The 288,358-nt window shown below is 36.0% G+C and overlaps 1 protein-coding gene across 7 annotated transcripts; it reads left to right on the forward strand.

Moving 5' to 3' along the window:
• The first annotated feature begins 81,257 nt into the window (after nt 1-81,257).
• LOC110445431 lies at nt 81,258-235,915 on the forward strand. 7 transcript variants are annotated; one of them, XM_021490056.1, is made up of 12 exons: nt 88,890-89,331; nt 89,869-89,912; nt 111,536-111,609; nt 153,971-154,578; nt 156,068-156,100; nt 213,285-213,412; nt 222,968-223,187; nt 224,096-224,119; nt 228,205-228,252; nt 229,105-229,410; nt 231,168-231,239; nt 232,242-235,915. In XM_021490056.1, exons 4-12 carry the CDS (start codon nt 154,503-154,505, stop codon nt 232,361-232,363), a joined length of 1,029 nt encoding a protein of 342 aa, XP_021345731.1. In that variant the 5' UTR covers nt 88,890-89,331; nt 89,869-89,912; nt 111,536-111,609; nt 153,971-154,502; the 3' UTR covers nt 232,364-235,915. The 7 variants fall into 7 exon arrangements, with proteins under 7 accessions (XP_021345732.1, XP_021345731.1, XP_021345733.1 ...); XM_021490058.1 differs by lacking the exon at nt 89,869-89,912 and adding an exon at nt 152,232-152,286; XM_021490057.1 differs by lacking the exons at nt 88,890-89,331; nt 89,869-89,912 and adding an exon at nt 81,258-81,276.
• Nucleotides 235,916-288,358: the final 52,443 nt, after the last annotated feature.

Consider the following 288,358-nt stretch of genomic DNA (forward strand, 5'->3'; position numbering starts at 1 on the left):
GATCTTCCCACATAGCTTTCACTTCAAAATGTAGTTTACATAGTCCACTGTGAAATAGGTAAACATTAACACATGTTAATAGTTGTGTTTTCATTGTATATGTATCTACAACGTTTTCGAATGATCAATCTGAGGTTATAGTTGCAGAATAAGCTGGTTAAATCATCTAGATTACTAATAGTTGCCTCTATATTTTTTAGCAGGAAACATTGTCACTCGTTTGATTTCCCTTAGAAGAAGTATAATATTTATAGGCACGCCCGACTATGATTGAATGCAAAAAAAAATGTTCTAGTTATTGCAATGTAGTCAGAAAAAATTCTTTAACATCCTTGTAGGTGGAGATAGCCACAACGTCCTCCATGGGGTCTATTTGAAACATTTGGACATTGGGTTTGGTTTGCACTTCATGATCACTTCATGTTTTCTTGTAATACGGATAATTTCTTTACACTTTTCAAACGCTGATGGAAATAGTATTTCTTTATCTCTGCCAATGTCGACATTTTTCATTTCAAAACCTGACCATCAAAACAAAAAGAGGTGATACAAAATAATTTCGTTCTATCCCATTATGTTATATTTCAGTATGTCGTCATAAAAATATTTGTTGCGGTGAGTACAGTTTTAAACTAATCATGGTGATTCCAGTATTACAATGTTGAACGTACATGTAGAATGGGAACTGTTAAACCCTACTCATGCGTTTTACAGAGTTTCTTGAAGATGCACCTTTTGTAGAAAGACAGAGATATAAAACACGTTGCTTCTACGTGTAATTACTTCCAGATTTTGGGATTCTTGCTTTAGATTCTAAAATCGTTAAATGCATGTGGAAGCAAATACTGTATTGCAAATCTATGATGTCTCTAAATATTGATTCTGATATGTAATCTCTTGAATTACAACCATTGGATATTTCAATAAGCATTGCGATGACGTAGTGAATGCATATGTCCGGTGAACATTTGATGAACTGTGTAATTTAAGGTATTTAGCTGCTGTGTAGTGACTTCCAGAGCTGTTCTTGAGTAATAGCATTTGTCCGAAAGTTAAGTCAGCGACTGGTCGTTAGAGAAAGGATCAGACGTACAAATGTAGAACATAGAAGACAAATCTTTAAGTACTGCTTCGACCGGAAATAAACACATGCAGTTTACATGAACTGTGCTATTCGCATGTCAAAGACATCCGGTTTTATATGTGAAGCAGTTTCATGGTTCTATGATGATAATACACGTAATGAACAGAAAGTTCATTGAAGTGCATGCATTAACGTCTATTTCAATTAAGATAACTACTGTTAATCGAAAAAGAAATTGTATTTCGAATGATAATAATAATTAAAAAAACAATACAAAAAAATCATTTTCTGAAAACCATTTATCAATAAGTTGATTATCAGGTATTTCTCTCGATCAGATAAGTTTGGATGTATATACATATATAACTAAGCTTTGTGTTGGCGTGTACAACATAGGAAACGTGATCTTTATCACGGCTTCTTTCTAGCTTAGCGTGAAAGCCGAGCGATAACATCAGCCTGATTGAATTATCCATTAGATAACACTAATGGAAACCCAGCCCAAACTCGTTCTATATGAGGTCATGCTTTTTTATTGTCCGTTAGCTTTTCAGTTTTTTTGCTCAGCATGTTTATATCTATTCGGACACATACACTACACGCATGCATCTTGCACACAGGGGAGGCCGTCCTTAAATGACCTTAGCTGTTAATAGGACGTTAAACAAAATCAAACAAACAAACAAAAATCTATTCGGATTTTATAACATGTTCAATGTTTTGAAGTTGGCACAAAGGTTTATTTAATGTAACATTCAACGCTATGTATTTTTTTATAAGAAAAAGTGGACGCTAGGCGAATGATTCTTTAACAAAAACAATATTTCAGACAGACATGTGACAAAATTGACTTTATATATTATTGCTGTGTAAGTGCAAATACTAAAAAATTGTGACTTTGTTTTTCTTGAGAACTGTTTAAGTATGTATTAAACCATTGATGTTGTGCCTTTCGATGAAACAGTACACATTAATCCGTGCTTTTGCAGGAAAAGCATACATAGAAATAGCTTTCCCGTGGTGTTTGAACAAACGAAAATCACAATTACACGAGGTCAAAACACCCACGCCTACTGATGTCAAGTACACCTGCAGACGTCTGCTTTGCCGTCTTGTACATTGTACATGACGTATAGAAAACTCGTGTACGGGACCATTCATGGCGATCACAATGACCTGGATGTCAGCATCACGCGATATTTCCCTCAGCAGGCAATAGGTCTCTCGCACCTGGCCGTAATATAAAATAATTAATACATCTGAAAAAATAAAAAACCCACAAAATCAGGGATGACTCTTTTTGCTTCAAAGCTGCTGTGTAAGTCTACATGACCAATTGGCATAGATTGCGTGATATTGGGAGCATCTTCATATACAGAATGTTTGATGTTATCGACAGATCGTGCCTTTAATGTAAGGACCATTGCCCTCAGCATTCAGATTCGTTTTGTCCAGCCACTCAAAAAAATCACATCAAACTATTACTCCACAGGTAATAAGTAACAAAATATCATCTGTAATAGGGTTCCACTTTGTGAATTATTGAAAAAAGAAATAATTTTAAACTATATCGCCGAAATGATTGAAGCTAATTCATTGAACTATTTTGAAGGCTAAAGAAAGAAAGAAATATGTTGATCCTAGTTACAAACGGGTTCACTTTTTCTGTCTTGTGAAAGAGGTTTGAACAAACTTTTTGTTATATAATTGCATTGTAAGGAAGCATACGTCGACATGCTCACGAAACTTTCACTCAGTGGCGATCGTATATTCCTTGCCACAAAGGCACGCAAAGTGTAAAGTGCTAGGCGCTATGTTTTTCCCGAGAATACAGGTATATTATATTTTGATCATTTATTTATTTATTTATTTGGCAAGATCGTAAGTGTGTAAATAGCGACAGTTAGGGAAGTTAAAACTGGAGAAAGAATTGTATCGCAAAGGAAGCAGCAATGTTTCTTCAATGTGTTCAAATAGACAGATACAGAAGGAAGTCCCCATTACACGATGTCAAATACATGTACAGAGACATATTCACTTTCCTAGCATTGCCAAACGTGCAGGCGACAAAAGTCTTGACGTACCTCTTGTATTTTTGCAACAAATGGAAATACTTCATGCTTTTGTTACGACGTTTATTACAAGGCAAACAAAAACTGTCTGTCCATTGTTTTTTCAGAGTTTATATAACAAAATATCACGGATGCGATCCATCAATATCAAGTGTACAATTACAGTGAGCAAAAATCCTGTATCTCTCTTTAGTCTACGCAGCGATCTCGTTTACAGTTTTCTTGGGGTGTTTATGCGATACTGGAAACTACTTCCTGGTACAATATGATATTGTATGTATTTTTTAACGATGTAAATACAAGGTACGAGGTACAGGTAAAAATATTACATATACAATGTATTTTATATATCAAGTGTAAAAGTTCTGTAAAATCCTCTGCGTAGTGTGGGTGATCAATATTTATCGTGACCACTATGCTTACTTTTAAAAAAAACGTTATGACGTCGAGTCTGCATATTATTCACAATACATTTGTACATTACGTAACATTATCAGTGATAATTGATTTACATGAAAATCCAAAAAATGAATGCTGAAAAAAAAAGAATTAGATTTATTTATTAAGATAATGGTGGCAACAACGAATCTAAGCCAAGGATAATTAATCATTAATTTTGTTTGAGAGTGATTTCGACAGATGGTCCGGTATAATGGTCGGTCTAAGGAGAAACAATCAATGTAAAAAGAGCACGTGTTTGTCACATTATGAGGCCGCCTATCTTGCGTGCGATATAAAATATTTTGAGGTTAATACATGTAACAAAAAGGCACATAAGATAAAGAAATCGAGGATGCGGAATGTAAACGGAAGCCTCATCTATATTGTATGTATAATTAAATCCTATTTGGTGTACTAAACTTCACCGATATTGGACCAGATCCGCCATAGAGGTCTATTTACATACTAATTTCGTCCCGCTGTGAGATGAAACTACGCTTGCATGGGGATAGAAGCCATCAGCGCTGTGCCGATACAGCGATTTAACCCGCCGGAAATGAATTTCTTCTCTACCACTGCTGGACTCTCGTCACTGGGTGACTCCTTCTAATTAAAACATCTACCAGCTGATTTTGCTCCCATCTATTCATCAGGGTAGACGCGTTCCGTAGCGGCTGGTTAGGTTCACCTTTCAGGTGATAACCAAGTGCAAGCTACGGGATGCCTTCAAAAGGACAGAAAAAAAAAGAAATAACAGACAAAACAAACAAAAATACCAATTGACTTTACCAATTGACAAGTGCGTCTGAGAAATGTGGTTTTTGTTTGAATAAAAAAATGGTCCTCAGAAGTTAACCAGTGTAAATGTCGCCTAAAAGTCGTCAATCTTGTTTCATTTCTCCTGACCCAGAGGTTACCATGTCAACGTTTGGTTCATGGCCTGCCTGGTGCCTTCCATGCATAACATCCGACCTCTCGCTTGATCTGGCTCGTACCACGCATTCATAATAACCGAATCGGCCTTTCATCAATACGTTATAATGTAAAACCTTCGCTTTAGACTCAAATCTAAATTTGGAAACCAAGGCCGCAAGATGTGCTTTCTTTACATGCGAACATGCAAACATGGATTTTCACTCAACAGCACAATACACGTGTGGTCGAAACCCACTCGAGTTCTTCATACAGTTTGAAGCTGGCATGACTGGTGATGATACTTGATTACAGTACCAGGGCTTGACCTTATCTGTAATATCTACACAGAGTCACACCAGAATTCCAAATAATCCATCAAGACATGCATTGGGTATTGCCGTAATCGCCATGTACACCACGATCCCCACATCACATGCATGTACCAGTTATTATACATGTACATAGATAATTTCATATAATTATGTACGCATATTTGCTTAAGTTAACTCTCTCCGATATTTTCTCACATTGAAGTATTCAATCTCTTACTAAAAGATAGATTTTTTGCTCTATCCAGTGTTCTTGTTACTCTCTCAAATTACGAGACACGGTTACAGAGATAAGGGTTACCGCAGAACATGTTGCTCAGCTAGGCCTCCTAAAAACCTCGTCCAAATCATTTAAGGAATGTGAACTTCGTGAACTACTCACGAGAACAATAAATGGGGTTTGATGTATAGATTCAGAATTGTACATGAAACAGAGAAGTATGATGCTTCCTATTATGAGAAGTTAATGCATTCGAAGGCGAGGTAATCGGTGGTTCTAATTGTTTAAACAAACCATTAGTCTACCGTTATAATATTTTTAACCAAGGGTTAGAGTGCCGTATGATGCCATTATAGGGATATTATACCAAATCCTAAGAGTTTTTAGTCCGATCTACATTGTAGAATAGTCCCTTTGCGCACGCGGCATTGAGGTTCGGGTTATATACGTGGTGCCCATCCAGCACATCGTAGAGTCAATTATGTTGTCAGCAACACGCACTGTACACACGACCCGCGACTTTCTGTTCAATAAAAAAGGATTCTCAGTCTTGAACAGCACGCCATATTTGCAGGTATACATGTTGTACAAAAGTACATATCAATACATATATATATATATATATATGTTTTGTACGAAGATTAAAAAAGTGATTGCTTTTTCATGTCCTTGATACTAACTTTGTCAATCAGTATCAATAAAGCGCTTTAAAACTCGCCTACTCTGGCCCTGACCCATGGTTTGAGGCTACTGTGGGACTGGTCGTCTTGTCTGTAATCGGTAAAAAAAATGGAAACATTCTGTGTTAGAAAATCCATCATGTTCGTGCTGTGTGATGTGATTTTATCTCGATATAGATATTATTTTGCTGATTTATGAGTTTGCCTGACGGGAGAGTTAAGTTAGTCGTATATATCATATCCGGGTTTCGTGGGATGTTTTAATGTGTTTCTATGTTAACACATGAACGATGACATTCGACTACTTTGTTATGAATCTTAGATTCATGTACCCTTTCATGAATGGCTCTAGCTTTACAATGGCATGTGTTTTCAAAAACGGAACTTTATCACGACCATAGCTTGTTTTCTTTTTCTCATTTCAAATATAATGGTTCAAATCGGTTTTTAAAAGAGAACAAAATGAGAAATAACATTCATACTTGGAAAAAAATTCGAAATAAAATTCATATACGGACCAGAAATTTGAAACAATAGCTTGACCGATCTTGAACATCATCTGATCGCGAGTCTATCAGCAGAGTCTGGTCAGCTTTATGAGAACCTTCCGCAAAACTCTGATCTAGAGTATTTTCAAACAGTTTTAAACTCAGAAATAAAACTTTATTTGATGTATGCAAGTCATCTTTTTAAAGACACGAAATACAAAAATACATGTGTATTTATAGGTATTTCTCGAAGACAACTATATATATAGCGTTTTGAGAATTTTCTAAGGACGTTATGACACATTTTACAAACTGCAGATGTAAAGCAGTCAATTTATAGAATTAATTTTACCCTTTATTAAATAACTATTGTTTTGCTAACAAATATGAGCTTAAGAAGACTTACTACGTCTGTTATGACTAATCGGTGATGCTAGAGGCCACACTGGTACATGTGCTTTTTGTAGAATCCGATTACACTGAACTATGGTTGAAACAGAACGGGAAGTGCATAACGCCCCTAAATTATATAAATTTCAAAAAAATAAAGGAGTACTGGTCACTTTCAATTAAAATAATCAAGTGTGTATATTATGAACCATGACACTGGGCATAGTACTTGTAGATAATTCTGGTCATCAAGATTACGGCAAAATTAAACAAAATCAAGTAAAATGCAAAACAACATTTGATAGGTAACTGGACAGATAGCCTTATGCATTGACGCATTATTCTGCGATAGTCGCGTTCATCTAGATACAAAATATACCACGTGTTTACACGTGTCACTTGGTAGGAACCCCCAACACGTCTTTATTTTACAGCTTTGCTTTTCGATCAATGTGCATTCTATAAAATAAAAACTACAGGGCGTAGATTCATGTTTTAATTTAAATGTTTCACGCCTGGATACAGAGAACGGATTCCAAGGATAGAATACTCAGTTGACACGATCACAGAGATGAAAGGTACGATATCTGTCTGTACAAATTTGTCCGACCGTTTAAGGAATAGCGACACATTACCATGCAGGCGTGTCCAGATGGGACGTGTGTGGCCCCCACTGACATAACGTGTTCTGGTAATACCGCGCCTCGTCTTTTAAACACGAGTTAAGCACGTGCGATGTCCGTGACTTGTTTAAAACATTAGTTTATTGCTTGTAACATGAGATGATATGATCAAAACAGGTTTTTTTTGTATCTCTATGTTAAAACGATATTCACAAATTTGTCACCATAGACCACTCACTATATGTCTGGAAGTGGGTATCAGGGGACGAAAAGTTGTCACCCATGAAGAGAGGGCGCCACTGTCTGCGACGATGACGCAGGTTTTAAATGAAGCAATGCTTGCCCTCTTTTGATATGCTCATCGTTCAAGGAGTCTGTTATACAGATGTAGCATTATTGTCGCGTTGCTGCGGTACAAGTGTGCCTCCATCAATTATTGCCAGATAACACACTAAAACAGGGTAGCATCGGCGACACCAACGCTTAGGGTATAGTTTAATGGTGAAGTTTGGTTCACGATTCCCAGAGAAGAGATTTAGTTGATAATGTCCTCGCAAGCCTTGACCCTGACCAAATCACATGATATGATGTACTGAGGTTTTACAGAAAGGCTTCAATACATGATTTCTAAAATTTAAGTCGTCTGATTAAGTTAAACTATTTATCATTTTTACCCAATCAAAGCAAAGTGCAAGTTCCCTGTTCGAGCACTGACATAACCACACACAATTCTCCAAAATAATCTCCGTTGACATTGATCATGTTAGGGATTCATCGAATATGTGCTATTTATACAAATGTAAGATTTAATATAATGACTTTTAAACATCAAATCAACAAACATATAAATGTTCTTTAATTGAAGCTGTCCGGGATTATATTGAAAATATTCTCCAGTTATTACTGCATTTTTTGTCGCAAACGAAACGATATTGATGAAACAGCACTACAAATATCTTAGTGACTTAAATGATTGATCTAAAGCTGTTCATAGCGTTATAAAAGCGAAATTCCAAACGTTTGCAGATAAATATCAAACGTGTGGCAAAACCAAAAACGGTTGGTTCATATATGTAGTTCGCATGCCTTGTAAGGACTAACAGCAAGATACGATTAAATCTACTACATATTTCCTGTGTAAGCAAGAAGTAAGGAAACTGCTCACCACGCTAACGTCTACTAAATCACAATTAGAGAATATTTTGTGATGAGCAATTTTCACTTTCTGTTTTGATCATTCTTCTTAAAATGACAGAAATAAAGACATTTTAAGATAAATATTTGTATATGTAGTTCAAATGCTAGCTCTTATGACTGTGAATAAAAATGTGTTCTAATGGAATCAATTTCTTGTCATGCAAACTGCTTCAAAATGTTCCACAATGTTTTATCTCCTTCGCAATGTACACGCTGTCAAATGCAGTTTGAAAAAGAACGAGTAGTGGTAAATGTCATCTTTCTCTTCCAATGATGTTCAAGCCTCCATTTGAAATATTGTTTCCCTCTGTTATTATATTTTAAATTCATTCAAGTAAATATAGCCATCAACATCCTCCTGTATCTTTATATTTGCCGATGCTTCGATTATTTAGATGTTGAAAACATTAATTTTGTGTGTACAAACATGGAAACCAGATACATTTCCAACTTGCTTAAACCTTTATGGTAAATACCTATTGTGTGTCATTGACTGTACCGTACCACATAATTTGATTGCGATCTAGGTCCGTGATCGTGCACACTGTTCAAGGTACCTATAGTTTACTTACAGTGTACAATTGTACCTACCTTATATAACTGTATTTATGATGTTATATACATGTGAACCCCTGTCATTGTAGAACCTTACACCGGCATCGCATGTGTGCTAATACAAACAACACGTAAATGTCATAGTGCTATCATCAAAAACATAAAAAAAGGAACGGTTTAGTATGTCAACAAAAGAGAAAGATTTCCGGAACAGAAGGTTTAACATTACCGCCAGACAAAGCAACACAGACACTTTTTGATACAGCGCCAAGGCACTATAATTATGAATAATTGTAAGCTTCCTATTCGAGTAACTACAAGAAAAACAAACATACGCTTCCCTGGGGCTATCAGATTGGCACGTGACGTAATAATGAAGATAAACACAACGTGCTGTGCCGCAAATTGATGGAATTCAGTAGATGGGTATCTGTTGATCATGCATTGTTCCAGTATTTCAAATACATAAAATGGTACGTTCAAATTTCAAAAGGTATGCAACACACATTCAAACCAACTAACCTCAACAGGAACGCTATTCGAAATCATAATTTAAAAAACAAAGACAAAGCGAAAAGTCCGGAATAATTTAACAAGTCTTCAATCATCTCCACCCAACAAGGAAACCGGAATATACCACGTACAGGCTGGGCTGACATAGCCAGGTTCCACCTTAATTGCCGCTAAGTGTTTCTACATGCAGGCGTTCAGTAATGGTTCTAATGGGTGTTCAGTGGTTCCTACAGCGCGTACATGTTCCGTTTCGTTATTCTATCATTGAAGTAATAGCAAATTCTCTGAAGACAAACCCTTTTTACTAAACAAAATAGATAAAAAAAGCACAAACTCTTCCTCGTTAAATTCAAAATATTGCTGTCGTCCTTCAAAACGAATTAGGGCCAGATATGTCATATTATTGAAAAGAAGCGCATGACCACTATTTAATGGCATTATTGTGTATTGTGCTTAGGAAAACATTCAAAATGGATTACAGAAGCGTGCATTTCCCATAATGTGTTAGAATTTGAACACGTTTAACGTTGTTGCTAATGGGCTACCCCTGAACTCACGAGAGCAAACGTCAGAGCAGAAATGGCTGTCAGACGGTAATTAACGCGATCTTAATGACACCTGAGGACACTTCTCTAAAGTACACGTACCAATTAACGTTCCACCTGTAGGGGAGTGCTTGTTTCCGCCCCGGGAGGGTGGCAGTAACCATAAGGTGTGTGTGAGAGACAATCCTAATGCTTCACTGTTACATAGAAGTACAGTAGACATGTACACTGAACGATTTTGATAATTGAATGGTCTTGTTCCTGTGATTAAGTCCTTAAAATAAAATACGAAAATTGGGGAATTTCTCCTTTAATGGATGAGGTCTTGTGCAATTGGTGCATATGCATTACGAATGCCACAACAGAAAAATGGTCTATACTTCACATTTACATTTCCTCCTGTTTTTAGAACGATTTTGTACATACACGGTGCATTGCACATGTGCATGTTTATTACAATGCATTTTCGGAATTAAGCACATCTTTATTTGTAAGAGGTTATGTGTGATATTATTGCAGTTGCACTGCAAACAATGTTGTGGTCAAAAGGTTTACATATCTAAACAACAGAAAGATAAAGAAGCATAAATGGAATGTGTCCATCCTCCGAGTATGTTATTACAAGTATGCAGATAAATGGAATATCAATCACGATTGGGAGGTTGCTGAGACTCATTTGTCGGAGTGATGCAGATACTATGAATTTTGCGCATAGGGACAATGAAATGCAGAGGTACTGACAATACATGTACAGTTTGTTTATTTGGGGTTTGATATCCTTGTCAGTGCCATCTACCAAAATCAGAGTGTACGTAAGGGAGAAAAGAAAAGTTGATGATCAATTATGGTCTATTCGATGTCGTCTAAATCATAAGGCGCCTCATACGACTGATTTGTCGATATCTGAGTACCTATTATAGCGACAAAGATTTATTTAGACTTACTAATGTTACTGGACGTGTTTTTCACCATTTCAAAGGTTTGGAAATACTATTCGTGTTTACTATTGCTCCATATACTAAATATTTGAATTGTTTAATGCCATAGTACTCTTTATTATTCACAGTTGTAAATCAAACGTCGTAATTAATATCTTAGCATGGTAACATAATCCTGACTTGTTTAGAAATTAATAGCATAGTCGTTTTTTGTTTAACTTACAATGCAATTATTTTATCTGGGAATATTGTACTTCTTAGAAATGCAATTAAAATACAACGCAGACTATATAATTTCGATATCAGTACTTACGGACGATAAACAAAGATAATCTTGTATGGACATATTGACATTCAACAATCTTTGCTTAAAATCTTATTCTTCGCATGTTTTTTTCCTCTTTTCAAGAACCATTTAACTGCATTAAAACGATCATAATTCGTTTATAAATCATGGATATCGGAAATTCAATCGAACTGTTGTTAAACAAGGTGACGGATATCGAGGCATGATGCATGATCGAATACATCTAGTTCTACCACAATTCGCTGTGTTATTCCACTCTCAGATCATTGTATAAACACGCAGACTGTTAAATAAATATGAGTTATATACCACACGTGGTATATGACCTTCAAGATTTTTGATTGGTCGAGAAGATGAACTTTGACCAGGAGTACTTTTTCCACGTGCTTTTTGCCACACCTGCTGTTTTGTTTACGTCGTCGGTTGTCAACATCCGACAAATGTTGGTGATTTTGTGAGGTTATGCAGAACCCTGGGTTATTAAGGCAATATCAAAAGATGATACTTATATATTTGATCACTAGTTTCAGGCAAAATTGCTACAGACGCTCGATATCGTTTCGACGTCACACCGTCGCGTGTCCAGGTCGTGAAACCAAAACAAGATCTGTCACAGTGTCGGGAAATATTTCGTTCTCCTATCGCTATTTATACGGTCGGACTATGGCTGAACTTTCACTATAAACGTCAACCATAGAACCGTCACGAAGAAACGTAGGCCTATGGTTTTGGATATTGACAGCGATAAGTTCAACACTTGGCGGGAGGCAGACTTCGTACGATATGCTTACGCGCATATAGTCCGTGGTTAATTTATATAAATTATTGCAATACTGCTACTCTCAATACCTAAAGTCGTTCATCTATTTTATTTTTTCATGAAGTTGTTGCCGAAACATTAATTTTGACAATAATTAAATTTGGAAAAACAAAAGTCATTTTTGAATATTAATGAGTGGCTTTTAGCATATGGGTCATATCACTACGCCATTCTTGTCAACAAACACATGTGTGTATGTTATTTCCGACTGATCATGAGACTGTGGTAGAAACAAATCACACGACTCGTGATTGTTGAGTATGGTATTTATTTCACTCTTGTTAGTTAATTTTCAAAAGTTACAGAAAGACATTCGCTAAAGCTCGTGTTTTTTGTAACTTTTGAAAATTAACTAACTCGAGTGAAATAAATACCATATTCAACAACCACTCGTTGTGTAACCTCTATTTATACGCAATGGACGTTCGAATATTTCACCCATAAACCACTGTTTTTGTATTCGCAGTTATATAGTGATAATGGTTTGCCATTATAAGTCTCTATTAGTCATATAAACCAATCTAATGCGCTGCTGTGTGTGTGAGCTGGGTTAGGTTGAACAGGCAGATACTATAAAGATGTCCTTAAATTACATTACAATGGATAATGGACACAAAAAAGAATGCACTTCTTTAATTTAACATTTCAACAAGGTTATTATTATATTAGTTGTTTCTGAATTGAAGAGACGTTTTAATATTGTAAGCGCATGTACTTTTGGTTTCTGCGTTACTTTGTTGTCCGTCTTCATATGACCCTAGCTGTTGCGAGGACGTTAACCCCCACACAAACAAACAAACCGTTGTCTTGGTAACGTTTTTTTGTATAAATCTTGAATGACTGAACCCTATGTCTTAGAAGTTTGCCTAATCTACTGGTATACAAAATGTTCAAAATGAATGATGTCCCCCAATCTATCAATATCGTTTAAAATATGATTTAACATACACGCAAATATTAAGATATGGTAATAACATGTACAATGTATGTATTGTTTCAAAATTTAAGCTGATTTCGAAAAGAAATTTTCGGGACAAATGAAAATAAACTTTACCCTAAATCTGGTCCAAGATTCGGGCTAGTCCTATCACTCACCAGAGGCATTGGAAATATTCAACCATGTCTGTTGCATTTTATGACATGTAAGGTCCCATAAGTTTAAAAAATACAGTGGAATCGGGGCCATACTTACCCATACATGTAACAATAATAGTTAGCTATAATTTTAGACAGGCTATGCAAGATGAAAATGTAGAGTATTGTATTCTTGCAACTGCCGGTTGTTGTGATATCTCACACGAGTTTTAACACAATGCATGGTACTGCATGGACTGGTAAACGTTTAAATGGTTCCTTAAAGCTCGAGACCCGTATACGGCTATTTCTCCAAGCTACTACAGCACTGGGTATGCTTGATCGATTATACAATTCTTACATTTTACTCCGTTATGACAAAAAACAAAAGCATTGTCATTTGTGAACAACAATTTGGAAGTCCATGGCGCTGTATGTGAATGCGTTGTCCTAGTTGGTGACAAGTGGCTACAGTGTAGGGTAATGTTGCGTAGGGACATTTTTGTATATTAGTCAAATGTTCTACTTTTCTGCTGTAGTTTTGATCTTATCGTACTTCCTCTGTTTCAGATACGGTACGGTAGATACGAGTCTGACTCTGTGACATTCACCACTGGTATCTACAGAATTGACGCTGGTGGTCCTGTTTATAGAGACTCGAGAGGATGTATACAGATTCTACACATGCGCGATCTCTTCAATAACTCGCTGTTAAGTGTCACACGACATGTTATGTAAGAGACAAGTAAGCCACGCCCTTCTGACCAGATCGCAGATGACATCGATTATTTAAATCCTAATTGACTCCCCGTCTCTTTCTCACCTTGCCAACACTACGCTAAGAGGATCCCTTATAAGGTAAGGATCATTTTATCATATCTATATAGATGTGACTCTGTATCCTGATGTACCCTTTAATAGATATTGTGTAAAATCCATGTTCATTGTCGACCTCATACATTTTTTAGATGTACTGTATTATGTGAATTCTTATTCTACGACAGCACATAGGATAGTTTTGTTGTTCATAAATATATGAATAGGACTCATTAAGTTTCAATAAAAAAAAATGCCGTTTTGGTCAAACGTTTATGTCGATGGTATAGTTGGTATAAATGATCATATACATGTAGATGTAACTAAAATGTAACTGCCTTTTGTTGCATGTATATAGGTTATAACATATTTAAATATGGTCATTTTCTTATAACGAAGTTGTGTCGTGTTGTCTTAATATGATTCGTCTATCACCGACACAACATCATGTTAAAGGAAAATGTACCACGTTCTTTTCTGTCTTGTATTTACATCGGATTTTTTATTTTTGATGTTATAGTTTATCACTATGCCCTTTTTATCAATATTAATCGCATAATGAACGCTAGCGCCGATGTATTGTGCTCAGAATATCATTGTAGTGTTGCATTAGGGAGTGAGCGTCAATTTTAATGAGGGTTTTTATGGAATATGTACTAAGCGACTGCTGTTCATTTCAATATATGGAGAAATATTGTTATATTTTCATACTGAATTATTTGTATCGTCGATGCAAAAGGTATCCCTTGAACTCATCTAAATGTTTGCTTCGTACGATGATCTCATGTTATATGCGAGACGAGCGAAACGTCAAAATGACACTTAGCCTAGTGCGTCCCTATCTCTCTGAAAACAGTCGTTTCTGGTATTGGTACTAAACTTAGAGACAATTACCCGACTACACTTTGACGAAACGTAAACACATTTGATTTCGGTTCTGTTTCATGTCCGATTGATGTAATAAGTCTCCAGAGTACGTACACTTAAACACGTCTACACTGTTAACGGTCATGGGATGATTAATTATGAAACTAACGTGATATTGGTCGGTCCTGTTTAATACAGACTTACCATTGGTTAGTTGCGTTGATATAGACATCTCATTGATTAGCCGTGATACATGCATTTCATCGGTCAATTTTTTTATACTGACATTTCATTGGTCATTTGTGTTCAATACAAACAAATTTCATTGGTCATTTGCGTTTGATACATATCATTGATATGTCGTATATAATACAGTTATTACTGGTAATTCGTGTTTGATATAGACATGAATGCTATCGGTAACTTATTGTACTTAAAATGAAATGAAATTTAGTCAGAATAAATAAAATGGTTGTTTTTTGTGTCCAAAAATAGGAAAAACAACGTTAGTCACTGGCTGTACACATCATAAATACTATGTGTAGGGTTTATACCACAAACCGTACGACGTCATCATGACCACCATGACTGACCAGTGTTATGTAATTACATTGTACAGGCCCTGCGAGCGTGAGTATGATTGTTGGTAATAGCCGGCGGACGAGATAAGTGTTCTCGAGACTGACCGTGACTCCGATGTGAAACTCAATATTCTACGCGACGTGTAGGATTGTTTGAAATCATGGAACACAACCTTCGAGAATTAACCAATATGCAAATATTTTAAAAGCGGTTGTATAGATAAAGCATTCCTGAGACTGTACATTGTAATATACATGAGACTTGAAACATGATTCGATGATGAAAAATGTATACGAAACGTAATAAATAACTTCCGGCAGACAGACCTAACCCAGCTGACTTAATGGAGGACATCACAGTAATTTGTACGTAATTACATATGTATTATAGGAATGATAATGAAAGTACGCTACACACATTGTATAATGCCGCTATATAGTGTAGGTCACGTAGTTTTATACGCTACCTACTAGTTATTATTTGTAACATTTGGATTCTTCGTGGAAAAACAGTGCTTTTCATTAAGGATCCCTGTCCCTTGCACATTATTTTTTCGTACATACAGTAATCTCCCCTTAATTAACTCTTCGATATATCTGTAGCTTAGTGTGGGGTCGTAAACAGAGTATACACGTACGTAGGTCAACCGGTTAGAAACTACAGCATGTAGTATACCAATCCAAGGTATGGATCTGGAGTTAATCCCTCTTAATGTTTACAAATCAGAACGGCATTGTTATTTTTTTGTATATTTCTATTGCATTTCATTAAAGTCCCGAGAGGTATGGTTTTCTTATCAAAAAGGATTATCTAAGCTATAGTTATGCCAGCAAAATCGGTTTCCAGTGCATATTTATAGTTTATAGCAGTAATGGGAAGGTTATGATATATGAATAAAAGGAACTGATTGAACTGATTGATTTCGAAACACGGTAATATGTATTTTTCAAATATTTTAGACATGAAAGAGAAACAATTGCACAATACTTAATTGACCTATCAGCTATGTAGTAAGACAATTAACTAATGTCTAATTAAAATTATAAGAGGGTTGATGGGTGACTTGGATAATTTGATGTCACTCCGTGGGTTTGTACATGCAAATCAGCTTTAAGCAATATCAGTCGCACTTTTTATTTAAATCCTAGAATGCACACATGCAGCGCAATTTTAGCTACACAAGCTATATGTTTGGCCAAAAAGAAATCTCATTTTTAGGAACGTGCCTTCTCGAAGAACTTGATGCTTCATTAACAAAGCTCCATTGGGGCTGTTTGATGCTGTGTTCAATGTTTTGTTGGACAGTGTCAAGGTGTATGACATTTGTCTAAGAAACGTGAATGCACCCCGTAACAGAGTACTGGAACTGTAATGTAATTACATAAAGTTTGACACAACGATGGAGAATGGTACAAGTACAAGTAACTGGAGTGTCAAAATCGACAGAAATTGCGAGAAAATGGGTCTTTTTCTGATGGATTACATGTACATTAGAGTAGTAGCTTGGAACACCATTTTATGTCGTACATTACAGTCAAACCAAGTTGATATGTCTACGATGATTTCACTAAAAATGTTTTACATTGAATTTCCACTTGGCATACGACTCAAGTTGTGTTTAAACAAATATCATTTTTCATATCTGGAGGTATAACTCTTAATTAAAACCCTACGAAATAACGCATACCGGAGTTTATATATCTTAATAGAGTGTTGAGTTTCCCTCACAGCTCTGTCTGGTAATTGCTTTTCCCAATTCAAAACGTTGCCACACGGGGACGTGTTTGCTTTTCTCGCAGCAAATTCACACCATTCATTTTTTCCCAGCGAGAATTTACAAAAAAGTCTTAAAGAAATCGCCTTGAAATTGATTTAACAAAAACCTTCAGCATCATCTGTAATCTATTTCCAACAGGAAACCCCCATACGGGGTAATATTTCATATGGAAATATTGTGCTTCTTAATTTGTAGCACTATTGACATTTTATCGGAACATGAGCCGCATTGGTAATCTAGCTACTTTCAGTTCAATCAGTCTCTGTGTTATAACGATCTTGGCGCAATCTAAATCACAGGTCTCCCAGGGACACTTGTGCAGTCGAGGGGTCGCTTAAACTATAACGAAGACTATTTGACTGTAACTTGGACGCTTCAATTAAATAGAAAAACGCTTTAACGTTAACGAGGACGCTTACAATATAACGAAAACGCTTTGACTGTAACTTGGACGCTACAATTGTCACGAGTAACGCTTTAACGTTGACGAGGACACCTAAACTATCACGGAGACGCTTTAACTGTAACTTTGACGCTTCAATTGAAACGAGGAGCGCCTTAACGTTGACAGTGACGCTTAAACTATAAAAGAGATGCGTTGACTGTAACTTTGACGCTTCAATTGAAACGAGGAGCGCTTTAACGTTGACAGGGCCGCTTAAACTATAAAAGAGACGCTTTGACTGTTACTTGGACGCTTCAATTGAAACGAGGAGCGCTTTAACGTTGACAGTGACGCTTAAACTATAAAAGAGACGCTTTGACTGTTACTTGCACGCTTCAATTGAAACGAGGAGCGCTTTAACGTTGACAGGGACGCTTAAACTATACAAGAGACGCTTTGAGTGTAACTTTGACGCTTCAATTGAAACGAGGAGCGCTTTAACGTTGACAGGGCCGCTTAAACTATAAAAGAGACGCTTCGATTCTACCTTGGACGCTTCAATTGACACGGAGAACGCTTTAACGTTAACGGGGACGCTTAACCTCTAATTAGACGAAGCTTTGACTGTAACTCTGAAGCTTCATTTGACACGGAGAACGCTTTAACATTGACAGGGCCGCTTAAACCATAAAGGAAACGCTTTGACTGTAACTTGGACACTTTAATTGTTCTATTGTCGATCCAGGATTTGAAAATGTGTTACTGAATTTGCGATTTTTTAACTATTTTGATTACTTTTAAGACTATGAGTGCATTTTTTTTGATACTTGGAATGCAAAGTATTACAATATATGAATATATATAAGTACTGTTAACTTTTAAACAATAACATGTACATTCCATGTTGATCGACATATCCTTTAGTCCTCACAGGGATGGAAGCAAAATGTTTAAAAAAAATCGTCAATGAGCCCATCGGTCGATTTCCCATCTTTTATTTATTGGCTATTATTATTCTGACATCAATTTCCATGTCGAGTCGGAGGGGTGTTTAGTAATTATCGGTTAATCATGGCTGTTGACACACAATATAAATCTTGTCAAACACACAGGTGACACTGGAGCGACAATCCTTCCCATGACTTGCGTTCTGCACTGTAACACTATCGCTCTGTTGTATTGATTTAAGATCAATTATGTTCAAATTTCTACATTTCATATATTAAAACCAAGTTGTACACACCTTTTATAAAACAGCTAATGTGCATATTGGCAACACTAGCCGTCTCATGTGATGACATAAATATTGCAGACATTACGTGATGAGGCGAACTGGATGTGTAACTTGATGTGCTTGACTGTGGTGAACCGCTACCGTACCGGAAATAGATTGTAAATGATATATGACACACAAATATATTAGATAGTCCACGTCATCATGTTACATAATCGATATGTTAAGTCATGTTTCGGCTGCTGATTTATAATATATTTAAAACATGACTTTATGACGTCACAATTGTAACGGTGAAATTTTATAATTTGCCAGGCGAAACTAAAATTCAACGTAAAAATGTAAATATATGAAATAATATTTTATAGTTCAATATGTGAAGGCAAAGCTTTTCGTTGTAACGTTGGCATTTCCCTTTTGTATATAAAATTCAATGTAAAAATTTAAACATAAAAGTTTTGATTATTTTAAAAATGTACATTTCGAGAATCACAAGTTCATGCTTCAGTACCTAAACATGTTTTGAGCAAGGATTAAGTAAAGGTTATTGCAAAACATTTCAAATAAATTGGTAAAGATTTCACAACATCCTTTATATTCTAATGTGTATGAATGATTATTCTGTATTGTTTATTATACATACAAAGTACAATGTGTATACATACCTGCAGACTACAAAATGCTAAGGACTACGTGTGGTGTTTGTGTTTTTGTCCCAACAAACAATGTAATAAAACGAAGCTTCACAATGTTATTATCATTTGGGGACCGCAGTACTTTTATACTAATATAATCATATTAATTTTTTATTCTGAAACAACATTAATTGCTTTTTAATTGGTTTGTTCTCGTCAAATACAATTTACTTGTAGAACAAATGTTAATGCTTAAATGATTTATTGATTCTATCCTGTACCTTTTTATTGTTTAAAGTAGTTCTGATCTGATCCATAACCGCCATGTCATACAATATCAATAGCCAGAACGCCATTGAGTGACACTTTTCAAGGTTGATAAATGGAACACAATTGGTACGACTCTATATTATGAAAACCCATCAGCCTAATGAGACTCCAAGGTAACATTTGAAATGGCGATATTTTCATTTTTGTAAAAACTAAAATCAAATTTTACATGTTATGGTATTCAAAACGATCTTTCGCCACTGTTATGTATACAAATTGTCGTTTTCATGCGATTGTTTTCAAACGAAATATAATCTGAACATTTGACTTCAGTTTAGGTAAAGCTACGTGTACGGAAGCTTTGTAAAAGCAAATCAAGGCCATTAAAATGCCAGAACGGTATTTTGTCGTTAATGCGGCAGGTTGCTGATGATCAACATGGCCTATGATTTCAATAGCTTTTCCGGAACGTGTCATAAAAAATGTAATAACACGTTAATTTCACGTGCATTTGAAGATACTTCTGGCTTGGTAATTTATCGTCAAGTTCAGAGAGTACGAATAGCATATTGCAATGCTAAATGACATAACGGTTAATTTGTTTTACAATAAATCTGAATAAAACAACAAATATTGATCGGACCGGCCGGAAATGCAAACCGAACTGACATTCGTGTACAGTTAGGAACCGGATGTCATTTCAATTGAAAGTAAAGGCATGCGCATGTCCACACGTGGTTTTTGATACAGGAAAGATGTACATGTACGGATATCATGCCAGTTTCAAACTTCAAACCAGTGATTTCTATCATATAAGAATAAAATTGGCAATGTCGGTTCTTTGTTCAATGATTGTTTAGATGTGTTGTTCTGTTTAAACGTGCACCATTTTTTTGTTATAATAAATCAAACCATAAGCAGGGTGTTAACGAAGTTTGGTTAATATCATATTACGGTATATACTTATTTTGGCTTATATCATATTACGATGTATTCAGAATTTGGTTGATATCATTTTGGTTGATATCATATTTAGGTGTATACAGATTTGGTTAATATCATATTAAGGTGTATACATATTTGGTTTATATCATATTACGGTGTATACAGATTTTGCTTATATCATATTACGGTGTATACATTTTTGGTTTATATCATATTACGGTGTATACAGATTTGGTTGATATCATATTACGGTGTATACTTAATTTGGTTCATATCATATTACGGTGTATACAGATTTTGTTTTCTATCATATTACGGTGTATACACATTTTGGTTAATATCATATTAAGGTGTATACAGATTTGGTTTATATCATATTACGATATATACATATTTGGTTCATATCATATTACGATGTATACAGATTTGGTTTATATCATATTACGATGTATACACATTTTGGTTTATATCATATTACGGTTATACAGATTTGGTTCATATCATATTACGATGTATACATATTTGGATTCTATCATATAACGGTATATACTGAATTTCGTTTGCATTTTTTCATATCACGGTATGTGTATATTTGGTTGATATCATGTTACGGTGTTTAAAGATTTGGTTCCTATCATATCACGGTGTATACATATTTGGTTGATATCATGTTACGGTGTATACAGATTTGGTTATTATCATATTACGGTGTATACACATTTTGGTTTATATCATATTACGGTGTATACAAATTTGGTTTATATCATATTACGATGTATTCAGAATTTGGTTGATATCATATTACGGTATATACAGAATTTCGTTTGCATTTTTTCATATCACGGTATATACACATTTGGTTGATATCATATTTAGGTGTATACAGATTTGGTTAATATCATATAACGGTGTATACATATTTTGGTTTATATCATATTACGGTGTATACAGATTTGGTTGATATCATATTACGGTGTATACAGATTTTGTTGATATCATATTACGGTGTATACTTAATTTGGTTCATATCATATTACGGTGTATACAGATTTGGTTGATATCATATTACGGTGTATACAGATTTGGTTGATATCATATTACGGTGTATACATATTTGGTTAATATCATATTACGGTATATACTTATTTTGGCTTATATCATATTACGGTGTTTACATATTTGGTTTATATCATATTACGGTGTATACAAATTTGGTTTATATCATATTACGATGTATTCAGAATTTGGTTGATATCATATTATGGTATATACAGAATTTCGTTTGCATTTTTTCATATCACGGTATATACACATTTGGTTGATATCATATTTAAGTGTATACAGATTTGGTTAATATCATATTACGGTATATACTTATTTTGGCTTATATCATATTACGGTGTTTACATATTTGGTTTATATCATATTACGGTGTATACAGATTTGGTTAATATCATATCACGGTGTATACATATTTTGGTTTATATCATATTACGGTGTATACAAATTTGGTTTATATCATATTACGATGTATTCAGAATTTGGTTGATATCATATTATGGTATATACAGAATTTCGTTTGCATTTTTTAATATCACGGTATATACACATTTGGTTGATATCATATTTAAGTGTATACAGATTTGGTTAATATCATATCACGGTGTATACATATTTTGGTTTATATCATATTACGGTGTATACAGATTTTGTTGATATCATATTACGGTTTATACAGATTTGGTTAATATCATATTACGGTACATACATAATTTGGTTTCTATCATATTACGGTGTATACAGATTTTAGTTTATATCATATTACGGTGTATACTTTTTTTGTTTTTTATCATATTACGATGTATACAGATTTGGTTTATATCATATTACGGTGTATACAGATTTGGTAAATATCATATTACGGTGTATACATGTTTTGGATTATATTATATTACGGTGTATACAGATTTTGGTTTATGTCATATTACGGTGTATACAAATTTAGTTTACATCATATTACGGTGTATACAGATTTCGTTTATATCATAGTACGGTACATAAATATTATGGTTTATATCATATTACGGTTTATACAGATTTGGTTTATATCATATTTCGGTATATACATAATTTGAATTATATCATATTACGGTGTATACAGATTTAGTTTAAATCAGATTACGGTGTACACAGATTTAGTTTATATCATATTACTGTACATAATTATTTTGGTTTATATCATATTACGGTTTATACAGATTTGGTTTATATCATATTTCGGTATATACATAATTTGAATTATATCATATTAAGGTGTATACAGATTTTGTTGATATCATATTACGGTTTATACAGATTTGGTTTAAATCATATTACGGTGCATACAGATTTCGGTTCATATCATATTACGGTATATACATAGTTTGGTTTATATCATATTACGGTGTACTCATAATTTGGTTCATTTCATATTACGCTATATACAGACTTTGCTATATATCATTTTACGGTATATACATAATTTGGTTTATATCATATTACGGTACATAAAGATTTTGGTTTATATCATATTACGGTGTATACAGATTTAGTTTAAATCAGATTACGGTGTACACAGATTTAGTTTATATCATATTACTGTACATAATTATTTTGGTTTATATCATATAACGGTTTATACAGATTTGGTTTAAATCATATTACGGGGCATACAGATTTCGGTTCATATCATATTACGGTATATACATAGTTTGGTTTATATCATATTACGGTGTACTCATAATTTGGTTCATTTCATATTACGCTATATACAGACTTTGCTATATATCATTTTACGGTATATACATAATTTGGTTTATAACATATTACGGTGTATACATCATTTGGTTAATATCATATTCCGTATATAAAGATTTTGGTCTATATCATATTACGGTATATACATACTTTGATTTATATCATTATACGGTTTATACAGATTTGGTTTATATCATATTACGGTGTAGACAGATTTGGTTGATATCATATTACGGTGTATACAGATTTTGTTGATATCATATTACGGTTTATACAGATTTGGTTTAAATCATATTACGGGGCATACAGATTTCGGTTCATATCATATTACGGTATATACATAGTTTGGTTTATATCATATTACGGTGTACTCATAATTTGGTTCATTTCATATTACGGTATATACAGATTTTGCTATATATCATTTTACGGTATATACATAATTTGGTTTATAACATATTACGGTGTATACATCATTTGGTTAATATCATATTCCGTATATAAAGATTTTGGTCTATATCATATTACGGTATATACATACTTTGATTTATATCATTATACGGTTTATACAGATTTGGTTTATATCATATTACGGTATATACATAATTTGAATTATATCATATTACGGTGTATACAGATTTGGTTAATATCATATTACGGTATATACATAATTTGGATTATATCATATTACGGTGTATACAGATTTCGATTTATATCATTTTACGGTATATACATAATTAGGTTTATATCATAATACGGTGTATATAATTTGGTTTATATCATAGTACGATACATAAAGATTTTGGTTTATATCATATTACGGTGTATACAGATTTTGGTTTATGTCATATTACGGTGTATACAGATTTTGGTTTATGTCATATTACGGTGTATACAAATTTAGTTTACATCATATTACGGTGTATACAGATTTCGTTTATATCATAGTACGGTACATAAATATTTTGGTTTATATCATATTACGGTTTATACAGATTTGGTTTATATCATATTACGGTGTATACAGATTTGGTTTGTATCATATTACGGTGTATACAGATTTAGTTTACATCATATTACGGTGTATACAGATTTGGTTTATATCATATTACTGTACATAAATATTTTGGTTCATATCATATTACGGTATATACAGAATTTCGTTTGCATTTTTTCATATCACGGTATATACACATTTGGATGATATCATATTTAGGTGTATACAGATTTGGTTAATATCATATAACGGTGTATACAGATTTTGGTTTATATCATATTACGGTGTATACATATTTGGTTGATATCATATTACGGTGTATACAGATTTGGTTTATATCATAGTACGGAACATAAATATTATGGTTTATATCATATTACGGTTTATACAGATTTGGTTTATATCATATTACGGTACATAAATATTTTGGTTCATATCATATTACGTTATATACATAATTTGGTTTATATCATATTACGGTGTATTAAAAATTTGGTTTATATCATATTACGGTATATACATAATTTGGATTATATCATATTACGGTGTATACAGATTTAGTTTACATCATATTACGGTGTATACAGATTTGGTTTATATCATATTACGGTACATAAATATTTTGGTTCATATCATATTACGTTATATACATAATTTGGTTTATATCATATTACGGTATATTCATAATTTGGTTCATATCATATTACGGTGTATACATAATTTGGTTTATATCATATTACGGTGTATACATATTTGGTTTATATCATATTACGGTACATAAATATTTTGGTTCATATCATATTACGGTGTATACATAATTTGGTTTATATCATATTACGGTGTATTGAAAATTTGGTTCAAATCATATTACGGTATATACAGATTTTGCTATATGTCATTTTACGGTATATACATAATTTGGTTTATATCATATTACGGTGTATACATAATTTGGTTTATATCATATTACGGTACATAAAGATTTTGGTTTATATCATATTACGGTGTATACATATTTGGTTTATATCATATTACGGTGTATACATACTTTGGTTTATATCATATTACGGTATATACATAATTTGGTTCATATCATATTACGGTATATACATATTTGGTTTATATCATATTACGGTATAACATAATTTGGTTTTTGTCATATTGCGGTGTATTCATAATTTGGTTCATATCATATTACGGTATATATATAATTTGGTTCATATCATATTACGGTGTATACATAACTTTGTTCATATCATATTACGGTGTATACATAATTTGGTTCATATCATGTTACGGTATATACATATTTGGTTTATATCATATTACGGTATACATAATTTGGTTTATATCATATTACGGTGTATACAGATTTCGGTTTATATCATATTACGGTGTATACATAATTTGGTTTATATCATATCAATGTGCAGAAATATTTTGGTTCATATCATATTACGGTATATACATAATTAGGTTTATATCATATTTCGGTATTTACATAAATTGGTTCATATCATATTACGGTATATACATAATTTGGTTCATATCATATTACGGTATATACATAAATTGGTTCATATCATATTACGGTTTATACATAATTTGGTTCTTATTACGGTATATACATAATTTGGTTCATATCATATTACAGTGTATGCAGATTTTGGTTTATATCAAATTACGGTATATAAAGATTTTGGTTTATATCATATAACTTTATATACAGATTTTGGTTTGTATCATATAACGATGTATACAGATTTTGGTTTATATCATATTACGATGTATATAGATTTTGGTTTATATCATATAACGGTGTATAAAAATTTGGTTTACATCATATAACGGTGTATACAGATTTGGTTTATATCATGTAACGGTCTATAAAGATTTTGGTTTATATCATATTACGGTATATACAGATTTTGGTTTATATCATATAACGGTGTATACAGATTTGGATTATATCATATTACAGTATAATCACATTTTCATTGATACCATATTACGGTGTATAATAATTTAGTTTATATCATATTACGGTGTTTAGAGATATATACTAGCGGAAAAAAAGAAACTGTGCATGCCTAAAATGTGTTATAAAAATAAATGTGTATGACGTAGAACAACATGGTTTTCAGGGACAATTTATTTGTTATTTATTAACAGTTGCATTCCATTTTCCACGTTATGGAATCAATAAGTTCGCTCAGGAGTGNATTTCATCCCAGACGTGTTCAATGGGCGACAGATCGGGGGATACAGCAGGCCAGGGCAACACGTCAACGTTCTGCTGGGCCAGAAAGTCCATAGCGACACGAGCTGTGTGTGGCCTGGCGTTGTCCTGCTGTAGCGTAATGTGACGTTGCTGCCCTTGCACGAATGGAACGACGTGGGTCCGGAGGATCTCGTCACGGTAACGTAGCGCGTTCAAATTCCCGTTAACAACCACCAGAGGCGTTCTCCCGTTGGCTGTGATGCCGCCCCAAATCATAACGCTGCCTCCGCCGAAAGAACGTCGTTGTACCACACACGCGTCACGGAAACGTTCTCCAACGCGACGATACACTCTGGAACGGCCGTCACTACTATCCAGGTGGACTCGCGACTCGTCCGTTAACAAAATGCCTGCCCAATCCCGTCGAGTAAATCGCAGATGCCTTCTGCACCAGTCCAGACGTGCTACACGATGACGTGACAGAAGAACTGGGCAGATTACAGGACGTCGCGGTCGGATAGCTCGTTCACGCAATCGGTTCCGTACAGTTCTCGGGCTTATTGGTAGCAACCAAGGGATTGTCCGTGCAGTCAAGCTAGCCGTTTCTCAAATGGACAAGCCGAATATTGTTGTCCTGTTGACGTGACGTCACACGTGGATGTTACGCACGAGGTCGATCGCCGACGTGGCAAAACTGTTGATGTCGTCTCCACAAATCCCGGATTGTGTTTTGATGGACATGAAAACGTGTAGAGACAACGGCTTGGCCCATACCAGCTTGAAGCATACCAATACTCCGGAGGCGGTCATTTTCATTGAGCCTCGACATAGCATTAATCACAAATTAAAACGTTATAATGCTGTTTTCACTCTTCACTGGTCTCAACAGTGTAAAAATAAACTTTCGTTGTCGAATTGGATGGCTGGACGAGAAAAACGTGCAAACTGGTCAACGCCTATAGAGAGCAAACTGCACGGGAAAAACTGTCAATGACACACGGATAGTGTGTATGTGTCATACTCGGTCATGAATGTTTATGTATATACAGTTGGTAATACTCTCCGCATGCAGTTTCTTTTTCCGCTAGTATACATAATTTATATGTTTTTAAAGATATTTTTTTCTGGTATGGAAATATTATGGGTATGACTCTTTTAAACAGGTCTTAGTAAGAAAATAATTTTCGCCCTGGCAAAGAATCAAAAATATATTTATCCTTTATCGTTTTAATCTATCGAATATTTAACTTTATACTCGCATGTGAATATCCTTGCCCTAACTTAGTCAACGCGATCAACACGAACATTTCTACATCTCCAGAGTTTCCACTATTTTCCCGATTTCCTTGTAAATATATCATTTTTGCATCGATAAACACTTTATATTTAATTCAAGAATTAATCACTCTCGGAAAACCAGGTTAATTGAGCATCGAAATAGAAAACAAAGGATTGCCTTTTTACAGAAATACTGAAACATCGGTGGTCATATTGCCTATCATGAATTATAAATCAGTCGAGAATTAGTGTTCGGTTTTATAACACGGAAGTTCATATTGGTGATAACCCTCAAATCGTATGCCAAGCATCTCGACAACTGTTTATACAATGTAGGCATTCCAATCATGTGCCTGTGTTTTATAGAGAAGAAATCTGGTTTTTCGTCTCTATGGATGGGTATGGTGTGGCAAAATAAAATGGAATTGAAACACTCACTGGGATGAACACGACGCTATACACTACTTGTTTATATGACTAACGTCTGTCGGTAGATATAAAGTTTTACGATTGGTTCCGATCCACAGCCTCCCATTTGGAATATTTGCATGCAATCTATGAGGATAGTAAGATTGTTGTTATGTAACCATCCGGAATCGCCAACAGAAGATACAATTTGTTTAAGAGTCCTGTTTGAACAATATTACATGTATTATATCCTAGACCGATGAGCATTAAACAACACTCGTACCGACATCGAACACGCCAGATCCCCTCTCACGACCCCACCTAACTCAACAAAACGCCACACAATATCACCACACCCCCAACATTATATAATAACAGCCAACATAACAACAATGTTTAGACACCAACAAACTCTACAACATAACACCAGGATGCTAAATGTTGTTTATTTATGTAACTCACGCAGGTAGCAAGGCCAATTCAACCAACACCAAGACCCCATAAAGCACACAATACCAGCCCAATTCGCACAAACACAAATTCATATTTATCTTTACTTTTCTCTCTCTCCAAATGCAATTAAGTATTTCTTTGTCTGCACTGTCGCTATTATTTCATTGTCCATATATCTTTTTAAGTTATGACCATCCAACCAACCTTTTTTTGGATCCAGTGCCATTATTGGATCATACTGTCGTTATTACATAAGAAACCTATATGTATTACATATGCAATGTACATGTTTAATACCACGTACAAGATTACGGATTATTTTGCAAAGAAAGTATTCCTTTTGTAGTACAATATACATTTAACAACCTACCGTTTTGACACTTTTGTATAAAACCTGCCCGAAGAACCTATCAACAGTTGGACGTCGGTAGTGATAAAATAGTCCCATGCCTGTATTTCCTAGCTTATATTATATTTGACAAAATAGTATAAAACGCAGTTTCTCAGTAAAATCTATTTTTGTTATAATCATACATAATCTTAGCTCTGTTTCAACGGCATTATAATGTTCAGATTCAATGTCAAGAGTGTTATCCTACATGCAATATTGACTATTTTTTTTGATACTAGAGAAAAAAAGCTTTGTTTAATAAAATTGTATTTGAAAATTACCTTGTGTCAATAAAATAAGCTTTCAAGCCGCCTCGCAGTTCTTGAATAAAAATACTATGCATGCAGTAGTTGAATTTTGTTTTCAACAGACTTTTTTTCCAGTTTGCAAATATGGAACAATCTTAATATTGTTAAAATCTACATGAATCGGGTTTGACTTGACTTCAGGTTTCTTTGTCTTGTTGTGACGTTCAGCTCCAGCTTTGCATTATAACACGATTTTAGTTAATAGTTTTTCATATTTAAATGTTCAGGCAGTACATTTGTAGGTCATGTTAGTGTTTTTACACTGTATATGTAATAAATACCTTTTCAATTTCAAATTATAACATGAAATTATGAGCAGTTTTATTTGCATGTAATCATCCATGATGTAAAGGAGATGTGCATGTTAAGTGTATCATGTTGATACATCTACAGTCTATAATGTCTCGATATCATGTACTTCACACACATATTTCTGCATGCAACATATGTATAAAATTACGTTATAGTTACAGTATTACATATTGAAATTTAACATTCTTTATTTTACAGTACTAATAACGTGTGTGTGTGCCTAAATTTCATCTTCAAATAGGTGAATCACTAACTGAAAATCAAATCTAAAGTAAAAAGATTGTCCGTGGAGATTGTCCGGACTATCATATGCCCATCGTCTTGACGGTATATATGGATGACCATGTGGTGCAGTGGATAGCGCACTAGCCTTTTACCAAGGCGGCCATGAAAAGGTTGGGGTCACCTGCCCGACCACCTGGGTTTTTTCCGGGTACTCCGGTTTCCTCCCACACTAAAACCCCCTTCGTGCTAACATACGGGCTAACAAGAGGGATTAATATGAGTTGAAATAATTTGTTTCATGATTGTTGTAAAATAAATAAAGTTCATATTTATATTATAGTATATTTGACAGTATATAAAATGGAAATCGTTCTGTATATAAAACAATCAATAATTTGAATTTTTCTGTGTACTATACTCAGAGACATAACAAGGCTTCGCATGTACTCGGTACAACAACAAACAGGTATCATATGACAGCATAAAATCGTTATAATGTATATAATAGTAATTTCCTAATTTCTGTTTACAAAGATATGTTAAAGATACATCATTTCTTTTTTCGGAATAATCAGGACACAATCCTAGGATGCCGTTGTTATATATAACATTTTTGAATAATTACATATACAGCTTATCTTCATAATTATCAGACGTCACTGTGTTAGTCATTGCGACCTGTCAATATTTCCTGTCGAGACGCCCGACTATTAAATGATTAACGCGTCTGTGTCAGTAATGAGATTAATGTATTTATTAGTTACATTATCTGTGATAGCTTTCCAAGTCAAATTTGGACAAAAATGATCTCATTTTCCGGAGATTTTATCTTAATGCTTCTTATAAAACAACGCGATGTCGTGACACTATACTCGACCGTATGTGCTTAGATCAGCCCTAAATACATACCATTACAGCAGTATGTTAACTGAATCACGAACACGTATAGATAAAACTACCAGCAATCCCTGGAGTAGGAAGTGGGACACATTGAACCCCTAGTGGAATATGTAAATATTTACAATAATTTCTCCTGTTTATCGGTAGTTGTGTCAACTTAACAAAACTGTTATAATTAACCAGTTGATTAACACTCCCCATCCATTGGATTGATTATCTCAAATCCTGACCTGTGACCCTACATTCCTCGATTACGGATACCGATGCGCGATATAGTACCACAATTAACGCTTACATTAAACCAGTTACTGACATTACGAACAGGAATAATTAATCAAAATCGAACGAATCATTAAACAAAATACTTGCGTATAGAATTGTAAACATAATTGGGTGAGTTTTGAACATTAATGAGCAACTTAATCAGTTCTAGCAAATTCCTACCCAGCTTGACCCCTACCGTTCATAAATAAATTATTCTGATCTCACTTCATAGTAACTTACAAAATGTGAGAGATAATGATCCACAACTAGGGATAATTTCACATTGTTTTTGGAGGAACGGTTATCCTCTCGTGGAACAACTGAGTGATTTAAGTTGATAAATGTATAGCAAAGTTACTGTACCTTGTTGCAACAAATGTTAAGGCGACCACCACCGGTGTATGAATCATGATTTGGGTCAATGCCAACGTCACGGTTATGTAAATACAATGAACTACTGTTGAATGTAAATACGAAGGTCAAGGCCACGGCTATATGTATAGTGAAATTTAACAAACTACACGAGGTGTAGTGCCACTAGGGAAGGTGTTTGCTAATCAACGGGAAAATACATAAGTGACTACATTACCATAATTCGAGATGAGAACCGATGAAGCCAGGATAAAATACGAAGAAATATTTACATTTGCTGTGAATTGCCACTAATTAACACTACCAAGGTCAGTTCCGTGTTGCGATACAGCATCATAACACTTGCGTAGTAATATCTCATCGGGTCCGACTAACCACCGGATCGCTGTTACCCTCCGCACTAGCACGCATATACATGTAAGCTAAATAATCCACTATGATTCAATTATATCCCCCGTTTTATGTAAGACTATTATGAAATGTGAATTCAATAAATTGATTGATAAAATTATGGAAATTGTATCGTTGTTTTTGTGTATATTTCCACGAACTATATTTGTTACGGGGGAAGTAACGAGACAACATTCCGTGAGCAATTCAATGGGCTGTTTTACCTCTAAAACAAACACCGTGAAATTCGAATTTTAAAGTGCGTTATGAACTTAAAAATGAAATTAAGAAAATGAAAAAAGTATATATAAGAATAAAACAGGATTCTTTTCCGTGTGATGGTCCTAAAACGCGCGTTATTAATTTTGTCTGGAATCCTGTTCCGTGTTACAGGATTACATGAAATAACATAGTGACCTTTGGAAACGTAAAACAAAAATAAGACCAGATGGGCTGAAAGGGTAGGCGTTTTCGGCTTGATTGACGACACCCGCCTAAACATTTAGATCTGGTCAACTTCAAGTTAAATCATGTCCTCATAGGTAGAAACGAGGTAGTGTTTACAAACGAACACGGAACACTGATGGGCATAATCAAAAAACTGTTCGTATATGTTATTTGTAAAAATGACAATCTTACGTATCTAAAAATGTAATTAAACTTTAATCAAATCTTGCTATGCATGTTATAGATAACACCGCCAAGTCAATAACAAGACCACATAGTATTGTTACATTATTAACGACATAAGCTGATATACGATGGCATGTCAGTCGAATGTTCTGTAATAACCGATAAAGATATAGCGTGTATGTAAGTAATATCCTTTCAAAAATGGAATTATCAATGAGGAGCATATTTATGAAATACCTCTTTACAAGATAAAACTGTTTTCCCCTTCAACTGATACTGAAAACATGCAGACGTGATTCATTTGTAATTTTCCGTAATCAGAGCATGTATTGCTGTTCCTAGCGTGACTTTCCGGAAATAACTGTCTGTTAGGAAGAATCGTTGTACATGCATAACGCATAAAAATGAAGGACATACTATGTTTCTTCAGACGAAAATACATCAATTTTAAACTACATTCGCTGACATTGATTTAGCAAGATTGTATTTCTTTGATTTGTCAATCCATTTAGTTCCCTGAAAGTAATATTGAAGAAAGACTGTTAAAGATGTGTAGTGGACCTCAATTTGTGTTCATTTTATAGTACGGTCATTGTAACTGCTTTTTTAACGGTATGTATCAAGCAATAAGTTGAATAAGAAACAGCAATAACCCCAGACGGAAATATATCGAAGCCAAATGTTTTAAACTCAAGCGACTGCCTTGTTCTATTCTGAAACTACGCAAGAGCTGGATGGGACTGCGGATTCTCGTTTTGTTTCGGTAAATGCCATGGTCACAAAGGATACCCCCCCCCCCTAAATATTGCACACATGTATCACATGTATCATTTTGGTGACGAGGAAAAGAATCTCCAACTCGTTTCAGATTCCTATGAGATTTATGAAACTCCTTGTTCTTTCATTTATTAACGCATTGCCTCGCAACGACAGAAAAAATAGGATTTTTTTTTTTTTATAAATTTCATATAAGTGAAACCTATTGAAGATCCTTTGTGCGTAATGAAAATGTTATTATATATCATGCTACGAAGTATCTAATAGAGAATTTCATCAAGGTTTTTGGTACATTAATCATCTTGTGCTAATGATAAAGCACAATATACGAAATGGGTATACTATACCAATAGAAAAAGCAGCTTAAAACACACCATTGAACAGTTTTTGGGTGTTTGGCCAATCCTCATATGAGCCACGACCTTGAGAATAATAACGTAGCCGCACGCAGTGTCGTTACACGCTCGTGATTCTACAAACAATATAACGTTGGCCTAGGTTATCAATATAAGCAATATGCTGCTAGTGGTTTGGGTAGGAATCTGTGATTAGTTTTAACACGCAATAGAGTGTGTGTCACTGACGACAACTTAAATGACTTGAACTGATGGACTGGAGCAAGGTCATTACTGAAGGTCGGGCGAGGGAAAATCTATACAAGATTTTTCAATCCGAAAGCGTGAGTAGTAAATCGATCATAAATGTCATGGGTGTCTTCTAATGTTCAAAAGAGGAAGTAAACGTGTTCGGAGAAAGGTTCATATCAGTTTTTGTTTTGACAAATATGTAACTTCATATAAATCACAGGTCCTTTTGTGTTATGCATTTAATACACCAATTGCATATCTTCTGTATATGGCCGTGTATAATAGCATCGATCGCGACGTCTGAATTCAGACAATTGTATGACGTCACATTGAAGATAAGATTAAATTGAAGTCAAAATGTTGACTTAATGTCTTAACAATGGAAAAACTAGAAAATGGACAAAGATCCGAAGGAGACGTTTATTTCACAAAATGTACATGTTATCCGACTTTATAAGTTGAGCAAGATTTCGGTCATTTAAGTTACGTAGTCGTTACATCTGACAAAGTCTCTATACCAGTAAATACTGTTTTGGATGAATTGGTGTTGTCATACAGAGAAATAAGACAAATTTTACAAAGTTTAATGACAATAACACAAGTATACACCATTAGCTATTCAACAATATTCAATACACTGCAGTATCCCAAGATAGTATTTGAGCCTTTTCGGGAACCGGTAGGTGTGCACAGACTGCCACAGTAATACTCTGTTGTCGATGATCATACTACACAAACGTAAGGGATTTGATTCACCACTGTACAGTACCCAGGCCGACTCATATTTTCTGCTTGTACGTACACAGTGCACATTGCCAAAAACGCTGACAATTATTCATTGTTTATTCTGTATTTGTCCCGTTATCAGGTTTAGTCGTTGTTTATTCTGGGGCAGTCTTGGTGAACAGTACTGATTGTACACATCATTTTCAGTTGGTTCTTAGAAATATTTACATAAAATGAAATAAAGATAATTCGGAAAGATGCTTTTTGAAAATGCTAGAGTTCATTACATAACCAAACAACAGACACAATAAACTGCTTTCAAACTTTATTTGTTTATGTTGTTTAACCTTTTTGTGATACGTGCTAGTGTACACAAATATTGCACCCTTTTCTAGTCGATCCAATTCTGTGTTCTTATAAAATCTAATTAATGAAAGAGCTTTTTGTATCGAATAGATGACGTATAAACGGAAATACAATGTAATATTTTACGCTCTGATATATTAAATTATACGAGTTTCGAGAACTTTTTGTATCTGATTCATTGCGTACAATTTGTCTGTTTGTTTGTTTGTTTGTTTTTGTTTAACGTCCTATTAACAGCTAAGGTCATTTAAGGACGGCCTCCCCTGTGTGCAAGATGCATGCGTGTAGTGTATGTGTGTGTATTTTGGGAGGCTGCGATATGTTCGTGTTTGTCTCCTTGTGATAGCGCGGAACTGATGCCGACTTTATAGTGCTACCTCACTGAAACATACTGCCGAAGACACCCAGCAGGACGCCCCACCCGGTCACATTATACTGACAACGGGCGAACCAGTCGTCCCACTCCTAATTTGCTGAGCGTTAAGCAGGAGTAGAAACTACCATTTTTAAAGACTTTGGTATGTCTCGGCCAGGGGACAGAACCCAAAGCCTTCCTCACAGGGGCGAACGCTCAACAAATGGCCAAAAGTGAGGCATTGTCAAGGGAGACATTAGGAAGAAGAAAGTTATTTAGAAAGGAGAGAAGAGATAAGGTCCCAAATTTAGTCGCCTCTTACGATCATGCAATTGGGGGCAGCAGGTACAATTCTTACGCCCTACCTGCAGGGAAGCGTACAATTTGTAATTAAAAATACTACAAACTCCTCATTATCGTCTTAAAGAGCTAAATTATAACCATGGGCTAATTACTTAGACCCGTTAATGTGATCTACAATGTAACCTTCGTGTTTTTTTCCGGATTTGGCAGAAGACAGTATAGCGGGTATTATAATACACCTTGTTTCGCAGAAGTATTTCGTAAGGGATCACAAAATGTTTCGTTTCGTTTTGATGTCTCCAAAATTCCTGTCGCCTTTTCGTGTTAACATTGATTAAGCATTTAATGTTGACACTGATATTTATTTGCTTGAAATTATTCCCCACTACGGGATCATAACCAAACCATGGATCCGTATTCTTGAAACAGTTTTTATAGAAATTTTGTGCTGAAACTAACTTTCTTACGAATAATTAAAATCGTGTGACATCGTGTCTCCCAGAAGATGTTCTTCGAATGTTTTTTTCTCAATTTATCACCGGAAAAAGAAATTGCGCTTGAGCACTGGATCTAAGTTTGAACATAATGACGGTTCCATGGATAGATAAGGCCTGGTGTCTGTATAAGGATTCACACAACTAAATCGTTTAGCAAATAGCTTTAATAGTTGAAGATCAACACTAGTGACAACTGTCTATATCCATAGATACATACCCGACAAAGGATTCATATCAATCCACCATCACATATTAAAATCTGCTAAAACTATACGTTTTTCAAAGATTAAATATCAGTAGGTGTCATTCAATGTACCATTGTAAAATATTTCCACAATTACCCGTTTAAATTTCTCAGAAGCGCTGTACTTGACCGGAACAAAATTTAGGTAGGGATTACACTTACAGATAGGCTGATGTAGTTGTGCGAGTCCTACAACGGTTGTGTGACATTGATGTTGGTTTCCGTTTCAGTTAGGGGCGGTACATTTTATAGAATTACGCAAGAGACTACGTCATATGATTATTTATTAATACTCTAGTTACTGAAGTAACTGTATTGCTGCATGTAAGTTTTTTTTGATAAAAGAGTGTTCTCTGATACATGAATCTATTCGCTTTAAAGTTTCTTGTCAGTGACATTTTTTAATGAATAAAAGTGTTTACTTCAAGGTGGTGTTTAAAGAACATAATTCACTATCAAACTAGCGCTAATCAAACTAATGTCTTGCATGCTGATGATCTAAATTATAAAATATTACATCCTATATCATTATATAAAGGCAATGAAGTATGTGATCACCAAAACGTTACATACAAATATAGACATTCATGGTCACATAATATCCATCATCATGGTTAAAAAATTGTTACGCTCGTCACTCCAAAATAAAAGAAAAATAGCATAATTATAACATGAATTATCTCAATTATTTGTTATAAATATCAATAATGTCAGCAAAATTTCCATACGAAATCATTTATAATTTTGCATGACTCGGATCAGATTTAGAGAAGTCGGGTTTTTTATATATAATGATGATATATAGCTCGTAGAACTGTGTGAGCGAATTTATACGTCGTTATTCATCTGCTGTTCAAGCACAAGTCCTGTGCTATCTCATGGAGTTGTGGAAAGACTCGCTGTGACATGGTTGTCCATGGATGACGTCAGCGGAAGTTGTAATAATACCTGTCATACCACATTTATAATGTTCACTGTGGTGTGTTCGTCGGAAAAACAGCCCAGCTTACAGCGCTTGTCCTCCACCAATTACAGAGGAAATGATCGCGTTAGTATAATTCACAGACAATTGTTATCTGATTTGCTGTGTCTTTGGTTATTGTCACACAACTCTAATTGAATTATGTTGTCATAACAGATAGCATTCCCCTCGAACTGACCAGTGTGTGTTTGACCAGATGATGATTTAATAAGATAAAGATTCGCGAGCCATTAGGTAATTCACTTCCCACCATCTCGGGTCATTGCAATTTACCATTAGACAATCGACGTAGCTTTGTACATCTCCATGCTGCCAGGTCGTCAACTCCAACAATTGCAGTGAACTGTACATATTACTGGGCCTTCACAATTACAAACTACCACTACCGTGAACCAGCTATAATGCCTGCCCATGTATACCACCACAGTTGTCGAGCACACGTTAAAATGCACCCACCTTAACATGCCACTATTGTCGTGCTTCATTACACTGCACACACCATTTGACCCCCACCATTGCTATGCACACGTTACATCCACAGTGCCTAACCATTTGTCGTCACCAATGCCGTGCATACGCTACTTTTTCTTCACCATTGATTGCGGTCATTGCCGTTCATACTTTACTTACATGTAACTTCATCTAGACCCCTACCATTGCCGCGTGTCTTTTTATTACTGAATCACCATTAGAAAGACTCCGAGGGTGTACATTTGCCATGGCGTCAACAAGAGCACAACTATTATTTTATATACGTACAACAACTATTTTGAATGTGTACACGCTTCAACAGTGCAGGTATACGAAAACCGTTTTTGTGTACTTTCACGCACCAGGTATGCACTAATGTTGCACACTTGTTGACGACGAAACATCGTTCTGTTACCATCCTTGCTGGGATCATGTACGTAATAGTGTTTCAGGTATCCTATTTAGGGTATACACCTCGAAGTCAATAACTTAAAGGTCAAGTAAGTTTGCTGATATAGACGCAATCAATAAAAGAGTTTTAACATAAAATAGGATATACAACAGGAACCAAGGAGACACACAAACAAAAGGAAAGCTTTCACTAAAAATTAAAATGCGATAACTCATCCTGTACCAGATATGGTGCGTATGATGTCTCCCGTCAAATTAGGTCACTTATAACAAAGGACTCATGTACCACTGCAACAAAACAGTAACCTTGCTCTGGAAACCGATTTTGCATGCATGCCTTCAATATACCGTTGACAAGTCATTTCTTAAAAGAAAACCATACCTTGTTAGAGGTTATGACCAGGAATAGAGATAAAATAAACAAAGTAAATAAATATAAATCAACGACAGATTTCTTAATGCAAAACTCGAATTCAAATGGTCATACTGTCAATCTAGTTGCATAGGCTATGTATATATAGACCTCATTAACCAAGGTATCCTGGTCCAATTGTGATAAAACTGTATGTACATGTATTACATCCAAAATGGTACGCTCAGAATAGCAAGCAGTTCTTGATAAACATTTTAACATTTTTTGCGAAGGTTGAATCCCTCGTGTATAAAAACTTGTATGCCTGATTTTCGGCTTTTTCAAACGTTAACGTGTGCCATGTATGCATCCTAAATCAATGTCATATATATAGCATTGTACCGAGACATCATTTACAGCCTCGGATGATTTTATTGATCAAAATCAATTATTGACAGTTTGACAGAACAACTAAACAACAAACATCGTGACAAATCCGGAAAAAACCACCCAATACAGATTGCATGTTAAACCATTATCAATTGACATGTTATTTCACTATTGAAACAATGCAAATACATTTATCCAATCCCCACAACAATCATAATATCGATGCATATGGGATATTTTTTATGTTTATTTCAATCGTATAATTATATATATCTTCTTTCTTTTTCACGTGAGATATCAGGATAGATTTAGAGCATTATTGACTGCGACATGTTCTCTAGTGGAATATTTTTGGCTTGCACTCCATGGGATTTTATTATATTTAGATAATAATGCTATGAGTACACTCGATGTTGATGGGACAATTACGGTGCATCGAAACTAAAACATGCTCTTTTTTGCAATCCCTCCGGATCAACCTTTAATCTAGAACCTGGTTCTTGGTTAAAACAGAGAAACTATAGCGATCCCGAATGATGTAATGGGTGCATCGGAATTATTTTTGGACGTTACTGCTTCCAAAGTAAATTCCTATTCTGCAGGCGGTGAGCATATTGGTTATCGTATACATTGTGCAGCTGGTTGATGCAGGTACATGCATATCCTTTTCTCAATACCCGATCTGCAGAAGTTCCTAAAACCAGAGGGCGATCTGTCATAAGAAAGTGGTCTGTGTTATTGTAACTTATCGAAATTGGAGGCAAATTATCTACTTGTATACGCGAAATTTCTCCGTTCATTATCATGTTAGGTTTGTGTGCATTAGACCCTCATTAATTGTAGTTGTTATGATTTATTTTTTTTAAATGATACTCTACAAAATAATTCGATATAAAAGCGACATTTCTACAATTTTTGCAGAAATTAAGTTATCAATATGTTCCCACTCCAAAAAGATCATTCTTGTAAATATTTGTTGTCCCTCATCAGCCGTGTGGTAGTCCAGGTGATCGTCACTAGTGTTTGACCTTGGCCTGTTTATTTGTAAGTTTTTAGTTTCGACTAAAACATTACTGCAGACGACAGTTATAGAGTGTCTATGACTCTCTACAGGTTTTCAGAACTTACGAATTGAAATATTGCTTATAATAAAATGTCTGTGCGATTCGTATGGGTATAATAAAAAAAAAGTTATAATATGTGATTTAGCAAGTGTCTGGTTCCATTTTTTTCGCCCCGAGAAACAATGAAAATGTATATAATCAAATGCGATCTTTAACACGTATCAATTCAAATGAATTGTGTGACGTTAGTGTCGTCTCGTAAGACATGGTGTTGACCTGTGTCCTTTAATGTCAGTGTAATAACACAAAATGTTCGTGGCGTTATCCTCTATAATTTCATTTACTGCATGGTTAAATGTTGCTGTTATACGTAATTATTTTATATTATTCATCTCAAATAACCATCTAAGATAGTTTTAGGCTATACAGTCAGGGACTGAGTAAAGCGCGTGCTTATCAGATCCTACAGTACATGTGAGCAGGTTTCCCAGTATGACCACCAAAAGCACATTTGTCACGTCCGGAGTTTTAGTGACAGAGGTCAGTTTATTTTTACTGTTGATTTTTTAAAGTAAAAACACTATTTGTGTTACAATAATTGTAAAATATGTTATATCAACATTTACCAATCACTGTTGCTGGCGCGGAGAGTAGCAGCCTTGATGTGGGAGAAAAAAAGTAGTTGTGATACCGCCTCGTGGGTTTCTGATCTTATCGTATATCCACTTGTCTTTGAGTTGCATTTTTCTTGCTGTAAGTTGATATTATCGTGTGTATTAAAGTCTTGCAATTTGTACAGCTGGATTAAATGTCCGCTGGCCCATCATATCAGCATTGCAATCCTTTCTTTTACAATAAAAATACGGAAAATAAGTTTGTATAACATATAATCAACTTGGTTTTGGTGTTGCTTTTGACACAAATGTGCGCATTCTAACAGTTTTGCAGGCTTTCAATGTGTCTATTATATATGTGTTTCTGTACTTTCCGATAACGACAAATACTTCTGTGCATCCGTCGGCCCCAATTAAAAGCTAGGTTTCAAAATATCTCCTTTTAATTAGGATGACTAGCAGTCTTATACATTTTGCTCGTTTTTCGGAAACGTGAATGTCAACATACATGTGCTATTTTCAATGGCTTCCCCAAACCGTGGCTTTGGAAGAAGCTACATAATTGGAGGCAGTCGAATGCTTTTAAACTATCCCGTAATTACTAATTAACGCTTACAAAAAATACTGTAAAGTATGCACAATTTACGTGTATGCTTCAAGCAAGCAGCATTAAAACATGGATGGAACAGTGATACAAATGTATCGAGTCCGCGTAAAATGAACAAAAAGAGTTTACTAAATATCATCAAATATACCATGTGTCTGCCTATATCAACATGTACAACCACTTATGTATAAAACACTAGCTGTACGTAACCACCACTGTCTATATAGCGAAACAGCATTAATTAGACACCATCTGACAATAGATACAACTTGACTATTTCTTATGTAGACACTGCCTTAGATTCCGTCTGACCATATATACAATTTGTGTATAACTTGAGACAAAACTGCCGTAGTCAACATCTGACAATAGATACAACTTGACTATTTCGTATGTAGACACTGCCTTAGATTCCGTCTGACCATATATACCACTTGTCTATAACTTGAGTCAAAAATGCCGTAGTCACCATCTGACAATAGATACAACTTGCATATTTCTTATGTAGACACTGCCTTAGACGCCGTCTGACCATATATACCACTTGTCTATAACTTGAGTCAAAAATGCCGTAGTCACCATCTGACAATAGATACAACTTGGCTATTTCGTATGTAGACACTGCCTTAGATTCCGTCTGACCATATATACCACTTGTCTATAACTTGAGTCAAAAATGCCGTAGTCACCATCTGACAATAGATACAACTTGACTATTTCTTATGTAGACAATGCCTTAGATGCCGTCTGACCATATATACCACTTGTCTATAACTTGAGTGAAAACTGCCGTAGTCACCATCTGACAATAGATACACCTTGACTATTTCTTATGTAGACACTCCCTTAGATGCCTTCTGACCATATATACAGTTTGTGTATAACTTGATTCAAAACTGCCGTAGTCACCATCTGTCCATAGATACAACTTGACTATTTCTTATGTAGACAATGCCTTAGATGCCGTCTGACCATATATACCACTTGTGTATAACTTGAGTCAAAACTGCCGTAGTCACCATCTGTCCATAGCTACAGGTAGCACTTGTCGATAACTTAATTCGAATTGCCTTAGAGACAAACTACCCATAGCTTCTACTGTTCTATAACTACAGTCCAACATGTCTTAGGCACAAGCTGTTCATAGCTATCACTCGTCCATAACTACAGTCAAACATGCTTTCGAAACGAGACTTCTATATCTACAGTATATGTACTTGCTTTAAGTTTTAATTTGCGTTGTTTAATGTCATTTTAACCACTATGACCTGCCTCCGTGTGTGTCAAGAATGCATGTTTATGTGCTGGTGGTGGTATATAGGTGTTTATACCTCCTAGCGGAACAGCGGACCTGATGCCGACTTAAGAGTGGTACCTAACTGCAATACCATGCCGGAGGTACCCAGTTGATTATTTCGCCCGGTCACTTTATATTGTTTAGGGGTAGACTTGTTGTTGCAATTAACCTTAATGCTGAACGTCAAGCAGATAATGCTTTTCGTCAACTATAGTCATATCTGCCTTAGTCATCAGATATTTCTGCACCATGTCACAACAGATTTTGTTTAATTGTCCGTCACATTGCCTATTGGTTAGTCTTCATAGACAAGTATTACTGCATACGGTATACAGTCATGATGATTTAACCATGGGGCTTTCTCACACATTGGGTAAATAGTTAAATATTTTGTCATACACTCAAATCCACCTTCCATGCTGGTTCATCGCCTCCACCGACATTACTACTTCTTCATTACCTCGGGATTATTTGAATTTAAATCTGCAACCAAGAAAACAGTTAATAGTAGGAGTTTTAATTACTAACTCCATGGAAAGATTCGCTTTTATCTGTAATAATATTTCGACGTTTAGATTCAATAGGCAATGGTGAAATAAAACACGGGTATCCAACCCGAGAATTCCTTAAATCTGTGATTAAGCACAACGAGAGGGGAAACCAATCCTAGTTACAATTCTCCATTAACAGAGAAGCTGTACAATGCGAGGACTAATGCCTCCCTTGTGGTACTCTACTTAAAAGCAGTTTAGCGAGGTCACAGAAGTAAAGACTAATAAATTCCACCTAAATTGATACCAACACTCTTGGTGGACCTGGTTTCCAATGGTGTTCACAAAATTAAAACGCCATAGAATCTAACAATGCAGGATTTACGATCCATAACGTTTCTGATTGTACTGAGGCAACGAAGTAAACGCAGATGATCGTTGGAATGTGCGTCCATTCGATTTGCTTTCTCATTGTTTTATTCTCTGTGTCTGCATTGAAAGGCCACCAACCATATCATTTCATATTATCTGTGTATGCTTTAAGGTAAACAACCCCGTCTTTTGTCTCATCTGTATTTGTAAAGTAAACTAGATATTCTGAATGTATATGATAACCATGTCTCTCTGATAACATCTGTATTTATTTGTATGGTAAATGCCACGCCTAACTGACAGAATCATTTACCTTTTGTCTGGTAGACTACCACATCTTTCTGATATCATTTCTTATTGTGTGGTTAATAGCTAAATCTTTCTTAAATCATCTGTATGTGTTTGGCAAAGATGAAGATATTTCTAATATCATATGTATTTATTTGTATGCTAAACAGTCACATATTTCGAATATCATATGCATGTGTATGGTAAATCGTTTAACCATTCTTATATCATCTGTATTTGTATGTTAAACATCAACGCCTTTCTAATTTTATCTGTATTTTTTTGGTAAACATGAACGCCTTTCTGATATTGTCTGTATTTGTTTGGTAAACATGAACGTCTTTCTGATATTATCTGTATTTGTTTGGTAAACATCAACGCCTTTCTAATTTTATCTGTATTTTTTTGGTAAACATGAACGCCTTTCTGATATTGTCTGTATGTGTTTGGTAAACATGAACGCCTTTCTGATATTATCTGCATTTGTTTGGTAAACATGAACGCCTTTCTGATATTATCTGTGTGTGCGTGGTTAACATCAAGACCTTTCCTGAATCATCGGTATTTATTTGTATGGGAGGCAATCATACATTTCTGGTAACATATGTAATGTATATGGCAAGGAGCCACATCTTTCTGACCGTCTGTCTTTGTATGGTAAATAACCATATCTTTCTCATAATCCGTACTTGTATGGTAATCTGTTACATTATTCCTAATTCATCTGTATTTGTTTTGTAAATAACAACACAGTTCAGATAGCATCTGGTTAATTTGTATGGTATATAGCCATATCTTTCTGATATCATTTGTATATATTTTTAAGGTGAAACCTAATATCTTACTAGAAATTTTGTATTTTTCCTTATTGCTGTGTCATGCATTTGACAGTGTGTTTGCTAGTTGTATATGTAAATGATGAATACATGTATATACTAAATCGAGCCATAACGATTGTGTGCAGTTTCTAGGTCAGTAGTTGTCAGTCAGATCGCCGGTGCTGTTTGGATAGTTCTCAGTCAGATCTCCGGTGCTATTTGGATAGTTGTCAGTCAGATTTCTGGTGCTGTTTTGAGAGTTGTCAGTCAGATCTCCGGTGCTGTTTGGATAGTTTTCAGTCAGATCTCCGGTGCTGTTTGGATAGTTGTCAATCAGATCTCTGGTGCTGTTTGGATAGTTGTCAGTCAAATTTTCGTAGCTGTTTTGAGAGTTGTTAGTCAGATCTCCGCTGCTGTTTTGATAGTTGTCAGTAAAATCTCTGGTGCTGTTTGGATAGTTGTCAGTCAGATCTCCGGTGCTGTTTGGATAGTTGTCAGTCAGATATCTGGTGCTGTTTTGAGAATTGACAGTGAGATATCTGGTGCGGTTTGGATAGTTGTCAGTTAGATCTCCGGTGCTGTTTGGATAGTTGTCAGTCAGATCTCCGGTGCTCTTTTGAGAGTTGTCAGTCAGATACCTGGTGCTGTTTTGAGAATTGTCAGTGAGATATCTGGTGCTGTTTGGATAGTTGTCAGTCAGATATCTGGTGCTGTTTGGATAGTAGTCAGTCAAATTTCCGATGCTGTTTTGAGTTGTCAATCAGATCTCCGGTGCTGTTTGATAGTTGTCAGTCAGATCTCTGATGCTGTTTGGATAGTTGTCAGTCATATCTCTGGTGCTGTTTGGATAGTTGTCAGTCAAATTTCCGGTGCTGTTTGGATAAATGTCAGTAAGATATCCGATGCTATTTGGATAGTTCTCAGTCAGATCTCCGGTGCTGTTTGGATAGTTGTCAGTCAGATATCTGATGCTGTTTTGATAGTTGTCAGTCAGATATCCCATGCTGTTTTGATAGTTCTCAGTCAGATCTCCGGTGCTGTTTTGATAGTTGTCAGTCAGATCTCCGGTGCTGTTTGGATGGTTGTCAGTCAGATTTCCGGTGCTGTTTGGACAGTTGTCAGTCAGATATCTGGTGCTGTTTGGATAGTAGTCAGTCAAATGTCCGGTGCTGTTTTGAGTGTTGTCAGTCAGATCTCCGGTGCTGTTTGGATAGTTGTCAGTCAGATCTCTGATGCTGTTTGGATAGTTGTCAGTCATATCTCAGGTGCTTTTTGGATAGTTGTCAGTCAGATCTCCGGTGCTGTTTGGATAAATGTCAGTAAGATATCCGATGCTGTTTGAATAGTTCTCAGTCAGATCTCCGGTGTTTAGATAGTTGTCAGTCAGATATCTGGTGCTGTTTTGAGAATTGTCAGTGAGATATCTGGTGCTGTTTGGATAGTTGTCAGTCAGATCTCCGGTGCTGTTTGGTTAGTTGTCAGTCAGATATCTGATGCTGTTTTGATAGTTGTCAGTCAGATATCCCATGCTGGTTTGATAGTTGTCAGTCAGATCTCCGGTCCTGTTTGGATAAATGTCAGTAAGATATCCGATGCTGTTTTGAGAGTTCTAAGTCAGATCTCCGATGCTGTTTAGACAGTTGTCAGTCAGATATCTGATGCTGTTTCGATAGTTGTCAGTCAGATATCCCATGCTGTTTTGATAGTTCTCAGTCAGATCTCCGGTGCTGTTTTAATAGTTGTCAGTAAGATATCCGATGCTGTTTTGAGAGTTCTCAGTCAGATCTCCGGTGCTGTTTAGATAGTTGTCAGTCAGATATCTGATGCTGTTTTGATAGTTGTCAGTCAGATATCCCATGCTGTTTTGATAGTTCTCAGTCAGATCTCCGGTGCTGTTTTAATAGTTGTCAGTAAGATATCCGATGCTGTTTTGAGAGTTCTCAGTCAGATCTCCGGTGCTGTTTGGATAGTTGTCAGTCAGTTCTCTGGTGCTGTTTGAGTAGTTGTCAGTCAAATCTCCGATGCTGTTTTGAGAGTTGTCAGTCAGATCTCCGGTGCTGTTTGGATAATTGTCAGTCAGATTTCTGGTGCTGTTTTGAGAGTTCTCAGTCAGATCTTCGGTGCTGTTTGGATAGTTGTCAGTCAGATCTCCGGTGCTCTTTTGAGAGTTGTCAGTCAGATATCTGGTGCTGTTTTGAGAATTGTCAGTGAGATATCTGGTGCTGTTTGGATAGTTGTCAGTCAGATCTCTAATGCTGTTTGGATAGTTGTCAGTCATATCTCAGGTGCTGTTTTGATAGTTGTCAGTCAGATTTCTGGTGCTGTTTTGAGAGTTGTCAGTCAGATCTCCGGCGCTGTTTGGATAGTTGTCAGTCAGATCTCTGATGCTGTTTGGATAGTTGTCAGTCATATCTCAGGTGCTATTTTGATAGTTGTCAGTCAGATCTCCGGTGCTGTTTTGGGAGTTGTCAGTCAGATCTCCGGTGCTGTTTGGATAGTTGTCAGTCAGATATCAATGCTGTTTTGGGAGTTGTCAGTCAGATCTCCGGTGCTGATTGGATAGTTGTCAGTCAGATATTCAATGCTGTTTTGGGAGTTGTCAGTCAGATCTCCGGTGCTGTTTTGATGGTTGTCAGTCAGATTTTCGGTGCTTTTTGGATAGGTGTCAGTCAGATTTCCGGTGCTGTTTTGATAGGTGTCAGTCAGATTTCCGGTGCTGTTTTGATAGTTGTCAGCCAGATTTCCGGTGCTGTTTGATTGTTGTCAGTCAGATCTCCGATGCTGGTTTTGTAAGTTGTATTTAAGATAGTATCTATCGTCTATAATGATAGTCGTTTTTAAGTTATTGTTAATGTTTCACGTGCTGCTTTTATCTGTTGGTAAGCTTTCGGTAGTTGTTTGGGGTTTTTTGAATGACGTAACACGCCGAATTAAATCACAAAGTATAAAATCGGCAAGAATGAGTTCAAACCTAATTAATGCAAAATGATATATTTCTTCTTCGCAAAAAATAACCAATTGATAAAACCGAAGCATTGTCTTCAAGAAATAACGCAATTAGCCCGATGTATTTTTTTCTGTATTTTCTTTCCAACCGCCGAACGAAAGAAGATTGATTTTAGGCTGTTCTCTACACTTGTCGACTGTTGGAACCTTGTTACGGAACGGCATGTCTCCTCCTCGGCCCAATTGTGATGTGACAGTTACAATTTCTCACGGCCATGTTCTAGCACGATTCTCTCCTCCGCCTTCGAATAGGAGCAAGGCTTTCTCGCCAACACATTTGATACCTTCGTTCGATTGATTAGTGTGCAATCGATCTGATATCTGGGATACCTTTTGTCATTGTGTTGGTCTGTCTTGATGGGTTACCGTCTAACTACAATGCAATATATAAACCGAACAACATATCATGCTATTGGCAGGGTACAACGACATTTGCGTAGAAAACTAATGAAGATTCATAAGTTTTATCTTGTTTTGTTTAAGTTAACTCATATAGTTTATGGTGATTCACACTCCGTTACTTAATATCAAGGCTTTGATATTTGCAGTTCGTGCTGTGTTTTAGAACATCGGTGGCCAATTAAATGATTTGACAGGCAACATTAGGACGTGAACATCATGTCACGCAAGACACGTTTGTCCTTACACAAAACCTGGTTGCTGTTCCGGATTAGGATGCCTTTCCTGAGACAAGTTGAACCCTGTATCAACTTTAACATTACATTAACCAGAATTTAATTGTAGCTATCCCTCACTTACTTCAACAAAGCGAAAAGCATTCCGTCAATATTTGCAGCATTCGATAACCTTCATCTACAGAAGAAAACAAAACAAGAGATTACCAAAATGTCAACAAAACCCCAAATCCAACCACAAATCAACAGCGTGGTTTTCAAGGAGGCAAATATCTTCTTGAAATGCTTTTTCATCACGTCCTTCCAAACTAGCTATACACATGTTATGTTTTTTTGGTAAATATATCGTTGTGTTACTGGATTAGGCTCCATTCCAGTAGAGAATATGTACGATCCTTTCGCGCCAATGATAAGAGAGGAAAGTAGGTCACAGGATAATATGATACTATATTATGGACGATATTTCACTGTGTTGGTCAATTGATGAGACAAAGGAAAGGTTTGATCAATATCACATCAACGTTTTATGGTTGTTTGATATAATCATGGTCACGGACGAGCTTTAATGTTCTCGGGATATCCTGATGCTTTTCGTCAAGAACGCTCCCGCTGGTTTAATGATAGCGAGGCAAAGAACATTAATCAGATCATGAACCTGTGACATGGCGGTCTAGCTTTGTTTAAACGTTGACATCAGAGCCAAAGTCATTTACAGAGAAAAGGAAAATAAATGTTCCATTCTTGTAAAATCATTTTTACTCGGTTTTTCGTGTGTTGTTTTTTCTTTGTTTATCCACCATCAATTCAAAACAAGGTAATCTTAACGCCTGTTGCTCGTCCCATGATGGTGTACTCGCTTTTTATTTGGTTGTCTAACTGTTAAGACAACTTTACTCATTTGTTTGTTTTAATATTGAGAGACTGTTTCTTGTACATTTGTATGTATGCGGCAAGGTCAGCTGAATATGTATATTTGAATGGCCTCCCTTTGTTCCCAGCTTCGTCGTCTTATGAGGATACTAAAGTGGTACATCTCCGGAATCTATGGTTTTGTTCTGTCCTCTGCTAAGGGGACATTGGAGAAAGCAAAATTTGGAACCACTCTTTTTTCTTTTTTTCTCCTTTTTAAACTCCGTTTCACTGGTGTCGCCATAGATACAAAATGTACCAGTCCACAAATGACCTTGGCTGTTACGAAGGATGTCGTCCGTCTGATCTAGAGAAAACGACTGTCATGTTAATGTAAATGAATTTATGAAACCTGTTAAGTGAAGAAATGAAAAAAAAGTCCAATCCGAATTTTAAAATGTCAACATGTATAAATATATGGCAGCTTTTCTCCCTACTTTTTTTTAGGTCTGTCGCTCTCGTCTTTTGCTTTGATTGTTTTTCAACTTTACGTTTGACGCTCTTCTCGTGTTTTCATTTTTTTCTGTTTTTTGTCTTGTCGTTTGGTGTTTTTTAAGCGTGCTAAAAAATGCAAAGATGGCATGTTATCCATAAGCCACCATACTAATACGAATCTAAAACGGTAACAAACGACTGATGAGATCCTATTCAAATCTCAAAACGTCGATATGATCAGCCGATTTGGGACCGTTCCTGCCTGTATTTCGTGTCTCCCAGCCTATCATCTTGTATTTGCTAGCAACGCTAACAAGTGACGACGTGTCGGTTTGTACAATGTAGCACGACAATATCAGTACAAGCTTCACTGCATCCCCTGGAGCGGTCAGAGACGGGCCATAGTGTATGTGTTCGTGATATGATTATATCATATGGATATACATGGATGGTATACATTGTTAGGAAACAGAAGCCATGTACGACCTCCAATTGGTTTTACAGCCCCATGCTGCGTTTGAAAGATCTTTATACAGATTCACTTCACACTTATAACCATGTTTGAATAACTGAATTCTGCGATCTGCTTACCTATCATCAACAGTAGCATCATTGTATCAGCTCGATAAAGGATGACGCTTTTATAAACAGGTCAACTGAGCCGTAGCTCCAAAGTTCCTTTGCAACGTTAGGCTAACAAAAAGGGGGATACTCATCAAGCACGTGTCTTTTAGACTAAGTTTGACTACATGGGATGATAGACACGTGTCCTTTTTACTAAGTTTGACTACATTGGATGAGAGACACGTGTCCTTTTTACTAAGTTTGACTACATTGGATGAGAGCCACGTGTCCGTTCGACTAAGAATGCATATGCATTGGCTGACATACACGAGTCATCTAGACTAAGAATGACTAAATTGGATGAAATATACGAGTCCGTTAGACTAAGAATAACAACATTGGATAAGAGACACGTGTTCGTTAGACTAAGAATGACTGCATTGGATGAGATACACGAGTCATCTAGACTAAGAATGACTAAATTGGATGAAATATACGAGTCCGTTAGACTAAGAATAACAACATTGGATAAGAGACACGTGTTCGTTAGACTAAGAATGACTACATTGGATGAGATACACGAGTCATCTAGACTAAGAATGACTAAATTGGATGAAATATACGAGTCCGTTAGACTAAGAATAACAACATTGGATAAGAGACACGTGTTCGTTAGACTAAGAATGACTACATTGGATGAGAGACACGAGTCATCTAGACTAAGAATGACTAAATTGGATGAAATATACGAGTCCGTTAGACTAAGAATAACAACATTGGATAAGAGACACGTGTTCGTTAGACTAAGAATGACTACATTGGATGAGAGACACGAGTCATCTAGACTAAGAATGACTAAATTGGATGAAATATACGAGTCCGTTAGACTAAGAATAACAACATTGGATAAGAGACACGTGTTCGTTAGACTAAGAATGACTACATTGGATGAGAGACACGAGTCATCTAGACTAAGAATGACTACATTGGATGAGAGACACGTGTCTGTTAGACTACGAATGACTATATGGGATGCGGGACACGTGTCCTTTAGAGTTAGTATAACTACATTGGATTTGAGACACGTGTCTGTTAGACTAAGAGAGAGAACACATGATAAACGACACGTGCCTGTTCGGATAAGGACAGCAAGGAAGACAGAACGAAATGTGATAATTTGTACACATCAAACGTAAACGAGTAGGAAATCCAATTGAATTCAACATGTTAAATTTTCTGTGACATGCATTTGGATAACACGAAGTCGACAAAAATATTTCAAGAACGATATTAGTTAGAAGTACAGTAGAGGCGTACAGAAATTTGGCATTTAAAATTCAACGACACAGCTGGTTTGTTATTTTCCTATGAATACATTCTCCTACATCCAACAAGAACACCAACTCCCTACTCTTTTATTTTCATCATTGGGTTTGATTCCAAATGAAAAAGAATGATTGCCAAAGACGGGGAAGAACTATTTATTGCGATAGTTTCATATTCTCATTACCAGTATAGTAATGAAAGTGGACAGGTACAGTACATGTACCAATAGCAAACAAGAATAACGGTCAACACCAGCTAGTTACAAAAAATTATCGCACATTGAATTACTTGCATTTTTTCGAGCGTACTGTTCCTTATCATGAACGACATAAAAAAAAAGCTTTTCGTACAGATACACGTATATTACTGTACCTTTACATGTGTACCTCAAAGATAGAGCGTAATAGTTTTCAGAATGTAAAACTAACGGAACGAAAGTATGCATGAGGACGTGCATACCCATCCCTTGGTGATACACGAACAACAATTATGTATTAAATGGATTGGGTTTCGGTTCTCGGGGGTTTCTACTTCATTTAAACGCTATCAGAAGTCCCGTCTGCAGTTCCATGTATCGTTCACTACAGTCAATACTTTATCATCTTGGCTGCGTCTGGAGTGTAAAATATATTCAATCATTTATAACAATTGTTATATATAAGAATTACAAATAATGAAAACGTGTATGCACTGAACCTATAAATTAATTCAGCGTATTTAATAAAAAATATACGAATCATCGTCGATTCATAGTACTGCTGATAAGGGCTTCCAAGTCATTTGGTTAATTCTTGAAAACTTTCTAATACAAAATGTTCTACTTACTAGTACATGTAGTTTTCGTTGCCTTGGAAAATTAGTTAATTAATGTCTTTAAACAAGGGAATGTTTTTTATTGTAAGTTGGGGCGACTAATGTGCCTCCCGCTGAACCAATGTATTTTCTTATTTGGAGTCAGCTCAGGAAACATGGCAGAGGCGCCAAAATGTCCTGCTGCCTCCACTGCACCGCTTAGAGCCTCAATCATTTTCTTTCCTCTCTACGTTTTCTCTTCGGCGATGTCGTCGTTGACTTTAAAGTACAAATCAGCGTTCATTTTCCTCTCTAAATAGCATATACGCCTATCATTAGGGACAATCAAAATGCATTGTGACCATATGCATGAAAGACCAATAAAAAAAATTCTTGTGCAAAATGAAAAAAAAAAAAAAAAAAAATACCTACCTTTTTTTTCTGAAGATGATAGCGGAACCACAAACTATCTTTTATCGCCCGTTACGTGGAAATGATTTACCGAAGCCAACGTTACATATCTTTACATGTACATTGTCTAATCAGGGTTTGCTTTCTACCTCTAATGACTAGATTCATTCTGGAATGTCATTCATTGGTAATCCTCATTGTCCCTGCTGTCCACGGTATGTAACGCGTTGGGAACGTCGTGTAGTGAAATACATTGTATATTGTATCGACATTGATTTATATGAAACTGGTTTTGGGGGAGAAATACTTTGCTTTGCTGCAAAGAACTATCGCTGTGTACAATGGCATATAAAATTGGTAATTGAGAGTCTGTCTACGGAGATATAGGCTACCCACAGCTTCCGACACAATCTGTGTAGATGAACACAGTCAATACGCACGGGTTACTGAAAGACATTTGTTCGATCCAATATTAAACCCCGCAGACCACAAATCGTATTTCAAAGAACGTTTCCTTTCATTCCATTGCTTTCAAATTTGATTTTTGATATATCCACAGAATGAATGTATCTTGATTGAAAAGCGATAAGATTTTGGGGTAACTTTAAATAATGCAATTTGTTATATTGGCATTGTAAATGATTGAGTGTGAGGCAGTGTATTAAAGTCAGCTTATTTGGGTTGACAATAATGCTATTAGATCATCCCATACCGACAGTTTGGTCAATCCAGGTTAGCATCAAGGAGCAAAGCTCTGAAAAGGTTACGTCGTCCGTTATTATGTAACAGGATCTTATTCGAGGAGTAGTCCTGTTTCTGTAACTTTGAATCGGGACCTTACGTTACATATCACATACACAAATGTAACAGCATGTACGTTATGAAATATGACAGGTAACTATATATCCAAATATAAGTGTTATCGCTTTTTCCCTGATTTCTGAGTACCGGAATCCCCCGAGAGTCTTGACTGGTAGACTTTGTAATGATAACCATCACCATGTTTTTTTCTAAAAGTCGATTTCAACCTATTTTTATTTTCTTTATAGCGACATTTGTTTCGATCAAATGCCGTTGTCAAGGCATTTATGTCCCATTTTATTAATTTCTAGGGACACTTATTAGAAACTAGTTCATTTTTTAAGACGTATCAGATAATATAATAGACTAATATACACACAATCGACGTCAAAGATCGCGGTGCATGTTGGAAGAGTTGCCCTGGTGCCAACCTGGAGTCAAAAGTTTACCTACGAGTATCGCCACCTAACGGCCTGATTTATTATTACAGAATGTGTATGATAATAAGTATGCTCCTCTCTGTAAATATACATCAAAGACCTAGGGAGCAGACGGTCTTTTATCGGTAAGAACTTAATCCCTAGTTAAAGTTGAAACAGCGGGGAGGGTATTTTCGAAGCTAATATGCACGCCTTAAACATATATTTTATGCCAGTAATGAAATAGCCGTGTTTATAGAATCTCGAAGATGACACTTCACTGACATGTAAACAGTTCATCAAGAGGATGTATCGTAAATCGCACGTGCTTACATGTGTAACATACCGGTAGGTATTGTAACCCGTTACTGACATGGTACATGTATCACATATGGCGCATCGGAGTTACAGCATGTCATCTGGCCGGCTACCATGTGAAATATCAGGATGGTTTAAGGATTCAAGCATCACTGTCAAAATCTGTAACTAATGCATTGGAAACGACTTCAACTTTGATAAGTCATTTCTGAAAAGAAAACCCTTGCAGAATTTTTATGAAAAATAATAAATACAAAATGAACAGAAAATAATCAACTTATTCTAAGAGAGAAACATGTAACAGGACCAGACCATGATTCGAACCCTGGTCCACTGATCCTTGTACTGTTGCCCTAACTAATTGGCCAGTTTCACTTCAAAGGCTTGTATATTCTAAATGAAATCACAGTGGATTTTTTTAGTGATTTTCGAATGGTTTTGAATCAGTAATTAAAACTACAACAACTTGAACTTATTAATGTCACAGTATAGCAATTGCAATATACATTTTTTTCGTAAATAAACAAGAGAAAATCGTGCTATTATATCTTAAATGGTTGAATTTTCAAAAAACAATATCCTGCCAATAAAACATTCACAAGTATTTGCATTGCTATACATGTACGTTGCTTGTGTCCTTGTGCACATGCACGAATAAATACATCAGAATACCGCATCCAGCTGGCATACACGCATGCAGCACGCTGTACACACAAAGAACACGTTCTGAACCAACCTCGGCTGTAATAGGATGCTAAATCTAAGAGAATCAAACTCGAATCATATCGATATGCTTGTGGAACGTGTTTACATCATGGTTATCTCCTCTAGCGAACTAAAGCGAAAATAAATATTTCCCAAAGGAAAAGTGATGTATAGGATATCACTTACAGAATGTGGCCAGGCACGTGAGTGGTACGGCTGCACATGTCTTGTACAAGACTTCCACCACTTAGGGTGAAATATTGTCGACACGCACCGTATCACCTCGACTGTATCAACACTCTTAATGATATAGATATACCATTTGAAATCCAAAGCATTAATGCATATACAAGGTTTTAACACTGGGAGGAGGGGAGGAGGGAACGAGGGAAGACAAAGGAGGAGTACAAAACGTCTACCTAAACTTGAGTGTAACCGGTGTTATCAGCCACAGTGATGTATCGAGAAGCACGCGGGACTTTGCGCGAGATATGTATATGTTATACAAATGATCCCACCAGGCCCAGACTTAGAGACAATCTCAATCCTTAAACACCATCAATCACTCGACTATTAGGATAGGAAATGATTTAAGATGTGGGTTTCCTTGGCAAACTTTGAAACACAATGTGAAGGTATTTAGTTCGCTCTTATTGAAAAATTGATTCGGACCTTAATTCAATACAATAGGGAACAACTATATAATTAAAAATATGAAATGTCCAAACTGACAATGAAATAGTACATTGTTAATATTGCTGTCATTCGTGTTCGACCATAAGTCATTGTCCTCTTAACAGCGGTCGTTACGTGGGAGGATGTTTAGTTATCATGATCCGTGTAATCTTTCTTGTTTTTCGAAGCTACAAGTATTCAGTGCACTTAGTGGTGCTTTTTCGACAATAATATTCACGGTCGCTTGTGCAAGAAAACATGAAAAAATATGAATTCACACGTATTACATTTTCAATTCATTCGTTTAATTTTTCACATGACGTTGGTATCAAAACAGAAAACTGTCCCGAAACGGACTCAGAATTATGGCAGTTTAATTACTAGATCACTTTATCCTGAAATAGGTCTACTGCATGTATCTAAAGACACAAATATAATTAAATGTGATGGGCGAGCCTACACACATCATTATTTGTTGTGGTCTTTTTTTTGTTTGCTTCTTCCTCAAAACTTATTTTTTTCTAACGGGTCAAATTTGATTTATTTTTTCCCTTGTGAATAAAGTATCAGACGGAATTGTCTGGGAATGACTGAAATGTTTTACTGTGTTTCTTTCTTCCTTCCACTCTCTCTCTCTCTCTATGTAAAGAAGCGAAAATAAATATTTCGCAAATGTTAAGAGATTTACAGGTGTTCCGTATTGTTTACATTGTGTTAACCAAATTCAGTTTCATCGACCTTGAGACAACATCGCAGACAATATTGAAAGTGTAAAATGACTCTCGATAGGTTTTTGAAAATTGCGGTTGAGATATTAAAAGTCAAGTGTCCTAGTATTTTGATTTGGTATACAACGTAAAACAGTTAAAGCATTGGCTTAGAATATGGGATAAAGCAGTTTTGTAATCCTCCGAAATCGGGTCCATTTCCCGAGAAGAAACCACTATTCCAAGAAATCCCATATATATTCACAACCAAATAAAAATAAAACGGAACAAATTGGTTTGATGTGAAAGTCCAATATACATCATTTCTTTCTTAACATTTTCGAAATCTAAGCACTCTAATATTTATTATTTCAATACCGATATTTTAGAAATGACATTTTTCATCCGTTGTATTTACTTTTTGATATTTGCTTTCTGTTTTTATTAGATCAAGTAGTTTTCATTAAAATTACCCCGAATTATTTATTCGTATTGAACTATATTTCATATTGAATTTATTCTCCTATACTCTACATGACAATAGCAATTCATATGTTGGCTAAACTTCCTTTTATGACAGGCTCCACTGTAACACTGTAACATTTTGCAGTTCAATTTCGAATCGAAACTATGGGGCCATAAACAACCTTAGATGCGTAATCTTATCAATATATTCAAAATGGGGACAGAACGCATTGCCTCCCTCACCTGGGCGAATGCTCAACAAACATAATGTACATGTACCAAAATCTTTAAAACTGTTAGTTGTTATACCTTGATAACCGTTCAGCTTCAAGGGGAATGGCAACAGCTGGTTCGCCCGTTGTCAGTATAATGTGACCGGGCGGTGTGCTGTGCTGGTTGCCTTCGGCATGGTATTTCAGTGCAATAGCACTCTAAAGTCGGCATCAGACCGGCGCTATCACAAGGAGGCAATAACATCAACACACCCTGTCTCCAGCACACATACACGCATGCATGCTTACACATCACACATGACTCACGTCCTTAAATGACCTTAGCTGCTAATAGGACATTAAACAAAACAAAACAAAATTATTCAAAATGGTGTTTGGAAAAGAATTACAGTGTAGCCTTTTTGCACTCGTGGAAAATATCGTTCTTCTGCCACAGTTATGAAATATATATGGTACATTGTAGTCAACAGGAAACATTAAATATCCTCTGTAGCTTATGTTCTGTGCTCTGCTGATATTTTTACTATGGTGTTTCCCTTTAAAGTTTTTGTCACATCATCGTATTGAGACAAATTGAAACTTATACACCATAACCATATTTTGTTAGATCAACATCTCCTTCAGACATGCTTGCATATGAAATATAATATGACAACCTGAGGCGGAAAATTGAAGCGCAGATCTCTCCTTATCTAGAAATGTGATGTCTTTAAATCTTATACAACTTGAAGTAACTGATCCTATTTCAAGACGGCCCGTTTGATGATCATCTATGATGATGAAAACAATATGAAACGACCACCTGGTCTTTAAGTCGGATATTGGGCGTTTCCCGCATGTAGTGTCTATGCGTAGTTATATTGGTTCATCTGTTCGTCTCAAGATGGCCAACAATAAACAGAATAAGAAGAGAGCTCATTGAGAACAGGGCCGCGCCGTCAGCAGGAAGTGGTTGGTTTGGTCTGCCGTCACAACACCTCGAGGACCACTGCCACGCCGTGTGTTACGTTGTCTGATTTATCGCCTTGAGTGTTTGTAATTTATTTTAGCAGCTGAAAATACGTCATAATATAATACAGGAATTCTGAATCGAGAGATTTTTGTGAGAAGGACCTCTTTACACGTAGTTGTTTCTTCCTTTCACATCACCCCTTTAAGCGACTTTGCTATACTTTTGATTCCATTACTTAAAAAAGGTATTCGCTTTCGAGATTTTCCACCAACTTAATAACATGTTGGCGAAATAGGTTTGCACAGTGGTCGTTATTTATCTTTTCTAAAGTACAAAAGTGAAAATATGAATGTCACGATTTGTGCTAGACTCGACTTTCCTTAATGATTTATGGTAGTAAGCCAGAAGAAAGAAACCCATTCTGTAGACCTCTATGTACTTTCTACAGTTCTTTTTCTGACATCATATTGCTCCTCGGTGTGTTTACCTCTTTACTTACAATGTACTTCTGAGATACATTGCCGGAAATGCTTCTGTATGTGATATTTTAATGATCAGCCGATATCTCTATCAACACATGGTTTCCTTTAGCAAGATCCTTAACTTTTCTGCATTTGTTGGCAATGTTTGGTTAGCTTGTTCTTTCTCTTTTAAAACGCCCATTGTAACTTCAAACGACATTTCAAACTTATCCACTACATTGATTGTGTTTGCTCTAATTTGTTTGAATTCGTGTTATTATAGCTTAAGATTACCCTATCAATCCAAGCTTAATATTCCTGGGTTCATTTTGCGAACATCGTGCCAAGTGATGACTACTCGTCCAGGAAGTTCAACACAACATAATCCTTCTGACTTTTGAAGTTCGAGTTGTTGAAAGGAATATCACTGTGTGACATGGTCTAAAACATGATTTGATTATCATTATCAAAGGAATTGCGGTTTGGATGGATGAAATCTCATCTAAATGTGATCATCCCTTGATTTGAGTTTGTGTTGGAAGCTCAGCTGGTCCTTGTAACAGCCTATAACTTAATAGTATTTAAGTGGATTCCAACGGTGGCGTTTTTTTATATTCGTTTTGTCACTCACAAGTTGGGCTCAAGACTTGAACATAATGCTTACAAGTCGAGTGTAGTGTTCTGGTATTAATCACCATTAATACAAAAATATTTCGATTTTTATTTTATCTGAGATTCTGTATCTATGTGTTGAACGTTCCTGCTATACCGGATAGCTAATTTGATTACTTATGTAATATCGGGCTCGTAGGAAACACATGATAGGGTACATTTACATATTTTCGCCATTTAAAAAAAAGGGGGGAGGGGGAGAGTATACAGACCAGGGTACTGGTCACCTATATATACTGACCCGGGTAATAGTCGCCTAAAGTGTGTACTGACCCGGGTTTTCGCCTTTACTGAGCCTGGTAAAGGGTGCCCATACCACATGTAACCCGGATACTGGTCACCTATACTGACCCGTGTTTTTCGTCTATACTGACCCGGGCACTTGTCGCCTACAGTAAATTCTATAAAAGGTACTGGTCATCTAGTAAATGTACCAGATACATGTACTAGTCGTCTATTACTGTACCGAGTGAATTTCGCTGCCTCTGTCGCTGACGGCAATATCAATGTTACTGTCAAGTGCAATTCTGTACTCTAACGTCGTCACTGATGGTTTATGACTTGACAGCAGCTGGTAGTTTATGCCAGTGTTTTTTTTAAAGTATCCGATGATAACAAAAGGTTAAACCAAACACTTAAATATGAATCAAGCTGCCTTTTGTTGTCAGTTTTATTTGGTTACCCGTGTATTTAATGTAAACACGCCCGCGCGATAACTAATTAGGTCATTGTGACTCTTTTTTACGACAAAATACCAACACCCTATTACGAATGGTGACTTGCCGTGTAATGACAGCTTTTGCCAGGGGTGTCATCATTTCACTTCTTGTATTTACGAGTGCCGTTAGAATGCTAGCAGAGAAATTCGAGTTTTGAGTGAAAACTTTCGAGTTGTACCTTGAGCAGTATTTTGAAAATTTGTTCAGGGTCATTTAAAGACAATGAACATTAATTGTTCTTTGATGTTTGGTAATAACTGACAGCCCGACCGGCCACAGAGGTCATACAACGAGCTAGCTTGTAAAGGTAAAACGCCTGAATGGAAAAGTACATTTACAATATGTAAGTAGAAGAGGAAGTGATAGAGGTCCCTAGTGTTGCAGTGGATGGCAGCAGATCTTTTTTGGTTTCTCAAATGTCCTTTACGCAGAATTAATAGAGGAACATATCCGATTGTGCAGCGGCCCAACATATTATTCACCCCATTACGATAATGCAGAAGGCTACTCGAACATATAGAGGAACCTGTGTTTCAGTAGTGCCATTTACGCTTGAAAAACACCTCGCTAAAAGTTAAAAAAACTCACGTTGAACTTGATGTAATCATAACACCATTTTTATACAGATGTACACGTACACAAAATACCAAATAGACGTTATGATACTGTTACAACCATATTACAGGCCATACATACACGGATCTGTAATTCATATTTTAAGTACTGACTGTCTTTAATTGTGCCAGGTTCCGTTGGTTTAATTGTGCCGGGTACAGGTGAAATGTAATTGTGCCTAGCACTGGTAGCTATAAATTTACCTGATACTGCAGTTCTAAAATTGTACCTGGTTCTTGTGGACTTTATTGTACTTGGTACTGGTGTTCTATAATTGTGCCGGGTACTAGTGAAATGTAATTGTGCCGGGCACTGGTAGCTATAATTGTACCTGGTAATGCAGTTCTATAAGTGTACCTGGTTCTTGTGGTCTATAATTGTATCTGGTACTGGTGTTCTATCATTGTGCCGGGTCCTGGTGTTCTATAATTGTGTCGAGCACAGGTGGTCTATAATTGATCCGGGCACGTGTGGTATATACTTGTAACGGGCATAGGTGTGGTCTACAACTGCATCGGGGTACTGGTGGTCTATGATTATGTCGGGTACTGGTACACTATAATTGTGCCGGGTACTGGTGGACTATTATTGTGCCGGGTACTGTTGGTCTATAACTGTACATGACACAGATTGACTATAATTGTACCTGGTATAATACTGTCGGGTACTGGTAGATTTTTGCCGGGTACTGGTGTTCTATAACTGTGCATGGTGTATGTCATCGCCTCGATCGCTAACGGCACTGTTAACGTTACTGCCAAGAGCAATCCTGTACTCTAAAGTCACGGAGGGTTTATGACTTGACGGCAGCTGTCAGGTTAAACCACTGTTTTTTTTTTCAAGTATCGGATAATCATGGAAGTTTAAGATAGCACTTAAAAACGTATTAAGCTGCTTTGGTTGTCAGTTTTATCTGGTAACCCTGTGTATTTCATGTAAACAAGCGCGCGCGAAAACGAATGATGTTATTGTGCCATTTTTTAAGGAAAGAATATAACTTCACAAGGGTTATCGGTAACTTGTGATTGGCGGGGTGTCACTGTTTCATATTATATATTGACATATCTTTATCATTTTTTAAATGTTCAGTTGTTTATTGATTGATAGTGGTGTGTATGGGAATAATAGTAATTGAAGTAGTGTAATATATGTGAGGTGCAAGCAGGCAAACAACACTATAAATTATACTGTATGTCAAAATACATTACCTGTTCATTAGCCATGCATTTTCACAACCCTACCTATATTTCATATACATGCAAATGCATTCATAACAAGATACATGTACTAGGAGACTGTCTTTTTTATTTTATCCCATTCACTGTGTACCTCACAAACATTACTTTCGTTACAAAACCAACTTACGTGCCTTGTTGTTCAGGCTTCTATATTTCATACTATAGATTATTAATCGAATCAATTAATTAAAGCTATAATTTGGTTCCAAATAGGATGATGCCATTTCATGTAATACTGACGACGTCGTTGTGTCTTTGTTATATTCGGTTTGAGGTTCTGTGGAATTTATATCCGCTTGCAGGACATATGGTAGGTAAAACTTATTGAGGTTAGGTTTAAACATGTGCGTATCGTGCTGTTGAGACATAATGTATAGCTTGAAACTCGAAGAAAAAAACCCACTTATACAGAAATTGCAGATAATGATGTTTTTCGTTAATCAAGGGGCTATAACTCCACCAAATGGAGTCCGATTAAAGTGGTTGTCAAACTTGGTTGAGCCTTTAAGACATTTAACCCTGGTATCAAGTTTAAAGAAAATCGGTTGACATTTGTTGCAGTTATTGCACGGAAACGAAACGTGACAGAAAGACTGACAGACGGACAACCTCAAATAAATACCCCCCGTTTCGGTGAAAGCGGGAGATACAAATAAAAAGAGCGATATTTACTATCTATCAACAAAAGAAAATGTGTGGGTAGACAAAATGCATTCTTGAACGATATCAGTGTTACAATAGAACTTCGCTATCTGATATAGACGCGGACCAGGGCATACTATTAGCGCATGATACTGTAAGACCAAAAACGGTTGTTAGTTTCAAACTACATGGAAAATTGTAAGGTTTCAAACAAGTATTTTATAAGCTGATTCATGATATAATTGGCAAAGTGTGTAGCGCTCCCTTCTCAAATGTGTCTTAAAACACGCATGTACAACCTCGAGCGAATTCAGAATCCTTTAAACATTTAAAATACAAAGTTAATTTGGCACACCGTTGCTGCCTTGTACTGCCTCAAATACTCCATGCAAAGGTCGACAGTAGCCTCGAGTGATAATCTTTCAAGTTTTTAGAGTTAAACGCCAAATGAATTACGTAGTTTCACCTGATGTATTCCAGCGCCATCCACTCCTTTTCTGAGTATGTCGGTTCGTACAGATATTGGGAAGGACGGGAGATTTTTGCCATGGTTAATCGCTTATGGGTATATACCATATGCACCTTCCAAATACACAGTGCAAAATATACACTTTTTCATTTTGTAGATCATCGTCCGTTTCTTTTCTTGACATTCCAATCGTTGATTTTGTATCGGATGTTTCAGTATATGTTGTTGTTTTCCAGATGCAAACTGTACACTTTGACCTCCGTTGCTATGTGAGTTGACTCCGGTATCTTTTGTCTTCATGTGTTGGATGTGTTATACCGTATTTTACTTGGCTGTTGAATATGTAGTGTTGTGTTTCCGTTTGTGTGGATGCCTCGGTATATCTTGGTCACCCGCGTTGATGATTTGGAATATTGTGGCGGGCATTGTCTTTGTGGAATGCATTTTGTCCTTGTATATAGACTTCGCGATACATTTTGTCCTTTAGTATCTGCCCTGCGGTTTTCATATCTTCATGTTATCATTGCGCATTGACATTGCCAAATATTTTGTCCTTGAGTGTTGACACTTCCTTCTATTTTGTCCTTGAGTGTTGACCCTGTGGTATATTTCGTCCTCGTGTAATAATGTTTGCAGTACAACTTGTCCTTGTGTGTTGACTGCGATATGTTTTGTATTTTGATGTCAACATTGTGGTTTTTTTTATTATTGAAGCTACGGGATATAACGGTTGTGTGTGAACATGTACGTTGCGGTACATTTTATTCTCGTGTTTAGATGATTGCGTAATAACTTGTCTTTGTTTATTGACGTATTATATTTTGTCATTGTGTGTTGACAGTGGTGTGTGTTGTCATTGTGTGTTGACAGTGGTGTGTGTTGACTGTAATATATTTTGTCCTTGTGTGTTGATTGTGATATATTTTGTCATTGTATGTTGATTGTAATGTATTTTGTCATTGTGTGTTGACAGTGATATATTTTGTCCTTGTGTGTTGATTATCGTATAGTTTGTCTATTTATCGAAACAATTTCTAAAGCAATATATTTTTTACTTGATAACTGGAACATCATTTGGAATCGTATCAAGATGCTTTAACGTAAATTGGTCGTTTATAATAGTAGTGATGCTTATTTACCGGGAAGTCTATAATCAATGTTAAGGAATGTTGAAGACGTGGTAAAATGCAGCCAAATTAACGTTTTTTGTAAGAAAGAAAAAAATCGATCAATACAAATATTTAATCTCGAAAATAACATGCTTGCTAATCACAAATTTATTGAATGATGTATCAGTTGTGTAAATGAGTTCCCGCAGGTGAAATAAATAAATATATCGACAGGGTATGCAGTTAAAACAGTTCAGACGTGTGATTTAACATCCGTTTCGTTTAAATTTGTTGCAAAACGCCCACACATCATTAGTTAAGCAAAAAGGAAGTCGATGCAATATAATTAAATTTTTGCCTATGGCAGGCGGTGTTGAAAGTGTACCAACTCATTCTCGAAAGCTATAGCTTCTTACCACTCCTTTAAAAGGCTTTGTGGTAATTTTTGAACGTTTTCAAGACAACAAACCATTTATGAATTCATATTTTAACTCTATTTTATTTGTGGGAATAATCTTTGTACTTTCGATAGCATTGGAACGATAACATTATTAAATCTAAATGAAAAATATTTAAAAAACAAAAAAACAAAATCTTGTGTATGCTTTTACGTTTTGTTGTGATGTCATCGACTGAACCACTTAAGTCAACTGTTGTAGCGAAAACATGATCTCTTTATCGGGTCTTGTTTCACCTCCATGACAAGTGAAATGATTAAAACCAATGATCGAAACAGTTGAGAAACCAGTTCATGCGTACTTATACGATTTCTGTCTCCATGTACAACAATAAGTAATTGTGTCGACATAAACGCTGTTCAAATTCTGTAAAAACGCATGTCTGGCTGTGTGATTCGCAGGCGTCACACGATTCGTATCTGATTCATGATTTGAACACCAATTCTGGTCACAGCACAAATCCTTATCAATTTCAATAATCAAATGGGCCTCAAAACGAAAAAAAGGATCAAATCTAAAATTGAACTTGCGATTCATTGAATTTCGCTAAGAGATTGGTATAATGTTTTAGGGTTTGTTATTTTGAAGATATACATGTACTTGAGTAAGAATCACTGGCAGAAGTACTTGTATATGTAGTTTTTCAATAGCTTAAGTGAGCAGGTACATCTGATTGTCCGGACGGAAATGGTTGAGCATTGGCCTAAGCGAGCAGATATCGCCTACTATCGTCGCCGCCCGAACATCTGTCGTACATTACTACCACTCCTGCAGTCTCTAACGTCGCACGTATATAATATCACTAGTGCGTGGCCGTGCAGTAAACGTACGGTAACGCCACCTCTACGCTAGATGGCAGCACAGATTATACCGTTAAAATTTCAAGACATTTGATTTATTTCCGCAAACGAAATCTCAAGAGACAAACTTTATCGATTTCCGGTGAAAACACCAGCAATGCCTTTCATAGACCGAACCAGGCGTAATTACATTCACAATAATATGGGTCCATAACTTACTCGATTCCGCTAATGCATTTGATTAACAATTTTATCATACGCTTCATAAGAAAATATCTGTTCTGTGGTATATATGTATCCCAATTGACCTTGACCTTGCACTATTGATACCACGAGTTGTCCTTGTGCCACAGAATATATTGATAGCACTGGGAGTTGTATCTAAATGCAAAACGATTTACATCGAAACTACAATATCTATTCAGTCTGCGATTAAGACAGTTTGATCCAGCTAATTATGACAAGTGACTCATCTGGTTTGGACAGATGACTTTTAATAATAAATTTCTTGGTTTTAATATGTATAGTTTGTAAGATGCCAAATATAATCAATTTCCTGTTCAAAATCTAAAACAAATTGAGACTGCGACTGACGAACATTCTTCATTACATATTGTACTATTGTTGTTATATTTTTACATTATCAAATCTGCAATTGAGAACAAATGAAACATCTTTCTATATGCATTTTATGTGAACTGAACAGCGTCCATTATAAATCCACCGTACACTCTAACTAATGTTTTTTTCTGTCGTTTGAATCATCTTTCGCTTTTAGTGTTTTGGTGCCTTGGATTTTGTTTGTTTACCTTTAAAGTAGCTCAGACCCGAGAGTGTACAGAAGAGTATAAATTATAACAGGTCATTGACTTCCACTATACTCCATCAACCCAGGTGGAGTATAAAATGGTCTGGGGTGGGTGTTGTGGTATCTGTGCTGTAGCATTCAAGTGAGGTGGCACTATAAATGATACTGTTGGAAGCACGGTCCCACCACAAACAGAACACAATACATCTCCAGCACACACGCAGGCATACACACATAAGGAGATATTAGCCAGGTGGCATATGACTAGGACTTAGTGCCTGATAAGGCAGCGCCTGCGAATTCCTCAATATTGTATTGATTAATATATATATATAATATATATATATGCTATTTGTATTGATTGTATACAATTGTATATCTATGTACTGTAAAGCGCTTTAGAGTGGCTTAGGTTAGCTAGAGATAGGGCGCTATATCAAATGTTGTTGTATATTTTATACTTACATGTAGTCCGACCTCTCTTCAAATGTTCTTCAAATAAAGTATTTTATCAGGTTTATTTTCACAAATGGTAAGGAAACCGAAGACACAGATTCCGGCGACCTATTGCCATCCGTCTTCGTACGTTTACTCTGTACATGTTGAGCTTAAACTCGGGTACTACTAAAGGAATTTCAGTGAATCTTTTAAAAAGGTTCTGGACATCGTCCTGTTTAAGAGTTGTTATTTTTTACTCAATATGTAAGTCATTTTGAAATCCAAAACTGTCGGAGCAGCTTTTTGAAAGCTGTATCGAACTTAATTAAACTCGAGGTCAATGAGACCAATTTTGCTGAAAGTTTGTAGGAATATTTGGCTTATGTTCCTAACAAAGTGGTACTTTTTAAAAAATATGTTTAGAAGTTCAGTACTGATTACACAGAAAAAACCTTGAAACACCATTTAATATGCAATTCATGCTTTAACCAAAGAGGACAACGTTGAAACTTGATTAGAATGTTCCTTTCATCGTACTGACCGTATAATTATGTTTTCGTAAAAATCGCAGATCCGTGAATGCTGACAGAGCCGACATTTGTATAATAAATGAACTTATACAATAGTTCTACGTGTTACATGTAGATTTTGGGCGGGATCATTGACTAATGATGGAGTGTTGCGATTTTCCGGAATAATCTGAAACCAAATATTATTCCCATAGCGTCCATCTTTGATTATTATTAAGTCAAAAATGGATAAATGGGTTAAAATGAATCTCAAAAATGTAAATGTGACCAACTATACAAAGAATTTACTAAGAATGTTAACACAAAATAGCTGTTGTTATAAAAGTTACCTTATACACGGAGATTTACATGTAGGTGTTGTTTGTAAAAATGGCACCGAACGCTTTTGTTTCAATTGTGCTAGAGTAGCTGAAATATTCATTGAGTGATTTTGTGTAAAGGACAAACAAATCAATTTAACAATATACAGTTAATATTAGCCTACTAAAACATTAATGATGTACTATGTTCTTTTCCCTTCTATGATCAATGTCAAGTCATTATCCGTCATCTGGTACAGATATACAACCATTCATGATTTCCATAGTATAAAATTATCAATTAGCACACATTTATTTATATCTTCGCCATTAAAAGCCGGTTAGTTTGTATTGTGTTAATATAAACTTTTTTTTCCTTTTTTCTCCATATCTACAAAATAATACACATATAAATTGGCTTCGGGAAAAAAATGCAACTTATTTTCCGTCACCAGGTTTGGTTTGGTTTGGTTTGGTTAAGTATTGTTTAACGCCCTATCAACAGCTAAGGTTATTTAAGGACGGCCTACCCTGTGTGCAAGACGCATGCGATATGTCCGTGTTTGTATCCTTGTGATAGCGCGGAACTGATGCCGACTTAATAGTGTTACCTCCCTGAAACATACTACCGAAGACACCCAGCAGGACACCCCGCCCGGTCACAGCATACTGACAACGGGCGAACCAGTCGTCTCACTCCTAAATTGTTGAGCGCTAAGCAGGAGTACAAACTACGTGTACCATTTTTACAGACTCTGGTATGTCTCGGCCAGGGGACAGAACCCAAAGCCTTTCTCATAGGGGCGAACGCTCAACTAGAGGCCAAAAGTGAGGCATTGTCAATGGAGACAATAGGAAGAAGAAAGTTGTTTAGAAAGGAGAGAAGAGATAAGATCCCGAATTTAGTCGCCTCTTACGATCATGCAACGGGGGCATCAGGTACATTTTTTACGCCCTACCTGCGGGGACCGTCACATTCGTTATAAATGTAGGTAACGAAAACCTGTATAAATAATTCTATAAATATCCGTGTTATTTTGAGTTATATAATATGTTCAGCTCGTTTGTATGTTATCAAATGTTCAATAATAGACGTTTTTAGATAAGATAGATAAGAATATGCGCTATAATACTACTGTGTATAGGTCATACGTTTTTGCCATGCAGCGTTGTGTAAATATATCAAAGTATATGTGTAAGTTAATATATTTGAAATATAAATATGTACGTTGTATTTAGGCAATATAGACCTTTTGATTTCATATTGCTGAACAAAAGACAAGAAGTTCATAACGAATCATAATCAACAGAGAAATATATTTTATATACCAATTTGAGATCGATTTTGTGAAACTCGATCTTGATAGCACATTGTCTTTTGTATTACCAGATGGCACTACACTGTACTATTAAATAAAATACCGCCCATTGCTTTTATATTCACGGTATAATGGTTAATATTAACTGTCTTAAATATCACAATGTAAAGAACGTAGCTATTCATTCATTATATTTTCTTCTGAAGTATGACAATGATTACCTCAATTTACGGGTTATTCTGTACATGTCAATTTGGACAATCAATAAATAATGAAGTCATAAGTATATGTATCAGTCTTTCAATATATTTTACGCCGGGATTTTCCATTATTTTCTGTTGGAAATAGAATGCAAACGTGAGTGCACATCTACAAACAACCATGCATGGCTATTCTGTAATTTCAGTTTTTACCGTGATGATTCACAACCACTAAACATAGGACTACATTTTAGATATGAAGTAAAACCGTCATTCATGGTAATTTCATATCATATAAAAGGAAAATGGAGGCGTTAACGATGTACATATAAAGTGCAAGCTTTTCCAAACCAGCATATTTGAACATTATATACATCTATATATCATATGCCTTAAGGTGTCTTATGATTACATGTTTTCTTGAAACCCCATTAGGCCTGTGTGTAGAAAACAGGAGAGGCATTTATTGAATAACTCTGACTAGTTCGAGTATATTATACCTGAGAGGAGCACGGTAACAGGATATACATGACAAGATATCGCCACGTGTCTCCTATACTTGTCCTTATAATGGCATATTGATGTAATTTGTTTCCACATTCCTGATACTTTTCAGTAATTACATTTTAAGCAACGCTTATTGGGTTACACCCCTATGTTATCCGGAAAGATCAGAGGTAATATAGGGTTAACACATGCGCATTAAGGCAAATTATAACCCGCCTGGTCGATATCAAAAGTTTTATGACAATGTTTTTTTTCTCCGTTTATGGTTCACATGCAAATGTAATATTTGCCCATGATGTGGATGGAATCTTATACATTTATGAATTTGCTACTCAGAAATCCGTAAAATGAAAAGTTCCATTGCGTAGATTTGTTTCAAGAGTCAGATCACCTTACAAGGATATGGTGACACATAACAAATAAATAAGATAAAAACTACATGTACGTATGAAAACACTGCCGTAAAAAACTTACAAAAGATTTTACAACATGGACATTTTTTGTTAACGGGAGACACACAAACACGTAAATAGAACAGAGTTACTCTACGATACACACAGAAACAAATGAAAGCACGTACATGCATCACAACATACACTTAACTAACAAGTTGTGTTGTATGCAAATATTGTCAATTCGTCCTTAAACATATGGCTTAGACAGTAAACAGCGGCCATGATGATCTGCGCGCTCATTACGTAACGTTACCGTGCGACCGGCGTTAGAACACGTCATTATAACCGTACTGTCGTTCTACATGCACGTCCAGTGGTAGATTGAAGTTAAATACATCATGGCGACTTGTCGATAACATTCAAAATCGATCATTCCAATTAACGTGATAAATGTATGTGTGCTGACAACATGACATGACAATGATACTTCAGAGTATTACGTCACAGTAATCTGCTAAGTTACATCTGTACACTCAAATGGGATGTCGCGCTTCCGACTAACACAGTTCAAGGACACTTATGGATTCTGTTCTGTACACATGGACTAAGTGGCCTCGGTGTCATTACCTAACTATAATCGAAGTTGACAGTCGGGAGCAAGGCTTTGTTTTCAGGGTGTGATCCCATGTCAGTGACAGGTTACGTTGAGCTCGGTAATTAAGTTGACATCTCAACAACGACACCATTCGTTAAGGGGATATTAGGAGGAAGCGATAGGGGGCAGGGTATAATTACAATATACACGCATCGCAGTTAATACAATGTTACACTGGAATGGGATTTGTTCCCATTTTTCAACAATCCCATTTCACGAAGCTTATTCGATCTAACATAATTTAGTGCCAAATACTCAAAAGTAAGTATACATGTTTCTAAACCAGCAAAAAGGATTCACCATTTCAAAGATGTTTCACGATTATGTATAATACAAGGATCAATTGTCCATTATGACTTTTATGTATTAAACAGCTGACTGTATGTAATGTGCTGTAACGTCAGAAACATATGTTGGCTAATTGGATTGTACATGTACAATGAATTTTCTAATAAACCTCGTATTTGTCTTTAGACTAATATGCATAATATATATGTTTGTCAAATGCTTATTATTCGGAACCTGTTGCATTTTAATGTCAAAATCTTACTTTGCATCACCCTAATCACGCCCTAATCATTATAACCATTGATCAGCTTTCAGTTAACATTGATAAATATGTTTCATTTACGCGAAAAACGGTATTGTACTTAAACAGATAGTTTAAATATTTAAAAGAAAACACAACATGAAAGTCTGCGATACACGAGGCTCAAGCAGAAATCAAATATATTTCACTTATCCGGAGAACAATGTTTCGATTAAGCTTCCGAAGTTTTACATTAGATAGGAAAACCAATATTTTGAATATTATATAGGAAGCCTGTCAAGTCGTTTACAACAAATTATTTAAATTATTGACAAGATTTCAGATGTTAAACTTGCTCATCAGTTTATCCTCCTTTGATTAGTACTGGTATAATTAAACAGCACTTCTGTTCGGCGACCATCGATAAGGTAGAATCGCCCCACCGAAGACATCGTGAAGACACCGTAAATAAATTGATTTCAGGCTGGAATGATTGCACATCGGACAAGTGAAATAATCTTCTTCGCCGCGCACTGTACCTATTTGTGTTGCCATGTAGTCTGACTGGCGGAACCCAGTAGTGTGACTTTGGCATCTGAATGAAGGATTGTACACTTTGTACCTGGTGTAGTCTATTGACTGCACTGATTTACAAAGTCGAAAAAGTACTTCTATAAATTTTAATGAGCTATTTTCTAATGCTGCAGAACAATTGAAAACATTTAAACCGATAATAGGTCAACCTATGTTTTTATTAAAGTACGTTTTTATTTGTAATCAATGTAATAGCAACCGATGTAAAATTAGGAAATCTTCTGACCAATATGATGTAAATATCATTTCTTGCACTTATTGATTATGCAAGCAACAATTATGAATATAGGTGATTACGTGATTTATTGATTGGAGGTCACTAAGAACAATCAAAGATGTTCCAAAACCTGGAAAAATTGGAACAAACCTAAAAGGCGGAACTATTCAGAACGGCATTAATTTCTCTTTGTGTTTTTAATCGCTTTTTTACTTTAATAATTTCACACAAATTGCCAGTATGAGAAGAATGTGAAACAGATTTCTGTAAAACCGGCATTTTTAATCAAGCATTAGTCATAAAGATGAATGATTAGCTTAGTATTAACAACTCTGTACTTTAAAATAGCCCCCCGCCTATTTGAGTGCTAATGCAATAAGGCTGTTGAACAATTGGGGCCGTATCTCATACGGTCTGTCTCATATTCATCGCTACAAAGCATATCAGTAAACGCAGCAGAAGGTTCCGATAACCGCATTGCGAGGTTGATCGTGATGTCTCAGACAGCCCGGCAAAATGGCGACTGTCATTGTGGCCCAAAATTGTGTGCAAAAACCTTCGTCAGAACGAGACTGTAAATCCTAGTTGGTCGACGAACGCCGCTAGTTCCTCACAAACAAACGAGCAAGGCGATGCCCGGTTGTTGCCATCATTAACTGGAAGGAACTGTTTGACTAGAGGGGTTATGCTCCTTATTAGTACCTGTTTAGTAAACGGACATTGGAAAACAGATTATTTGCGGTAATGGTCAGATTCGATGGAAATAACCTTTATCATTAGGAAAACTTGCCTTTTATATGATATGGCACAGGTTCTGACTTAACGAGATCATATGATATGGATATAAGTGTTGGCGAACCCGCTAAAGGGTCAACCGCACTTCTGAGGTGAGCCGGAGACGGAACTGTCCTTTGACGTATAGGCAAATTGCCATTTCTGGACATATCCGAACGGAAAAGAAGATTAGTAATTGGGAATCGTTGAAATTGTTTCTCCTTTAATGTGACAGCTTTGACCCAACAGAAGTAGATTCCTTGTATTGTTACTGAGACTAAAATGATGCAAGCCGGAACTCCGCCAATTTCTTTTGCTAAATGAAATGCCTTTGTGTTTACTTGAGTTGTTATAATATATTTGTACAATGTATGCATATCCGTTGACATCCCAAAATATCTTAGCATACATCTATTTGATCTAAATATTTAATCAGCGATTCCGATCGGATTATACTGATCATAATCATATCGAAAAAATAATATGGCGTGTTCCATTCGCGCGCTGGGGTTTCCCTGGTAATATATTTTTCACTCGAGACCGCTTTAGGAAATGAACAATAGGCATTACTACCGATTTCAGAGTTACTGAGGCAGAAGATGCATACATGTAAGCTAGTCTGTTTTTATATATCGGTATAACAATCTGTTGAATGACTTTATAATGGAACAATAAGACAAAATATGTACAGTGTTTCTATTATGTGACCAATCTTACACACGTTTAAATCAGTTTTTCTTATAGAAACACGGAACTCCTAATCACATACATGAAGTTTATCCAGTGTTTCTCGTTAAAGCATCAAAGCATTCCAGCACGTAGAGTGCTTCCTTTTTTGTGGCCTGCACAAACCTTACCATACATCAACGCTTTCCCAATAAATCGTCAAAGCTCTTCATCATATGTAGAGGTTGCTCTTCTTGGCCTACATAATACATATCATAGATCCAAGATATCCCGATAGAGCCACAGACTAGTCCATTTCAGAGAGTGGTTCCGTTTCTGCGGCCTTAACCTTATACATACCCAGTGCCCAAGGTGTCCCGATACAGCATCAGGAATCTCCATAACTGGAAGTGGTTCCTATTATGTGGCATACCTAATGCATACATTGCATTCTGTTTCCCAATAGGTCAATAGAGCTCTGAATCACGAACGTTGTTCTTTCTCTGTGGTCTTCAATTACTTAATACATACCCTGTACCCAAGGTTTCCCGATAGAGCATCAGGGATCTCCCATCACAGTGAGTGGGGGCTCTTCTGTGGCCTACCTTATGCATACCTTGTATTCTATGTTTCCCAATAGGTCACCAGAGCTCTCAATCGCGAATGTTGTTCTACTTCTCCTGTCCACTTTTACTTAATACAAATACATACCCTGTATCTAAGGGTTTTCTATTGGAGCCTCGGGTCTCTCGCGCTGAAAAAGGCTATCGAGACTGACGGAGTCTGCGCTTCAGTGACGACAACAATGGCGGTCGTAAAAGGCAAGAGTTGTTTACTAGATTGAGTACCCTCCAGAGGTCCATTGTTAGGCATATCTCGTCAAATTGCGACGATCCACGGCGCTGTTCAAATACTACAAATATTGCTGCAAGGGACGGTTATACCAGTCTTCAAACACCGTGCTATCTTATGCCAGAGTCCTGTCAATTAGGCCGATACATTTCTCTAAATATGATATATATATTATATCTGCATGTAATGTATTGAGTGAGTGAGAGTAATTGGTCAAATTAGCACCAAATTATAGAAATCAAAACGATATTTATATCCTCGGAAAAGGCTGTCGTGCTTTGTCGTACCAGTTTCCTCCGCCTAGATGTTGAATAGTGGCCTCGTTCCACACCTAACAAACACAATTCATGTACAAATGTTGTCTGAAATTGACTTATTATTTTTCTGTCAGCTAAGCAATATTAATTCTATGACAATTGTAAGAACCGCTTTACAAGTAAAGTATAAAGAAACTCGAGTAATGCTGTTTTGAAATAATATGTAAACCAGTTGAACAAGATACATGAGCATTATTTCAGAAATATCGATATTTAAAATCGTAAAAAAAATCCACTCCAAACCCTTTCTTCGGCTCTTCAAAATGTAAAGTACATCACGGCTTACACATTTTACAAAAACAGCAAGAGCCAACACAGAAAGTGGGCCATATAGGTTATAGACGTTCCCTGGAATGTAAGTCTGTCGAAGTTACAAAGAGCATACATTACGTTACTTATACATGTACATACCGTATATTGACGGATCCTATAAATATCAATTTCTCCGTGTGAGAAATGGTGGCGGAGGTAATGCGAACGGACATACAAGTATACATGTACAATCAGTAGTGCTCTCTCTCGCCTTGACAACGTCTGTTCGGGGCTAATGGACCAGCCGTGAGAACAAGTCTGGCATCTCCTCCATAGAATGTACAATATTCCGTATTTACATATTGCAGAGTTATCTTTCCTTGTGAGCAAGTATTGATTGTTACGTCATTGGTTTGTGAGAGTAACGTCATCAATTTTTGAGAAAACGACGTAATTTTCTCACACAAACCAATGACGTAACAATCAATACCTGCTCAAAAGAGAAGATAACTCTGCAATACACAAAGACGGAATATGTAAAGAGAAAACCGCCATGTTGCGTAATTAGAATATGAATATTAGTTATGACATGAGTAAGTTGTTACCATATTGTTACCGATTGTTTCTTTCGTATGTGTACAAACAAAATACATTTATGATTAATATGTTTTTGTGTATTAATGATCATCGTACCACTAACAGAAAGTATGACTATACAATGTACATTGGAACTCTTTTCCTGGAATGGCCATAGCTTTGATAAAGAAACTCATAAAATACGGAACTGTTATGAAATCAATATTAATGGAAAAAATAGCAAATGTAAAAAAGTGAAAAAATACAACGGAGCCATATCGGGATTGGAACCCTGGACCGCCGATCATTATTCTGTCACTTTAACCATACCTTGGCCTAGTCGCGCTGCTGTTATGGTCTATATGAAATAAAGGGGAGGTAACTATATATATAACAAAAAATATTGTGGAATTTTCAAATGGTTTGCTTGCAATGGGACTGAAATCCTTAAAATAAGATATGTATCATGTATATATCATTTTTACCGTTGCTGCTTAAACTATGTGCATATGCCAGGCGTTATCGTAATTGTAAATTCTACATAAACATTGTATCCTATAGTCTAGGTGCTTAAGTCTGATGCATTTGTTTATGCATTGTTCTAATATGTGGAGATGCTCAAACAGATATATTATTTGATTATTTGTTTGGTATATGGTGGTACGTTGTAAGGAACAATTCACTATACATCCTCTATCTGTACGACCACTGAGTAAAGCGCTATCTGGTATATATTCATATTGATTATCACTTCAAAACGATTGCAGTTCTTCTATTTTTATCTAGGTCGTCTGCCAAACTAGCGCTATCGGACTGTATACTTTTCTCGCCAATGTTTTAGGATATAACTATTGTGTTTGTTTGATTAGCCTGTCTTTTGTCTCTTGTTGTCGTGGAATTGGCACATTCACGCCGTAATATGCTGTCTAGGGGCCTGACCAAGCCATGCACCGCTGCATATAACGGCTATGGAATATGGAACGGACGTATTTATGGCTTACAAACACGCTCTGTATACATCATTGACTGTGTGAAATGTGTCATTATTTTTAACAAATGTCCAGGTATATTGTAATGCACGGTTTGATGAAATGAATAGAAAAAAGGAAAGCAATCAAGCGAAGTAAAATACACATTTTGTTTCAAATAAGGAACGTTTGTTAATGTATACATTTGGTAGGAAACATACATAAAACTGTCTTTGGAACTGTGTCTACAAACAGTTACTATTTAGTTTGAGGCCATAATGGAAAACTATGTACAGACCATTGTGACAATAATTTTGAAGAATAAGTAAACATAAAACTGGTAGCAATTACCTCGCGTGGCATCATTATGAAACTATGCCCAATATCGACTTGTATGATACACTGTAACCGATGAGTTACATCCCTTGTTTGAAAAGCGCTGACTGACATTACCTCCCCTGATTCTATCAGTACATGTCTATTGGGAATTGGTTACTGGCGTATGAAGTCACGTTTTCACTAATTATGGTAACGAAAGATTCACGGTTTATAAGTAAAATGTGAATAAACAGTCTGGGTTACTGGAATATCCAATATCATCACCCACCGTAAACAGGCGACGAGATTGAATGAGGTATCGGGCACGGTAATCTGATAAGCTGGAGTTACTTTCGATTAGAGATACAGTTTACATTGGAATATTATACGCCTCATGTCAGACTTTATTAAACTAAATGGGTTTTACTGCACAGACAAGCAATGAACTACTTCCTCAACCGTTAACAAACCTTACATTTAACCAAAGGCTGCAATAGCATGCTCGTTTTATGTAGATGTCTCTGCAATGTCCGTGTAAACCGGGATTATTTAATTTATACCAGGATTGACCAATTAATTTTCACCTCATGAAGAGAACCATAAACATGTGCATGTAGCGCGTGAGGTTTAATGATCTCGACGATCTATATGGCTTGTTATAACCTAGCAACGAGTTAGGTATCGATGCGCCTTATCACGAAGCCGCCTTAGGCAAATTCGCGTACGACATCGTTACTTATAATCTACAAATAAAGACTGATTACTTATTATTTTGTGGTCCGGAAAGCACTTTTACCTTCCATTTCACGGCATACCTTGGACGTGGTTACTGTGTGATAAACTTCCGGTCACGTGACTTATCTTTGAAAGTTAGTTATGCAAATCAGATTTACCAAAAACATAATGTAAAGTTCAATTGAAGTTACAAACGCGTATTCGAGATGAATACTTTCGATAAGATTTTAATTTCGTTGTCAGTAGGATGACAGTTTGTTACGGGGTCTTGTAAAAGATTTCCTATCTAAGGTATATCAATCAGTGAAGGGGATCTGTGGACGTGATTCATTTTTAGTATAAATCGCGCGCGTATGATTGAAGGCGGAGGAGGATAGGTTAGGGTGACGTAATGGATTAGGTATGAATCACCAGGATCTACCCGACCACGCGGAAATACTTCGTCATTCAATGACACACCACCGGGTGTCGTACACTGTCCTGGTACCGCTGACAAGATCCTTATCAGCAACGTTATTTGTTTAAACAACAATTGTCGGGAAATGTGTATCAGAGTTTTGTGGGATATTGGGGGTTTCACAAGTGATTTCACAAAGTAATTCACTATACATTATTTTGAAATACGAGTGTATGAGTGTTGTCAGTTTTTTTGTACAGAACCAGCTACATTGAACGTACATTTACTTATATTGTATTGCTCATACAGTACATGTTAGCGAGTACTATTCTTCCTTTGCTTTAAGCATTCATCACAAATATTGATTTTTGTGATCTGCTTTCAACTTTAAAAAGAAAATGTATTCTAGAGCGGAAAATTTGTCGAAATAGATATTAACGTTATTATAATGCATGTAACAAAAAATAAACAATATCTACCATGTGATATAAAAATTGAGGTCATTTTTAAACATTGCACTGGTATGATGTTATTCCAGTGTGTTACAATATATGGTTATCAGGAAATATCTGCCTTATCGTTAGTTAAAAAGGACCTCTTACATTTTTCTCAGATTATCATCAGAAAAATGGTTTCTGCTCGACAACAGGTAGGTCGAGATTTTATCACCGATAACTCTCCATACTTTCACCCTTCTCCCCAGTGCGTATGCGTATGTATTGTCTCATAGCCCTATCTAAATTCAGTGGTACAATTGTATATGGTCTACAAAAGCAAAGCGTTTTGTTTATTCGTCTCAATCACACAACCCCGTGCACGTAAACTACTCATTTCCGGTCTTTGGGTTACTGTAATAATGCGAAATGGCTTTGATATTGAAAGCGAAACCAAAATTTTTCAATTGTGGGTTCGGTAGCGTTTAATCTATAAATACAACTTTTTCACCTTGTGAGATGAAGCAATAACAGAATCTATCGCTGTGTGGTCGTTGATAAATGCTCATATCTCTGTCTGAGCAAACAAGTACATATGTAGATTTATCGTTCCATACTGCAACAAGACTAAAATGTTTTCAATGTTTCGGATTGAATGTTAGCACGTAAAACTAGTCGGATTCAATTCATTTCTCGTTTAACCCGGCAAATAACCCGGGCAGACTGTTAATGTGGTTACTGTATTAACATTTCCATGTCTGTCTTATGTTTGAACGGTTGTAAACCAGTCATTAGCCGGGGGGAATTCAGTCGGGGATGGTACCGCACGACATTATGGTGGAGTTTTTACACGGCGGGCGTATTGACCCGAAGCTAACGCCGGTATAAAACTGATGACAGATGTGTTTACTTTAATGTCCTCAGCAATGTGATAAAAAAGTTGAATACCAGATCTGATAAACAAACAGTCAAAGATAAAATGTCAAATAACCTAAATAAGTGCGACGGGCAAGCTACTTTTTAAAAGTCAAGAAGGGTGCACCGTGGGAACGATAGGCATAGCCTTAAACATGATATAACATTAGCACATTTGTATATGGCAATAATTCCTCATCATCAAAAAGAGTGGCACTACCAGAAATTTTTACAAGCCAGCCTGATGGTCTTAAACTGCACAGATCTGCAAAATAAAGCATATAAAAATGTATCGAAAACATAAAAAATGAACTTTCTGTCAACATTAATATCTTAAAAGCACCAACCATTCAAAGTCGCGGCTTAAACATGTCATTTGTGATGTAGAACCATTTGCCCCTATTTTTAATACGATAGAATTTCGACACCGTTAACTTGATTGATAAGGAGAACATTGAAGTTATTTAATTAAGTAGATGAATCAGAGCTAACAATCTTCTTACAATCAAGTAATGAAATGTAACATCTTCATAATTAAAAGATGCTACCTTCCCAGCACACACGTCGCGGTGTGTATCAAGGTATCTAACGAGGCAGAATCAAAGAGTTCCTTTCTTCTGGGGAAACATCTGAAGACAATGGACGTTCTCGTGCGCAAAGGGGTAGTGTCTTTGAGTAGTGGTAAGTGATCCGTACATGCAATCAATCTAGAGAGTTCAACGTGTTTATTATCACTGGGTTGTTTGATAGTGTTTGCAATATACTATGACAAACCAACTTACGATGATTTTTTTTTTATTTTCGATATCATTTACCTAAATGCTTACCAACGTTGGTTACACTGCACAATATGTATCTAAGAAACATACGGTTTCTCCGCATTTATAACATGATATGCTAACCCAACCCACTTCCAATATCCCTTTTCCATTTTTTTTTTATAATACATGTATAGTTATTAACACAAATATAACATGAACAAAATAGGAATGTGATCAATGTAACAAAAAACAAATTATTGGAACACTTGCAGATAAATATGTTGTTGTTTTAACTGAAACAGTTTAAACAAGTTTGTTCTCATTCATTCATCAATTCGGCTTACTACTTGAAACATTTCAATTAGTGAGGCAATACAAAAGTACATATGTGATTTTTTTCGTCCACAATGATGGAATTTAGTTTAAATAACATTAATTCGTTCTTTTGTTTACTATTGCATATATACATGCAGTTAATTAACACGTTCTAGTAAACATGTCGTTTAATTCCATGTTTCGCACTAAAATAAGTATATTTTTGTCAACATTTGATGTTATATGTATAACTGCTTTACGCAAAGGTCACACACGTCCAAGCAGGTATGTAATTACAGGCATTATTAAACATGCATTGTGCTACACATGTTATTGTTCTAATAGTATGATCGAATTTCGTATACACAAGTACACGTATCAGATACTGAATTGTTTTCTGGAAGTCAAATTATGGAGGTAACTCGTGCGGCCATATCAAATATAATAGGTAATATGACTTAATCTTATAAGATGTTACAGGACTATTCTTGAATCCGGACGACTTCTTAAACGGACACGTTATGCAATAGGCATTTCCATTGGCTTAGAAATGCAAGTTGAATAGCTGGTGTGTGGTTGCATTCATCATCGATGATTTCAAAATTTCTCGTGCAGATATACTGCTATTAAAATTTTATTTTCTGTCTGAAGACCTGAAATTGTTGTTTCCTAGTGTACGTAATGGGCAATTTGATGGTAATGCGCATGCACCTGGCCATACGCAGACGTATTACATCTTCATCACCTGGAGAGTGTATTTACAATGTAATAGATACAATATAGCATACATTCGTTTTTGTTTGTTTATAATTTCATTAACATCTAATTGCATTTTTCAATATTCCTGGTAGGGGGTGTTCCCCACGTATTACAATATAAACACGGTGGGTCGCCGTTTTCTACGTCCGACGAAGGTGAAATGACGCACAATACATACTTATGGCGTATGGTTGGCAGAAGCGCCTCGCCAGATGCATGGGAACCAGAACCTTGCTTTATGACCACTTCAGCACCAGAAACATTTACATCCACATACATGTACCTATGAATTAAAATTCCATTGGAAAATGAATCATTTCTAAACAAACGATATATGAACCTGACGTAGACCTATTCGGCTAAACTGTAATAATGAGGTTTAGAGATATTGATAAATTATTCTAATATCTCATTCAGATGCTAATTGTCGACATTGTATTATTATCATTAAACCTGGCAGGTAAATAGAAGTCCATCAGTGCGCACGTGCTGCAGACGGGAGGCTCGGCTAATTGAGGGAGGCCACGAAGGAGAACTCATAAAATAGGGTATTTTTCTTTTTAATTTTGTATCTTTATGAAAAAAATACATGTTTTTACAGGAATACATTTAAGACTAACAGAACTTACAATACATATGGACAGAATTATGCACACTACACTGTATATAAAATAATAACACGGAATGTGTATTTATCGGTGATCCCTAAATGAATTCCAAATGGAATTGTCCTGCCAATTTACAGTTGTTTGGAGTCTATGAGAGACAATTTTGTCGCCTATCATTGAATTATTGGAGAAGTATATTTAGACACTGGTCAACAGAAAGTCACAGTAAATCTACTGGTCAGTTTATTGATCAGGTTGCCCTACATATTGACCTTGTACGACAATGTACCCGGAGTAGACAGATGGCACGCGCAAAAGTCAATATTCGGGTAACCGTTGGCGACACGGCTAATATAGCCAGGACAAGTAAATGTTCTCTAGAACCCGGTAGATAGGACCTCAACAGTGCTAACTTAGCATGGATAATGCTTTGGACATAATTCTGAACACGACTTCTTAGGACAATATCATTTCGACAACCGGTACGAGAGAGGGCTTACAGCGTCATAAACTATTTAAACTATCGGAAGCTTGTAAGAATATTTCATTAACAGTAGGAGTATGGTGTTAACGTCCTCAAAACATGACAGATACTCTTACATATAGATTTCTAGACAATGAAGGGCGAATGTTCCATCCTCCATAACGATAGCAAGCAAATGATTCTAACACTTTAAACGATCGCTGGTGAATTGTTTCAGAATCGAAAACTATAGAGGGCGATTGAATTCAGTCTAGCCTACCTAAGTGGACAAGACTCAGCTGTCCAGCCTACTAAATAATACTTGCTTAGAATTTAAGCCGACGATAAAATAAGCCTACTAAATAATAGAAACCGGAGAGTTTTAGCCAACTAATAAGGCGAGGGATTTCATCCAACTAAATTATAGTGACGGGATAATTCTGGCGTCCAAAATGACTAAAGGCGAAAACTTCGAGCGTCCGTAGCGATAGAAATTAGTTCGTTATAGTCTACAAAAGGATAGACTTGTGAATAATTTAAAAAACCCGGGCACCCAAACGATAGAAAAAACAAGCTTCCGGTCTACAATACGGAAGGATACTGGCTGTGTCAGCTAAAACATATCACTACTAAATAAAGGGCTCACATAACGATCGTTTAAAATTAAGACATAATTAAAAGTTTCTAAGTGCACGTGTATATCGGTAGTTTATGAAAACATTGCACTTTTGCAACATATTAAAATGTCACCGATGAGAGATCATATATGTACTGATTGACTTTATAATACCCAGAAATGATATCTTATAAGTAATCGGCTCAAAGGATTAGGTATGATGATACAGTGATATTACAATGAAATTGGAACATTTCTCGGATACACGACGAACTCAGTAACCCTCTACAACCTCCAAGACGCATGTCATCATTGAAAAAACAAAAACTCAATGGCACTTTTTCAACGCGACAATCGGTCAATTCTTTTTGTATTTTGCCTTTGTTGGTGCAGATATTGAATGGTAAACAAAGTTATTTGGCTTTCTGTTAATTCGTTTTTATCTACAGCTAAACAGTTTCTTGTAATGAATTTGGTAAACATTTATCGGGCTTCCTTTGTATTTGCTGGCTATGTATAGGTCCGCTGTCAGCCAAATTAATGTCGCCTTAACTCTAGTGGGAGAAGGTCAAGGTGACGACGACATTGTATTGGGAGCCTGGCAGACAAGTTTGATGGCCGTGTCGAAGATCAAAATAGATCGTCGGTCATTGAGGTAACGTGTTCAAAGATAATGTGTCAGTCACTTTATCACGTTTAAGGTTCAGTCAGTGTTTGCGTCAGTTTGTGTCTAGTGGTTACGTCAGTGTGTCCCTCGTGGTAGCGTCAGTCTCTAGTGGTTACGTCAGTGTGTCTTTAGTGGCTACACGTCAGTGCGTCTCTAGCGGTAACGTAAGTGTGTCTCTATACGAAACGTTAGTTTATGTGTAGTGGTTACGTTAGTGTATCTCTAGTGGTTACGTCAGTTTGTCTCTAGTAATAATGTCAGTCTCTAGTGGTAACGTCAGTGTGTCTCTAGTGGTAACGTCAGTGTGTCTCTATACGAAGCGTTAGTGTATGTGTAGTGGTTACGTTAGTGTATCTCTAGTGACTACGTCAGTTTGTCTCTAGTGATAACGTCAGTGTGTCTCTATACGAAAAGTTAGTTTATGTGTAGTGGTAACATCAGTGTATCTCTAGTGGTAACGTCAGTGTGTCTCTAGTGGTAACGTCAGTGTGACTCTAGTGGTTACGTTAGTGTGTCTCTAGTGGTAACGTCAGTCTCTAGTGGTAACGTCAGTGTGTCTCTAGTGGTTACGTCAGTGTGTCTTTAGTGGATACATCAGTGTGTCCCCAGTGGTGACATTAGTCTTTAGTGGTTATATCATTGTATCTTTAGTGGGTACGGCAGTGTGTCTTTAGTGGATAAGTCAATGTGTCCCTAGTGGTTACGTCAATGTGTCTCCAGTGGTTACGTCAGGGTGTTCCAAGTGGTAACGTCAGTCTTTAGTGGTTATCTCAGTGTGTATCTAGTGATAACTAATGAGTAGTGGTTACAAGAGTTTTTCTAGTCGTGACGTTCATCTGTATCTAATGTTTTCGTCAGTGTGTCTTTAGTGGATACATCAGTGTGTCCCCAGTGGTAACGCCAGTCTTTAGTGGTTATATCAGTGTATCTTTAGTGCATGCGTCAGTGTGTCCCTAGTGGTTACGTCAATGTGTCCCCAGTGGTTACATTAGTCTTTAGTGGTTATATCAGTGTATTTTTAGTGGATACGTCAGTGTGTTCCTAGTGGTTAAGTCAGTGTGTCTTTAGTGGATACATCAGTGTGTCCCCAGTGGTTACATTAGTCTTTAGTGGTTACATCAGTGTATCTTTAGTGCATACGTCAGTGTGTCTTTAGTGGATACATCAGTGTGTCCCCAGTGGTATCATTAGTCGTTAGTGGTTATATCAGTGTATCTTTAGTGGATACGTCAGTGTGGCTTTAGTGGATACATCAGTGTGTCCCCAGTGGTGACATTAGTCTTTAGTGGTTATATCATTGTATCTTTAGTGGGTACGGCAGTGTGTCTTTAGTGGATACGTCAGTGTGGCTTTAGTGGATACATCAGTGTGTCCCCAGTGGTTACACGTCAGTGTGTCCCTAGTGGTAACGTAAGTGTATCCCTAGTGATAACGTCGGTGTGTTTCTATACGAAACGTTAGTTTATGCGTAGTGGTTACGTTAGTGTGGTAGCGTCAGTCTCTAGTGGTAACGTCAATGTGTCTCTATACGAAGCGTTAGAGTATGTGTAGAGGTTACGTTAGTTTATCTCTAGTGACTACGTCGGTGTGTCTCTATACGAAACGTTAGTCTATGTGTAGTGGTTACGAAAGTGTATCTCTAGTGATAATGTCAGTGTGTCTCTATACGGAACGTTAGTTTATGTGTATTGGTTACGTTAGTGTGTCCCTAGTGATAACGTCAGTTTGTATCTAGTGATAACGTCAGTTTGTCTCTAGCGGTGACGTCAATGTGTCTCTTTACGAAGCGTTAGTGTATGTGTAGTGGTTACACGTCAGTTTGTCTCTAGTGATAACGTTAGTGTGTATCTAGTGATAACGTCAGTGTTTCTCTATACGAAACGTTAGTCTATGTGTAGTGGTTACGAAAGTGTATCTCTAGTGATACCGTTAGTGTGTCTCTAGTGATAACGTCGGTGTGTTTCTATACGAAACGTTAGTTTATGTGTAGTGGTTACGTTAGTGTATCTCTAGTGATAACGTTAGTGTGTATCTAGTGATAACGTCAGTGTGTCTCTATTCGAAACGTTACTTTATGTGTAGTGGTTACACGTCAGTGTGTCCCTAGTGGTAACGTCGGTGTGTCTCTATACGAAACGTTAGTTTATGTGTAGTGGTTACGTTAGTGTGTCCCTAGTGGTAACGTAAGTGTATCCCTAGTGATAACGTCAGTTTGTCTCTAGTGATAACGTTAGTGTGTCTCTAGTGGTAACGTTAGTGTATCTCTAGTGATAACGTTAGTGTGTCTTTAGTGATAACGTCAGTGTGTTTCTATACGAAACATTAGTTTATGTGCAGTGGTTACGTTAGTGTATCTCTAGTAATAACGTCAGTCTCTAGTAATAACGTCAGTCTCTAGTGGTAACGTCAGTGTGTCTCTATACGAAACGTTAGTTTATGTGTAGTGGTTACGATAGTGTATCTCTAGTGATACCGTTAGTGTGTCTCTAGTGATAACGTCAGTTTGTCTCTAGTGATAACGTCAGTGTGTCTCTTTACGAAACGTTAGTGTATGTGTAGTGGTTACGTTAGTGTATCTCTAGTGATAACGTCAGTGTGTCTCTAGTGATAACGTCAGTCTCTAGTGATAACGTCAGTGTGTCTCTAGTGATAACGTTAGTGTGTCTCTAGTGATAACGTTAGTGTGTCTCTAGTGATAACGTCAATGTGTCTCTATACGAAACGTTAGTTTATGTGTAGTGGTTACGATAGTGTATCTCTAGTGATAACGTTAGTGTGTCTTTAGTGACAACGTCAGTGTGTCTCTATACGAAACGTTAGTCTATGTGTAGTGGTTACGATAGTGTATCTCTAGTGATACCGTTAGTGTGTCTCTAGTGATAACGTCAGTGTGTCTCTATACGAAACGTTAGTTTATGTGTAGTGGTTACGTTAGTGTATCTCTAGTGATAACGTCTGTTTGTCTCTAGTAATAACGTCAGTCTCTAGTGGTAACGTCAGTGTGTCTCTATACGAAACTTTAGTTTGTGTGTAGTGGTTACGATAGTGTGTCTCTAGTGATAACGTCAGTGTGTCTCTATACGAAACGTTAGTTTATGTGTAGTGGTAACGTTAGTGTGTCTCTAGTGGTAACGTCAGTCTCTAGTGGTAACGCTAGTCTCTAGTGTTTACATGAGTTAATGAGTAGTGGTTACATGAGTGTTTCTAGTCGTGACGTTCATCTGTATCTAATGTTTACGTCAGTGTGTCTTTAGTGGATACGTCAGTGTGCTCCCAGTGGATACGTCAGTGTGTCTCTAGTGGTTACGTCAGTGTGTTCCCAGTGGTTACGTCAGTGTGTCCCCAGTGGTAACGCCAGTCTTTAGTGGTTATGTCAGTGTATCTTTAGTGGATACGTCAGTGTGTCTTTAGTGGATACGTCAGTGCGCTCCCAGTGGATACGTCAGTGTGTCTTTAGTGGATACGTCAGTGTGTCCCCAGTGTTAACATAAGTCTTTAGTGGTTATATCAGTGTATCTTTAGTGCATACGTCAGTGTGTCCCTAGTGGTTACGTCAGTGTGTCCCCAGTGGATACGTCAGTGTGTCCCCAGTGTTAACATAAGTCTTTAGTGGTTATATCAGTGTATCTTTTGTGCATACGTCAGTGTGTCCCTAGTGGTTACGTCAGTGTGTCCCCAGTGGTTACGTCATTGTGTTCCCAGTGGTAACGTCAGTCTTTAGTGGATACGTCAGTGTGTCCCCAGTGGTTACGTTAGTGTGTCCCCAGTGGTTACGTCAGTCTTTAGTGGTTATCTCAGTGTGTCTCTAATGGGAACGCCAGTTTATGTGTAGTGGTTACGTAAGTGTGTCTAGTGGTAACGTCCATTTGTACCTAGTGGTAACGTCCGTCTGTATATAGCGGTTACATTGGTATTTGGCTATTGATTACGTCAGGTTGTGTCTAGTGATGACGCCCGTTTGAGTGTGGTGGTGATGTCTATTAGTGTCCGGTGATGGCGTCAGCATGTTTTACTGTAGTGGTTACTATATGAACGTCAGTGTGTTGTGCATACGATAGTGTTTCCCAGTGGTAATCGCGGTGTGTCTCTAGTGGTTTCGTCAGTGTGTCTGTAGTGGAAACTCAAGTGCGTCTGTTGTGTTGACGTCATCGTGTCTCTAGTGGTTGCCTTTCTAATGGTATCGTCGTTTTATCCAAGTGGTCACATCAGTATTTCTTTGTTGCTATATTTATGGCTTCGTCAATTTGTAGTAGATGTTTGGTCAATGTGTCACGGTTGGATAATGTCAGCTATGTCATAATATTCACGAAAACATACAATACAATAACTTTTTATGATGATTATGACAAGTAAATAGCTGCATTTGTGGTAGCGTTAAAACGATTCCTATTTAGTTCATTTGAGTAAAAAATTAACAATGAATTTGCAAAATCTAATAAAAAGTTTCGATAAAGAAATACATGTATATCTGTTATGTTTTCAGAAGAACATATAAGACCTTACATGAGTTTCCAATTCATGTGAGATTTATGAAACGAGTCCATGAATTTTTCAAATGAAAACGAGTGTAAGACCTTTTTTTATCACATAATCAAGATTTGTGGCATTTATTTGTGTAAAACGACAGTTTTTATGCAACCTTGAAATGTATAAAGCCGCCATTTTGACTCCAGTGCAGAAGTTTGTGACGTCATGAACTTGTCTGAGGCGTGACGTCACAATTAAAACAATTGAAACTTACAACCAATCACAGGGCTGAAAGTCATATTGCATGGGTTAATACGCATATTCACTGGATAACACAGTACATTATGTGATAATGTATTATAGTATGTTTCTGTCTACATTTTGTTTTAAAATCCTCCCACTCGTTTTAAGTATTAACGTTCAAATCACCTACGTATCAAAGTCGGTGTGAATACCTACCATCACGTCGCTAACAGACCAAATGGATACTCTTTCTCTTGATCGCTTTTTTTTCTCCTGTTAAATGTCAAACAACCAATCTCGTATATTAAAGTGCAAATAAGTAGTTTTAGACAATTAAAAATGAGAAGCTTGAACTCATTCGATTATACCTGACGTTAATATACAGACGAAGCTTCCCTAGGGGATATTTATCCATGTGCATGATATCTTTGGAGGTTGTTATTTCTCAAAAGAAAGATAATGTTACATTAAACATGTCAGACTCGTGCATAGTGCCCTGTATTGTTGGGTAACTGTCTTAATTATTCCATCTAAACAAACTAGTATCCAAAAAACAAGCCGACGTCATAGGCATAACTCGCAGCAGACAATAGCCCAGCTATGTAGAATAGTTGTCGTGCAATGCGCTCTGCCTTCCAATCTGCTGGAACGTGTGAACCGAATCATACTCAAAGACTAGCTCTCCCATTACCCCCATTCTCTGATAAATAGCCTTCGTTTTGCATTGTATGTATTCAACCTGATCTCCATGTTTTCCCCTGTCATACTAGGTTATGTTTCGGCTGTACGAGTAACCACAAAACAATGGGAGAATAGGAATCCGGCACATACACAACGTGTATTTACCTTACAATGCGAACCAATGATATAAAGCGTTATATACATCAAAAAAACCAATATGGCTTATCACAATTGAGAGTGGTAAAAGAACACACACGCAAAATTAAAAGAAATTTTCAGAATGCGTTATTTCATTGAAGGTGACATTTTGACAGCAGAGTTTGAACGTCTTACCCAGTAACAGACTGTTATATACAAACCTGTAGTCGCAGTTCTCGCTGAGACGACTCAACTTGCTCTGATGTAAGGAAACCCCCACTGCAATTCTCCTTAGCTAGCGTGTTGGTTTTGGTGTATTACGTATGGTCCTGACTATGTAAAACTGTTATATTCTCAGACTTCAAGACGGACTATAGTGGACGCTGAGCGATTTTGAATTCATATCGACTGGCACAGACCGATTTTTGGTATACGCAATCTTACTGTCTATAGTCTAGTAACAGTTCAGTCTGGCTTTCCAACGTGTAAGGGATTACTTTAACCACCATGCATTTCGTTAGGACGTTGACTGTGTATGAAAAAAGCCGAGATATGTTCTTAGGATTCTGGATGTCACCTAGTCGTGATCAGTGAAGAAAGGACATGCTTCGTGCTACAGGCCAATGAAGTGCATCAAACGTGATGCCTCGCTAAGAGGATACCTCCCTCTACACACGGTACCGTAGCTACGGCGGGAAAAACGCCATTTCTATCTCCAATGTGAGTATAAACGCTCTGTATCTTGAGGATAACGTTATAATTTGGTCTTATCCAGCATTAATGGTACCATATTTATATAAACGCGTGTAGGTCTATTTACATAATGAACGTAGAAAAATATTTTGATATGAATTGCTGAATATTATGTGTGACAGCTATTATATGAACATTTTCGTAAATATTTTTCTGAGACTTGCCATTTTAACAGAATTATGAGTATTATGCTAAATACGCATTGTTTTGAAAATATATTCCGGTGGAAATATTATTTTGAAAGTATTTCTGAATAAATGCAAATTATTTGTTCGGGAGAATTCATCAACAAAAGCTTGTTTGATTTCTTTTGAAACCTAATCGAATGTTTCGAGATTATTTTCATACATTTGCATGTTAAGCTTTGAGAGTTTATTCTCATACATGCTTTGTGTAAACATATTCCCCATTTGAATTTCTCTTGGAATATTTCCTGAAGGAAACTTCGTTTAGAGAGTTGTTCCCTTTCTGCGCTTTACTTTGTCATTATTTTCCTATGTACAGTATAAGAGTCGTTACGACAGCATTCCTCACGTCAGTTTCGTTTGGTGAGTATTTTCTCTTGTAAAGTATGTAGTTATACGATATACTGCCATAAGCTTATAAGCTTTGTTTTAAGAGTATTTGCCGAAGCATTGATACGCATGCAGTACAATTTTATCAATAAAATGTACCGTGTTATCAATTGCTGCGTGGAAAATGCTTGTTCAAATATCCCCGGATGTATGCTTTCGTTGTTTGAGTTCCTGGGATATGACATAAAATGTGTTGATGAGGCTTAGGGTGTCAGACAGTTCGTGTAGAGATAGTGTTCGAGAATAAGAAACTTTTTTTGTGCATGTCGTGCTTGTAGGCCTCTCGGCGTGCTCTTGTCATATTGATTGTGTGCTATGATTGTCAGAACTACTCCTTTGAAGAAGGATGAAGGTGCCAATTCGAGTGCAAGTTTTTTGGAGAAAACAATGGCATGATTTTTCTAAGTTTATTTTGTTAAAAATATTAGGGATGATTTGATTCAACACTCTGTCATACACAGCAGTGTTTCAGTCCCAACAGGCTTGCTATATTAGAGCCAAACTGGTTAAAATAGGGTCATGTCATAATCATAACAAAACACATCCCCTAAATCTGTAAATGGTGTTCATACGATAATAAGAGGCCATTAAAGTTCACGTGACTGCACATGTGGATTACATAACGTTGTATTCAGGTGTTGAGCTCCTTATTTGTGAGTAGCAGAGTTGGTGATACAGTGTAGTTGGTGGGAGGGGGTTTACACGGTGCACATTAAAAGTCGTATTCCTAACCAACCCAATACCAACTCTCAAATTGCTAGTCAGTTTGCATCTTATGACTACATTTCTTTATCGCCTAGAAAGATGTGCGTTTGACACACACACGCGATGGTGCAGATACAATTCTGTAATATATACAGTATGTCAAATATGAGAAACCGCATTTGGCAAGCGAGCAGATTTATTTGTGTTTTAATGACGGACGTTGATAGGTTGAGTTGAAACATTTCCGGAGCTCATTTGTTGACAACAGAAACCAATAGCCTCGTCGGCAATAGTCTGATATAGACACCTTTGTCGTTTAGTTTCCGGTTGAATTTACGCCACCTTACATCTTACTCGAAGCAAGATTACATAGCACTGAATTATATTTAGGCTTCAATGCTGTTGTTCTTTTTGAAGAATAGAAATCGATTTGTGGTCGACTGTAGTCCGATAGTCCCGGTGGTTCACGTCAGAGTTTCGATGGTAAGGCCCCATTTTTCATAGCGGTATGTATCTGTTGTACACAAGCCTAGCCCGGTATGAGTTTTGACAATATTTTGTAGTTAGAAATTTTCCATCGACTATAAAGGCGTAGGAAAATCATAAACACACATTATGAACTAGGAACACATATAATGATCTTATACAATAACATCTATATTAATAATCGATACAACAAACCTGGATGCTCTTTTCTGTACAAAGACGTGCATGCAAGCTTTGGATTCAGGATATTAAGAATGTGCTTCGTGTTAGAGTGGAGAGAGAGAGAGAGAGAGAGAGAGAGAGAGAGAGAGAGAGAGAGAGAGAGAGAGAGAGAGAGAGAGAGAGAGAGAGAGAGAGAGAGAGAGAGAGAGAGAGAGAGAGAGAGAGAGAGAGAGAGAGAGAGAGAGAGAGAGAGAGAGAGAGAGAGAGAGAGAGAGAGAGAGAGAGAGAGAGAGAGAGAGAGAGAGAGAGAGAGAGAGAGAGTCGTTAGTAGAAGTTAGAAACAACCTTATGTACTTAATCATTCAATCGAAACGAAGAAACATATATCCCAAAACCAATGTTGTTCTGAAAACGAGGCTAACGTGTGACATTCTGTTTAGAAACAGGCGAACTTATAGTTATAGTTTGTTAGTTCATACCATCATGACAATAGATTACTGATGTGTTTGGTCGGTTTTATACAATATAGCAATAAACGGTATAAGTATAACAGTATTTGGGGTGCAGGGTTGACAGTTACCAATCAATATCAACCAACATGTGAGGTGTGTCCCGGGATGACAGTCGACACTGAACGGTAACCAAACGTTTGGAGGATTAAGCAAGTGAATATAATCAGCGTTTAGAGATTTCGTCAAGAAGACATTTTGTCTTCTAAGAAAGAAAATTAATGATTGAATATGTAAGCCTAGGCGACAGTCGACTGCTAACCCTGAGGTTTTAATCTGACTCAGGGTGCCAGCGTTTAACCAATATTCTGACCTTTGACCCAGGGCAACATTTGAATATAAAGGTTAACCAGTGTTTTGGTCTTCGTCTCAGTATAAAAGGAATTAAAGTCGACTCCAACAGTTTGGGTTCAGCCAGTATATAAACAACAATGTATGTCGACGCTGCAAGTTGAACAATGCCTGGAAATACGATCCAGGATGACGGTCATCTTGATAGAAAAAAACAGTGCTAAAAGATTAAGCCAATGACTAGAGTTCTCCACCGAGGTTTGCCAATGCTCGGAGGCTTGTTCCAGGGAGACGTCGTCTACTTGGTTTTGACGATGCTGTCCGTCACTGCAAATTAACTAAAGCTTTCACTGCTGGCGTTCCTGTTACTGTTTCAAAAATAACCATTAACTGGGTTGAGAAATGAGACGAGCAACTAACCTGTCGCCACTTCTGTAAAAATCCATATAGAAGACAACGATTGCCAACTGACTTAGATTCAGTTGATGTTTGTTGGTTAGTTGATAATGAAGAAAAAACTTGAATATAATCATTAGTCTATTTATTTAAGACGGCGAAACTGATTTTAAAAAGTGTTTGTACGTATTGCTATAGTCCATGGGGATAGACGGTGGGAGAGGCCTTTACACAAAACCCACTTGATAACAGGATTTAGACAGATTTAGAAACCCATGACGAAAACCAACAACAACCGAAACTGATAAGATATGACGGAGATACCATGAATTCGCACAAAACAAGAGGAGAAAGCGGGAGTTCCGGATGTGGAAGCATTTTCTTCACTAGATGTATTACAAATGACGTCTTCCGTCAAATCAAGAAATCGTATAGGTTACTAACGATCTACTGTTTTCGCATGTATGCTATTATATGATTCCACCATCCACACATTTGTAGAATATTTCTTTATTTCATAATTTCCTTTCAGCACAGTGTTAGTAGAAAATGGCGGAGTAAATGATTTTGTCGATATACTATAGATGGCAGTATCTATAATATATGTATAGCTCTGCTTTATAGGAGCTTGTACCTTACCCTGACCTGTTATTGTCGACGGGAAACCTTCAGGCAGGATGTGTCTTTTTCTCCTTGATACATACCAATTATTTGTGATTAAAGTAATACATAATTTTAATTATAAAAAATATGCATCCGCATCCGACTATCTTAAAAATAGATACTCATATGTTTATCAGTACCTTAATTGACAGGACAAAGTAGTAATGATGCATTATCTTGTTATTCATATTGTGTGATAGGCCTCGCCAACTATGGCCCTATAAAGATATGTGTACCCAGTAATACCGAACCGCAGCCTACCTAACCATGTGATCCGTCCACCACTGAGAGCTTCAATATGATATATTTGTCCAGTTTCGATTTCCTACATAGACGTGTTTTGAATGTAAATATGACCACTTGATACTTTGTTTATCATAAAATTGCAATACTTAACGATGAGACGGAAATATGTACAAGGACATAGATCGAATGGGAGCTTAGTCATACAACCATGTTACCGTCTGAACAACGTTGAACATTAACCGTTCTAAAGCTATTTACATAAGTTATGCAAATTAAATTGGTATATCACATAAATTCTTACTTGATCCTTTTTATTTTTGTAAGTTAAAAAAATGCCAATACTTACATTTGCTCTACATCCTTTTATTCCGTCTTTGCGTATTGCAGAGTTATCTTCTCTTGTGAGCAGTTATTGATTGTTACATCATTGGTTTGTGAGGGTAACGTCATCAATTTTTGAGAAAACGACGCAATTTTCTCACACAAACCAATGACGTAATAATCAATACCTGCTCACAAGAGAAGATAACTGTGCAATTGTAATGCATTGCGAAGGCAAATGTTGTTATGAGACTATAACATCATATGCTATTGTAACGCCATCAATCTCTATTGTGACGTCATCAATGTCACTGTTGTCAACACTTAATTTGCTGTTCAAAAACTGTTCGCAATAACCAAATAAAGCATATCTACTCTATTAAAATGTACGCTTCAAGGATTTATTAAATTTTTCATCAATTGCAATGTGTGTTATAGGACCATTACAACATTTGCTAAAACATTTACTGTTTAAGAAATATGAAAGGAATTGCAATCGGAACAGTACAATTTGAGTGAAAATGGTATTGCTTCTATGACATAGTGGTAAGGTTATTTTATTTTATGTACACAAACTGACACCCGGTTCTAATATAAAAGGAATGCGCGCGTCTTACGGTAACGTCTCTGGCTTGTTAATAGATATACCAATAACTGTTACATGTATTTATATCCTTGTACATCTGTCGGTAAGGTGTTTATACACTTTAAGTCGATTTTATTTACCGTCCAGGACTTATTCGGTCGACAGGTGATGTTGATTAATCTTCGTGTACACCTCATCAAGTTGGATATACGTAGAGGGATTACGCGTGAAATACCAGCAATATGAATACACAGTTAGATGTATTAATATAATATACTTAGTGCTACACAACAGGAAACAATATATGTATCCTAAATTATTAAGCCTCGTATGAATTCTTCCTGTCTTAAAACATCTCAAAACTATTTACGATTTTTTAGACTCATGAATGCTAGACCGCGGTGTACATGTATATAATATTCAAAATTTTGAATATTTTTCTTCGAAATACTTATTGAATTTGGCAGTACAAAATTATCTTGGAATTCATTTGTTTATCTTTATGGTTTTTTTTAGAAACTGTATGACCTAAATTGTCCTGAGTTGACTAGAAAACCTTCTCAGAAGCAAACTGAGTCACCTTTGGACTTTTGTGGGGGGTTCCTTTTGTTTTCCCCTTTGTCTTTGTCTATTTTTGGTTTTCATATCGACTTAGAGGCCACTTTATTCCTGAATGTGAAGTACAATTGATGCTTTATGCGTATTAATGTACATTGTAATTGTGTAGGTTATCCTTTTTAGAACATCACCAAGCTAAATATAGACTGCGATGTAGATATTGTCAATAGCGATACATACCAATTACTGTGTCTTAATTATATGAAAGTGATAAAGAAAATCATGTTATGCTACCAATAGTAGAGAAGATACCTGATGAAAATGTTGGCTGAACTTACTTATGTTCCTGACTAGTTGTACAATGAACTAATTTCATTCTCATTTTCATCACCTTTCTTATACGTACACATAACATTGCTTTGGAAATAAAAGTTCTAAAAATGGAACTGACATTGATATATTTATCAGACTTCGTGTCGGCTCACAACCATTGGCCAACTATCGCTTATAATAACACGTACAGGTGTGCAACACACAAGCTGCAATAATGCGCTCTGGTTATTACAAGGCGTTCCAAAATATTACAAACTGGTGTAGCATTAACTGAGCAATGGGGGTGTAACGTTCAGTAATCCGTCACTAGTTATATTTAAGTCTGCTATTAATGATTATCTAAATAATTCTTAGTTTAGTTTGTTCTCCCTGCTGAACTATCGTGCATTGCAAATTATGTTCGACTTTCGTGTACATGTGTAGTTAATACGAGATATTGCCAATTTATTTATTTCGAATGTGTGTTCTATATCCTCCATGTCTGTATGGTTTTATTGTTTTCTTTTCTCTTTGAGATCGTTATTGAATTTACTCTAGACTGCATACCTCCTCCCAGATATTGATATAGATTGTTATTTGCTACCCTGGTTGTATCCTAGGTCTGTGCACGTACATAACGCGTCCTGGCACATTTTGCGTTGAGAGTAAACTGTTAGATCAACAGGGTGCATACCCATGTCAATCATAACTGTAGCTATACAACCAGTCCTTGACAATGGTTCAAGGTCGTTATACATGTAAGAAAACAATGGGAATTTAATATTTTTCGGTGCCAGCCGCCCATTTTTGTTAGTATATTGTCATTATTCCTCTTCTGTTTTGAAACCTGACAACATAAATACGAGAGAAACTAAATCAAGCCCGCCAAAACAGAAGGGTGACGTCACGCCTGTCGTACATAACCGGGCAATAACCGTCATAATAAGGTCAGACAGTTATACATCTATGTCAACCATCTGTTGTGTCGACAACTCATGGTTATATCCGCTACGCATGCATTCCATGGCGCAAATAAGCATACACAGCTACATGTACAGTCACATCCTCCAAATGTTTGCTGTAGACATTAACAGTGGACAAAATGCATTAGAAAAATGAAACTACCTGTGCTTAAGAAGTACCCAAAGAACATTTATATCGTTTAATGTAGATTTTGTATGTATTTATGATACAGCTGATGCTGTGGATATCCAAAACATATTTATGGATGACACGTCCTTTCTTAAGAATCCAATAGTGCGTCCGGCCCGGGCATGTCCTTAGATCTCAGCAGGAAAGGTTACATTTCGTTCGTCGTGTGTGTTCTGTAAAGGTCTTACGTGATTACAATCGCCCCCAAGACTCTGGTATGACCTTATAAATCGCCCGGTAGATACATTGGACTTGACACAGTGCCATCTAACAACAAGACGTACCATGTGTTATGGTGGTAAAATTTGTTGGGTTGATTTGTCGGTAGAACACGGCTATCTTGTGGTGTCTCAAAGTAATACTAAATCTTACCCAAGTTGGTTCAAGCAATGCATGTAAACTTATTGTCTCGGCGTGTCATAGTCTATTAAATATTTCGAGGTATGCTACATGTATATGGCTAAGAAACTCCAGTGCGTCAAAAAGGTCAGAAATATCAGAATTGGTAGAATGCAGTAAAATTGCGCTATCATCAGTTCAACATGTATTAGGACAATTAAACGAAGTAACAAAATATGTTATTGTTGCGATATTTGGATTCGTTTTTGCTTTAACATGACGTTTGTTAGAAAATGACAAACAACTAGTGCACTTGTGTATAATTTTTCTCAACATTATTTGAGAATCAGAGCTAACGCATGATAAAGCTATAGTGAATTACAATATTATTTGCACAAAATACTAATTTTATTCTAAAAACTTTATCATTGACCTTATAGAACTTTTTACCAAATATATTTATATGTAAAGTACAGCTGTACATGTATCTTAATTTGACGAGGTCGTTAAACTGATTTCTTCAAAGTTAAAGAAGTAACTATAGCACTTTAAAATCCCTTTCTGAATCCTTCTTATTCAATGTTTTTTATTTATTCTTTATGGTTTTACTGAAAAACGGCCGCGGAGGCTGAGTGTTTATAGGCGTCTGACATGTCGCTACCACTAGCCCTCCGCATAGGTGATCGCAGGTTCGAGGGTTACATTAGGCAGTCGCCAGGTTCTGGCCTCTAGTCGGTGGGTTTCCACCGGGTGCTCCGGTTTTCCTCCACCACCAAAACGTGACACGTCCTTAAAATACTATAGCTGTTGATAGGACGTAAAACACAAATCAATAACATCACAGAAAATAGAATCTGGTTGAAGCTCACAATTGTGTATATACAATTTTGTTTTAAATCTCGCGCCTTTAACTATATTGTATGAGGGGTGTGTGCGAAATTTCAAACGAATTGAAAAATAAAACTGTAACGATCCATGACCTAGTTAAACTATCAAAACAACAAGTCACGCGCATTGGGTGCTTAAAGCTGCTGAATAACCTTACAGGGGAAGTTTTATAATAATGTCAAACGATACACCAGCATTTATTACAGCTTCGTTAGGTTACGATAATTAAGATTGCGGCAGGGTTGAGTACACGACTAATGTTTGTTCTCGTTACTCAATCCCCATCTTCTCAAAACACCAGTATGCCCGAGGCATGTTGCTATGATGTTGTCACGAAGTGCAGGGATGTGAAATGCACGCGATGCGGGGACATAACATGACTGGGTGTGAGGTGATTTATAGTACAACAGGAGGAATGGCTGCAATAAACGTTACATTCCATCTGCACATCGAGTGTGCACAGTTCCTTATCATTAATAATTCTTAAGACGAGCAGTTGTCCTAAATACCATCCACATGCTTGCACGAGAACTTGGGTTTCAAGGTGACGAACTGTGCTTTATACCGCAGTCATAGTAGAATTGCTATTCCTATTGTTTTCTTTATGAGCAGATTTATCTAAATGAACATTCTTTGTTACTTATCACGTACATGAACAAAATAAACTGTGACAGACTGGCCAAACGTGTGACACACAAGAAAGAAAAAAGTGCACAAATACTGCACAGTTATCAGGAAAAGTAAGTTGTGGGTTGTGTAATTATACAAAATATAAACTACTTGCGAGTCAAAATTCATCACTAGTAGAGACAAACAATGTATCTAGCGTTTCAGCTCCCCTATGGTGTGTGCTCCGAGTGAGTTAAATCCCATAATTTGACACATAGCCGTTGTTTGGTACGAAAAAACAACATACCGGTTTACACTTGCAATCAGAAACCAACTGTCATATATTTGTTGAAAATTGGTCGTATTGCCAGGTTTTCGATCAACCAAAACAGTCTTAAAACATTTCGTATTATTCATTTTTATTGTTTCAACGATGGAAAGAGCCTAATATATGTGTATTTTGATTATGAAATAACTGAACCAGTTGTTAATTAAAATGGGCTTATATCACACAAAAAGGTAAATACTATGTCTACTTGTAACAATTGAAATAAATAAAAAGGACAAAAGATGATAAAATAGAGGGTATAGTGAAAACAATGTTGTTTTTGTAGGAATTATTTTACATCTTTTTTAAGATAACTATCAATTCACTAGTTCTACATATGTAAGCATTTTAAAATTAATTTGAATACCTACGAGATAAGTTCAATGTTCAGTGCTGACCTCGATTTAAATTTCTCCACATGTTGGATTTTTGTTCACTGCATAGTCAGTCTGAGTATTCAACCATTCTTCAGGTGACTCATCGGGCAGTACACGAAACTGTCTTATGGCTTTAACTTTCAATCACTTAACGGTGCACCAATGACCTACTTTTCCAAGTAACTATTATCCTTCAAAACAGATCTACTGTATAAAATTTGATTCTTGTCCTTCATGAAATCACAGTGAAATAGAAGCATTGCGCATGATATATAATTATATAAATAGCTTTAGATCCTAAGTGTGGCGATAGTTACATGTAATGGTCGTTAGTATAGTTTCGTTTCGGTTATACTCATTATAGTTACGTTTTATTGAACCATGGTCCTAAGGCAGTATTGCTGAGCCGACGAGAAAGCGACACACTCTCCTTATAAGATAATTGTATATTCTAAATCATAAAAGTAGTTATGGTCTGAAATCGTAGGAGTTATGTCATTGTTTAATGACCGAGTTAGTATTTCTGTTATTATTGGCCCCGCATTCGACATCTTTTCTACCATTGACATACGAGGTTATGCATTGTCAAATGTTGTTTTGCTGTTCATCTCATGTATTTAAAAGTTATTGTTCGGGTTTACTTGTTTGAAGAATGAATGTTATTGCAATGGGACCATATATCAGTACATGTATATGCATAAATAGAAGAGTGATTTAAAATGTCAATATAGCAAACACAAAAATAATAAATAAACCAAATAAGTAAAATACAATTATAGCTGCAAAAAACCACACGGGTGTTTTTTTAATAGAATGTAAATACGTTATCCAAAGATTCTATGTTGCACTGGACCCGGGTACACGTAAATGTATGTACGTAATAAGCAAAAAAACAAAAACTACTTGACCTGACCCAGCGTTCGCAAAGTAATAAAGTTCATTACTTGACCCTGTCCTAAAAATGAGGTAAAAAGAGTGTTCGCTTCTCTTTACCGTTGTTAAACATGTTGATACAAAAAAAAATCGCTTTAGATCGTTCTCCCTTAACACTTATTTTCTATGATCGCCATTTCCGTCAAGTGAAAAAACATAAAGATATTTTGTCAAACTTCTGTCTAAACGGTAAGATTTGATTAGTTCACCATTGCGCTTAACGTTTTGCAGAGTGTCGTGAACAGTCTCTATATTCGCCATCTTCAGTTTTCATTTGAAAGGAATCATAAAACAACATTTTGATTTTATAAGTTTCACTACAGGAAATGCTACACACAGTACATGGAATATCGTGAGCTCCATATTTGTAGCTACACGTAAGTACATGTGGTGTCGTGTGCAGCCACCATCCCTTATGCTTATTGCAAAGTCAATCTAACGCTTATAAAGTAATACATGTACATTCTCTTACATTTTGTCTAATATAATCTAGGCCTCCGGTTGGGTCCATACCGAGACACGAATTAGTGCTTTCCAAACATATACATTACAAGCTGTGATCATGACCCCTTGTCTATGTAACTGTCCATGATAATTTTCTTCCATTTTACACCTTTCTCCTGCAATGTACTTTTACACGTTTTCCAACACTTAGGATTTGAATTTTAATTATTTCAACTTTTACATAGTACCACTAATGAGTCCTACATTTGTAATAGCTCTGTTCCGCNGTAAGAAAAATGCTAATACTTACATTTGCTCTGCATCCTTCTATTCCGTCTTTGCGTATTACAGAGTTATCTTCTCTTGTGAGCAGTTATTGATTGTTACATCATTGGTTTGTGAGGGTAACGTCATCAATTTTTGAGAAAACGACGCAATTTTCTCACACAAACCAATGACGACACAATCAATACCTGCTCACAAGAGAAGATAACTGTGCAATACGCAAAGACGGAATTGTGATGCATTGCGAAGGCAAATGTTGTTATGAGACATCATATGCTATTGTAACGCCATCAATCTCTATTGTGACGTCATCAATGTCACTGTTGTCAGCACTTAATTTGCTGTTCAAAAACTGTTCGCAATAACCAAATAAAGCATATCTACTCTATTAAAATGTAAGCTTCAAGGATTTATTAAATTTTTCATCAATTGCAATGTGTGTTAAAGGACCATTACAGCATTTGCTAAAACATTCACTGTTTAAGAAATATGAAAGGAATTGCAATCGGAACAGTACATTTTCAGTGAAAATGGTATTGCTTCTATGACATAGTGGTAAGGTTATTTTATTTTATATACACAAACTGACACCCGGTTCTAATATAAAAGGAATGCGCGCGTCGTACGGTAACGTCTCTGGCTTGTTAATAGCTATATCAATAACTGTTACATGTATTTCTATCCGTGTACATCTGTCGGTAAGGTGTTAATACACTTTAAGTCGATTTTATTTACCGTCCAGGATTTATTCGGTCGACAGGTGATGTTGATTAATCTTCGTGTAGACCTCATCAAGGTGGATATACGTAGAGGGATTACTAGTGTAATACCACCAATATAAATACACAGTTAGATGTATTAATATAATATACTTAGTGCTACACAACAGGAAACAATATATGTATCCTAAATTAGTAAGCCTCGTATGAATTCTTCCTGTCTTAAAACATCTCAAAACTATTTACGATTTTTTAGACTCATGAATGCTAGACCGCGGTGTACATGTATATAATATTCAAAATTTTGAATATTTTTCTTCGAAATACTTATTGAATTTGGCAGTACAAAATTATCTTGGAATTCATTTGTTTATCTTTATGGTTTTTTTTAGAAACTGTATGACCTAAATTGTCCTGAGTTGACTAGAAAACCTTCTCAGAAGCAAACTGAGTCACCTTTGGACTTTTGTGGGGGGTTCCTTTTGTTTTCCCCTTTGTCTTTGTCTATTTTTGGTTTTCATATCGACTTAGAGGCCACTTTATTCCTGAATGTGAAGTATAATTGATACTTTATGCGTATTAATGTACATTGTAATTGTGTAGTTTATCCTTTTTAGAACATCACCAAGCTAAATATAGACTGCGATGTAGATATTGTCAGTAGCGATACATACCAATTACTGTGTCTTAATTATATGAAAGTGATAAAGAAAATCATGTTATGCTACCAATAGTAGAGTAGATACCTTATCTTATACGTACACATAGCTTTGGAAATAAAAGTTCGAAAAATGGAACTAACATTGATATATTTATCAGACTTCGTGTCGGCTCACAACCATTGGAGAACTATCGCTTATTATAACACTTACAGGTGTGCAACACACAAGCTGCAATAATGCGCTCTGGTTATTACAAGGCGTTCCAAAATATTACAAACTGGTGTAGCATTAACCGAGCAATGTGGGTGTAACGTTCAGTAATCCGTCACTAGTTATATCTAAATCTGCTATTAATAATTATCTAATTCTTAGTTAAGTTTGTTCTCCCTGCTGAACTATCGTGCATTGCAAATTATGCTCGACTTTTGTGTACATGTGTAGTTAATACGAGATATTGCCAATTTATTTCTTTCGAATGTGTGTTCTATATCCTCCATGTCTGTATGGTTTTATTGTTTTCTTTTCTCTTTGAGATCGTTATTGAATTTACTCTAGACTGCATACCTCCTCCCAATTATTGATATATATTGTTATTTGCTACCCTGGTTGTATCTAGCTCTGTGCACGTACATAACGCGTCCTGGCACATTTTGCGTTGAGGGTAAACTGTTAGATCAACAGGGTGCATACCCATGTCAATCATAACTGTAGCTATACAACCAGTCCTTGACAATAGTTCAAGGTCGTAATAAGAAAACAAGAGGAATTTCATATTTTACCGTGCCAGCCGCCCATTTTTGTTAGTATATTGTCATTATTCCCCTTCTGTTTTGAAACCTGACAACATAAATACGAGAGAAACTAAATCAAGCCCGTCAAAACAGAATGGTGACGTCACGCCTGTCGTATATAACCGAGCAATAACCGTCATAATAAGTTCAGACAGTTATACATCTTTGTCAACCATCTGTTGTGTCGACAACTCATGGTTATATCCGCTACGCATGCATTCTACGGCGCAAAATAGCATATACAGCTACATGTACAGTCACATCCTCCAAATGTTTGCTGTAGACTTTAACAGTGGACAAATGCATTAAAAAAATGAAACTACCTTTGCTTAAGAAGTACCCAAAGAACATTTATACATGTATCATTTCATGTAGATTGTGTATGAATTTATGATACAGCTGATGCTGTGGATATCTCTATTATCCAGTATATTCAAAACATGTTTATGGATGACACGTCCTTTCTTAAGACTCCAATAGTGCGTCCGGCCCGGGCATGTCCTTAGATCTCAGCAGGAAAGGTTAAAATTCGTTCGTCGTGTGTGTTCTGTAAAGGTCTTACGTGATTACAATCGCTCCCAAGACTCTGGTATGACCTTATAAATCGCCCGGTAGATACATTGGACTTGACACAGTGCCATCTAACAACAAGACGTACCATGTGTTATGGTGGTAAAAGTGGTTGGGTTAATTTGTCGGTAGAACACGGTTATCTTGTGGTGTCTCAAAGTAATACTAAATCTTACCCAAGTTGGTTCAAGTACTGCATGTAAACTTATTGTCTCGGCGTGTCATAGTCTATTAAAGAATTTGAGGTATGCTACATGGCTAAGAAACTCCAGTGCGTCAAAAAGGTCAGAAATACCAGAATTGGTAGAATGCAGTAAAATTGCGCTAGCATCAGTCCAACATGTATTAGGACAAGTAAACGAAGTAACAAAAATTCAATAAAATGAAACACATTATCACATTAGTCGTCTTCTAACACGATAAATCGTGTCCTTTGTATCGTGTATTGTAAATATGTTATTGTTGCGACATTTGGCTTCGTTTTTGCTTTAACATGACGTTTGTTAGAAAATGACAAACAACTAGTGCACTTGTGTATAATTTTTTCTCAACATTATTTTAGAATAAGAGCTATCGCATGATAAAGCTATAGTGAATTACAATATTATTTGCAAAAAATACTTATTTTATTCTAAAGACTTTATCATTGACCTTATAGAACTTTTTAATAAATATATTTATATATAAAGTACAGCTGTACATGTGTCTGAATTTGACGAGGTCGTTCAACTGATTTCTCCAAAGTTAAAGAAGTAACTATAGCACTTTAAAATCCCTTTCTGAATCCTTCTTATTCAATGTTTTTTTATTTATTCTTTATGGTTTTACTGAAAAAGGGCCGCGGTGGCTGAGTGTTTACAGGCGTCTGACATTTCGCTACCACTAGCCCTCCGCATAGGTGATCGCAGGTTCGAGGGTTGCATTAGGCAGTCGCCAGGTTCTGGTCTCTGGTCGGTGGGTTTCCACCGGGTACTCCGGTTTTCCTCCACCACCAAAACCTGACACGACCTTAAATTACTATAGCTGTTGATAGGACGTAAAACACAAATCATTAACATCACAGAAAATAGAATCGGGTTGAAGCTTACAATTGTGTATAAACAATTTTGTTTTAAATATCGCGCCTTTAACTATGAGGGGGCTGTGTAAAATTTCAAATGAAATGAAAAATAAAACTGTAACGATCCATGACCTAGTTAAACTATCAAAACAACAAGTCACGTGCATTAAAAAACAAGTCACGTGCATTGGGTGCTCAAGTCTGCTGAATTACCTTACAGGAGAAGTTTTATAACGATGTCAAACGATACAACAGCATCTATTACAGCTTCGTTAGGTCACGATAATTAATATTGCGGCAGGGGTGAGTACACGACTGATGTTTGTTCTCGTTACTCAATCCTCATCTTCACAAAACATCAGTATGCCCGTGGCATGTTGCTATGGTGTTGTCACAAAGTGCAGGGATGTGAAACGCACGCGATGCGGGGACATAACATGACTGGGTGTGAGGTGATTTATAGTACAACAGGAGGATTTGCTGCAATAAACGTTACATTCCATCTGCACATCAAGTATGCACAGTTCCTTATCATTAATCATTCTTAAGACGAGCAATTGTCCTAAATACCATCCACGTGCTTGCACGAGAACTTGGGTTTCAAGGTGACGAACTGTGCTTTATACCGCATTCATAGTAGAATTGCTATTCCTATTTTTTTCTTTCTGAACAGGTTTATCTAAATGAACATTCTTTGTTACTTATCACGTGCATGAACAAAATAATCTGTGACAGACTGGCTAAACGTGTGACACACAAGAAAGAAAAAAGTGCACAAATACTGCACAGGGAAAGTTATCAGGAAAAGAAAGCTGGTGATTGTGGAGTGATACAAAAATTACATTACTCGCGAATCAAAATTCATCACTGGTAAAGACGCACAATGTACAAAAATGTATCTAACGTTTCAGCTCTCGTATGGTGTGCGCTCCGAGTTAGTTAAATCCCATACTTTAACACATAGCCGTGGTTTGATACGAAAAAACAACATACCGCTTTACGCTTGCAATCAATAACCAATGGTCATATATTTGTTGAAAATTGTTCGTATTACCAGGTTTTCGATCAACCAAAATAGTCTTAAAACATTTCGTGTTATTCATTTTTATTGTTTCAACGATGGAAAGAGCCTAATCTATGTGTATTTTGATTATGAAATAACTGAACCAGTTATGAATTAAAATGGGCTTATATCACACAAAAAGGTGAAAACCATATCTACTTGTTACAATTGAAAACAAAGGACGAAACGTGATAAAATAGGGGGTATAATGAAGAAAATATCTTTTTTTAGGAATTATTTTACATATTTTTCAAGATAACTATCACTGCACTAGTTCTAATTATTTTAAAATTATTTTGAACACCTTAACATAATAAATTCAATGTTTATTGAACGAACACCAAAATAGTGTTGTCCTCAATGTTCTTTATCATTACATGTACATGTTTGTGACAGCAGAGGTAATGCTTGTTAAACCAGTTAACGGCAGGATTTTATGCAACAAATAAACAAAAATAACATTTAAAATCAATACCTGTTTTAGGTTATCGATGATTGTAGAAATGACCAATCAAGAAAAAATCAATGTATGTTGTACATTCTCCACATGTCACTGTATAGTCCCGTCTGAGTATTCAACCATTCTTCAAGTGACTAATCGGGCAATACGCGAAACTGTCTTATGGCTTTAATTTTCAATCACTTAATGGTGCACCAATGATCTACTCTTCCAAGTAACGTTTATCCATAAAAAAATCTACTTTATGAAATTTGATTGTTGTCCTTCATTCAATCACAGTGAAATGGGAGCATTGCGCATGACATACAATGATATGAATAGCTTTAGATCCTAAGTGTGGCGATAGTTATATGTAATGGTCCTTAATATAGCTTCGTTCGGGTTATAATCATTATAGTCACGTCTTATTGAACCATGGTCCCAAGGCAGTATTGCTGAGCCGACGAAAAAGCGACACACTCTCCTTGTAAGATAATTGTATATTCTAAATCATAAAAGTAGTTCATGAAATGGTAGGAGTTATGTTATTGTTTACTGACCGAGTTAGTTCTTTTATTATTAGCCCCGCACCTTTTCTACCATTGACATACGAGGTTATGCATTGTCAAATGTTCTTTTGATGTTCATCTCATGTATTTAAAAGTTATTGTTCGGACTTACATGTTTGAAGAATGAATGTTATTGCAATGGGACCATATATAGGTACATGTATATGCATAAAGAGAAGAGTGATTTAAAATGTCAATATAGCAAAAACAAAAATAAATAAATATACCAAATAAATAAAATACAATTATAACTGCATAAAAAACATACGGATATTTTTTTATTAGAATGTAAATACTATGAACATTTGAATAAAACCCTGACGTTATCCAAAGATTCTATGTTGCACTGGACCTGGGTACCCGTAAATGTATGTAAACAATAAGCAAAAAAACAAAAACTACTTGACCTGACCCAGCGTTCGCAAGGTAATAAAGTTCATCACTTGACCCTGTCCTGAAAATGAGGTAAAAAGAGTGTTCGCTTCTCTTTACCGTTGTTAAATATGTTTATACAAAAAATAATCACTTTAGATCGCTTTCCCTTAACAAATGGAAATTACAGTTGTAACTACAGTTAGTTACACTCCATCAGGAACAATCACTTATTGTGGAACCTCTCAGTTAATAGATTAACATGTACTTATTTTCTATGATCGCCATTTCCGTCAAGTGAAAAACCATATAGATATTTTGTCCAACTTCTGTCTAAACAGTAAGATTTGATTAGTTCACCATTGCGCTTAACGTTTTACAGACAGTCGTGAACAGTCTCCTAATTCGCCATCTTCAGTTTTCATTTGAAAGGAATCATAAAACAACATTTTGATTTTATAAGTTTCACTACAGGAAATGCTACTCACAGTACATGACATATCGTGAGCTCCTTATTTGTAGCTACACGTAAGTACATATGGTGTCGTGTGCAGCCACCATCCCTTATGCTTGTTTCAAAATCAAACTTACGCTTATAAAGTAATACATGTACATTATCTTACATTTTGTGTAATAGAATCTAGGCCTCCGGTTGGGTCCATACCGAGACAAGAATAAGTGCTTTCCAGAAATATACATTACAAGCTGTGATAATGACCCCTTGTCTATGTAACTTTCCATTATAATTTTCTTCCATTTTACACCTTTCTCCTGCAATGTACTTTTATACGTTTTCCAAAACTTAATATTTGAATTTTAACTATTTCAACTTTTACATAGTACCACTAATGAGTCCTACAGTTGTAATTGGACCAACTGTCCAAATGATGTAGCTTTCCCTCACCGATATACTCACGATAGGTGTTTCCTTCTCCGTTATACCAATGATAATTTATATATATGTTAATACAATGGTCAAGTAAGTTAACTGACTAACCGCATGGTACATGTGTACATTTACCACACGACGTATATTGTAAGTAGTTGGTCCAGTTGCAATTTGTCCGTCCATACATATAATCTTTCGTACGTGCAATATTTGTAAATATTATGATAACCGTGACGTCACTGCTGACAACATATCCCAGCCTAAATGACATTAGTATTGTAGTATATCTTGCTTTCATCGTTAACACACTTAAAGTGTGTTAAAACAAGTAATCATCTATTGATCACGCAATCACAACGGCATTAGTGTAAGCTGGAGTTCGGTTGTACAGATCGTGCACGACAATAAAGGCTTGACTGCTAGAAATACATGTGAAGATGTACTTCAAAAGGGACACTTTGCGCCTCTGATATACGCTTCCACACTCGCTCGTTTATCAGAAAAGCATTTTTGCTTGACGTTAATTTCATCTTCTGTTAAACCAAACAAAGGATGTGCATCATTCGCAGTGTATACAAAAACAAATGCCTTGACGCTTTAACCGTAAAGATGTGGCAGTTCTGCAAATAGACTTTATTGCGGTTCGCTGGTGGTAGTTGCTGTGTCTATGGGCTCAAAGACTGCATGGGGTGTGTTTAAAGGATTTGGAAACACATCGGGATGATTGACCGTCCCGGGACTATAACTAGAGGGTTTTGGAACGTCCGTCCAGGAAAAGCAAGGTGACAAATATACAACATTACCACGAAGCTAACAATTTATACATTTTTTTTGCGTGTATCTTTCGATTTTAACTGCACCTCTTGGCCAGTAAATCACGTGTTTCTTATTTCAGTTTTCCCAGTAAAACCACTTTAATCTGACATGGTGACGGCACTATTTGAAATATATGTGTATCACCTTTTTTTTTCCTTTCTGTTCATGAACGTGGTTGTCGGAGAAACGTGACAAAAGCAACTTGCACACTAGAGGGCAAAATCGTATGCTCAGTTAGTCTTAATACATGTAGAAAGGTTGTTTTGAGGAATCCTCAGATGGTAATTTTAAAGAAATTATCTTTAAAGACAGGTTGTATTAGGGAACTCTTCAGATTGAAATTTCCAGAAGATGATCTTTACAGACAGTGGTCTTTATAGACTCGTCATATGGTCTTATACGTACACATGTAAACAGTGGTCTTTTTGTTCCGGAACACTCAAAATGGTAGTCTTATAAAAAAGACAGTGGCCTTTGTCAGTAGATGCTATCTAATAGAGAGGTGGTCTTAATAGTTATTATAAATGTGTTTCTAAACATTTTTCATGTTGGTAAGTTTAGATTGTGTATGGGTTCATACATCACAACCAGTAAAGTGTTTATTTGTGATGTTTCGATGAGTAGTGCGATATACACTCTGTCATCTTCATCAGATAAATGACCGGTAAATCGTACAATTATGTCAACAAAGGTATCAAATATGCTCGAGTTGGCATTAAATCGGGTGTTCTTTATAGAGAGGTTGTATTTATAAACAGAAGGTATTTATATACAGGTTGTCGTTTAGGTATGGTTTCCTACATTGATATATAGTCTGGTGTAAGGCGTAAACTGTTAAATGAATGTGTAGCTTAATGTTGTAGAGGATTTTAGTGCATCTTTGCAAGTCCCCATGTACCAAATCGTGCAAAGCGATTTCGAGCAATGTGAGAGAGAGAGGACCAATTTCAGTCGGGTTAATGTCAAATGAAAAAGGCTTGAATTAAAAGTTATATCACCGAAAAAAATTGATCTGTCTTTTAAAACAAATTCAGTTTAAACTCCAACTATAAATCACCTTACGTGGATACCCTGTGGTACAGGCCTAGCTTGTCACTGACGTACGCCCACCTTGTTAAACATAACGTCTACTGACGCCGTCAGTTAACACTGCTATCGATATCCAGTCTAGTCCAATAGATCAGAACAGTCGATCCTTCTCGCCATCTCCTGAACGCAAACACGTTTACACTTAACCTGATAATCTCAAGAATCCCCTACCAGCCCCAGTCGGTCTGTCGATGTGACGTTGGGGTCTCGGTCCGGTTTGTCAGATTTATAATGAACGCCGTTGAGGTATTTCTGTCTAAGACAAAGCGTATGGAGACGTCTTTAGTTGGGTCAGATATGTACCAAACTTTGTGAATTACGTTGTTATATAAAACGTTTACATTATGTTTTTATAAGAATTGTTCGCAGGGTGTGTTTCATAGCCGTTTTATTCATAACAAATTGATTGCAAGTGCTGGTTTTTAGTGCAAAAGATCAACTACTGTATAGGGTTTAATTTTCATGGAGGTTATACAATAATTGAGCTATATTCACGACCTGAAACCCCCCAGGAAATTGTAGGTTAAAACGGATTGTTTGCCTTTTGTATAAAGCGCTAGTTAGGAATCATTATGTCTGATAGAGAGTTGGATATAGCAGTTGACTATTACATCTGATAGGGAGTTAGTTAGAATTATTATACCTCTACTTATTTTACATTATACAAAAGTAACCACATCAACAAGCTAGTTCCCCTCTAACTGCATGCCAGGGAAATAGTTCGTCTGGAGGGGTGCGATAGTTTTGAAACTATTTCCCTCGGAAAGTGCGGGAAATTGAGTGATGTTGTGGGCGGGGCCTGACCGAAATTTGACCAATCAGCGCAATCGAATTTCTCAAGATTTTTTCAGTTTTGTTAATTAAGTGTCCTAACTGTTGAAAGTTTGTTGTCTAATAATATTTAGAATATTGTAAGGGAGTGTTTGTATCGGTATAATAAAACAGTTGAAGTATGGGTATTTCGGGATATAGCAAGTTTATGATCCCCCGAGGCTAGGACTTTTTCCCTCGGCTTCGCCTCGGGAAATAGTCGTAGCCTCGGGGATCATAAACTTGCTATATCCCTCATACCCATACTTTAACTGTTAACTATGTACTATTACATCTGATAGGGAGTTAGTTAGAACTTTGTACGATTACTTCTGACAGGGACTTGGGGCTGTTGACTATTACATCTGATAGGGAGTTAGTTAGAACTATTTACTATTACATCTGATAGGGAGTTAGTTAAAACTATTTACTATTACATATGATAGGGAGTTAGTTATAACTATGTACTATTACATCGGATAGGGAGTTAGTTAGAACTGTGTACGATTACTTCTGACAGGGAATTAGGACTGTTGACTATTACATCTGATAGGGAGTTAGTTAGAACTATGTATGATTACTTCTGAAAGGGAATTAATAAGAATTATTTATTATTCCTTCTGATAGGGAGTTAGCTATTACCATTGGCTAATACTTTTAATAGAGATATTAAGTTAGGCCTAATACATATTACCTGTGATAGTTTCTTATGGCTATTGATAATAGACAATGGCATGCGAAACTAAACACAGCGACTTTATCCAAATCACAGGGTTTGACCTCGAAAAATAAAAGCCCATTTAGCAATATATGTCATAACATTAACAATGGTTATTTGACGAAGAAATTGTCTTATCGTAAAAAATGGTTTCCTTTCCATGAAATAAATGATCTGTGACAACTTTTTACAGACAATAACAATGACCTAGTTTGAAATGTTTGGCCTCTTTTAATTATCAATGAACATGCTTAAGGCCCAATTAAATAAAAGCCGTCGAAATCGGTCTTTAGTGACGACTTCCACACTGTCCGTGTAATTCTCCAAAAGGGGAACGCTTGGTCATTTGAATATATAGATTGTTTTGATTTAATTCATTTCTTTATTTCATTGGTAGAAAAAACTGAAACAATTAATACAAAAAAAACTTATTTCACAGGTTTAAAGAAATCGAGCTTAACGCACTGTAGTTGAAGATTTAGTGAAGAAGTGACACATCTCGCTTGACTAGAGGTAAGTACATGTATCTGTCTATTTCGTATGTAATTGACTTCTTGACCTATATATGTCTGTGAAATGTAACAATGTAATTATTGAATTAGCCTACAAATGTCCCTTACCCCACATTCCCAAATAACCCTGTACTGTAGCTATCCTTCACACGATTTGGTTGCATATTCCCAACACAGCTTTTACCATTCCGACCCCTTCGCGGTCATCACTCGGGGCAGTATGTAACAGTACACCATAGCTGTGGAAAATATCGCCACGCTTGCGAACTGTCCAGTCAGAGTCCCGGTAATTGAGTTGTTAACCCAGCCATCTACGCGCGTCTGCGTTCCGCTACATTCCCATACATACACACAAAAGACCTATATTGACAGCTAGAGAAACGCCGATGTCCAGTTTACGATGTCTGGTCAGATCGGATTTTGAATTAATACGGCTAGATCAAATATCCCCCTTTACACTTTTCAGACTGACCGCTACCGAGTTGACCATTTGATTATTTAGATGATCTATCATTCGCTTCACCGTATCCGGCTGTGCTCCTTAAGGATTTAACGTCATTTAGGTTTAATGCATTTTATCCACTCGACGTCCCCTAGGGTGCCAGTATCTCGTGTAACTATCTACTCGACTGCCGTCTGTGTGTAACGTCATTAGAACGGATTGTGTTCGGGTGTAAGGTTTGCCTCTAGAGCTATAAGAAAATCCCAGGACAGGCCGTCTGTGTCAGCCTACCTCTTGATAGCTGTAGTTTTATATGTGTTCAAATATAAAATATATTTACGCACTCGCATGAACGTTTACAAGCCAACGCGGTCACCTTGTCCCGCAGGTGCCGACAATAAGCACTTGACATAGTCACGTATAATCCGCAAGTTTCCTTTACTCTCATAGTGATCCCCTGTCTGTTAAACTAATACGATGTAGTTATTTCCGCAAAGAAGCTATCCAAGTCATGGATTACTTGAACAGACCGACCATACCAAGAGAGTGAAGAATGTTATCGTTTGACATTTTGTGTTTATTACTTTTATACTCTGTTACACAATAAGATAATAACACGTCATTTCAAGTGCGGCGTCGTATTTCGGTAGGTGCTAGTACCCAGCAGTAGGTACGTCGGGCAGACAGTAATACTGAGTATACATATTACTGGAGGAGGATACAGGTGAACGACCGCTGTGAGGACACGTGGCTGTTAGGCCACAACCATCCCTCCTATTCCAGGAGTTTCTAGTTCGTAATAGCTCCGAAACCTGTTGAGACAGTTTCTTCTTCCACGTCTGAGACCCTCTGTGCTCAACAGGTAGCGTCTCGATCGCGTCTAAAAGAGTTCACTCTGGTGACATTTTGGTTTATAGTTCTACACCGTCTAGCGTATTATCTTCAAAATGACTTCCCGTTGAGAATGGGGTCGTCTCAAATGTTAACCAAACGTTTCCAGTCAGACAGATGTTACCTGTGCCCACAGGACGACTGGTTCATAACGTCATCGTTGGAAACATGTTCGTTTCCAGGCCCCTCATGTCTGAGGCTCACTCCAGGTTCGTTATAATTAAAGGTAAACATATTGACCCTAATATACATTAAGCTCGTTCCATCCTTTTTGGTATGTCTTTCACGGCAGGCCGCCTCTGTATACTTAAAACAAGGAATGCACAATTCATTATATAAAAAAGTTCTCTCTCAGTACAGAAAGTGTATTGAGCAACATTTTCTGGTTACCTCTTGTTTTTCCTTACATTTTTTGGCATACTTACTGTGTTTATGACCGATTCTTAAAGGTACATCACCTGTTTGTGTGTGCTACGCTCATCCAGCGTAAGCATACTCAAGTCAACGGTTGATTTTTCACCCTCATTGAGGAAGGAATGATTTCTATCTTTTGAAAATTTATGTTATTGTTTAATGATCATACTATTTGTGTCCCGTGTGACTTTGCCTTCTATGAATATAATTGTACAGTAAAAATCAGGAAAGACTTGTCTGTCTGGCGCTCTATTGTACGGTGTCTTTCCACAATATTAACGTACATGGTTACATGTAAACGATCTATCCTTCTGTATACTTGGTACTTTGTCGGTTACATTACTAAAAAAACCAAGGGAACGAAAGTCGTATTTAGCTTTGAACAACATAGAACCATGTATACCTCTCAATGAGCAGGAAACAATAGCGAATGCAAGGTCAAGGCTATAAAACACCTTTACTGTGTACATCTTTTGGTAAACATATATTGTATTAAGGAGATGTATTAACAAACGGAGGAAGTAAGAAATATGTTGAAATAAAACTTCATTAATTTAAGTCATACTGGAGGAAATACCTATCCAATGAAATGTCGCTTTGATGCATCTTTGGACAGCTGCAGTTATGTAACTCAACGTACCTCTTATAGCATGTGAGTGAAATTATATTTTGGCATATTTATACATAAAGTACGCCAAGATGAAGTATGCTCTAAATAAATTACAAAGAACAGGGTCTTGGGAGGCTTGCCAGTGAGTCTTTTAACTGTTTCATGTTTTTTTTACAATTTCAAGAGCCTGATTTTATTGGTCTTGGTGGGGGAGGATGACATGCCAATATAATGGCTGTATAACACTAACACAAGGTAGGTTGACTGTTATTTTTGCGTGAGCATCGGTAATTTAATCAGGCAATTTGGGGGTGACCAAAACGAAGCTTATGTCTACACCCGACTCAGTTGTTGTTACATGACTACAGCATCGGGAGTGACGTGACTTACACCTGCTTTGGTAGACGGGGACTAAAGAGGGGGTAGACATAAAAACATAAAAGTATACACAATTAAGAACTTGGTGCAATTAGGCGTTGGCATGACGTATTACGCGTTCTGTACTGTAACATCATAGGTGGGAAATTAAAGCATATAAAACCAGTAATTTGATTTGTGAAACATTGATTAACGAGAGAAACGGTTTTTGATGAAGCTAATCAAATACCCCCTTTTGACCCCCCTAGACAGGTCGATACATCTAAAAACCTATACGGTCGCAATCAACCCTAGTCAGCTCCGCTGCATTCGGTAATGCTTCAACTTCCGTTCTGGGAATTGGTGATAATATCTCATCACGATGACGTCATTTCACAATAATAGGTTAACGGGAGTGTGCGGCGTTGTGCCGGTATGTGATTTGGTAATCAATGTAGATGACAAAGTGAGGAGACGCCCGGCTTTACATATTACAAAGCTATTTTAAACATTTCACTTCCCAATTGATGAAGGCTACTAGGCCTGACTTACATGCTATTGATGTCTATTTACCATGTATTAGCTTGACTAGGCGCCGATAACAATTCCCTCTTATTCCTCCTCTAGCCTTGCCTGCTTAGTATAGAATGTAAGGTACGACTTTCAAACAAACTAAAAATGGTAGAAAAACTTGTAAATGACATACGTTAAGACAGGGTAATATTTATGAAGTTATGACTGTAGCAAATGCTTATTTTCCATTTTAACCTCAATTCGTTTTTAATGATACAAAGTGTATACCTTATTGAATTAACTACCAATACGAGACATATGTAATTTGAATGTACATTTAAGGATTTATTATAAATGGAATAGACAAGTTGTCTCGATTATAAGAAACACTACTACGTCTATACTGTAGACACTCTGAGGATAGCTATACTTCTATATGTCATAGAAATCACTCCCGAGACAGTACCTTTATAACAACTCCGTTAGAGTACTCGTATGAATAATGGTTCTATATTACCCGGATTCAGTTCTAAAAGATTGTTTGGTTAGTTATGGCCCAATAGTGAGTTTACAAACTTGAATTAAATTGGAAAAATGTGTCATTATTTACTACTGTATCAGAACTGGACTGTTGTCTATTGCTAACATTACAGAGAATGTTTATGCAGAATCGTACCTGGAAACATTTCGTAAGAAATAGAAAGTGGTATTTTGCAAAGTATGTACATGTTCTTCATCACCAATCCTTCGGAAAACTAAATGTACATATAAAATCTATCGAACTATTCGACTACCAAACAGTCGTCGTCAATTTAAAGCACAAACCATTTCCTTTCTTTACGGGTACAACGAAGGACGCTCGTCTTTGACTGGTTCAGGGTTAAGGGTACTACTACATTGTTTACATCAGTTATAATCGCGAAGAAGAGTTCCACTGGGTTTTCTTTCCCCTTGGAATAATCTCTATCGTATAAAGAAGATGAAGCAATCCAAACGGAGTGTTTCAGGCTTATAGTAACTTCCCCTGTCAAGTTTAACTTCGGCTTTGCGTCCAATACATTTGACACCATATTTTATGCTCTGCAGTTGTAATTTCAAAAAAGGCAAACAATGAATAATTGTAGTCTTTGTAAATGTAAAATTCACAAATTCGACCCCAGATGTTTTTGTATTTTCTTTTATATTTCTATTGCCAAACATTCAGATTTTGAACAACTATATCGTTCTGTAAATTGCAATTTAAGAAACGCTTCTTTTGAAATGGACATAACAAATATTTCACGGTTGTGACAATGATAGGTTGATAGGTTCCTTTACCATACATCATAAGTTACATGTAAAAAATGTGTTTTTAATAAAGTTTTCTTAACCAATCGCAAATGAAACATATTCGCACTGTCGACGAAGAAATTAGGACAGGATAATTAATTAAAAAAAAACTCGTCGGGGACCCCCAAGCCCCGTCACACTCCCTCCCCCAACACAACCTACCCAATCCCTACCAGATATGCAGGTGAAAACTATAAAAAAAAACCAGCTTCAACTTACTAGAAGTGTACAACAAACAGTGTTTCATACGCAAATTAGAAATGGTCTTTCAGTCTGCAATATTAGCCATTTCATATGAAATAATTATTTTTAATAAGTTGACGTTTATTGCTTTGTTTGTTTATTTGTCTTTTATCAGTTTAGACACTGAAAATTTGTTCTCTTTGAAAAGGTGTGAGAAATGCCAAAATATACGAGTGGATTGCTGTTGATGAACGAGGTTTCTCAAGACGTATTTGAACTATTGGACATCACTGAAAATTTAATCAATGTTCTCGATATAAGTACTTAAGTGTTCAGTAACCTCGATTTTGCTCACATTTCGACAACACCACCGTTGCTGGTGTATGCACATGTATTATGCCGTTTCATTCGATACATTGTACCACCTGTTTGTTATTCCGTGCAAAGTAACAACAAGTGAAGCCTCTTTCGCCTCAAAATGTTAATGCGAATAGACGATATTCATATTTAATAAGCCTCAACAGAAGAAAGGGAAACGAGTATTATCATTTTTATTCCGGAATAAAACCAACGAAATAAATAAAATACATAAAATACTAAAATGACATAAATCAGTTGCCAAAAGAACCATAACAATGGGTTTTTTCCGTCTGTCCGCCCTTTTATGGAAAGTTTATCGTAGTCTGCATTTGAGTAGGCTGCCAGTAAACGATTACAATGTGTTGTTATGACTTTTTGATACAGCAAAAGGTTATGTCTAACAAGGTTAGAGAAACACTAACATTGATAACGCTTCGAATAATGCCAAGCTTTCAGACGAACATCTTTCCTGCGATTTTGAAAGAAAGCTATGCTATCTCTAAAACGGCCGACTAAAATTTATCATACATGAAACGTTATACCAAATGACCGGTTTGGGATTTTGTTTCAGTTTAAGTGACGTACATTACATCGCAGCAGTTTATTTGTGAAGGTATTTTGTTATCAAAACAGCTAAAGTTGCATGACGACGGTTTTCACATACATGTATGATTGGCCATTCAAAGGCCACTTTTATTCTAACTAAAATGTCAGGCGACATGAGCAAAGCAGCATGCCTCAAATTTTACCACATTTATGTAATGATTTGATGACTAAGGTGTCTAAGGGTCACCGTCGAAGAGATGAAGCACAAGTTAAATTGTCAAAAGACAAAAAGGACAACTGAAGAGCAATGGTTGCAATGATGCCTTCATGCAAATACGTTAAGATCGCTGGTGTCCACAGGAAGATGAAAAACGAATGCCTTAATTCCATGATTCTGCAGGGGGTGGGGGTGGGATTAGGGATTTAACATTAGTCACTTCTTGCAATCGTGCATCAGAGGACTATATGCGATATAGAAAACGTCCACTGTACCACGTTACAGATGTAGCTACATGAACATGTACACGCTGTAGATTTAATATATATCACTATACAGTAAACATACACTGTACCACGTTACAGATGTAGCTACATGAACATGTACACGCTGTAGTAATATATATCACTATACAGTAAACATACACTGTACCAAAGTTATGATATATACATTACTCTACAGTGGAATTCATTGTACCATAGTAAGAATATATACACTACTATACTGTAAACATACGCTGTACCATAGTAAGGATACATCCTTTACTATACAGCAGAAGTCATTGTACCACTACGCAATGTGTGTACCACTACACGTACCACAATACGGATATAAACATCACTATACAGTAGACATACACTGTACCATAGTAAGGATATATTCATTACTATACAGTAGACGTACAATGTACCACAGTGAGGATATATACATTACTATACAGTAGACGTACAATGTACCACACTACATGTGTAAGGATATATACATTACTATACAGTAGACGTACACTGTACCATAGTAAGGATATATAANCAGATGTAGCTACATGAACATGTACACGCTGTAGTAATATATATCATTATACAGTTAACATACACTGTACTATAGTTATGATATATACATTACTATACAGTATAATTCATTGTACCATAGTTCACTACACGGAGTACACTGTACCGCAGTAAGGATATATACATTACTATACCGTAGACGTAAGGATGTATACATTACTATACAGTAGAAGTAAGGATGTATACATTACTTTACAGTAAACGTAAGGATTATACATTACAATACAGTAGACGTAATGATGTATTCATTACTATACAGTAGACGTAAGGATATATACATTACTATACAGTAGACGTAAGGAAATATAAATTACTATACAGCATACTTCACTGTACCAGTACACAATGTTCTTACTGTATCACTACACGGAGTACAGTAAACGTACCACAGTAAGGATATATACATTACTATACAGCAGATTTCACTGTGCCGGTACACTTACTGTATCACTACACGGTGTACGTTAGACGTACACTGTACCACAGTAAGTATATGTATAAATACATGTACATTTAATACAGCATACTTAACTGTACCAATACAAAAGTGTGTATCACTACACGGAGTACAGTAAACGCACCACAGTAAGGATATATGCATTACTATACAGTATACGTACACTGTACCACAGTAAGGATATATACATTACTATACAGTAAACATACATTGTACCATAGTAAGTATATAAACATTACTATACAGTAGACGTACACTGTACCACAGTAAGTATATGTATAAATACATGTACATTTAATACAGCATACTTAACTGTATCAATACAAATGTGTGTATCACTACACGGAGTACAGTAAACGTACCACAGTAAGGATATATACATTATTATATAATAGACGTACACTGTACTACATTAAGGATATATACATTACTATACAGCATACTTCACTGTACCAGTACACAATGTGATTACTGTATCACTACCGTACACTGTACCACAGTAAGGATATAAACATAACTATACAGTAGACGTACACTGTACCACAGTAAGGATATATTCATTACTATACAGTAGACGTACACTGTACCACAGTAAGGATATATACATTACTATACAGTAGACGTACACTGTACCACAGTAAGGATATATACATTGCTATACAGTAGACGTACACTGTACCACAGTAAGGATATATACATTTGTATACAGTAGACGTACACTGTACCACAGTAAGGATATATACATTACTATACAATAGACGTACACTGTACCACACTAAGGATACATGCATATATATAACTGTATAGCAGACCCTATTGTATCGGTTCACGATTTACAGTATGTATCACTACACGTTGTACACGCACAATATACATACACTGTACCAAGGTATATGATGGATATAGCAGAGAGCTACATGTACAGTAGGTATATGTATGTGCCGTTCCATGGCAAAGTATGTACACATGTACAGCGTGTACCACGTGAGAGGGCGAAACTAAATGGTGAACAATTAGTGTAAACAATACCTTGTTATACAATCTCCAGTGTTGTGTTTTAAGTAAACTAATCTGAATGAGTAATACAGAAACATAATATTCAAATCAAGTGAATTATTTTCTATAGTATACGTAATGTACGCTGAACGCGTCTATGTCATTTGAAAAATTGACACATTATACTGTTGTTGAATATTTCTTATTAAGAATGCTTCGTAGGGACGAGAAAATTGCAAATACATGTATATCGGTACCAATAAAAAGGATTTAACGTCGACATAAATAATATGAACTTCATTTTAAACCATAGTAAATCAATTATTTAACAGATTCGGGACAGGTCGTGTATAAGTAACAAAACAACCCACTGTGACCAACAATCTAATTATAAAATATGTATGTTCAGAGTTTTACAGTCCCCTTACTATCGTACTTAAGTATTGGCGTTCCGCGCCCCGATGTAGATTCATCAAGACCAGAGAAGCGTAAAGGCTAATAAAGCGCTGCAATACTTAGAAACTAGGGTATAAAGAACATACATTGTTACTTGGGCCATTGCGAACGGCCCACCCTTACTGGGGTCGAGTTATATGTACTCTTACCCTTACGATGTGGATGGTGTGTATTCGTTACAGCTCAACATTTCAATAAACCAGAAAATGAGCAAACATCTGATTTCAGTTCCGGGCTAAGAAATTTGATTACAAACACAATACTTGATAATGAGTGTGTCTGCGAATATGTTGGAAAGCAGGCAAAGAACGTTACCGTATATCATCAGGGCAAAACAAATGTGGAGAGAAAAGTCTATTTGTGGAGAGGGAGGAGGTACAGGAAATAACTTTCAGCTTAGTGTGATTCGTACATTGCATGCAATATCGATTACCAGCAACATAACCTGTTATTAAGGTAGATTTACCCTTCCACACGAATATGTATCTGTTGTGTAGTCCCGCCATTCTTATAGAATCAATATGACACAGGTCCCTGCCAAAATCTGGCGGATTTCTGCACTATAGTATATATATATAAAAATATATATACATATACCGATTGCAACATTCTATGTGGCTTTTCCCCTCATCCTCCTCAGCGCACGTAATCTTCACCGTGACAAGCTGTTTATCTTCGACTGACATGCATGCATACTTGTATGCGCATGCAATCTTTGATCTCGTTAGTCAGTGTTTGTCAATGACTGATAGGTACTGACAATAGGTGATCATATAATGTAAGTGACCTAGCATTGCTGTAGATCTACATTTGCATCGCTTTAGACGGCAAACGATCGACTCATATTTCTAGTTATTGGGCTTGGCACCGATGAGCATATGACTGGAATGTATGCAGACTTTGAACATGTCAATTTATCGACGTTATGACGAACAAATGGTTTTATTAGGATAATATCAGAAATGTCTCATGTGAAGACAGAACTGCAAAACCAAAACGATGCGATATGGACATTTCACTTTCGTGGTTAAGGTGACACAAAACGAATACAACAGACGCCGAATAACGAAACAAAAACAAAGAAATCACGAACCACCACAAAAACATACCTACATTGTGTTCCGTAAGGGTAATAACTACATTGTACTAACCAATGTGTTCCGGAAGGGTAATAACTACATTGTACTAACCAAGGTGTTCCGGAAGGGTAATATCTACATTGTACTAACCAAGGTGTTCCGGAAGGGTAATATCTACATTGTACTAACCAAGGTGTTCCGGAAGGGTAATAACTACAATGTATTAACCAAGGTGTTCCGGAAGGGTAATAACTACATTGTACTAACCAAGGTGTTCCGGAAGGGTAATAGCTACATTGTACTAACCAAGGTGTTCCGGAAGGGTAATAACTACATTGTACTAACCAAGGTGTTCCGGAAGGGTAATAACTACATTGTACTAACCAAGGTGTTCCGGAAGGGTAATATCTACATTGTACTAACCAAGGTGTTCCGGAAGGGTAATAACTACATTGTACTAACCAAGGTGTTCCGGAAGGGTAATAACTACATTGTGCTAACCAAGGTGTTCCGGAAGGGTAATTACTACATTGTGCTACCCAAGGTGTTCCGGAAGGGTACTAACTACATTGTACTAACCAAGGTGTTTCGGAAGGGTAACAACTACATTGTACTAACCAAGGTGTTCCGGAAGGGTAATAACTACATTATACTTACCAAGGTGTTCCGGAAGGGTAATAACTACATTGTGCTAACCAAGGTGTTCCGGAAGGGTAATTACTACATTGTGCTACCCAAGGTGTTCCGGAAGGGTACTAACTACATTGTACTAACCAAGGTGTTTCGGAAGGGTAACAACTACATTGTACTAAGCAAGGTTTTCCGGAAGGGTAATAACTACATTATACTTACCAAGGTGTTCCGGAAGGGTAATAACTACATTGTGCTAACCAATGTGTTCTGGAAGGGTAATAACTGCATTGTTCTTACCAAGGTGTTCCGGAAGGGTACTAATTACACTGTACTAATCAAGATGTTCTGGAAGGGTACTAATTACACTGTACTAACCAAGGTGTTTCGGAAGGGTAACAACTACATTGTACTAACCAAGGTTTTCCGGAAGGGTAATAACTACATTATACTTACCAAGGTGTTCCGGAAGGGTAATAACTACATTGTGCTAACCAATGTGTTCTGGAAGGGTAATAACTGCATTGTTCTTACCAAGGTGTTCCGGAAGGGTACTAATTACACTGTACTAATCAAGATGTTCTGGAAGGGTAATAACTACATTGTGCTAATCAAGGTGTTCCGGAAGGGTAATAACTACATTGTACTAGCCAAGGTGTTCAGGAAGGGTACTTATTTGGACAGTACCTACAAAACAAAACAAGGTGTTCTGGAAGGATGATACAAAACAAGATGCACTGGAAGGATTTAAGTTACTTCACCACCTGTGGTTTTCGTTTTTGAATTCATGAATGCAGTCAAATTCAGGTGTGTCAATGATCAATAATTAAAGACACTCCCAAATTATCTTCAGTCGAGAAGGACCCAGAAATGTTCCAGTTAAAAACAGATTATTATTGATGATAGGACCGCTACGTTTCTTCAGCGTAGATTGACGCTGCCCAAATAGCAAACCTGGACGTATAATATTCATTACATGCACCCATTGTGGCAACCAGCATTAGCTTATTGTATATTGACTTTCAACAGCAGCAGCTTTGTAATGCACAGTACAATGTACTTTCAACAAGTAATACGTTTGCGGTAAAAGAACGTGGTGAAATTGAAATTGTGTCGTCTATTAATAAAAAAAACCCATGTACATAGGGTACAATGTATCCGACCCTTTTGGATAACCTGGTTTCTCCACGAGATTTTCGTTGTTGTTGTTGCTGTTGTTGTTGTATTCTAGGTCAATATGTCTCGTGATTATTTCCACAGTACTTTCTTGACTGAATTCGGGTTCCACTTTTTCGTGGTGTTATGATTCTATGATACATGTTTTCCATTTCACTCTAAAAGTCATCAGTGCAACCCGCTATTCTGACGTCTTTTGCTCATGTATTGCATGGCAATGAGACCCGACCATTGATTAAAACTCTACCGGCGGTTTGGTTCCCCATAGTAATTATCACGTCCCCTTTTCCCGCCCCTTCTAGTCGCACGCCAGAAAGCGCAAGATATATCACAATCTATGATGTATTGTTGTCATCAGCCAGTTTCTCTCCTATACAAAGACAAAACTCTAGAGCTTAAAAAATACATCCATGCACAAAATCTTTGTTTAAACGTTATTTCGTTCCGGGCGTGTCGGTAACATTAAAATCAATTGCGGTCATGATTAGAATCAAAGAACACTGTTATCGATTTTATACGTTGATTCAAATACCGGGTTTGTGGTGAAATCTCATCTCAAGTTAATATTTTAAAACAAATGCGATCATTATCTCAAAGACCGAAATGAAAACTTATTGAGTACCGATATACATATGTGCGGTCCTCAGGCGCAGCCATAATACGATAATTATACTGTGCAAATATCTCAAGCCTCGTGCATCTGGTACTGCTAGTCTTTGCTGGTAATAGCGTTCTCAAGGCTTGTGATTTGCATATCTAATAACTGTCATTTCGAAAAATGCTATGCAATTTTGTTTGCCGTCTGAGCGCTGCGAGAGAAGTTAAATTATCCTCCTCGGGGATATGATTTCAACAAATTACATCACAAAATTATTACTAATAATCCTCGGAGATTGAAGCTATGCCAAAACAACGGTTGAACTTCATTCCTTTCCGAGGCCCTATGAAGATTCACGTAAAAAACATAACCAGCTTTGTTCGAGATTCAGAGCAAATGAGCGTCATAAAAAGCAATTTCCTTGCTGAATCAGCATAACAAGGCCATGCATAAATGGATGTGGTCTCCCATGGATTTAGGAAACAAGATATTACAACCCTATTGTTCTGAAACGGTTACTGGGGGATTAAATCTCGGATCAACACTCTCCCCTCGCAACAAACTTCGTCACTAATGTTTTAGTTAATATTACAGTATTATCGCAAATCATTGTCATACTTGTACATGATCTCATTGTAATGTTAAACTTGTAATCAGATACATTGGTATGCTTAACAATAATGTTGCCGTTATAACTAGTTACAATCATATACGACACAATTATGTTATGGGTTACATTAGTAACATAGTTATACTCCATATCATGTACAGTTATGATTAGTTTTGAACTATTGTACTACACAATAACATTAAAATAATGGTAAGTTACATTGATATATTCCTAATTATGTTACAATTATAATTAGTTAAGATAGTAGGCTACACAATGCTACCATTATACTTATTTAAAATAGTATGCTTCACAACTATATTACAGTTATAATTGGTTACATAATTATTAAACAAAGTTATATTTCATGATCATTTATAATTAGTTGCATTCTTAAATGACTAAATTATGTTAATCTATAATCTATGAGATAAATATTCTAAAAATTGTTAGAATGAGTACACCCTTTTACCTATTACATGAACATGCACCTAGGATTTACACTGTTGACACGAAATACAAAATGTACCAGTTTCAAACAATTTGGAGACGAAAATAGTAAGTTTTGCAACGTTGTTAATGGTTTATATTTGCATTATTTGCGGAACATTTAAGACATGTATTGTCCTTATTTTGACTGTTAATACCACAGATGAGTGTTGTAAATGTTTCCTTTGTTTGTCTTTCTGTGTCGGCCTTCTGAGTTTCTAGACATGTCGTTTCTTGCTTCTAGTATTTCTAATTTTGACTATTAATGGCTTTTACCTGCGTCGTAGATCAAGGGACGCCAACGAGGGTGTTTGACTTAATACTTCTTATGTGCTGACATAACTTGTTTTGACGTCGTTAAGCGCCAACAACGGTACATAATGAAGTGACCAATACACGTCGGAAGCGTCGAAGACATCGTTTGTCATGTTTCTAAAGACAAGCCTCAGCTGGTCCGAGATTTCTCGTCTTACCCGGTTTTGTTTGGGGGGATTGGATCTCACAAGTATGTCAGTGACAGAGAGTCGGGAGTAACGAATACAAAACAAAATAGTTATAATTATATCTCATCTCCCCTGACAGTCAAAACCGTTCTCGTTGTCATGGCGTCGTTCGCGGATCATCAATATCTGCAATTATTTGTCTCGATAGCGCTATTTGAATCTTTCTTTTAAAATTCAATGAATATATTGATGCGTTCTTATTTAGTAGCTTGCCTTCGTTTATATCGCGTGTCTCGTGTTGATGGGATTTCCTCACTAGGACAACCATAGGCAATTGCATTGTCATTAGCAAACATACATATTAAAATTAAAAGTCTTAGTATGATACAGTGACGTCATCGCCCTAGCACAGGGAACTGCAAGAAAACATCTGCTTCATATATGGAACGACAGGGTACGACCTGCTGCTTCCGGTTAAGCGCTAAGCATAGAGAACGTAAATATGAAGATCAAATTGATTGATGAAGGACATGAATGTCTGATACACGTGGCCTCCCTTATTGTTATAAGGATAATTCATATACATGTACCGACAAGACGTCGCCTTGAGCGCTCTAGAACGTCACATTCACGTTTAAAACTATGGCATGGACTTGCATGCAGGTCGACATTCTCTGACATTATTTGTGTCTTTCTAAATTCTGATTGTAGACTATTATATATTTAATCACTGGATAATGGGCCAAGCTCATGTTATTGTTTTCCGGATTTGACACTATCATCCCAAATCTCGTTATCGCGAGATCTCGTATATTGGTGGGTTAGTAGCTATAGGCCTCGTCTGAGAGCCTGACAACCTGGTGACCATGACCGGCTTCCGTATAATAATAAACTTGTCGTTGCACCAGACAATACTATGTGATCAAGCGTAGCATCAGTTGTCTCCTGAGCAAGGTTGGTTTTCTCTCATAAACTGTAGCTACATTTCCTCATAAATGTGGTTGAGCGACGGTTAGGCGTGTTCGAGAAGATATGTTAGCATGTTTGCGAATCCTGTCATGACCGGGTTCTTCCTGTAATTTTTCAATCAATGCATTTGATACGAACAAGCTATATTTAGAGGCAGTTTAAATTTTGCGAACTGATGATATCAATTGATTGAATTGGGACCTTGAAACCTCAAGTCTAGCAAGTAATTATAATTACAATGATATACCGGTCATGGAAACAAGCATCTGTTACTACTGTTTGGTAAATATGAGTATAATAGAAGGCGACCACGTTTGAAACGATTTTCCCCTCCTACACTATGGAAGCTTCGTTGGGCAATAATATCATTATTGTGTTATTTCTCTAGTTCAGATTAAAATCTAACAATCAGTCAATTTATCGATTTTGGTTTCACCGAGTTATCTTGACGACGTGGTGGCCTTGGGAAGCTTCCGTATATCCACATATAACTGTGATCCGTGTGTCTCAGACAGTGTTAAGTCACTCCTGTGCCGCACAAGTCGTGGCAAAGCGCTGGAGTCCGCCGCTTTGCACATGCGTCCCTAGGGATCCGGTAATAGGAAGGGCGTTATTAGATGTGACGTTGCGTTGCTGTACTGGGTAACGAGCATGTCGAGGGATTGGTGCTAGGAGAGTCGGATGACGCTACGCGGAAAATAATTTTGTCATAATAGGGACATTTTTATTCACTGCACTTGGCATTTAATCGGTAATTCCCCTTCGCTGACCCGTCACCGATCTAATCCGACCTTTAATTGTAGATTGTATATCAAGTTCCCCACAGCCGACGCAGCTAAGACCATCAACACTAACATCCGGGTTTTTCATTGATTCACACATCCAATTTCGTTCTCGTCTTTTACCTAATAAAACACAACATCGTTCCGCACATTTAGCAGTTAATATTCCGATAAATTGAATAAATTATTCTATGTGGTGTTGGTAGTCTCTGATGTTTCGCCGTTTATTTATTTTGTAGATGTGTGTGTAATGTCGTACTGTATCCTCTAGACTAAATTATAAAACATCTCTCAAATGGTCCGAATATTGCAGACATCCCAGTTCATCGATGAAGCTAGTAAAGATACTGTGATAATGGCGTGTCGAGGAACTTGGGACCGTAATGAGGATTTCCCTTTACTGGGGTAATTGAGGTAACTTGATTACCTCCGTCTTGTAGTCTGCAAAATTGCTGATGTGATTATTGGTAAATCAGACGTATTTCTATCTTTTATGATCTGAAACACTTATTTGGACAGTTATTCGTTATCTTTTATAGCAATAACCTACATTTGATTATTGTGATATTTCATATGTATATGCTCTATGTCGAGGCCGTATCATTATTAAAGAAACTTCCAGGGCAATGTTACCCGTTTGCGTGCAATTCTGAAATCTTTTGTTTTTAATTGAACTGTTCTTAGTTGGCATTCATATGCAAAACTTTTGCACACATAAGATAAGCTCAGATTAAAGGATAACCAAAACTCCAAGATTTTACAGCATGTGACTTTTGTTTAAGAACTCGCCTCCAATTTAAGTTTGAAGATTGAATAGGTTTACGTAAAATGAAAGTATGGACGTATATGAAAGCATAAACTAATTTCATTATACGAATGTATAGGCACTGAAAGGTTTAAGCGTCATTTTACGACTCGTAGCTTGCAATTACGATTAAATGGAGAAAACAAAGCTTTTACATAGTCGGGATGTTATGTATTGCATACATGGTTAACAAATTCTTACAAAGTTGATTTGCAATTGAGAATTCAATTATAAAAACAAAATGATATCCATTTATTTCCCTTAGAAGTAATTACATTTAATCAAGTGCCAATAAATAATCCCGCACGTGCGTTATTTTATCAAAGTATTTATTAATTTAAAATCAACACTTTGTGCTACGTATTCATTTGGAAGAAAACTATTGAATTGATTAAGGAGGTGATATATAACAAAAACACAACAAATCAAGCTTAAAAACATACACGCTACCGCACAAATGTTCATCTGTTTAAAGTAGTAAAGTTATTTGCCGATTTTCGGGAATTAATTCTATCCTTTTAATGACGATATACTTGTCTCTCGAAGAGATAGCGATTTTCTTCGAGATATATTGAATGTTGTTGCTTCCCATGATTCCCCTAGAGTCCCCTGTATATGGACGATAGCATTACAACATTATCAACCCTTTTAAAATAGGCACAAATGAGTTGTAACAACATACCTTTTAAAACATAAGTGTTGAGAAAATATCAAGTTATGTCAAAGCGGGGCAGTTTCTACACACATGATGTTTTCTTTTCATAAATATTAACTTAATGATTCGATTAAAATTAGGAGTTCTAAAATTTAATCATATTAAGGCAAGCGATGTGTCGTCGATATAATAGGATTAAATAAGGTAATTCAAATTGAAATCAGTTGAGTTAATAAAATACATGAAAGATAACAAAATATATCTTTCCCCGCTTTATTTGTGAGCTGATAGGATCGTTAATTTGTACTAAAGGACCAAAAGTGTGTTTTACATAGTCCACGAAACCTGTTTATAAGGCTGATAGAGATGTTTTACAAGGTCAAAAACCTGTTTCGCAAGGGCTACAAATATGCTTTCTATGATTCCTAAGCATTGGACTGTTTTTATATGGTATTTATGATCTATTTGAATTACACAGCTTTGCAAGCAAACAACCGAATGCGTGCTAGCGCATTATGGGTTGTTTCCTTTCAAAGCTGTGTCATTCCAATAGATCATAAATACCATACCAAAACAGTTCAATACTTATATTTACGTTTTCTCTTCCTCTCATGTTCTTTTTTAACTTATAATGTATATCTAAAATTAAAAATGCCCACCTTATCGACAGTCCACACAATTTCGTTCAATAATTTGAACAGCGTATTGTCGCGTGCTTTTTGGCAAACAAAGTAGCACTTTGAAATTTTCATGAAAATTCAGTATCAATACAATCGCGTATGATGATTTAAGTTTATCAATAGAAATCTGAGCTGAAAGTTAGATTTTTAAATTGTCCCGATTTTTCTCCGGAACAAATTTCGAGCACGGATAAATACAGTGAACACCGTGAAGTGGATGATCTTGCGACGGAGCACAGGGGTTCGGTTACAAATGTCTAAAAATGTTTACGTGTGGTGTCACTCATATCAGTAGGTCTGTAACATATGTGTCATTAGGTCTATAGAATATGTGTATTTCAGACATCTGTAACGAACCCCTGTTGATCAGTGCAGTGTAACAGACGATATTTCTGATAAAGTGCATGAGTGTTAACATTGTTTCCATTGCCGGCATTGGTGATTTCAACCGATGTGCATTTTGTACGATATTGCAGACCTTGGTCTTGTTTTTGTTGTAATAAAGGTATTTTTATTAACATTTTCTTTTGCACATAAATTAACAATGACATTGTTAAGTCTCAAAATGCCCAGCGATATTTCAGCAGCCGTCATGATTACTTACATTGGATATTGTAGTTCCGGTCAGTGTTGTATTAATACGCTAAGAATTGGTTCTCGTACTGCATGGTAATTAAAGTCCCATCAACGACACAGCTTTCAAGGAGGCTATATAGTGACAATGCCAAGCAAATGTAAATATACAAACGTAAACTTGTTCTACTATGCCTACAGACATGCTTCACAAGGTCAACACATTTGTTTCTGCAAGGTCCAAGAGCTTGCTTGTGAATGACTGTCGTTTCTGTGGACTATGCGTTATTCGATGAGACAGATTAATCCATTCTTTAGGTTAGATAGTAATACACTCAACTATACATGTGTGCCAGCAGATAGTAATACACTCAACTATACATGTGTGCCAGCAGATAGTAATACACTCAACTATACATGTGTGCCAGCAGATGGTAATACATGTATCTAGACAAGGAATTCTGCACAAGTGGTGGATACCTCAGAGCCAAAGCTCGTACTATCGTAGTGAAAATGTAATCATATTTCCAAAACTCATTCCCAACGCGTTAACATTGATAAATTGTCATTTTAGTCTCTAAAATGATTTAGGTTCTTCCGCTGCTTGTTTTTAATGAAGACTACATGGATTATGCATGGCTTATGTCTCATTACATGGAACAGGTGCTTTGGAAAATACTCAAAGCTGTTAATGGCGCACTCCGTAAACCAGGTAATCGGTGCATGCGGATATGTATATCATTATCTAATATGGCTAAGAATGGGAATTTATCGTACATAATCTTGAATAATGTTGCTTTATTTTGGTTCTAAATTGTTCATACTTCATGTGTGACGTAACATGAACTCCACCACTTAGCTCGAAGAGGAGGTACTTTCTTAACAGAATGCATTTACCATTTTTATTAAAATTTGCAGCTTTCAATTCATGTGAAATAACCACTATACAATGGGAAGAGAGTAATCATATGTTTAAAAATATAACACTTTACTGTTACACAATGACCGATGAACAACACAGTAAGAATAATGCACCATGTACACTTTGTAGTCAGTTTGCCCATTCAGGCGAAATCATCAGTGGTTCTGACAACAAAAAGGGAAAACACAGAAGACAACATAACGAGTGGCGCATCTGTTGTAGGAAACGCTTAACCTAGTTCATTAAGAATAACATACTTCCTGTATAATTGGAGACGTCTCGGTGAAAGGAATGCTACATATATGTATTTTGGAACTCCTGTTAATTGTTTGTAACAATCAATATGACAGTTAATAACCTCTTTGCAGGGTTAACACAACCATGCTTTGACCTCAGAAAAAAACATGTGCTCGTATATAAACAATCCCTTGTTGACAGGTAGCGGCATACAATTACTTTAATTGATGACATGATACCTATATAAATGTATATACGCATGTCCCTGGAGACCTGGCCTATATACGTAAGCTAGTACTGCTGTTATTATTTATAAATAGTTAAAGTAAATGTAACTCGAATGAATTCCAATAATTAAAAGTGGTGGTGCTTCCGTCTAGAGATCGAATTTTGTAAAAGTATTACAGTACCAGCTACAGCATTGATAGACAGTTATTTAAGTCACAAACGAATTCAATATCATACACTGGCAACACATCGAAAATATTGATAGTTGTCTGGAACTTGTTTTGCGATTACATGAACTTTAAAAGGTCGAGACGTTTCAAAACTAAGAACAAATATACAGTTAACACATGTACAGTTTGATAAACGTACAGGTTGCATTCGTTGTCGTCGGATTTGGTTTATTTTTATGGTGGAGCGACTAACAATTTAAGTCCTAAGACATAAACATTGCAGTTGTCAAAGTCTTTTATTCATTATCATGATTTGTAGGAGAGTGTCAGACTAAGATATGTAAATCACCGAGATCCACCTTTAAACCTGGCATGTCTCACTTTGACATCATCTATTAGAGAAAGTGTCGATATTCGAGTCTGAGCAATACGTTATTGTCACAGACAGTATAGCATCAGTACGGGTTATAGATTGGCTTGGGAAATGTCAAGTTCGTCCAGGTTCTTTTGGTGTCTTGAGTTTCTGACATCCAGCAGTGAATTTTACCCAGAAGCTTTGAAATAGATATATACTTCCTTGACTGTTTTCGATGGCATTCATGATTGCTCCGATAACATACCTTGTGTGCAATCTGTACATTTGGCTGAAGGCGCATTTGCATAGTTGCCAAGTGCGTTTTTGGCAATATTCATCACGCACACATTTTGTAAACCTTCATTTAATTAGTGGTTCAGTGCCTATTCAGGTTATATACTATCTAACAGTATACAAGCCATACCAATATTACTGATTCTAACATATACAGTATACAAAATATTTGTGTACATGTATATATTGAAAACATTAAGAACCTTTGAGTTTACATGTTTATTTCTGCACTCATTTACAGCGTATTAGTAACCTATGTTACGACGTTATTCCTACAGTGTTGACCGCAATTAATAAAAAAGAGCACCCGTGACTGGCGGCGTCGGCGCACAGAACGCCCTGACCTATCATAGTTCGATTTGGTAATGCGATGATAACACAGCGACAATCTAGCGATCATGAACGTTCACAACTGCTGCTGGATATTAAAAGAAAATCGTTTGAAGTTCACAGGTGTAAACATCTGTAATGCTGCGATTGTTCGCACCGAAAATCACGTCGTATCAAGCAAACAGCAGAACCCGGGAGCACACCGACACATGGGTCGGTATGGCAGACAGAATGTGCATTAACGTACTGGCAAGCACTTCAAAGACACAGATCACCTTCTTACAAAGACTTTTATACAGTATAAGACAGTCTTTCAAATTCTTGAGGGAATTTGGTGCCAGACAAAGGATCTGCGTAGTATTAAGTAAAAAGCACGTAGACTATCTATAAAGAATGTATGACTAGTGATAGTAACCCTAATGACCGCAGTCATGTTACAACGTAGGTAATATTTTTCACCGTTAATCTGTTTCCAAAACTAACAAATCTTGAAAGATACAATTTTGTTTTCGAAAAGCATTCTCAGAAAGCCATTATCTGATGTCGGCCCAATCTCAATGTAGGAATGTTTTTTTACGTGGTAATAGTATGGCATTGTGCGCGCGAGGTGTGGAACACAGAGCATGCACGACCCTTACATTAATATAAAATACAAATACGTGTTTGATAGTGTGTATGCCATGAACTCTTTGCAAAGTTCTTGTCAAATATTGATATGTTGTATGTCATGATTACTTTGCATCATTTCATTTGTGCGACTAATGTTATGGAACAAAGCAGGGCATTTGCTATCTCAAACCGGCATAATGTGTGTTTGGCATGACATTTCATCAATTAAACTTGCATAAATGATAGATATTTTGCACTTAGGGGATATGTTAAAATTCAGCAAATTGCTAAGGTGCATGGCATTTGATCAGTTATATGTTGCAAATAAAACCTTAAAACATATACATCACAATAGAATGCACGTAGAAATAGAATGTAGGAACAAAGACGACCCTTAAACAATGGAAATGGATCATTAACGCTTTTAAACATAGTTGTTTAAACCATATGTAAACACCACAAGCACCCTTGTCAAAACGTGTTCCAATCCATATTTCAATGTATTCCATTTACATTATTTATTAAAGAGGTATAGAAATTAAGTTTCTAATAACGGTTCTCAATAGTCTTTTTCCTATTTTTGCCTTCTATAACCGCAAAATATTCTTAAAAAAAGTATTGCACATCAACTCTAATGCGGTGTTCAGTGCGTGTAAAGTTATGTGTATTAAAGGGGTTACATCGTGCATTCGACACCGCAAATGTCTATCAAAAAGTCAGTATAATGCATCTATTTGGCCATCAAAGGCATTGGATTGTTCATAGATTCATGTCAGTGCACGAGCAATCTTTTCTAGTTTTCACATCCGGAAAAATGCGAATACAGCTTCCCACAAGGGTGTACTGATCATGCAATGCATATTGGCTAATATTGGAAATTCATTGTATAAACCAGCATATGTCTTTAAGAACCGGAACAAGCTTTGTGGTAGAAATTTAACAATTACCCCATAGGCCATGCAATCCTTTAACGGTACAAATCCCAGGCGACCGACACATCGGATGTAGTCATACCATCAGCTTATTTAGAATATTAATTAAATCACGTCGGGTTATCGGAAACACAATCAAAACAGGAAAATCAATATTTGTCAATAAGATAATACGAGCGTACATTAGCTTACACAGATATCCTCCTGATTAGAGACCTATAATTGATAATCATACTCGACAAAGTCAGGTGCTGTTCACGTGTAGAAGTGCCACCTTTGAGTGGATATCTAACTTTGCCACGCAGGTTTAGCACTCCCCCGTGTAATCCAACCGCTTTGTTTGTTTTCCTTTGAATATGATTGATCCCTTCCATCGTGTTACTGAGATCGTGCCTCTATCCTCTGAAGTACTGCCCCAGATCATGTTTATGTAACATAGTTGAAGGTTTAGCGGTTGATAGGTCCATTGGAAATTGAATTGCATGTTGTGCTTAGGGAACCAACTTGATTTTGTTAAAATCGCCTGATTGTCTGGTGATATTGGAGGCCCTAGTTGACGGCTATCAATACTTAAATGATTGGCAAACTGAGTTGGTCGTCTGTATAATTTTACATTCCTACGCTGTATTGTCTATTTGTCGTCATGAAACATTCATTACATGACTAACATACGTGACCTTTCTAAACATACATGGCGCGCTAAATATGCAATGCAGTAGCTTTGGAATGCATAGTTCACGTTATCTTACGATAAATGTATCCCGAATGTTAGTTGTACGTCGAAGGCTTTTAGTTTCACGGGTACTAATTTGTATTTGATTTTGTCCAGCCCTAAACCGATTAGGACTTCGCGCGCACAGTTCTTATCGGGAACAAGTCATGTAATTGCAGTAGTTTTTGTAAGAATGCATAACATATACCTACCAGTAGAACATTTTTACCAATACAGTCTGGACCAATTCACCGTTTCTTAACCGCTGTACATATTTTCTAGGCGAACACGCATGTGATCGTATGGTAATTCGAGATTGACCCTGCGTTACGAATGAATGACAAGACTAATCGTAGGCGATCTCCCTCAACTAGACACTTTCATTGTTTACTGCCTACGGCCTGTTTTACGACTAGAGGTCTAGACGTGTACAGATCGTCTTGCTCAGAAATGACCATTTACACGAGAAAACATAGACAAAGTATAGTCCGAAAGTCATGATGCCTCTCTCAAACTCAGCTGATGTTGTTTGATATCTTGTTGGCGGCCAGTGAATAGAATAACAACGCACAGCGCCAAAAAGCGGGAAAAATCGGTTACAATGATCGATATTAAGAGATTTAATTTTAAAACGCGTACGTGTGGTGTTAGCACATTTTTGGTACATGTAAGAATTTTAGAGGGAACATACGTATGCACTAACAAAACGACCTTATTATGAGGTTTCATCTCCAAATATAACACTGTGTGATTACAGTTACCAAACTTTGTGTTTCTGACCATCAGGATAGTTGTGCTTGTTTAGCTAGGACCTATGAGGACAGGTTTTAAAGCGTTAGTGGCACAAATATAACCATGTGTTTGACAAGGTATACATGTAGCCTACCAGGTGTATGATGTGACGTAGAAAACTCTTACCTGCGGTATTAACGTGTCGCAATTGATTCGATTGTTCCGATAACAGTGATTTCCTTGATAGAGGTCTTAAAACAATGAAGTAGAATATGGACAAATTTTATTGTCGACAACATGATCTCTTAGGAAATTATACTACATCTTTATATGATATAAACTTTTTCTTTTTTTAATATGCTTATTTGTGTGCCTTGTTTCACTAACCCGGTTCTCGCTATGTGAACTTGGTATTACTTGGATTTGACCGAAATTTGCATGGCTGGTGTCGTCGATAAAGCAGACTTCTTTTACCCTTCCGCAACATCTGGTCTTGTTTTCTTAGTGCTGTTAAATGGTATCCATGTACATATTTCCGTTGTTCTTATTTTCCATTGTTTTATTGTTGCGTTTGACTTAAGGGCTTTGTTGTTTGCCCTTTTGGTATACTTACTTTGTTTTTTGTTTTGTTTTGGTTTTTATTTTAGTGTTTTTTTGTTGTGTTAGCACTTTGATATTTCGCCCCTTCCCATACTTCTTTCGGAAGAGTTCGTGTTGTCTTTCTGCTTCTGTTGATGTCTGCTTAATGCCCGTTGTGGTTTCCTTAATGTCGTATTTTAGGTTATTGTCCTTGGGTCGTGTGGCTTCTCGATATGGTAGGTTTGTATTTAACTTTTATGCACACTCTAATGGGTTCAGTAATGATAAAAATAGCCACACTAACAGCAGTTTTCGTCACCCGCTATCGTGTTGTCCCGTTTCATTCGTGCATTCCCCAGTTGTCACTCCATTGTTGGCCTCGATTTTATTTTCTAATCATTAAAACGCAGCGGCAGTTACTGTTTTATTTTCAGTGTAGAATCGTGCCTAACAAACACATTTAAGTAATGTCTGCTAGTGGCATACCAATGTTACCATAATTTTACACTTGGGCTTAACGAACTAACATTGGGTGAAATCAATGCAACAAAGGTATGTTCTTGTATAAGCGCATTGCCTTCTTAAATGTGCATAGCATTCATGCATAGCATGTTCTACACTCGAGTTTTTAAAAACATTGCTCATTCGATTGGACGCTTTTCTGTTGTGTGGTGGAAACCTTTCAAGTGTTTACCAGGTAAGTGGACGTTGCTTCATACTGCTAGTCACGTTCGGGTACTCCGCTAGCAATTAGTAACTGGTAAATACGGAGACTTACGTTTTATCAATATATATTGTAAATTTTATCACTTACATGTATTAGTTCATGGGTAGTATACTTGTACCAATATCAGTGACGTGTATACAGTTTTAAATATAAGTTCAATCGAAGACTTATTGAAACATGTATTAATACCAAGTACAATTTGTATTTATATTACAACAATTATGAAACAATTTATTTAAACTTGTATTAATCATTCTTGTCGGGTCGGGTGTTTAAGTGGGGGTCTTAAAGTGGGAGAAAACCAGAGTACCCCGAGCAAATCCACGTGATCACGCAGGTGACACCATACCTTTTCACGTCTGATCCGGAAATCGAGCCACTGTCGCCTTGTTAGTTTTAAAATATATATATGATTACTTATATGGGGCACAGAAGTAATTCCACACTGTTGGAATTACTTCTTTTCCCCCTATACTATTTTTAGTAATTCGTATCCTACGGACATATCTCCATTAGGATCCAGTGTTATCTGGGATTTTACCGTCTATAATACTTCTTTGCCCCATATACTATTTTAAGTAACTTGTATCCTACGGACATACCTCCATTAGGATCCAGTGTTATATGGGATTTTACCGTCTATATTACTTCTTTGACCCATATGATTACTTATATAAACATGTCTCAAATACCAGTAAAGTGTGTTAAAGTATATGTGTAACAACTCAATAATTAGTGAAGCTGCATCAATAGCATAAAAGTACTGCGGTGATATTTTAATGCATTGTCATTAATGCTGTTCAGTATTTTTTGATTTTTTTTGTAATGATAACGAACATATGCCTATCGAATTCATCTTATGACCATTGACCTCAACCTGAGTTGGAAAAAAAATCAGTTGATATGCATTTATATTCTATACCTAACAGGAATGTCAGTAACGCTGCATTAAGTCATGTATCTGTGATGAAGTCAGTTCATATGAAGTTCGTTGCATGTGAATGTAGGTAATCTTGTGTATATTTTATTAGCAGTAGGATTGGCGGCATACATCTATGCCCCAGAATCAGTTGCAAAGCTTTATTTTACAAACGTTCCCAAAATACCAGTTTATTCAGGTGTTTCTCCTTTTGCAGATATTTGAAATTCAATTACCAATATAGGCTCCAAATTACATACTCATTACGTATTGGTAGATACCCGGCTGTCACGGTAATGCTGGTACATGTTATCCACGTAAGGGCGAGACTGGCAAGCTTCATGCTGTATTTGTAGCATTATATTTGGTAACATTCACTGCGTATGCGACTATTTATTCAACAAAATGTTGAACAGAACGTTAAAACTTGGGGACAGACATATTGATTGCTCTAAGTTAACCGTTAAATAATGAATCAGGAGAGGAAATGACATACTTTTGGTATTCTGTTCCATTGCTAAGTTTGCGAACACGTACGAACTGACATTACACTATATTGACATTAACTTGTGTTTACTCACGAACCGATCCCATTAAAGGCATTCTGGGTTTATCCTATCAAATATGTTATCATCTACGTCACGGCCTATCACTCTAAATCTTAATTTGGCCATCCTTTGCTGAGATCCGGTACAGAATAATTGTTTAATGAAGTCATAGCTTGCTACGTCTAATACAAGTGTTACATACAGTGGGTCAGAACTCGCAACATTGTAAGATCCTCTATGATTTCTTATCTTGTTGTCAAATCCTTGCTACACACTGCAGCGGTTGGAAGATTCGTGATTTATTAAATACGTGCAGTTCATGTTTATGATTACGAATCTTGCTACATATCACTCAGTGTTCCCTAAGCAGGTTACAGGAAAGATAAACCTGTTGCATCCAACTGCATGATCGTATGACGCAACTGCCCCACTACCACATACACCTCCTACATTTGTACAGATTCGAGTGTTCCCTGTTATGTCCTCCGGTGGTGAAACATTTGAGAAAGCAAATTTGATCTGCAACTCGTGGTATCTCTATTTTCTCTCCTGTTTTACCTCCTCTTTCTTACCGGTGGTGTCTTCCAAGGAACCCTCTGGACCCATTTTCTAAGAAGACCGTCTATTATGCCCCCTAGGTCAAATGCATTGGCGTTTTACTTTATACGTTTGCACAGTTATCAATGGGTGGTTTCATACTGTAATTAGAAAGGAGCTAATACAATGTAATACTGTTAATTTTCTGGACTTGTTTCAGTTGTTCAGTTGTCTAATCTTGTATACTTTAGGGAGATTATGACAAAAAAGAGCAACAACTGTATACTAGTTGTCTTTTATTCAAGTAATCAAAATTAACTGTTGCCCTTTTTTAATACTGTACATGGGGGTTTTATTTTATTTTTCAAACGATCAAAGCGGCGCAAAGAGCCGCTGGGGTTTGATCGGTAAACACTTTGTCCATTTTTGGTGCTTCCCCATGCGCGAAAACCTTCTGGGAAATCAGGGCCGCATATTGTCTACAAAAATATGATAGTTAACCCTACTTTATCTGCATTTTTTTACAATTTTTTAGTAAAATATCATGAATTTTCATTTGATAAAAATGTAATATGTATATTTTGCCCTTGCCTGTCATGCAGCAGTATATTATAAATTTCCCTATGATAAAAAGCCTGGTTATCCTGAGCTTTAGTTCCCTATACCAGGATTATGTGCGAGTGGTAAACGAGTTAAGGTTCGTGGGCGAGGCGCGGAGGTAGATATTCTGTTAGAAAGGGCACAAAATGCTTAAGATTCTAACATGTTCTAAAACAATCAGATTTAGAAGACTTGTTTCCAATTGTTCAGTTGTCTAATCTTGTATACTTTAGGGAGATTATGACAAAAAAGAGCAACAACTGTATAATAGTTGTCTTTTATTCAAGTAATCAAAATTAACTGTTGCCCTTTTTTAATACTGTACATGGGGGTTTTATTTTATTTTTCAAACGATCAAAGCGGCGCAAAGAGCCGCTGGGGTTTGATCGGTAAACACTTTGTCCATTTTTGGTGCTTCCCCATGCGCGAAAACCTTCTGGGAAATCAAGGCCGCATATTGTCTACAAAAATATGATAGTAAACCCTACTTTATCTGCATTTATTACAATTTTTAAGTAAAATATCATTAATTTTTCATTTGATAAAAACATATCATCAATGCAGTGTAGATTAACAAAATATTTTGTCTTCACATGTGAGGACGACATTCTTAATATGGTCCGATCTGAATGGTACATTATATTTTCTGCGTAGGTTTTCAGTTTCAAGTTTAGATGAAGTGACGGCGGATTAAGGGGTTGTGTTTTCACCTATGAAGATTACATTATTGTTTTTACATAACTACACTATAAATATCATTTTGTCTGTATACCTAACCAGATAATATCAGCAAACGGCAAAATTGCAGTGAAAACCCATTCAAAATGGCGCTCTGTGTTGTTGTTAAGCGTGACGTCATAAGAACTCGGCGTAAAAAGAAACGCTACACATTCCCGTGCTTTTCTGATGTAGCAATATTGGCGTGAAAAAATCGCTGCTTCTCTTTCTCAGAAGCTAGATGACGTTATTACCTAATCATTGACATTTAAACGTGCAGATAAAACTGTATATTTGCATGCTGTGGGGCAATTATTGAGTAACAATAGTGCAAAATTTAAGGAAATTGAGCGTGAGCGAATTATTCTGAAAGACAAAATTAATGCCATTACTAATTTATAAAATGATTATATAAATTTAAGTATGCAGGTTCTGTTCCTCTGAAGTTGTTGAACTGTCAGTAAGTCATTTTCATAGAAAAAATGGTTTTCAGCAGCTTCGTTGCATTTTCTTGTTAACTTTTTTTATACAGGTTTACATAATACACCTACTCAATTAGTGTGTTATACGCAACCAAATACAATATACATTTACCAACTTGAAGAACATGTTAAGAACTTTATCTAACTCTAGAGATTTTTTGTTTTCTATTGATGATTTTTTTCTTTCTAAGGTTCCCTTCTATATCTACCGTTATACAACCATTGTTTTTATTGTTTTTCGTGTTTGAATGCCCTACTCCCACTATTGTTTAGTTATCTTGCGTGATAGCTTTATTGTATATTTTGTCCTAGTGTTGCTGATTTGCATTTTTTGACGGTTTCGATTTTGTATTTTGGTGGTTTTTTTGTCCTTACATGTTGATCTATATTCTGTTGTTGTATGTTAAAGCTATCTTTTACACGCATATTGAGTCCTTGTTTCATATCACTATGGTAATATGTATATTTTGCCCTTGCCTGCCATGCAGCAGTATATTATAAATTTCCCTATGATAAAAAGCCTGGTTATCCTGAGCTTCAGTTCCCTTTACCAGGATTATGTGCGAGTGGTAAACGAGTTAAGGTTCGTGGGCGAGGCGCGGAGGTAGATATTCTGTTAGAAAGGGCACAAAATGCTTAAGATTCTAACATGTTCTAAAACAATCAGATTTAGAAGGCCTTTTCACTAATTACGAGATATATGGATATACCAGAACAGTTTAGTGAGTTGCTTGGCGTTTGTGCGTGTATTAATGAGAATGAAGATTGTCCATTGTTCGATCACCCATAACAAACAAATAATAATCAAAAGACTCACAAAGTCATAGTTACTTACGTATCGCATCGCGCCTGTGAACCAGGAGATATCGATGATAATTACAGAAGTGAATTTCAAATACAGCTGTCAGCTGTTCGTATAACTTACAGAATTGTATTTACTTTGTGGAACTTATTCAGCCCGCAGGCTCACGATTCTGCTCTGATATGATACCACAAGGATTAAGGTAAGTGGTTATCTTACCGCCAATTGCTTTCATGCAAGACATTTTTGAAAAAATAGAGATGATATATTTGCTTTATCGTTTTACATTAATCCACAGGGATAGTATTTGTCTTGAAAAGAAATGAAACAGTATTTTCAAGAACTGTTTTTACTACATTTATCATGCAGAATTTGAAATTGCAAACACCAATGCCAATTGTCATTATGATCATACTTATATACTTATCTACAGGATATAATAAAAGGTGACGTCACCAATAAACAATATTGTTTGTTCATGTTGACTTTTGAGTGTCTTCTTGGTTTCTGTTCTTGTCATTTGATATCGGCAATGAGTTCCGGTTTTGACCTTGTGTATTGACGTTATTATACATAAATGTATATATATTTTTTTCTGATTTACTTTACATTGTTACATAACATAACACAGATGGAATAAAAGGAATGAAATAATGTATGCACCTGTCGGTGTTAAATTTAGAGTGGTCAATCAGCAGTAGTTACATGCTATAGGTAGGTATGTATATGCATTAAATCAATGGTATATGAGTATTTCTAACGGTGCTAACAGTGAATATAAGAATGCACTCCGTCCATAGTCAGACCGTCAGTGCGCCACGCTATTTGGAACGACGTAAACATCAAATATTCTTATAACAGTATGTGAGTACTCTTTGGTATGGTGGTCTGGTACCCAACCATATTCGGTGTTACATGTAAGGTCCTTTGCTCATTTCTGATACAAACTGATGTTTGGCCGAAATGTCGAGATTATCGATTGTTCGCAATGCTCTGCCTTATTGAATTATGTGTTCGTTATATCAATTGATTGGTTGTTTAATTGTCCTGCACACACCCTTATCAATGTGCAGTTCCTGTAATAGTTCTTCGATAAAGAATTTCTTAAATTGATTTTACACTGAACGTGATCTAGGTTTTTATGGGATATGTGATTAATTTATTCATTAATAAAACTGCGGGTAGGCAAGGGTACTAAAGGTACTTGAATTATATTTGGACTCATTACTTAACACTAGATGTACCCTTATGTCCGATACGTAATCTGGCGATTGATTGGTCAGACAATGCAGGTTTCTGTCTGTTTTCTCCAATAAAAATATATTATTCTACTGATATTTGTAAGTTCTACTTGAAATTTCCCTTAATGAAATAAGCTAGGAACTATGTGATAAAAAGTTATGCTGGTGTCTGTGTAGATTTTTATCGAAAACTTTGTAGTCTCGTGAAATTTGCTTACTTGATTATGCATGAAAAAGTAAAGGTTCAAAGATTAGCTGTTAGAGCAATATACCTGATAGGATTCACGTAAGTGATCATTTTGTAAATCTGATCCCCGATATCTTATCTGCTGCTGTTTCAGAACCTTGCGTATGTTGGCAACATATATTGTGTTTTATTGTCTCTGGTTATCCTGAAGAAGAGTGTATGACAACTTCAATCATTCCTACCAAGTTCAGTGTATACACTGACTGTCATCACTAGCGTACATAGTGTTTGCCATTTTGTCTCGTTAAAATCTGGTTCAGTGAGTGGCATTGCCTGTCTTTAATGTTTTTTCTAAATGTGTACATTGTATGACATATTTCTCTAATTAATCTGTCTAAAAGTGTCAGGCATTGTCTGTCGTTACTATCTCAAGCAGTGTATGACATGGTGGTTTTAAGATATTTTGTCTCGTTACATTATCGTACATTGTATAACAATGTTCCTCGTTACAATCTGATAGAAGGTATAATACTGTCTCTAGTTACTTTCTAGTACATTGTGTGACATTGCCATTCGATACACATTGTTTTTACAAAGTATGGCATTCTTTCTGTCTTGTATGATATTTTCTTTCGTTACTTTCTGGTACACATTATGACATTATTTCGCGGTAATTTTGATACAGTGTTTAACATTACCCCCGCATTACTTTCTTGTACAATTCATGACATTTTCTTTCGTTAATATCTGGAAGTGTGTATGTCATTTTTCGCGTTACTTTCTGATACAGTGTATGTAAAGCTCCACGTAACTATCTTGTACAATTTATGACATTTTCTCTCGTTACTAATAGTGTATATGACATTTTCTCTCGCTACTATCTTGTATGACATTTCTCTCGTTGCTAATAGTGTGTATGACATTTTCTCTCGCTACTATCTTGTACAATTCATGACATTTTCACTCGTTACTAGTAGTGTGTATGACATTATCTCTTGTTCCTTTATGGTACCGTGTATAACGTTGTCACTCATTTATAAATGATACACAATATGTTAATGACTGGCTTACAGTCCGTAAACCATACCAGCTCCATCATTGTTGTGTAAACATTAACGTCGCGTCAAGCGTATAATAGACATTGATCACTTGATGGAACTATCCAATTAACATGTTAGGTGATTAGCGCTACAAATTAATGTTTTTTCCTAAGGTTGTGTGGGTCATTGCGGTGTATATTTAGTTATGTAAGACTTGGAGACGGTCTTAGAGGACATAGTTATATAACCGCCTAGCCGGAAGAGGTTATTGCATTAGTCGGTAACATAGGGTTTACATTATCCAGGTTAATTAGGACATCTTTAAGTGTAACTGCTGTCTTTCCTTACATATCTAGGTTTTTCTAGATAAGATAATCATTGTTAATGTCTGATCTAGTTCATAAACACGTGCACATGTCGCTAAAAGTCTATCGTCATTTTTACATTTCCTTTATGGCAAACCCCTCTACACTTGGTTTATATTGATATACTTTATCCGCAGCAATAAGATTTCGGAAGTGATCGCTGTCATAGGGCTGATCAAGGATAAAGCTGTAACAGCAGACATATGTGACATAACTTTTCAATTCACTATCAGATCAGTTGTAACCATGATGTTAGAATGTGTCTAATAAAAAAAACACATACAGAAATGTTTACAACAGGTGATCATTGAGTCATTTTATAAATGGGTATATCAAGTTAAACTTAGATATAATAGTAGGCTTATACATGTTTATTGGATACACACCTGCGTGATTACACGAGTGTTATATTTTGCAAAGGTATACAAAATATGTTACAAAAAGTGTATTTGTAACGCTTTTATATTACTAGCTCCTTCTCCTAACTCTTCATTTCAATATATTGTCCGGTTTTACCCTCTTCAACCTTTTTGTCATTAAACCTTTCGAATATATCATTTCAAATGTAATTAAATAGTCCGGGTGCCTTCCTATTAACAATTCACCGAGACGTTTTTCTATAACATGAAAAAATCCATTTACAGTGATTCACAGTTTGAATTTTTTAAATATGTTTTATAAGTATTCTTTTGACGATGTGTGAAATCTTTGATGCGTCATAACGATAATGCTACATTACTACGTGTATCCTGAATTGCGAACGCACATTTGTTGTGTGGGTAGAGGGTATAGATAAAGATAGTTCCGTGATCCTTACAGCGATCAACACGCTACACTGGTATTATCATAGCCATATAGCATTGACAGGCATTCCCAATATGAACGCCATCTAAGGTTCACACACGTATCCATGTGTGCTAAAATTACCATTGGCAGTCAACCGGCAAGCATAAAATCTGACACTGAGATTTCAGAAATCTGTGCAGAATTAGTGTACAAATACATACAACTCATTTTACTTGGATAAGCCTGTAACGTGCTGTTCGATGTGTATTTCCCAGCGACATTCGTCTGCGTGTCACCTGCTCCTAACGATTTCCTGGTGACAGGTGTTTAACATGTCAAGAATGTCGATATCTCTACCTTATTTCCTACAACCATGGACTCACCTACAGCGTGATGACCTCATATGGTATAATAGTTGGTGACTCAGTTCAATTAATCGGTGATAACCTCTTGTAATATTGCTGCCTATCGATGGTTGTGTTATAAAGCTTGTGTAATACTGGGAGATTTCTCCTCAATCTTTTGTATGAATAATTACGCTTGAGACAGAATATTTGGAAAACCTTGAAATCGACAGAAATTGATTTTCATTCCGTAATTAAACAACAGTTTATGGCAGTAGTGGTGCATGCTTTTAGGAATTAAAATGCTGAAGAATTGTTCATCATAATATAGATAAAATGAATGTGGGCTTAAATCGAAGGCAGAGACTTACTTTGTACTCACCTACAACCTTATCGTTGTTATTCATAATTTTAAATTTTGAAGAAATAAACTATAGCGTTTTTGATTTTAGTAAGAATTTGCCTAACATTAAATATATCTTGGATGTCCCTATTTAAACGACTGCAACTGACATTGCATTCACACTAAGCGATCTCTTGGGTTTTTTCTGTGGAGTCATTATGTTTAACGTTTTGATGACTTCCGGTTCCTACTCTATTTATTTTGCCCTCGACGCCAAGTTCTTTGTTACAATATATGTCTATGCTCATCAGCATGTCTTTTGTTTTTGTTGCTATAATTCTCGGAATATCAGGAAGTGACATCCTCGAATTTGGTCTAAATTAAAAAGGCGATAGACGTCGATGACGTAGAAGACGCTTACGCTTCCAGAGCACCTGGTCTTGTTACTCTAGTTCTTTTTGAAAGGTCCCGATTTTGATGTTTCCTTTGCTCATATTCTGCCCTAGCTTCATCGCATTTGTGTTCTAATATCACACTTCGGTATTCCCTTCTTAAAACCTCTAAGGATCTGGTATGTATGTACGTATAAATATATATGTATATTTTGTAACGATTTGGGCACGTTTTCCTTCCAACTATACACTTCGATGACTGGAACTTAATAGTTTGTTAAAAATAAATCATATATATAGTGTTTTAACCGTGTATGCAATTTACAAAAAAAAAGACCTACACGTTATTTGCGATGAATAGGTTTTCGTTACACTGAACATCGACTAAGATCAAGATATTATTTCTGTTTGTAAAAAACGATGATTTTTTTTCCAAAACCATGCATAAGAATTACCAACATTGCTATATATTTCAAAAAATTCTACCAGCACCGTTAGGGAAATGGAAAATACATATCCATTACAAGTCAGTTTTGCTAGACTTCCGAGTCATTTGAAAAAATAAAGTAGATTATTTGTGTTCGGGAAGGGTTAGGTGTAATTGAGAAAACGTCCATTTTTGTTCAGGACCAGATATTTATGCACATTACCTTAATCGGGATTAGGCGGTCTGCAGACAACAGCAAATGTATTGCGATACTGTATGCAAAGCGTGTCTTTGAAATTATGTTTGGTACAATACTTGGTTTTCAAAACGCTTACATACCCAGTGAATTGTTTTTTAGTTGAAGTTCTCCATGTCCTGTCCAGTTGCGTATATTTTTGTTCGCTGCTGGTTTTGGGTCGTTTTATTAAATATTTGAATCAGCTTTTGATATAAAATGAATAAAAAAAAGTTAACAAATACATGTGAGTGAAAATATTTATGCTTGAAAGGTTATAGCCTTTAAATAATAATAAAAACAATACTCCTCAAAGCAGGTATCGCTTTAGTAAAAGACATTGTATTGATTCCCACTCTTCTTACATTAATTCACCTTGGGAAGTTTGCTAGGTTTCGCTCTAGACTTTGAATAAAACTGTATACATGCATATAATATAAAAAGAACAAATCATAACAACACGTCTTTAGCGCTTTCATCTCATCATATATAAACACAAACACATATGTGAACTCTCCTCATCCAACATCTTGTGATTCTGATATAATGCTACAACAACATGCATACACCGATCACTAGTTTACAACCCTTCCCGTGCATATACATTCGTAAGGGTGTATCAATAATTCGGAATATGTATGCCGCGTATCCAGGCCGGTAAGAATGTGTGTGCGCCACAATCATCTGGGGCGAATGACACAAATATGTCATATTATGTTCCAATGGCTTTACAGTATCGCGGGAACAGGATAGCTTTCGACACACATAAGAGAGACCAAAATGTGTCAGTTACAAATACCTTTAATCTGTATAATTTTATTTTCTATATATTTTTTATATTACTCTTTATTTCCTACATTTCCGGCATGCTCGTATACATTAGGATCGCACTGACAATAAAGACACAACACAAAGAGACATAAAACCCAACAAAAATACAGTGAGGAAACTTTGTGTTCCGAAAGGTTTGAAATTTTGATCAAACATGCAGCCCTCTACATAATAAGCTATTGTAGTGACTGTCAAACAGCTTATATCATTGGCCAGACAGTATACCCTGCCACGGTGTATGCCCTTTGCACAAAACAACTGTCAATATTTATACAACGAACAGCGTTAAGACCTAAAATCGATGCCTGTTGCATTGCCCAACAACTCCGTATCTTGTAATCTCTAGTGCAAATGAATAAATAATGGGATATGCCTAAGATCAGAAAATGCTCTTTTGATAAACAGGTTTAAATTGTTCGCCCAGAATCTGGTTCTCAACGGTATCATTGCAGTTGTGTGGTCATAGAAATTGTTCATTTTCTGTTTAAAACCCTCCCCAAGTTCCGTATGATGTAATTGTTTGCATGAATTACGACTAAATGTAAAATCTCTTAATGGACTTTGGACCGCGACGTCCGGAGATTAATCCTCCAGCGATTGAAAATGTAAAAGATACACACACTTCAAATTGTTGCCATTAAATATCAAATTATCGAGCCTGTAGAAATCCATATGGCAAAAATCCCGCACCTTTCATAATTTTGATTATTGATTAACTATAGAGGTGTTTTTTTCTTTGCACACACATATGACAACTTTTTTTCACAATTAGTCAGCTTAACACCCTGCATGTAACTGATACGGTCTTACTCATAGGATGTCTGTCTCTTTTGAACTTTGTTTATAATGGCTGATAGTATAACATACTTTCTTTTGTAGCGTTTGGTCTAAATATTTAAATTAAAATACGATAGTATAGTCCCGTGGTGCATATGATCTTTTCTCACGCTTGCACATTCATTGAGTGTTCTTTAGAGACTGATCGAAGTGATTCCTATTGACAGGTTGTCGGTTCGTCATCATCGGTGAAGTAAAAACCTATTAATTTTGCTGCTATTAAGGGCTTTGTTTGAATTCAGCTGACTCATTCGGTTATAGCTTGTAGCGATGCGTGGTGTGTCCAGATGTGTGACTCGGCCAGTGGGAGTGTAAGCAACGGACCAACAGTGCGGCATTAGCGTGAACAGATGAATCAAACAAACATATTAAAAATGTATGGACGAGGTTGCAATGTACCGTTCCCGGTGTGAATCTAATTAAACAACGCCGATACAAGTGATTGTGAATATAAATCCGGACGTAGTGGTGTATATTTAGTCACGACCGTTCATCGCGCTACCGGATGAAGAGGTTTTTTGTTGAGTCTCAAACGAGTACGGATTATATTTGAAGTGTAAGAACGGGTACTTAAAAGGAAAATGTGTGATGTTTTCGATGGAATATGTCAAATGAAGGTTAGTATATATAACCTTAACGTTATAACATCTTTGGCCCTTACACATTTTAGTAATCTATAGGGAGCTAGCTAATGGATTCGTGAACTATTAAGGATATCAATATTGACATAAAGGCGAAGATTTGAATAAACCATTTCCCCTGTCTTTAAAATATATATCAGAATACACCTGAACCAAAGACTGCTTAAACTACACTTTTAATGCTTGACTTGTGTATTATTTGTAGGAATTTTATTTATATAGGTATACTGACTGGATGATGAAATAAAAAATATCAGATAAAAGGTTAATGCAAAACACATATATTTGATAAAGTAAAACGGATGTATATATTTCATCAGGTGGATTATTTTCCTGTATGCTGTAGGTAAAAAATACATTTTATTGATGGATTAATAATATCTTGTACATATGTAATCGTCCGTATGTACTGTACCCTATGCATGAAATATAACAGGCATCTTAGCTGCGTACTGAGACGGTCGGTCTACACACCGTCCGTCCCAACGGAGTATCGCTTCGCAGACAAGCGCTCCATCACCAAGGGAAAATCATAGATATTCTCGCACCATTTCCTTCAGATGAAAATGCAATTTATTATTCTCTGCCAATTAACAGAAAAGCTTGTAGCAAGAGTTTGGATTTTCTATCGGTTTATACATCTTCGTAATACATGAGCGCAGGCCGTAAATTTCAATTTACTTTCCGTAGCAAGAAATGTTCTACCAAAAGAACGGTACACGGTTGTGAAGCATTGAATGCTGCAATGTTGGAACAATAACGAACGGGCATTAGTTACGTGCTTTTAACACCAGGCTATAAATATGTTACCTTCATACGTTTACGTGTGTGGCAAGGAAAAGTATAGCTCCCTATATATTGCTTTTACGATATAAAATAGCATTGCAGTATTACAAATGACACCGATTTGAAGTTTCGCACGACTTAATACTGAATACGACCAATATGGTAGCCACTGAGGGATATCGGACGTTGTAAAGTTGGGTTTTAACGTGTAACAATGTTAGATGAAAGAGCTTCACACACATGTAAAACGGCAAAGTAGAGTAAACAAGTTATTTAATTACCCATGCGACCTCTCAACACCGTCCGATGGCCCGTATGAGCTGTACTGACATTGTAAACTTTCACTTACTCTCAGCATTGTTCCGGGTATAAAACTTAAATGTGTCACAGTTATGATCATTGTCATTTAATGCTTCTGCGCCTCAATACTGAAAAATGCTGCAATCATTCTGTAATTGTCATAATAAAAGAGAGTCTCGTTATTCAGTTACTAATATTCCTGTTGTTCTGGTATCAAGTGTTTTATTGGACATATTTCAAGGGTCTGGTTTGTCTAGCCTTCCCACACACTATCGTCTTACCTAAGATCGTAAGTGGCTGGATTATGCACGCTCCAATATATTTAAAGTCCGATATCAGACCTAGTTGTGGAATTCCCGGTCGAAAGGAAGTCTGCTACATCATATATCTATCATCCAATCATACTGAAAGCTCGAAACGGGATTGAATACTTCATAATTTATATTGATAATATGAAGTAATAGTCAACATAAAATCAGCAACGGGTACTCATACTTGCTATCAAAGAGTTGTCCTCTTCAAGTATGTATTGGTATCTTATAGGGCGGAAGATTGGGAGTCACTTGTTAAAATAACAGGTCTACCGTCTGTGTGTGTGTCTGTTGTTCAGTGTCAAATATCAGGAAATTACACTATCGATGTAGATTACCAGATCATTCATTTAAGCATTTACAAGGTCCTCGGATAACTTTCCGTGATAAACAGATCTGCCTGTGCGAACGAATTTTTCTTTCTCATTTACTCGTCTGAGAGTTGTATGAAGCCATGATTGAGTTTGTGGTGGTGAAATTACAAAGGCGATACAATGAGCACTTTGCCATTGTCTAAATAACAGTTATCCACGCGAACATGAGTCATATGTCTAAATACTAGCGAACTGATGGATATCATTTGTAACTCAGAATTATACATCCGGTCATTTTACTAAAGCATGGTTAGCTTGCAATATCTTATTCTTACTATCACACTGGTATGTTCCGGACTGTAAATTATGATAGATTTATTGTTATACTTGCTTAACAAAGTTATATAATTAAATCGAAGAACCCCACAGTATTTCTCTTCCAACGACTCTTTTTTAACACAGAGAAATTGGATAAACGGGAAATGCGTAAAGCTAGCGTGCTACTTATGTACCCACATTGAAATAACAAGTAGGGAGCAATTTCATTGGTTAATGGTTTGGCATAAAGCATGCAACATAATAACCCTTTATTATTTTATTGACACGATTCTCTGTTTTTCGCAGGGATGTAAACTATTATTGTAAGAAAAAAATCTTAGAAAATGATATGTGAACGTTGTAATTAGTACCGGATATCATCATAGTTATCTCAGTTTGGCTTTTAATTGATTTTAGAGTTTTACACTCGAGTACGATCCACTTACGGGAGTCTTTATATAAATCGTATATATATTTATAATTATAATTGACGAAATTGAAGAAATGCAAGTAATTTAAATCAGAAAATGGTAAATAAACAAAAGACAACTCTGCATGTTCACTGTATGAGCTTAGTTGTACACTGTTCTGTTACATGTTTTATGTACATGAGGCAGTGCTTGTTCAGTAAAAACGTTAGTAGAAAATATTTACTTTGTCAAGTCAGATATGTATAAAGATAAAGTAAAATAAAGTATACACTAGCATGTGTATGTTTGCAAGCGTGCAGTGCATGACATGTCACACTGTTCGGATGAATTATGTCTTTTATAGTGAGTTAAGATCATGGGTAGGTCACAATGGACACTGTGATATTGTCTCTGCTCCCTCTGTCAGAGTACATCTGTATGCAAGTCATCACGATGGCTGCCGTGATTATTCAATGATGCAATCAAGCTATACTAATGCTTTCAGAGCTGTACCCTTTGATAGTGTGATAACGTATAGACAGCAGTTATGGTGTGCGGTAGTGTAATATCACCTTAACCCCAATGGGGCTGGGGACGAGACAGACGAGAGCGACTTCAGATTGGACCTATTTCCCAGCCCAACGCACACAGTGTGTAGCCCTTCCACCATTATCGGCTTGTTGACAACAAAAGCAAATTAGACAATCTTATTTATGTGTTATGTATGTTACATTGCGATGTAACACGTATTCCATTGAATTCGTTTTAAAGTCTGTAGTCTGTGTGTTTGGGTCAAGATCCTTCCGTCAGACACGCTCCCCTAAGGATAAGAATGCCAATAGCAAAATTATATAGGTATATAAACCACAATTTAAATTCAAGTTTGAAATGAAAGAAGTAATGAATATATGTAAACAGAAAGACAATTCATTATCTCAATTCATTATAAGTCTTGTTTTATTTATGTTCTTGTAGACGATCACGCAAAGGTAGTCCCGGACCAGTCGAAGCTGATCATACTTAAACAGAGGTGTGTCCCGACCAGCAATCTTACATTCATGTATGCCCCCACTTGTCCACACGTTTACATATTCAACCGTAAAACATGTGTTAGTGATGGCGTTATTTGATATAACGTCTACTACTAATAAACCTCTGTCATTTACTTCAGTGCCCTGTTGACAGGCAGAAGTGGTTAAAGGCTTAAACTGATACGTGAGATATATATCTGAACTAAGCTGACCTTCTTATCCTTATGATGTTTTTGACTTCTGCTGATAGAAGGTCTCTCTGATAAGACACTCGTTATCTATACGATACACTCCAATGTGTAGCGCTTTAATTCCGTTATAATCAATGGGCAGAGGCCACGCTGGAGCGGCAACCTCAGCTTGAAGGATTCGGCAACTTTAAATGTGGTTCCGATTGTCTTGGAAAAAAATAATCCTGGATACTTTTAGTTGAAATGCTTTTTAATGCTTAAATAGAAAATATAGAAATTGAAAATTTGTAGTGTTTTCTTCCGAAAAAAATATATGCTGTCTCACCTTTGAAAGCCAGTTCGTCTAATGTAGATGTCACCAAATTAAACTATTATACATTACATACACATGTGTTCTTTCGCTCTATGTTAAAGTCGTTTTCATCTTAAACGGACGATAAGGAAACGAGTGGGGAAAATTCCTGTTCTACTTTAGGCGTCCACCATAATATCTGCAGTATCACCCTTTGTTCCGTATATCCTGTTGTGGTTGACAATAACTTTTTGACACTGAACCATAGTTGGTCATTTTGTATATTTTACACATTTCCACAATTTCAATATAAAACATATCACAACCAACAGCGAATGTATCGTTTAATTCAGTATTTTTATGTTTATGTTCTGTCTATGTTTGATCATGATTCAGCAGTATTTAACCACATGCTTTTGTTGATATTGATGTTTTCATTCTACGTATTTCTTATGTAGACAACTGTTATCATTAGTAAATACATTTCCGGACTCTTCCCACTTGCCTGAGGCCTGAATTTAATCTCTCGATGATTCATGGCTATAGAGATATCTCCCCTTCCTTGAAAATCCCTACCCGCCACTCCTGACAGCCGTTCTAGATCATTAAATATCATATTAATTATATTAGGTTTGTATTTCGTCTCCAAATATTTCAAAGGTATACGAAAATTAACTTTTGTTTGCGTATGAATAAAAATATATCTTCCTATACCGATCTATATACGACCCCTGGGAGTAATAAGCATTTTTTATTACAATAATACATTTATGTATGTGTTCCGTCCGCAACAGAACTGTAGCGACCGGTACGGTGGCTGGGCAGGGATACCAAGCAATAGCTCAATCGTTTGTTTATCCAATGTTTCCGCTTCAAATTGAAACTTTTAATAACGTTTGGTCACAAATTATTCATCGAGTTGTATCGTCCCCCAATCCAATTCACATCAGTCAAGCTGTCAAATCTAGGTAGCCCACGTTGGCAGTTATTCATACCTACTCAGGCGTATTGGCTTTGCCGGTTTACCTTAATATCTTATATGGTTGGTATTTTACGAAGCAAATCCTGTATACATTTATAGCATTTACGATTCGCTCTTACGTAGAGCAAGACATCATTTTCTTTTTTCTTTTACATTGTGCCGTTTGAATTGAATCCCTTTGGGTTTATTAGAAACGTTTTTCTACTTTTTATTTCCAGTGTGCATTGTGTGTCCTCTGCCGATGAGAAAGTTCTACCGCGAAGCCACGTACGCTTCAGTCCTCGACAGTCAGTCGCCGCGACTACACGGATGCTGAAGTCTTATAAAGTAACCAGTAAGCTTGCGTGGAATTAATAGAAGAAAGAAAAGGGGAATTATGTATATCCATGAATTTGGAAAGAGATAAATACCTGGCGTGCTATTATATCTGTGTTTTCATTCATCCTCCAACAGTGTCGTTTACTACTGAGAGAAGCGGAGTTTTATTAATAAGTCTATAGCTTAACCGTGTGTGGTTTCTCTGCATTCTACGGTGAGGCGGAGTGTTGAGAGCTAGCATCATTGGATCAATATATAACGGAATAATAGTTTCTTTGCCCAAGCTAAGGTGAGCCCGATGGAAAACGCTTTCATTTGGATTACACTGTCGACAATACTTAATACCTATTATTCAATAAACTGCTGTAGCTAAATGTGCTCATATGGAGAACGTTTCTTTCAAAGTTTTCAATGGTTTCTTAAATCGGAAACATGGAGTTACAGAGACTCTTCTATAGATATTATGTTTTGTTCTTCTGGATTATTCTCGACTGTTCCCTCTCAATAGGTAAGTGGCATTTTTTTTTATTATTATTTACCATACATTTTACCCTACATGCTACACGTGCTATTATGTAACATTGCTTTATTCCTTGTGATCAAGAGTTTTACTGAACACATCTGGTACTTCACAACTCTTGTAACTTTATAACTCTGACAAACAATCTTCTGTCACACACTGCACACAACTTCTAACGTGTTCACTTCGTTTGTTATTCTGGTACAAATTTTGTCCTGTTGTAATCAGCTTATTTGTTTCGTTTTCTGTAAAAAAGAAGGTACGTATTTTAATAATAAACGCTGTATTGAAAATAAAGCAGACTTTGATAAACAATTAAAATTGAAAATAAATAACGTAGCAGTTATTGAAATTTCGTTCGTTCATTACCTTTGTATGACGCTTTCCAATGGAGGCTCACAGGATCATACTAAGCTTCATCCACTTGAATAGTTCACTATTGATAATTTCAATTCTTAAAGCCGAAAATAAAGTAAAATATTGATCCAGTTAATCAAACAATGGACCGCAATTTCCATTTCAACTCGCATGATTCATATCGATACTTGTCCGTGTAAACGATTATGGAAGTTAGAATGATCAGATTTGAATATAATGAAAGGACTTAGTACAAAATCTCATCAACTTACTGTATACAAGTAATTTAAATAATTCTTAAGGCCTTCACCTCGAACATAATACTTTAAAATCTGTGGTAAGTAAATGTTTTTATTCATTGTATTGACATTTGTTTGCTCGCCCAAGTGGAAACAGTACAAATAGTACTATATCATGGTGTTCAGTCTAGCGTTAAATACATTCAACGTAAGAAAAAGAATTTATCAATGGATCGAACATGTATGAGTTATTTGTAGGAAATATACGTAATTAATGTACTTAGCATCAATAGACCGATCCTTTATGGACCTTTCATTTGCTGTGATGCCAGGCATGCAAAATATATATCACTGATAATCATATTTATTTGGGAAAAACGATTAATGGATATTTCTTTAATGTCTATCCAACAATTCGTTTGGCAACTATCACGAAAGTAACAAAGGGGATAGTTTTATACATAATATAAGGATAAAATTATTCTTTTCGTACACATATGTAAGCGTTTGTATAAAGATGTTGTAAAGATAACATATATTGACGTTATCTCTTTTCGACATGCATTATCATAATGCGCAATGATGTATAGGTAAAGTTGATCTTTATGGTATTAAATGCATATTTCAAAACCACAATAGCGTTTAAGCATATCAGCGTAAATGACACTCGCTACAATGTAACTCACATTGCATTATTTTCATTTTCATTTATAAATTGTTATAGTGATACAAGAAAAAATGTTTTTGAAACAATATTCATCAGCGCAATTCTATCGTGATGATTATTTTAAAGTTAATATTAAAAGGATCTTTTTGACGTGAACCCATTTCAAAGGTAGACATTCCAGTAGTAATGCATGAAATATTTCTTCTTAATGCAGGTTTAAGCAGAAAAAAAACGTCGTTAAAAAAAGGTAACTCAACAATGCATGATATTTAATTTTGCTGAAAAGTTTAGATTGTATAGAAATGTTCCATATAAACAATTGTAATCGTGAATCGCTTTGCCTAATTATTCCCTTTGCTTTATTGTACAAATCGCATCATCTCCCAAACATGCATGGCCTAACCTACACGACGCGAGCTTCATTCAGTAACATCATCCGGCTATATTGTCATATTCTAGAAGTGAATTTATCTTGTTTCCGTTGTTAAATTTACCATGCGAATGAGACGCCAGTTTTCTTAAACGTTTGATATGCTTCCATGTCACAAGAAACGGAAAGTGATTAATCACCGAAAAAGAACAGACACAAAAAAATCGTGTGAATTCAACTTGTGTTTTAAAGAGTTTATCAGCTGTAATCTTAGACGCAGCTTGTATTAGGTGGTTGTATGTATCAATAGTGCCGACTTATGCAGCCGTCCTGATGCGCCATGCTGTGGCTTCATTAGACAGCCGACGATGGAATCGATAGACTCCTCATCACGACTAAGAACCATATGATACGACACACCGTACACTGTATGCAATAACAGCACCACACTCACAAAAAACTGATGATAAAGTTTTAGTTTATAATCTGTCCAGTCGCTGCCATCAATTTTTAGATCCGTGTTAACTACAGTAGGAGTTATGTAATAACAGATGAGAAAAGGATCGTCGCTGCTTGTTTATGGCTGTGTTTACGGGGGAAGTTACAAGACATTGTTATATTAGCGAACTCTGAATATCTGTAACCAGACCCGATGCTCTGACGGATAATTGATACATTGAACGCGCAACGCGATATCAAAAATACTACTCTGTCATTGTCTCAGATAACCAATGGTAAAAGTGGTATACTCAAAGTACAAAATTCCACAAGAATTCTTATCACCATCAAACGCGTTCCATATTTGTCAGGCGGGTCACTTACACCGGTACATTATACGTTACTCTATTGCTTATTTCTAGGACCTCCTTACAAAAAACTACTTCTGAGGTGTCATTTTTGAAAAGATATTTTTTTAAGTTCGTCTGGAATGCTTTTATCTCACCCAACGCATTAGCCGTATATATGGCCGTGTTCCTATGTCACACTTTCCCGAATCGAAGCTCATATTGCGTTATGTTGGCTTCAAATTCAAAGATTTAGTGCACCTATGTTGTGAACTATCTTTCAACATCACGTTGTCTTACATTTGTTAGCAGTTGTTATATGAATTCAGATAATTCAATATATGTCCCTTTTCCTTTCGACATAATGATATTGTCAGATTTTGTTTTGTGAAATTATGAAATGCATGATAAATAACTTTTGACCAATGTCTTGCAAAGCTTAAAGGGAAAAGCTGCGTATACTGTTAATGTAATCGGTATATAAATATATATAAGACATGGTCATGAAAATTCGGTAGCAGGAATGAAAACATGGATGGGTAGCTTTATTCTGTAGCGGAGACTATACAAATAGTGTAATTGAAATATTACACACACATAAATGGTCACTTCCTTTTATTTGATAATCCCCATGTGAAAAAATATCTCACCTACGTGTGTGAAAGGAGTAACAAATGTAATGCGCTATAAACAGGTAAAATTCCAGCTAGGATTACGGCAACGTACCGTGTAGTTCATGTGACATACGAGGGGTTAACGACTAGAAATATGGAAGTTTACCATTATAATTCAGCATTGGTCTTAAATTTTGGTACATCCTTTTCGTAAGTTTCGTATGTACAGAAAACCGCCACTGCGTGCATTATAAAATTTGAAATAGCTATTTGGTTAACCAATGAAGTGCATGAAAACTCTGTATTTGATTACTTCAAGGAAGAAAAAATGACATGTTTTGAAAGAAATTGATAATTCATAAAACAAAAACAAAAAATTGCACTGTATTTTGGACTGTAACAAACAACATTCCTTTCAAAGTACATTTGTTATGATCATTTAGTATTGGAATATTTATAAGAATCGTATTTTTGTGTGTCTGGGAGTATAGAGACAATATGTTACATATAGTTAGATGATTATATATTCAAGTCTGAATGATGTTATCTGAAATTATTTGGTTTTATGAATATAGAATAGAATAATGCAAATACGTATCAATGAGATGGTAGCCTATGCTAATTATAACACAAAGCCGATCTACTGATATATGAATTAGGGTGTATTTTATGGCGGCATTACTATAGGATCAGAAAAAAACATAAAGCTATCGCACATACGTGTATTTAGAGCTTTTTTTTTTTTGCTATTTGAGATAAATGTTCTTATAAAAAAAGGAAAACATTGTTTGGCAGTTTGCTGCGGACATTTACAAACCAGCTTCTTACAGAACTGATGTATCTATTAAATGAAATATCTTTCTGAAAAAAGAGGCAACATATATTTTTCAATTTTCAATAATATAGTAAATAAACATTAAAATCAGAAAAGAAGAATGAAGGTATTCCCATTGGTCTAATTTTTGCTCGTGAGAAAACAAGTTATCTTTGAATACAATACCGCTTATACAACGCTTATCAGGGAAACCGCAACGCCACTGCCTACGGCATAACCTGTGGTTCAGATAGATGCATTTATATTCTTCGAAAACGAACATTATTCCTAGAAATACAACGCAAGGAAACACCTTCCAATAATCTAAAGGAAAGTAAAACAAGAAAGCTCAATAAAGAAAAAAATAAAGAAAACACCGTATGTCCATTTCATCTATTCAAGCGTAAGCAGTGGGTTAAAAGGTCTAAAGAAAACAATTACATGTACATGTCTAAAGAGTTCCAAACTTTTGAAGAAATACAGTGAAATGGCAACGGTGCCTTTAACACCTGCTTCAGGTTACACGTTTACAGTAGTGGCTACATACATATTTCTTGCAGTACTGTACTAGTATTTCCTATTTCATCTTAACCATGCCTGTATATCTTATATTATTGTATCAATATATATTTATCAAATTCATTTCAAAATGAAGTACATGTAACACCCACACAGTACTAATTAACGTATGACAATATTATATTTGTTATTAATGTCCATGAGTATATTGTCGTAGGAGTGTCGTTTTTTTTTACATATTACATAGATTGATGAGCAAAATTTTGCGCTTTGTGGTTTTTAAAATATAACCATCAGCTGGGTTGTAACTATCCAGTTAGCAAATTTTCGTACAGTAAAATTACATGCCAAATAATGAATTTTTACCTTGTATATTGATCAAATTATTAAGAATAAAAAATGATGTTATAGTCAATAAGTCATTCATCTCTATGAACAACTGGGCCCAGATTATTTACATGAACCGTACTGTAACTGGGTTATTCAACATTCTAAAACTAAGACAAATGTTATGATTAGGGAAACGTCTAAATCGATATCGTGTGACAAACACAGAAAATATACTAAACGTAAATAACATTGCAACATCTCCTCGTGAAGTACTTATCACCATTCATCACAATGTGTCCGATACCGCTGTCCACTTTTACCCTTGTTCATCAATCACAGCCACAAGTATCCGACAGCGTCACTTGATTTCCCTGACATATAATACAGAAAGAAAAACAAAAACATCCCAAAATGACATTTTTGATGGATATTATTTCTTTTTTATCGTGATGCTTTAAATGATTGATTCCCACAGCGAGACAACGATATTAGTTAGTTATGTTGAACTGCGATGAACAGTTGATGGGGCAATGATAACAATGCAGTTCATATACTTTTGAGAAGGAGTTGACCGAAACCATTAGTGAACGGAATACATTGTAGTTATCATTGCTCTCGTATCGACAGGTCCATCACGATTTGCAGCAGAAATAAAGTATGTTGCGGTGTCAGGGATTGTTCAAGCTGACTATTTTTCTCTCTTTCGTTTCTGTTTTTGTCTTTGCGTCTCGAATTTCAGATGCTACAAATGTAGTTTGTCTTTGTGTATTGACGCTTTGATATAACTTTGTTGTTTTTGTTTCTATTAAATTAACTTAAAGCTTTGAACTTTTTGTTTTAATAAAAAAATGTTTCTATGATAAGCTGCACACTGGTGGTGGTTCACATCTACCAAGGGTAATGCCGCAATTCTTCTAAATCAATGGACAATTTCTCTGTAGATGTGGGTATTGGATGTTTGCATACCCTCGTCGCAATAATCGATGTTCCCTAGGTATCGGGATTCACGTTTGAAATTGCTTATACCTTTTTACATGTCACCTTACATTACACAACGCTCATACATGTACTCATATAAAAAAATATGCTTCTCATTTAATCAGTCTACATTTCAACCAACTCTGATTGATTTTTCTGAATAAACAAATTCATATCATTAATTATCTTATCATAGCATTTGATATTTGCGTTGCGTTCATACAAATACATACAGCAGTTCCAAGCAGTGTATTACCTTTCAGAGTACACCTCTTGCCTGGCATGGAGATGTTAGTTATCTTGTCAAGATTGTGAATGATCATCTACGCCTGTCTTGTAGCAATTAAAGAGATCACTTTGTTACGTTCTTCCCAAGTGATATCTTACGTCGTACGAAATGCTGTAGTTACAGTATAAAACTTATAGGTTCAATATCAAGCAGTTGTGTAAACGATAGAAATCCATGTTTTTGTGTAATTTGTACCCCGACTCCATTTGTTTCTGTTGTTGTCTTCCATAAATCATGGGAGCTAATGGGTATACACCACGCAAGTTCAATTAAACATACATGTGTATGTATGTGTCTGCATGCATTCATTTGCTATGATATCTATTTCGGATCATTGATAACGATGAACCATACTAAATATCAATTTAGAGGTAAACATTTAAAAATGTTCAATAGTCAATTCGCGGAGCAGGCACACTTGCCATCAATGTCTTTATTTATACTTCTAGGTGTTTTAAATAAAACATACATTCAATATTAAGTGTTTAAATTTTGAGAAAGGCCTGAAATAAAACTTATAGCATAAGAACGTGTTCTATAATAACATTTCAATTTTATTTCAAACTAAAATAATATCATAGTCTAACCTTCTTATAAAACATATATTCTAAAAACCGACAGAATATTTCACTACATCAGCATACAGTTGCAGGGAAAAAATTCAATTCACAATTATTATTTTCTCTGTTATTTATGTCTTAAATGAAAAAGCGTATAACAGGTTTCCAACAAGCTAAATGAGGATTGGATGCCTTTTTTCCAACGTCATCACTAATATTACTAAAAACGTTAACCTCGCCTCCAAATGATATTTGTAATTTTGCAAAATGATCTTCTTTTTCTATTTGTACGCGAGCTTTTTAGGTACTTCGATTTAAATCATACTATACGATTTAAATTATATTATATGATATCATATGTGTTCATGTATGGTGTGTGTGATCTTTTTTTCATCTGCATACTGGACTGGTGGAAGCATCGCATGAAACTTGAATACAACGTATTGCTTTCGACGCTATATGTGTGTTGATAACCATTAATTACACTGCAAATGTATGACAAAACTCTTTCAGTTTCATATACAATGAGACCAGCGAAAGTTGAAACAATTGAAATACAATTTTCTATTATTTTGGTATATATTTGTCAATCGTGGCCTCCAATGTGCTATACCGTTCTGAGACACGTTCACCTTTGTAAGTTATATTGAACGTGTAATCCCTTTTATTAACACTCTACTCATTGTGGAAGTGACACGTAGGTAGGTAGATTTGACAAAGACCTGATGAATCAATTCTTTGTCTAACGGATGTTTAAAAAACTGTGTCAATTAGATTCTCAGCATAATCCTGATCTGAGTTTGAATTACAAATGGTATCATGTTGTTGTACAAGTTCATTGTATATGTTAAACAATAAACAGACGAATCTCGCTAGCCAAGAAGACCTTTTATAGAAGTTTAACCACTATAAGCTTGGAATGTGTCTCTATACATAAGATTAATTAAAGAAAAACACTTTTTATTGGATTGCAATTGTTACAGTTTTCAATTATCACAGTAATATTTCTCACATATATTAACTGTGACCATACCTGAATCAATGGTGAAACAGCTGTGTTGAATCACCTTTCCTGTATTTGTGTAATGGAATTATACGCGCTTTCATAAATTCGTGCCTTTATGTCAATTTTTGAATGAACAAACAACTACGGACATGTAATCAACCTTTTTCGGACGCCAACCTAAATTCAGGAGATTCTGTTTTAAGCCGGGATGTTTCTGTGGTTTTGAGTGTTTTGTGATACCTATATATGAACGTATCACTTATATTAAGGACCAAATGCAATCCTACAGAAACCTAATCCGGGTCTTTCATTAAGATAGTACGGACGCACTTTTCAGTTAGGTAGTTTATAGATATGCCAGGTTTACGCAATAAAGTGGTTGACTAAGGAACAGAGACGGCTTCACAGTCATTGCTGTGGTGGATTCCGGATAGTTTTAACAACCTGCAAATCTCATTACACATTAAGATAAATGATTTCTCAGACACCTCCCTGGCCACGCAACTGTATCCAACAATCGGTATTGATGATATCGTTATCAGGCGCTAAAACTTTTAATGATATCATTATTAAGCAAAAACGTGTTAGCATCTGATAAAAACCATACACAGTGCGCCGGTATATCATAAACTCATCTGCATGCATTCACAACATGTCTATAACTAGCTACATGTACATACTGGGTTGTTTTGAGGTACAGGCTAGGAACAAAAACATGTATTGCTAAATATTATTTAAACAACTATGAAGATCGTCGATTCTCTGTTGTGTGGACATTCTGATTTCATTGTCACTTCAAGCTCAGTACTCGTAAATGAGCTCACCATGTATTCTTTGACCGTGCATCACTTTGAATATTTTCGTTATACTTTATGTACACAAATACTATTCTTAATTTTAAATCAATTAATGCATACTTAATGTATAGCGCTTCAGAGAATATTTTTCTATAAATTGACAAAGCGATTTAATTCTTGAAACATTTATTGATTATTGTGAAATGTACTATTTAACCTTTTGTTGTTTTTGCAATATCCTTTTTTGTGGTAATATATCCACAAAATAATGTATATTATAGGTTTTTAAGGGCATGTTTCGAAGGGAATTAAGATATGTTGTGTTATCTGTACATTAGTCACCATATAAACTTAATGAGCATAATGAAACTAGACAGCTCGGATATGATAGGTCGATACTGCATGTGTATACAACATGTTTCCTTATGGACGGCTGTTCACTTCTCCATGAACGCTGTTAAATGTCGGTGGTCAGTGACACTTGTAGTAAACAGATATCTGACAACAATAACAAGGCCAACACATTGGAGTGTACACATGTCACTTGTGTTGGTGAGTTATGCATATCATTATGGTAATATTTCTCTGTACTGCTAGAGAATTGTCAGTGCTGTTTAGGAACGCTGTTGTTCTGGTGTGATACTATGTACAGGCAGTTCTGCTGTTGTGATGCTAAGTAAAAAAGTCGGCATAACTGTGTATCGGGATTAAGGGGATCTGCACTGAATACCACTATACACTTGACAACTTACAAATGGAAAACGATTTATGTTTGCTGTAACTTCTGTACTTATCACACGCTTATATATAACGAATATACATGTAACCACACTTAGTGAAACCAAATTGCTATATATATTATATATACATATAACTAGACAACAGTATACATGTATATATAACATAATAACTCATTTGAGATTCTGTACACATGAAACACATATGGCTAATCTTAACAACATTAATTATAGTACATATATATATATTTATATGTATAGTATAAAAGCAGAAAAATTATCCTTACGGTCGAAGAAATAATGCAGATTCTTAAGACTATTTAATGATATTTCATCTCTTTTTGGAGTCTGAAGAATCTCTAAAAGAGATGAAAGTACTAAAGACTCGTTGTTGAGAATTTTTTCTTTGATTTGAAGATAAGTAGATCCTGAACACCCTTGACACTTTCTGTAAGGCAATCCCCAAAGGATCATGGCAAAAATTATGTACATAATTCTGTTTTTGTCGCATCAAAATATCAAATTCTGAGCATTCGAAGACAAAAACGTGTGATGTCATCCAGGTTTTCCCGGGTTTGCAAATCAAGGGATTTCATTTGAGTATTCACATTCCGAGAACAATATGCTACAGTCTTGGATTGCCGAACGCGACTTACACTATACATTTTTACAAGATAAAGATTGAAACGTTTGAGGTAGAAGGCAGCAAACGAAACAACAGCAACCAATAACTTCTAATCTCAACACATTCAGTACATTATTTACATTGTAACTGTACCTGTAGAATAGTATTAATGTGTGTGTTACAATAGAATGGTGAGTATTGCATGACGTAAGACTTACATTCATAGTTGCTGGGGATGCCGAGAAAATAATGCTTCTCTGGGGAAAACTACGACAGTTTTTGAGAATGTGACGGTCTTCAAGTGTGTGTGTGTGTGTATGTGTGTGTGTTTTAATCCTCAGCAAGATATTAACAAATAAGGGCTCCCACTAGAATACGCATTAACTGAGGCAACATCTCCATACTTACCAGCAAATGAATAGTCTATAGCCGGGCTCTTTCAGCTCCTGAAATTAACACAGGACATGTTCTTTGTAGTTTTAATGAATTTATCTTGCTGTTTGATGCGCCTTCATCAGAAAATTTGTTATCAAATATATGCATGTTATTTGATCAGATGTATAGAATTATTTCATTATGTGAACACACGACGACTCGGTAATGATCACATAATTAACGAATACATCTGTGTGCTCGTACAAGCATTGTATCTGCGGCGCCGGAAGAAGATGGCGGAAATCTAATATTTATATAAAAAAAATGTTTTGCAAAACCCCCCGTACTATATGTACATTCAAACCTCCATAGAATTCCTCTTCTTTCATTTTTGTCTCGGTTGTCGCTATCATATATCAATGTCATTTTTGTCTCGATTGTCGCAATCATATATCAATGTCATTTTTGTCTCTGTTGTCGCTATCATATATCAATGTCTTTTTTGTCTCGGTTGTCGCTATCATATATCAATGTCATTTTTGTCTCGGTTGTCGCTATCATATATCAATGTCATTTTTGTCTCGGTTGTCGCTATCATATATCAATGTCATTTTTGTCTCGGTTGTCGCTATCATATATCAATGTCATTTTTGTCTCGGTTGTCGCTATCATATATCAATGTCATTTTTGTCTCGGTTGTCGCTATCATATATCAATGTCATTTTTGTCTCGGTTGTCGCTATCATATATCAATGTCATTTTTGTCTCGGTTGTCGCTATCATATATCAATGTCATTTTTGTCTCGGTTGTCGCTATCATATATCAATGTCATTTTTGTCTCGGTTGTCGCTATCATATATCAATGTCATTTTTTGCAGATTTGCTTTTTGCGTTTCCCTCATTTAACAACCAAACCCCTTAATAACGCGTATGTTCTTTGTATTGTGATAGTATAATGAAGGTGTACTGTATTTACCTTAACTGTGTCAGTTAGTATAGGACACTACCGTTACTGTGACAGTCACTATAGACCACTGCCTTTACTGGGTTAGTTAGTATAGGACACTACTGTTACTGTGACAGTAAATATAGACCACTGCCTTTACTGGGTCAGTTAGTATAGGACACTACCGTTACTGGGACAGTTAGTATAGGATACTACCGTTACTTGGTCAGTAAGTATGGGCAAATACCTTTACTGGGACAGTTTGTATAGGACACTACCGTTTTTGGGTCAGTTAATATAGGACACTACCGTTTTTGTGTCAGTTAATATAGGACACTACCGTTTTTGGGTCAGTTAATATAGGACACTACCGTTTTTGGGTCAGTTAATATAGGACACTGCCGTTACCGGATCAGTTAGAATAGGACACTACCGTTACTGAGACAGGCACTATAGACCACTGCCTTAACTGGGTCAGTTAGTATAGGACACTACTGTTACTGTGACAGTCACTGTAGACCACTGCCTTTACTGGGGTAGTTAGTATAGGACACTACTGTTACTGTCCCCCTAAGTATAGATCATTGTCTTTACTGTGACAGTTAGTATAGGACACTACCGTTACTTGGTCAATTAGTATATATATGACATTACCGTTTCTGTGTTAGTTAGTATAGGACACTGCCTTAACTGGGACAGTTACATGTGTAGTATAGAACACTTAATTACTTTGACAGTTAGCATATGACACTACCGTTACTGGGACAGTTAGTATATGTACATACCTTTACTGTGTCAGTTTTTACTGGGACAGTTCGTATAGAACACTACCGTTACTGGGTTAGTTGGTATAGTACATTACCGTTACTGGGTTAGTTAGTATATAAAGGGCACTACCGTTACTGGGTTAGTCAGTATAGGGCATAACCGTTACTGGGTTAGTTAGTATAGAACGCTACCGTTACTGGGTTAGTAAGTATAGGACACTACCGTTACTGGGTTAGTAAGTATAGAACACTACCGTTACTGGGTTAGTAAGTATAGGACACTACCGTTTTTGTGTCAGTTAATATAGGACACTGCCTTAACTGTGACAGTTAGTATAGGACACTACTGTTACTGGGTCACTAAGTATAGGCAAATGCCTTTACTGGGACAGTTACATGTGTAGTATAGGACACTTAATTATTTGGACAGTTAATTAGCATATGACACTACCGTTACTGGGACAGTAAGTATATGTACATACCTTTACTGTGTCAGTTTTTTACTGGGACAGTTCGTATAGAACACTACCGTTACTGGGTTAGTTAGTATATATAGGACATTACCGTTTCTGTGTTAGTTAGTATAGGCAAATGCCTTTACTGAGACAGTTACATGTGTAGTATAGGACACTTAATTACTTGGACAGTTAGCATATATGACACTACCGTTACTGGGACAGTTAGAATAGAACACTACCGTTACTTGGTCAGTAAGTATAGAACACTACCGTTGCTGGGTTAGTTAGTATAGAACACTTCCGTTACTTGGTCAGTAAGTATATAACACTACCGTTACTGAGTAAGTAAGTATAGAACACGACCGTTACTGGGACAGTTAGTATAGAACACTACCGTTACTTGGTCAGTAAGTATAGGACATTACCGTTACTGGGTCAGTAAGTATAGGACACTACCGTTGCTGGGTTAGTTAGTATAGGACACTACCGTTGCTGGGTTAGTTAGTATAGAACACTACCGTTACTTGGTCAGTAAGTATAGAACACTACTGTTACTGGGTTAGTTAGTATAGAACACTACCGTTACTGGGACAGTTAGTATAGAACACTACCGTTACTTGGTTAGTAAGTATAGGACACTACCGTGTTTGTGTCAGTTAATATAGGACACTGCCTTTACTGAGTAAGTAAGTATAGGACATTACCGTTATTGGGTTAGTTAGTATAGGACACTACCGTTGCTGGGTTAGTTAGTATAGAACACTACCGTTACTTGGTTAGTAAGTATAGGACACTACCGTGTTTGTGTCAGTTAATATAGAACACTACCGTTACTGTGTAAGTAAGTATAGGACACTACCGTTCCTGAGTCAGTAAGTATAGGACACTACCGTTACTTTGTTAGTTAGTATAGGAAGCTACCATTGTTGTGTCAGTTAATGTAGGACACTACCGTTACTAGGACAGTTAGTATAGGACACTACCGTTACTGGGTCAGTAAGTATAGGACACTACCGTTACTTGGTCAGTAAGTATAGAACACTACTGTTACTGGGTTAGTTAGTATAGGACACTACCGTTACTGGGACAGTTGGTATAGGACACTTCCGTTACTATGTCAGTAAGTATAGGACACTACCGTTACTATGTCAGTTAGTATAGGACACTGCTTTTACTGGGACAGTAAGTATAGGACACTACCGTTACTGTGACAGTTAGTATAGGACACTGCCGTTACTGGGACAGTAAGTATAGGACACTACCGTTACTTGGTCAGTAAGTATAGAACACTACTGTTACTGGGTTAGTTAGTATAGGACACTACCTTTTTTGTGTCAGTTAATATAGGACGCTGCCTTTACTGAGTAAGTAAGTATAAGACACTACCGTTACTGGGTTAGTTAGTATAGGAAACTACCGTTACTGTGACCGTTAGTATAGAACACTACCGTTACTGGGTCATTAAGTATAGGACACTACCGTGTTTGTGTCAGTTAATATAGGACACTGCCTTTACTGAGTAAGTAAGTATAAGACACTACCGTTACTGGGTTAGTTAGTATAGGACACTACCATTACTGTGACCGTTAGTATAGAACACTACTGTTACTGGGTTAGTTGGTATAGGACACTACAGTACCTTTACTGAGTCAGTAAGTATAGGACACTACCGTTACTGAGTCAGTAAGTATAGGACACTACCGTTACTGTGACCGTTAGTATAGAACACTACTGTTACTGGGTTAGTTAGTATAGGACACTACCTTTACTGAGTCAGTAAGTATAGGACACTACCGTTAATGGGTTAGTTAGTATAGGACACTACCGTTTTTCTGTCAATTAATATAGGACACTACCGTTACTGAGTCAGTAAGTATAGGACACTGCCGTTACTGAGTCAGTAAGTATAGGACACTACCGTTAATGGGTTAGTTAGTATAGGACACTACCGTTTTTGTGTCAGTTAATATAGGACACTACCGTTACTGAGTCAGTAAGTATAGGACACTGCCGTTACTGAGTCAGTAAGTATAGGACACTACTGTTACTGGGTCAGTAAGTATAGGACACTACCGTTTTTGTGTCAGTTAATATATTAGTTAGTATAGGACACTACCGTTTTTGTGTCAGTTAATATAGGACACTACCGTTACTGAGTCAGTAAGTATAGGACACTACCGTTACTGGGTTAGTAAGTATAGGACACTACTGTTTTTGTGTCAGTTCATATAGGACACTACCATTACTGGGTCAGTAAGTATAGGACACTACCGTTACTTGGTCAGTAAGTATAGAACACTACTGTTACTGGGTTAGTTAGTATAGGACACTACCGTTACTGGGACAGTTAGTATAGAACGCCACCGTTACTGTGACCGTTAGTATAGAACACTACTGTTACTGGGTTAGTTAGTATAGGACACTACCGTTACTGGGACAGTTAATATAGGACACTACCGTTACTATGTCAGTTAGTATAGGACACTGCCGTTACTATGTCAGTTAGTATAGGACACTGCCTTTACTGGGACAGTAAGTATAGGACACTACCGTTACTGTGACAGTTAGTATAGGACACTGCCGTTACTGGGACAGTAAGTATAGGACACTACCGTTACTGGGACAGTTAGTATAGAACGCCACCGTTACTGTGACCGTTAGTATAGAACACTACTGTTACTGGGTTAGTTGGTATAGGACACTACAGTACCTTTACTGAGTCAGTAAGTATAGGACACTACCGTTACTGTGACAGTTAGTATAGGACACTGCCGTTACTGGGACAGTAAGTATAGGACACTACCGTTACTTGGTCAGTAAGTATAGAACACTACTGTTACTGGGTTAGTTAGTATAGGACACTACCGTTTTTATGTCAGTTAATATAGGACACTGCCTTTACTGGGTCAGTTAGTATAGGACACTACCGTTACTATGTCAGTTAGTATAGGACATAAGTAAGTATAGGACACTACCGTTACTGGGTTAGTAAGTATAGGACACTACTGTTTTTGTGTCAGTTCATATAGGACACTACCATTACTGGGTCAGTAAGTATAGGACACTACCGTTACTGGGTTAGTTAGTATAGGAAACTACCGTTACTGTGACCGTTAGTATAGAACACTACTGTTACTGGGTTAGTTGGTATAGGACACTACAGTACCTTTACTGAGTCAGTAAGTATAGGACACTGCCTTAACTGAGTAAGTAAGTATAGGACACTACCGTTACTGGGTTAGTTAGTATAGGACACTACCGTTTTTGTGTCAGTTAATATAGGACACTGCCTTTACTGAGTAAGTAAGTATAGGACACTACCGTTACTGTGACAGTAAGTATAGGATACTACCGTTACTGAGTCAGTAAGTATAGGACACTACCGTTACTGTGACAGTTAGTATAGGACACTACCGTTTCTGTGTCAGTTAGTATAGGGCACTAGTGTTACTATGTCAGTTAGTATAGGACACTGCATTTACTGGGACAGTTAGTATAGGACACTACTGTTTCTGTGCCAGTTAGTATAGGGCAATAGTGTTACTATGTCAGTTAGTATAGGACACTGCCTTTACTGGGACAGTTAGTATAGGACACTACCGTTACTGAGTAAGTAAGTATAGGACACTACCGTTATTGGGACAGTTAGTATAGGACACTACCGTTACTGGGACAGTTAGTATAGGACACTACCGTTACTGAGTCAGTAAGTATAGGACACTACCGTTACTGGGACAGTTAGTATAGGACACTACCATTGTTGTGTCAGTTAATAGAGGACACTACCGTTACTGGGACAGTTAGTATAGGACACTTCCGTTACTGGGTCATTTTGTATCATATACTTTCGTTACTGGGTCAGTTAGTATAGGACACTACCGTTTTTGTGTCAGTTAGTATAGGACACTACCGTTTCTGTGTCAGTTAGTATAGGGCACTAGTGTTACTATGTTAGTTAGTATAGGACACTGCCTTTACTGGGTCAGTTAGTATAGGACACTACCGTTTCTGTGTCAGTTAGTATAGGACACTACCGTTACTTGGTCAGTAAGTATAGGACACTACCGTTACTTGGTCAGTTAGTATAGGACACTACCGTTTCTGGGTCAGTTAGTATAGGGCACTAGTGTTACTATGTTAGTTAGTATAGGACACTGCCTTTACTGGGACAGTTTGTATAGGACCCTCCCGTTACTGGGTCATTTTGTATCGGATACTTTCGTTACTGGGTCAGTTAGTATAGGACACTACCGGTTCTGTGTCAGTTAGTATAGGGCACTAGTGTTACTATGTTAGTTAGTATAGGACACCGCCTTTACTGGGACAGTTTGTATAGGACACTACCGTTACTGGGTCAGTTAGTATAGGACACTACCGTTTCTGTGTCAGTTAATATAGGACACAACCGTTACTGGGACAGTTAGTATAGGACACTACCGTTACTGGGTTAGTTAGTATAGGACACTACCGTTTCTGTGTCAGTTAGTATAGGACACTACCGTTTCTGTGTCAGTTAATATAGGACACTACCGTTACTGGGACAGTTAGTATAGGACACTACCGTTACTGGGTCAGTTAGTATAGGACACTACCGTTTCTGTGTCAGTTAGTATAGGACACTACCGTTTCTGTGTCAGATAGTATAGGACACTACCGTTTCTGTGTCAGTTAATATAGGACACTACCGTTACTGGGACAGTTAGTATAGGACACTTCCGTTACTATGTCAGTAAGTATAGGACACTACCGTTACTATGTCAGTTAGTATAGGACACTACTGTTACTATGTCAGTTAGTATAGGACACTACCGTTACTGGGACAGTTAGTATAGGTCACTTCCGTTACTATGTCAGTTAGTATAGGACACTACCGTTACTGGGACAGTTAGTATAGGACACTTCCGTTACTATGTCAGTTAGTATAGGACACTACCGTTACCGGGTCAGTAGGTATAGGACACTACCGTTACTGGGTCAGTAAGTATAGGACACTACCGTTACTGGGACAGTTAGTATAGGACACTGCCTTTACTGGGGCAGTAAGTATAGGACACTACCGTTACTGGGTCAGTAAGTATAGGACACTACCGTTACTGGGACAGTTAGTATAGGTCACTTCCGTTACTATGTCAGTTAGTATAGGACACTACCGTTACTGGGACAGTTAGTATAGGACACTTCCGGTACTATGTCAGTTAGTATAGGACACTACCGTTACTGGGACAGTTGGAATAGGACACTTCCGTTACTATGTCAGTAAGTATAGGACACTACCGTTACTGGGTCAGTAGGTATAGGACACTACCGTTACTGGGTCATTTTGTATCGGATACTTTCGTTACTGGGTCATTTAGTATAGGACACTACCGTTACTGGGACAGTAAGTATAGGACACTACCGTTACTGGGACAGTTAGTATAGGACACTACCGTTACTGGGACAGTTAATATAGGACACTACCGTTACTATGTCAGTTAGTATAGGACACTACCGTTACTGGGTTAGTAAGTATAGGACACTACCGTTACTGTGACCGTTAGTATAGGACACTTCCGTTACTGGGTCATTTTGTACATTTAGCATATGACACTTCTTCTAATGGGACTGTGAGCTTAGGACACCACCTTAAACAGATAATATCGGGCGCTACCGCTTATTCAGAACCTTGGTATTACTCCTACGCCCTATACACATTTTTCATTAAACAGCTGTGTTATTTAGATTTGGCAACGCCAGATCTAATGGATAGAGTACGTTACAAACAGTTTAGTTTCGTTAGACATATTTGGTTATACGAGCTCAGTCATCTGTACACACATTTGAATACAGGATTAAAGGTCTTATTAAAGTCTAGATCTACAAACTACCTTAACTATTCGTTATATTATATAGGTAAACACACCTTCATAAGACCCACATGTACTAGCAACACTATTGACCTACCTTGTAGTATCACATGGCCTGTACGTAATGCTAACGACGCATCAAGAATTTAGTGTTTATCTTTATTGATAGTGTACATACATAACCTCTAATCAACGGCTGTTTCATGTTGACAGGCCATGTCAAATGGTTGGTCATGTATTATACGATGTCCAATAGATAGTGATATTTAATGGTGGTCCATGTTGTGTTTAGGAAGAGATCCGTAACCCACGGGCTTGTGAATAACAGATACAATAGGTTTGCCCTTTTCCAATAAACATGCATGGTGAAGCATACACTATCGGTTTTTCCTTAGAGACGTAAGGTGCGGTGATACGGGAAAAACAATAATAGAAGAACACATATTATTCTATAGACTCTTGTCTAGTTTTATTTGACATGCCAAAACCCAACCATACGTAAAGTAAAGAGATATGTCACATCTGACAATGTGGCTAGATACTGCTTCCATACTGTTTTACGGGATACAATGTACGTAGAGAGCGCGTGGAAGGTGTTGGGGGCCGAGAATAGAGGACGATGTAATTGGGTTTCCATCGACGTGTATGCGCCCCTGTAAATATATATAATAACTTATCTTGTCGAGTAATTATATTGATTTGCCAACATAGTTTAGTATTCGTGACACTGATGGAATTCTGAATGGTAATATTGTATTGCTTATTTTACTCCGGAATGACCTCTTACAATAAGTAACATATTCTTACGCACATCCCCGTAAAACCACGTTCTATTTATACACATTGATTTGTGTTTGATACAGTTTAGTGGCCATAACAATCAATTTGGGAGAAGAGAGAAATTCACCTTCCACAAACCCTACATTAATATCAATAAATGTTAAATCTAGAAACAGAATATTAAACTGTTTGTGCACATTTATCGGTAATGTCTACTCTTTTTAAACTCTAAATCAATCTGATTAAGTAACAACCCGTGTCTTTGCGGAATCCATACAATTTTCATTTGAAGTTGCGGTATAAACGCATCAGTCCCAACTAGTATGTATTGTGTCTGGTTGTGAACTGATGCAGGAGAACTTCATTAATGTCAATATTTACCGATTTCTATGAAACATTCGCTCCATTCCGCCTACATTTAATTACATTTTTGTAGTTGTGTCGCACGTGACGATCGAAGGAATTTCTATTACTTGTGGAAATTTAGCTAGTTTCCGGTTAACTAAACTAAGTAGTATTTGTCTTTAGTCATATGTTCGACAATACAACTTACATTGTATAATCATATATATATGTAGGAGCTGTTTAATTAATCTGTTAAATCAAACAGACCGGTACTCATGTACAATTGCATAGCATATGCAGTATACATGTAGACAAAGAAACGGGAAATCTTTTATTAATAATTATAAGTATTTTGCAAAAATTATGAAAAAAGCTATTCCATCTTATATTAATCTTGCTTGTTTAGTCGGATGTTAGCGCGTTTGCGGTCTTCCTGTGGGAGGTAACAGGAGTACCCAGAGAAAACCGTCAAGGTCGGGCAATGGCCCAATACCTTATGTCCAATCGGGGATCGGGCCCCGGCCGCATTGGTGAAAGGCGAGTGCGTTATCCACTGCGCCACACGACCAACCATCATTTTTTTTTTATTCTATATGTGTAGCTAAAGTAAATAGGGGGTAGTAGAGTGGACGGAAAATCATCTACGTTACGAAAACGTTGGATGTATATTGTAAACGATATTTCCCACATCGACCATTGGATGAATATACATTACATGAGGCGTTTCACTGATAATACAGACTGTGTCAGATCCAATTAGCAGGCCAATATGTCAATTAAGAAATTACACATTTGATCACGACCCGCTGACGGAGGAATACGTGTCACTTTATTGATGTTTGGTCCTTAATCGGATCAAATATGTCCTTCGATTTCGATCGGTATGATCGCTGGTCATTTAGCGTTTTTCAGTAGGACAAGTCAGGTCAAATTCTCTATATATGAATTAGTGCGTCTGGCAGATCCTTTTCCCGAACGTACACGATGGATGATAGAGGAACACCATACACGAATGTAACGCAATTCAACTTATGATGGATTCTTCCTTTTACTTAATATATTATAACGTCTAGGTATATCATTATGATCCGGAATTTGGGGGTTGACGTCCGTTCTATATACTATAAACGACCAGAAGCGACATAAACCATTGCTCGTTATACCCATGGGGAAATCGCGTTTTGCATGATGGGATATTCCGGCTTTCGATGATATACGATGTTACAGTATGGGTTAAGAACCGAAAACCTTGAAATGCTTTTCCTGTGGGTCTTTTGCTAGCAATATCAGGATTGGCAGACACTCACGACAAATGTGTCTGTGCATCTAGTCAGATCATTCTAACGTAACGCACAAAATAGACATAGAAACTATCAATGCAGTGACATTCCCGATTCGAGGTAAATGACAGTGACAATGTATAAAGTATATATCGATACATCACAGCGTCCATCATAAAAGAACAGATCGCATGAATAAGTATCGTAACATATTTCTGTGGAGAATGACGATTATAATGAAACAGATACATGATACGTTCTTCTCTGCACAAACTTCCACTTAGATAAAATGACAACAAGGACAATATTGCAAGCAGGTTTTCTTTACCTTTGCCGATCGTTCTTGTGCGTCGAAAATACACGTAGTTATCGTTCTTGCAGGTTTTTGTGTGCATTAAGTCGCAAACATCTAGCCACAATGTGTAACCACTATTAAAATATTGCATTATTGATGCTTGGGCTGGTGTCTGTCTCGTCACATTGTAGATCGTTCTCCATCATTTTACAGTTGATCTGGCCTTAACTTGCCGTTCGTCATTGTTTAACGCTCCCAACGGTGCAATTAGTTGCTTTAACATCGCAGACATGTAGTATAAACTATAGCGATATGTGCATCTTTGATATAATTCCCACGACAGAAAGTTGTGTGAAGCTGGTTAGAATAATTATAGATCATCTGGTGTTGCAGGACAGCGGGTCTGTTATACAGTACAATGTTTGTTTATACACGTACTAGAATAAATTCCATTGCAAACCAAGTATAAGAGTAAAGTACATAATAGTACAGTTTAGAGATATTCTTTAAACACATTTACCGTATACCGTTCGCAAATGGGATGTTTTAACTTTTCGTGCTGTCTTACCGATTATTGTCTCCTTGAAATTTGAACAGCTATTTAGCAAACCATAAGATGATGGTGGGGCTATTCAAATCACCCTGCGTCCGTGGTCCGTGGTCCGTGGTCCGTCCTTAAACAATTCTTTTTATCGGTATTTCACAAGAAGTACCAAAGGGATCTTTCTCAAATTTTAAATGGAGGCTCCCCTTGGTCCTTAGATGTGCAGGGCAACTTTTGAGACTGATCGGATAAACAACATGGCCGACAGGCAGCCATATTCGATTTGGATAGTGAAAGTGTGTTTTCGATATATCTCGGGAAGTACCAAAGGGATCTTTCTCAAATTTGATATGTATGTTTCCCTTGGACCCTAGCTGTGCATTGCAACTTTTGAAATTGGTCGGATAAACAACATGGCCGACAGGCAGTCATCTTGGATTTGGATAGTGGAAGTTTGTTATCGCTAAATCTCGGGAAGTACCAAATTATATGTAAGTTCCCCTTGTTCCCTTGTTGTGTAGCAGTGCCTGAAATGGACGGTCACCTGCTCGCCAATGGCGGTTAAAGTCTTGCTTGAGCGACCAAAAGTTGTCAAAAGTGAGGTAGTCACTGGCCCAACAAAAATAGTTTGGGCGACTGTCAAAAAAAAAAAAAAAAAGAATAAAAGAATTGTTAGTCCCTTCCACATTAACCGGGGGGCAGTACATTTTTCAGTTGTCATTACTCCGATTTGAATCGAACTGTCCGTGAGTTAGAAATGTTCAAACTCACTTTGAAGGTTGGCTTTCATGCACATCAGTATTAAGTTTAGATCAAAAGATACCTTATTTTGCATTTACTGTTAACATGACTCGATCAAACAGATTAGTGGAAAGAAGAGAAAAGATCGAACTGACAAAGAACTAATGAAGATGGTACAATGGTGGGCGCCAAAATCACTCTGGGATCTCTTGTCTGTTTCCGGCTTTGTCCTATTGGCGCCTTGGTATAATGCACAATTTACATTTCATATTTCTATTTCAAGGAACCGGTATTTCCGCCATATTTGGCGTGTGCACTGGGATTTCAAAAACTGGCTAGATCTTCAAAAATTGGTCTCAAATGCCGTATTGTATAAGTTGTCCGGGTGATGTTTGTTTTATTTGACGTGACACGTGTGTCCGTCGGGTACGTGCGTGTTGAGAAAAGTCGTGCGCATGCGTTTCGTTATGTTTACACTAAGTTAACAGTAGGATTTAGGCATTGATGGTTTTCCCGTGAGAATGGAACTCGTGTGAACTTTTGAGGTGTTAAATTTGACGTTTCACGTAAGGAATAGAGGTCTTGAGTACGACAAAGGAATTCAGGCAGTATCGCAATGGATACGTTGGCGCACGGAAATTATAGCAGACATACCAACATCCAATATACATGTATCGCGGCGGTATATATCATACAAATTGACACGGTATGCCCGGCGCACTTCAAAGGAATTAAATCTAATTAAATTATTTCTCACTCTTCTGTACGAAAACAAAGGTCTTTATTTATTTAATATGTATGCGTCTAGCAATACTAGGGTAATTACTATCCCATGCAATCAAATAATAGGCACGGCTCGTAAAGTAGGCTAGCACTATCAAGGGACCAATCGAGTCGAGACGGAATCGCATCTGTATATTTTCGTATTGAGATGTATCCATATGATTAAGAGGAGACCATGCTTGCAGCGCTACTTTGGTGTATGGAGGACCACAATGGACAGAGGAAACGGTCATAGAGCGTGTTATGGAGGACCGACGTAATTTCCAATGTGTGAATAGGATGTGTTGACTGTTGATGTGGTTTAGGGAGGACTGGAAGAAGGAATGTGAGATGTTGATTAGGTTACAATTGCTTACTGTGGTGTGTGGAGGACCGTCTAGGCCAGAGGAGATGTTAACGATTTAGGGATAAGTGAGGATCGTTTCAATGTGCGTACCTGTGGGGTATGGAGGACCAACAGCTAAGAACCAACTTTTTGTTCACTCTCAGGATGTGGTACTAGAAGCGATAATTGTGAGTGTGTAGGACTGAAGGAGGAACTATTGACATTCTTGATGATGTTGGTATTGCTATTGTAGTGTGTTCATGCTGTAGATGCGGTGTTCGAATCGTTACCTGCGGTGCATCGAAGGTCAACACTGACCAATCTTAAGGCTGTGACATTGTATTACGACGTTGTACTGTTTCCATGAACATCACTAGCAGATGGGTAATGTTCACTGTGTGGAAATAGTGCAAGTATCGTTACGGCGTTTCATGATCATAATTGTGGAGGGCATGCTAGTGCTGTATCTTTTTCATGGTTTGTGGGAACCAGATGAAAGAAATGTCTATAGCCTTGAGAGGGCACATTGGTATTGCTACGGCATTGTATGGAGTGCCGAAAGCGCCGACAGCGTCAGATGTAAATGATGCTAAGTTCGTTACTTACAAATGTACCGTGCACTTCAGAAACACACTGACATGAAAATCTGCCTCGAATTGACTTGTATTCTGTTGCATATTAATAATCGGTATCAGTTTTTACTTATATTGTAACTATATATGGGTTGTAAGCATAAATACATAATAACGAATGACATAGTCAGCCATCTTGTTGTTTTCAATAGCCCCTATAACGATGATACGACTCCGTTAACCTTAGCTTATCACACGAATAACAACACATCGTGACACATGTTTGATACTGTCAATGTCGTGTAATCCGAAGACTTAATATTTAATTCCATATCAGGCTTACCAGACCATCAGTCAATATCTATCTGGTGTGGCTTTTAATCCCCATGTCATTTAGTAGTTGATACGGCTCATGGATATTAACGGTTTTCTATAATATGGAACAAAACATGGAATTGATTATTGCATTATGGCACAAATGTAAGCGTCATTGTTATCAGTTATACAATATGTTTGAAGTGTATACCCAAGGTCATTGTTATCAGTTATACAATGTGTTAAAAGTGTATACCCAAGTATTTACAAGTCATAATGAGACAAAACACCGATGTGCAAATTGTATTAATTCGCGCAACGGTTTCTATTTCAAATTTTGTATTGCTTATGAATGTTCAATACTTGTATTTAGCATTTTTGAAATGTGTTGATCTCATAGATACATGTAATTGAATTTGATTTAGCGTAATTCAGTTTTAGCTCAAATACGTTTATGTAACGTATATACATGCATGTTTCTTTTTATAACAGCCATCTGTCAAGAAAAGGGTTGATCGTATTCAGCGTACAGTTGTGACGCCATGATGATGATGACGTCAACAATTTGGTCATGACATTCTTTGTCAATGAATTCAATCTAAACGCTGAAGGGTTATATAGTGGCAATGCTATACGATGATAAATATATTACATATGTTGATACTTCCATGATTCTTTTCAACAACTTAAAACAAAACTAAAGCACTTAATGAGGAAAGGAAACATGTAACGTATTGTTCTAAACCGAAATATTATACCCAAACACGAGTTAATGGGACGAAACAGCCGTGAAAAGAGCTGGAGAAAAGTGTTCATAAGTACGTGTGTGCATGTTGCCACTTGTGGCACTTAATTATACAATGCATCTGTGTAGTACAACCCGACAATCAGGCCTAAGTAGTGTGGGGATATATCTCTTCACCATTTATTCGGAGAATCCGTAGTAAGATATAAAGAGGTTAGAAATGCATGTTGCAACATCAGAAAGAATCCTACATCACTCAATCCCTGATGATTATGATACGTTTACACACACACCATACACTAGATGAGTTTGACATGACGGTTGTAATTATCTTTGTGTAGTGCAAACATCACTTTACAGCCCTAAAGCGCTGATTGTCGTCAACCATGACGTGGTATATTTCATCATCACTGTTGTTGTTTGTGTTGATACCATTACCAATTACACGAAATAATACACCAGCGCGTAATTAGGCCTTTTTTTGCAATATTTGTTCTGGTATTCCATGTGGAGGTAACCGAACCGAATTGCATAAGTCGCCTTCGAAGTGTTAGATCAAACATTGTCCTAACCACAAATATGAGAATGTCACTTAATAGGTAGAGAGAATTCATCCCGTCGTTATTACAGTGCTTGTAAGTCCTACTACCGTGTATTATTGACAATGAAGACTAGTAGCAAAACATGCATATAATGTCATTTCATTAACCCGACCACCATGTACATTGTACATAATTGTCTAAAGACATTTATGAAATGAGAGACTATCATCAATTTATGTCCGTTTTACATTTAGTGGTGATTACCAATGACTGTTTACAACCATAAACACTATTTCTGAAAAAGTGATTACCCATGACTGTTTTTCACCAGTAACCATTATGTCTGAAAAAGAGATTACCCATGACCGTTTTTCCAGGAAACACTATATCTGGAAAACAAAACTTCATAACCCATGCATGTTTTACAATAGTAAACACTCTATCTGAATAAGAAATGATTACCCATGAATGTTCTACACCAGTTAGCAATGTCCATGAAAATGAGTGATTATCCATGACTGTTTTACACTAGAAAACATTATGTCTGAATAAATATGATTACCCATGACTGTTTTACAATAGAAAACACTATGTCTGAATAAATATGATTACCCATGACTTTTTTACACTATAAAACACTATGTCTGAATAAATATGATTACCCATGACTTTTTTACACTATAAAACACTATGTCTGAATAAATATGATTACCCATAACTGTTTTACACTAGAAAACACTGTCTGAATAAATATGATTACCCCTGACTGTTTTACACTAGAAAACACTATGTCTGAATAAATATGATTACCCATGACTTTTTTACACTATAAAACACTATGTCTGAATAAATATGATTACCCATAACTGTTTTACACTAGAAAACACTGTCTGAATAAATATGATTACCCCTGACTGTTTTACACTAGAAAACACTATGTCTGAATAAATATAATTATCCATGACCGTTTTACACTAGAAAACACTATGTCTGAATAAATATGATTACCCATGACTGTTTTATACTAGAAAACACTATGTCTGAATAAATGTAATTATCCATGACCGTTTTACACTAGAAAACACTATGTTTGAATAAATATGATTACCCATGACTTTTTTACACTAGAAAACACTATGTCTGAATAAATATGATTACCCCTGACCGTTTTACACTAGAAAACACTATGTCTGAATAAAATGATTACCCATGACTGTTTTACACTAGAAAACACTATGTCTGAATAAATATGATTTCCCCTGACCGTTTTACACTAGAAAACACTATGTCTGAATAAATATGTTTATCCATGACTGTTTTACACTAGAAAACACTTAGACTGAATAAATATGATTTGCATAACCGTTTTACACTAGAAAACACTATGTCTGAATAAAAAGGATTATCCATGACTGTTTTACACTAAAAAACACTAAGACTGAATAAATATGATTATCCATGACTGTTTTAAACTAGAAAACACTATGTCTGAATAAATATGATTTCCCCTGACCGTTTTACACTAGAAAACACTATGTCTGAATAAATATGGTTACCCATGACTGTTTTACACTAGAAAACACTAAGACTGAATAAATATGATTTGCATGACCGTTTTACACTAGAAAACACTATGTCTGAATAAATATGATTATCCATGACTGTTTTACACTAGAAAACACTATGTCTGAATAAATATGGTTACCCATGACTGTTTTACACTAGAAAACACTAAGTCTGAATAAATATGATTACCCATGACTGTTTTACACTAGAAAACACTACGCCTGAATAAATATGATTACCCATGACTGTTTTACACTAGAAAACACTATGTCGGAATAAAATGATAACCCATGACTGTGTTACACCAGAAAACACTATGTCTGAATAAATATGATTACCCATGACTGTTTTACACCAGAAAACACTATGTCTGAAGAAGAAAAATGTTACCCATGACTGTTTTATAAAACGTAAACACTGTTTCTGTACAAAACATTGATTATTATCCACGAATGTTATTCACCAGTAAACATTATTTCTGAAAACAGTGATTACCAATGACTGTTTTATATATGTAAACAGCATATCTAAATGAAAATTGATTACCCATGGCTGTTTTATAAAACTTAATCATTGCTTCTGGGAAAAAAACATTGAGTATCCATGAATGTTTTACATAAGTAAACACTATTTATAAAAAAGTGATAACCATGGATGTTTTACAACAGTAAATACTTTTTTTTCGAAAAAGGTGATTAAAAAAACCTCTTATCAGAGTAGATATAATATTTTGAGTAAAACAGTAGTTTTGTGTACCCCTAGAATATTTGCAAGACTTATCTTGTAACCTATATTGTCGACTAGGAAGATATGATATCTACTACATATAAGCGTTTATGCTGTAAGGCCCTTTTCAACTCGACGAAGATATTTTGTCATTTACATTAATGTACATGCTCATTAAGTTGGGCTACTGTGACTCATAGAATGTTTTTTGAAGATGTTCAGGCAAAGTAGTAAGGGGTAATGCTGCTTTGGTTTTAGAAGACAAAGCATACATGCAGCAATCGCAGCAATGCTCTTAACCATACCACTATAAGATACCACAGAATATACCAAGAACAAAAATATGTGTAATAAATAAGTTATTTATGTTGATGTGAAAGATGTCTGGCAAGAGGCACCTTGCACTTTTCACCGCTCTGACATCGTGACAGGTTTCTGTGACGGTTAATCCTCTACCCAGCATCAGCAGCTGTGGTTGCGTAAGTCAGAGGAAATGTAGGGCAACTCCCGTGCTAAAAGCACGCGAAGATTGGAAATATTCCACATTGCTCTAGTTCTACATTTAGACTGTCTGCACAGCTAATTAATCAATTTGTCACCTTCAATTAGTGACTATGTGTTTATAAGGGGTCCATGGATGTATACAGTTTTCAAAATTGTCTGTGTTTAAGCTCAAACTCAACTACAATGTACCTATCTGAACGGTTTGAGGGTATGGTAATACATATCATGACGAGGAAAAGCGGTAACGCAAAAAAAAATTACGTTTTTTATGGGATATAACTATCCAAGTTTTTTTAATTGTATTTTCGAACATATTTTTTAAAGAGGATTTTGTTGACAAAGCTTTAATTCATCGAAAGGAGGAAGTATTTACATCTTATTTTTCAATTTTAAATATCATTATAAATGTGCCACGTATTGCTACTATATAAATGTACTTTATGAATGACATACGTGTAATGAAGTAGGATATTCATTATATTTTGAAATGTATACGTACATTAACAGTGACGATAGTTGGCCTTTGTGTAATGAGGGAAGAATTCTACTTCAGTGAACAGAAAGGATTTTCCTAACTAATCGGTCATAATTCATAAATAGTTAAGATATCAATCTGACATTTGACTTTATGATGGCCCCAGGGCTCCTTGGCATGGCCACAATATGTGTTGATCCATTAACATTGCTCTAATGTAATAGTCTACATTTTTCAGTAAAGACTACTGATAAGACGTAAATTGGTACCGTAAACTTCGAACAAAGTTCATTTTAAAGGTTATGGATTAACGTATTTTGTCAACCTTTAAATTTATTCAGCTGATTATAGTGAACATGCATAGTAAAACCCAATACACTAATACTACAGATCCAGTTCAAATGGTTAAATACATCATATACGCGTCACAGTACTATATTTCTAAACAACTTCCTAGTTTGCTAACTATGGCTTATATAAAGGTTCTTCGGGGACGTTTTGATGAACAAGTTTTGATGTTCATATCGTTCCAGTCATCAAAACTTCACAAATAACAACTTCACTGGTTTTGCTGTATAAATCTTACATCACACATAAACCTTCCTAGACACATAAAAACGTCACTGGTTGTGCTATATGAACCTTGCGTTACACATACACACTTCAGTGGTTGTGCTATATGAACCTTGCGTTACACATAAACACTTCAGTGGTTGTGCTATATGAAAATTACGTAACAAATAACACTTCACTGATTGCGCTATAGCAACTTACATGTACATACTATCACAATGCTGTTTATATATATATATATTAGAATATGTGGTAATGTGATAAATACATGTGTCACACAACTATGTTTGGATTAAAAAAAAAAGCAAATCTTATTTTCGAGAGGTTCATGATTGGTACCATGACTTCAAGTGTGCTGTGTTGTTCTCCGACTACTTAGACTCGATCTATTGGGCTAATCAGCTATACAACATCTACGCCTAGTGCCTATGTATTGTTATTTGGATCCAGCTCTCTGCCACATTTCATTGTTACAAGGCCCATTGTTATCAGCATTCTACCATATGTATGCAGCAGGCGAACCAAAAGGGCACCAAAGCGACCGTAATTCCACTTTCCTCGACCCGTATGCATACTGAATATGTCTTTTACTGATAACAGATACCTAACAGAACCATGGCCATATACAATTAGAAAACAAAACTATTTCAAACCGCAGGTTAGAAACCACATTCATACGTGTACATTGAACATCTGTAAACATACGAAGTAGGAAACGAGAAAATAACATTCAAAGACAAAATAAGAAACACAAATAGAAAACGAGAAAATAACAAAAGAAAATTAAAGATATGGATATAGTCTTAAAGTACAGCTAGCCGGCTCTTTAGTTTATACGTTACTCTGGCCAATTATAAGACGATAAGAGACAGAAAACGCTGTTTACTACATGTAGCTATATATAGTATGACCATATCGAGATCTACCTGGGATTTCTCATGCGAAAGGGTTATACATGTAGTACAGATCACAAGACACCACCTTGTTACATAGAGAACGTATTCAAGAATTCATTAAAATATTAGGTCGGTCGTAATCAACCGTTCTTACTGAAAAGTCATTCCCGAGAACGACATAGTTGCTAATGGAAAATTTCACGCGTGCATAACTAAGCTCTTTTCACCAGGAAAAGATAAAAGTCACATTCCCAAAGCCACTTCCATATGAATTAAAACCAGCAATCCAATATTTTGTAAATAGATAAATAGATGATAAAAGGGTGAACGTTTTGCATCGTTAACGTCGATAGATCAAGTTTCAACTGACACTGTATATTTTTAGCCTCAAGGTACAAACACGTTACTTAATTTGTCAATACATTGCTGCATGCATAGCGTTGCATTAACAATTTTCTGATGACAATTAACTTAATACACGCTCCTGGCAATATGGAACGCATAGTATCGGTATAGATTATAATGTCAAAGGAGAAAGAGAAATGCAACGGCGAGACCGGTGTTCGAACTGGGGACCCTCCGAACTCTAGACGGGCGCTCTAACCAGTTGAGCTACCTGATCGCCGGCGATCGACCCAGTCCAGTTCCGCTCAACTAAGGTATTCGCTGACAAATGTAAAATAGTTATACCGATGCAACAAATGGCCGATAGAATGCCAACACATGACGACCAAAGCAGCTCTGTTGGATTACCAATTAGCGGCGTTATTCATTATGCCTTCATTACTACATACGTTCTTCACGAACGAGTGCCATGGGAATTAATATTATAAAGGTTAGTTCATTGACTATTAAAACAGAAATGTTGAGGGGAAGAAGTGATTGTCAGTATTACGGACTAAATTCCATAGATTCATGATCATGGTTAACATTTCTCAATAAGCTCTTGCGTTCATCTTCATATCTTATTGATATTTGGTTTTATACATTAAGCGATTTTACGTAAACAGAACAGCTATATGTTTAAGCAATGGATACGGGTCATTTCCAGTAAGATTATTGCGTTGACCAATTGGCGTGAAGCAGACCCAAACAGTACAAATCGCGTGTATTAAGCTATAGTCTTGGACACAAATTTTAGCTTGAAAAAAGAGATTCATTTATCGGTAAGGGAGGCTGTGTCGGCATAAATATAAAAATTCGACTTTTTAGAAAATTTGTAGATGAAATGAACTATTACGTTACATGGTATAGTGTTATGTATAATACTCGCTAATGAAGTATTATGATCATGACATGGCGTCTGAAGCCGTGACATTTTATCTTATTAAGATCTTCTAAAATGGTGCTATTGATTTCACATATAATTTGGCTTTAATGTTATTTTAGGCCGCTTTGTATTAATGTATTGCCTTATCTATAGTTCAATGTTTCGATGTGCTGATTAAGAAAACGTTACTGTCAAGGTCAAAAAAAACTACAGTGCAAACTAGCCAGTAGGCTTTCTCAGAGGAAGTTAACAAACTTATTGAGCCACATTGAGAAGATGATGCTAATTAAGTTTGCTGTGTATATTGTGCTGAGTAGGGTAGTGCTTAATAAAGTGCTGAATAAGCTGTTCCGAGTTGGCAGTAGTCAGTTGATATGTCTTGTACCGAGCAGGTAGTGCTATTTACAAATGAGGCTGTGCTATGTTGACGAACAGACAGTGCTGAATTAACTTTGCTGACTTGATGCATGTAGTAGTGAGTTGATATGTCTTGTACCGAGCAGGTAGTGCTATTTTTCCAATTGAGGTTGTGCTGTGTTGACGAACAGACAGTTCTCAATTAACTGTGCTGATATGTTTTGTACCGAGCAGGTAGTGGTATTTACAAATGAGGTTGTGGTATGTTGACGAACAGACAGTGCTGAATTAACTGTGCTGACTTGGTGCATGTAGTAGTGAGTTGATATGTCTTGTACCGAGCAGGCAGTGGTATTTACAAATGAGGCTGTGCTATGTTAACAAACAGACAGTGCTGAATTAACTGTGCTGACTTGGTGCATGTAGTAGTGAGTTGATATGTCTTGTACCGAGCAGGTAGTGGGATTTACAAATGAGGCTGTGCTATGTTAACAAACAGACAGTGCTGAATTAACTGTGCTGATATGTCTTGTACTGAGCAGGTAGTGCTATTTACAAATGAGGCTGTGCTATGTTGACGAACAGACAGTGCTGAAATAACTGTGCTGACTTGATGCATGTAGTAGTGAGTTGGTTGATAGATCAGGTGGTGCAAATAAGCCTATGCTGGGCACCCTGCGTTGGGAGACGTTTGTGAAGAGTTGACAGTATTGAGTAGGAAGTGCTGAGTAGGACGTGTTGTGTGGTAGCAATTTGCGATGTTTGTTGTTCATGTCTTGTTTAACAAGCAACGTTAGGAGTGAACAACAATGGTTTTAACACATCGTGTCACCACAATGTGATCAATTAAAGATGCTGTCGAAATATATTACTGTAGTAATTTAGTCAATGCATGTATCAGAGGACAAGAGTAACCTACGATTCCCTCAGAGTGCTATATTCTGATGCTTTTCATCGTCAATACCTTCTCTATACTTAGAAAATAATGACTGCCAACATGACAAATTGTGTCCTTGTGTTGTTTAAAATAAACCTTATCCGGAATAGAATCTGAAGCCACGAACATAATATATAAACGGAATCATTACGTATACGTGTGTATGCATGTCAGTTACCAGGAATTAGGGAGCATTAATAGGGTAATTATTCTGTTCAAGTTTAAATGTTATTGCAGCTATATATATATATCAAGTCCCGACCTTCGTATGACATATCTTGTGAATCGTGGATAAATCATAAAAATGCGTTTCTAACGTAACTTTTCATGCAGACTGTGATTGGTTGTAATTACTGGCTGTGCCCACACGCGCATACATAAACAAACATTCCAGTATAAGGGACATTTCAAATGTATACATTACATATAATTATGGATATTGACTTCTTAACCACTAGGATTATGTATATACTAAGTGTCTGCGATACGCTGTGTGATATGTTTAATCAATTATTTATTACCTTAGCTGATGTCATTTAATGTAAACCCTGGAAAAGAATTATCCCTTCTTTTGATAAGAGAAGGTCACGATAGTTACCGAAGCAATAGCTAATTGTTCTCTAACCGTAATTTCTTGCAAGCAGGCAATATAATCAGAAAAACAGGCTTCAATGATTACAAAAACACTACAAATTACGCATGCAGGCTTATTAATTGGTACCGTTAATTGCGAAGAACGTCATCTACTCTGTCACATAAAGGGCATAAATGATGGATAAGTACAAATGGCGCGTATCTAAACCAACGATGCACGCGTACACATGTAAGGCGCTTCTATCACAAAATATGCTCTATGGTAAGAAACACTTATGTCTATAATCAAATTTATACGCGGACCACTTATCTCACTTATGGTTGACCGAATTTGTTCATCAATTATTCTGATAACAATCCGCCAAACTGTCCGGAAACGAAATTGTATATTCTAACGTGTTGCGGTTTTGGTTTAAACAGTCATAGGTCTCGGGGAAAACAGGATTTGCATTGTCAAATTAAGTGCCATAGATTAGAAAACTTTAAAATCGTCTTAATTAAAGACTATGAACGTCAAGAATACAAAATAAAATGAGCATGTAAATGACCCAGGAAGTAGCATACAGTCCTTGAGTACAACTCCCTATGTTTAGTTACAGGAGTTCATATTTATGGGCGTGTCATACTGAAACAACGTTACTGTATAGCCTATTAAACGTCTTAATGAATCCTCGGTTATAAAAGGACCTGAGTTACCAAATATAGATAATTGATTTAGGTAAAAGACAAACCATACAATTGCTGCAAAAGCCTCTCACGTGCCGCGTGAAACTGTTATTAAAAGTCACATGAAAACGTTGAGCAATATCGCCCTCATCATTTTGAACAATCGGAAACGCACTTTTTGAGCTCTGCTAGAAAGGTACCGGCTACATTTCCGGTATGACACTGTTGTAGAATTATTGAAATCGGTCGGCGGAATCCGAATAGGCGAGAGTTTCCGAAGGAAGGAAATGAACTGGCGATGTTTCGGCAAGAGATACCTTATGCGCACTGGTTTTAATACAATTGCATCATAAAGAAAGACGCAACGGTGCTGTATGGTGACATAAAAACACTAACTTAAGGCTTCAAGAATATGTGGCGCCACGCATGTTGTCCTCGAATGGTATGAATCAAGATTGAACTGTCTGTATGTTTCCTTGGGAAAGTCATAAGGACAAGGTGATAATAGAGGTTAGGTGGAAAAGTTATACTCACTTAATAACATGGATTATAGAGGGGACGGGTTTAAACAACGACATTAAATTTCTGGCAATGATTTATACCACTTTCCATTACACTATTTTCAGACGTTTAGATCGATTAAATACGCAGGAAATACTACAGACAACAAGCGAGATCTTCAATTATTCATCCTACGCATTAACTTACATTTAACATGTTTCATTAAGGACACACCAGAATGTTCGAGACATATCTTATTCTCAATAATTGCATTGCCCTTCACGAACGAAAGTTCCGGTAAGGTTTTCAGCGCGCCGTTTTTACAGTGATAATCAGTCGCCAATATTACGCTGGGAGACTACTTTCAACGAAGTTTATAACTTATACTTAAAGTCAGCCATCAGGTATTAAAACCCTGCTAATTCAAAGAGGAACAGGTGGATTAATGATAGCAAACAGCTAAACGCAACCGTTTATAAATTGTTCGTCCCTGTTATCATTTAACAATTAGATATAGAGTTTTGATGCAAGGAGGCACGGTAGTCTAGTGGTAGGACGCACGCCGGGCTCGTGACCGAAGGGTTGCAGGTTCGAGCCACGGCACGGCACTGTGATGTATCTTTGAGCAAAATACTCTACTCTGCTTGTTCTGATCCACTCAGCTGTAAATGAGTACGGTGTTGGGCGGTGTTAGAATTGTTGAATGCTAGCTGTGAGCTCCGAAACGGCAGCACCGGCTGTATGTTCCCACGGAATTGAGAAAGATGTTGGCTGGTTGCAAAGGCCCTATAACCACGGATAATTATTAGTGAACCGCTTTGAAAACTACGTTGTGATGAAGCAGTATATAAGAACCTCGAATTAATATTTTTATCATTATACGTTAAGTGTACTCGAAAAAGACATATACTAAAACGTCAGCACACAAGAACACCTGTCTACATTTATCTCATTGATTCAAAGGAACAATGTATCTTTTATACCAAAATTTAGTATTGGCTACCACTATTTAGCAAAAGAGAAAAAAAAAACTCTTTAGAGTTAACACGCGTTGGGACGAAAAGTAAATGGGAAAAGCAAATACTAGGCACAGAGGTGAAACCAAAACAAGAGAAAAAACTTCATACACACAAGTTTATTCAACAACTAAAACAACAGTTAATACGTAATAGGGGGATACAATAATGTGATTTAGCATTTGTTTAAACAACACTTGGTTTGAAGTTTCAAATATCATCTGATGATTAATAATCGAATGGAGATATATCATCGTGTCAAGAACAAAACGAATTCAATAATTTTAATCTCGAAATGGTACTAAACCGTGTGTACGTTTACACCCCTCTCATACAGTGCATTCCGTATTCGCCTCTGTCAGTGTACACTTTTAACAGTCTGCGATATTCGGTATAAAACCTTGTTGTTTTACTATTACGGTGTTGAAGAGTTCTCAAACATGTCACATTTAATATTTAATTAACATAGGAAAACACAAAAGAAAATATGTTTATGACCTAGAAAGTATCATTCGGGAGATCCCGATCATAATGGCGTCCATACAACGCATTGTATGCAATAAACCGTTGGGTGTTGCACAATGAGTTTATTGGCGACGCCAGTGACATAAGCCGACATGGCAGAGAGATTCCATTGCACGTATCAGCGTTATAGGCTAGCAGCCAGTAACGCTTAATCGCGATAAAATCTTAAGCTTAAATCGCACATAAACTTGTGGAATATTGGTAAAAGCTTGTGTGGTAGTTTAAAGGTCCGTAGATGAATTGGTATGTTATCATTTAAAATGTTGTGTAAGGTGTGCCTTTATTTCATTTAACTAAGTGACATCCATATTATATACGTGGTCCTGTTGACGTTGTTTTAAAACGTCCCCCTCCCACCCAACCCGACACACAAACGCACGCACGCACACCACTCCACATCAGTAATATACGCCAAAAGGCGGTTCTGTCAATTAGATGGGAACCTTTTAAGTGTGCTTGCATCTAATCGTATGGAGGAAGGTGCATTACACATCCCTGCTGGGCAACTACTATGCGAACAGTATAACGAAACAAATTATGCTTTATAATATCCAGATTGTCTTTTTTACCAAATGAACATCTTTGTTCGAACAAATAAATATATGAACAACGTTTTGTATGGATATGTGTATTTATCGATCCGTGTATGTAACGCACACCAGGCTTAGCGCCCTAGTGTTTCTCGTAAAAGTCAATTATTATACGTATTCTTGAGTCTAACGGCTCCTAGTCTGGAAAACACGCCCATGTAGACATGTACTCTTAAGATTCCAACGTACATATATACAGCTACCAAATTCAGAGATCAGGATATACGCGAGCATAGAAGATCCTTGTGGTCACTTATAGAACACAATTGTTTGGCCTTCACTGACATTTTGTCCGATCCTAGTGAAAATGTTACGTGTATAATATACACGTACAAAACAGACGTATTTGCCACTGGGTCTAGACCTATGTTTAATGAAAAAGTCCGTAACAACATACTTGATGTACTTTATTGTCGGATTCAGTTATTTCATATATGCATATTATATGTATGAATTTTGGGGTGTGAAAAAATGTTTTTTTCGAAACCAGACTGTGTTGTGGCGTTTGGTTTTTTATTCCAAAATCCGTCTTCTTGCTATTACTGAAAGTCAAAACGACCATAGAAAATACAGTCGTGTAGATATATAAGCAGTTCCTCTTCATATTCCAAATAAAAATGTTTTTCGATCTAGATTTACAAGTTGTGTGTCGTCGATAAGCAAAAGGCGCTAACACTTCTTGACCACCTGGTCTTATTCTCTTTTAATTTTTTCAAATGTCTCCATGGAAATCTTTCTTTTGCATACAATTTGGTATACTTCTATCGATTTCGATTTTGGTTTCATTTATACTTTTGAATTGATAAGAGTTGGAAACGCATAAGAATGATATTTTCAACAAAAGTTACGATTAAAGATACGCTATATAGCATCAGCTGTCGACAGGTAGACGCCCACAGTATCCGTATTACAATTTTTTAAATGTCAAGGTATTTATTTTCCTGTTTGTCTGAATTTAAAGGCTGGCTGACGAAGTGTGGGATGCTTATACTCACAGTAATTACCTGCGTTTGTTTAAAACATCAAACGCAAGGTTCCGGTATAATTAAGACAGATGATTCCTCTTCTCTAACGAGTTTCTGATGTAAGAGAAACTATAACGTGAAGTTTACTTTTGTTTTTTTTATTTTTTACATGACAAAATGCTCCTATATCATTACAAATGTACACATATTTACCATTCGGTACATTTTTCTATCATTTCAAGGCGGCTTCTGTTCGTGGCCATTTACGAAGGCGATGGTTCTTTGTTTGAACATGATGCTTAATTACATGTCTAATCACTCGACACTAGCGATTCTGTTTATGCTACCTGACGTAAAGAACGCTGTAGAAGAAATACATTCTCGTCACAAACAGTCGAGTTATGCATTCGATAGTAATGAGAAACGTTCAGTATGTTCGAAAGGTATTCCCTTTAAAACGGAAACATACGTCAAACACGTCGGAGCAATTAATCAAATGCATGTCTCAATTTCAAACAATTCCGTGTTTGTCGTTTAATTGGGAACATAATAAACGTACAAATTACAATAATTTATTAAACTTTATAAATTATCATATTAACATTAAAGTTTTAATTAAAATGGTAAGGTCATACGTATAAATCAGATATGGAGCTATATTTTCCGTGATACAGGAAATGGTAGCTGTAAAAACAACGTTTTCAGTAAATATTCCTTTCTGGGGTCATACATGTATCATAAATGAATTCTAAAACATTGCCGCCCTTTGCCTGGTTCAGACGAAACTCCTTGTCATTCAATCAACAAAATAGAACTCAAATGACATCGCAGCTAATTCATGACAAATTTTCCGTTTACAAAAGAAGTCGCCGAGTAGACGTCATTCGGTGCGTAATCGAGTTGATAGAGACAATGATCGTGTTCTGAACGAGGACGAGAGGGTTGAGCCCAATTAAGATTGTCGGGGGAGGAATGGAGTATTAAACATTCGGTAAAAAAAAATGCAATCTTTCATTCCTGATGAGTTTAATCCGACTTTAGGTACAAATGTTTGTTTTTGATTGCCCGGGACTGGAAAGCAATTTCAGCTTTTCCTAAAAGTGTAAAATTAAAAGGTTGTTTTAAATAATTCATTCCTTCTAAAATGAATTGGTTTTCGCGTTGTTGTGCATATAAATTCAAAAGAACAGGCTGTAGTTACAGGACTGGGCGGTTCTTCAGGGCTCTCGTTCTACGCTTCCTAACAATGTTTTGTGGTTCTCAAACATTTTTGCCAAAATTCCGGTGATATTTTGTCTGTAATGGCTGTGTTTTTTCGCTAATGGTTGTAAAAATAACTGTTATTGACTTAAAATTATCAAATGTGTACTTACTTATCACACTGTATGTGCTTCTTGTAACTATACAAAGCAGCATAGCTATTAAAGGGTTCATTGTCACTGCCTGTGCTACAATCAATTGTTAAAGCGTTCACTTTCATCCCCTTCATATTTTACTTAAACGTTGTTCAACGAAGACGGCGTTACAAACCGTTTCCTAAAATGACTGCGTTGTATTGCTATGTGATTTAAACTATATGTTGTAAAACAATTTCCATGCAATGTTCAGTGTAGCATTTACATGATGGAACATCATATTAAAGGAAGTTTATCGAACCTAGAATACGTTATATGATTTATCTCTAATTGCTTTACAGTTGAACTTTGAATGCAGCTTCACTTCTCGACTAGATCTAGACTTGAACGTATTCATACACCGGTATATGTATTCAGTATTCCCTTCATCCCCGACCCCGACTCCTACCAATTCAACCCCACCCAACCCAGCAACGTAGCTTCATCGGGCCACGGACTTTCGTAGTGGAGTGTATTTCCATAGTCTCCCAAAGTCGACATGTCTTTCAATAAGTTTATTTTGGAATACTTGAAGGTGAAAACACATGTTGGTATGCTAGCATCTTTCCGCCGATATATACTGTTAAAACAGACCAAACAGACCGTGTCATTAACGAAAATTTCATGTCCGCTGATACCTTTAAAAAGTCAGGCGTAAAATGGATAACCATGTTTATCAGATCTGTGGTCCTCTTCCCTGCTGTAACATTGGTATTTACTGTTGATAGATTCTCCAGTCTTGTTGTCGTTACTAACCATGCTCTTCTCTCAGCGCTGTGTTTGTCGGACGCTAACCAGTGTTCCCTAATTCGTCTCGACTCAGTCGTAAGAAGCACCATTAGCTTAATCATGACGTACATGTAATTCACCATTTTAAACACATTTGAAAACAAATTTGTTGAATTATATTGTGTATTTGATGACCTATGAATTCTAGAGGATCTTTTAAAATCTTAAGAACTATTAGATATCAGTGATTTCTGATTGCCATACTGTGTCGAATTATCTCATTTAAGTCTTGTCCAACTGGAGTTTGCGGTAAAGCTGCTGAACTTTAACTTCATATTACCAGCTGTGTTTCCAAATATTCCCCAGGACGATCAATATCTGGGCATTCAGAAAGACAAAGTAGGTTTGCAAACCTATCCATTTCACATGATGAAACTTACCCTTCCAAAACTGAATAATCAGCATCTTAATATGATATCACCTAACGAAGAAAAATGGACATAACCAGAAATGAAAAGTTCAACCATTCATCATCGTACACAGCGTGTCAATAAATCATACTGTTCTGCACACCGTAGCCATTAATCTTCACTCATTACTGGGTTGCCCTTTATAGAAGCTGTATCTTTCAAAATTATTTCACACGCGTGTGTGCTTCGGGCAGACATGTGATGATGTGACGAATCGAGTATATCTGGTGTCCTCTCTGCACATGGGTCACAGTCATATACATGTCCTCTGCGTTTTAATTTCACGAATATATCTACTTTATCAATAAAACTTCAAATCTACAGGAAGGTTTCTGGTTTATGTGTGCATGTTAATTTCATACAACGCTAAAGCATTGCTGAATACGATGAACCAAAGGTAAAAATTAACGCTTTAGCAATACTGATTATATTTGGCCCATGTGTAATGGTTAACGCTGATACAGTACTCATTATGTTTGATTATATATAGAGGTTGACACGAAAGCAATACTGAATATGATGGCCCAAAATAATCGTTAAACAATGCTGAATATGTTGGCCTATATATAGTGGTTAGCACTGAAGCAATACTGATTATAATGGCCCAAATATTAAAGTTAGCACTAAAGCAATACTGATTATAATGGCCCAAATATCAAAGTTAGCACTACAGTAAAACTGAATACGATGCCCAAATTTAATGGTTGGCACTAAAGCGATACTGAATATGATGCCCAATACTAATGGATAGCACTAAAGCAATATTGAATATGATGGCTCAAGTTTAATGGTTAGCACTAAAGCGATACTGACTATAATGGCCTAAATCTAATGGCTAGCACTAAAGCAATTCTGAATGTGATGGCCCAAAAGTACTGGTTATCTCGTAAGAAATACTGAGTACGAGGGCTCAAATGTAATAGTGAACACTTAAGCAATGATGAATATACAAGACTAGGTTTCACTGTCAACACTAAAGCAATAATGAAGATTACAGAGCCAGTTCCACGGTCAACATTGAAGCAAAGATTAATATGTTACGATTTATAACGTTATGTAAATGATGAACAATGTGGAACGTTGCACGTACACCTTGGGCCAAAAGTCAGTCCTCGGCTTTGTATGCTGTAATCCTGTTGAGGTGTTATTACATTATAATGTAAATAGATCACCCTTTACTTGATACAATTGTAATGAAAACAAATATGGTTGTTTTGCCCTTCCTCGACCAAGAGCGTAATTATATGGGTGTGATAAAAACAATATATTATCGATTTGAGATCAGCCACTCGTTCGGGTTTTTTTACAATCTCAAATAGTCACCCGGGCAATTAGAGGCCAGTTCTTATTATCAGCATAAAATTGCTAGGACAAACTTGTTATTAATAATTATATAGTGTATATTCCATACAACAATTTTTCTGTTGGAACTCTCATTTAGTTGAAATATTATCAAATAATGACGAAGTTTTGACCACATAATATAGAATTCGAAAGAAATAACAAATATTGGTTTCACAGAATGGTTTGGACTGACGACCGGGTGTCATATATTAGTAACATATTTTACTTTAACACAAAAGTCTGTACATAGCCCTTTCACGTGATCAAGTCACGTGGTCAGGTCACGTGCCCGTCACGTGTTACCTTTGGCATGATGCGGAAAGGGGTACTATCTTTACTGTTTGATAAGAGAGGGTGAATAATTATCGGTAGCAATATCCATTTTGCAAATCTGTAATTTCCTTTTCTGCAAATAGTGGATGATTGATTAGCTGAAAGGTCAAAGCATGGTGTTGCCCGAATGAGAGTTGTGAGAAACTGCATTCTGTAATGCACTTGGTCCTTTGAATCGAGATGTTACTCGCTGATGACGTTTCCGGTTTAGGTGAGACAAATCTGTCTAAAATTCAAGACACGCTAATCGTCACAGACTCAAATAGTTGGGACAGCAGAAGTGCTGAGTTATTTTTAAGTTAACGGATCTTAAAGCAAACGATGAAACAGGCAAACTTTTGCTTTTTAGAGCAACTCTGCGATAGCAAAGATAAAACACTCAGGATTCCTCACGCCGCCTTTTTAAAGAACGAATCGCAAATGCAGCCTGTTGCATATTTGTTTAAAATCACCACGTGCTGGAAGCCTATAATTCATATTACAAAAGCAATTTATTTTAATGTGTTCGGATCAAAAACTGTTTATTTTGATTGATACGGTACTAATACTATAATTTTTGGTATTATTGATGCATTCACTCGAACATATGTCAGCTTATATAATTGCTGTTTGCTGCTAAGAATGTTCTGCAAGCACGATTACAATGGCACAGAAGACTGCTACCAATGATCTGAATTAGGTAACAGCTCGTAATAGTAACAGCCATCTGCCGTTACCGTAGTACGTGTTGTCAAGTAGGAACATGTGGACAACCCCTTTCGTGTATTGGGATACGTTTACCGTTCATGTTATAGTATAGTACTATTCCCAGTGAAACAGAAATAAAAATATACCATAACGTTTATATCAGAACTCCTATCCGACACTCAAAGGAACAGGCAGGACACTTGAGCAAACGGAGATATTCCATGAATTCACATAACAAAAACGCGTCAAGGGTGAAACAGTGATTTTGTTGTTTTTATCTGAATTGAAAGGAACCTACAGCAAAACAAACCAATGACACACTTGTTTCTTGCTTTATTTGATTGTTTTTTTTTTTTATTAACAGACATTTTGATATAACAATGTAAGATAAGCCATTAAATGTCTATCATTTTTTTTAAAGTGGTTTTTTTTTAAAGTTTTGAAAACTTACATTTTAACTTATCCAAACATTAAGGATAAAATTACTTATTATGAAAGTAATTTAAAACATGTAGATTTTTATTAAAAGTCACTCATATCATGATTTTTTTTCCAACCACAACGGGGAACGTTTAAAAGATAGACAATAGTGCCAGGAACGACATAATGTGAAATAGTGTTTGGAAGCGGTATTTATATGAAATAGCCATAAATACGGTATACATATGCAACAGTGTGAAGTACGTGACAATTATAAAATGCTGCTAAGTGCTGTATCAATATGCGCCTGTGTAATAGTATTGAATAGAGCAATGTCAACGGGTTTGACCGGACATTTAACTATTTACGGTTTTGTACTAAGGTATAAAGACCTGATAATGCATGTGTAAATTGCTCAAAATTATCCTGTAACCGATATTGATTTGAATATATTTGTAAATATTTCATTTCCTGTCAAATATAACAACGCGACCTACAAGATCAATGTTGTACTCCCTGATTGTCTGTTACTCGTTTCCTGACCTATTATGAAAAACTGTATAGGACCAATGAACACCTATTATACTACTCTATTTTCATCATTAAATGCCGATGTTCATCATAATACTATTGCTTTCTCATGCACCACGTCACTATTGTATTGGTAGCACTGCTTCCTAAACATTCTGCATTACAGCTGTCATGCTGAAATACAGTCACTTTTAGTTTCAATTTATCACTTCCTAAAACCTCTTTTTTCTTTGCAATTTATTACTTTGGTTAATTATAATTACATGTATATGCAAACTCAGTAGGCATGCGCGGCCCATGACATTGCATTATGTAGTCAGGGTTTGCGAACGGATTAACTTTAATCTACTCTGTATGAAGGTTAATGATTATGTTATGTGGCTTGATTTATGGACTTTTAGTCCTTCGGGACCAACATATGTCCGGAATTTTATAGGACACCTTGCGGTGCCAAATGCAGAAACGGACCTACTTTTTTGCGTTCTTTTAAAATAAATATTGTTGACCCAAACAATATTATTGTCACTGGAATTTCAAATATCATCTATACACTTTATGAGTAGTTATCGTTTTTATTTGATTACTCATTTATTTAATTGATTTCATCTTAGTTCGTGAAGACTAAATACCAGCCTTGCTTTAGGGTAACGTTGTAGTACAGACCGTGTTTGCTCGTGATTATAGAGTCAAAAATAATACCACAGTTCAGGAGAAACGCTAAAATGTTTTCAGTCCAGACAGCTTCCTGCTACATCGGATTGTGCAACGTACTGTGGTCCTGTACACGACCATAGACATACCTTATCTTAATCCTGATCAGGGACACTAAAAATCACATCCAACACGCGCTCATCGGGAGCAGGCTTCCATTCATTACCATATGCATTAAGATGGGATATACAGCAATGTCGAAAGCAAGCCTCTGACCTATTGATAACAGGCAACGATGATGTATTTGCATAGAGGCCTAATGCGGTGTTTTATGGAGAACGTGGTCTACCATCCGGAAAGCCTCCGTTTACTAGAGGTAATTGGGCATTCACCAAACATGCTGCTTTATGATATTGATAGGGAACGTTTAATAGATTGCCTTCATACAAACTCTCGGAGACAAACACTGCCGAAAATTGATGGGTTTGCGATAAACTCTCTTCTGCTTGGTTGTAGTTTATGATGCCCGTTCTAAGAAACTGTTTTGTTTCGTTGAAATGTGCTTAAGACGCCATATTCCATCACAGGTCATCAGTCATGCTACAGATTGTTTGTTCTGTTAGTACAATTTATCATCGTTGCTATGACCTTAGCGCCTTTTATATATATATATAGCTATGCAAATTTTGGCTATTTTTGTCAAATCGATATGGTATTTCTGAACTGTTCCTTTACAGAACTGCTTGATGCATCAATGTTACCCATGTTGACCCTCCAAAGGAAATATTAGGGGATGATGTATCGTCTGGTATCAGATGTAACCATCTGAAGGTCCAGCTGACGTGCTAGTTGAGGGTACGTTGCGGATTCACGCGTTATCCTCGTCAATTCATGCTTTATGCAAATATATTTCAGTCCTGCACATCTCGTTCGTAGTAACCCTTTGCACTCACGCCATTTGTTGCATTAGAGTAATAGAATGACTGTCAGCTTGACAGGCGTTATCTATAATGGCTGGTCATGGATGATATGACAAAAATATTCAAAACTTAAATCAAGATCGCGAATCGTCCTTGCCTATAAGGAAATATTGTTGCGACATCTACCACACTATCTTGGGTCGTTTGAGGCCTGAGTGCTTTGCTAGACGAGAGACATAGCGACGGGTAACGTTCCGAGACATATAATTTCACATCCAGAGTAATGTGGCATTTCGATGTCCCCTCGACTTTGGTTGTTGTCTTTTTGTGTCGGTATTTAGCCCGATTTTGTGTTAGATGTGTTGACACTGTGGTATGTCCTTGTGTATTGACGCAATGATATATCTGCCCCTGAGGATTATTGTTGTTTTGTATTTGTCCCTTTTTGTTGCTACAGTGGACCACTTTGTCCTTGTGTGTTGACAAGTGGTATACTAGTATTTTTTCTGTGTTATCACTGTGATATATTTTGTCCTTTTAAGGATGCGGTGTTATATCTGCACATGAGCATTGCTGTTGAGTTGTATTTTGTCCTTTTGTGTTGCTACTATGGTATATTTTTTATTGAAACGTGGTATCTTTTTCGTGTTGATGCTGTGGTATATATTTTGTCCTGAAATATTGACGATGTGAAATTTATATCATGAAATAAAGTCAAAATGTCAACTGACTTGAATGTTAACATTTTCAGGAATCAGTGTTTTACCTTTCGAACAGCACTTGACTACATTATCTTTGATAGAAGTGTTATTATATCGTCTAGCATTTAATGGCATTGAACGTTAATAACATTTCGTAAAAGGTTTAGTCCTTTTTTTGAACGTAAATGTCAACAATTTTACAGCAAATTGTTTTTTTTTTAAATGAAGTTAATTGTTAAACAGTTCATAAAGTAATTTTCTCTTTTTTATACCAGACCATGAATGCTTTTCCTAAATTTAAATGACAGCGTATACCATACAATTATCATTGTTCATTATTTATTGTATGCTAACAATGCTAGATGTCATCGATATTTCCCAGAAATAGGAATTATCACAATGTCTGAAACGTCTCAAAGACCAAGGGTAGCAATGACGCAAGGGAGACGTGATGAGGTAGTGCAGTAGTAAAAAACATTTTATCAGGATATATAATTTGATTACAAAGATAATTCTGCCTGAGAGACGAATTGGCACGAAATACACATTAATGTTAAGTAGTACTCTTTCATTAAATAATTCGCATTCCACAAAAGTAATATAGTATTAGGAGTACAAATATGAAATGTCATTTAAATATCATAATCATGTTTTCTTAGAAATGCATTGAGAAACATAAAGTTTAGTTATGTTTTCTGATTGTTAGATTTCCGTTATTTGTGTGTACTTTAAACACAATCTTCTAAGAGACAACTTCTTGGCAACTTCAGGGTATGAAGTTATGGTGTGTTTACCTGTCGAGTTATGGGTAGCTTACATGAAGCTCATTGTCAAAATGTTGCATGCTTCTGTGACGATACTGCACCATATATAAAATGTAATTGCCTGCATTCTGTAGAAGTCAGCGCGAGAAACTCTCTTCACCAATACTTACTCTGGTACACACGGTAGGAGCGAGACTAGCATTCTGTATACCTTTGACTATCATCTGGTCAGATTTTTAAGGTGTCAATACACGATCAAATATAACTAAAAATGGCAGATGTGACGTCACAGGAACATGCATCAGAAATTCGCGGTGTAGGCAAATGTCTGGGGTTGTTTCACGGGGAAGCACCAATGTTTGCTTCCAAGGTTTCTGGATTTTATGTTATTTTTCCTATCGGATATGCATTGAGTGCTAATTAAAACCATGTTAGTGCCAATTTGATGTTCAAATTATTGATTTTTATTTATTCTTTGACAGAGTGAAATGTTTCCATTTGAACATAAGTTGTCAGATGATGAAATTGCAAACGTAGCCATGTCCTCGGGTAGCAATTCGAACTCGGATATTCGTTAAACTTGTATCATACCCTTACGGGCAGTTTGTTTGCATCACAATGTCCTGCATATTCTTCGGCTATGTTATTATATTTATATTAGCATATTAAGTTCCGGTCGGTTATGGAGTTGTAAGTCACTATAGTAATTTGTTTTGCTACTTTACTTTACATGAAGTAAGAAGTGCGTAAAGAATGAAACATTATGATTTTAAAACATACAACAACAAAATAATCCGAAAAAAAACATACTGCTTTTTTTAAAATTAAAATGTACACGGAAATGCTCTTCCACGCATGCTTAGCCACCTACTTGGTGATTAAATGACATATGTAATGAATGAAAATAACAAAGAGTTCCAATTTACAACAACCTTTCTAGACGTTATTACGTAATCTGAAGTTTGTCCATGCATTACGAAACGTTGTAAAACAGACGAAGGTGCCTATTTGGTAGAATGCTTTCGAATGACTGGTGGGAACAATCACTCCTGATAACTTGTTTAGTTAATCAAAAGCCCTTTGGCTCCTTTATGTAAAAAAAAACTAAAGGGATTTGTTGACCGTCATCGGTTTGTTGATAGTGTGATATGAGTCTCGCCTATTCTGTCAAATCTCAATAAATATATACAGTGCTGTAACATACAGTATTGCAGACCGTCATCGGTTTGTTAATAGTGTAATGTTCTGTCAACCCTCACTTGGAACTTGTGAGTTCTGTGATATTGGTCTCGCCTTTTCTGTGTTCCGCTATAAATCCCTTCACATCAGCAAAATATCTCTTTTACGGATAGCTCAGTAAAAGGAATTTGCTAGTAATAACTTATTGTATATTATTTTTATGACAACAATGCGACGCAAATTCTTGAGAACAGTTAGTTTGGTTGAAAATAAGGAAACTTTAATAATCTTGATGCAGTGGTACGCTCTTTAATCAGCCTCGTATATTTTTTACGCTATTATTTAATTTTTAAATGAACTAATCGTGTGTACGTTTTCCAAATAAAGGTTACATCACACCAAGGTAATGAAATGATATTTAAGCCTAAGATAGCAATTACTGTTGACGCTTAATGTTATTTGTCGTTCAGACTGACAATGATCGGTCAGATGTCGATGCAACTAACGTTTACGAGCTTAGAGAAAATAACTCCAGGGGGACTGTGGCGTGCACATACACCGACGACGACACAAAGTGTGGTTAATTTAAATATTCATAGTTTATTGCTTCCGGAAAAACCGAGCTGTAGTATTGGGCATCATATTTACATTCTCTTTGATTAGCCTATATTATCATATATCGCTTGCATACTTAGGTGAATTTGAATTGTTCGTTTATAGTACTCTTTGGGTCAAAGTCCCGTACATGCGCAGCGGTATGTTACGTCATAACTGTCGTTGGGCCATCATTTGAATAATTGCAATGGAAATCGGGAGTTAACCGCTGGAATGTATAAAACGTATACAATGCCCGTCTGCCTTGTCGTCTAACGTATCGTACCGACGAGCATAGCCATTGTAAAATGCTCTATTTCGAGACTGGCTATGTATTATTCTAAAATAGAATTTAGTAAAATGGCTCGTAATGTCATAACATGTTTAGTAACTGTTTTAACCAACGGAGACAGTTATTCTGATTTTGATTATCAAGGTAGGAACATTAAGGATTCGGGGTTTTGTATTTTAATTTATTTTCGTAAGAAGGAACACGAGGTAATAATGTTGTCTAGTCTTCTTTATCGCTCGATGTTGGAACAACCTTTGTGTAATGACTGGGGCAGATAATGAGGATTCGCTAATATTTGGATTTGCGCAGACAAAAGCGTTCAGCGAAAGCTGCCTACAGAAAGTTGTCCCGTACGTGACAGACAAGCATTTTCTTTGACCAGAGACTCTTCACCCTATCCAAAATATGCAAGGTCTTCGTTTTGTAGACGCAGTAAGTCAACTGTTGTGGAAATACATACATGTATATGCTGTAGGTCGGAACACGATTACAGTGGTATCCGTGTTTAATGTTTTAATAGGGCAGATATCTTATTCGTGAAGTGCGTATCGCACCGATACAATCAAAGATCTCAGAAATCGGAATTAAACGGATGAAAAATTGTCATTTACACAAAATCAACTGATTAACTAAAATATAGAAAACGCTTCTTACATAATCGCTTTGTAACGCTCTGAAGAGCTACAATGTAAGAACTCACAGGGCATATACCGCCATCACTAGCACCCTTTTTACTGGAGTTCGTTGGTTAACCTGGAGGATAAGGTGAAGGTCACGTGTTCAAGGTTATATTACTGGTGCTGTTATTGGTTAGACGACTTTAGGTGATATAATAAGGACAAAACTGCGTTAAAGGGTACATACACTACATACATTGTGAGAAAATAACTACACCCCTGCATTTCTAGATTTATTATTTTTAAACTGATAATAAACAAGGTTTTGACAGTAATTACATGTACCGAAAATCGTAACATCGTAATTTCAAGTTACAATTTGGTATATACCAAATGTTGTTGATGAATTTTCATTTAGTTCTCCATATGTTAAATGTGATTTCTGAGTATCTTCATACATGTACCAATACTCGCAGTAGAGAAGTTTGACATTACATGTAGTTAAGTTTACGTTTAACACATACAAAGGCTAAATATGTATGACCTGTGGACAGGATATGAGATGACATTTGGGGTGGGGATTGTCTATCATGTGACTCTCATAGTAGAGTGTACAAATGAAGGTACATGTATCAATAAGTATGCCACCGCCATAAAATGGGGGAGGGGGGCATATAGTGTTGCCCATGTCCGTTCCGTCCCGTCTCGTCCTGTCCCGATTCAATGTAATCACTTAGCAACTTCATTCCTTTGACAGATTTTTGTCAAACTTTATATAATGGTCAAATATGGGTATACCTCTGAAATCCTTGTGTTTCAGGATGGTAATAACTTATCAATTTAAGTGTAGTACCTTGTGTGTGTGCATGTTCCAGGGTATCAAGATCGAAGTCGTTGTAACTTTTTATAGAACACTGAAACTTATTTCACATGTCAACGGGGGCATTTATGTCTTACAGGCATTTTCTAGTTTTTTGTAAGATGTGTTATACTAAATTCTTCATACCAACATGTTTGTTTTCTGGTTATGTGGTGTTTTTTTTATTTGTTTACTACTTGAAATCGATACAGAACATTGTGCACAAGGTCGAAGTATTCTGCAACGCTATATTTTTAAATAATTTACTTTTAGCAAACCTGCGTATATATTTGTTAGGTGAAGCACTGGCCACTCTGTAGCTATGGAATGATTCCTACAAGGTCAACACTATCAGCAACAGTAATTCTACAATACAGTTAAAAATAAGACAATCATTTTATATACTAGTAAACCTTGGGTCGATTCCTTGAGATAAATAAGCACACATATTTATGGCCAGATTGCTGCAAGATAAACTAATCAAGTCATTTACGTAAATATAAGGACGTACGATATGGCTCGTGTTCACTCGACAACCGTAACCCTTATCACATGCACCGCCGATTGTCTCGTCGTAAAAGCCGTTACTAAACTGTTTTAAATGTGAGAGATAGGGTGCATGTTTTATAATGAGACAAACTGATTTAGAGACGAAACAGAAATACCATAAAATCGTATCTTTATTATAAACGCATGGCACATATACATGGAGCACGGAAGGACGATGCGTTTATCAGACGTTTTGGTGTTAGCGGTAGGTTGGATTAGGTGGTGTGTGTAGTCAGCTATGGGAGGGTGCATTGTAAGGTGTTGATGTTTTTGATAATTGTGATAAAGCATGTCCCTGCGTTTTTTTTATATGATGGATAATTGTTCCCCGTAAAGTTGCGATATTACATCCTATGTTTAAGCAGGGCTTGTATTAAACCGTTATTGATATAAGTATACGAAATGATTGCATCATACATTGTACATGACAAAGCAAAGGAGTTTGCGGCATCAATTAAAGAAAAGGAACCTATTGTTAAACTGCATGAAACGAAGCTACAGTTCAGTGAGGGATTAAGTAGTACAATGTTGGAACAAGTACTACATTATTGCATGTGCAGTTTGTGACGATATCCGCACTCTCAAGAATGCTGACTCAATGTACAGTTATTTGTTATGACCCCTTTTAAGGGAACACTTATTCTTCCGGAGCACCTGATTTTGACTCCGGTTATATGCATGTATATGTTCTGATTCATCAGTTCTGGTTTGTGCCAAAAATAATTAGAATTGGATTTTATAATTATTGATGCAGAACACACATTTTGTATTTTTTCATAATTTATACAAATATTGTTTTTTGTTTTGGGTAAGGTTACTATACTACCCAGTCTAAACATCGTATTGATATTAAGAATCCATTCCCGATCAAGTAACTGACAGTTGATTAAACACTCGGAACGTCTGACCTTTCATATGTAGTGAGGAATGACAACACCACTGATGATATGACCAGGTAAATATCTGTGTTGGAATTGACGCGGCAAGACAGGTTTGTTAGCTGTCTGTGTGTTCCCGTAGTATCTTTTCGTCACCACTTGACACATCACAGCTAAAATATCAATTAAAAACTTCAATCGTTTGACAAGAAAACAATAAAAATATCATCAAATCGTAAACTATATTGAATTCGAGATTGACATCTTGCTCACATATTGACAAGTCAAACGCCGTGGAAGGTACATTATTTATGTGATTAACGTCTGGATTGACTGCCTTACTTTATATTTAACGTACTGTGTGCATATGTACCCTCAGATAAATTGTTCAAAAATATGTTATTTGCTATTATTGTTTTGTGCCTGTTTTAACATTTTAACATACATGTTTAAGTGTGGTGTATTCCTTTTTTATGAATTTCTGTTTTCCGTGTTGTTTTGTCCTAAAATGACTTTATTGTCGTCGGGCCGTAAAATAATGCAGAAACAAAACCCTCAGACCGTGAAAAGATATTTGATATAAGAAATGTTCAAGCTTGAAGATAAAATACCTTCCCCGCCACAAGGTTCATGTATTTTGCTATGAACTACATGTGCATTGTTATACTTCAGTAACAGACAATCTCCCATTGTTTACCATCATTTTTGGTGGTCTCTGTATTCGTTTTATACAAGTTTTATTGCATTGATGATATTGTGTCTTTAATATAAAAACTAAACAACTTTGCATTTATGGAATCTGAAACAATTGACAGGCTCACTTACCTTAGCATCATCCTAGGATTTTGACAGTGTTGACACCAATAGCTGTTTGTCCGTCCTACATGTATAAACTTGTGATTTTCTGAAAAGACAGGGACAATAATGACGGATGTCATAATGACACGAAAAAAGCTTCCCGTCCCGGGGTTCCTGTTTTGTTTATATTAAATTATGTATGTCTTTCTTTTGTTTTTGTGTGTCGTCGCTTTTTATGTTTTTTTTTTTTTTTACAATAGATAGAATACATAGCTAAACATAAAGTTTATTTAGTAGAAAAATGTAAGTTAGTGCCAGACGCAGGAGTGATGCATTCGCTCACATGCAAACAGTAGAAAGAAAGCATTGCTTCTAACTGTGGTTATGCATTCGTGCAGGGGTTTTAGGTAATCAGATGGCTAGCAAAGGGGGGTCACTCTAATCAGACGTGATTATCAGACATTAAAATACGCTTAAACACATTTTACACCGTACTCATGAACACACGTGTACAGCACCTGTACCAAATTTACATTTTTCAGTGTATGGCTTATAAAACCTGAATACAGTTGTAGCTGTACTTTTTGTTTCCACACTGTAGACTGACATGCACCTGCGGAATGGTTTTTGCAGAGCGATCCTTACTCCCAGATGCAGTGGAGACCCCCGTCATACTGTTACCCACATCTTTGTCTGTACTTTCCATTTCGGGTTAGGACGTTAACGTCACATCCATGGATACATCATAAACATAGGGGATGCATTAAATGTAATAGCGCAATAAACATGTTCGATACATTCTGCTTCCAGGAAAATGCTGAAGTTGCTGAAACTGGGTAAATAAATGTGTGAGGATATTTGAAATTTGAACAAGAAGCAATCTATAGCACTGATATATCTGAACACATCGACATCGTTTTAGTTATCTAAAGTACAATTTTGACATGTAATCTAGGTCGTATCGATATGATTTAGACGGCAAACGTCATATAACTTGTGTTTACATGTCCATGTCTTGTTAAATGGGTCAATCAGCAACTGCTTCAACCGTAAAAATCTTATTTATATACAATTTTATATTAGATTTACTCACCAATGAAGTATCAAGTATGCTTAAATACTTAAAAATCGATGCCATTTTGAGTCACTGATATCATTATTTCGGATGACAGGCGTTCACTAATCGTCATTGCTATTATAAATATACAAGGAATCTGTTATTATCTCCGGAAGAGTAGAGTGCATCTTCTTCAGGCGTAATAAATTCGTTCTTAGAGCTTGAGTATGTATCAATTTTGTCCGTGTAGTATGCTTCAGTTCTATGTGTGTACTGTATATTATTTTGTATGCGTGCAGTATGTTTCAAGTCCCTGCTTTCAGTATGCTTTCACACCGTACGTGAAGTACATTGTTTTCCTCGCATGCAGTACATGGTCCAAGAAATGTAATCTATGGTGATTTTTTTTCTGATCTGGAATTCCCAGTCACGCCAATCAAAGTACATTCCCAGTATTACTTCACGGTCATCCATTCCGGATTCCATGTCTGATACGAGCTAGGAGCGGAAAGCAGCATTTTGAAAACCTACATTTATGCCAGTGTAAATTGTAGGGTCGGAAGGCAGAGTCACCGTTAAATGGGTGTTTCTTGCTCTGCGCTTTCCACAAAACCCCATACATAGAACATGCTGTCATTGTTCCAAACGTTTCCGTTGTGGAATGTTTGAACTACTACATGTAAAGTCACGCGATCTGTTATACAACTACATGTAAGCATGCAGAGATGAAATAGATCAGATCATGCAAACCTATCAAGAGAAATCGTATTACATCTGTATCGATCTTTTTTTTTTACATATTTGCAATATTGAAACGAATCTAAATTTGTGTTTGCTTTTCTTAACATCATGCATATTCAGCAATTCAACTACAGCCGATCGCGAAATAAAACAAAAATGGTTAGGACGTTACATAAAACATCTCGCTGTTGGTTGATTGTATGGCACTTCGCACGAGGTAGCCTTTACCGCCTTGTCTTATATATAAAGTGTGGTGTACTGACAATATAGAGATAGCTTTAGAACTCGTGGGAGATTCGCCGGGTCTGATACTGTTTGTTGATGTTGTTAGTATCGACCCTGGCTGGATGTTCAGTGCTGGACTACCTTCATGTTGTTTATTGGAAACTCTCCATCAGTTTTCTCTCCTTTTTTCTATCAGTTTTAATTTTTTTCATGAATGTCTGTACCATATATAACAATTACTATCATTTTCACCAAATCGAGGCTTGGACAGTTTCGTCAAATAATTGTTTTCTTTACGCTGTTGAAAAATGTAGTTTTAGTGTATTTTCAGGTGTTTTATGTCCTGCGTTATAAGGTGGTAGTGCTACTGAAACTGTTTTGGTGGCGAAGGATCGATTCAACAGGGGGCCGTTACGGCGATTGTAAACAAAGTCAAGAATCCTAGAAGAAACATAATTACTATTTCATGTATGTCTGTGTTGTGTAAAACGTTGTCAATTCAGATAAACTAAATGCAAAAGAAAATTACTAAGGCGTCAGCACACAAGGACAAATCGCCACGTTTTCGACACCAATTAACACACAAGAACAAAATACACACACAACATAAATACACAAGGTCAATATATACATTAACCACAGTTGAAACACTCAAGTACGAAAAACACAACAGCGTCAACAAAAAAGGTTAAAGATATACTAAAGTCCAAATACAGTAGGACAATATATATAACACAGCCCAAACAAACAAGGACAAAATATACCACGTCGTCAAAACACAACGACAAAATACACCCGATCTCAACATTCGAGGACAAATTATGCCACAGCGTCAACACACATAGACAAGCTATACCACGACATCAAAACACAACGACAAATTATACCACAGCGTCAACACACATAGACAAGCTATACCACGACATCAAAACACAACGACAAAATATACCACAGCGTCTACACACAAATACAAAATATACTACTGTGTCGACACACAAGGTGATAAAGGTCATGAAAAACAACTTGGGTCTACAAACAGCTTATCTTAATCACCCCAGATATGTTACACGTAATTGACACCAATAATTAAAGACAAAGGATACTTGAATATAAATGTCCTCGGTTGACCATCCATGAAACAGCACACACAATCACCATAGAAATGTACAATAATGTACTTGATATTTTATGTATACCACTGACTGCTAGATTTTCAGACTCCTGGTATTACAAAAGTAATTAAAACTGAAAACAGATAGTCATAACATGTGAATGTTATCACTATTATCCATATCACAGTATCACGGCACGGCAAAAGTTACAGGAAAAATTCTTACACATGAAAAACCAGGATCAAATATATTGTACAATGTACATTGTATATGTAAACGTATTTTGGAAGATATTAAAAAAACATAATTATAAGCGATTGTTTCGGGTAAATAGGCTGGATGTTCTGAATTGTTTATGCTCTCCATTGATTTATTCAAACAGGACCCCATCACCACACTAATAGCCTGTGTCATGTAATTAATTTTGTCACTTGAAGTATACATAGCTTGTTTCGACTGAATTAAACCGTGCTCCAACACGAGATTACTTACAATACCTAAACAATACATGCATGCCCCAAAGGGTCGCGTAGTAATTCTTCCCCGTCAATGAAACAGAAGGGGCAGTTAAATAGCTGATCATTAATAGAAAAACATGTTATTTTTACCATAAAAATTGTTTATATTGTATAGGTCATATATTTTACTCCATTATTCCTCGAAGTGTCGATTGACTGCATTACGTCTGGGACACATATTACATGCATATTGGATTACAAAACGGATGTTTAATACATAATGTGCAGGCGTCGAACCGATACAACACTAATTGGGTACCATTAGCGTTTACACTGTTTTACTTTCAGTTACCTACACCACAGTCTACAACCATTTAATGATCCATGACTTCTACAATAATCGTTATTATACGTTATTGGTCGAGCACGTTTAAATGACACCATTGTCTCTTTTTCGGAAATAATACTACTCCTTTTAAAGTGTTCGGAATGACAAGAAGCTCGTCCTTTGCTTTCATTTCTTACTGGTTATTTCCGAAACTTGTTCGGCTAGGATATATTTTAGGATAATGCCTGCAGTGCACTCGAAACATTTTATTAATCGACACTACTAAAATTGTATGGCGTTAAATAATGGTTATCATTCTGATATAAATGCAGGAATCTGAGAGAGAAAAAAATGAACACCACCGTAATGATATCGTGACGTCATATGATTAACTGTATAGATTTGAGATTTTCTATTGTCCCGTTCCAGAGCCTATTATTGAAATTAAAATCGATGAAATGTTAATGCTCTAGAGTACAGATGTTACAATAAAGGATATCAATTAGGTGATTTCACAATGTCGTCATCGAGAAGTTGATTAGCTTGATTAGACTCCGTAATATTTTTAAAAGAAATATCATATGATTGCGTAATTAATCGATTGTAATTAATCCAAGCACTGTTACGTTTGTCTTATTTTCGTGAGTTTCGTGATGGAATATTTCGTAAAATGACCATTTCCAACTCAATTTGATATCAGCCGATTCGAGGACCGACGCATGGTACAAATGTAACACGAGAACGCGCGAGCACTTGATGCGCACACTCGACATAGACGATTCCGTCGAAGGGCTTGTTTGTAATCTGTTAAGCTTGATCAACTTTCAGATTAGTTTAAACTCGAAAACTGTCTTTCTCATTCTCCTGTTGTTGATTACCAACCGGCTGGCTAATTTGTCAATTCATTCAAATCACTGAGGGCTAATTCCGAATTTGTATTGGTAATTAAATTTCAGAACCATTGTCATAGTTAAATCAGCAATTGCCAAGAGAGACCGTTTTTATTAATACTTGTGCTTGAGAGCAAAAATATGGTACAACAACAACATTTCGTGACACAAATTGTGATTTCCATGATTATCTACTTTAAGGGAACGGTGTGGTTTCAATCAGCATATCAACTTTAAAGCGTTTGTGTTGCTTTCCTCTCAATATTTGTTGGAACGGTAAGGTGTTGTGGTACAGTGTTTATCATACGGAATCTTTGCGTTGAGGCCACACTGTTATACTCTGTACTAATGGTGTTGTATGACTCTTAATATCTGTAATGAGGGCAGGATGTTGTTAAACTTTTGTGTCTCTGTGTTAAGGGTATGGTATTAACTCAGTATATTTGCCTTAGTGGGCGGTGTTTTGTAACTCTGTAAGTCTGTGCTGAAGACAAGATGATTTAGTCTCACGTCCACAATACCACTTTTCGTACACACACTAACTACAATGTAGCATTGTTAATACGTTGTGCGATACTTGAAATGTATATTGAAATATAGACACATCATCGTTTGATGATTAATAATCTTTTGATATGAAAATAGGAACACTTTCAGAATGCCTATTGTCTTTATTTTTCATTTGTGGTTTTATAATTTCTTAGTTATATAAGACTACGTACTTGCTTCCATTAATATATTACATGGCAATGTTTTTAATTTGGTTAATCGCATCCAAAGCTTTTAACGTAGAACATGTGCATGTTTGCTGACCAATACAACTAAGCTCTCGTGTTATCCTTTATATAATGAATTATCAGTGAACTGTCAAAAGCAACAGTGAATGACCTTGCCGCTTTCTGAGATGAACATTTAATGACATCTGTATTTATAAAGACGATTATGCTATAATTCTGTCGTGATGATAAAACGGTTAATGATCTGAGAAATGTCTTAGGGTTAATGCAAGGATGTGGCAGCAAAATGTTGAATACTATTCAACTCTGGCTTAAGTCTCAGTTAATGTATACTTTGTAAGGCTGATCAATCGGTGTATCAACCTCGATATTCGAGCAGTTCATTCCATGATACTCCCAGGTAAATTCGGCATATTATAACCTGTGTGCAACATGCGTGCGCCGATCATGAGCCTGCGTGCAGTCGTATACTTACTCATTGAATCAGTTGCTTAGTTTGGAAACCCTTTGGTGATCATCAGTCACACTTTCTTTTGTTTTAATGTCTACAATCTTATATATACGAGTCATGGACATGCAAAATACTGTACCGCAAAGACAGCATTTAGGTCAAAAGGTTATCCTTAGGAAATGTAAACACTCTTAGACAAAAAAGTAGCTGGTACTCATAACTTTAAGCATCGCAAACGTAGATTTTCATCAGTCTCCACGTGCATTGCTTTGATGTACTCTAAATCTACCACATGAACTCCGGGAAAGCTAATAAAATAACTCGTTTTGAAAGATAAAAAAAAAGTATTCCAAAAAGGACGTAATTTTATCGGTTTCTTGCTGGTGTTTTTTTTTTTATTCAAGATAAAGTCTGTGATTGTTGATGACATTTGAATGAAATGTGGTTTTTGTCTGACATTTTCTCTCTTTATTGCAGTTTCCGGTCGAACAGTGCGTCGCCAGACTATTCCAGAGTTCGTCCAAATAGGGCGAAGGGATATTACAGTTCACAGAGGGGAGACGGTCGTCCTCAAGTGTGCCATCAAAAACCTAGGGCCAAGAGAGGTGAGTGTAGGCACCGGAATAAACTAGTACATTTGTATGTAAAACAGGAATGCCAAGCGCAGAGTTGAGTACAGGGATAACCTAGTTAGTAAAACACAGAGGCCAACATACGTGAGTCCAGCCACAGTTGTAATCCAGTAAATTGTATGCAAAAACATTGAGGCAAATAAAAGCAAGTCAGAGCACAGGGAAAATTAGTTACTAGAATATACTGAGAACAACATTTATTTTGAATACATAAGTGTTTTCAATCAGATTCATCAATTTGGAAATATGTAATATCAAAGATTTTACTTAATACACAAACATTGTACATACCAAACGTGTCGCAACGTTTCAATACCGTCGTGTCAAGTTATGGCTGAGTGAGCGATTGGTATTTGTTACCTTTACACCGATGTGACAAAAATGTAGTTTCCATATGTCACTCAACACGGGACGTTTCGGCCTATCGAAAGAGGATGTATACACATTGTACCAAATACGTTGTAGATCACTGGTTGGGTGTAAATCAATCCCCCTCTTCTGTTTAGGTCAGTACTAGGTCATACAGATGACAAATGCAAATCAAAGAAGCAATTAAAATCAGAAAAGCTCAAAATTTGAACAGAGACGAAGGGGGGCACAAGCTAAGTCATCTGTATGTTCCACTAGGGAATTAAACGGGAGCAAGATTATTATACATTGCACAGTGTATAATATACATGTATAAGGTTACGGTCACTACAATTATACAAGCTTCAGGACGATAAGATTTAAATGTAAGCTCAGGAACTACGTACGCACATTACTGTATACAGGAACATGTTTCGTCCAGTGAAACTTTGACCATCGCCGGTAACAACAATATCTGCCAAATTTTAATTTCGCTCCTCATGCTAAATTACTACGTAAATTATGTTGTTTACTCATATTCGACGTAATGACATATTTGCCCTCATTACTCAGGGCAAAACAAAAGCAAAATAAAACTGGGCAAAAAATGTAATTGAAGCGAAATTTTCCCGATATATATTATATAACTTATATATACACGATAGAGAACACATACGCGATTTCCACGCATACGATATACAACATTTACTTATATGGTATTAACTGGGGGAAAAAACATACTCAATATTAACGCATGCACAGTTCATGATAAATTAACATAAGATACAATATAGGCATATGCGCAATATGTGTTTACCGTTTGCATTTAAGCTTGGTTACGTAATTACACGGACAACCAATGCGTGTATGTTTAACAAGTACGTGCGATTTTATAAACCAGACCAATTTTGCTGATGAGATTTGGCCATTGGACATTTTGTTTAGCTGCTTTATTTTTTTGTTTCAAGGCAAGTTCGGGGAACGTTTATGGTTTAACGTCTTTGTAGCAGCTCAAGGCAATTGAAGGGAACTTTGATCATACATATAAACGTGTTTGTTGTATTGACAATACATGTACATGTAAGAGAAAGTAACCACTAAAACAACATAATAACGTTTTTTTCTGAAATAAAAATGGTGTTTAAACGTGTGTGGGTGTAAACGAAGATTGTTTTTAGTGATCCTAAACAGACCCAGTACTAATTAAACCTGTGGATGGTGGCGAAGCAGTTTTCTACAAGTAACTTTAATGTTTTTTTGGTTTCAAATTGCGCCATTCCAACATTGGCCATGGGGTAAAACACCCTTGCCAGGCCTATATTTTACTGGCTCGATAGGATGTTGGTAGTTTATTCTATATTGGAAATTGTTTGTCTGTTTTAAGGTTATGTTCGTTTTATCGCCATAGAGCTTCATTCAAGACACTCGTTTTATAGTGAACCCTAAAATGATATTTGGTATTCCGGACATTACTATTTTAGGCAATGGGTGATTTATCCTTGGCCAGCGTGATAAGTAACTATGCACGATAAATATATATGTATACATAACAAGCCATTAACTAGTATATCTGCAGTTCTTCGGATAGTTTGTAAACTCGAGACAGGATCTGCATGCGTAAGGACAATAAGCCACGATGCTTCCAAGTTATAAAGTATAGGTTGGAGTTTGGAGCCAAAAGGCCAACACTTATACAAGGAAATTTCCGAGCAAGCCTATATTGGCTGTGCTTAGCACCATTAATAAATCATACCGGGACAGAAATAACCTGATAAAGAGGAGTCTATGGACAAGTACATGTACTGGTTTCTCGGTATACACATATCAACCCTCTGTCAAAATTATCTTCCTCATTTATATTCAACACACACTCACGTTGACCAGGTCAGTAGCATTTACTTTAATATATTACTCAGGTCTTATATATCTCCGATTTATTTTTAGACCATTTGAAACGTAATGCAAGGATAAGCGTATTTTGATTCTTCGACAACCACCGCCATGTGAATCTATGTCACATCTAAATGATCTCACGTCCTCAAAGTTAATCTAGGGTAGTGAAAACGAAACAAACAAAACACACGAATGACAGACATGCCGCGTGCAGGGCAATTACGGCGCGTGCAAGGCAGATATGCATCGGTCTGATATACGGCCTAGTAGTATTGCATTGCAATGCAGAACGGTTCATATCACAAACAAGTTTATGAAAGATGTGATTTCTGCAATATTCGATGAGGCTTTATATGCAATCGTTATACACGAGGAAACGTTGAAATAGAAATACCGGAAAATGTGCTTGTACAGTTTTCATACAATTCTCAATTTAAATCTATTACAAAACTATCTTATTGCTAATGGTTGTACGACACAGTATTCCGTAGTGTGTTTGATATCATGCATACACTCCGGTTCTGTTTGAATTTGTTGATGCATGCTATAAATCCGAGGTTAACTACGGTCTGTTTTGTTTTTCAAAAGTATGTCACAACCATTAAGGAATATGATTGTTTGAGAAGATTGCATTATTATCGTCATATAATCTTACACCCAGAGCATCATTTATTACTGAGACATGCAATTCTAACATGCGAATTTGACAATGTAGTGAGACTTATGGGAATGATGTCTGCTACCGTAGAAAGACGTTAGCAAGTACACTTTTAAATTGTGTGCTTCGCTGTAAATATGTTTACGTAATTAATCGAGAAAAAAACTGTGTTTTCATGTTATTTATATTCCTGATGGAAGACGATAATGTAAAGATATATAACAATGCTTATACAGGTTCTTACAGTACACGTAAGTAAATGATGCCTACAACACTATTGCATTAATGTGTGCTAATGTATGCTTTATGTATAATATATAAAAACAGACATTTTTCATGTAAAATGTATCTTTATGGTATTTTGTGGATACAACTCTAAGTATACACACATTGTAAGCTATATTGTACCATTAGTTGTAGTAATTCAGCCGGGTAAATGCCCTTATTACAGTCAATGTCAGCTTATGACCTACAGGCGGGTAATGGACACGGTATGTGCGTGCGCGTGATACGGTACATTGTATGGTAGTGTATCTGTGCCATAAATATGAGACAGAACAAACGGTTTATTACTGTTATCTTACTATGCAGTGGCTTTGTCTGACATGTCCCTTTTCTAATCCGATTTTATTTATAAACCGTCCATTTGGTTCCAACAACGACAATGTGTAACAAGTAAAAAAATCTACAAACAAGAACTCTTTGCTTACCGTATACAACATTTGATCCCGAGGGTGGCAGGTTTAGACAGATTGCAAAGTTACTCTAAATGAAATCAACAACCGTTGTCTGACGTGTGTTCCTTTAATACACCACATCTTAATGAAAGAAGAATAGATGAAAAGTGTAGCTTGTTGTATAGATGTACATGTACGTATCCTTACACCTTACACCGCCAGTCATAAAATTATTTGTAAATACATGTAAACAATTCAAAAGATGTTATTCTAAATTAATTTCAACAAATAGAAAAAATAAATGACAGTTAGACATTTAAGATGTAAAACATAATGGACATAAAAACGTAAAACATGAGTCAATATTTAAGATTATATAACACAGATTATAGAATTATATAAAAAATATACTGGCGACACTGGAGACCAAAACTGAAAGAAACTGTGATACGCAACGGAATTGTACTTTGAAATAAGTACTTTTATGCCAGTCTTCGAATGTAACCGAATTATTATTATTATTATTAAAAAGAAATGGCAAACCAAACGACGAAAGATAAACTTCGATTTGTTTTTGAAGTATGATATGAAGATTGGTTGACACGTTTATACTCCATGGTTCTCACATCATCATCACTTCTCAGACAATGCATGCCAAGGGAGACTACACACACAAAATAGATATGCTCGCTTTGCCACTACAAAACGGCTACACACAACGGAAGCCTAGAATATTATGTAAACAGTATCAATCAAACGTCAGCGAGAAAATTGTTTACATTGTACTTACCAAAGATGACATCATTCGTTATGTAAAATTGGGTAAAATAAACCCAACAAATTATAGAAATGATGTAGGAACATTAACAAACAAACTAAACATCCATAAAGAAAAGTCATTACCGGACTCCCCAATATACACAGTTATCGACATATAGAAATGTGTCATTAGACACGGGACATGGAACAATAACAACTCGATATCTGATATGGTCCGAGTCGTAATACGATTCACAGACATAGGCACAAAGTTCCCAAGAAGGCGTAATGTTCTTCCTACCCATCACCAGTCAGATAAGGAGCGACAAAACGAGAAGTCCTCGATAGCAGATCGCTCGGTATCAGGGGACCTAGAGTTGTGTGTGTAGATAGGGGACTCTGTGTTAACGACCAGAGAAACCCTAACGATAATGTGACCAATACAATGGAATACAATTATTACATCTGACAGAAATTGATTTATCCGTGTTTACTGGATCTAACTTGATGCAAACCTCGTAAACGTTAGACGTGGTAGCGATGAGAAAGCTTCTGCATGTACATTTGTAAACGCGATACTTGATGTACAAGTGCTATCTAACGCATTGTCACATCGAATTTGGTGTGTCGTTTTGTGATCAAATCGTGTTTAGAGATGAGTAGGAAACATTTATGAGATAGCGCGGTTTTTACTATTTGAATTGTAATGCAAAGCAAATGTGTGGTCAGAGATGTTTGCAAACAGATTTAGATTGTACAAATTTTCGTTAAAGTTGTTCTGTTAATATTATGTTTCAGATATTTTTTATAACGAAAATCGATTGTCTGTGGTTGCACTATTGAGAAATTGAAAAGTGTTTTGTTGTTTTGCTGATCTTGATAATCAGGCATAGAGTTTTGTTTCCTTGGAGTATAGATATTTAGGAAGGGGTGTGTTTGTATTCCATGAGACCGGATTCAAATATACCAGTATTGGAGTTTAGGAGTTGCAGTTTATGTCATTGCTGAGATAAAAACATATAACAGAACGATTTCAGCAATACATGGTCTGGTTGATCAATATATACCACTCAGTATCGCTACATTGCATTGCTGTATATGTATCTGTTTAACCTCCTAGGGACATTTTTTCCTTTTACCGAAATACCATTATTCAAATAAAGGTGCCGGTGGATACAGATAGATCTGGTGTAGCATAATATAGCGTATATTTGGTAGTGCCGGGTTATTGGTCTCTGAAGTATTTCACGCTTTCCGTCAAATTTCATTATTCAAATACCGTTGGCAGTGTTTTTGAAGATCACTTAACGGTATATTTTCAGATTAGGAGATGCGTGTATGAAGCAACTAGACAGTTTTTGTAGTCAAATTGCAGTTGAATAGCATATTTTCCGGAGACACTATAGCGAATACATTCCACGTGAAGTTTGCCATTATTTTGATAGGTATGTACTTTTGAAACCTGAATAGCGAGTATTTAATGGAGCCGAATTTCCACATGGGTAATTCAAATATTCGTGTGAATATACAAATCTGTAGCAAAATGTAAAATGAATCGTACTTTACTGATCTATTGCTTAGAAGAAGCATTTGTTACAGATACAATCAACTTTTGACTATAGAGTTATAAAGTATAAGTCGGCGTGTTTCACGCTTTCCGTCACATTTCATTAGTCAAATACCGTTAGCAGTGTTTTTGAAGATCACTTAACGGTATATTTTCAGATTAGGAGATGCGTGTACGAAACATGTAGACAGTTTTTGCAGTTAAGTTGCAGTTGAATAGCATATTTTACGGAGACACTATAGCGAATACATTCCACGTGAAGTTTGCAATTATTTTGCGACAGTCCGTGTCCCGAGCCACTACCTACGTGTTAAGTATTGTAAGGTACTTCTCGTCGACGCAGTCACGCCTACTTACAGGTCGTCACTGTTGTCTGTGGCCTATAACTAACAACGTTTAGTTTTCATCGTTAAGAAAAGTGTTTAATGTGCCTGTTAATTCTCATTTCTGCTTTTAATTATGGCATATGGCCATGAAAATGCCAGCTAATAATAGTGTGTTTCGTTTAATATATCTATAATGTCATAAAAACATCATTGATGATATGAAGTTCATATTAACATAAACAATTTGTTTGCTAATAATGTATGTCATGCAATTGCGAGCGATCTCACTGATCATGTATAGAACTACAATGTATATTAAAATAACTCCGTTTTCACTGAAGATCTATGCAATGAAATATTTTGAAATGAAATCAAAAATTCGACAAACAAGAAGCGCTTGGTATACATGTTACGTGTAACAGAAAATGGTCACTTTAACTTTTGTAAGATATAAGTATGAGGGAAAATCGTCAATTTATGTCCTTAGTATGTATAGGGAATATCGTCTTGATCGTTATGCTTGGGTAATTTATCTGTTAATATAAATAGTCAATCTTAAACTTACTCTATTTATGAAAGATATATCTACATGTAGATGATATACAACATCATTCAAAGTAAATACACATCTTAAACAGCAATCTAGAATCTCTTCATGGAGGTCTGCCTGAAAGCCTTTTTTAATGTATTTACAGTTCAAATCTATTTCATGGCGTTTTGCGGAATCGTCGCCAGTAAGACTACCGTGCCAACCTCAGCTAGACATCTACAACCAAACCAGCCTTGCATATGTTTGAACCGACCTTTTTTACGCGTTATGAGTCGTTTTGTTGAAATGATTTATTGATATACTCATGCTTTCCTGCTGAAAATAGCCGCTTTCGCAGCAGTGAACGAAGACGTAAATGATCTTCACTTGCTAATAGTAATAACGAGCAACTACAGATGAACTCCAAGCTACTGTAAGTCCTGCCTGCGTGTTGCGTAACGAAGGCACTAGGCAAACATTCAACAGTGGTTAAAATACCGAAGAGATACCTAGTGTATCACTAGTGTTGAAATCAGTTACTGGAACTGGGAATTATATCTGTAATTCCCTAATTGACAAGTGTTGATAACTTAAGGTAAACTCCTTTTCCTAAAACACTTTATACAAACGATCATACAAGGTATTTGATCATATATTAAAATGCTATAATTTTAAAAATGGAAATCTCTGCAAAAGTATCATTAGTATTTGNGGGTTTTTTTTTTTTTTTTTTTTTTTTGTGTTTCAAGAATAAGAATGATGAAATGATGTTTGTGCTTACAATCAAAGCATAAGGGTCACCTTGAGCGTTGAATTTGTAAATATTTACCGATGTGGGAGATAGCTTAATATTAGTTATAAACATCATCCCGTTATCACATCATTAATCACACGGTTAGCCGAAATATAATTGATATAGCATACTCTATTCTAAATTTATATATAAAACTCTCATCTCCTCAGCAAAATTGCAGATTAATTATACAAATGAACATCACCGGCAAAATATTTACATTGCGTCATAACTTTTCTGTGTCTTACCTCTGTGTTAACGTATGGACGCCATACTTCCATCAGTACAGTTTTGGCAAAGTGTGCTGTCGATTTGTGCTATTCCATTAAATAATGCGTTAACAGAATCATTCGAGAATGCCATTTTGAAGTAACCGACACATTTTTCATTTTCGTAACACTATTACATTATACGTATTAGCTTAACGATATTCTCAGTACTGCAACAAAGAGCGAGTTCATGAAATCTTTAAAGCCATTACTTTGTTTACTGGGGTCATTCGGTGCTCAAAACAATCTATTCATTATGAAAGATCGCGGGAGGTTTAATTTGGTCTTTTGTGATGCGATTCTTAACTCCATTTGAAAGATGAAACAATGAAGAGAAGTGTTTTATAAATTCTATAAACCACAATTAGTTGGGGACATTTTATTGATCCGCTGGTCTATTTAATGGATATGAAAAAACAATTTTGTCTTCGACAGTATTGATGGAAGGAAATATCCTTGCTATTTGGCTTAGCACAACATATATACTTTACTAACAGTATGTGTTCGAGTAGTTGTTGCTTTCTCCGGTATCATACTTATCTAGATTCTATTAAATTCACATATATTAACTTAGGTAATTTTCTGGTTTAGAACGGAAAGCTTAAGACTCATTCAACTTCAGCAGTTGATGAATGGTTATTTTGTTTTCTGGATGAAGTCCAGGAACTAAAACTTCTTTACTGGTCTTCCCATTAATCACCGTTATATTTGTTATCGGGGGCTGACCTTTCACTTAAGATCCTGTCACATTCTGCCTTATGAATGGAAATTGTTTGACCAGGATTGACGTATTTATGTCTTATCTTCTTAAAACGGTCATCTAGCAGGTTACGACCAAAGTGACTCACTAAGGCATAGGTGTCAGACTAACATAGCACCTTGTCAGAGCCCATCACGACCTATGTAAATTTGTTATTTATCTCCATAAGGTCGGATAGTTGGAGTTTTATTTCTGAACATTTGAAAATAATTAAAATTAATGAAATACAAACAAAGAGGTTCTTATTTTAATTGACCTTTACGTTAATTTGTGAATTGAAATCCCGGTGGTCATGTTTCATGTAAAATATATTTATATTTGTTCTTTATGTTGTTGGTTAGACAGTTAAACCATTTCTCTTCCTGTCATCGGAGGTGATGGACATAGCTTACTGTATTTACTCAAATGACCTCATGTAAAGGGATGTTAACAGGTACATCTTCTACATCTTAGAACCTACCGTAAATTCATGTATCAGTGTTAGTGAGGATTGTGATGATTATATACAACATGTAATGATGCTTTTAACAACATTCCCATTACAAAGTACATGTTCAACAAACTTCACCATTAAATCAGATGCACATTATAATATCCTGCTTTAGAAACGATACATTCTATAATTGTATATATGAGTTTTAAAAAAAGAAAAGTAGGTATTGATTCTATTATTTACCACAATATAGATAACCATTTAGTCGGTAGACATATATATAGGCCAACATGAACTAATTTTGTTAGAAGATACGAAACTTTTCCCATATATTTACAATTGAATTTATGATCTGTTTCGTTTTGTTTTGGAATTGTGTATGTCCTGTTCCGCCACACCAGCACCCATTCGTAAATGTCCTGACCCCATTCCTCTTTGTGTTACCATTTTATTAATTTGGATATTGACGTTGATATGATATATGAAAATGTATATGGATGTTTGTATGTATTTCAGGTTGTATGGCGGAAAGTGTCAGAAGCTTTTCCCCTGTCCATAGGAACCCACATGTATGCTCCAGTTGATGAAATGTCCATAGACTTCAGACGCTCAGGCAAATATAAAACTCGCTGGGATCTTATCATTAAAAGAACTGAACCAAGACATTCAGGGAAATACGAGTGTCAGATTGTTACAAAAGGATTAAAAATATATCATATAAACCTTACAGTTTTACGTAAGTATACTTTAACGTTTTTCTACATTTTACTCTGGTAGTAATCGATGTGTGATGTATACTTGCATTCGTTTCTTTATATGGAAAATATATCTTCCTGTTAAACATCAAAGCTGCAAATACGCCATAACTAAGTATTCATTTGTCATTCAAAGTGTTTAAGACTTCAAGAATACAGAATTCAATACCAGTGTTTCATTAAATATTTATTGGGAAAGATGGTTTTATCAAAATAACCTAATAATATCTACATGTAACACTTATTCAGCACTCAGAGATGATCTGTACATACTATGTATACATTTAATCTGTCATATTAAAAATAAATGACTAGTTTGATATAGTTTTAAGCATAAAGGTCATATTCAACCAATCAGCGGACAGGATGTCAAGGAATTTAAGATTGGCAGTGTAAATTATTAAGTGCGTATAATCGGCGGATTGACTCAAATATTTACAGTAATCCCTCTAAGGGATATTTTTACTATAAAACTGTTGCCAACCTTCTTAAATATCCTTTATATTTCTACAGGAAAGTGCATCAAAGTAATAATATAAGTCGCTATGTTAAGCACATGTGCTACATATAAATCCTTATAGAATATAAGCGTTATATATGCATAAACGATGGTTTTGATGTAATTGAATTATATGCAGTTTACTGTTACAATTAGCAGTTATGTCTTTATATTAATTATTTCAATACCCTAGCAATAAAAAGGGATATATTACTTCTTAAACTCGATGATATCAAGTCTGTGTATTTAATGCTAGTATCTAAAAACGATACTACACATGATCGTTTGTTTTTTGTTGCTGTCTGATGTTTCTTTTTTATAACTATATATAATCTTTACAAAACCACAAAATGGGCGCAATTTTTATGTTGTTTTTTACTTCTGTTTCAGCCACTCCGAAGCCTCAACGTAAAGGTAATTCATACTTTTCCTATTTTGATAAACCTTACATTGCTGATACATGTACTACATTGCGTGAATAGACGAACAGATCATAATATTTAATATCAAGATGCTATATAAAACTAAAGCAGAATACCCCTCTTCCTTTACACCGTGTCGCAGGGTTGTTTGAATATGTACCACCAAAATCTGCAATTTACTATAGAATATGAATATGGATACGTTTGTGTCTGGGTTGTCGGTACGATAGTTCATGTTCAAATTAAATTTATGTCAAAAATATTATACCTAGACACGAACTTTTCCTTTGCAGAAGTACAAATACTCTGATTGAATTGTTTCTGGAAAAAATTCAGTCGTGTATATGCAAATGTACAAAGATGGTTCAATATAAACATTTGAGGGTATATATCAGGTTCATATATATGAATAAATGTATGGCTCACGCATATTCTGTATAAATATTTATATATTATACTGCTAAAATATTACTGGTGCTAACTCCTTATTAGTGCACACCTTTGCTAACTGCCATAGGTCTATGAGTAACCCAGATCTGTTGAGTGCATTTCCGCCTGATTAACCCTATTCCTAGTCTAGTCTGTAGTGTGCTGTTCTCCTGTACTTACTAAACACTAATCGGGAGTGTATTTACTATCAAACCCGTCAATGACGTCATTTATATAGTTATGTCTACTTGTACTAATTTGCCTAACCTTCTTAAACGCGACGTCAGCTATTTAACTTTTATTTACGAAATTATATACTATTTGTCACAACACTTGCTCGGGGAATACAACTTTGTAATGATAAGGTCAATTCGAATTCAGTCGGGGACTATAGACATGTATCATGCCCTTGATACAAATTAAGAAGATCCAGACGATATATATATACTATTATAGCTTGACATATCATAAATGTATTGAATGAGTGACTGACGATTCAATTGTTCATTATATAATTGAAAACAAAATTTCAATATTTTTGTCTTTTACATTTTGAACTTGTTCTAAGAAGAAAGCATCATTAATAAATAATGTGTCAGTAACGTTTGGATAGAAACTACAAATCCTATTTAGGCTTAGGATGGAGTGTTACAGACCTAGATTGATGTATTGCAATACCAACCATTAAGGACAGACACTAAGTTTATATGGTTTCAAGCGCGAAAAAATCTATAGTTTCTCATAAAATATCAGAACGTGGTGCGTTTCTAAGATAAAAGCTTTCAAGATGCCGGTCATAAGTTTTCATTAGGTGTTCGCTCTGACGTTTCCATGTGCATGTGGCCGAGACACAGAGATTATGTAACGTCTAAACGAATGTGTATTCAAAGTACGCGACCTTGGCACAACGACAATACATATAAAACATGGTAGATAAAGCAATATGACCTTTTGTGTTATCGCGGGCACAACATCCTTTGTTGTCAGCTGGATGTGTGAACTACCAGACTTTCGCTTTCTTCCTATCAATGTGTTGTGTAATTATCGAGATAAAGCCTGCCAATTCATAGCCTCTGTTTCAATTACACACTGATAACCAAAACATTTGCAATAAACCGCACTGATATGGGAGTTTACGACAATGCTTTGCTGCAGCAACCTGCAATAATCATGAATGTGGGATACACTGGACAGGGCAAAGACAGTATACTTATCATCCGCTCCAGAGAAAGATATAGTTGCAGGAGCATTTTATCGACGTGAAAAATAAATAAATTCTTGACCGTTAAGGACATAGAGAGCTTCACATTTACAGCTAAATATATTTATCTTCAGGTTTAAACAGAAATTTAATTATGAGATCAGGACAAACTATATATTCGGTCAAATATAATACAAATGTTATTATAAATCAAGCAATCTTTCGAACAAACACATTAGTAAAACGGTGCATTATTATCCCTAACAAGATTTATATACATATGTATACGTTCTCATACACCTGTACCCATCCCAACTAGTACAAGTTCTGTTGTATTGGTACAATTACATTTTTAAAACAGCTACAGATAGCTTAATGCATTTGTTCGGAATACACACAGCAACCATGCTTCAAACCTTTTAATTAAGTCGTAGAGTTGCTTCACAGTCATGCCACTTACATAGACTTTAATAGTGGGCTTCACATGCTGTTGCGAGTTTGATTTTCAGTGCTTCTAGAATGCCCGTTAACCCAAAACTAACCAATACTAACCTTTTTGAATGGAGTTGAATGGTTTGGTGCCATTAAAACTTCAAACTCCAGTCAACAGATGAATACATTTGATTCATACATATTTCTTTGCCACTGATTCATACAAATGTTTGTTTCTCAAAAAGAAACCCGTTTGCTTGTTTTATCATAGAATTCTCTCTCAGCGTGTATTTGTCATATTTTGCATTTTGTCTTATCGTAAAACTGTTGCTGTACAAATCACACTTCCGCAGAACATTACCGGTCGACGGAGGAATGCGTTCATGTATCTACGTCACTTTGTGCATGAATCTATCAATCACCGTTATCTTTTTTAAACCTTTGTCCTTTCGGTCAATAAATCTGTAGTTGCGCAACACTTTTTTCCGTACATAGGACAAGTCCTAATGTGCTATACAGAAGCACCATTAATGAGTTGATGTTACATTTCCCATTAGTCCCCATATGCACAAACATTTGTACATATATCATGATTTTAACGTCCTTGTTTTAGATACATCAAACCAAACTGCATGACATATTTTATTAACAAATATAGATAAAAATGTTTAAAAAATTAAAAACAAATTTCTGTATTGATTTTTACATATAAGAACAAAAAATACATGTATGTATAGATTTGACAAAAGAGCAGTAAGTCTCGACAGAATACGTAAAATGTAACAATCATCATGACTCTATTGTTTTAAAAGATGTTTAAATGTATTAGTTATAGCTAAGCATCTAAAGAGATTTTATCTTAAAGTGAAAGTTAAAAAATAGTATGCAATTCACAAATATAATCCGAATGACTTGACCAATATATTTCAACGCTTTATTGTGTCCATGATTAATATCACAGTTTATATATGATATAGTATACATCATATACGATATATAATGTAGTACAATATTTATGCGCCATCTAAATTTATAAACATTGGTATAACTCTTATTCTCTGTACGCATAATAGTTACAATAGTATTTATGTTGATATATTTATCAATAACACAAAACACTGAATATTAAATTTCGCTAGTACTTTCTCCCATCTTGGGGCTCTTCAAGCGATTACATTAATTATTTTACATTGATCCATATATACATCATAATGCATTGCTAACTTGTTCTAAACGTATTATACTTATACAAACTATTTGATGTCATATATAATATATGGTATAGTATTATATGTTGGCGCTGCCCTATACATCTATATATACATTTATATATATCACACCAAGCACCTTTTAATTCGTTAATGCGTCTCTTGCTACTTACTCTTTATAATTATGAATATTCTTATTTAATTTTTTATCTTTATGGTGTGTGCTAACGTAAAAGCATTGTTATATATTGTCATTGTCTTTTCCGTATGTACTTACTAGGGTGTAACCATTTTCTTAAATACATTTGTTTTTAAACAACGTGTATTATTAAACACAACAAAAACTATTAGAAGAACAAAGTATATCTTTACAAACCTCCTGTTGATAATTCGAGTCATGAATCCGGTTAAACTGTAAGCAATGGCCAAGTCAAATGATATATTGTACTGGTTACAAATGTAAGGGAGCATGATAGCAAAATCAAAGTAGCATGCCTTCATGACATTTAACTAAATATGCATGCAATCGTAACAATGAATGGAATGTTTCATATGTTTATATTGAATGTTTTTGCGTCATTTTTAAATAAATTATTTTAAAGTATCATTCTTAATTTTGAGCTTTTTCCTTCTGCTTGCTGCATTGCACGGTGCTGGGTGGCGCTATTCTAGAATTGTGTTTTGCTGTTATGGTTGCTTGTCATCTTGTGCACTGTGGACAATGTATAACTGTTGACTGGAGATGCCACTAATTTTTTAACCCAATTTGGGAGAACATTATTTTTGAAATAAAGCTACTGCTTTCAGGGCAAGAAAAATATCCCTCCAAGTCTGTCGAGGAGGAAGCGAAGGGAGGTAAGCTCAATCCGAAAAAACAGACTATGTTTAGTCAAGTTATTTGCACATGCTAAATAAACCCATAAACCGTCAAACAAATATTTCATTGATACTAATTACGTTAATGAAATCCAATCTAATGTACAACAAAGTTCACTAGCAACAAGTACATCCCATCAATACTTAGCATGTTACCAGTCACACTCCAGTGAAGTGACCATACCTAGTCGTCGCATCTACCTAAACGCCGTACGTCATACTATATACAATTTACAGTATTAGGTTAAATAATGTTTTACACTAACAGTGTTATTGATATGCGGGTAGCAACAACTACACATTATTTACCCTTGCAGACATGAAAGTATAACTTGATTCCTCCTTACAATCAGACAAAACGCTTGCCTGATTTAACTCTACAATTCAATGTTAACACGTTTGTCTGATTCAACCATTAAATCAAATGTCAACACGCTTGTCTGATTCAATTCGACAATCAAGTGTTATCATGCTTGTTTGATTCAACTTTACAATCAATCAAATGTTAACAGGCTTGTCCGAATCAACTTTAAACTCAACTGTTAACAGGCTTGTCTGATTCTTCTTTACAATCAAGTTCATCAGAGAATCCGGTCGCTCAAAGGAGATAACAGTATACGTAGCGCTGCTGTCAATAACAGCATGGCTCACTGTCATGGAAAATCATTATCAATAACATGCTGTTTTTGAGATTGTCATTTGTCGATGCTTTTGCAATTCGATTTTTTTCCATTTCTAAAATTGCAACAATCAAAATTGGCAACTGATTTATCAGATGTATCAATCATTTTTTGTGTCAATATCAAAAACATTTCTTCACTTTCCTTTCAGCAGCTATACAGATAAATGGTACAGTGTTTATCAATATGTACCAGAAGCTAAATTTGACGTGTAATGCGACAGGGGTGACAAGAGCGCCCGCGGCAGTCGACTGGTTCCATGACGGTCATATAATCAACTCAAGCGATAAAAAATACGCCAACCGGCTGATGATACTAAACAAAGTCCCCGAGATACCAGGGAGATCACTCATCAGTACACTCATCGTAGAAAGATGCACGGATGCCGACAAGGGCAATTACGTGTGTCGCAGCTCAGATCTGGATACCACCAGTATAACAGTTCATATTTTAAGCGGTAAATATCTAATAAATAAACTTTCATGATGTAAAAATATAAAACGTATCAAATGACTTTTTTGTTTTCGTTTATAAAAAGTAATATCATCACGTTTCCTCTACGTTTCCAACACGATTTATCTAGTTGTATATATATATATTGTTGTGGTTTTATTTATCATGTTTCTGCATTTGTACATTGTGATAATTTGTTGATGTGCCTTTGGTGGCCACCTTGTGTCCGTTTGCTATATTTATTTGCGGAATTCACGCTTACTGTTTTGTCGTGTATTTATCTATAGTATGATGGAACAAGCAGACGATCAACGCTGAAAATAAGATTGCATAATCCTATCCCTGATAATGATCGACATATTTTGTATTTCAATTTACATAAAAGTGGGTGTATTGATATGTGTATCAAAGATGCACAAACAATGTACAATCAAACGTGTCGTTAAGTTTCAAGACCGACTGGTCACTTTGCCAAACTGTCTGAGTGAGCGATTTGTGTTGTTTACCTGTTGTAAATGTGACGAAATTGTAAACTTTCTTTGTCTTTCAACAACTGGACCGTATATTGATAGAAAGCGAATAAAAACTGATCGAATAGGTAACTGATTGGATGTAGATCTTATAGCCCCCGTTCACGTTTAGGTCGGTAAGAGGTAATAAAGATTATTTAGCTGTACCGAGGTTCTTAGAAATGACCCTAGCCCAACATTTATAAAGAATTTGATGAAACGTTTGCCCAAAGTAAGAGATGACTCACGCATTACATATCAGCAATACAAGTTCCTCTACCTAACATCAGAAAACATCCCCATTATTTTGGCACCATTGGCAGAAACAACGCAACACCATGTCAAGAGCTCCAAACATCTGACTTCAAGAATGTCATTATTGAAGAAGAGGACATTTTCAACCCCCAAGACGTGGTTTCAATGTTCATCAACACACCTGTAAAAATAGTCATTAATATCACCAGAGAGAGATCAGCAGCACTCCAGAAGAGAACAAACCTTTCAAAAACAGCACCAGTGAACTTCTTACATTTGCTATGAACAATACATCACCTGCACAAAGTCGTCAACTCGAATTCTATCAACATTATTCGTGAAGAAGACAGGACGGATCGATTATATTCTTGCACTTGAAAATCACTTCAACTCAAGACCTGAACAGGAAAAAAGGGATGGACACCTACTATTGACCTAAACCAAAGAGCGACAAATTATGTTTGCAATTTCGTCATATTGTTTTACAGAAAACAACACATATTGCACACTCAGTCATAGCTTGGCTAAGGAACCAGTCGGTATCGAAACATTGTGACATGTTTGATACGCACGCCGTTTTGTAGAAAATAATCTGGTGCATGTTTATATGATAAGTGCGTAACGGATGAGAGGGACACATAATTTTACATTAGTAAAATACAGCCACCAATACTGCATACAACAAATCTATGGTAGTTTATACAGTTATGTTAGTCATGCTTATGTTATCAAGTGTGCCAAATAATAAATCATTATTTAGCTGGTATAATGTTTTAATAACCAAACGCGTTCTGCTAATCTTCAGTTTCCTAGTAATAGTAAATATTCTCAAAGTTGATACGATGAAGATTGCACACAGTTTACACGAGTTATATGATTGTTTCGAATTCATAGTTCATGTTACAAAAAAACGTAATTTATTATACATTGGTTCTATTCATGTATGCATATCTTATGAAATAATTATCTTTTTTATTCCATTTCCTTTTTGCTGAAGCAGTGGTAAAGGATGTAGAAAAGCGTAATGATAATAAGGGTAAGAAATTCGACGGATACAGCCCAAAGAACGGTAGGCAATCACTGAACGGTTACCACGGTAACATAACTGTTTTCCTTAACCTTGGTATTGTAAAATCTGTGGGTCATGCAACAACAACAACAACAACAACATAACGTTGATTTTAAATTTAAGATACATTTTAAAATGAATTATAAGAATAACCTATTAAATACTGACTAGCATTACTTTAGATTTGTGGACTCAAAGCGGAAATTTAAAAAAAAATGAAATGCGAAACAGGTGCGTTGAAATATAAATAAACACATCACTATTTTGTGTTTATATTAACAACTGATACCTATTCGACCCATACCGATTATGGCTTTACCTAAAACGAATTTGTTTTGATTTGAAATATTAGTGGTAACCTTCTTGTGATTTCTACCAATGCCTTGTTGATCAAAGACTTTTAGCTTATCGAGTTTGTACCGTTTTGTGGTATATGTAAATTTTGAAATTGTCTGTATCATGTCTTTTGGTGGTAATTTAAATCCCCATACATGCAACCTTTGTTTTGATTTCCATTATTTTGAACCTTGTCTAGATGAAGGTTTTGCCGTTAAGTTGCCGTTAATACTATTTGACTTTGAACAAGTCACTTTCTATTCTTAACTTTTATCCCTAATTTCTATCACTTTATGTTGTACTTATGTTGTCACCATCATTCATGATGGGTTTCTTCATATTTGCTTACATCTCTTTCTTATTTTATTACATACAATTTAGCAATAAAAGCAGTTCTGAATTATAGTTAAGGTAACGTTTCAGTGTCGTTATTAGAACGATAGACATTAAATTGCGAAACATTTTGTAGATATGCTTATAACAATCTTCAGCGATTTAGGCATAACCTTTAACAAATCTTATAAATAATAAAAAGCGAAAGTTTGAAATGATACGATATATATGCGTACGTAAATCTTACCATGGCGCAGTTTTAATTGTTCAACTTGATTTTATTTTTTTTAGTCTAAAACATTCTAACAAATTACTTCTTTTCTTCATTTTCAGATACGGGATCTCCGGAATTGCAGCAAAATAGAGTGAAAGGGAATAACAGCACGCGCCAATTACATTCTACTTCCGTTTTCTTAGTGACAGTATTGATAGGCCTTATATCGGCCATAAGGTGACAAGTAAGATAGGCTGATAGTATCCCCATACGTTATGGATTTCACGCGGGAACTAACCTTGGATTGTTGGGACAAATTATGATAAAACTGTGCCTTAACTACATCAATTCCACGAATCTGCCTGTTTCTTATGATGTGAGTAACAATGAGGTGTTGGTGTGACTTCACCACTGAACAGGCGTACTAAAGACGGAACATTAATTGGAACGAATTGGGGACCGGAAGTTGTGTAATTGTTGCTAGGAACAAAGCCAGTGATACAACTATACTATGTAGTTAGAACTGTACTATACACTTCACCTCCTAAAACCTGCTAGGTCATAGATAGTCGTCATACATGACCATGTATATAGTTGCATAGAAATATCATATATCTGTGGAAATAGTCAGGTATATGATATACAGCTGTGGAGACCACACGTTATGTGTGGTAGAGATGTACATTTGTATATAGTTATATTTATTTACATTATATATAAAAATATATTGTGTATATACGAAATGAAATCCACAACACAACATGTGTACGTACCAATCAAAATGTCTACGGAACACAGAAACAGTGAACGAGAGAATACTGCCAGATACGTGTTACAGTGAAGACGATTCCAAAAGATTATGAAGTACAATGATAATAAAGAATATAGTTTAACTCTTTGTTTTGATAAAGAGTATTTTCAGAAGTACCATTCATAAGACATTTCTGGAACGGGCAAACAGCTTCCGTGTTATAATGGAAACAAAACAAAATCAATATTTACACATTTTGAGTTAGGAATTAGTCAAATACCCATCTGGATCATTACCAAGGCTACAGCAGAACTGGACGTCTATCGGTGAGTGACGTGAACTGTATACAAATTGATTACGATGAATGTGTGATTTAAGAAATAGATCTAGAATCACTCCTACCAAGTCTAAGCCACTTACCTGTACCGATCTATATTTCGTCGTTAGAGCGGAAGTGATATCATCACTACGAAGAGAATATATTATAATCGTATACGTACACTGATGTTTTCGTACTTTTACAATGAAAATGCACTGACTTTCATTTAAATAGCATTAACTGATGCGCGTGCAAAATACGTAACTTTGTTACGACCCCACCATTGCATTCCATTCCAAATCATATTTTACAACGACGGGTTTTTTCATATTTCATTTCTTTTTTTCAGTTGTCTTCAATCGCTGGAAAATGCCGATCAAAACTATTTAGGTCATTGGTGTCCTCACTGATAGTAGTAAACCCTCCTGGTTGTGAATATGGGTACTCGAGCATCAACCTTTTTAAAAAGTCCACAAAGGAGGATGTTGGTGTATCACTGAATCACCGCGTAGTAATTTGTGGTCATTCATTATTGAGGATAAAGCGTTCACATATATTGCAAACATATTGTACAAGAGTATACAGAATCTCCTTCGTAAATATTGGAACTCATTTATTAGTGTCCAAAGAATACCATCAATTCATGCACATTTATGTACTTAATTCGTTTAGAAACTTCAATCTAGTTTGTAAGACTTCATATAGTGTAAAGTATTGTTTAAAATCATCATCCGAGAGAAACATAACATTTCCGATTATTTAATGTTAAAATGACATGTCTCCCTGTTAGATAGATTCAAACTTACCATGATATTTACGTTATTTGTAAAGCATTCCATGTATGCAGAAATATCCGAATTGTAACTGAGAAGGTAGCAAGAAGGGTGGACCTTCAGTGAGAAGGCGACTCCGTGTGACGTGGTATATAAGAGCTGTTATATACTGTCTGATGAATGATTATTTGTTTTAAATGAGATGTGTTTGCATGACTTGGACTCGGTAGACAGTGTGACAGGACAAATCGAATGAAAATATTGAATAAATAGTTTAATTTATGTTACTAATTTTAACACGTATTTAGTATTATTTTCAATATGTACAACATATGCCTCTACCACAAAAAAACTTTACGCATCCTAGTCAATATCCTGCTCATAGACCAAAAGGAAACTAATTAAAAAAATCCAACCCGTGATATATTATGCTTTGAAATGTGCTTAAACATTACAAGTACCTTCGATTCAAAACAAATGTTCATAATTCTACGCCCTATGTTTACTTTAAATAAAATTTCGCTTTTCACTTTAAAGCGATTTTATATCATAAAGTTAGATTAAGATCATTATGAAAACCACGAAAAACTGTTGGGTCTTCGATCGAAGCAAATCGATGCTTATTGACATATTACTGGTAAGGAATTATGTTGCATGTTTTCCTTCCCTATGTACTTAAGGTAGCTAAACTAATCATCATGACAGTTAGTCACAAATTGCAACTGTCTCGTCGCCGTTTACCTCATCAGGCGTACAACAATATAACTCAATAGATGTATTTGTTTGAAACGTGTATTAGATACTATCATTTTTTCCGAAATTAAACTGCGGGTTTTTAACAATGAACAACATGGCACATTTCATAATTGTATCTACACGTTCTGCGATGCATTTGCTTCTTCGTAACATATATGTATTTTTACCTACTTTTAAAATATCCATATTGTGATATTATTGCATCAATTTGCTGAATGAATGAGTGATTGTTTTCTCATTTTTTTCAGTTATTTTCTGTCAAAGTGTTCATATATCTAAAATATCAGAGTAAAACAATTCCAATGTAATTCAAATGCGAATAAATAGTTTTTTAAAAACTAAGAAAGATACGAATGTACTTGAATCCTGATATGGAAAAAGTTATCTATGTAAATGTGTGTGTGAAAAGACAAATTCTTTTCATTACACATCACAAGTGTTTAATCATCACAAACGTCTACCTATACATCTATAATAATAATAGCTTATGTCTGATCACGCGGTATTGATCGGTTTTCGTGTAAATACTCTTTTTGATATTTTGAATCAGTTTACAAATATATTTACTATACGTGGTACACCTCAATACCAAACAAACCTTCTTAATTCATTCATTGTAAATAGACAATATTTGACGTAAGACAAACAATAGTTTCACTCGCCTATCTTATCATTCGTCATGGCCATCCATATTCGTCCCTTGTTCTGTATGAAGATTGATTTCGAATATATCAGTAGTGTACCTTATTCTATTCTGATCATGTATGTGTTCAATCGATCATTATTAATTAGTTAAGTCAGTAATTGTATCTCACGTTGATACTTCTTACCTTAGTCAATTATCTGTGTATGTTAAATTCTAATCTTGGAAATATCTGTATAAATTGGTCAGTCGATGTACCAATGTTGTCTCATTTCACAAAGCCATCATGATCATGTGAGTCGTATATTGTGTTTATAACATGATATTCTCATCATTTAAGTTGTGACATCGTTGTTTGTAATAATATGACATGACGAAGGCATTGCCAAGCTGTTGGGTATGTGACGGCGTCTCTACGATCCTCTAGTGTACGCATGTAGGTAATTATGTCAATTTATCATTGTCATATATTATAACGTCGCATTTATTTTATTTGTTTAAATCAAAGAGTTATTTATTGTTTATTGTGACAAAATAAAAGAGCAAGTGTTGACATTACGACGTTGTTTGCGCTTATATTAAAAACTGGTTTTTACTTCACTATAAACAAACATACCCAGATCATATTACATATGATACGTTAAGTTCAGGGTTGAAGACGTTTTAACGAAGCATTTCATTGTACATATACGTACCTAGAAATAATGCAGCCCCTCTTTCTCTGATAAATTATCTTTTGTCGCTTGCAACGCTTATTCAAAAATATTTTTTCTTTTCAATCTCAGTCAAATGCTCGGATCTGTCAATATCAATTCATGTATGTTTGAGCTCTTACTGGGGAAGGACTGCATGGAATAAATGTTTGTTTAATTATATGTTGTGATTACTATTGCATCTACATAAAGGGCAATAACTAGTGAACATACCCCGTGGGATAAGTACATGATCGTATTCACTATGCTACTGCTATGAAAATAAAATGCGGAACTACTTTTTGAAATGTCGGCAACTTCAATGGAAACATGATGAGAGGCCCCCGCTTTGATCACCGGGTGATTCCATTGGATTGCACTTTCTGACGTGTGACTCAATGAATGTGCACATACTACCATTGCAATAAATGTAGAATATTATAAAAAATAAAATAAAACTTCCTGTCTAGGAATAAAAAGTAAAAAAAAAGTTAAGGTATTTTTTAACATCGTCCGCTCATCAACAATAATGGCAGTTGCACCAACATTTAACATCGGCGAACCTGGTGATATTTTGGGATGTTTCGGACATAATTGCGACATTGATGAAGTGGAAAGACAGTAAATGAAAGATAATGAACAGAAGAACTGATCAATATTTTGTTGGACTTATTTGACATCGGGAATTCTGCTAGTGCTTCAACACCAATATCGCCGGCTCAGGCAAGGACAGAAATGGCCAGAGCAATGGAAGTGGAACAGCCCCTAGTAACAGTTGTCAAATCTTTAATTTAAAATTGTGCTACAGTGTGTTTGCTATCTCAAAACATGAAAAATCAAATATAACAAGAACGGAGATGCAGAAGTTCCCGCAAATATAGTTTTCCTTTCTTCTGTTCATCTGACTCGAAAAAGTAAATTTACATTTTCAAAAGACTTCAGGCATAGAAAACATCAAGAAAAACAAATGTTTAGCAAACCTTATTCGAGCTCAAAGGCGATGAATCTCCTGCAAATTTTGAATAATTTTACGGGACAATCGTTACAGGAAAACGGACCTTACTTCCTATATGACATTTAAATACCTTATTGTATCTGAAAAGCCTACTGACAAAAGGTGCAAACTCTAAGTCGGCAACTACACTGTACTAGATATTTTAGCAGATCATCTCAACGACTTTTGTTTGGTTGTTCTGAAACTGAATTTATGATAATTGTTATGAATCAGAACTGTTAGAATAACAAGCAGCACGTGTATCATCTCATCCTAGCATGAAATTGCAGACAACACAGAATCATTTTCGTCGGCTTTTTATTTTAACATTTACAAGTGCATGTACCAATAGTGTACCAATAATGATCACCAGACTACAGAACACGTATGATAAACGTGAAGACTTAATTGCACGCAAACGTCCTTCTGTCAGCAGTAATATACAATGCACCAGCGCCCCTTGTTCTATTTATGGAGCTGACATGTAAAACCTTGATCCCTTTTCCTTTATCGGGACTCTCTGATAGTGTGTTCTGGTTCCAACACAGTTGAAAATATTTAACAGTCTTCATCATAGCTTATTACTGGTTGTGACATTTCGTTGTCTACTTTTCTTAAATACTTAACTTTACTTGTCATTTTGTTTTAGATTATTGGTGGCCTACACACTATGTTATATTTTACAGGCGACATCAAGGCCTTTTCTACTTGTGAAGAAGAAAATAACAGCAAGCAAATTTCTTTTCTGAACAATGCATACATCTTAGAAATAAACATAACCACTCCTTTACCTTTTTTATATTCATACAATTCATTTAATTAAGAGGTTTTATGTACACTTTTACCTCCCCTTCTGGTTCGATAGCATTTTAAGCACTTTCGGATTTAAACATTTTTGGCCCCTAGCATCACTGATGGGTCCTAATGTAGCAGTGTATGTAGGGTGGCCATGGGTGATATTTTTGTACAATGAATAACCCCTGTAANTGTAAAAAAAAAAAAAAAAAAAAAAAAAAAAAAAAACATCTCTAAAATTGACATATACATGATGAATTGGACTATGTTGGTTTCACACTTAAAAATTAAAAAATCGAATTTGGCTTGAGACTACATTTGTGGCCATTTACGAATCTGTGTCTACACTCTACACAACAAAAGATAGCTTTTCATGAAGTCTATTTATGTACTCAGCACATGTGTGAATATTGTGAAAAATCCAGTTTGACGACATATGCTAAAACGTGAGTATTTATGTGACCGAGTAGGTGATAATTAATTTAAGACAGGTTTTGGGTCAAATTTTGGGATAAAAATCATGTTTTTTTGCATTTTTTGGCTTTTTTGATGTGGTAACCATTGTTTTCACAAGTCTCAAATCTGGGGAAATCACTCATTAAAAATACTCATTCTTCTAAAAAAAACGTAATCAAAATGTAGTTTATGAATATATATATATATATACGTAGGTGTGGTGTGCAGGATGAATCCGCTATCCATGTTTATCCGAGACATGCCCTTTATTTTTAGGGTCAAGCCATTTCTACTGTACTCTGCTACCTAAACGTACAAAACAGCTGCGTGGCTCAGGGTAATTTCTTCTTGGCAGATTTATCCATTACCGAATTAAAAAAAAGATATATAAACGCTAAATGGAATATCTGAACACATATCCATACCCATGTAATAAACATATCACAATACAGACAACATAGCAAAACCAACAACATAGCACATAGTTCATCAGCATTACTCCAGATATACACGTGTAGTACTTATACGTTCATTACACGAATACTAGCATGTTTTAATAAAACTAACAAAAATCAAGAGCATATCAAGGTACCAAACAACTAGGGCAAAACATGAACCAAAAGAAATATTCACGTGGAGAAACTTGTGTACAACTAAACATTGAATTTTCCCATAATGTGGTATATACACTTGTATAGTTCATACATTCCACTAAACAAAGTATACATGCTATAAATACAAATTAACGTTGCATACATTATAACATATTACAAATATCACACACTCCATTAACCATAGCGTACATGTAAAAATATCAATAAAGCATAATGCGCCTGATATAAACACCAACAGCATATAAAGTGTAATGTAAACACCGAGCGTCTTTTATAAACACTGCCAAAATATTCTATGTTTACCAACATGCATAACAGCAACCACTATAGCCAATAAATATACTATATTCTGGGTCTGCTCTTAACAAGCTTCCGTACATTTAACATTGTTATGTTATGGTCGTTTGAGACTAGTACTTAGGTAAACTCATTGAATGGCATTTTGGTGTTGACAATTTAATGTCTTCCCTTTGGTTTTTATTGTTCGTCAAAGAATGAAAAAATAACAAGCTTTATATTTTTGTTCTGCCACGTGATAGCCCTAAAAACAGAGTATGTACTGCTGGTATACGGCGTACTCCAAAGGTGTGATAATGTGCAGCGCACGTGTCTGAAACCTTCGTTCACTTAATGTCAAACAGTAATAAACGCATGCAATAATTATATTTCTAACGTACAGTGGTTTTTAAGGCAGGACAAGTGCATCTAAACTCAATTATAGCATTCATCGAAATTGTACCGTGGCACGCGTTGTTACCTGGCCCTATGCCTACATTATGTGGAATTGTATCTCTGTCGCTTAATCGATGTGAGCGACATTGTGACGTCATACTGACTATGACATCACATTTTACAATCAGACAATGTCATATTATGGCATAACAGTTGCCAAACAACACGTTCTTAATTTCGAATCCATTGCATGTAATGCCAATTTAGAGCTAAATGCAATATAACTATAACTTGTATCTTCTTCCAAAGGCGTAAACATGCGATAGGAAAGGTAAATAAAGTTATAAAAAATATACCACAGCGGCTACGCACAAGGACAATGTCGGAATCCGAGGAAGGCAAAAGGATCCGAGAAGATACGGAAGACACCATGTGAACCCGTACAAAAAAAGCATGCTTGCACCATTCAAATAATTCACCCAGCGAAATGCCAGATAAGACTAGAGCAGAATCGGACAAAGCAAGTTTTGGTGACTGTAAATCAAAGATGACTAAGAACGGATTGGTTTCGTTCCGTTACTTAAATTATTGAATTCTTATAATTGAATTATTATTGGCGATACATATGACTTTAACACAAACCACATGTGTATTGCGTTATAAAGTGTATATTCCTAAGGTAAGATGTGAATGGGAATACTCTGCCAAATGTACATATGATATTTTTGTGATTTCCAATGCATACATAGAGTCAAAAGGTACCAAGCATACACAGGACGAAAACATAAATAGGAAACCTGTCTTATCTGACACCTTCCTAGATACAACGCATAGGTAAGAATATATTGATTAACATTATTCTTATTCGAAATGTTTCATAGGTAAAGGGAAGACTGTATAATATCGAATCTGAGATTTAATCAGGGATCGAATTAGATAAATTTCATATCAACTAGTCAGGTAGGCTTGCATGTACATCACACTGAATATTTTGTTGCCGGACATTTCAGCAGTTTTCACTTAAATTGGTTTAATTGTGTTTTCGTGAATACATATTTTTGCGATCTCGCTAGAGTTTGCATTTAATCGAATATTGAAACTATATTATTTTTTTCTTGTAAAAAGAAGTTATACTTCTTTCTAAATACAGATCAGTGCTTTGTTTTAGGTAAGTAAAAGAAGGAAATTTAAGAAAGAACTGGCACCTCTTTGTTAGGATAACATTTTCGCGAACTAGTCTATGAACCGTGAAACCTTGTAAAATTCATCCTCGAAAATATCAGAGATACAATATTTTGTAACCATATCAGATACATACAGCCATCACATAAACAGTCTAAATTTTTATCATTCTTAACACTTTATTTTGTTTACTGTTAGATCAGAATGTAGTGCATATGAACCACGTAGCAGAGTATGAAATAAGATATTTGTAGTAAGCGATAGCACGTATTGGAATGCTTGCCCACACTTGGTGTTTAAAGACTAAGTGAAATTATTATCAACGATGTTGAACATAAATAGCTAAGGGACCGCAAAATCCCTCAGCAATACGATGCGGGCTCGGAACGGCTCCAGAATTCTTCGGAAAATCTCGTTATTACAGCTCGATAATGACAAAAAAGAAAATTGACTCGCACTTTTTTAGTGATTTAGTTGATAGATACCGAAATTACCATCTTGTTATGTAACCACAGTCCCTGAAGGCAATACAGAGAACACTGGACTAAGTCGTTCCATACAGTGTCGGATTGGATGTATTAGTGTCTAGATATGGTAAATAATTCATGCAATACATTATCAGGTAGTTTGTACAAAGTACCATACAAGTGGGTATTTGAGATTAAGTTTAATTCGAATGACGGATGAGCCGGCGTTAATTTAAGTACGGGTATCGAAATCAGAAGTGAGCGATAATGGAACTACCATATCAGAATCGTAATCTATAAAATTACGATTATTTGATCAACGTTTCGATCTTACATTAATTTCGTATATACATTTATAACATCTCAATGCAAATGATATTATTTTCAAACTCTAGCTCAGGTCGACGACCGGTATTATTATTTTCTGTAATCATATATATAGCCAGCATGTTTTAACAAGAAAGTGCACGTTTATACAACATACTGCATTTACATTGTAAAATAGATTCGTAATGGTTTTAAGTATATGGTGTTCACACTTTACAATTATCAAATTTGCCCTTAAGATACTGGATTCCAGTTTAGATTTGTGATTAGATATATATTTATGTCTCAGCGCGTGGTTTCAGACCGCTTCATTGATATTAACAATACATTGTGTCTGATAAATACATATAAATATACCCTTTATTGGTTTTACGACAATTATGAAACAAGATTAGTTTCAATTTATAATAAACACCTTATTGGCATGGGTGGAAGCGCGCCAAGAGTCGTTAATGTGGAGGAAACCGGAGTGCCAAGAGAAAACCCACATGGACGGGCATGTGATCTAATACCTGTCCACGTCCGATCGGGAATGGAGCCCTGTTCGGCTTTTTGAAAAGCGAATGCGCTATCCACTGCGCCAAATATTTCATAAATACTCCATCTGGGACTTCAACTTTAAATTGACTCGAAAGGAAGACATACCAAAACCGTTAAATGAATCACTCTTAAAATCGGGGTTCCTGCCCTTTGTCAGTCTCATTTGATAAAAAAAAAAGTCTTGTTTCACATCCATTTGGAGTGACTGCTGACTTGCAGTGTCATTTAAAGGGATGTGACATGTGGATTTTCTGAGGAAGCGCAACAGCCCGCACATCAAGATTTATTGATTTGAAGGAATTGTCTGTGATAGTTTTCTGATTTCAACATTGTTGAGACAAATAAGATCCTGTACTGTATCCTATTTTTCTTTTAGAAATATATCATGGATACATAAACATTAACTGTATGCATTGTAGTGTATATATATATATATATATATATATATGTATAATGTTTTAATTCTGTCATTCCGACATTCTTTGCAAAGCTGAAAAAGCAAATATCGGCGAAACGATGATTCATCTGAAAGACGGACGTAATTATACAAATTGATGACGTAAGTGGGAAACAGTAACAAAGGGATAACATATTTACAAAAGTAATGGTTGCTCTTACAACCCAGACGGAGTGGGAAACAGTAACAAAGGGATAACATATTTACCAAAGGAATGGTTGCTCTTACAACCCAGACGGAGTGGGAAACAGTAACAAAGGGATAACATATTTACAAAAGTAACGGTTGCTCTTACAAACCAGACGGAGTGGTAAACAGTAACAAAGGGATAACATATTTACAAAAGTAATGTTTTCTATCGCAACTCATCTGTATCTATTCAAGGTCAGAAACATGAAACAATTTTACCGGTACTGTGGATGTATGTAAATGATATATTTAAACATGTAAAAATGAAAAAAAAAATGAAAAAAAAATAAAAAAAATAGCTGATCAAGCCAGGAAAATATTCTTATGACTATAACATGAGATTCCATGTCATATGAGATTTATGAAAACAATTTTTAAAATGTGATTTTATCGGGCTACAGTTGGATGGCGTGACGGGGTTCCATGAATCTCCTATGATGCGAAAAAGAGTGTAGGATTCTATTTATCATATAAACAAGACTTGGTGTACATATTTACGAAAACAGCATTTTCATGCCGACTTGAAATCTGAAATATCGACATTAATTTCAGTTTTACCCGGAGTTTAAAAAATTCTAAAAAAAAAAAAGGTATACGTCAGGTTTTTTTTCAGATTCTATTTAATTCTATCAAATTTTTGTTTCTTCTTGATTTACTAATATCTAACATAAAGTACAGTTAACATCATGTATTTATTCATGTTTTTATATATGTAATATTTTTTAAAGAATAATTCATATTCACTGACAAAGTCAATGATGTCATATAACGTTTTTGTGACGTTACTACATGTATCTCGTAGTGAACCGTTTTTAAATCGTGCATTTCTTTTTCTTCGTAGTTCCATAAAATAAAAGACCAACCTTACCAATATATGTGAGTATTTGTTTAAAGCAAAAAGGGAAAAATGCACCAAACTACTGGGTATATAAAGATGTTTAAACTAAAGTGTTAAAATGTATATAGGAGTACCAACAAACAAGACAAAATGCGGCTCGCCGACTACATTTTGCCAATATGGAACCCTGTCATATACAAATTTGTCGGAGCCGGCGAAGCGGGCGGTCCGCGGGACATGTTGCAGCTTATAGATAGCATGTTTGTGTCCAGCCAGCTGACATTAACGCCATTCCGCAGACAGGGTTTATGAAGCGGTAAACTACCAGTTCCATATAAGCTTTGCCCGCGGATTAAAACGCGAGTCCAGCGTACCACTGTTTATTATACTGCTTGGCTATCAACTAGGTTTTCTGTCTTTGTACAGCCCAATTTGCCTACAGTTGCATGAACAAACACAACAATAAAATAAAATGGCACGAATCCTTATGGGAGACTTTATCTGAACAAATCCAGCCCGAAATGGAAGATGGACCCCGAGGGCTTAGTAACGGCGGTTTTTATTGTTACTGGCCTCCGCGGTATAACCTATCGAGGCAATTGGTTAAAACTCCAATAACAAAAAAGCAGCAAGAATGCAGGTGATTACAGGCTGCACGTGTAATCAGCGAAGGACATTTATATTCATTGCTATAGCTTCATACATATCCATTGCTAGCAACGTTCGCGCCTACAGCATTGTATAATAGAGTTAATAGTTCTGTATAAATCGACTATGGCTAGTGAAAGCTGCGGGTCCGAGATGAAATTTCTGTTCAAATATGACCATATCCGTTAAATATCCTATGGGAATCCTTCTCACACGGAAGATAAGAATGTTAAAAGCATCTTGATAGTATGTGGTATTCTATCAATGTCCGTATTTCATAAATAACCTGTCTATGCAATACCATTTGATGGTTAAAACTCGTTACATTAAAAACGCAATCGCTTTCAAATTGACCGGACCCCGTGGTCCTCATTCCCAAAACACTTCCATGCCGGTGGTAGTTGACAAATCGTTTAACTTTTTGTGAGGGATTTGTCTTTTTTTTTATATTTATAGAACATACTGAAATCATATTATGGATGACTGCTTCCCAATTTCCCCGTCCAGGCACCATACAGGCTATATATCACTCCGTCCGCCCACTTGCACGCCATTGCATTGTGGTCCATGTTCCGGCAACATGGACCTTACTGCTATAGCAATGGAAGTCCTCCATAGCAATTTTGTTAGATAGTTTTTTTTTCAAAAGATAATGATCAGTTTCATCTGGCGGGCCATATGTTGAGAAAGTAAGGCACACAACGAAATGGACTAGAAACGACATAAAATCGAAATGGAGTAGACACATAATAAATATGAGCCGTCCTCGGTTTGAACGCATACGACCGAGACTTGTTATCGTAGTAATGTTCATAACTGTGCAATACCACACTTCCGCCAGCATGAACAAACCCCAAAAAAGGCAACAAGCGTTAAAATGAATTATCGAAAATTGTCTTTGTTCTGGGGTTATACAAGTATTGAAACAGCGCGAGGTGTAGACGAAAACATTATATTTCTGGACTGAATTACAATTTTTAGAATGAATGGCACTTGTTGGACATACTGTTTCCATTCCTATACAAATATATATCTAAATCTAACACTGACTCTCCCCCATCAATGTTACATGTAGTAATTGTATTCGTATTGTTAAAACAAAAGTAAACATTGTGTAACTCGTAATGGAAAAATATACATTACAGTTAAAAAATTATTCTGCATAACATATCTTCCTTTTTTAAATATTTTTTGACGGTTTTCAAAAAACGAACAATTCCCTTATCTTGATAGTAACATATCTGCTTCGCCATCCATGATGTATACGAGTCAGCAACAACAAAAACATGAACTTATTTATTGCATATGGTGAACTTTGAATATTTTCCTCCAGTATTCAAACATTTGAATACACAGAAGAAAAATAAACGATTCTACAGGGCCCTTGCATTGTAGATAATCCTTTTTTTCAATGCCCTGCCCAGATAGGGTTCCAGTTGTCCCTATCTCAAGACAGATTGTCAACAATCTGTTCAAATATAGCTCTTGTTCTATTACATGTATCTGATTCTTTCGAGGTCCCTTGAAAACGCCTGTATGTCCCTAGTCTATCTTGGTGCTTATATCTATAAAGTATACAGTAGCTTATGCACCAAGTTTGTAACATTTTTCTCTTTCGAAGCCACACAGTAGTCTAAAAGTCCCATATAAGTAATACTCATACTATTTACTTTACTTTACAGCAAATCATCATAACTTTTCTATTCAAAATCACACGGTACTCCTTACAGCCGATCAACGTAGATATGTTGTTCAGAATCACACGGTATTCTTTACAGCTATTCAACGTGATTTTGCGATTCGGAATCACACGATCATGTTTAAAGTCAATCAACGTAAATCTGTTGTTCAGAATCACAAGGTAATCTTTACAGCCAATCAACGTAATTCTGCTATTCAGAATCACACGGTAAACTTTACAGCAAATCAACGTTATTCTGCTATTCAGAATCACACGGTAATCTTTACATCAAATCAACGTAATTCTGCCATTCAGAATCACACGGTAAACTTTACAGCCGATCAACGTAGATATGTTGTTCATAATCACAAGGTAATATTTACAGCCAATCAAAGTAATTCTGCCATTCAGAATCACACGGTAATATTTACAGCCATTCAACGTAATTCTGCCATTCAGAATCATAAGGTAACCTTTACAGCCGATCAACGAAGATATGTTGTTCATAATCACTAGGTAATATTTACAGCCAATCAACGTAATTCTGCTATTCAGAATCACACGGTAATCTTTACAGCCAATCAGCGTAATTCTGCCAATCAGAATCACACGGTAATCTTTACAGCCAATCAGCGTAATTCTGCCAATCAGAATCACACGGTAATCTTTACAACAAATCAACGTAATTTTCCCATTCAGAATCACACGGTAAACTTTACAGCAAATCAACGGTATTCTGCTATTCAGAATCACACGGTAAACTTTACAGCCAATCAACGAAATTTTGCCATTCAGAATCACACGGTAATATTTACAGCCAATCAACGTAATTCTGCTATTCAGAATCACACGGGAAACTTTACAGCAAATCAACGTTATTCTGCTATTCAGAATCACACGGTAAACTTTACAGCAAATCAACGGTATTCTGCTATTCAGAATCACACGGTAAACTTTACAGCAAATCAACGGTATTCTGCTATTCAGAATCACACGGTAAACTTTACAGCCAATCAACGAAATTTTGCCATTCAGAATCACACGGTAATATTTACAGCCATTCAACGTACTTCTGCCATTCAGAATCACACGGTATTATTTACAGCTATTCAATGCGATTCTGCGATTCGGAATCACACGATCATTTTTAAAGTCAATCAACGTAAATCTGTTTTTCAGAATCACAAGGTAATCTTTACAGCCAATCAACGTAATTCTGCTATTCAGAATCACACGGTAAACTTTACAGCCAATCAACGAAATTTTGCCATTCAGAATCACACGGTAATATTTACAGCCATTCAACGTACTTCTGCCATTCAGAATCACACGGTAATATTTACAGCCATTCAACGTACTTCTGCCATTCAGAATCACACGGTAATATTTACAGCCATTCAACGTACTTCTGCCATTCAGAATCACACGGTAATATTTACAGCCATTCAACGTACTTCTGCCATTCAGAATCACACGGTAATCTTTACAGCCAATCAGCGTAATTCTGCCAATCAGAATCACACGGTAATCTTTACAGCCAATCAGCGTAATTCTGCCAATCAGAATCATACGGTAATCTTTACAGCCAATCAACGTTTATCTGTTGTTCATAATCACAAGGTAATATTTCCAGCCAATCAACGTGATTCTGCCTTCAGAATCACACGGTATTCTTTACAGGTATTCAACGTGATTCTGCGATTCGGAATCACACGATCATTTTTAAAGTCAATCAACGTAAATCTGTTTTTCAGAATCACAAGGTAATCTTTACAGCCAATCAGCGTAATTCTGCCATTCAGAATCACACGGTAAACTTTACAGCCAATCAACGAAATTTTGCCATTCAGAATCACACGGTAATATTTACAGCCATTCAACGTAATTCTGCCATTCAGAATCACACGGTAAACCGTCACACAAGACATACGGTGGTCTCCTCGGCTAGTCAACGTTAAGTTATCAAGTGGGGTCACTAATAAGTAGGATAAGTTTATCAAAGAAGAAGAAATGGATAAACTTGTGTAGGGTTAGATTAGATATTGAAACAACAATACCCTGTGTATTGCCATGTTTATACCAGGTCAGTGACAGTACTAAAATGCCCAACCAGCTAAAAGGAAACGAAGAAAAAATCAGATGAAGCAGTAGCACAAAAAGCAGGCAAATTAACAGGAATCGACTAATGATTTAAAAAAAGTGTTTTGTGTTCTTATTCTGCAATCATTAATCAACCAACGAAAATTATGTTCATTGAACAGCTGGTCTTGTCGCGATCGAAAGGGAATTAACGTGAAGAAAACAAATTGAATTTATATCTCAATTTCGTTAAAAATTGCGAGTTATTTTTTTCTAAAAAAAATGCCATAGCTCTAGAATACAGTCTGTACTGACGTGTTTTGATATCAAAACGTTTGGTGGAGTGAAATTGAAAACCAATGAAAAAATTAATAACATTAAATTCAATAATTTCAGTGTAATTTGATTATTATTCTGTGCGGATTTTTTCACTGTTATATATTCATACAATTTAGCTGAGTATGCTTCATCTGCCGTATGGTATTCACGTTTCTATTGATAGTATTTTGGAGAGCCATCGAAATAACCAGTATCTGGTATTTGTATTTCGGAAAGTTTTTGTGTATAGTCTTACACAAGCTTTGATTTAATTGAAGTAGGATGGAATGCACTAACTGAAAGACGCCTAAAGCATAAACGTATTCAATTTGATGAAATGGTACATACATATAATTCCTGAATATTTATCCGTCCTTATCCAACTCCATAGGCATAGTACTAGACAATCAAATAATCTTTCGTCTCTCCGTTTAAAAAAAAATTGGTTAACTGGACTATATGTCATCCTTTCTACCTTCCACTTTATCCTCTTGGAATAATTTACCAGTTGACATTAGAACAAATTCCTCTTTATCACACTTCAAGAAATACCTCGAAAAAGATTCACGACCGTCCTCTCCTTCTTGCTACTATTTTGGGAAAAGAATTTCTCAAATATACCATACCAGACTAAGACTTTTATGTAGCACTCTAAATGACCACCTATTTATAAGACAACTAGTAGAAAGTTCACTATGTCATTGCGGGGAAATAGAGGATAATACCCATTATTTACTCGAAGGTCCTTAGTATAATCTTTTACGACAAACTTACTTATTATCGATACCCCACAACACCACAACTAATTTGTTATTACATTGTATACGGTGATATGCATTTACTGGAAGCAGCAAATAGTAATATCTGTACATCTGTGCGGAATTTATTTTATAGGTACCTACCTGTTTGTGTTGTGTGTATATCGGATAGTGTGTGAGTGAACGCAATCGAAGTGGAAATCATTTTATGAACAAGTTGCACATTTTGTTAGTGTTTAGACGAACATTACTCCGAGGCGTCAGTTCCTACCTGAGTTTCACTGCTATTCATATTCATCAATAATTACTACATTGGCTGAATGTCCTCTTCATATTTCTGCCATTCTACGAAATTGATTTATGAATATGCATTAGAACTTACTTTCAATATGATTTAATGATTACTATATATGTTGTAAATATCGTAATCTAACGAAACGGACATTGTATAAGTACTTAGTACTTGTTTCCAAATCGTTGTTGACTATGTATTGAAAATATATTGTATTGTATATTACCAGAAATATATTACAGTTTAAACTTAACTAGGATCTATGGGCACTATTGCGGAAGTTGGTCTCTGTAACCAGCTTCTATCAGTAATATTTTAAAAAGTGATCCTTCTCAATCATTTCCCTTAATGACAATCCGTAAAGTGATCCCTGTACCATAGTTTTGTTTACAGTATTTCTCAGAGTTAACCCTATTACGAGTTTCTATTTATAGAAATTAGGAGTGTCACTTAAAAGATCGCCAACCATACATTCATAAAACCCTGGGTTATGTGCAAATCACATCGAAGCGCATGAATCTTGCAATGCCAGGTATGTTTGAAACCTCTGACATAAATGAACTTACAGGGACCAGTTGCGACTATTATACTGTCGCATACAACGGAACCTCAACGCATTTAGTTTGTACCAATTAGTTTGGTTATATGTTCTCAAAGATGACTATTTTATATTCTAAAAGGATCAACACTAGCATTTATTCCAATAACCGCTGATCATCATGTGTAGGACAATTGTATAAAGAGATCGTGTACACTGAATGGTGGTTTTTTTGCAGTTATTCTTTGCTTTGTTGGATTCTTATGAAGTACACGAGAACTGTATCGGAGAGAATTACAGATCTACAGGTAATTCCAGATTGACCTTAATCTTACTTTTCTCAAATGAACTATTTTCAAACGAACGCATGTTCCCTTCAAAACATCTTACTCCGGATGGAGTTGATTAAAACAATCCTTGCATCTTACTGTCGGCACCATTGTGAACCATACTCACTTTGGGCCTTACATCTTACTGTCGGCACCATTGTGAACCATTCTCACTTGGGGCCTTACATCTTACTGTCGGCCCCATTGTGAACGATACTCACTTGGGGCCTTACACTATCTCAAAATAAGACTGTTTGTCTGTTACTATCCCTTGTTTATTGTAAATTTAAAGACTTTGTTAATGTTTTCAGTGACCATGTGTAAAAACATCTAAAGGAAACCCGCAGTTACAACAAAAAAAAAATTTGACAACAAAATGTAAAGTCTGTCATAAAACAAAACATTCCCCGGCATTAACAAACATACTTATGTCATGCAGATCGTGTCACCAAAAATTGAAATGATATCAAATTCACAAACATAACACAACTTACACATAGCCTAGGATAACTGATCACCAAAATTAAAGATAAATCAAGACAACAAATATACCACAGAGTCAGCACTAACGGATCATGTCAACAACATTAGAATAAATAAACAGTTGAGCATAGTAATTCTGTTAACGAAATGTTACATTTGTCAATGTAGTAAATTAATGAGGCAAACCTACTACTGTACATTGCCAGCACACACACCAAAAGGTCAGATTCGTACAGGTTCGGGGAAAGAATAATCGTGCTGTACCCACTGCATGATCGTAAGGGGCGACTGATGTGCGTCCCCTCCCACTCTCCTGCAGAGCCTGGGATGGCTTCCTCCTTGTCCTCTTTTTAGGGGACACTTAAGAACCAAACAACAGCCCTGTTTTATCCCAATATATTTATATCGTAATAAGGCGACTTACGTGGGGTGTTCTGCAGAATCGGGACTTTCTTCGGTGTCATCTACACGTACCAAGTGGACATGCAATAGACCACAATAGATTGGCTGCCCGCATTGCATCACCAGTGAAATTCTCGTTGTTATATATTTCCCGTCTACTGTCTGAAGTTTCTATCTTCCTTTTTCCGTTGGTGTCTCCCTAGGCATCAGTCCTCATATAACCTTAGTTGTTGCGAGGAGATTAGGTATTTTGTTGATGTCAGAAGCGACACACTTTTGACAACGTAGCTGTAATGGTTGAAGTTCATTGTTTATATTAAATGAATGACCTAGATCACACGGTCTAGGTTGTTCCACACTTTGATTTGATGGATTGTTGAAGCTATGAGTATCTTGCTAGTTTCACCTGAGATGTGCCTCGAAACAAATGTCAAAATGTGTATGAGTACAATAAGTTCAGCATATAGAGTTTCAGAGATGATCTTTGATCGATGTATTTCTCTTATTCGTGATTCAATTATTGTCGACTGATTCGTAATATAACTGAGGGCGATCGTACTTATACAAGAATGAACAAAGCTTAACGTGTCTAGACCTGTTTCCAATGACAGAACACTGCAAAGCATTTACATATAGATCATAAAAACTGAAACTGTTTTGAAACTGGAAGTAGATATAAATTGTAGCAGTATATATACAAAAATGTGGTATACGTATAGGCATTAGATGTGAACTTATCGGGATGGCAATTGCGTCTGTGGTAAATTTATGGTTTGATACGTCTAGATATCTGCATTACCGTCACTCGATCGATGAACCCAATTCCGATAATTCCATTGCCCTGTCTGATGCACAGCATAGGTAGTGATATACTCTCGCGAGACATCACGAGATGTTACATCGCCGATTCGGACATCACAATTATCTTTACGATCAACACTATAATGGTACGAGTGTGTTTTATAGACACTCTCAGAATTCGAATTGGTAGGTCTACACTTATACAGAATTTAATACACTATGGAAATGTTTAGATTTGTTTAACGTTGCGGCTCAAATCTCGTGTGAAAAAAAGCTTATTAAGGATCCATGTCCCACTGCCGGCAAAACGCCAGGGAAATCCATTAGTGTTCATACATACAGTAAAACCTCACCTTTATTTTGTTTACAAAACAACTGTAGGGGGACTTGGTCAACTACATGTTCTATATTGTAGCAAACACTTTGCACTCGGCGGTACAGCTTTCGAATCCTTACATTGTATCAATAAAATTGAGCTCGTAGACATATTTTATTTTAATTTTATTTTAATTCATCTTTCTTATTTTTCATGAAAATCTCCTAATATATGGATTTCATTTTACCTTTCAGAAATAGTGTATTGAAACTATGGTCATGTTTGTAAAAATACCAATAGGTTTTTGAAGTGGTACGGGGATCCTTGAGTCAACCGTAAAAAAAGGAGTTCGTGAAAATGAACAAAATAGCAGAGAAATATTTACTAGAAATACAAAATATGGAAAAATTTGTACTTTTACCTAAATGTAAAATTGATTAAATATATATCCGAAATCACTAGTACGCTGTACGCTGCTGCACATGTTCTATAAAAAAAATACACAAGTGTGACTAACATGTACGTCTGTAACAAGGCTTGCGACAAGATCAACACAGTGTATTAGACTAAATTTTAGTTTGTACAACTCTTGAACTTTTTCACGAACCCAACACATTTTAACTTCACGGAACAAAATTGTCTCTGCAATTATCAACACTCATATGAATACACTGGGGATATTTAGTTGGTTCCATATACTACCGTAGAAATTTCACTATTATAACGGAATACCGCTATCTTCACGCGCTCGAAGGACAAATGAACAAATCTGTGTATTATTCCATACGAATGAATTATATATGTATTCATATGTAAAAATCACAAACTTTTCTAACGACGGAAATATTTGCTGCATTAAAATATTAGAACCATACTATTGGACACCATAATCTTCTGACGTCACGTTCGACAACAAGGCTGCGTTCCATTTTGAACTGTTTTCTGAACGCTGTTCTGCCGTTTACTGTTATTATCTGGTAAATAACGTAGATTCGTACATTTCTTTGTGTATGTTGCAAAGGTGTACCTTAGAAACAGCATATTATTCCGTCACTACATCTGCATCTGAAACTGGAAAAAAAGATATACGGCTTTGAAAAAAGTGAATAGAAATTACCATTATTATTGGTCAAAATGAAAAACTGTTATCTTCACGTGTGAACATATAACATTTTGTATATTGAAGATAGCAGATTTGTTTTCAATTTTACTGGTAAATATGCCATTATTGAATTGATGCTTGAAAAAAACTAAAGGGTAACCACTCCGGATCTCAATTACCATAAATATAAACGATACTGGATCAGAAAAAATATTTTCGAAGTCTGTTTTAGCATTTGACTTTGCTGGATAAAATATAGATAGGTGATGTCGGTTAAAATGATATAAAAATTGTGAAGATACATCATAAACTCTTCAAACACGAGAGACAGGCGACATTTTGAAACTCCGTCCTAACTCTTGAATGTTGCTTACAAAGTTCCCAGAGGTATATATCGTTTTCCTTATCGAATAAACAGAAGAACAACAATCTGTGTAGCATGTGCCATCAAAAAAAAGTATGAAACGTTAGGATACCCGTATAAACCTGACTGATAGGGGGTACCACGCGAGGACTTTAAAACGCCGTGAAAGACGGACCTGTCGGTGATTATCACTATATAAACTAGTAATGTGCTGGTAGGCAGCTATATAGACAGTTACAGTCAGGGACTCGGCAATCTTTATAAAAACTGGGGGACGATATGACTAGTCTCGATTTCTCTTGAGAAAGCTTCGGAAATGCGCGGGCAATGAGGGGAAAGTCAATGTGGAAAGTTCAAAGTTGTTATTTATGTAATAATGGTATTTATGTTATTTCATAGGTAAAATATCCCCGAATAAGTCTGTTATATGATGAAAACTATCAACTGATGTAACTTTATGTTCCACGTGCCTGAACTACACAGCTCCTCGTTCAAACATCAGCCATGTCATGCTAAACAGCAGTGTCAACTAGACATAACGTTTCTTAAAGACTGCAAAGAAATGAAAACCAAAGCTTAACACATTTTGTCAGTTTGTACGCACGACTGTTTTAGACGTCAATTTCCTGTCGTGATATGAAATGATTTTACAGTGTCGGTAATGGCTCCAAGTATTGTAAAATGTAATGGTATTGTTCGTATGGTTATTAGACAAATGCATGCAAGCTGCAATATTTCTTAAAAGCTATCATACGGTTTTAGATATGTTCTTATTTCAGGCACTAACATCACAAATCATGTGACTTCCTATTACACGTAATAGAGGATTGAAACGTATGCTTCTCGTCAATTTTGAAGCCCCCCCCCCCTACCCCCCTACCACACATACACACACCGGAAGTGACGTGTACAAATTCTAACATGTCCAATGTCTCCACGGCGTCCCGGAATTTACTTAACTGTGCTGCCATTTAAATTTTGATGTGATTGTTGATTGTTCATTCTCCTGAGTGTTTACCTGAAACTTGTGGTATCGACAGGATTATGTACGAGTACATTTTTGTTAAATCTAACTCGAGATTATGGAGGTCTAGGTGGCGCTGAATGTCAGCCATGCGGTCTTGACACACATGTAAAAGTGTTACAAACAACTGTGTCGACTCCACTGTTATGTGTTCGTGATCTCTACTTGAGAATGTGCGGGTCTCTGGGGATACAGTCTGTAGTGTTTCAGGTGACAACTCTTGACAATTGATGAGTATGCAATGGCTACATTTGAGTGCATCTACAATGTTTATTTCGTTAATCATTTCGTGGTAATTTAATTTGGAAAGGCCATTGTATTATAGGGATTACAACACCGTGTCCTGAATTATTTAAAATGCCACCCATGAGCAGCATGATAATAGTATTGACTGATCCGTCATATATATATATATACAATCCAAAACAGTTATATTAGCAATTCACTTCAGTGAAAGTGCTTACTGATTATTATATCCATCTGAAAATAGATTTTTAACACAAATGGACAACTACGACAATCGAATACATGTTATAAAGTGTCGCACAAGCTACATGTACACCACAAATACATGTATTACATTTCTTACTTTATCTTAGCGAGAAGATGACGTTATATCAATGAACCATCGAGAACATGACGTCATATTGTTCAAACATAGACCTAAACATTGCCTAATGTTAATTCTAACATGATTCGTTTGCAACGCGTGTTTTGATTGGATACGGACCATGTTCTAATCTGCGATAGAATCATGATCAATCGTGTTAAGCTCCTCCCATCGCACTTAAGCCACGCCCCGTTTCTAACCAAAACAATATGGCGTCAAGCTCGCCTCATAGCGATATCCCGCTAATAAGGCTAGTAGGCAACAGAACAGAAACGACCGATGAAATGCATTTGTTGAATGAATTAAAAAGTTAAAAGAACGCATTCCTTGTTCTTACCTACATTTATTACTGAAACGTTCGTTCCATCCGTGTGAAGGCATCTATTTAGATCCGAAATCAAATCAAACATTTCACATGTGTCGTATGCATTTACACAAAACTCTTCAAAAATCTATTCAAATAATCACCGATTTTGTCGATAAGCACCGATTGGTATGCATACTGACATGGAAATGTAAGAACTTGTTCAATATTAATCCGAATGTGTCGTATAAACTTTGGTAACAGGACGTTCACGAACAATCCAAATATTCCGCCTCGTCAACATACAGATCGAGCTCTCGCCAGTATGGGCGGGGCTAAATGACCGACTTTTGAAAGCTTCTTTCCGATTGGTCAGTCCGCTGCAGAATGACACGTCGCCAGTTCAGGTCACAAAGTACTTTTGTACAAGGAAATACAATGTTTCTAAACATATTAGCGTAGTATATTTCTTAAGGTGTGTTAGAATGGGGATAGTACGTTGTTTTTCGTGTCTATACTGGCGATTAGAACATGAAATTTGGTTTAAACTCTCGACCTATCGGTCTCGAGTTCAAACACAAATTTCATGTTCTAATCGCCAGTATAGCCACTCAAAACAACGTACTATCCCCTAATTATAACACGATTCGTTTGCAACGCGTGTTTTGATTGGATACGGACCATGTTCTAATCTGCGATAGAATCATGATCAATCGTGTTAAGCTCCTCCCATCGCACTTAAGCCACGCCCCGTTTCTAACCAAAACAATATGGCGTCAAGCTCGCCTCATAGCGAAATCCCGCTGATAAGGCTAGTAGGCAACAGAACAGAAACGACCGATGAAATGCATTTGTTGAATGAATTAAAAAGTAAAAAGAACGCATTCCTTGTTCTTACCTCCATTTATTACTGAAACGTTCGTTCCATCCGTGTAAAGGCATCTATTTAGATCCGAAATCAAATCAAACATTTCACATGTGTCGTATGCATTTACACAAAACTCTTCAAAAATCTATTCAAATAATCACCGATTTTGTCGATAAGCACCGATTGGTATGCATACTGACATGGAAATGTAAGAACTTGTTCAATATTAATCCGAATGTGTCGTATAAACTTTGGTAACAGGACGTTCACGAACAATCCAAATATTCCGCCTCGTCAACATACAGATCGAGCTCTCGCCAGTATGGGCGGGGCTAAATGACCGACTTTTGAAAGCTTCTTTCCGATTGGTCAGTCCGCTGCAGAATGACACGTCGCCAGTTCAGGTCACAAAGTACTTTTGTACAAGGAAATACAATGTTTCTAAACATATTAGCGTAGTATATTTGTTAAGGTGTGTTAGAATGGGGATAGTACGTTGTTTTTCGTGTCTATACTGGCGATTAGAACATGAAATTTGGTTTAAACTCTCGACCTATCGGTCTCGAGTTCAAACACAAATTTCATGTTCTAATCGCCAGTATAGCCACTCAAAACAGCGTACTATCCCCTCTTTAAATCTGCATGGGAACCGACCTGAGGGGAAATGATCAAGCGTGATTGCTAAATACATGATGAATTACCTGTTAGGGTTCTCTGGGATACGTTATTCATGAAGGTATAAATTGTCAGTAGATCTTGTGTTTCAGTATTTTGCTAAAAATAATCTTTTAAGCGTGTAAACTCCCTTTTAAATGTCCTATTCCCAAGATCATAATTGTGATCGACCCTTCTAGCAATAGCAAACCAAATATATATCTCACAAAAATTTTGAGAATAATTTATTATGCGGAATACAAAAATCAGGCAAGTTTGTTATGTCATTTATGCAACCGCAATGTAAATAAAAGAACATACTGTTAGCCTTATAACATATACATCATATATGTGATGTTTTATTTAACAGCCTTAGTGCATACGAATCACACGTGGAACCATGGACCTGAGATATTGTACAAAGAGTGTATTAGATATATTTATGTAGGAATGCATTCCAGTAAGTTATTTGAAGTCTTAGCTCATAAGGAAAGCTGTAACAGATTTTATGAAAAGAACAAGCATTACTTTCTGATTTTTGTTATTTACAAAACATTCTTTGACATCATCAGATTTACAGGGTGAAAACCTTACGCCATCTTGTTTTATCTGGCAGCGACATTGCTCTCGTCAGCAACGATTGCCCTTTTCTGTCGTGATGAGCGACAATGGTAGCTGCCTACCCGTATGTATAGGTGGCGCTAGAAATCTGCTGCACGCGACCTGGCTGTGTCCGACCTGTCGGAAACATCTATCGCCACGCTGTGTCGCCAGAGACAGCAGCCAAAGTATATCCTGATCCCTCCGCCGTCTCCGGTGTTTTACTTCTCACCTTCCGGAAGTTCATGCACCGTTTTGGCCAGTTTCTTTATGTTTATTTGCCACCGTTTGACTTTTATTGAAAAGTAAGATGTCTGCGATGTTATGGTTTGAGAGACCTCCCATTAGGTTACAAGTACAATGATAGGTGGTGTATAGGACCTAGCAAGTAAAAACAGTCTATATAACACGGGAACTTTGGTTCGAATTGGTCTAATGTAAACCACAGTACATGTATGTTTTGAATATTTTCTCTTCACTGTCTGATATTCTTAAAAACAAATCAAAAAGCTAAATGACTTTTTCTCCCGGTAACAATGTTGATAATATTAACTTCATTCCTCAAAGTTTGAAGATTTAATATGATCGCGTCATTCATGATAAGCGAATACAATTTATAAGATTTCAAGTCTTTCGTTTGATTTAAACATATTTTATTGTAATTTATATACAAAAGGTTGGGCAAGAGAAAGTGTAATCTTCAGAATAACAGTCTAGTTCAAAGTATGATCATTTAACAAAGCTGATTTCGTAATGTATTAAGAAATCTACTGCAAATTTTATGGTTTACCAAGAATTAGGAAGATTGCCTTTGGAAATAATTAGGAAATTTAGAATTTTTAAATACTGGTTATAATTAAAACAAACTGACAATTGTGTTTTTCATGCATGTTATCAAGAAATGTTAGAAAATGGTAGTGAATCGATGAATGGAGTAAGAAACGAACTATTTAGAATGGGAGTAGGGTACATATGGCAATATGGAGATACCTATACATCCGATTATATTATGAATATTATTAAAAGCAGAATGTGTGATATATTTAAACGAGAATGTAAAGTGTTCACTGTACAAGTTTATTGGCGAAAATTTCTGTTTACAACCATATTTAACAAAACCCATAGGAAATACAAATCTGAAAGACATTACAAAAATTAAACTGTCATCTCACAAATTAAATATTGAAATTGGTAGGTATAACAATGTAGATAGGATTGAAAGAACATGTTCATACTGCAACAGTGGGGATATCGAAGATGAATTTCATTTTATATTAAAATGTGAATGTTTTTTTTGATTTAAGAAAGCGTTTTATTAAGAAATATTATGGAAACAGGGAACAAAAAACAGTTAACAAATTTAGCCAAATATATTAAACTGAGTAATAAGAAAAGAAAAGACTATGTACCTTTAAAAAGAGGGATGTCTCTCTACACTATACCAATGGATATGTGAGTGTGTATTTGTGGGTGTGGGTGTATTTATGGGTGTGTGTATATGGGTGTGAATGATTGTATTGTTTATCCTTGTATATATGGCTATCTTGAACTGATGAGCCGTAAGGTTCAGGGTGACAAAGAACATGAAGATAATGTCAAAGTTGTATAATGGGTACATCCTGAAATAACCCTTTTGTAACTGTGTTATCATAACGATCCAAACTTCGCGTGCAGACTTTTGTCGATGACTAATCAACATGAGTGTCTTATATAAAAACACATTAAACGGACCTAATCAAACTGTTGCTGTAAAAACAACAGCACGCGAGAAGTAAATATCAATGTCAAGTTTTCATGGAACAAGTCTACAATTTAACTGATTTATGTATTCTCGAATAGACCACATCCAGTTGCATTCTTAGCTCCAGTACACATAGTTCACAGGACGAACGTTTGCCTTTCGCATAAACTGTTATTGTTGATGAAAGGATGGTATATGATTTCGCTTGTGAGCGTCTCCGTAGAAGGTTGTTTATTCATCTTAAGGTAATAGGATTGTGTCGCCATTTCTCAGTAGAATTTCTTCAAATTTTGTATGTATATTGCTTTGAAGTAGAGAAAATTTTCTGCCACAACAAAAATATAGGTTGTCAGAATTGTAAGGATATTAAATGGAAATTTATGTTAAAAGGAGTGCATTATGAAAAAAAAAATTGCAAAATAATGTCAATAAAAATGATACTGACATAGACTAGTATTGCATTAATGTACAATATCAATTTCATAAATGATGAAATTGTGTAAAATGAATTATCTTTAAACGATTAAAAATTGACATTCTATAATAAAACCATATACACATACAAAATGTAGTAATTGCATGTAAGAGTTATCGTTCTTGAAAAACTTCACAATAGTGAAATAGGTAGCCGGTTTCCCGAAGTACAGAAAAATGGACACATGTGACTCATTGATTAAAAAACAACTGAATTAATGCCTGGATTGCTTTGAAATACTTAAATATTGAAAGAACACACTGTTCTGTCAATAATAAACATACAATATTCATCAGTTTAATATTAAACATTAGAATATGCGGAAATTGTGATACTGTCTCCCTACATTGGATTTTCAACTAGGGATGTACTTCCTATTTCCGTTTAGCAATACACTCCTAGGACCTTAATAGCTCTTGGACACCAAAAGTCATTTTTAGCCAAAGATGTCAAAAAAAATCAAAATATTTAACACATATCAAAGCATCTAGAGATTAAAATAAGTAAAATGATTATACATGTATTAATAAAGTAGTAAATTCAGCTTAAGGACTTTACATGTATGAAATGCATCTAGCGATTGAAATTGGTATGATGATAATATCAATTAGGTAGTGAAGGGTACAGCATAATGCTTTATTCTATCATTTTGTCTTCTTTTTTGTCGAAACCTCAACGAGACACCGAGTGAGGAGCATGCACGAGGTAAAGAAGAAATTCAAAAGAACGACCGACTTAGACACTTTCCAATATAATATAAATGAACTGAAATGTCACCCATTTTAAGTATCTGTCTTTTCGACTTTAAAGTAGGTTAGTACTGTAGGTTTGGTCTTGACTCGAGTATTTCAACGTAATTTTTCTAGTTCCAAAAGGTGTATCAAAATTAAATTAGCCTCGCTGATATTGGTTAGATAAATATACGTAACATAATGACACGTTTGTTATCGCGTTTGTTATATTACTGCAATATCTAAAATGTCAAAGGTACAATTGCACATAACAAATGGCTAATTAAGATTAATAACTAAGAAAAAAACAGTTTTTATATTCAGATGATGTGTTGACATAAATGTACCACATACCGGCATGACGGTTCCTTTTCACAGGATATGTAGACACGCTTAAATGTCTCAATTATTTATCACAAGAAAAAGCCCGCTGACGCCTCGCGACCGCTAGATCGCGTTATCATATTTAACCATAGCCCTGGCGTAAACTAAACAGCTTCCAACTCAGACCCCGCAAGCTTCTTGGGCATTCAAATGAGAATTAAATTACTTTTATCGCCAACATTTCGTATTGATTCGCAGTAAACGTAGGAGGTGAAAGAAAGATGTATTGTTTTCGTCCGAAGCTTTGATTGTGTTAGCGGCTACTACAGTTGCCATAACCTTGAACGAATCAACAATTAACATGACAAATTAGTTTAATTGCCGATCGCCGTTCCGTACCAAGAGACAATGGTTCCGAATCTGAGCGATCAACATGAAATATCAGCCCGGATATGATTGTATGAAGGGCTATTTTTAGAAACAATTTGACTTGTTTCCCCTGGCCCCCGTTCAGAACTACAGCGTTATTAACAAACAGGAAAATAACCAGTTACGCTTAGTGATTTGAACGACTGCCGACCTTCATCTAATGAAATGAGAAACGGAAGAGGATCGGCGAGGAAACCAGTTTGGCTGCCTGAGGTCGTGCAGACTTCCGATAATGTATTTCCTCACTCGCTTTCTTCCGGAGGTCGGCCATACTTCATGTAGGATATTTCCTCGCTCACTTTCTGCCTGAAACCATTAAATTGGTTTAGCAGACGACGTTTAAAGTTCTGTGTTAAATGCATACTGCCAATTACATAGCATTACTGTATCAAAATAACTGCGATGACCTATTACTACGCTCCGAGATATTCGAAACCTTTCGCGAACATTGTGTTATTAAGGCTGTGTAAAATGGCCTTGGAAAGTGTCAAATAGCCTTGGGTAAACTTGTGTTATGTCACTAGTTTCAAAATGTTATTTAGACAACGAAACAGCCGATCGCTTATATAATATTCTGCAATCTATACATATTGCATTACATTCTAAAAATGTTCGATCTCGAGATGAAATATCAAACTAACGGCAAAGGTAACCGAAAACGAAAGTATTCGATATTTCAGCAACGTTTTATGTCGGTGTAAACTTTAGACGTCTTTTTAATTGTTTTGTGTCAATAACATGCTTGATATTTTCTCTCTCGATGTGCATAGTGATACAATTTTGTTTGTTTTAATTACGTCGAGTCAATAACTTTAGTCGAATCACCCTCATTTTCACCTCTTGCCTTTATGATTTCCACTCTCAAAATATCTTTTTTCGAAATTATGAAAACAAGTAATCTGAAGAAATAAGAAATATACATGTAACGAACCGTATATTTCTATATCGTTAAACCAGATTTTGATAAACATTATAATGTTCAATATCTAATAAATCATAAATCGCCAGTTACTGGCCGCAGGTTGGTGGTTTTTCTCCCGGTAGTCCGGGGTTTTCATCCTCCATGAAAACCTTACTCGTCCTTTAATTACCATAGCTGTTAATAGGATGTAAAGCACAAACCAGTCAGACAAAACTGAAGCATAAGTACACAGCTATATCAAATATATTACAATAAAAGTGTTGAATAAAAATAGGAATGTTACCTTAAAGAGTACAATGTTCCTGAACGCTACAAACGACGTAATACAAGTGGGTTTTGTATATATATATATATATAGGGTTTTTTACACATTTACAATTACAATGCCCAACGATATTTCAGCAGCCGTCATGTTTGTTTACATTTGGTATTGTAGTTCCGGTTGGTGTTGTATTAATACGCTAAGAATTATGTCTCGTGGTGATGGTATTTGAAGGGTCTATTTAGTCAAATGACTCCCTAAAAATCAAGTACATACTGAAAACATATATCTCCTAGCGAAAGTTTACGAAGTTCTTAATGACAAGACCTGAAGCCAACGTCCAGTGTGGTCAGTTTCATCTTTTGGGAAAGCCGGTGATAAAAATAGCTACGACCAAAATAGCGGCAATATCCGGGTCTTTTAGTGAGAAATAATGTAGAGCACTACGCTGTCAACCAACAACACAGTGTCAGTTATAAGCCTGAATTCACACAGAAAACATTTTTGAATTTACACAATACATCGCAAGTAAGAATGGAAAGTATCATAATATACACCTCTAATCATATATTTCTGTTCAGATTTGGATTGAATAAAAATAACAGGTTCTATAAGAGAATTTCAAACTTCAGAAAGTACGATATTAATAGGTTTAAACGTAAAATAGATCACTCATTCATAACGATGTTTGCGATGCTGTTGGACCATGATTTTGATCTAAAATAAATGCATGCACTTGTATTCTAGAGAGGCTTGGTGAATGAAGCGAGAAGTTACCTTCTCTCCTCGGCTAGAGAGACATTTTTGCTAGCTAGAAATTCATCGACAGCTGCCGCTAAAACGTACGGCTGTACAGTTAAGGATTTCTCCATTACTTGTCTCTTGTCAATTTTTCGACATGAATTGTTCATAAGGAGTTTCAAACTATATAATCATGAAGAATTGTGTGACAAGGTTATACAAAAAAAAACCTTACTTCACTAAATTGTCCCTTTAAAGTCCCATCAACGACACAGCTTTCAAATAGACTACATGTATATAGTGACTATGCGATGGATATAAAAAAAAATAACACCTATTACTGTCGGATTTAGATGTAAAGTTTGTACAATATGTTTTTCATAAGAGTTTTCACATATGTATCAAACATGTAATACCATAATTGAATGATACTACAGTGTACTACCCTTAAACTTCCAACAATGACGTTGAAAAAAACTGAAAACGTGTGTTAAATACGGTACAATATCTTTTTTTTTCCATTTCTATGGATAGGAAGAGGATTTTGACTATCATATTACATGTATGAGGGAAACTTTGTAACTTTATGTTTAATTTGTGAAAGGGAAACATTTATTTACATGTGAATGTGTTAACGAAAACAATGACATCCTAATACAATTTGGCAAAAAAAGATTCTTTTAATGTCTCATTACTAATAAATGAATGTAACTTAACCTGATAACTTGTTTCACAACAACATATTTTCAGCTTTGGTCTCATCGTATATAAAATGAAAATAAAGGATTGACAAGCGACATACACATGTACCTATACAACCGTTCGATCTATGTAACTTACTTACATTTTTTACAAAAAGACTCTAGGTATATTCGATAAATGGCACTCAGTATATTCGACAGAAACCACTAAAAAAAATACGTAAGTGTCATCAAAATCGTGATACGAACCCGAAACCAATAATAATAAGGGGGGGGGGGCGGTGGCGGTTGGGGGGGAGTATTAACCAAGGAAAGATTTATATGGAGACTATAGAAAAAGTACAAAGGGAATAACCCATGTGTTCCGGAAGGGTAAGCCTCTACTGCTTCATCGACAACATCCGCCATATTACTTTAAGTAGAATCCGAGTAATGCTATATCCTCAAATTGAAATCTCGGGTAATGAAACCAAAAGCCCTCCAAACCAAGGAAAGAAAAAAACATCGACCTTCATATCGACCTTCATATCACACAAAGAAATAGCATATTGAAAGAAATAAGCAAATGTCCTGGATACAAAGGATCATTCGTTACATAATGTATTTACGAAATTGTTCGACAGAATGTACAAATATTGGACAGATGACGCTTAGGCCATTCCAAAGAAAGTACTTTTTGTAGTTTAAAGGTTACTTTTTGTATTTACATGTAGCTTGGTTTTTATTTTAGCAATTTTCACAGTAAACGCTTTCCCGTGAAAAATACAAAATACGAAATAATTGGCAAATTAATTCATCCTAACTAAAACTTGTTGATTCATGACTACTTTACCTAAAAACCGCGAAAAAAATATCCCGCAATAATGACCATACTTAATAAGAATTTTAAAAGTATTAAAAAACCCGTGAAAACTGGTGAACACGGAAATAAAAATGTACATGTAAGCAGTATTTCTAGTCACGCACTGTGATAGAGGGCACTAAGGACATTTGGTGTAATTAATTAAAGATATCCGATTACATTCCATCATGGGTTTTAAATACATGACGTAAAATCCTTTACGCTTCCACAAACATGAGGTCTGGGCCTGGAGAGTTTGTAATTAGAGAGAGAGGTATAACGACTCTCTCACCGAGTGCTAAAGATTTTTTCCAACAATATAGGATCGGTTTGTGTGGATATTTGCCTCGACTTGATGAGCCAAAAGGCCTGGTAGACGCTCGTTCATTTGCGTTTACTGGGTACATTTTTTATATTCTCATTGGACACTTTAACAAACATTACCTCAATACTTAAGCTAAAATGGTTTCATAATTGAACCAAACTGTTTCAGCAATTTTATATTTTATTAGAAAACATAATATCCATCAATATATATCACTTCTGGCATTTACTGCTGATCGTGTCATGCGCAGTGCCGAGAGTACCTTTTGACTCAGAGGTATTAAATATATGAGGGCATTCCGAATGCATGCTCTCGGTAATTAAACAGTTAACCTCATAGTTTCTTAAATTTCTTTTGCAGTAGTTAACCACTCTGGAAGCAGTTCACGCCAACACGTTTAACATTCTTTGTCGATACGCTTTTGAATACGTATGCTTTACCGATTATTAATTGGTTACAATTATTTCTTGAAATAGATTTTCGTCTGGTCAAGATGAGTTTCTTGCTGACAATTTATGACCTTTTAAGCTTATTGCTGTACCAGTAATTGCTGAAAACCCATCATAATTGCATATTTCCCCGCCACGTACGCCATCTTTAGCGATCGAACACATGCGACGCCATGATTAATGTTAATTAAACAACATCGTTCGGATGTAGAACGGAAAAAACACACAATCATGTAGCGCATGTACATGTACACATTTTTAAGTATAAAAGAGAGTTCAAACAACGAACGGTAAAAACATCCGATATACAGTACTTGGCCAATCACTTATATATTATTTAACAACAAAACGTGTCTATTTATTAACACATGCGTTTGAAATTCGTGTTTATTTGAGTTGTGTATTTATGTAACTGTTTGTTATGAAATTGGTAATTGATTTACAATTTGCTACATATTTTTTTGTATTCCTACTGTGCCTATTTAAAGAAACCAATGCTTTTGATTTATATATATACAGTATGTGCGTATAGATATTTTTGCGCTACATTATGACTCATCTTTCCTACATTTTACGTACGGTCATTTCAAATATCAGTGATTTCTTATTTTATATACGGTCAGTGTTTATTTAATCAATCGAAAATTTTGAACAAAATTATCAGAAAGAAGCACTGAATACTGAAAGATAATCGCTATAAATAGAATGCTAGGATACGCTTATTTAAAAATGAACGATGTCAGATAAATTAAAAGAAAATACTGATGTCCATCTTGTTCTTTTAGGACTTGTTAGTGTATTTAACGTCAAAGGAAGGTTTGTTTGTGTTTACGTCCTAGTATTAGCTATGGTCACTTAAGGACGTGCCAGGTTTTTGTGGTGGAGGAAATCTGGATTTCCCGGAGAAAAACCACCGACCTAAGGCCAGCACCTTGCGACTGCCCCACGTAGGCCTCGAACCCGCGACCCAGTGGTGGAGGGCTAGTGGTACAAATGTAGCAGAATGTCAAACGCCTTAACCACTTGGCCATCGCGGCCCCCAAAAGAAGAAAAGTTATGTTTAAAGCTATATTTGTGTCTTAAATGTATATTTACACATTCCCAGGGAAACTGTTTCGGATTTTACAATGTGTAATATACTATAAATGGATATCCGAAGAGTAACATTTTAAGTTAATCATAACTGTACTGCTTTATCTGCTCGTTGTACCATCAAATTGATATACACCAAAAGGTAATCCGGTATAGCGGGGAATTTTCGCCGCTGTTTAATTTTCGCCTTTTTCGCCCTCCGTAACGAGGCCGGATTTATACTTAGACAACATTATATGCAAAGTATTTAAATATGAAGAGCGAAATTAATACTGTATGTATTTTACTGGAGAAGAGCAAAAGTTGACCGGACGATTATGTATTTTATCGGAGAAGAGCGAAAGTTGACCGGACGATTATGTATTTTACCGGAGAAGAGCGAAAGTTGACGGGACGATTATGTATTTTACTGGAGAAGAGCAAAAGTTGACCGGACGATTATGTATTTTATCGAAGAAGAGCGAAAGTTGACCGGACGATTATGTATTTTACTGGAGAAGATCGAATCTGAGGGGACGATTATGTATTGTACTGGAGAATAGCGAAAGTTGACGGGACGATTATGTATTTTACTGGAGAAGATCGAAAGATGACGGGACGATTATGTATTTTACTGGAGAAGAGCGAAAGTTGACGGGACGATTATGTATTTTACCGGAGAAGAGCGAAAGATGACGGGACAATTGTGTATATTACCGGAGAAGAACGAAAGTTGACTGGACGATTATGTATTTTACTGGAGAAGAGCGAAAGTTGACGGGACGATTATGTATATTACCGGAGAAAAGCGAAAGTTGACTTGACGATTGTGTATTTTACCGGAGAAGAGAGAAGGTTTGCGGGACAATTGTTTATATTACCGGAGAAGACCGAAAGTTGACTGGACGATTATGTATTTTACTGGAGAAGAGCGAAAGTTGACGAGACGATTATGTATTTTACTGGAGAAGAGCGAACGTTGACGGGACGATTATGTATATTACCGGAGAAAGGCGAAAGTTGACTTGACGATTGTGTATTTTACCGGAGAAGAGAGAAGGTTGACGGGACGGTTATGTATTTTACCGGAGAAGAGCGAAAGTTGATCACGGGATGGTTATGTTTTTTACCGGAGAAGAGCGAAAGTTGTCCGGTATACAATAATTGTAATCCAAAAGTGCGCTTCAATCTGTTCCAGTCAATACTCGGTGGAAGGAAGAACGATCCAGACAGTTGAATTAATGGAATTCCATTTATGGAACCATTTGAATTCCGATGTATCTCTCAAATAGAAGGCAAGCTGTGTTTTATCTGTCGTCGATAAGTCTGTTGGTCCTCATACCCCAAGGTGCGGTGTTTGGTCCCCTACTCTTCCTAGTTCGATAACTTTTCCTCATAACTAATCTCTGTTACGATGTCATTTACAGATAAATCCTTATAACATTACCTCGTGAGATCTGATCATGACTTAAATTCAATATTATGAGTTTAATCCTAAGTGTATTCGCTCCCGGCTTCAGAGATAAGATTAAATAAGTAAACTCACTCACCAGATTAAATATAGACCATCACTAATTCTCACGAGTCATATGATTCGTTTATTCAATAACCTATTGAAAAGACACATTTCTCTGTACCAAACTCTTCATTTGACATCTCAGACGGAATGAAATTCTAGGCAAGACGTGCAGGCACGCCGCGTGATGTAACTTCGCACAGTTAAATAAATAAAACAAATATCAAATGCATCAAACTTAGGCAGCTATGAGATAAACATATTATATATTACGAAATTACTGATTTCTCAAGTCTGGATCAGTACTGTATCTTTCATTTGAATTCATTAGAATATGTAAATGCACGTCATCTCATAAAATAGGTACAAATGTACTAAAAACAACAAGGAAGTAAACGAAGTGTAATCAAATCGATGAAACTAGTGCAAAATACATGTGTGAGCAGAAGAACAGACACACGTTTCCTAATTACTTTAAAACTAATTCTGTTCCTTCATTGTAACATCGCTTTCTACTATAAATTACAATTACATATATAATGTACAATAATAAATTGTGTTTTACTATTATAAAAACAAGAATTCAAATCATGACTATTAAATTTAGATTCAGTTAGAATACGGTGCAGACGTTTAGGATTTTTCTGTCTATGTTAGTGTTTGTGGATGATGGGAGGGGCCGATGTGTGTGGATGGTAGGAAGCACCGAGGTGTGTGGATGATAGGAGGGGCCGAGGTGTGCAGATAGGAGGGGCCGAGGTGTGTGGGTAAGAGCTGGGGGGCTGATGGCTGTGGGTAAAAGGAGGGGAGACTGAGGTTTGGGGGTGAGAGGAGGGGACTGATGTGTGTGTGTGAGAGGGGAGGCTGAGGATTGTTGGTAAAAGGGGGCGAGGTGTAGGACGGGATGTCAAACACATGTTCATAGATCACCGTTCATGTTTTGTCAGCAAGAGCATTACCAGCAACACCGTAACTGGGCATGTTCCATACAGCCACCGTATGTGACTTTAGCTTGAAATTCTATCTATAAAACCATCGCCAAGTCCTGTATAAAATTGTCAGAAACTGTAAGGATGAATGGTTTGATCTCCAGAGAGCAGAATCGTTCATAAATAAAATGCTAACGATTCCAAGTATATCTATATAGTCATCATCAATCCAATAACAGGATTCCAGTATCTAGCCTTTGGGCGTCCCTATATCGATATGTTTATTTGCATAAAGCGCCGATTCCTGGTGATTCGGTATCATGTTACCACCAACCCATAGCACAAACAGTTACCTATCAAGATCGTGAGGCGTCACCGACCGCTGACACCGGGTGACCAACTTACGACTCTAAACGGAACCTCTCTAGAGAGCAACTAGCCTCTGCCCCACCCCATTCATCATGGTGTTTATCAAATGCTATGTAAGCCGTGACCTCCGACCGTGTGGCGCGTGGGATTAACGGCACATTCGGGACCAACTGGCGACCACATTAACGTGGGCTGGGAACACATTTCTCTTTGTGTTATTCTTGTGCGTCAGATAAGGATTTTCCGGGATAGATACACAACTAGAAGATTAATACAGAATATGTAATAATGGACCTGATATGCATAACATGGCATTGAATTCGGACAAAGAACAACGATATGCAGGCGAATTATGATCGCTGGGAACGAAACATTTGTTAAAAAATGCCTAGATCCAAGAGGGCTGCCATCCTCGATACTCCAGGGGTTACGTTCACTTTCGCTCTCTGCACTCCTGGAATATGTCAAAGCAAAATTGAAGGCACGCGACTAGCTATTTGATTTGGTCTCGGGTAAAAAACTGACCTATCGCTAAAGCTGATACCTGTCCTTCAAAGATTAGAAAGGAGCGATACCCGACTTCAAAATCGGTCAATTTTACCATAACGCGCCCGACAGATTCTTTTGATGTACATCAAAGGATCAAACTAGTCTTTTTGTCTCATCCACAAGGTGGCGTACACTGAGCCTTCAATTTTGGTATGACACATTCCAACGGTGTAGAGAGCAACAGTGAGCGTTACCCCTGGAGTTTGAGGATAAAGGGCTTCATAACAAAGGCGATACCTGTAACACCAGCCTTCACCAAAGTGAAGAAATCTTTAAATTCTTCACTGCAAGTACAGTATTTGATTATTTCAATATTATACTTGATCATCAAGAAGCTTCTCATTGGGTTTTTTTTGTTCAGGGCCGCGGTGGCAAAGTTGTTAAGGCGTCTAACATTTTGCTACACGTACTACAAAATGTACTAGCCCTCCACCATTGGGTCGCGGGTTCGAGACCTACGTGGGCAGACGCCAGGTACTGGCCGTAGGTCGGTGTTTTTTCTCTGGGAACTCCGGCTTTTCTCCACCACCGAAACCGGGCACGTCCTTAAATTACCATAGGTGTAAATGGAACGTAAAACACAAACAAACAAAATTTCTGTTCAAATAAACTTGAATGAAGTTGCTAGAATTGGAAATTACAACACAGCATATGATTTACAGCAGAGTGATATTTATTACTTTTTACAAAAATGAACAATAAGTTATATCAAACATTCTACATATATTCCAAAGCTATATAAACCCACGTGACTTAATAACATGTATACACCTTAATGTACGTATATAACAATATATTCACATTCTGTGTTGCATTTGCCTATATGTCGTTAGTAAACCAAATTGCAGTATATGAGACTGTATACTACAATTTACAGTGATACGGGCAGTGTAGGAATAAACAAACATGGCCGACCGATACTTTCGGTATCAATACATGTAGGCCCATANAACGTCATCACACAGGGGATCGGTTTCGAGATTTTGAGTTATGCATAACATCAGTGAATAACCACAACACTAAAATTCAGCATTTCTAAAACCTTGTAAAAGTCGAGGGTATCGACAAGGTTTTAAAATGTGTATAAATACCTTTTTAAGTGTTGTGGTTTTTCAGTGATGTCATCCATTACTCAAAATCACGAAACCGACCCCTGTGAACGTCGTCTGCTAGCGATGCTAATCTGACCGATTAGACATGAAATCTATTTCAAACGAAATGTCCTTGGAATCGTTATCACCTACTGAAAGGACCACTTTAATTAAACGTTTCCGAGTATATATGCTTCTGATAATAACGTAATATTCCAGTCGAAGGAAACACAAGCAGAAGTTATGCAATTATTAACAATTTTTCAACATATACGCACACATATGAAATAAATAATAAAGTTAAGTTTGTGTTCAAACCATTTTATGTGCATGTGGTATTTCTTCTGGAAATGTCGGCTGGGATTTGAACTTACTGACGTCACTGATATGTTAAGCGGAAAAATCAAACGTATTTTTGCTTCAGTTACTATACAAAACAAACTATATCCATATAAATGTAAATATAAACATTGAACTGTTACCAGATGCAGTAACGGGCGACATTCTATTTATCTGTCACCCAAATTGCATTCATATCGACTATATACTGCATCTGGTAACAGTTCAATGCTTAAATGTATTACATTGTTTTATTATCACATGTAGCAAAATAAAGTTGTTTATCACATACCTGTTGAATCGTATAATAGTAATACAAGCAATTTTCAGACCATGAAATACAACGTTCTGTATTGCACATGTGCAATACGGAATATTGTATTTACCTACTAGCCGGAACTACTTTTTTATGGTAATCCTCTTGTCATGGCGAACTAAAACGTTCCCTGTATTTGCAAAAAATGTCAAAGTTTATAAAATCTTTGTATCGATCTCTACCAAATACGGATGGTATGTGATAAAAGCAAGACCACATACTTGTGTTTTCTAACGAATCAGAAAGCCCTCATTTATTTAGACATATTCCGGTAATCCAGTTGCCAGGAAAGGTTGTTGTTTCTAAAGCATAGAAAACGACTTGAGGGTTCGTAGTTGGTATTTGAAACATTTCGATGATATGGTAACAATAACCTTTTTTTTCTTGTACCGAATATATTAACACTAATATGTTGTTTTATCAGCAATATTTCTTTTAAAGTTAAAATAAACAACTAACATGTGGAAAAAACTGTTTTCAATTCAATAAATTTGTGAACAAATGCACGGGGAAGCTATGTACACATTAAAATTGAGGCTGACATACTACATCTATACATTTAAAAAATCGATGACTTTAATCATGTCTTTATAGAATTTAGAAGTCTCCTTTTTGTCTACCTTTTGCAATTAGTACATTTGTAATTTGTAAAGGAAAAATGAAGGCATTTCCAAATAAATATTATAGATTTCGCTACATATAACTCATCTTTCGAACGTTTTTGTCCTGAAACACTCAAAACGTTTTACTATTTGCAGGAATTTTATGTTAGATATCAATGTAGGTCTTCTATGCTATCTTCGCAAGAGGGATATCGATATATAATGCGATATGTTGCATATCTTCACAAGAGGGATATCGATATAAAATGCGATATGTTGCATATCTTCACAAGAGGGATATCGATATATAATGCGATATGTTGCATATCTACACAAGAGGGATATCGATATAAAACGCGATATGTTGCATATCAACACAAGAGGGAAATCGATGTATAATGCGATATGTTGCATATCTACACAAGAGGGATATCGATTTATAATGCGATAAGTTGCATATTTACACAAGAGGGATATCGATTTATAATGCGATGTGGTGCATATCTACACAAGAGGGATATCGATGTAGATGTTACTAGTGATCTTATGTAACTTAAAAACGCTGAGTTTTGTATTGGTGAACTGAGTAGGCCATTCTACAGTAGAACTATTAATGCGGGTAACACACATGTAACATTCAAGGATAACATGTACGTACGTCAGTACGATGTAAGTTATATGGGATTAATGTGTTTTGAATTCGGGATTTGTTTTCCAGGAAAAATATTTTTACCGCTATGAAATCCAATATTTAATCCGCTATAAATAATATTCCTGGTCAACACGTTCATACAAATACGTTGCTCAGTACTTATTTCATTCAAAGCGAGATAGTGGTTTTAAAATGTCATTAACTGTCCTTTACAATTGCAGTTTTAGTAAATGGCTGTCAACATATACATGTATATATATATATGTATATATATATATGTCATATGTCACAGAGGAAGTATTAAATGTAAAAAACAACGCTAAAAACATAAAGGAGGAACTGATTTTAGAACCAAATCGTACATAGCGCTTCATTTATCAATCTTTCCTTGTACTTCGGTTACACTATAGCCATAGTTTTAATATGCGCACTTAAAAACGCCACGCTTGCGCCCACAACTTAAGTCATTTGACTTTCATTTGTGCCATATTCACTGTTATTTGTCGTTTTCAATGAAGCCTTGTTGCTTCTTACGCAATTTTTAATGTGTTTAAGAGGCGTTCTGTATAGCGGAAAATAGGGCATAAAATCAAGATTGTGCTAATTATCCTTCTTAAAGCAAGGGTCTTCGAAAACATAAAACGAAACAGGAGGCGAGCAGTATACCTTTCGGTGCTGCTCGTCGTAGGTGAAATAGAAATTAAGATATTTTATATCTTTTAGGAATGTCACAAGTTATTTCTCCACTGCTCCAAAAATAGGGGCAATTTTGGACTGACGTGGTTGTTGCGACGGCTTTCATGCAATTAGCCAGAATTAATCGGCAGTTATTGCTGTCTATACTGTACCTCCATCCTGGCTAGCGCTGTACCCCCGGATTCCGAGCCTCATAAGATCTACGTTAGACAAAGTAATGCCCACATCTTAAAAGATTTCTCACCATATCAGTACTAGTACGACCTTACATGCCTCGCCAAGTGTTTTTTCCAATTTACCCGTAGAATATATGTTTTCATTCAAATTCCGAGCTTCCTTTCCACATCTACGTAAAATAACATCTATTTTTCCTTTTCATAGCTCTCTACAGGGAAATTTCGGTGATTTTGTGGCGAGTTCCCCTATCCTTACTCCCCCGGGACGTTGGTGATATTTGATTAGCTAGCTTGATAGATGGAAGGAAAAGCCAAGGACGGAAACCGAATTAAACCAATTGTAAACCCTTTCCGAGTTCGTCTAGTTCTTAATCTCTAAGGTTATAACCCGTATTTGTGAAACCTGCTATTACCGAGGGAACGACATCAGTAAATGTACATACATCTGTATGTATCCGGACACGGCGGACTTACGGGATTGGTTATTGTCCCAGACAACTAGTATCTTAATATAAATCTATATAGAATGGATGCTCTTTATTGATTCGGAACAATGGAACTCGAATTTTGGATAAAATCTTATCCCCATCACCCACAAATGCCATGACATGCGAGGATAGATGTAGACCCTGCTACCTGCTATCTGATTCCGATAGCCATATACAATGCATAATGCGCTTGTATCTCACACTGGCAATCACATATACGACAGTGTTTGTAGAAGCAATGCTGTTTACACATGTAAATTTAATATGCGGGAGAGATTTACGTGCATGTGAATTCGATGACATATCAGGGTCACATGTCACAGGCAGACAAGAAATTCTGTATCAGCCATGTTTGCTTGACACGTTTTACGAGTGATCAGAATCATTTTATTCATATTGAATGTTAAGCTCTAATGATTATTAAATTCTGAGAAAATATATTAAGATTTTGCACATTTACTGCATGATTTTCACATTTAAAAATTAAAGCTTTAATATTTTAATATATTTCCTGGAGCGTAAAAGCGTAATTTCTGCAACCCACGTAGATAGTTACAGCAGATAAATTACCGGAAGTTGACTACCGTAAGCGCATTGTATTAATATATTTATTTTTGACAACTGTTGAACATCAGTGATTTTATTAATAAAGGAATATATTAGCTTGCTGCTCTTTAAAAAAAATACCGTTAGAAGTAACACGAACGCACATGTCAATAGACATGTCACTACGCGTGTGAACTTTGACCTCTAACGAGAAAATAATCACCACTGGTTGACGTGTTGACAGGTAATATTGCTAACGTCGATTGGGTGTCTCACTTACGCTTTGTTCAGGTAACAAGATATAGTTTCAAAGTCGTCATTATCCTGATAAAGATCAGAAATGTGCTTCCATACCTGATCACATCCGTTTGGTCGTGATGAGGATATGCGATAGGTCTTGTGATCCCACACACAGTAGTTCTTTAATTAGCATATCGTATAATTGAATACTGGACAGGAGTCCGTGACCTTTTGTAATTGGGGTCAATTAAGGAAGAGTTCAGGGTTTGTCGTGAGAACGATTTTCTCAACGCTCGCTAATGTGGATAAAATCGAGAGATTACCACATGCGCAGGTGGAATCGAGATTTTATCCACGTGCGAGCGATGAGAAAAAAATGTTCTCGCGACAATGATTGAACATACTGTGTGATCTACCTTGTATATTTCTTCATTTAAAAAAAAATAAAATAAACACCATATTTTCCAAATGACTTCTAATATAGGCTCAATGGTCCTCAATCACAAATCCTCGGTCTGTGTCAAACGCACATGTAAACAAAAAGGTGTGCGAGGAGATATACTATGAACCATAAAAAAATATGCAGATTTTTTAGATAATCTTCACCGGCTTCTCCATATTCACATTTACGCTTAAAATGGTGTTGTTATCCTCACAATATTTTTGTTCGTAATTTTGTATTTGCATGATTTATTTATAACGGACTATTTTCTTTCGCGGATCACTTTGTGCGGATACCATTTCCGTTTTAGGAAATCACTTGGCGCGAGCTGACATTCTCTTTTTAGAAAATCCGTTCCCAAAGACCGGGAAATGGGAAAATCCGTTCTAAATATGTCTTCAAGTCGTTGTCAACTTCTTTTTGAGTATTCTCATATATGTACTGACAACACATGGAAATTAATGTATTATGCTACAGGTAGGAGGTCCATGTATAAAGTAGTACATGTATATAGACGGTAATTACAAAATGTACGTGTACCTTACGAGTGTAAGATTACTACATTCTGTAGCTGTTCAAATGAGAGCAAAATATAATTACCCTTCAAATTATGACATTTGATATTCCCTCTTTGAACATGTAACTATTATTATTTCCTTTATTTCCTCCAGAAAATATCTTGGAGGGCAACATGACAATTGCCACTGTTCTACAGGAGGCACCACTGTAACCTATCTTGCTTTGCTTGTCATATGTGTTCTATTCGACTCGTGTTTCGATGGACGCTTGCTTGTTTTTTACACTGAAGGAAAGTGGTACAATGTCTCTTCTACTTCCCTTACCAGGGTTTAATTAGTTCATGCCGTTGGAAATTCTAAATCGTTAGTGAAATATAGATAAGCGGACTCAACAGCGGCCCCTTGTGTAATTAACTCTTTTCTGTACCGAAACCTTACTGAACGACCCATTTTTAGTAATTATATATGTTGTTGTGCATTTTGTTCTCTTTTTTTTCCTTCTTTTCCGTTTAATTAAGTGCGATGTTGCAATCAGATAAAGTTTTTTTCTCTTTTGAATTCAGTGTAAACAATTTCGTTCGAAATGCCCGTCTCTTGCAGTAAAAAGTTCTAAACAAACTTGTGTCAATGTTAAGCTCTTACGCAGGGACAAATCTTATTATCAATATGTTATACAACGTATTGCACAAAATACACTGTCAGTCCGCACAACACAATATAACGGAGATATGGCAGAGAAAGGTAAGAAAATAAATAAACCGAGATCTCGGTTCAGTAATCCGTTATCTCTGTTAAGCAATCCGTGCTCTCAGTTTAGTAATCTATGATGTCAGTCTAGTAACCTGTGATGTCAGTTTAGTAATCCGTGATCTCTGTTTAGTAATCCGTGATCTCATCGACTCGTGTTTCGATGGAAGTTTAGTAATCCGTGATCTCAGTTTAGTAATCCATGATATCATTTTACTAATCCGTGATCTCAGTTTACTTATCCGTGATATCGGTTTACTAATCCGTGATCTCAAATGAGTTATCCGTGATATCAGTTTACTAATACGTGATGTCAGTTCACTAATCCGTGATCTCAGTTCACAAATCCATAATCTCAATTTGCTTATCCGTAATCTCAGTTTACTAATCCGTGATCCCAGTTCACTAATCCATGATATCATTTTACTAATCCGTGATCTCAGTTTACTTATCCGTGATATCGGTTTACTAATCCGTGATCTCAAATGAGTTATCTGTGATATCAGTTTACTAATCCGTGATGTCAGTTCACTAATCCGTGATCTCAGTTCACTAATCCATAATCTCAATTTGCTTATCCGTAATCTCAGTTTACTAATCCGTGATCCCAGTTCACTAATCCATGATCCATGATATTACAGGTAATATTGTGTACATATTTCGACCTGATTAGTTGCATATTGAAGGTATCACTGAATGTTCAATAAAAATACAAAGCATTGAAAAAAATATGTTGCTATTGTATGTTTTATAATGCCTAGGGACAAATCTGTAGACATTCAGAACTATGCGCAGGTGTAGATAGCAGCCGTTTGAAGCAAGGTCAAGAATGTGCTTGATTAATATGAATTTGAAAAGCTTTTAAGTGACAACAATCTAACTTACGTTTTGAATTGTTCTATATAGGTATCTTATCCTATCAAAATATAATACATTGTCAGCAACGCACCTCGTATGTTACAGTGTGTCTGATTCGTTGAAACTCATCACATGACCGAGTGACAAAATATATCTCCCAACAGCGCGTGCTCGATGTTAGCAAAACATCATGATATGCATGTACATTGTAACACTTTCCCGCACATGGAGGCTCACATTCCGTTCATACAAATATCATCCTTAAAGAAGAAATGTGACGCTCTATTTTCTCAAAATAAATATAAGTACAAGATTAATAATACCATATTTATTCCTTGTATTTATTTCATAGTCTACAAGTTGCTCTTGTCCTTTAAATTTCTATCGGAATAATTATTTGTTTTTGTACAGTTTTAAGGCCCATACATGTAAAGCATTACTTGCAATTGTATACCTCAATCAAATAACAGCATAATTGGTTAGTCTGGGTTGATCACATGGTTTAAAATGAAACGTTGTGGGTTTTTCCCGCGCGCTCGAGTTTCCTCCTGCCATTGTAATTGTTCTATTCCGTTCCAAGAATCTATGTTACCCTGGTACTGTATGAGGGGAACACATTATTTTGTTTCCCTAAACGAATGCAATATTGATTGTACATGTACACACTAAGCATGCTATCTTACATCGTGTGTCTTGCACTTTAAACCAAAATCTTAAATGTTCAGGTAGAAACAGACACACATAAAATTCAATCTTCCAGGATATCATATACGCCTCGAGGTTTCATGTATTCAACATACCTGGGACTGTGAGACTCTTTGTCTCTTTGTGTTCAGACTGTGACTATAAAATATTCCTAGTATCTTTGTACATATCTTCATTGATGTCATGGGATGCATTATAAAACAATAAAACGTTGTATATGTACCGGATATCATTTGTGTACTTTCCCAATAGGTCGGACTCAAATGATATCAAAACATCATCTAACCGTGATATCGCATCAAATATGCATGTTGAGGGTTCCCGAACTCATTGTATCTAAGAGATAACACCTGTATAATTATGATCGATACCCAAGGCATCCGAATCGCTATATATCAATGTGGCTCATTTATTTCTCTAAATGTCACTCACAAACAATGTGGTCGGGGTCTCAAGTGGCTATATAATTGACGGTAACTTCGCTTAGTTTTCCTGCATTTCGTATACTCTATGTATAGTGTATGCGAAAAATTTACTTTGGTACGTGTTTAAGGCTCCCACGGTGGTCAAAACATGATGACAAGAATATAGCGAATGACGTCTGTATTGACGAAATTAAATATATATCCGCAATTTCTAATCCGATCACGTACCGTAGGAAACGTGGAAGTGGATAGTTTTAAACGATGATCGGTGTGATGAAATAAATCCTCATTACTAATTACTGTTCAAGTGCTTTCTCCAGGGCATTCCTTCCCTGCAAATCGATGTTTTATAAATGAGAAATAGCACAAAGGTGTTGATAATTCCTTTTCACTTCTCTTCTCAGTGTTTAGATGATGTATGATCATTAGAAAAACTGATAGCACAACGAAGCAGCACTTCAAAACAAAATGTACCGTTGATGATAATGTAACCAATTTACCAACAATAAAAACGAAAAAAAGAACTATTTATTTAATAAAACAAAGAAGTTCTCGTTCCAAATACAAATGTGATATCAGTGATTAGCACATACAGTGTAAACAATATGAAAATTTAAAATTTAACATCAAGTTTAGTAGATCGTTACGCTATACATATATTTACATATATTACCAATATGATATCACTACATGTATACTCAAGATATTTTATACATTCTGTTTGTTATAAAACTTCTACTTCTGATGTCTGGAAATATTCACTCTAATCCAGGTCGCTCATCAATCAGTATTAATCAAAGAAACTACTATAATGATTTATCAATAATGCACTTAAATGTTAGGTCTCTTCGGAACAAGGTTGATCTTATAGATACTGAATTCACTGACTATGACATCCTATGTCTTACTGAAACTCACCTGAATAATGAAATAACTGAATCTGATTTGCAAATTAACTCACATCCCAACTCATATCGTAGAGACAGACAATCACAACACGGTGGTGGTATTATGATATATACTAAAAACAACCTCTTAATAAATCACAGAACTGATCTTGAAACTGAAGACATAGAACTTGTCATCCTAGAAATTAACACTTCTAACAAAAAAATACTTCTCTGCTGTCTTTATAGACCTCCTAATACAAAAGTAGATTACTGGAATAAACTTGATAACATTTTAGATAATCTTTCTAATACTAATCTTAATATCATTATCACTGGTGACATAAATATTGACTTTATCACAATGAAACCTAATTCACATCTTGCAAGATTAATTACTAAATATCACTTAAAAAACTTAATACAATCACCAACACGCATTACAAACACTACTGCTACCTTAATTGATGTATTTATTACTAATAATGTAAACATTTTTACCTCAACAAATGTACTTTCCCCTCTCTGTAGTGATCACTGCCCCATCCTTGCTAACATTTGTTTTAAGACACTAAAAAATAAACCATTCAAGAAACCTATATATAAGTTCAATGAAGCTAATTGGGATGCTATTAATAATGAACTACTTAGTAATGATTGGGATTCCATAGTTAATAACACTACTAGCATTAATGAACTATATTCTACTATTATAAACAAAATAAACTCTGCTACTAACTCTCATATACCTCACAAAACAATTACTGTCCATCCTGATGATAAACCTTGGATGACTGGTGAAATTCGGCATAAATTAAGATATAAGAATAGATTACATAAAAGAGCTAAAAATAAAAATAGGGAACAAGATTGGGCAAAATTTAGAACTTGTCGCAATGACACTATACAAATTATTCGGCAATCCAAAGAAAATTACTTTAAGAAACTTCAAAATTGTCTTGCCGACAAAACAGTGCATCCAAGAAAATGGTGGCAGATAGCAAAATCTATAGGAAAAATGAATAACACTAGCACTAATTCTTATCCTCTAAAATCTAACAATAAAATATTAATCCATCCACAAGATAAAGCTGAGGCACTAAATAACTTCTTTACCACCATTGCCTCTGATATTACTGACACTAACCTACCTGATTTACCTCCCTTATGTCCATTTGAACTTTCTGACATTAACATTACTGAACAAGATATAACTGACCAATTTGACATTTTTAATAAAAACAAACCAGCTGGTCCTGATGGTATTTTACCTATGATTGTAAAGAACATTTCTGCTTCTTTAGTATACCCACTCAAACTATTATTTAATAGAACTTTATCTATTGGAGTAATACCTGATGTACTAAAAACGGCTAATGTTACTGCTCTCTATAAAGGTAAAGGAGATATCAGTGATCTCAATAATTATAGACCTATTGCTATTACATCTATTTTTATCAAAATGTTAGAAAAAAATATTTTTAAATATACGTTTAATTATATTTCAAGTCACAATATGTTAAGTGTACATCAGTCAGGATTTCAACCCAAAGACTCCACTACTAATCAACTAGCTGATATCTATAATACTATAAGTGGCAATTTAGACCAAGGTAAAGATTTGCGTTTTGTTTTCTGTGACATAAGTAAAGCATTTGATCGAGTATGGCATTTGGGCCTATTATATAAACTAAAAACATATGGTATTAAAGGTAAATTATATAATTGGTTTAAAGCTTACTTATCTGACAGAAAACAAAGGGTTATCTTTGAAGGTTATAAATCTAGTACCAAACCTATGTCTGCAGGGGTTCCTCAAGGATCTGTCCTTGGTCCCTTCCTCTTTCTTCTTTTTATTAATGATATTACTAATAATGTAACTTCTCATATAAAACTCTTTGCAGATGATACCTCTCTCTATGTAATAGTAAATAATAACAATGACCTTACAACACCTACTAACATACTTAATGATGATCTTGACTCAATCTCTGAATGGTCAAAGCGATGGCAGATCCTATTCAATCCGAATAAGACTGTAGCTATTAACTTCTCTCGTAGACACATTAACAATCATCCTCAACTGCTATTTAACAATACTCCAATTGCACAACATGAACACCATACTCACTTAGGACTAACATTTAACAGTAAAGGGACATGGTCAGATCACATTTCAAATATTTATAAGAAAGCGAACTCTAGACTAAGTATTCTTAGAATTTTAAAAACTACAGTTGATAGGAATACATTAAAAACATTATATGTCTCTTATATAAGACCTGTGCTAGAATATTCTGATATAGTATGGGATAATTGTACCAAATCGGAATCAGATCTTTTAGAATCAGTTCAACTAGAAGCTATGCGTTTAATTACTGGCCTCAGACGAGGTACATCTCATCATATTCTGTATACTGAAACACAACTTGAAACATTACACACACGAAGACAAAATCATAAACTAACATTAATGTATAAGATTCTTAATAATTACACTCCAACTTATCTCGATAATATCATTCAACCATTTCTAAATGTAAATAATAACTATACCTTCAGAAATAACAGATTCTTTAATATACCACAGACAAGAACTACTACTTATATGAATAGCTTCTTCCCTTCTACAATGGTAAAATGGAATGCACTTGATAGCACTGTACGAGACTCCATCTCAATTTCATCTTTTAAAAAGAAACTTAAAAAAACCTTTGATACATCCGTCTCAGAAACTTTTATTAACTGTGTTCCGAGGAAACTTAACATAATTTTATGTCAGCTAAGAAATTTTAAAAGTGATCTTAACTGTGATAAGTTACAAGACCATCTGATTGATGATGCTTCCTGTGTATGTGGTGTACAGAGGGAAGATCTAATACATTTTTTCTTTCAATGTCCTCTGTATTCTAATATTAGGCATCATATTACCACTATTTATAATCTAGTAGGATATTTAAATCTGCACTGTTTAGTATATGGTATTAGTAATGCATCCAACCAATTAAATAAAACTATTCTTATACATGTTGACTCTTATATTAAATCATCAAAACGTTTCGTTACTTATACGTGCTAGATAAATTTCCAAATGAATATTCATGTATTGTTATAATTATTGTTATTCAGGCAAGTTTTATCCCTTAAATAACGAGTATTAGACATAAGCTGGTGTGGGTGTGGGTGTGCATGAGTGTGAGAGGAAACGAATCACAACATTTTATATATTTAAGCATTGTACATATCTACCGGAATTAGAAGAAGACTGATATAGGCAAAGCCTGTTGTCTTATTCTTTTGTCAATACTGTTCAAATATCTCCTTTAATGTTAACTTATATGTTTGTATTATATATGTATTGTCAATAAAATACTTTGAAATTGAAAATATTGGTGTGTTTTCATAGAGAAACATCATTCACTTTTTTTTACCCAGGATTGATCATGTTTCGCGAGACCGTATATTATGCCCAATCGAATGAGGAAATATGACCGCGAGAGAAAAAACACGACAATCAAGTTCCCGTCATGATCATTTTTCAACTCATTCCAATATGATATGCTGCTACATGTAATTACATTAGGTATACTAATAGTATTTCTAATACGAGACCACTTCTTAGCCTATAGATATCACATGACCGTCGTTATAAGCTACGTTTACGCAAATGAACTTGATGTGCTTGAACATATTCCATTCGGTTATTTAACGTTTTCTTGGGTTAATAAAACACTTATATCAACCTACTCACAAAATGTACAATCTTGAAATGTGAGAAAGTTAAAGAGAGAGCTTTACACGTAGCCCATCAGTTCACGGTCATGAATTACTATACAAATACATGTTTTACAGATTCTGATGAATTGTCGTTGTAACTGTCAAATATACAGCTTAATATAGGAAAGCAAATTGAATATTGACAAGATTGATGAAGAATTACATTTAGCAGTCGTTCTTCGTCATTAGAATTTATTACACGTTTTGGCGTACCATCTTTGCATAAACAGATGAATGTTTTCACATTTTTGAAAGATTTGTAAATAAAGAAAATGTCGGTTAATATCGGCATTTATTATTTTCTCATATAAAGCTGTTTTGGAGCAAATTATCTTTGTATATATTGACCTTACCGCAAGAGTACCTTTTCCTTAACGTAGAAATACAATAAAATGCATTCAAAATCACCATACAGTGTAAAATATAGAAAAATGTAATTAATGTTTGGAGGTTTCGTTATTTATGGACGGCAGTGTATAATGAACACATATGCCTCAGTCTGAGTAAGTCGACCAAACAAGACCGGACATTTCTCTTAGGACTAAAACTGGATAGGTCGCAAATATACTAGTTTATAGAAGACACCACTACAGGGCTAATGTAAATGCAATTTGCCGTTTATTTGCCCTTTATTTCCCTTCACGATCATTTGATGTTTTATCAATAATGAGACCTAACCCTAAATTGAATATGACACATACAATGTAGATGAAACCCAAGTCGCTCCAGTTGTATGCTCCCAGACACGTTCTCTGACGTGCTCTAGTTAACTTGCAATATTGAACAGGAAGTGTGGATGGTATTTGTCCGACTGAAGTGAAATACAAGCAATAAAGGTACAAACTGGAGCATGAGTATATATACTGTACTTATAATTTTTGCTTGTTTGTGTGTGTGTATATGTTTTTCTTTCCGTTTTTCGAACCTATGAAGTTAATATGTACAAGCGCCTGAAAGAAACGAAATAATTCAATATTATATAACAATGTGATACGATGAAAAACGATGTCTTTCAAACACCACCTCCGTACAACGTACGCTCAGTACTAGTAATTATAAAAACGGAAATACGGCCGGCGGTGTGGGAGGGATTAAAGTCGACAGCGGTAAACATAAACTTACAAATACATACCGAATAGGAAATAACGAAAACTGAAGTTTGAAGCTTTTGAGTGTCGAAAGTCAGCACGAAATGCCGTTCTGGTCGAGAGTTAGCACGAAATATCGCATGGCGTGGACCAAATCATACCGACAAACTGTATGTGATGTGACTTCTGCCATACCAGACGTCATTACGGAGTAATTCCCGCTGATCCGCACTCCGTGGCAACAGCTTTGACAGACTCCGGATCTCGTCCGGCTTCCACTGTGCCGTAACGACTTGGCATGCAAACTAAGAGACGCTTAATTTCCGCCTGATGATGCAAGAAAACGGTGAAAAGGGAACAACAACGCTTCAGCACCATCGTTAATCCTCGATACCAAGGCTTGGAGCCCTGTTTAGGCCTAACAACATCAACACGGGTCCTGTAGCCATGCTTGCAGCATAAAAACGGTAATTATCTTTCAAGTATTTATTATTTTACCTAAAAATAAATCAGAAGTGGATTAAACTAGGCCATGTTAGCTGCTTAATTCACTTCAACTCACGTTTCTGTTGGAAATTGATTTAAATACAAAAATTAAATACAAATGCGTTTTTCTAAACAGGCAGTTTTCTCTATTTAATGTTTATATATATTTTTTTCACTAAAAAGGTGTTTCTGATTTAAACATATTTTATTTTATTGTAATTCTGTTAATATCTAGAAAAAAATGTCTTTAAAAGCTGTATATGAAACGCTGTGTCTTATATTAAGGTCTAACTGGTTCCAGAGTCGGATTGTGGAGGGTAAAAGGGACAAATTTGTTAATTGAAGTCGTGAATTAGGTATACAGTAATTTTCAGCATTACGGAGGTTATAGTGTGTTTTCTGAAATTGTAGGGGGAAGTAAAGAGGTAAGATAGTTAGGTGTAAGATTCTTATGGATTTTGTAAAACAGTTGTTATTTCCGCCGAGTTCTACGTTCAGATAACGTTTCTAGACCCGTTTCAAAATACAATGATTCTCTACTTGAGTAAGATGGTAACCCGGTGATAATTCTTACAGCCTCAAGCTGAAGTTTTTCTAATTTGTCTGCGTCACCGAGAGTACACCCATCCCTTACCTCACAACAGTATTCTAATAGAGGAAGAATGTACGATCTATAAAATTTACTTAAAGATCTTCTACTCAAATAAATTTCAATTTACGTAAAACGCTTAACTGTTTCGATACCTTTATACAAATATTTTCAATATGGGTACTCCACTTACAATTTTCATCAAAAATTACTCCAAGGTGCACATGATTGTCAACAAAATCAACACTAACGTTTTTAAATTTTTAATCGATAAAATACTCAAGTTCAAAGTTACAAAGATGTAATCGACTTTTACTTGTCAAACATGTTACTAATTCCTTTTTTGTCATACAAACTTCCGCTTAAAACTTGTTTTGCTTCCGTTCTGGGCTACGTTAGTGCAAATTTGCAAAACGTACTTAAAAAAAAAGGTCATTTCAAATTCCTAAAACTCCAGTAACCATGCGTTTCACGATATCTTACAAAAATGTACAATTGCCTACCACGTCACTGATGCAACGTCGTTTTTGATTGGATAACAACAATTGTTTACACCAGCAGATCCATTGTGTTACGTTATACATTACTCTACGCCATTTTCATACCCTGTTTGTCAATGTTTTGTGCATCCTCGCAACAGGTAAGGTCACGTGAAGAGGGTGACCACAGAACATCACACTAATCGAGAGCCACTTTACTTTGTCGAATGCAATATGTACCAAAGGAACCTTTGGCAAGACTTTTATGAGAGGTGTTCAATGAATGTCTTGGTGGCGGTTTTTGGCAAACCCACTATTTTGTATTAATGTGTTTTGCAAAGTAATTGTAAGCTTTTACCACATTGTGGGATAATCAGAAATGAATACATGTAATTACAAATGTCGCTTTATGGTGGGACTTTTTTTTCATTCGCATTATTTGTTTGAGTTGTTCTTGTTATGAGTGAAAAGGCATAAAGTAAGAATATCATTTTAAACTCTGAAATTCTTTCTGTCACCAGGTCGGCCCCGAGAAAGAGGGTTTAGGCATATATATAGTTGCTTGTAAACTGTACAAAACGATGTGTATTCTGTCAAGTCTGATGTGGCAAATTGTGTAAAAATTACCAAAAATATTCCTCATTGAGTGTAACGCTTTCCGGGAGAATCTACATTTAATAAAAACAGACCCTACTTCATCACAACGTTACACATAACATGACCATTTGAAATCCCAACTCAGTGTACAACTCAACATTAAAGTCCATTCTCGTGTTGACACGACACCATATCATTAACATAGTACAAAATCGTGCATACAAAGAGAAAGAACAATTGTAGATTTAGAAAAACACACCTACATAGAAAGTACCAAACTAATAAGAATGTGGGCAAAAAAGAGAAAGAAATGTGGTCAAACACACGCGGCAACAGAGAAAGAGCAAATGAACATGAAAATAAGCATACGTTCACGACAACAAAAAACACATGAACGTAAGAACAAACACGTTCATGAATAGAAAGAATAAGTGAATATTTAGACAAACACACTTACACAAAGAGAAAGAACTAATAAACCCGGGGACAAAATTCGCATATTAAGCACATAAAAAAGCAGATTTGGAAAATTAATTAGCAAATGAGCAAAGACGTGCACGAAGTGAAATAACAAGTACACCTGATGGGGAAACAAAAGTACACAAGTTTGATCATTTGTTATCATAAATGCCATCTAAAATGTATATGCCTACCGCTTAATAATGTATAAGCTATAAATAACTGTACTATCTATTAAACATATGTCTACCTGTATCGTACACCGGTAGCAAACTAGTATCAAAAAGAAGTGAAGGATGAGTTGGCGCCGATATTAATTTCAAACGCTGGTTATACGTTAATGACATCTGTGCATGCTATATGATAATTACACGTACGGGACGTGTATAATAATTCCACGTCATTTCTCACCCATGGAGTCAGTTCCGGTCATCTATCACGTGACGAACGACCCATTTCCTCGTTAACATAGCCACCCTTTGATGTTCTAGCTCACCGCATTGCGTGTTGTCATTGTAAAACCGTTATCTGCAATTAAATTCATATTATTTACAATGACAGCATTACGCTGATATTCGCAGTTTCCGAAATACGTGACTTTAATAGTATGTCTTTCCTGAAAACTAAATAGTAAACATTAAAATAGATAGAAACACGTACATAAAATCTATGAGGACTTTTGAAAATCAGTTTTAGTTTTTTCAAACTCCCAATCGGGGTTTGATCTGTAAACACTTTTCGTCTTCCGGTGCTTCCACATGCGTGAAAGCCTTCTTGGAAATTAAGGCAGTATACTATCTTCAAAAAAATTATAGTAAACCACCTACGGTATCTGTTTTTTTTACAGTTTACTAGTGAAATATCATGAATTCTCCATTTGGTTAAAAAACCATATCAATATACGAAATATGTTATCTTCACATGTGAAGACGGCACTCTTAGTATGGTCCAATCTGAACGGTACATTCTATTCTCTGGGTAGATTTTCAGTTTCAAGTTTAAATGAAGCGACGGCAGAATAA

This window comes from Mizuhopecten yessoensis, unplaced genomic scaffold, assembly GCF_002113885.1.
Source record: "Mizuhopecten yessoensis strain PY_sf001 unplaced genomic scaffold, ASM211388v2 scaffold2303, whole genome shotgun sequence".
In the NCBI taxonomy this organism is placed as follows: domain Eukaryota; kingdom Metazoa; phylum Mollusca; class Bivalvia; order Pectinida; family Pectinidae; genus Mizuhopecten; species Mizuhopecten yessoensis.

Excerpts from the sequence above, each read along its gene's own strand:
- LOC110445431 (XM_021490057.1), top strand. The coding sequence starts at position 154,503 with ATGGAGTTACAGAGACTCTTCTATAGATATTATGTTTTGTTCTTCTGG. Across the intron at positions 154,579-156,067 it reads CGACTGTTCCCTCTCAATAG|GTTTAAGCAGAAAAAAAACG; the intron begins GTAAGTGGCATT and ends TTCTTAATGCAG. Across the intron at positions 228,253-229,104 it reads CGAGGAGGAAGCGAAGGGAG|CAGCTATACAGATAAATGGT; the intron begins GTAAGCTCAATC and ends CTTTCCTTTCAG.